Source organism: Xenia sp. Carnegie-2017, unplaced genomic scaffold (assembly GCF_021976095.1).
Source record: "Xenia sp. Carnegie-2017 unplaced genomic scaffold, XeniaSp_v1 HiC_scaffold_22, whole genome shotgun sequence".
In the NCBI taxonomy this organism is placed as follows: domain Eukaryota; kingdom Metazoa; phylum Cnidaria; class Anthozoa; order Malacalcyonacea; family Xeniidae; genus Xenia; species Xenia sp. Carnegie-2017.
In genome coordinates this window covers 4907471-5174024 of record NW_025813485.1, presented here as the reverse complement: position 1 = coordinate 5174024, position 266554 = coordinate 4907471, and the positions used below count along the sequence as shown (strand labels likewise).

At 33.7% G+C, this 266554-nt stretch overlaps 34 protein-coding genes and 3 long non-coding RNA genes across 52 annotated transcripts in view; 17 read left to right on the top strand and 20 right to left on the bottom strand.

Annotated features, from left to right (window-relative positions):
* Positions 1–310: 310 nt before the first annotated feature.
* Positions 311–9546, top strand: LOC124446657 (chordin-like). Its single transcript, XM_046997503.1, has 14 exons — positions 311–399; positions 1377–1453; positions 3499–3644; positions 3967–4060; positions 4349–4479; positions 5012–5111; positions 5437–5496; positions 5584–5699; positions 5832–5928; positions 6340–6390; positions 6911–7023; positions 7105–7177; positions 7931–8218; positions 8544–9546. The coding sequence occupies exons 1-14, from the start codon at positions 386–388 to the stop codon at positions 8714–8716; spliced, it is 1533 nt and encodes a 510-aa protein (XP_046853459.1). The 5' UTR covers positions 311–385; the 3' UTR covers positions 8717–9546.
* On the bottom strand, positions 9082–12079 carry LOC124446658 (cell cycle checkpoint protein RAD1-like). The gene is made up of 8 exons (XM_046997504.1): positions 11738–12079; positions 11420–11572; positions 10938–11017; positions 10696–10807; positions 10494–10616; positions 10011–10075; positions 9772–9916; positions 9082–9415 (listed from the first exon to the last, which is right to left on the bottom strand). Exons 1-8 carry the CDS (start codon positions 11852–11854, stop codon positions 9362–9364), a joined length of 849 nt encoding a protein of 282 aa, XP_046853460.1. The 5' UTR covers positions 11855–12079; the 3' UTR covers positions 9082–9361.
* A 130-nt stretch (positions 12080–12209) lies between these two features.
* Positions 12210–17106, top strand: LOC124446850 (lysine-specific demethylase RSBN1L-like). Its single transcript, XM_046997727.1, has 6 exons — positions 12210–12453; positions 13211–13297; positions 13957–14698; positions 15049–15225; positions 15454–15565; positions 16198–17106. Exons 1-6 carry the CDS (start codon positions 12234–12236, stop codon positions 16405–16407), a joined length of 1548 nt encoding a protein of 515 aa, XP_046853683.1. The 5' UTR covers positions 12210–12233; the 3' UTR covers positions 16408–17106.
* A 1007-nt stretch (positions 17107–18113) lies between these two features.
* LOC124446008 (dedicator of cytokinesis protein 2-like) lies at positions 18114–44237 on the top strand. Its single transcript, XM_046996797.1, is given in 63 exon segments — positions 18114–18417; positions 18525–18608; positions 19807–19847; positions 20659–20714; positions 20827–20926; positions 21113–21205; positions 21286–21341; positions 21447–21531; positions 21885–21917; positions 22196–22228; positions 22314–22468; positions 22635–22722; positions 22865–22925; positions 23037–23114; positions 23202–23283; positions 23658–23664; positions 23667–23754; positions 23838–23881; positions 24112–24193; positions 24461–24514; positions 24582–24652; positions 24835–24933; positions 25732–25807; positions 26161–26249; positions 26641–26800; positions 27907–28004; positions 28212–28295; positions 28472–28572; positions 28733–28814; positions 28907–28959; positions 29197–29305; positions 29458–29528; positions 29803–29912; positions 30628–30755; positions 30847–30942; positions 31028–31129; positions 31237–31331; positions 31650–31728; positions 32674–32774; positions 32852–32910; positions 33342–33413; positions 33578–33654; positions 33791–33879; positions 34132–34230; positions 34347–34410; positions 34766–34806; positions 34888–34978; positions 35448–35555; positions 35704–35793; positions 36053–36157; positions 36373–36459; positions 36543–36597; positions 36994–37069; positions 37599–37686; positions 37881–37967; positions 39396–39572; positions 39717–39800; positions 40075–40203; positions 40488–40537; positions 41320–41386; positions 41575–41756; positions 42069–42285; positions 42463–44237. Coding segments are annotated over 63 exon segments (6441 nt in total). The 5' UTR covers positions 18114–18350; the 3' UTR covers positions 43519–44237.
* Positions 44238–47862: 3625 nt separating this feature from the next.
* On the bottom strand, positions 47863–53282 carry LOC124446621. 2 transcript variants are annotated; one of them, XM_046997464.1, is made up of 6 exons: positions 52825–53282; positions 52387–52426; positions 51504–51609; positions 50315–50362; positions 48667–48989; positions 47863–48185 (listed from the first exon to the last, which is right to left on the bottom strand). In XM_046997464.1, the coding sequence occupies exons 1-6, from the start codon at positions 53175–53177 to the stop codon at positions 47988–47990; spliced, it is 1068 nt and encodes a 355-aa protein (XP_046853420.1). In that variant the 5' UTR covers positions 53178–53282; the 3' UTR covers positions 47863–47987. The 2 variants fall into 2 exon arrangements, with proteins under 2 accessions (XP_046853420.1, XP_046853421.1); XM_046997465.1 differs by having other exon boundaries at positions 48667–48899.
* A 3072-nt stretch (positions 53283–56354) lies between these two features.
* Positions 56355–61747, top strand: LOC124446622 (lactadherin-like). 2 transcript variants are annotated; one of them, XM_046997466.1, is made up of 6 exons: positions 56355–56798; positions 57197–57236; positions 58009–58114; positions 59252–59299; positions 60620–60942; positions 61424–61747. In XM_046997466.1, the coding sequence occupies exons 1-6, from the start codon at positions 56446–56448 to the stop codon at positions 61559–61561; spliced, it is 1008 nt and encodes a 335-aa protein (XP_046853422.1). In that variant the 5' UTR covers positions 56355–56445; the 3' UTR covers positions 61562–61747. The 2 variants fall into 2 exon arrangements, with proteins under 2 accessions (XP_046853422.1, XP_046853423.1); XM_046997467.1 differs by lacking the exon at positions 56355–56798 and adding an exon at positions 56906–56955.
* Positions 61748–71713: 9966 nt separating this feature from the next.
* On the bottom strand, positions 71714–72935 carry LOC124446717. Its single transcript, XR_006948513.1, has 4 exons — positions 72859–72935; positions 72443–72702; positions 72070–72338; positions 71714–71966 (listed from the first exon to the last, which is right to left on the bottom strand). It is a non-coding gene; the product is annotated as an uncharacterized LOC124446717 (long non-coding RNA).
* A 1601-nt stretch (positions 72936–74536) lies between these two features.
* LOC124446784 (A-kinase anchor protein 14-like) lies at positions 74537–75756 on the top strand. 2 transcript variants are annotated; one of them, XM_046997666.1, is made up of 5 exons: positions 74538–74888; positions 74968–75147; positions 75235–75287; positions 75380–75469; positions 75577–75653. In XM_046997666.1, the coding sequence occupies exons 1-4, from the start codon at positions 74598–74600 to the stop codon at positions 75462–75464; spliced, it is 609 nt and encodes a 202-aa protein (XP_046853622.1). In that variant the 5' UTR covers positions 74538–74597; the 3' UTR covers positions 75465–75469; positions 75577–75653. The 2 variants fall into 2 exon arrangements, with proteins under 2 accessions (XP_046853621.1, XP_046853622.1); XM_046997665.1 differs by lacking the exon at positions 75380–75469 and having other exon boundaries at positions 74537–74888; positions 75577–75756.
* LOC124446783 (golgin-45-like) lies at positions 75751–79100 on the bottom strand. Of its 4 annotated transcripts, none has more exons than XM_046997661.1 (8): positions 78943–79100; positions 78399–78485; positions 78108–78185; positions 77783–78045; positions 77397–77455; positions 76941–77081; positions 76453–76581; positions 75751–76287 (listed from the first exon to the last, which is right to left on the bottom strand). In XM_046997661.1, the coding sequence occupies exons 3-8, from the start codon at positions 78148–78150 to the stop codon at positions 75879–75881; spliced, it is 1044 nt and encodes a 347-aa protein (XP_046853617.1). In that variant the 5' UTR covers positions 78151–78185; positions 78399–78485; positions 78943–79100; the 3' UTR covers positions 75751–75878. The 4 variants fall into 4 exon arrangements, with proteins under 4 accessions (XP_046853617.1, XP_046853620.1, XP_046853619.1 ...); XM_046997664.1 differs by having other exon boundaries at positions 77783–78024; XM_046997663.1 differs by lacking the exon at positions 78943–79100 and adding an exon at positions 78865–78930.
* On the top strand, positions 76063–76451 carry LOC124446785. Its single transcript, XR_006948532.1, has 2 exons — positions 76063–76130; positions 76215–76451. It is a non-coding gene; the product is annotated as an uncharacterized LOC124446785 (long non-coding RNA).
* A 576-nt stretch (positions 79101–79676) lies between the features above and the next one.
* On the bottom strand, positions 79677–86981 carry LOC124446877 (intraflagellar transport protein 46 homolog). Its single transcript, XM_046997756.1, has 14 exons — positions 86888–86981; positions 86547–86658; positions 86377–86441; positions 85969–86111; positions 84755–84829; positions 83143–83236; positions 82959–83040; positions 82056–82108; positions 81317–81384; positions 80971–81015; positions 80693–80759; positions 80408–80468; positions 80120–80205; positions 79677–80001 (listed from the first exon to the last, which is right to left on the bottom strand). The coding sequence occupies exons 1-14, from the start codon at positions 86924–86926 to the stop codon at positions 79909–79911; spliced, it is 1083 nt and encodes a 360-aa protein (XP_046853712.1). The 5' UTR covers positions 86927–86981; the 3' UTR covers positions 79677–79908.
* A 1699-nt stretch (positions 86982–88680) lies between these two features.
* LOC124447546 (arylsulfatase H-like) lies at positions 88681–91936 on the bottom strand. Of its 2 annotated transcripts, XM_046998512.1 has the most exons (4): positions 91225–91936; positions 90823–90957; positions 90259–90492; positions 88681–90020 (listed from the first exon to the last, which is right to left on the bottom strand). In XM_046998512.1, exons 1-4 carry the CDS (start codon positions 91643–91645, stop codon positions 89401–89403), a joined length of 1410 nt encoding a protein of 469 aa, XP_046854468.1. In that variant the 5' UTR covers positions 91646–91936; the 3' UTR covers positions 88681–89400. The 2 variants fall into 2 exon arrangements, with proteins under 2 accessions (XP_046854468.1, XP_046854467.1); XM_046998511.1 differs by having other exon boundaries at positions 90259–90957.
* An 85-nt stretch (positions 91937–92021) lies between these two features.
* LOC124447547 lies at positions 92022–93576 on the top strand. The gene is made up of 2 exons (XM_046998513.1): positions 92022–92082; positions 92325–93576. The coding sequence occupies exons 1-2, from the start codon at positions 92037–92039 to the stop codon at positions 93224–93226; spliced, it is 948 nt and encodes a 315-aa protein (XP_046854469.1). The 5' UTR covers positions 92022–92036; the 3' UTR covers positions 93227–93576.
* Positions 93577–94895: 1319 nt separating this feature from the next.
* On the bottom strand, positions 94896–102540 carry LOC124447545. Its single transcript, XM_046998510.1, has 27 exons — positions 102289–102540; positions 101988–102094; positions 101599–101643; positions 101439–101525; positions 101236–101302; positions 100834–100905; positions 100643–100731; positions 100471–100531; positions 100255–100350; positions 99834–99905; positions 99616–99707; positions 99408–99513; positions 99189–99268; positions 98903–98971; positions 98734–98794; positions 98628–98644; positions 98455–98512; positions 98055–98147; positions 97805–97865; positions 97600–97674; positions 97474–97512; positions 97325–97382; positions 97111–97140; positions 96830–96868; positions 96684–96747; positions 96284–96355; positions 94896–95655 (listed from the first exon to the last, which is right to left on the bottom strand). The coding sequence occupies exons 1-27, from the start codon at positions 102343–102345 to the stop codon at positions 95575–95577; spliced, it is 1848 nt and encodes a 615-aa protein (XP_046854466.1). The 5' UTR covers positions 102346–102540; the 3' UTR covers positions 94896–95574.
* On the top strand, positions 102506–103943 carry LOC124447549 (ubiquitin-fold modifier-conjugating enzyme 1). The gene is made up of 6 exons (XM_046998516.1): positions 102506–102641; positions 102957–103024; positions 103131–103194; positions 103305–103381; positions 103545–103635; positions 103713–103943. The coding sequence occupies exons 1-6, from the start codon at positions 102519–102521 to the stop codon at positions 103791–103793; spliced, it is 504 nt and encodes a 167-aa protein (XP_046854472.1). The 5' UTR covers positions 102506–102518; the 3' UTR covers positions 103794–103943.
* A 94-nt stretch (positions 103944–104037) lies between these two features.
* On the bottom strand, positions 104038–107901 carry LOC124447548 (luc7-like protein 3). Of its 2 annotated transcripts, none has more exons than XM_046998514.1 (8): positions 107526–107901; positions 107361–107374; positions 106092–106185; positions 105884–105935; positions 105155–105203; positions 104946–105043; positions 104728–104877; positions 104038–104366 (listed from the first exon to the last, which is right to left on the bottom strand). In XM_046998514.1, the coding sequence occupies exons 1-8, from the start codon at positions 107741–107743 to the stop codon at positions 104283–104285; spliced, it is 759 nt and encodes a 252-aa protein (XP_046854470.1). In that variant the 5' UTR covers positions 107744–107901; the 3' UTR covers positions 104038–104282. The 2 variants fall into 2 exon arrangements, with proteins under 2 accessions (XP_046854470.1, XP_046854471.1); XM_046998515.1 differs by having other exon boundaries at positions 105155–105194.
* Positions 107902–108269: 368 nt separating this feature from the next.
* Positions 108270–115069, bottom strand: LOC124447116 (sodium/potassium/calcium exchanger 1-like). Its single transcript, XM_046998011.1, has 11 exons — positions 114923–115069; positions 114259–114359; positions 112837–113000; positions 112233–112416; positions 112095–112152; positions 111724–111917; positions 111038–111140; positions 110373–110529; positions 109564–109934; positions 109266–109436; positions 108270–108992 (listed from the first exon to the last, which is right to left on the bottom strand). The coding sequence occupies exons 1-11, from the start codon at positions 115067–115069 to the stop codon at positions 108786–108788; spliced, it is 1857 nt and encodes a 618-aa protein (XP_046853967.1). The 3' UTR covers positions 108270–108785.
* Positions 114601–119591, bottom strand: LOC124445387 (intermediate conductance calcium-activated potassium channel protein 4-like). Its single transcript, XM_046996108.1, has 5 exons — positions 118147–119591; positions 116768–116969; positions 116445–116633; positions 116073–116263; positions 114601–115537 (listed from the first exon to the last, which is right to left on the bottom strand). Exons 1-5 carry the CDS (start codon positions 119029–119031, stop codon positions 115226–115228), a joined length of 1779 nt encoding a protein of 592 aa, XP_046852064.1. The 5' UTR covers positions 119032–119591; the 3' UTR covers positions 114601–115225.
* A 335-nt stretch (positions 119592–119926) lies between these two features.
* Positions 119927–122850, bottom strand: LOC124445388 (ras-related protein Rap-2a-like). The gene is made up of 4 exons (XM_046996109.1): positions 122439–122850; positions 121307–121363; positions 121047–121120; positions 119927–120460 (listed from the first exon to the last, which is right to left on the bottom strand). Exons 1-4 carry the CDS (start codon positions 122704–122706, stop codon positions 120092–120094), a joined length of 768 nt encoding a protein of 255 aa, XP_046852065.1. The 5' UTR covers positions 122707–122850; the 3' UTR covers positions 119927–120091.
* A 240-nt stretch (positions 122851–123090) lies between these two features.
* On the bottom strand, positions 123091–136208 carry LOC124445386 (glucose 1,6-bisphosphate synthase-like). Its single transcript, XM_046996107.1, has 19 exons — positions 135957–136208; positions 133614–133713; positions 133338–133405; positions 132053–132141; positions 131568–131652; positions 130118–130201; positions 129977–130000; positions 129685–129854; positions 129303–129426; positions 129045–129110; positions 128757–128854; positions 128175–128272; positions 127640–127722; positions 125368–125461; positions 125168–125297; positions 124991–125090; positions 124757–124843; positions 124459–124592; positions 123091–124379 (listed from the first exon to the last, which is right to left on the bottom strand). Exons 1-19 carry the CDS (start codon positions 136044–136046, stop codon positions 124274–124276), a joined length of 1830 nt encoding a protein of 609 aa, XP_046852063.1. The 5' UTR covers positions 136047–136208; the 3' UTR covers positions 123091–124273.
* Positions 136209–136259: 51 nt separating this feature from the next.
* On the bottom strand, positions 136260–147917 carry LOC124445384 (long-chain-fatty-acid--CoA ligase 4-like). Its single transcript, XM_046996106.1, is given in 15 exon segments — positions 136260–136734; positions 137050–137325; positions 140641–140832; positions 140902–140976; positions 141310–141482; positions 141593–141732; positions 141805–141876; positions 142354–142418; positions 142535–142590; positions 144882–144951; positions 145074–145154; positions 146013–146146; positions 146148–146259; positions 146698–146975; positions 147578–147917. Coding segments are annotated over 15 exon segments (2118 nt in total). The 5' UTR covers positions 147820–147917; the 3' UTR covers positions 136260–136582.
* A 1492-nt stretch (positions 147918–149409) lies between these two features.
* LOC124446792 (ras-related protein Rab6-like) lies at positions 149410–152613 on the bottom strand. The gene is given in 8 exon segments (XM_046997673.1): positions 149410–149738; positions 150704–150797; positions 151035–151146; positions 151235–151273; positions 151276–151339; positions 151607–151660; positions 152193–152251; positions 152417–152613. Coding segments are annotated over 8 exon segments (621 nt in total). The 5' UTR covers positions 152481–152613; the 3' UTR covers positions 149410–149603.
* A 1343-nt stretch (positions 152614–153956) lies between these two features.
* Positions 153957–158650, top strand: LOC124446480 (hormone-sensitive lipase-like). Its single transcript, XM_046997329.1, has 7 exons — positions 153957–154768; positions 154903–155139; positions 155434–155613; positions 156470–156586; positions 156741–156927; positions 157128–157705; positions 158004–158650. Exons 1-7 carry the CDS (start codon positions 154223–154225, stop codon positions 158235–158237), a joined length of 2079 nt encoding a protein of 692 aa, XP_046853285.1. The 5' UTR covers positions 153957–154222; the 3' UTR covers positions 158238–158650.
* Positions 158214–161705, bottom strand: LOC124446481 (out at first protein-like). The gene is made up of 4 exons (XM_046997330.1): positions 161396–161705; positions 160748–160882; positions 160181–160355; positions 158214–159189 (listed from the first exon to the last, which is right to left on the bottom strand). Exons 1-4 carry the CDS (start codon positions 161609–161611, stop codon positions 158885–158887), a joined length of 831 nt encoding a protein of 276 aa, XP_046853286.1. The 5' UTR covers positions 161612–161705; the 3' UTR covers positions 158214–158884.
* A 90-nt stretch (positions 161706–161795) lies between these two features.
* LOC124445763 (AMP deaminase 2-like) lies at positions 161796–169341 on the top strand. 2 transcript variants are annotated; one of them, XM_046996522.1, is made up of 15 exons: positions 161796–162168; positions 162602–162979; positions 164213–164411; positions 164586–164838; positions 165156–165285; positions 165546–165677; positions 166202–166264; positions 166399–166453; positions 166667–166907; positions 166985–167111; positions 167366–167529; positions 167598–167718; positions 167812–167985; positions 168395–168505; positions 168865–169341. In XM_046996522.1, the coding sequence occupies exons 2-15, from the start codon at positions 162635–162637 to the stop codon at positions 169039–169041; spliced, it is 2292 nt and encodes a 763-aa protein (XP_046852478.1). In that variant the 5' UTR covers positions 161796–162168; positions 162602–162634; the 3' UTR covers positions 169042–169341. The 2 variants fall into 2 exon arrangements, with proteins under 2 accessions (XP_046852478.1, XP_046852479.1); XM_046996523.1 differs by lacking the exon at positions 167812–167985.
* Positions 169342–170850: 1509 nt separating this feature from the next.
* On the bottom strand, positions 170851–178344 carry LOC124445764 (ankyrin repeat domain-containing protein 39-like). Of its 2 annotated transcripts, XM_046996525.1 has the most exons (4): positions 177711–178344; positions 177256–177462; positions 176000–176110; positions 170851–172758 (listed from the first exon to the last, which is right to left on the bottom strand). In XM_046996525.1, the coding sequence occupies exons 1-4, from the start codon at positions 177930–177932 to the stop codon at positions 172729–172731; spliced, it is 570 nt and encodes a 189-aa protein (XP_046852481.1). In that variant the 5' UTR covers positions 177933–178344; the 3' UTR covers positions 170851–172728. The 2 variants fall into 2 exon arrangements, with proteins under 2 accessions (XP_046852481.1, XP_046852480.1); XM_046996524.1 differs by lacking the exon at positions 170851–172758 and having other exon boundaries at positions 175943–176110.
* A 4729-nt stretch (positions 178345–183073) lies between these two features.
* On the top strand, positions 183074–187576 carry LOC124447115 (NKAP-like protein). The gene is made up of 12 exons (XM_046998010.1): positions 183074–183343; positions 183434–184639; positions 184714–184783; positions 184871–184932; positions 185151–185231; positions 185330–185385; positions 185524–185662; positions 185805–185857; positions 186290–186328; positions 186398–186476; positions 186600–186812; positions 187041–187576. Exons 2-12 carry the CDS (start codon positions 184629–184631, stop codon positions 187147–187149), a joined length of 912 nt encoding a protein of 303 aa, XP_046853966.1. The 5' UTR covers positions 183074–183343; positions 183434–184628; the 3' UTR covers positions 187150–187576.
* A 58-nt stretch (positions 187577–187634) lies between these two features.
* LOC124445955 lies at positions 187635–189111 on the bottom strand. Its single transcript, XM_046996739.1, has 2 exons — positions 188672–189111; positions 187635–188333 (listed from the first exon to the last, which is right to left on the bottom strand). The coding sequence occupies exons 1-2, from the start codon at positions 188976–188978 to the stop codon at positions 187750–187752; spliced, it is 891 nt and encodes a 296-aa protein (XP_046852695.1). The 5' UTR covers positions 188979–189111; the 3' UTR covers positions 187635–187749.
* Positions 189112–189144: 33 nt separating this feature from the next.
* LOC124445953 (putative glycerol kinase 5) lies at positions 189145–198534 on the top strand. Of its 3 annotated transcripts, XM_046996736.1 has the most exons (18): positions 189145–189589; positions 190139–190232; positions 191470–191545; positions 192196–192289; positions 192917–193006; positions 193081–193122; positions 193190–193265; positions 193547–193608; positions 195277–195350; positions 195495–195555; positions 195830–195956; positions 196118–196222; positions 196593–196649; positions 197059–197102; positions 197266–197369; positions 197556–197618; positions 197792–197925; positions 198133–198534. In XM_046996736.1, exons 1-18 carry the CDS (start codon positions 189476–189478, stop codon positions 198276–198278), a joined length of 1563 nt encoding a protein of 520 aa, XP_046852692.1. In that variant the 5' UTR covers positions 189145–189475; the 3' UTR covers positions 198279–198534. The 3 variants fall into 3 exon arrangements, with proteins under 3 accessions (XP_046852692.1, XP_046852694.1, XP_046852693.1); XM_046996738.1 differs by lacking the exon at positions 192917–193006; XM_046996737.1 differs by lacking the exon at positions 196593–196649.
* A 1343-nt stretch (positions 198535–199877) lies between these two features.
* Positions 199878–213638, top strand: LOC124446530 (ATP-binding cassette sub-family C member 5-like). 2 transcript variants are annotated; one of them, XM_046997373.1, is made up of 30 exons: positions 199878–200525; positions 201159–201465; positions 202274–202345; positions 202789–202950; positions 203183–203252; positions 203462–203565; positions 203956–204103; positions 204446–204594; positions 204676–204783; positions 204938–205036; positions 205227–205293; positions 205636–205736; positions 206103–206174; positions 206251–206310; positions 206393–206457; positions 206525–206597; positions 206781–206858; positions 207120–207245; positions 207821–207910; positions 208423–208636; positions 208787–208867; positions 209033–209142; positions 209361–210089; positions 210437–210619; positions 210838–211024; positions 211869–211938; positions 212311–212503; positions 212769–212814; positions 212950–213068; positions 213144–213638. In XM_046997373.1, the coding sequence occupies exons 1-30, from the start codon at positions 200281–200283 to the stop codon at positions 213255–213257; spliced, it is 4242 nt and encodes a 1413-aa protein (XP_046853329.1). In that variant the 5' UTR covers positions 199878–200280; the 3' UTR covers positions 213258–213638. The 2 variants fall into 2 exon arrangements, with proteins under 2 accessions (XP_046853329.1, XP_046853330.1); XM_046997374.1 differs by lacking the exons at positions 199878–200525; positions 201159–201465 and having other exon boundaries at positions 202789–202945.
* Positions 213639–216824: 3186 nt separating this feature from the next.
* Positions 216825–226036, bottom strand: LOC124446972 (nose resistant to fluoxetine protein 6-like). The gene is made up of 15 exons (XM_046997867.1): positions 225518–226036; positions 225066–225217; positions 223852–223939; positions 223132–223225; positions 222578–222768; positions 222337–222512; positions 221806–221896; positions 221110–221202; positions 220835–220991; positions 220510–220592; positions 219962–220093; positions 218757–218910; positions 218401–218593; positions 217894–218036; positions 216825–217379 (listed from the first exon to the last, which is right to left on the bottom strand). Exons 6-15 carry the CDS (start codon positions 222452–222454, stop codon positions 217248–217250), a joined length of 1296 nt encoding a protein of 431 aa, XP_046853823.1. The 5' UTR covers positions 222455–222512; positions 222578–222768; positions 223132–223225; positions 223852–223939; positions 225066–225217; positions 225518–226036; the 3' UTR covers positions 216825–217247.
* Positions 226037–226652: 616 nt separating this feature from the next.
* LOC124446744 (nose resistant to fluoxetine protein 6-like) lies at positions 226653–235275 on the bottom strand. Of its 3 annotated transcripts, none has more exons than XM_046997619.1 (15): positions 235073–235272; positions 234181–234332; positions 233783–233870; positions 233328–233421; positions 232751–232941; positions 232512–232685; positions 231978–232068; positions 231426–231518; positions 231150–231306; positions 230708–230790; positions 230176–230307; positions 229586–229739; positions 229228–229420; positions 228411–228553; positions 226653–227146 (listed from the first exon to the last, which is right to left on the bottom strand). In XM_046997619.1, exons 1-15 carry the CDS (start codon positions 235254–235256, stop codon positions 227021–227023), a joined length of 2055 nt encoding a protein of 684 aa, XP_046853575.1. In that variant the 5' UTR covers positions 235257–235272; the 3' UTR covers positions 226653–227020. The 3 variants fall into 3 exon arrangements, with proteins under 3 accessions (XP_046853575.1, XP_046853576.1, XP_046853577.1); XM_046997620.1 differs by having other exon boundaries at positions 235069–235270; XM_046997621.1 differs by lacking the exons at positions 226653–227146; positions 228411–228553 and having other exon boundaries at positions 229250–229352; positions 235073–235275.
* Positions 235276–237139: 1864 nt separating this feature from the next.
* On the top strand, positions 237140–238134 carry LOC124446482. The gene is made up of 2 exons (XR_006948451.1): positions 237140–237484; positions 237741–238134. It is a non-coding gene; the product is annotated as an uncharacterized LOC124446482 (long non-coding RNA).
* Positions 238135–239652: 1518 nt separating this feature from the next.
* Positions 239653–246097, top strand: LOC124446920 (intraflagellar transport protein 57 homolog). The gene is made up of 15 exons (XM_046997804.1): positions 239653–239993; positions 240094–240202; positions 240546–240599; positions 240861–240914; positions 243101–243165; positions 243235–243325; positions 243406–243471; positions 243624–243746; positions 243862–243933; positions 244007–244087; positions 244379–244429; positions 244810–244872; positions 245256–245322; positions 245466–245542; positions 245867–246097. The coding sequence occupies exons 1-15, from the start codon at positions 239824–239826 to the stop codon at positions 245972–245974; spliced, it is 1251 nt and encodes a 416-aa protein (XP_046853760.1). The 5' UTR covers positions 239653–239823; the 3' UTR covers positions 245975–246097.
* A 905-nt stretch (positions 246098–247002) lies between these two features.
* Positions 247003–254181, top strand: LOC124446710 (cAMP-dependent protein kinase catalytic subunit PRKX-like). The gene is made up of 9 exons (XM_046997569.1): positions 247003–247248; positions 247409–247577; positions 248441–248704; positions 248891–249010; positions 251450–251548; positions 252057–252114; positions 252186–252263; positions 252529–252670; positions 253931–254181. The coding sequence occupies exons 1-8, from the start codon at positions 247173–247175 to the stop codon at positions 252652–252654; spliced, it is 990 nt and encodes a 329-aa protein (XP_046853525.1). The 5' UTR covers positions 247003–247172; the 3' UTR covers positions 252655–252670; positions 253931–254181.
* A 1538-nt stretch (positions 254182–255719) lies between these two features.
* Positions 255720–257474, top strand: LOC124446899 (transcription factor ETV6-like). Its single transcript, XM_046997784.1, has 3 exons — positions 255720–255924; positions 256728–256844; positions 256992–257474. Exons 1-3 carry the CDS (start codon positions 255906–255908, stop codon positions 257210–257212), a joined length of 357 nt encoding a protein of 118 aa, XP_046853740.1. The 5' UTR covers positions 255720–255905; the 3' UTR covers positions 257213–257474.
* Positions 257475–259443: 1969 nt separating this feature from the next.
* LOC124446709 (kinetochore-associated protein 1-like) overlaps positions 259444–266554 on the bottom strand; it is a 10895-nt gene continuing 3784 nt past the window's right edge. The window contains exon 2 of the mRNA XM_046997568.1: positions 259444–266301. Coding sequence (XP_046853524.1) covers positions 259764–266301 — 6538 coding nt within the window. The 3' untranslated portion in view covers positions 259444–259763. The remainder of the gene's footprint in view (positions 266302–266554) is intronic.

Genomic DNA, 266554 nt, shown 5'->3' with positions numbered 1-266554 from the left:
GACATATATTTAAAAGTTGGCTTTTAATTATATGTACATTTACTTTATATTTTCTGAAATTGTCGAGGATTGTGCAAAATTATGTTTATGTTCTTTAAGTATAGGGTCTATTTTCAGTATGTCAAAGTTTTTTTTTATTACACCGGAGGACCGTCTACACTTAAAATGACTTTTTTAATGCTCTTGAAGCCTTCTTTGCTGGGGTTAAGTTGGCAAGTGAAGAGGATAAAATTCTGTTAACAACTTCGTTCCGTTCCGGTAATAAGATCATATTACTTAGATCTTGCTATAAACAAGTGCTACTGACATCAAAGGATCACTTTGCTTAAAGTTTAGTGAGGTATCATTACTCTTAGATGCATTATCGATATTGTGCTGTTTAAACATGACAAACTTGGGGTAATTATAAATTTTTATTACATAAAAATAACTTAGTAAATATATCTTTAGGGATTTTGTAGAGTATAGCGATTTGTTCCATGATATTTATGATTCAATAGCGTCCGTATTGTACGATCGTCACATTTCCATTTTTATTTAAAACTCCCACCTTTTAGCTGATTATTTTGGCATTGTTAATGTTTTATTATAAATGAAACAACCTTTAAATGTTTAAATGTAAATATTGGAATTTTTCCATTATTATATGGAATCTTGATTTACGTTACGTTTTATTATATTTGTCTTGGGTGTTTTCCACACGTACTACGTATATTGCAAAACGGCAAAATCGTGATGAGGATGTAAATATGACAGTATATGTTAAAACTTGCTTGTCGTGACTCGTCAGCTATGTCTTCTAATGTCTAATATTTGCAATTTTTGCCTTAATTAATGTTTGTCTCTGATAAATTGCCATGTGTATAGGTGATAGATGACAGTTGGAATAAGATATATTTCATCTTATTATTGATAATTTCCACGTAAACGGTTTTTCTACTCATGCATTGCTTCGCGTGTGAAAACATGGGCAGATGTTTCCTGCTTAAATTGAATTTTTGCACAAACTGTCACACATCACGACTCAATTAAGGTTTACCACATTGTCTCATATATTGTCCGTATTTAACAATGAATCTCAAAACTTTCAAGCTCCTTTGTGCCCGATGTAAATTAATTTCAGAAATTGTAGAAAACTGTTGAAAGGAAAAAGCATTAAACAATGCTTCTAAAACTATACTAGTTATGGAAAAGTGTGTTTGATCTTTATCTGTTTACTTTTGTATTTTTACATAGTCTTTTGTTCACTGCATGAGTCCAAAATTGTCTGGAACGGTCCGTATGTGTTAAGGTCCCCTAATTGCTCAATCTGACAATATAATCCTTTTATTTGTTTTATTTCATTCGCAAACGATTTTAAATTTTATCTCGTCCAGGATAACGAAATGTTTTAACCTGTTGATGCTACTGATAATGATACGGGAAAGCCTGAGTTTTTATCAGTTTCCACGAGGTACGTACTGCTTTAAACACTAATCCGATATTTGTCATAAAACTGATTGTAGCGATTTCCGCTAATTGATATGTTTAGACTTTCTCTGTGTTCAAAACCTTATGCTGTCTGCCTGTATCAAATATGTTGTTTCACTTGCGGTAAATGTTCTCGATGTTGTGTAAGCGCCATAATTTTGCAAGTCATCACTCTTGTATTGTTTTTTTGTTGTTGTTATTAAAACTGTATACAGCCACTATCATTGTGGTTTGGATATGATATTAAGCCCCGACCTTCTTAGCGAAACAGTACAAACATGATTAATTCACCGCAACATTGCTTGGGAATGCAGGAATGCAGAAATTGGCAATGACAGAGGGTTGACTCAGCAAAGTCAGTCGGCGGCAGTCGTATTTAGCTGAACCCTCTTCAATAATAAGTAATAGGCCTCAGTCACTGTTCATTTGCACAATTAATAAGTTAACACTTAACAGCTTGAACAAGTATTGAATATTATGTGCACAGTGCTCCGCATACGAGTTGAAATGGGAAGATTTTTTGAATTGCTCTAAGTTCTCTGGTTTTCTAAAGTGCTAACTTAAAACAACTTTTTGGTAGATTTTAAACAAGAAAATAATTAGGTATCAGTCCAGAATTGATGTGACAATCATTTGCTATCAAGAAACGTACACTTTAATAAAATATAAAATATAAGTTTGTGTTAATTGACTTACATTTAACAAGTTTAATTACTTCAATGCAAGTGTCCTATCTTTTGATTTCATATCTCTCCTGAAGGTTTAATTACCACTGCGTATTTATAAGTTGCAAGTTTAACTCATTCTAACAGTTTAGTTTGAACTTCTTCATAACAGTTAGCCATTACGCCAAAGCTCAAAAAAATCACTGGTTGCACATTTGAAGATTTTTCCCAGTATGGCGGGCTACTCTTTCACTTGTCCATTTCCGTTTTTCGATATATAACAACTAAATATTCAGAGAAGTAACTTGTAAAGAGAAAAAATAAATCTGAAAACTTAAATTTTCTCAACATATGTTACAATTACATGTACAAATGTTATTGTAGCTACCCTTTATTGAACGCCGTTTCAAATTTGCCACAATTGGGAAAATCGAAGGAAGAAAGAATTAAATTGCCAGATGAAGGGTGAAGCATAATAGATTTTTGGCCTCCCGGAAAATAAAATGTTTTTCAAAATCGCCCAGTCGATTACAAGTATCTTAAATCCCAGAGACCAACCATCTTTCATATTATCTTGTAATCAGATGTAGTCATGATTAACTGTTTGCTTTTTTTGATACATCCTGTAGAACAGCACACAAATATTGAAGATATTGTTGCCAAACAAAAAGTTCATTTCACTATTTGCTTAATAAATATAAGTTAGTTTGGGTGATTCGCGGATCAATATAAAAGGTTCATCTCAAGTTGACCTGTTCATGGACTGCGGAAGTATTAGCCAAAAAACACTTTCTTTTAAAATAAGATGTCTTAGTGAGGGCGTCAGAATGTGCAGTCATTTGAAAGATTGACGCTTGTGTGGGTAATGTGAGAAATGAAAAATTTTTCAATCGAGTGGGCAACTAATAAGATCAATGCAGTTGCACTTCTTCTTTCAACACAATGAGGAAAACTGTATGTTCGTTAGATTTATTGATTGACAATTGTTGTGCATTTAACAACGAAAAACGAGGATCCCGAATTACAACTTCTTAAGTATGAAAAATCAATAGCGAATTATAAATCGAAATCTTTCCTGTCAATTTGTTTGTTTGTCAGTTCATCTGTACTTGTTTTGTACTATATTTAAATTTTTCAGCGATGTTGTTTACCCAAGAGCAACTTGTTCAAAGTGTATTTTTAATTTGGATAGAATATAAAATTTACATCGTGTGGTTTTATGATTGAAAATAAATTAGAAATACACCATGGATCTTCGATTCGTAAAGTTTATACGAACTATATTTAATGTAAAATACCTGTTATGTTTTCTTATCCTTCATTCACCTAACAATTTGTTAATTTCCTGTATTTGTCACTGCAGGGGTCAAAGTAAGACGAACTCGATTAAAAGCAACAAAAATTACCAATTGCAAATTTGGAAGTCGTAATTTCACGGTTGGTCAAGTATGGAATCCTACCTTGGAGCCAAATGGGATCAACTATTGCATTTTTTGCCGTTGTAAGAAGGTTCGCCATATCTACCATATTGCTTTGTTAAGAAATTGAGAAGTCCAGTTTTTAAAGCCTTCCAAGATTTTGAAAAACGATCATACTCTTTAAACGGTGTATATAAGTATACTTTATGGGCATAACAACTTGGTTGTAAGCATTAATTGAACTGTATTGATCAGATATATTTTGAAGTACATCAAGGTCAGAAAGTTTTTGTCGCATTTTTAGTCCATGGTAGCATGTCTATAAATGTATGTGCAAATTAACTTTTTTGTCTGGATTGAACACAGTATCTTTCTCATGTAGTTTTCAAAATTTACTCTTGATTGACTTTTAGGATGGTTTGGTAAATTGTGAACAAAAAAGTTGCAAGGTGTTGTCTTGTCATGGAAAATATATACCTAGCAAAAAATGCTGTGAAGTCTGTCCAAGTAAGTACCAATTGTCAAGAAACGAGAGGAAATTACTAAAAATAAAATGTTGCTTAGCCACCGTCAAGCTTTGTTATGATTTTTCTCATTTTTTTCATTGGGACAAAGTTAGCTATTTTTACTTCTTTTACCTGGGCGGGAAAAACAGTCTTTAAAGCAAACTAGATAAAAGAATGCATTTGTACTATTTTTATCTCAATAATTCTAAAATTGCAATTAATATCCTGATTGCGGACAAGTGTTATAAATGCTTCTCACATTCAGCTGTCTTCGTTTACTGTGTTTTAGGACCTACCAATGTTTCTGTTCTTCACAATCAATGCTGGCATAAAGGAAAGTTTTATCGTCAAGGAGAAGCTTGGCAAGTTGACATGAAAGATAATAATGAAAAACGTAACTGTGCTGAATGTACTTGTCACGTGAGTATTCGTGTCTATTAAGGATAATATAGGAAAGTGCAACTTAGAAAATGTATAATTTACGTGACTACCTGCCGCTCATCAACAGTGTGCATTTGTAGATAGACACTGTAATTTGCTTCACAATCGTAATTACCGTGTAAGAACATGCACTATTACAATTTTCTTGAAAACAGTACAATTATAAAAAGACACATGACATTTTGTTTCTCGAAAATCGTATGAAATGTTTCTTCTACTATCCTCTCTCTCACATTACATCTTAGAAATGAGCACACTTTATTATTGTGTTTTGAATGGCAGAGAAGATTGTGTAAGACTGCATCCGTCGAAATGGATTGACCTTAATGGAAAGACCGTGCTTTAATATATAGCAGTGAAACATAGGCTACAAATACAGTCGTTTATATGATATACCTATATGTAAATATAACTAGTGCATATTTTTCTAGTCTACAACTACAAGTAAAAGTATTGTATTGAGAAAATGCATATGTATACATATATATATTTATGTAATTTGTTATTTCAGAATGGTCGTATAGCATGTGCTGTTCGTTTATGTCCAAAACTAAATTGTCCAAAAATAATGCAAGTGAAAGGAAAAGATTCTTGTTGTGGTGCGTGTAGAGGTCTGTAATAGTTCGACATTAATTATTTTACTATACAGGTCATTGATGAACTGAATGATAAAGCTGTTTTTGATGATCTGTTTTCCAAGTTAATGTCTGTGATTTTTAATTTGGAAATTGCATTGATTTGTCACATTTTCCCTGTGAATTTTGCTATTTTTTTTAAATTTTTGCCATACTTTCAATGTAAGTTTGTTTTTTCATGCTGTGTTTTGCTGTATACGTTAGTTTGTAATCTTTGCTGTAAAAACTTTAAATTTTCGCCAAATCTGCAAATCTGCGCGCTTTAAAGTCTTGAGAGTCATTCATTTGTTAATTCAAACAGATTTACCGATCGTTCCTGATGGTGGACTAGCTCATTCTCAACCAGCAGTTACTGTTAAAGGTCAGAATATTCACAAACCTTCAATATATTTTTCCCATTTGAAATATGTTATTTATTTATTTTTTATTTTGTTACATTTTTCTGCAGGTTCATGCTTCTATAAAGGACGTTATTACAAAGATGGCGATGTTTGGAATCCTTCATCGTATTTGTCAGACATGGAAGTTTTACGGCATCCGAATTGTAATGTTTGTATTTGCAAGGTATGCAATATTCATTGAATATATGAAAATTTTTCATTTCAGAGACAACTATGTATAATTCTGTCTGTAACTACATATCTATAGATAGTTCTGTCTGTAGCTGATGGTTGAATAAATTATCTTTATCTATAGAGATCATTGGTGAATTGTGCACCAGTAAAATGTCCAAAGACTACATGTAGTACACGTCTTCTAAAAAATCCACAAGATTGCTGTAAATCGTGTCCAGGTAAAACATGGTTAAATATCATATGCTATAGTTGAACGAGGAATGTCAAGTCATAGTCACAAGGTAAAACATGCAAACATTTATAGGACAAATAAAATACACATCGCACATTTATAGGAAAACTAAAATACACATCACACATTTATAGGACAAATAAAATACAGATCACAAAATCGTCATACAGGAAAGATGAAAAGAAACAAATGTCAAATAATTTAAGTGCAAAACTTGCGTAAATGAATACGAAGCTTCGAATGAATACAATTGCTTCATATTGAGATGCTGACCCTTTATCTGTAAATTTCTTTCTTTCATTTTGAGTTTCATTGAGTTTCGCAAATATTCAAAGGAGACCAGTAAAGGCTTCGTGAAATAAACTCGATGTGTAGATTTCTAAAACTTTTTTTGCAGATAAAATAAAGAAACCGCCGGCTCGAAATAACACATCAAGAAAGCTCAAAGGTAATCATCCGACATCCAGAACTCTTGAAAATCTCCTACTCGTATTCGTTATGATTTCAGCTGTAGGGTCTTGTCAGGGGTATCGCTGTATCAGAACCAAAACTTTAATTTACCTGTTCAGTTCATGAAGATTGTCCATACAAAATTTGAAGTTTAACATAAAATCCGATGCCAACAATTTCTGTTTGGATTTTTGCTTCATCTGTGCTTGTTTATATTTGACAATTGTTTATTGTAAAATTTGTATGTTATAGATATTGAGGGTGAATTCTTATTCCTGTATCTATCGTGTTTTTTGAATATTTCTTCTGTTAGATAGTTCCACCTTTTAAAGTTGTCATTATCAGTTGACTTCTGTTCCAGAACTTTAGCCGTTCCTTTCCTTTCTAATTTCAAAAAACACGTAACACTTCTCGACTCGACTCACATTTATTTTTTATACAAACTGCAGTTTCGAAAATAGGTGATCTAATGAAAATGAACAACTGCTGCATTTCCTCATTTATCTTTCTTTATTTAGGTGCGGAATATCCTCATTGTAAATTTCTTTCCAAAATTTACAAGCATAACAGCTCATGGACACCACAAATACCAGGACATGATAGTAACACATGCGTGCAATGCACGTGCAAGGTAGAATCTACGTTTATGACTTGTAACGGGGCATTTTATTGGGCGAAAGGCGACTGCAGCTATAGATTTTTACCTTTCTAGTTTTCTGCCATTAAGTGTGATCGAAAAGGTTGCGTTAATAAGACGTTTCGTTGCAGAGGAAACTTTTGTCAAAGTAAGCTAAGTTATGATTAAGTAAATAAATTAATTAATGAATTAAATTAATCAATTAAACCAGGGGTCTCCAAACTACGGCCCGCGGGCCAGATGCGGCCCGTTGGGCCTCTCAATCCGGCCCGCAGAGACACTTAAGAAAGCCAATTTCACCACTCACATTGAGAAAACTGAACAGACTAATTGTGATTTTGTTATGATATTACACTTGGTTGAAATTTAACCTTTAAATTTTGAATAAATATTTTCTTAACTAATAAAGCTTGTGTTATGTACTTCGTTTTATTAAAATATTCGCTTTTTGACCAGCGGTATACGATTCGTCGGCCCTCAACAAGCTGGATGAAAGTCATGTGGCCCTCTGGCTGTTAAGTTTGCAGACCCCTGAATTAAACTAATTAATAATGATTAATAATGATATACAGTATAGGGAAGTAAGCAATGTAAACAGACCTTAAAACAGTTCTTCATCATGTTCGTCCATGAATGCAAAAATGCGTTATTAAAGAGATGTTTACTGTGTTTGCACAGGCTTGTGCAAACCGAGGAGACCTTTGGGAGAACTCAAAAGCAGATAAGAGTAAGCCAGGTCGAGGGTTTGCACCTGCTCGAGTTCTCTTTTACATTTATTCATGATTGATTTAGTTTGTTGAGCTCAGATCGGTTTTCAAAAGGCTAATGCAAACACAGCTATTGACCAATAACCTCTCGCATTTTGTTATTTTATAATAATTATTGGTACATCTGTTCTCAGCTCCTGTTGCACTCAAACCAACATCGAAACCTGTCACTAACAGACGAGGGTGTAATCATGCTGCTCAGACAGTGGAAGTTTACTTGTTTGTGAATGAAAAACGCCTAAAAAAAGCAAACATGAACTTTATCGCTAGGATTGCGATTATCAATAAGAAAGAATCATTTGTGAGTGTTCATTTTTGGGATGTCACCAACAGTAATGTGACAGTCAAGCTCTCTAAACCCAAAAAAGTTCGGTTTCGTAGTAGGAAGGCAAGATATGTGAAACTTGGCGAAACAAGACTAGGTAAGACAGGATTTGCCAAGGTATAGACAACATTATTTTTGTCTTACATTGTGGAATACATACCAGATGACTCGTCTCAATTGAGTCAATCCGTGTTAAGATTGTATTTTGTCGTCCATGCAGACGGCTACAAATTGTATTGAAATATGCAGACGAGAAATAGCATTCATTTAGATGAATAAAGAAGACAAGCATGGGAATTAGGATGTAATTTAGGATAAACTAAAAATTAAAAGATTTTAGTTTCGAGTGTATTCTCAATATAAATTTAGTTTCGAGTGTATACATATAGTCATTCTGAGGCTTGTTTTGTTTTTTTTTACAGGACGAATTAATCGGTTTCTAAATAGAGAAAAAAACCTTGAGAAGTGCAGCCGCCATTGTAAAAGCAGAGCGAAAACCTTGATTAATATTTTGAAAAGACGTGTAAGGTATATCAAAACACCTTCCTGTAAAGCTTATGATCTGTTCAGGCGACTGAAACCAAATGGAAAATGATCGCCGTTTGAAAGAGAATGTTGCATGCGCTATGTGATGAAGGACATCAACTTTTCCATTTAGGTAAAATAGTGTTTTCTTGTTGATCCAGTGGCAAAAAATTGTAAATATGCCTTTATACACTGCTTGTGTTTACCAGGCCAATCACTGTCTTTCCTTGTGCTTTTAATTGGGCCGAATTTACTGATATTGTTGTTCATTCATTTGCGATATTATGTTACCTCGTCAAAATCGTAATTAGAAGAACAATGATCTAATTAAAAATACAACAATATAAATCAGAGCTACTCAAATCTACTGATAATACGATCTTTAATTTTATTCAACGCCTCTGTTAAAGACAAGAAATACATTGACAAAAACACTGCATGATGTGAGCAGATATAATTTAACAAAGCTAGATATACAAGCAATACTTTAAATGTGTATAGACGAAGCGATGTGAACGATAATCGTAGATAATTACATCGAGACAACAATCTCTATGAAAAACATGCATGCACCATGTTATAATTCATTTTGAAATGACTACATAAAATATTGATTTATTATTTGTATGTAGCTAATATACATGTATAATAAGTAATAAATGCACAAAACTTATATTTTTATGTTACACTCCATTTGTTATTATGGAAGAATAGCTCATTCTTCAGCTGAAACATCACGATCTTCTTCAGTTTCTTCGTCAGGTGCACACTAGCAAAAAAATATTCTATAGCTTTTGTAAACAAATTTTTTATCGAATAGATGAAATGCCACCTAATTTTCTTATATACATTGAAGTTTAAGTTGAAATGTAATAAAATTTTACGTTTGTGTTTTTTTAATCGCAAAGCCATAGTTTGACTAAGTTACACTTTAGCAGAATAAATTGAATACTTGTTGAATATACATCACAACACGAATCATACTCTTACAACATCGCTCGCAACATATTGTATCACAACATTGTAAGAACTTCACGTGCTGTAAAAGAATCGCACTTTTCTAGAAATTTCCTCCCCGATGGGTTAAGTTGCCACTTGTAGCGGAGAGTACAAATGACAGCTTACCAGATATTCAATGTAACATGTTTCACCGTCTTCTGTAACAATCATATACTGCAATGAGAGAAATCCTCGATTGTCCATTCGTATAGATATTTTGTTTGATATATCCAGAGCTTTTGTCGATGGTTTCAAGAGAGTGATTTTATACCTGCGGTTTTGAATAAAACCTTGCTGATATAAGTGATTTTTAGTCAAAAACATTTTATCACATTCGACTGCGTTTTTTACCGAATTCCACTTACCTATTTGTTTGTGTTTGAGTACATTCAAAACTAACCATTTGCTCAGAGTCTTTGGGAAAATCAACCTGCAAGAATTAAGAATTACATACCATTTCAGATCCCACTGCCATAAGCACAATGAAAACCTTTTTAACGTCAATGAAAATGCCAAGATCTTTTTTAATTTCTGAAGGGGGGAGGGGGATTTCATGTTTTTCCATATCGTGGCAGTACGGTAATGGAGAAAAGTATTTTATGAAGCATCATCATCATCATCATATCTTTTAATTGCGTGAGCTGTAAGCCAGACGGCCCGGGTTCAATCCCGGCTCGTGGCACATTTGGCAATGTGTCTGTAAACCTAGCCCGGGTTGACCAAAGCCATGTGAGGGAAATTTGGTGGGGGACAAGTAGCAAGGCTTCACGTGCCGTCCCTGATTTCGACTGATTGCTACAACACGCGCAAGCGAAAAGATATGATGATGATTTTATGAAGCAACTCACGTGAGCAGTGCCAGCATGTCCAAAAGTTGAGAGTCTGAGATAAGGATTATCGGGTGACATGAGAATCTCTAGAATTTCACTTGTCATGTCCAACTCGTGAAAGGCTTCTTTCAATAAGGAAGACTATATTCACAAATGAAATAATTATTTTAAAGAATGTGTAGCTTTTCTAGTGTACTTATACAAAATTGGAAACATTTACCTGCATTATAATTTTATTCACAACATTTGGTGTCTGAAAATCAAAATCTAAGCCTTCATCAGGTTCTTCAGTTTGTATGCAACAATCAGTGATGACACCTTTTTCTTCTAAACTGTCAATTGCAAATCAAAGATATTTTTATTTTCCTTGAAATGTAGAATCATTCTACTGAAATTGGATATATTGTTACTTTTCAAAAAGATCAGGTATTTAATTTTTGTAAAGGAAAATTCATCTAATACATTAGCTTGAGAGGATATCCATGGTTTTCATAGAACATTTTCACCAAGGTAGTAGAGCCACTAAAGATGTTCAGACAACCCTGTAATAAATTGTAAATATGTATGATAACACATTTACATTAAATGATGTAACAGACTGTGAATGACCATTAATAAATGCCCAGGGCATTTTAATAAATTATTTCTGTTCAAGGGCTTCCTTAATAGAGAGGTGTTTAATTGAGAGAGGCATTTACAATTTAATGTGAACTAAATACATAGTTTCTTAGCCCAATGCATTGATAAACCACCCTAATAATTGATATCATTGTAATGATAATTTTGTTGTTTGGGGGCATCTAAACATGGTCTGGGTGTTCATACCCTCGAGTGGAACAATTATTAGATAAGAGGCCATTATTTAATGATTTATTGAAGATTACAAAGTAAAATGTAAATTTCAATGGACTGAGTAGGTAAGTATACTGAATTTAGGTATCTACCAATAGAATATTTAGATTGATTCCAAAGGTTGCATCATCCTTTGCTGAGAACTCATGAAATATACCAGTTTGTATAAATGCACTTGCTTGAACACATTTTGCACCTTCAACCATCACACGAATGCCGTGCTCATTTATACAAAATATCGACATCTAGGAAGATGGTAAAAATTAAATTGGTGGAATTGCTAAATTCATAGAGAAGTGGAATAAAACATTCGCATCATCTTATAAAGAAATTAGGGTAATATGTAAATACTTTTGTTGTTATACTATAACAATTGGGATGTACTAAAGTCAAGTATTGGTATTGTGTACCTCTTTAAAATTAATTGCTTTCAAAATGCTAGAAAGATTTCTAGTATCAAAAACAACTGCTTTTAGGATATATCCTTCGCTATCATCAGAGCCTAGTTGCACAGAAAGACAAGACATGTTTAAGAAACATCACAATGCCTGAGTATTATACTTTTCTCGGTTTTCTGTTGTTTTTCTTCGCTAGTAGACAAGTTAAAATAAAATTTCAAAGATCCTTTGTTGACTTTATTCATTTATTCGCGCTTTTGGCACCAGGAACGAAAAAATACTGGATTGAAACGCAAAGATCGCTGTTATAAGCAAATTTCATGGTGTTTTCGGGTTTTGTCGCTCCGTTTCGTTCGTGCCAGTGATTCGTGCATGGTTTCGTGGAGTACTGTTTTTATAAATACGTACGTGCGCGATTGTCACGCGATCACGGTTTCGTGTAAATGCCATGGTTAATTCGTGTCCAATGTCGTGCCACATTCGTGCTAATAATTCGCTAGGTTACAAAATGGCCGAATTTCCAAACAAAATCATGAATGGCTCCAATGTGCGATTGAAAAATGAAATGAAGAAAAAATCATCGCCGCAGAAGACATCTAAGCAGCAGCATACTTCATCGATTGGTTGGAACGTCACTACTACAGGATTTTCTTCCGAAATTTCATGGTCGTCGAGTGACCAAAGCAAACAGAATATTCGGACAAAGCTAAAGAAAATTAAAAGTGAAGGTAATCAAGTGCTCTTTATCAACATTGATGTCCACTAAGTAATATCATTTATTTTTATGGCATTGAATAGCTTCAAATATGAATATTTTGTTTTTAAAATTGAGGTTGCTATCGCTTAATGGCGTGTTGTAGATATTGTTATACTTTGGTATATTTCTGTCTTAATATTGACATACGTATAACTGATTTTGAAAGTTGAACCCTTTTCTTGAAAGTTTAAATTTTATTAAGACCACCCAATGTTTAAGCCTTATTCAAACCATCACTTTGACTCTTAACTGTTCGAGTTTGTGAATTGTGAGCAATTATTGATCCATCGTTCACGCCAGCTTGAAACTAACGTATAAACTACGTAACTATATGTTTGAAAGCTTGGCATCCATATTGTCATTCGTTGCTACACATGGTCTTGATATATTTACTTATTTAGTGCTAAGTTTAAATTATTTAATGCTGTGTGTCGGACAAATCTTTTGATAAACAAAAACATTTGTAATGTAATTCACAGATATCAGAGACAGAGATTTATAGTTCCTTCTCAGAATTTTTAAGATGGCTGTTTAATTAACAGCACTGCAACACGTTTCTACATAAGTAAATTAGCTCTGTCAATTTCATGCCACAATATTGGGTTTTGTTTTCATGACTTTGCCAATCCAAGTCAATTGAATTTCTTTAACAGCTCCAATACAAACAAATCAAAGAAACAAGAATTGTAAATATAAACCAACTTACCATGTATTTATTGTTCTGTTAGGTATTTGGCCTGAGGGATGCGGAAAATCGTGTAATCAATCAACTATCCAACATGGTGGGATAAAGTTGAAATTCAAAAGAAGTAATGGTATGTGAATGAAATCTTTGCTTAGTTTTTTGTGACACAAAACACAATGGAAGACTACTGTTGTCATGATAAATACTGTAGCACTAAATCATATGATGTCAATCATTTTTCAACACGAAGTCTGCGAAGCATTGCGATAATTTTGAAAATAGATCAATTTCTAGTACAAAGTATCTAATATGCAGTTCTTATGTAATATGTACATCACCGGCTTTAGCACAAATTTAGACCTTTCAAAGGGACCTTTTTATTGCAATTGTATCACATAAGGGATAGTTAAAAAAGTTTTTTTAAGTACAATTCAATTTGTGTTGCAATTAGATTCTTGTTCATAACTTGTCAACTGTTTCATATGTTGTATGTATATTTTGTTTGAGTTTTATTATATGAAATAGTGTTTTGTACTATTTGTTTGGTGCATTTGAACTGGCAGGTTGTTTCTCTTACGTATGCAACTTTGAGCATCAACAGTTTGAAATAGATTTCTTCAATCTTCCAGGATGTGCACTTATTTTGCATGGACTGGTGACATTTATTCCCTAATTTTAATAAAAGCGAACATTCTGTTATATGTATGAATTTGGTGATATTTAGTATTAATCTTCCCAACTTCAATTCTTAAATCTTCAGCAAACATGAAGTTTATTAATTTATATTAGGAACAGAATCACGTACAAGTTCAAAGCTGGACATACAAAATGGCAATGTACGCAAGAAAAAGAAAAAGAAACATCACCTTGAGAAACGAAGAAATTCTATGCAAGCCATTGAACACAGTGTTGGTAGCATGAAGGCAAAAGTTTCACTTTCAAAATTTATCAAAATTACAACATCTCCCAATGGTGGGGCCTCCATTGTTCACATTGACTATAATGAGGTGAAAGATCTCAAGGAAAAATACTTAGAAAAACTTGTTGATAATTTCTTTCGAATTGTATTTGAAGAGAAAGAGGAGGGAGTGGCTACTCACGTGATGGGTGTGGTTCATGACGCAGCACGCAATATACCTGAACTATTACAATACTTTTGTGAAATGCACCCAAAACACACAATAAAAACTGAAGTTTTGGGTAAAAAGAAAGACATTGACTCAACATGCTTTCTAGATTACTACAAAAAAGTGAAAGAGACATATCAAAATGGGACATTCCGCTGTGGTGGATTGTTGCAGTTCAGTCTGGTTGGTACACGACAGGAAGAAACTGGAGGATATTTTCCAGATGTGATTGATAGGCTTGAAAAGTGTCCATTTCTTAAACCTGTAATGCCCTGGGGAAAATATTCCTTCATTAAAATGAATGATCCAAGAAAGAGCAATGATGGACCAATATTTTGGGTTCGACCTGGAGAGCAAATGGTGCCTTCAACTGAAATTCTTGGATCTCCTTATAAAAGAAGAAGGTATTGAGTTTTTAAATCTTTTGTTGAACTGCACCATAAAGTACTTTCCTTCATGTAATATCAATGTACATGTGATACAGCTTACTTATTTACCAATTGGCAATTACTTACCTTCTCATTTGAAACTAACAATTGGTTACTAACAAATTGGCTGCTGAAGATTGAACTGTCAGAATTTGTAACATATTGATTAGTTGATACCACAAAAAAAATACAAACTGTTTGAATAATGTCTGTTGAAATAACCCAGAGACTGCAGTTTATACTGTAAGATAATGGTCTATGTGATCTACTAAGAAATTGGTTGCTGCTTATTATTTGCTATATTGACTTTAACTCCTCCTCTTCAGAGTGTCTGCCAACGAAATCCAAAACCTTCATTATCTCCCAAGAGCGTTGGCTCCGAGGGAAAGCCTTGCGGAGGATCGAACACGATGTCATGCTGATCATGTGGGTCAAGCTTTAGAACGTAGGACGACTGCAGCTGTTGCAATACTTAAAGCTGTACATGGCTCACATGGAAATGGGTACAGATTAATTAATATAGTAGCTAATTCATCACATTATGAGCTCTGATGATTAAATCTTATAATACAAATCAAAGTATGTTCAGTTTTATCCACATTCCATTGTATCATCTTGTATCTCTTTATGTTATTTAGTGGCGTGCCTTGAACAACCTTTCGGTGGGGGGAAGAGAGAGACAGTCGCTTTACTGAAAACGGCCCCTGAAATAATTTCATTATTTCTCTTAGGAATGAGCGTATAAATCGTGAAGTGAAAGACGTGGTTGCGTTTCACGCTGGAGATTTTGTTCGTGTTTCACAAACACTTCAATTGGATTTGCACGAACCTCCCCTCTCTCAGGTACTCTGCGCAATCTTGTTGAAAAAACACCTTTTTTGTTTACTGTATTAAGCGCTTATTTATTAATTGAAAAAGGCGAAACTTAAAACTGGCCAACAATATTTCGTGTTCTTATTAATATCAGGTTATGTTTGAAAGACTAATTGACGGATAGAAACAAGTTTTCATGTGCATCATTAAGTAGAGACTTTGTCTTAGTGACAAAACTAAAAAATGTTTTAAAGATAGCAGTTGCCATAGTGAACGGCCAAAATAACCAAATAGTTCTAGAAAGAACTGTTTTACAATCAAAACACCAACCCAATAATTTTAAAAAGAACTGTTTTAAAAATTTAAACTGAAAGACACCTTGCATTTCGGCAGACTACTCATTAGGCGTCAGCTTCATTTAGCAGAAACGCATCTTGTCTTTTAGTTTTAGTTTTTAAAACAATTCTTTTTTGGAATTCTCAGGTTCTTTTGGCTCACCATGGCAATTGCTATCGTCGAAATAATATTTTTATGCATTGCTTTCAATTTTCAGACATGGCATGTATTATTATTTTCTTGTTTTTCAAATAGTGTGATAGGTGATGGATTAATATGTTTTTCTTTTTATTTCTTTTTTTCTTTTTTAACTCTTTATACATCAGTGCGTGGCTTGGGTTGACGAAGCAAAGCTAAATCAACTAAGACGAGAAGGAATTAGGTATTCAAGAATACGTCTTTTGGATAATGATATATACTTCATTCCTCGCAATGTCATCCATCAGTTTCAAACCGTCTCATCTTGTGCAAGTATTGCCTGGCATTTAAGACACAGAATGTATTATTCTCAAAACGACTCGCAAGAAATTCAGTAGGATGTGAAGTCACGAAGTGAAAACGTATTTATGCGTCAAGTTTTACTGCACTATTTTACTGCACAGATGATCTTTATCTTGGAAATTTGGTGAATTCCTTTGACGCACACACACAGAAAATCGTATTATAAATATTGATGTTCTTTATGTGCGAAATTTCCACAGTCATGCAAAGAAGTACACTGCAGAACTAATTGGATTTTATCACCTACAGTAAAGGCATTGATGTAGAGGTGAATAAACATAATTCTTATAACGCTATAAAACTCAAAACTTAAATCATTTGTCACCGCTTGGCCGTAAAAAAAATTTTAGAGTTACTCGATAAATTTTATCTTTATCTTTTTATAAGCGTCGTCTGGCATTATTTTAAAAGAAAATTATGTTAAAATTTATTATCTTTCACATCGCCGACATTGTCCATGAGAGGTAACTATCCTATAAAAAAACAAGCCCTTTTAACAGGTTGAAGTTGAGGAGTTGAAAACTTGATACAATGAAAAAGCCTAACTTGCATTCTATTTGAGCCGAGCGGTGTTATATACTGTATATTGTCGTTATAATATCTAACTTATTAAAATAATTGTGTATTTATTTACGTACATTAAGTTTATTGCGCAATATGAACATGTTTTATTATATAAATTACTCTTATTGAAGAATATATGACAATGAATAAATATTACCATTTAAAATGAACTATTGTGAGAATTGCGTAAATACATTGTTCTTTCGCTTTTAATTCATTTGAAAAACGCATGTTAAGTGCCTTGACTGCCTTCCGCAGTTTCACTCTTTACGCTTCACATTTTTAGCAAGTAGAAATTCTCAGCAAACATGGCCGAATTTATAAATTCATTAGTAGCTGAACTGCAATATCTTTACCTATTCTTGATGAGCTGCAAGATTGTTCCAATGTTATTAATATATTGATCGGTTTTGTATTTCCACAATGCTACGTATCGCCTGACAGCATGCGATTGTGTCACAGCAAAAGAATACTAAGACTAAAACTGTGTTGTGACTTATGATATCGAAAATTTAAACCTTATTGACCCATGTTAGATTTCCAAGAACCAACTAACCAATGTGACAACGTCTGTAGTCCTCATCATTTAGCTGGTTTCTTTTGACTCCACGTCCAACAAGGCGACATACCCAGAATTTTTTGCTAGTTGTTTGTGTCACATGCCTTATATACGATAACTTTAAAATCTGTGAGTATTTTTCGCAAAGTTACTTTTATAATGAAAAAGGTCACATATTTACGTATCGTTAACCCGACATGTGTCAAAGATAATTTTAACTGTATTATTTTGTCAGAATACCAGCATAAAGTTATGCTTGTTTATATCACTGAATACATAAACATTACGACGCGTAGTTTGAATTCCTTGCGTTTCCCTATAAGTCTGCAGAATGTTCAGCTTTTGCTTTCTCGAGAAGGCATTTTAAATTTTTGAATATTCTTCAACAGAAGCCTTATGGTTGAATATCCCTGGTATGATTTATGAGAAATGCCTTCATTTATTTGATATTAATCTGATGATGACGGTATTAATAAATATTTGTACACTTTACAAAGTGTAAAAGTCGCTAGTCTAATTTGATTTTAATTAAATTGGCAACCTTGCATCGACGACGGGGAGGGGGGGAGAGTATTAATAAATATTCATATTATAATTACTCTGTCAGTTTGCGTATATTTATGGTTTCAAGTCTTCCTTTCGAAATGTTTACTTGATTGTTTCATTTGTTTGCTCGTGCAGACGTTTTATTAGTTTTATCGTGTGACAAATATTTGAAACAATAACTTTATGAGAGCAGCATGATAATAGACAGTGAAGTTTAACCTATGACCAGGCAAGTAGCCAGGCACAGTTTGCCGTTGTGTCCTTCCGAGATTCATGTATTTTGTTTGAAAACTATATTGAAATTACATCATGTCTAATTCTTCGAGTGGCGCTATGGAAGAATGGAAAGCGACTGAAGAAGCAAAATATGGAATAGGTTAGTTTTGGGTTAATTTTGCCTTGAATGTTGACAGTCGTTTTATCACCTCAAGGGTCCTTTATAATCGACTTGCATCGCTTCAAGACATATATACACCTTATTAGCATTATACAACTTTGATGGAAATGTAAACTATGGCCTACAACTGGATGTTGGGGATGCAGTTCATATTTTTGAAACTTGTGAAGGTTAGTAGCAAATTAACTTTTAATACTGAGACTTCCTTAACTTATTTACACTTTCAGCCACTAGTTCTACATTCGACATATGTTAATTCTATAAACTCGAGACGCATTGATGACAGTTGCAGTTTTACATAACATGATGCCATTAATGTCAATGCTTTCTGCCAATAACTTGCACGAAGCTTGTTTCTTTCTTAATTAAACTGCGAATGCTATTATCGTGACGTTTTTACATTTAATTCTACACTGGAATGCTTTGTGATTATGGAAAGCGCACTGCTCATTTGACGAATTTATTCATAAGAAGATGAATTGTACTTACGATTCAATTATTTGTACTGAGTAATTACTACAAATTAACAAATCGAAGGAAAAATTTATACATTTTATGGTTATGTTAAGAGAAATTTCTTGAAGTAATAATCACTGTTTTGTTTACAATTTGAGCTATCTTTTGAAAATTGAATTGGTTCGAAAAAACTACTACAAGTTTAAGAAATATCGAATGATTATTGTCGTGATTTTCAAATAAAGACATAACTTTTACTCCTTCGTTATACTGTTTAGGTCGTAGTTAGTTATGTGTATAACATCATTAAATATGAATTGATGTATATTTGATAAAATCAGAGGTAAATTTGATACTTTCAATTAGCTCAGTTTAAAGTCCTGTTGAAATACGATTAAATTGATTGATGGGCCGCAAATTTTATCTCAATTTTATGTGTAATGTTGTTATAATAGGCGTAAATACTTTTATCGCAAATCGTAATTTAGACTTTTAGCATAAATTGCTCATGCATACATAATTCATCCTTTGTTGAATTTGTTGTGGAAACATCGTCATGCTTTAGCACGAGGTGGATTAAAATAAAAATGCATTTGAAAATCAAACGTTTTGTGTCAATCTTTTGTTCACCCATTGTCAATAGATGGTTTTTGTAGAATCATCATAAAAAAGCCCATATTATAGTTTGAATATATATGAATTACTACAACGAAACTTTGGCCTCCAGTCAATTTTATTACCTGTAATGTAAAAAATATGGAAAATTAAGCCAAAACACAAACCTGTTATGACTAACCTGGCTCCGCCTTAGCAATGTGCATTCTTGATACATCCATTATATGTCTGTCTATTTGCTCACTTTTAAAAACTATATAACTACCTATTTGACCTGCATATGTATCTATTATTCAGGATGGTACCATGGCTATTGTCTTAAGAATAAAGCTGTCAAGGTGTGTGTAATTTAGCTTTTGTTATATTAGACAAGCATTTAAGAATCTGCATGACATGTATTGTAATCGTCTTTGTAGCTTAAATTGTTTGAGATGCCAATGGTTTTTTAGGGTTTTTTGCTATACTTGTAGAACCTCCCTCAAGGACAGAGCCGTCAAAAGCAGGGGGCTTGGCAGGCTTCATCCCTCCCCAAATAATTTACTGAAATTGTAGGAAAAAGCCCCACTTTCCCCCTTGAAAAATAGTCATATATTTGGATCAGCCTGCCCAATCATAATTTGTTTCCAACTGCCCTGAACTATCTAAATGATGTTTTTTAGTTGAGGCACTATTCTCTTTTCACTTGCTGACATATTGATAATCCAGTATGAGAATTACAATCTTATTTTATGAAGAAATATCAAATTCTGTGTCACATTTTTTTTGAAATATCATGAGATTTGTGGATTTGAAAAGTTCAAATTCAAAACATATTGCTGAGGTTGTTTGCGCAAACTTCAATTTTGATCAACTGCGTGTTTTTGTTTTAATTTCTTTTCTCGTAAGTTGTACGTTTTTATGTGTCATCTTCATGCAAATATTTGAACTTTTCAAAAACTCAACCAAGCCAGGTATTGTCATTGCAAGGTTAAGAGTGAAAAAACTGAAATGACTATTTTCTGCCAATAGCTATGTTACGAGAATATTCGATTGTTTTTACACATGCAAGCACTGAAAAATATAAAATTTGTCAAAGACCGTTTTACTACACAAATTGTTCTTTGCTTTCTTACGTGAATCGTATCACTTTTAGATCATCTTTTTTCACAGGGGATTTTTCCATCGTCCTATGTGCGATTAGAGAAATGCACCGTAGAAAATTTGGGGTATGAAATTTTTCGCTAATTATCCGTCAGCCGACAGGCGCTGAGTAATGTTGCATTGTGCATAAAATTTAGTACGTGTTATTTTTACTTATATATTATATTTACCCAACAGAACACCGCTTGAAGTTATTACTCCTTGCGGTGATGCAACAATCCTTGAAGTTACTGCAGTTCTGCGTGAATGGCTGGAATACTGGAAATCTTTATTTCAGGTGTTTCAAGTGAAGTTTTCAGGTTTTGATCTTGTTCATGATTGCAAATAATGCAACAAGCTGCGTAAAATACATAAGACGACGACAGGGTGCCAATTTAAAAAATACCAACACAAATAAATTGGCTGAACGAATATTTTGTGAATATTTTTGCTTTTGGTTGCTTATTTATGTATTCGTTTTCAGAAAAATTCAGTTCGAATGTTTAAAGAAATGACAGAAATCATGTGCGAACTGATTGGTCAACGAGAGGCAATCTTGTCGGGTTTTCTAACTCAGGTGACTCGCGGCACAAAGGTTCATGTCGAGTATATATAGATAACAATGAACTAAACACTGAAATTTTCTCATTTGAAAAGACCTTGTTGCTTGAACTTAAAGCTAGTATAACATCCAAGATAGACTTTTGGAACAGGTAATAATGAAATCTATTGACCTTTATCTTTTAACTGATGAAGTTTGCCAAATTTGGGCGTGAGTATTGTCATGGTATTTGCACTAAAAGTATTTTTTATTTTAGCAAAATGGGTTTAGATCTTGTCCCACGTGTTGATGGAGTACCAGTGGATGTTGATAAAATCAGTGTCGTTGAATTGCACAAAATTGTAAGCATTTTTAAAGAACATTTGTGGAATCGGGGACAGGCTGTACGAAGGTTGCTTCATGAGAAATAATCTCTGAATAAATAAAAATCACTTTTCAGAGGATAGCACCTTTAAGCTTTGTTATAACCGATTTTTTTGAATGTTATTAATGTGAATTCGTACACTTTATTACTGCATGCATGTATGTACAGTTTCTATTACTGTATGTGATGCGGTGTCTAACACTTTATCACTGTACGCATGTACAGTTTCTGCTTATGACTGTACATGTTATATGTTAATTGATTCATCACTCTGGTCATTATAATCCTATGAATAGTTGAATGTTTATTATGTTTTGTTCTTGGTTCTAGCATCAACAAAGCTTAAAGAAAACTGAAATAGTTGTAAGTTGTTACGTTTTATGAACTGAAATGACATGGTCAAAATGACCATCTAAATTTTCGTTCCTTTGTCAAATTTTCAATGCTACGTTCTGAAGATATAAAATCGTACTGTAATTGAACGAAAATATAAGTTTTCCGCATTTTTCTCCCTTGCATATCTTGGCCTTTTATATTTTATGTTTATTATTTTAATATTTTTCATTTGTTTGTTTTTGTATAAATGTTATATAAAGTTATACTTGTAGAAGTAAATGCTTTGTTTGTTTATTTATTTTAAGCATCAAGCAAGTATCAAAGTTAGACAAAGGATTGTAAGTCCATAACATCGATGTTGCATAGACCTCACATTTCAGATAGTATGAAAAAGTAAACTGGAAAATGTTTATACTTTTTTAGCGAAAGAGTGGACAGTCAATGCGTGTTTCAACACCGATCATTTTGAAAACTCATCGACATCTTTTACTATCAGTGACTAAATTTGATTGTAATGCTGATGATAACTTAGAATGTTTTTTTTCGTTGTACGATGCTTTAAAAGCAACGTTTATCAGGTGCAGTTTACGATTATTTCATTTTATAACAGTCTATTAAAATCGTTGGACATTTAAGCATAGAATATATTTTTCCTGTTGTGTGGTGAATAGAAATTATATGTGTTTTTTCATTTATATAGTCTTTGATGCCACTGTATTATGGTATGTGTTTTTTCCAAATTAGTGAAAGGTTTATGTTGTCCCTGAATAAGGATGTTCTACCAAACGTTGGGGAAACTCTTAGCTCGGAAAAAACCAAGACACTTTTCACGGTAAATCTTTTTACAACAGATTTCCTGCATATTAATTTGCAAAAATTAACTCAGTGAGCAACATAACTGACGGTAGCTATTCCAAATACTTCAACGATTTCGGATGATTCCGACTTTGTTTTTATATCTGTGATTCTTACAGGACCTTGGCAGAAGAGGATTAAACTCACATCTTTATATTGTATGTCAAGTAGTGAGAACAGGTGTGGTTGCAATCTTTATCATGTGATATATGTTATAAATTGAAGATTCGATTCCTACAAGTTACGTTGTTTATAATTTACGTTTTAACGTAATAGCGTTCCTCCTTGCAGGGCAGATGCATCTTGAACAGACTCTCACACGATTCAGAAAGACTTCACCAAAGTTTCGAAGACCTTTTGCATTGGGCGGTGAGATGGCGATATTGTCTTACATTGAAACATTTACTAGATGAACTCATAAATGTCTTATGTATCCCTCAATAAATAATTCTCTAGTGTTTAATGTCGAGAGATATGCGGAATATGACGAAAATGATGCATATGGTGGGGAAAAAACATTTTCTTTCAATGTTTTCTTGTAAGTTTTAACATCCTCCATATGAGTTAGTTTGATTGCATACTACATGATTGATAAATGTATCAAATGACTTGCCACTCCAAATAAAATGTGAATTCGACTGTTCAAGTGTCGTCATGGAAATCTGTATAATCATAGCGTATGATATTTAGCTACCATCTTACAATTCCAGTTTAATTCAAGATAAATACATGCGAGCAAAGTACAGTATATATTTAGATTTGGAGAATAATTTGAAAAAACTACCGTGCCATGGGTAGAAATAATTGAATTTTTGATATTAACTCATGTGTTTGGAATTATGTGAACTATGACTATAAGCTGTAGTTTCTTTGTAATTGTAATTTATTTCAAGTGTTTCGTTTGATTTATAGAACTACAAGCGACGCAAATTTTGGCAATGCTCACGAAGACACGATTCGAAAATTGATCAACAAGAACTCTGGGTCAATTCTGCTTGCGATAGTATACGTACGTGAGAAACAACTGATATACTGAATCAGGATGAAAAATGAGATTCCGTGATGCATTAACTTTATGATTCATTTTTACAGCTGTGACTGCGTCGTTAAGACTTTTCAATGGTGAACGGGACCATGTATGTTGTCTTTTAGCAGACTTTATATCTTGTGTAAATGTTTGTCTTGAGTTGGACGACATACGCTGTCTCTTTGTTTTTGGCTACCTACTAGTTTCTAGTCTTTTCTATTATTGCGCTGTTTTTACCAACCTAATTTACGTTTCGTGCGATGTAGCTAAAACATGAAAGTTGTGAGTATAATTAGATAAATATGAGTCCGACGAAATTTGAATCTGTTTATATTGAAGGTGATTGAAGTAAACCCTCTTCGAATACCAGCAGATATCAGTATTTCACGAAAATTAGGATTCGCTGATGTAATTTTACCAGGTGTGTTTTGAAAACGATCAAAAAGATGTGTGTAGTCTTGACCACAAATGAAATTCATCAAGATTGATTCTGACCTACTCCTGAGTGGAAGTATTGTTTTATATCTTATTATTTACCAATTAATAAAAGGGTTTACCGGCGTGAATACTAAGTGTTATTGTATCGATTTGTTCTTCTTTCGAATTAAACAAGAAACATAAAATGTTTGTGTTGTTGATAGAAGATTTATAGCTACATATGACTATATTTAACTATTTCGTTTTTCAGATGACGTTAGAAATGATCTTTATATCACTTTGGCTCAAGGTGAATTCGATAAAGGTAAAATGCTCACTTGAATATGAAATATATTGTTGTGATTTGACTTTATGTGTACAATACTACTTAGGTGGTAAGAAAACCGGGCAAAATGTCGAGGTAACTGTATCGGTGATGCTATCCAATGGCGTAGTTGTTGAGGTATTAGCACTTTATAATCACTGCTTCACATTTTCACCTAAAGATTTTTGTTTGCACTATATAATATATGTTCTTGCATCCTGCTGAAAAGTTTTCTTTAAGAATTTACCAAACTAGGGGCAAAGAGTTAGCTACACGGGTCCTATATCCATGTCATGTACATATTTGTTCTATAATTGTAGAATTGCATTTATGCTGGATGTGGATCAAAACCAGTAAAAGAATACCATTCGCTTATACTTTATCACAATAATTATCCTGTCTGGAATGAAACAATAAAAGTAAGTTAACATGAAGTAGCTGGTGTATTTTACTAGTTATTGACTTTTTAAAAAATGATTTTCGACGCGAGTTGCATTTAGAAAAATGTGGTCATATTACTTGGTTATGAATTGATTATTTTCACTTAGATGTCACTTAAATGTCATGCAGACATCACAAAAACGACATATTGCATAATGAGACGCCGGAAACTTTCCAAAATCTTTCAGTTTCCGGGCAAAAAATGCTTAGGCAGTATTTTATATCATTAACACTATTCAACGAAAGCATATTTGCCCGGTTGAAGTAAAATAACATCAAATATACTGGTTAAACCAAATTATGCATTATGACGTCACTGGTTGTACAGAACGTGGATATTTTAAATAAAAAAACGTTGGTAACTTCAAAATGAAAGATAATATTCGTAAAATGTTTTGGAAAGTCTATTGTCCTTTTTAAAGTTCTGTTTAATAAGACTAGAATTTAAAAAGTTAGGACGTAGAAAATCGAGAGTTCTCGTAGCTACGGAGTGTTAAATATGCAAGAAGTGCCTGTGAGGGGATGATGTTTTAACACATTATAGTTGGCGTTACATTTCACTTTAACACGTCTCGTTTTAAAAAGTTTTTTAAAAACTCGAAATAAATTGGAAATCCATCTCCGCATGTATCCATGTTTTAGTCTTTAGCTAAATAAGCTCGAAACTCAAAAGTTTAACGGAACATGAAAATTTAGGAAATACCACCACGGTTTTATCAACTTATGTCATCTTATCCTCGACAAGTGCTTTATGTTTAATTGATCTTTTACTGTAGTTGAAGATTCCAGTCAAACAATTCCAAGATTGCCACATTTTGTTTGTTTTTAAGCATTGCCCTACAGCATCAAATGGTACGTCATGTTATAATCACGAATCACACACGCATTTCCTTTATGATTTTGTATATATGGTTTTATTATGCATTCGTTTACTTTCCTATGTTTTGTTAACATGAAATCATGTTTCATAAAGAGTTATAACTAATAACGCATTGTTCCATAAGAAGGCCTAATTTAATATATGGCTTAGTTAGAGATGATCAAAGTCCTTGTCAAACATTCATAGGATATGAATCAGAATTCTATTAATGATGACTTTGCAACAAATACTTAGAAATTAAGTTACATCATCGATTTTAGAACATTTGACGCGTAATATTACCCTGCGGTATTGCATATTAACGATGAAAATTTCTCTCTAACAGGGAAGGTTTTTGGCTTTTCATTTCTGAAACCTTTAAAACCTGATGGCACGACTATTTTTGATGGAAGTCATAAACTTGTTGTATACAAGGTGTGTACATAAAGGGGAACTGCACGCACATTTTTTGATATGATAGAAAATGTATGCACTGTTACGTATTGTTGTGGAGGTTTTATCCTTTCGCCAATGTAATTTTCATTATTGATAGATAGACTGTGCACCGTTACCAGAAATACAAAATAGTTTGATCAACGAACTCAAACTCAGCTTATTATGTAGTGTTCCTTAGACTATGCACTTGTGGGCTCAACTGTGTCTTTACACATTCTTTTGTTTGACGTTATGTATTATATAAGTTAACAAAAACATTGCTTCTTGTCTGTTATCGCTAATGATTTAAACCGTCTCACGTAGTTAAACCGTCAGTGAACTCGTGTAAAGAAAACCTTATTTGTTGATTGAAGGACTTTTCATTTTATAGTCCAATTTATTAGATATTAAAAACCCTGGAAAATATCTCGCTTACCCCTCATCTGTTCCTGAAATTGCTCACGGGGAAAACCAACAGGTGTCATCAAAAAGTACAAAAGAAACATTCGTCGTGTCTACCTTGACTTGTTCAACAAAGCTCACAAGGAATCGTAAGTGTAGAAACTGTTATTTATACATGTGCTTGTTTGACGAACTCCAAACAATACATTGTTGAGTCTTGCTGCCTACATACCATGTAAATGCCGAAGTGAAAAAGCATTAGTCCTTTCATTGTCCGCGTGTGTTGATTTTTTTTGAAAAAAATCCAGCAACTTTCACAATGCTTAACGAGTCATCCGCTCGTGAAGACATTTGCAAACTTCGTTTTTGTCAGTAAAACCTGAGGTTTTTAGTCAAAGCTTACTCGTCAAAACGCCAAGGTAATGATCCGGATTAAAACGAAGAGTTCGAAATAACTTGACGTCAATAAAGTGGAAGGGATGAAACGCGGAGAAAGAATGCGGAACGGAATGGCGGAAGCAGATTCCGCAAATGGTGATAAAACGCAGATTCCGCAAATGGGAATAAAACGCGGAATTGAGCCGAAAATGATAAGGAGTCTATAAAAGCCGAAATGGTCAAGCTCATGTCGATAATTTGCAATTTCGTTGCATCGTCGCAATTTCGTTGCATCTTTGCAATTTCGTTGCATCGTCACAGTTTCGTTGCATCGTCGCAATTTCGTCGCAATTTCGTCGCAATTGCGTTGTATCGCTCCAATTGTGTTGCGATTTCGTCCCCGTTGCGTTGCAATTTTGTCACAATCTTTGTCGGATCGTTTCAACTTTCATCACAATTACATCGCATCGTCGCGTATTCGTTGCAATTTCGCCGCCATTACGTCGCAATTTTGAAAAAATCTCCGTTTTCAAAAACATCTGGGTATATGTGAAGATGTTCTTATTTATTAAACTCCTCCATGAGATTCTTAGCAAAGATGATGACGTTTTCAGGTGACACACGTGTAAATTTTACGAAATAATTTTTTTGACGAAACACCGTTGGGAGTTGTGAATCGCTTATCATCTGCTGAGTTTGAAGAATTGAAAAAAAACGAATTTCAACTTGTGGAAATGCTCAATTACCGGAGAATGTCGTGCTTTGCTGTACAGTTATCTATTTCATTCTTTTTTAAACTTTTATAACTATACGTGTGTATTTATGAGTTCCCCCATATTGTGCTCAACTTCACTTTCATCTCGATAATGATTTCTAGTGAATTTAGTCGATCTGTTAAAATGGAAACAACATAAACAGAAAATTCCCCAAGTTTTAAACTCGTTGCGTGAAGTTCCAGAGGATGAAATCGTGAAGGTAGGTATAGAAAGGTTTGAAATTGAATTTTAATTTTAATCCAAAATTGAATTTTAAAACATTATTGAAGTCTTATTCTCAGTCGTATTTTATGAAATTTTAGTGACATGTTAGCTACTTAGGCGCAACGTCCACGAGAAATAAAAATGATGTAGCTACCTATTTTTTTTTTATTTTAATTGAATATCTTTTTATAATTATTTTTAGTTTCTTCAAGATATTTTCGATGCATTGTTTGCCATTTTATATGAAGCCACCAAAGAAAGTGGACTTCTTGTTTTTAAGAATCTTGTAAGATTTTATGATAATTTTTCTTCTTATATACAGCGGCTAGGAGAAAGATATTTGATATTAATTAAAGGCGACGTTTATGATTCTGTTGTATATTCAAACACAATGATAGTGAAAATATGAAAAGTATGCTAATTTCTATAGTAAATTACATTAATTTTTTCTTATCGTTTCAGGTTTTTATCGTTAATTTGTTGCTGGACGGTAGATATCAACAATTTCAACCCGTATTAAACACATATATAACTAATCACTTCAGCGCTGCTCTCGTTCACAAGTAATGTGTTTGTTAGTTACTTCATTAACCCATTAGTTTTTTGTGCTTGGCAATGTCAATTTATTTATGTTTGTAAAAACGTATAAGTACATGAAAGAAACACTTTATTGTGCAACATGTGCAAATAGTAAAAAAACGTTGAAATTTCTGTGTGTTTTAGACACATCATCGTATTGTTCAACAAGGTTATGTCAGTTGGTGAAAAGAAAAAAGAAACGTCGAATTTAGCCAATACAGCTAAGGTTGAATTATACGAGTATTATTCAAGTGCTTTGAAAAATGGTTTTTATCTAGAAACCTACGCATTAATATAGCTGATATTTGTGAATCACAGGTTCTTCACTATATTATAAAGTTTATCATACAATCGTGGACATTGAATTTAAGGTATTTACATTGTGAATGCTGGACTATAACGTATCAAGGAGGTTCGTTGTATACACTTATGTCAGCTTTTCGTCCCACTGAAATTATCCATTTATTATTGCTATGAAAATTAACTCCGGCATATTAAGCATCATTTGTTATAAGTTCAACCTCTAATTTGATGGAGAATGCTCTTTTAGATGAGCCGACTTGTTAGACCTTCAACCATTCGAAACTGAAAATTGCTATAAATTTTAGAAATCAACCAAACATGTCAGATATAGAATTCAAACGTTCCATTCGTGACTTCTTCAATGTGCTAAATGGATTGATGAAGAATGTAGGTTATGGCTGGAAGTTGATTCAGGTAAATTTTACTTCCATGCATCGCTGTCTTAATTCCTTTGTTTGTGAAGTCATCCATTAGAAATAAAATCAGCCATTATCAAGAATGATATTTTGAATTGAAAGGAATCGTTTGCTCTTACTGTACTTTTTGTTTACTTTTATATTCTGTAGAGTGACATTCTTCTCAACATACCTAAGGTTTATAAAGAACTTGCATCTGTATTTTCAGACGATGAACTAGTGTAAGTATATCCACAATTTTTCAGAAAATTGCTTTTATTAAATAGCTAAAGGTTTTTGAAGCAGGATATAAGGGAGAACAGCCTGAACAGGATAGTCTCTGATCGAGTTTTTCTCGAGATTTTTCCTATCTCACAACTGTTTTTAACACTAGACTAGTCTGTAATTTCTTACATTTTTTATGATGTTACATGGTGTTGGAAACATTCGTGTTCCTATTTGCTGATATAGCTGCACGTGACATGAAATAGTTGCTGAAAGAAATAATTTTTTCAGGGTCATATTACAAGAGCTGTTTCGCAGTGCGCAATCAAGCTCTCTAATTTTGGATAAGCTAAATTTTCTCGATGGTTTGATAACGAGCAGTCCATTATGTCAAAAACTAAGTAAGTGGACAATATTAATTTTGCACCTCTGCTTTTGGTTTGCTGTCATCCTTACAACTTTGCCTTCAGTACAACTTATGCCTTTTATCAAGAGGATAACCTTCATTTGATTGTGAGAATTTGTTATAAAAAAATCCAGGGATTTGTTAAAGATGCAAAATAGCATCAAAGATAATATTGATATAGCTGTATAAATAAGTTTGGTAGTAAAACATTGGGACTCAACCAAAGGCACTGTTTTTCCCCTACTCACAATCACATAGATACCTATTTTACATTCTTGGTTTCCTTCGCCCACTTTCAGCATGCATTAAAAGACCAGTGGTAATTATAAGCAAGTGAATGGTATGAAAACGTGAATTGGGCGACAACGATTGGAAACATTTGTTTTGCTGAATTCTAGCATTGAAATCCATGATTTGCAATATTTTTGAATGTGTGTAAATGTTTGTTTGTATATGTAGATTGTCCAAGTTATTAGAGTCCTGATGACTGTTGATGTCGATGTTGATGTTAATGTTGACTGACGTTTCGAAACCTTAGCTGAAAGTCAATTAGTGATTACCGCCAAAATTGTCAAAACATCAGTCAACATCAACATCAACCTTCCTTTGCAGACTCTACTAACCTGGACGATTTACATCTACAAACATGTAACGATTCTCCTAGGCTGAAACCTTTTACTTACTCAATTGTTTCAATGTCTCATGTCTAGGCTGTAGAAAGATATTCATGCCTATGGTTTTAAATTGCTTGCTCGAGCAACTTAAACAAAAGAACGAACTGAAAGCGTGTGCGGATATTCTTGGAAATCTTTTGTCTTGCTTGAGTAAAGTGAAAGATGTGCGTCTTCTGTGTTGTCATATTCATTGATAACGATACTAAAAAAATATAGGTTGTACAGTTATTTTTCAACTTAGACTTTATCATTTAGAATGCTGTAACCAATGATGTTAAACAATTATCCAGTTCATTACTTCAAGTTGTGTTTCAAGCTGTTGTTGCTGTGGATCGATCCAGTTCACGGGCGGTAAGTGTTTTGAAATTTTTAAGTAACTCGAGAAACTTGTTTCGTACTATAATAACGTTTGGTGTTTTGAATTGAAAACCATTAGGGACAGTATGTAGCCATTCTCTTCACTTTGCTCAAAATAATGAACGAAGAGAATTATAAAAGCTACATCAAAAACTCTTTTGAGAACAAGCGGGATCTGAAGGTAACTATGCTATACATATATTCCGAACTGTCAATATTTCGATACCAACGATCTTTGAATGGTCAATACAGTATCTCTTTATTGCATTTTATGTGATCGATTTTAAGGATTTCCTGAACAAAGTTTTTGGAGTATTCACAAACTTGTTGTACAGAAATATATACCCTGAAGATTGGTTTGTCATGAAGATAGAGGGATATTAGTAAGTTTTTTTATTTTTGTTCCTGCACATAGAAGATGTACGTAAGTAAACATCTGTGGCAGCTTATCCTTGGGTTTTTTACAGTTCAAAATACCCTTATTCGATTGGTTAGATTTTATTATTTGGAATTACGAAGCTAAATAATACAGTCATGAGGGTATTTTGAAGTTTTATTTATGTTGACTGAAAAGCTAAATTTGTTCGTAATACGTATTTTGCATTGACATACTTTTATTATTTTATCTAGTTTCCTAATTAACTAATTTTTAATTTACAAATTAAGTAATTTTAATGATTCTGCTTAATTCTCTCTTTTAGTGTCATACTTAGTGCTGTTCTGAATTTTTCATTTGCACTAACAGAAAACTTTCTTGAACAAAAGTCCTTCGACTATCAGGTAATTTTTAGCAAACCTTTTGCGGGAATTCTGTTAAAAATGCACAGACTCATGTTCGAACCAAATGTTTTTTTACAAATTTATTAGCTACATTTTGCAAGTGAATATATATTTGTACGTTTTTTATTCATTTTCATGCAATAAAATGTTTTATAATGGGAAGACAATACAACGCTGAACGCGTGCGCTGATTGGTCGATCGCTGAGTTTCCATTTGCCTGTACAAACTGATCTAAACTCAATCAATTAAATCGATTAAGAAAAAAAGATGTTTACTGTGTTTGCACAGATTTATGAAAACCGAGGAGACCTTTGGGAGAACTTGAGAGCAGATCAGTGCAAGCTCGAGACCAAAGGTCAGGGCTCTGCACCGATTCGAGAGCTCTCACAAACGTCTCCGAAGTTTTCATAAGCCATTGCAAACATGAAAAACATCTTTTGTTTCTTGTGTGAAATAATGCGAAACAGATAAATATAGAACAACCGTTTTAATTTTTCCATTTGTTCTCTGAAATGTACTCGTGATTGATTTGCAAATTCTCTTTGATTGATTGGTTGATTGATTTCACATTGCTCAACATTGCTCAATAGAGTGTGCAAATGCTCTCAACATGTTGAGTCTGCAATGTTGAATGAACATGCTGCGTTCCTTTGCACGTACTTTTATAAAATTATATATTAATCCTAACACGGTTTTTTTAACATGCACATGAAAAACATGTGACTTGGACGAGATTTGAACTCGCACCTTCGAGATACTAGTCCGCCGCTCTACCTGTTGAGGTACCAAGCCCACAGGTATTGGAGACGAGTCAAATCTCTTTTAAACTGCGTATGGACGAGAGATTCTCGCCAAATAAGTGATGTTTTTTTGTATTTGTACAGATTTATGCAATTACAGTTTATTTTGTGGCAATATAAGAAAGAGTTTTTATTTATGTTTAGCTTTGGAGTGCATATTTTCATTTGGCAATCAACTTTGTATCTCACCAAATGCTGGACTTAAGTGATTATTCTGAAGCTAAAAGATCAAAGATATTAGAAAGGTTATTAGCTTGCCCTCTTACAGAATATAATTTAGTTAGGGCTGATCCGAGTTTTTGATCTGTTGTCCTTTTTTAAGGTATGGGGACATGAGACTTGCAATGGCATTTAACCTTGTTCGCTTGTGGAATGCCTTAGGTAACTCTAATGTTAAAAATTCGTTGGGTAATTCTAATTTTAAAAATTCGTTAGATAATTCTAATGTTAAAATTTCTTAGGGAAATTTAATGATAGACACTCCTAAGATTATTTTAACGTTAAAATTCCTTAGGTAGTTACTTCTAATGTTAAAATTTCTCAGTTAATTTTAATGATAGAAACTCCTTAGGCTATTTTAATGTTAGAAATTCGTTGGGTAATTGTTGGGTAATTCAATGGTAAAAATTGTTTAGCTAGTTCTAATATCAAAAATTCCTTTGTTAATTCAAACGTTGAAATGGTAGTTACAAGTTAACGCGATCGAACTGAAACTACTATCAACGAAACATTTTTTAAGATTTAGTGGAGTTTTCAAAATGACATCTTTTATGTCACATACAGGGCTAATTTTTGCTATTGGTGAATTTTAGGTGATTTGCAGGGCTACTTTGTTCCGTCAATGATTGAACCTTTTCTTGAAATGACTCTGGTAAAAGAACCAGGTACAAAAGTATAATGTACGACCTTCAAATAGGCTTTGTTTGACAACTGGTGTACTATATGCTCATATAGTTTGTGAAGATAAATTTTATATTTGCAATTCTTTCTTATGTGTTCATGTGAAGAAGTGATGTATATTTTAATAGCTGGTTATTATCTTCAACAGTTCTTCGAAAAGAAACTATACCGTTATTTTATGACATGATGGATAAAGAAATGAGATCATTCGGCCAAATAAAGAAGGTGACTTTATGATGCATTTGGTTAAACTATTGACCAACATTATTGGAAAAATAAGAATGCTTATATGTAATAATTACTTAAAAAGTTGCCATGTGTTTGATCTATCGTGTAAAATTTCAACCTTATTTCAATTAAGGTTGAAGAAGAGTATATTGACAAGTTAGATATTTGCCTGAGCAAGAAAGGAATGGGTGATGAAGAATATAAAGATCTCTTTGAGAAAATGTGAGTGAACATTTATATGATAAGAAAAATAGACATTCACAAAGATCTTTTGATCCCTGTACAAACTCGTATACTGTCAGTGGCTAATGATTGATTCCTGTGCATAAACTCTGATCCTACGGTATTATGCCATCCGGAGATGAATGCGTGAACGGTTGTAAGCGCTTTATCGAGTCAAGCCATCGCGTTGTTTAATTTATGTACAACTATGAACATTACAGGATAGTTGTAGATTTTTTCTTCTCTCTTTAGTCTTACTGAAAAGATCATGAAAAACAGCGACCTAGAAAAACCTGGGATTTTATTTGTGACCTCTGTCACAAATCTCTTGGATCGACTTTTGGACTACAGGTTTTAGATTTTTTTGTTTTACTTACATGCAAAAAAATTGTTTTCAAAGAAAATACATTCCATATGATTTGGTTGTTTGCATTATTCTACAAATTTTGTACTACATTTTTATTTAGAAAAGTTATTTCAATGCAGGAAGAATGTCGAGAAATGAAGATGGGATGCATTGTCAGTTTATTGGTTTGTTCAACCCTTATATCATGTTGCTTTTCTACTCAAATAATTCATTTTCTCTTTTTGTTTGTTTGATGTCTAAAAAAATAAATTTTGCTTTCTTTATTGTTGCCTCCTTATTTTCACGTTGCTAATTTGTCATCTTTCCCTAAGACATTATAAACGTTAACCTTCCCAGGCAACTACTGCTGAGAATAATCTTTGTTTGTGGCTACGTAACACTAAATGTGCGTTTTCGGATTTTTTAACTGTTTGCATGAAAAAGGGTTCGGACATCAGAAAAATCACAACATGATGAACATTTCCTCATGGAAAAGTTTAATATTTCGTAAATGCAATGAATACTTGGTATTTTTTATAGAATTATTACGAGAAAAAAGGAAAGACTGAAATGTTTCTCAGGTATTAGATATACTCTTTACTGACTGCATTTTTTGATTCAACTCTGTTTTACTATTTTGAATATTTTGTTGTTTCTTATAGATATGTCGAAAAGCTTTATGAACTCCATCTGTTAGCAGAAAATCACGTTGAAGCTGGTTTTACTCTTTTTCTTTATGCTTCTTGCTTAAAGGTTTGTGCAGTGATTGCACTCATCCTTTTTATTCTACAGCAATTTTTAATGTATATAAATTGTGTAGTAAAATAAAATAGACGGAAGTATATCGCTCTACGACGTGTAAAACTCGGAATACCGACAGCATATACTTCTGTCTATTTTATTTTAGGTTACCATCTACCAATAGGATATTGAGCGTTCTTTTATCGTATAAAAAGAGGAATCTTTTACGTATTAATTTTGTAATATATATGGTACATAGCTACGTATATAATATTTAAAATCTAATATGTGAGATAAAACTTAAAAAAGCATTGATTACGATCCTTCATGGAGTATACATACTTTGCACCCTTCATTAACTATTTATACTCTTCATTAACTACGTATGTCCTTCATTAACTACGTATGTCCTTCATTAACTATAAGTTTTGTTATCCAGTCTTGTTGTCCATTCATAATTAGAACTTTATCTTCTTTACAGTTTGATGATGTTCTTTTACCTGCTGAAGATAATCTACCATCCCAAACTGAGCGAGCTAGAAAGGAGATACTCCTAAAGAAATCTATGGATCTGTTGAAGAAGGGACAGGTAATATGTCTGCAGTATTTTTACTCCTTGTCCATTTCCTCAATACTTAAAGTAAAGAAAACAAAAACGTCATGAATTAAAAATAGTCCTATTTATACATATTGCGCATTAAACAACGTTATCTGAATTGCTTGGTTGCTTTGTCTAGATGTGGGAATCTGCCATTCGTATTTGCAAAGTCCTAGTTCACGAATACGAATTTCAGGTTTTCGACTTCGTTAAATTGAGCGAGATTTTGGTAAGAACTTTTTTAGCATCTCGTTTGTTAGTTAAAGTTTGATATATTACATCAAGTTTCATTTAATCTTTCAAACGCTGTACATTTTTTTCATAATGTAAAAGGTATCAACATTTTGATAATCGTCAGTGTATAAGACGTTTTAAACAACCTGATCATTTTGTATTATTCATATATTTTAACTTGATGTATCGTGCTGGTTTGCTACCTCAAATTTTCGTTCTTTTTCAAGCAACATTTTTTTTATTTTTTCATGAAGCAACTTCAAGCGGAATTTTACACGAACATAATGACAAAACACAGAGTAGAACCAAGTTATTTTAGAGTGTGTTTCTATGGAAAAGGATTTCCTACATTTCTTCAGGTAATTAAAAACAAATCGCTGACGTAGGTATCATTCCTGCATTGTTGTTTTAGAAAACCTTTTGATTCCAAAATTAAGTAAATATTTTCGTTTGAGTCTCATTGCCATTTGAGAACAAATAACGTATTGCAATATTTAATCCTGAGACATGAATCCCTTACGGCAGTACTTGAAGAAAACACGATGCACGTTTGATGAAATATTTTGCCCTTCAGAATAAGCAGTTTGTTTATCGTGGAGGACCCGTCGAGCAAATTGGTGAATTTTGTTTTCGTATTCAGCGCGAGTATCCCGATGCTGAGGTAGCTATATCGATTTCAAATTAGAAATTATTTCCTCGAAATATGGTGTTAATAAATTTTCTCCATGTCAAACTTTATTTTAGGTGTTGAGGCATAATAACCCATTGGACGACGACTTGCTTTCTTCTCAAAGACAATGTATCTTTTTTCGTCCTAATATATATGTATAGTAAAGCAATCTAAATGTGTACGTGTGTGTTCTCATCTGTCATCAAAGAAAACGTTTACCTGTTATAATCTATTTCAACTTTTTAAGTAGATTTCAAATATCATTAAAAATTCAAAACCATTTCACACTATAAAATCTACCTTAATGATTCCCGTGCTGTAGTTTTATATGTGTATATATTTATAAGGAATTTGGGAGAGCACATTATATAATATTTCATGTTCATCAGTATTCTTTATATAGGTTTTTATCTTATATATGATAATTCCTTCTCATGTTTCGAATACTTTATAATTCTAAAGTATTTGTAGATGTAAAGTTCATTTTTTACAGCGTTTGTACATTACACTTAATTTTGTGATCAGATATTCAGTGTTGCAAAGTTGAGCCGATTGCAAATGTTGCTTTAGTTCCGCAAAATGTTCATCCCAAAATATGCAGGTAATTGATAAATATCCTAATCACACATCCTTAAAATATTGAATTGCAGCCTAACTTCTTTGTGCCTTTCACTATCTGATAATTCCAACCAGTTATTGAAACTGTTAATTTGAATACAAATAACGAGTCCACTTAAAGCAGCCCTCCCTCGGCCTGCCTTTAATAATTTCATTAATTTATTGAAGAAAAAACACCTATTGGGTTATCATGTTCTGATCGAGCGGAGATTTTGATTCACTTTCTACCTTATAAAAATATTTGTTAAATTAATTCAGTGAATAATGATAAATAGCTTTATTCTCGATGATGTGTATTTTTAGGGTGTAGGCAGAATTTTTGAAGGGGGGGGGAGACGGGCCAAAATAAGCAACTTACATAGCTGTCAATTCATAATTGTCACGAAAGAAATTTGCCCCTTTTGCCCCCCCCCGTCTACGCCCCTGTGGGCTGTAAATATACACTTTCGTTGTTTTATAGTGCAAAAGTCTTTGGATGTCAATTTATTTGAGGTTTATTTGTTCTTATATAGTTATTATAATGCTAACTGGATTGATACATTTGAATTAACTCGACCATTTCGAAAATTTAAAACAGCTGACAAATCAAATGAATTCGCCGTAAGTGTATTTTAGCCTGCTAATGTACGTCAGAAATAGACTATGTATGTCAGGAAGATACTTCCATTGCCATATGATTTAGAAAAATATTCATGTAATAAGAAAAAATTTAATGTAAATATTTCATTAGAAGCCATATTATTTGATAAAATTGGTGTTTGTGCGGTAAATTCAATGTTCAAATTTAATTTCAGAATTTGTGGTGCGAAGTTACTACATTAAGGATAGAAACTCGTCTTCCTTGTATTCTTTCATGGTATCCCGTCGTTTCATGTGATCGCGTAAGTACTTCATGTTAGAGAATTTCTCTATGCATGTCACTTTCGTTTGTTGCAGAAAGCTTCTTCAGCTTGTTTCAACAAATGCATTTTCAAACTCGTTTTCATGTTCATGCAGCGATGACATGTTCCCCTATATTTAAAACTTAAAAACAAAGCATATGTAGTATACAACCATTGACACAAACTCGTTTTTATGTTCATGCAGTGATGACATGTTCCCACCATACTTAAAACTTAAAAGCAAAGTATATGTAGTATACAACCATTGACACAAACTCGTTTTCATGTTCATGCAGTGATGACATGTTCCCACCATATTTAAAACTTAAAAACAAAGTATATGTAGTATACAACCATTGACACAAACTCGTTTTTATGTTCATGCAGTGATGACATGTTCCCACCATACTTAAAACTTAAAAGCAAAGTATATGTAGTATACAACCATTGACATAAACTCGTTTTCATGTTCATGCAGCGATGGCATGTTCCCACCATATTTAAAACTTAAAAACAAAGCATATGTAGTATACAACCATTGACACAAACTCGTTTTATGTTCATGCAGTGATGACATGTTCCCACCATACTTAAAACTTAAAAGCAAAGCATATGTAGTATACAACCATTGACATAAACTCGTTTTCATGTTCATGCAGCGATGGCATGTTCCCACCATACTTAAAACTTAAAAACAAAGTATATGTAGTATACAACCATTGACATAAACTCGTTTTCATGTTCATGCAGTGATGACATGTTCCCACCATACTTAAAACTTAAAAACAAAGTATATGTAGTATACAACCATTGACACAAACTCGTTTTTATGTTCATGCAGCGATGGCATGTTCCCACCATATTTAAAACTTAAAAACAAAGCATATGTAGTATACAACCATTGACACAAACTCGTTTTTATGTTCATGCAGTGATGACATGTTCCCACCATACTTAAAACTTAAAAGCAAAGCATATGTAGTATACAACCATTGACATAAACTCGTTTTCATGTTCATGCAGTGATGACATGTTCCCACCATACTTAAAACTTAAAAACAAAGTATATGTAGTATGCAACCATTGACACAAACTCGTTTTCATGTTCATGCAGTGATGACATGTTCCCACCATACTTAAAACTTAAAAACAAAGTATATGTAGTATACAACCATTGACACAAACTCGTTTTCATGTTCATGCAGTGATGACATGCTCCCATCTTACTTAAAACTCAAAAGCAAAGTATATGTAGTATACAACCATTGACACAAACTCGTTTTCATCTTCATGCAGTGATGACATGTTCCCACCATACTTAAAACTTAAAAACAAAGTATATGTAGTATACAACCATTGACATAATAACATTAAACTGTGGGAAAAAAGAAAATCACTATTAGATGACAGAAATCATTTATTATTCAGAGAGAACTCAGCCCCATTGAGAATGCGATTAATTCAGTAAAGTCTAAAACTCGTCAACTCGAACAAAACATTGAAGAAATTCTTCTTGACGATTCTAAAAATATCAATCCATTGAGTATGCAGCTCAAAGGCGTTATAGATGCTGCAGTAAATGGTGGAATTTCAAATTATCAAAAGGTGAAATATCTATACTGGTTTGGAATGTTGTTTTTCTTGGTTGTTATAGAAATATCTCGTTGGATTGTATCAATCGGAAAAAATAAATAAAAGATGAATTCTGTATTTAAGTATTTTGAATTAGAATCATTGCATACTTTATAGGCATTTTTTACACCTGAGTTTGCTGGGAACAATCCTAAACGTAAAAGTGAAGTCAATAATTTATCCAAAGTTATGCTTGAACAGGTAAAATACGGAGGGTGTCTCCATTTTGTATTCTATTTAAATCAAGAATTGATTTTTGATTGGCTGAAAGTTAAACGATATTTTTCTATAACCTTTTTTTATCAATTATTGTTTCAAATAAACACGATGTACACAATTAACCATTTTCACATCATCAGCACTTTATCGACCCACTTCATAATGTGACCATGTTTCATTTGTGTTTCATAAAACGAAATCTAGTCAAGTAAATAACCTGTGTAAAATTATTTGATTATTTTTTATAATGGAACAGGTTGGTGTACTACGACGTGGTCTTATACTACACGAGAAAAGGATTTCCCCTGATCTTCTACCATTACACAAGAGCATGTTGAACCAATATAATAACATGCTAAAGGATTTACCTGGTGACAATAGTGAGGTAAGTCTGCTGTATTTGTGTAAGAATTTTCATCTACACCATAAAACATCAATATCTAGCGTTTTTTTTTCAACAAGTTAAAAACCGTAACATTTATCATGTATCAACTGACCAGCAATGAAAGATGTTTTGTTATTATTTACTACTGACAAATTCTATAGCTCATACTATAGTTCTTCTTGACAGCATAAGCCATAGGTTATTTAGATTTCTCACAGGTTGCATGAAATTCTTTTATCTGTTCTGTTTTTACAACATTTTTCATTTTATTAACCTTGTTTTAGCATGTGTTGATTCAAAGGAAAAGTAGCCTACCAATGAACCGTTTTCTAAGGTACTGTGTACATCAACGTTTAAATGTTTCCACAAAATTGTGTCAACCCAAAGGCAACTTTGAGAAAATGCCCCGAGAAGAAAGCCTTGATGGTATGTCCATCTCTTTCCTAAATTCACGAAAGTGTTCTATACAGGCACGATATATGGAGGGGCGGGGGCATATTCATGACACGCCGTATTAGTTTCTTTTAAATCCGTTGTTTTTTACGAATTATAAAATGAATATACAAATGTTCCCCACCAATTATCTTTCTGGCTATGTTCCTGGTTCTGTAGTCTTTTTGCCAGTTTATCGTCTGTGTATTTGTTGATCTGCGAGTCGCTTATCAGTAATCTACAAATACTATTTTGGGTGACTCTAAAAGTGTAAATTTCTTTAAACTTGTTCATATAATTGACTAATTATATATAATTTGGGCCGATCGATACTTTTTGTGATCAGCATTTATTTTATATGAAAAGCTTATATTTTGAGCTCGTTTACCTGAATGTGAATGACTTTGCATTGGACATTGTCAATAAGTTTCAAGTTTTTGAAAAACGTTTTTGGAACATTAATATTCTATATTTGTTCACTAAATAATATCTTCGTGATTATTGATCGAAATTATAGAAGTGTTTATATATGATCCAGCTGTCAATATCAACAGATTTCCAACACCCGCTCATGCGTTTTGTACACTAAACATTTTCGTGCACACAAGAATACTCTGGAATATCATTGATGAATGAATTTTTTTTTTTTGTGATGAAAATTAATTTTTATAATAATTTTTCTAGTGAAAGCTCCATGTCTTTAGACAAGCGAAATTCCAATGATATACCTGAAACAGGCACTTTACGCAGGGTAAGTAAATATATTACTTCATAACTTTTGATTCCTGTAGCTTTTGAAAAAATATTTCATTTTGCAATTAAAACTTTATTCCTCACCACATCATAACAAAAACTTTGTTTTTTAGACAAAATGAGAACTTAGCCTGTAAATCTACTCATAATCTACTATTAAATTCTGTAAACTGTACTTGCTTGTAGCTGTTTCAAGGATTTTCACCGCGTAAGGCTCTCACGTCGGTGTTTGCTGGAGATAATGATGGCAACAGACAGTCAACGGTGTCAGCGTTGGCGATAAAAACTAGCTCAAGTCTTTTGTCAATAACAGAGCTGGGAAAAAATTCTTCAGTATCTGTTCCGGATCTTCGTGAGGATCAATCCAGGTAACAATACGTCTATGTATAAAAAAAAGAAGAAAGTCTAGCCGGCGCCATGAAAATATAGGCGATTTATTATTGTTGTTTTTTTTTCGTTTGAAATAGAAAGTGTATAAATGTTTGTGGTGAAGTGATTAACGTATAAATAGATTACAACACCAAACGCGTAGTGAGATTAGTGAAAATGTAAAAAGCTACTTATTTCTACGTTCGTGTATTCGTTGCGATGCGATATTCGCGGGGTTTTCATCGATTAAATTTTATTGATATACGCTGAACGTTGAAAGTTTGATGTTTGCTATATTTAATATTGAATAGGCCAAAACTTCCTCAAAAGTTACGTGTTGGTAAGCAGTTAAATGATGGAAATTCAAGTCCTTCCTCTTACGCAAGTCGAGTTTCAGTTGGTTCTTCTGTTAGTGAAACATCTCTTAATGAAATTGACGAACAAGAAGAAAATGAAGCGATAACCCAAGATAATTCTAAACTTAATGACTCCCGTTCAAATACTCGAAAGTCGTCGTTGCACATTAAGGTACAATAATTGGCTTAAAATTCTGTTATTTTTGCAGTAAATTTCATGTATAGATAGGAATTGCCTCGAAGCTAGGAAGCTCGCGTGGGCAAACGCGTTCCTATAGTCATCTATCTCATCTAAAAAAACACTATGTCTTTGTAGCTATTTAACTATTATTCAACACAATATTTATAGCAAGTGGCACCGATTACTGTGTCACAGGTGCCAAGAATTCCACCAAAGACATTGAAAAAGCGTCAATCAAATGTCTTTGAGCTAGCCTCAAATGGTGAATATCGCGTTTTTAAAAACGTTAACACAGTGCATTCAAAATCGTTGGATGATTTAGATAAAATTGAAGATGGCTCGTCATTGATTGCAAAAATTGGGGAACATAAGAATTTTTCAGAAACAAAAATATCTGATAGAAAGAAAAGTGAGGATTTAAATGTGAATGCCAAAGAAGAAGAACCACCACCGTTATTTCCAAGAAAAGCAAAAACCAGGCTAACAGAACGAGAAGACGGGTATGATACTTTAGCGATACGACCGAATCTTGCTCGGCCTCGTGAAAATTTACATCATAGTGCACAAACTGAGATGAATCGTACTTACCTGTATAAAAGAGATCCATTGAAACCTGTTGAAGTTTTAAAACACCGTTATGCCAACTTAAACGAAGATGGTACGTCCATCCAGCCACAAGATTCCACTGGTCGAAATGAAACTTATGATGTTCTAGCTTTACCAGTTCTTGCTAGCGAAGTAGTGAATAACAACGAGACTGAAATACGAGCTACTAGGACTGGGATAGTTGAATTTAATCATACACAATCAAGGGATACTAATGATACATCAATCTTACGTGATGAACGTAGAGCAAGTGTAGAGACAAACGATAAAAGTGGAATTTCAGCCAATGGATCTCTTGATAACATTGTGGCCGATGATAAACAGCCCTCTAATAACTCTTTCGTTATTGGACATCACATATCAACGCAGTTAAATACCTCAAAATCAATGCAAGATCCAATTGCAGAGAATGGATTAATGATGCGTGATCCCGAATTACCTCTTGAAAGTCAATTGAAAAAAACATCCAACGCAAATGTTCTTTTGACAGAAGAACATTCAAAGTTGCTGAGTCCGCAAAGATCAGCTTCTGTAAGTGTTACACCAAAAAGCAGTCCTCCGGTTGCTCCTCGTATTAAAAGACCGCGTAGAACTGCACCAAATAATAATGCTATTTAGTTCTGTACTTGTCATGCAGTAATACGAATTTTTTAATGTATTTATTATTGAGTTAGATATAGTCGTATCTAACTCATGAAGCCGGTTTTCACGAAAGCTGAATGATGCTTACTTACTCGACACAGCGATGTTTTCTAAAGTTCATTTTTATTAATAAAAATTAACGATTTAATTTGAACATATCCAAGCAATCCTTTAAGGGCTGATTACATGTCGCGGTAGCCCAGATTCAGCGAAGCGTTAAATGATTTTGGCAAATGGAAACGAGTCAATACTTATCATCAGATAAATCTTCTTCAGCAATTTCATCATGAAAACAACTAATTTGGCCTAATTTTTGTGTTACCATTGGAATAACTTGTGGCACTTTACGAACAGTTGTAATTTTTCCGCTAAAAATTTTGCCTACTTTCAATGACTCAAAATCCTCTCACGCCTCACTGAATCCCGGTTAGCCGGGATCATGTAAACAGCCCCAGATGGATTTCAAAATGGCAACATTGACCAACTTGAAAAAATTATTGTGCGACCGGCTTCAGTTCAGTTATTTTATGCAAATACAGTAATCTTTTATTGTCTACATTCTTTTATTAACATATCGTGATACCTTGAAATGTGTACAAATTTTTCCTTGTGTTAATACTTTTCAAAACAATTAACTATACTGTAATATGGCTGTAAAAATTAACCAGGCTTAAATTAAAGTTAGTGCTTTTGAATTTGGTTGTGATTGCAATTTACTCTATAGGAGTAAATTTGGGGTTAAGGTAGTGTTTAGGATGGGTTGAGGTCACGATTAGGAACAATATGGCGTTATATGATAAACGATAAGAAACTCTTGAGGAATGACGGTATTGTGTAAAGAGTGTCAATACTGCATGTGACAAAAAGCTAAAACAAAGGTAGACTAGATAGACAGAAAGGTAAACAATATAGATAGGAAAGTGAACAAAAAGACATGAAGGTAAACAAAAGGTAGACAAAAGGTTGACACAAAGATAAACAAAAAGATAAACATAAAGGTTTCCAAAAAAATAAACGAAAATCTACAAACAAAGGTACACAAGAAGGTGGAAATGAAGGTAGTGAAAAAGTAAACACAAATGTAGACATAAAGATAGACATAAAGGTAGACAAAAAAGTAGAAAAAGAACATTGAAAAGATAACTCATATGCAATGACGACACTGCTAAAAAATGACTATCAAATGTTGACAATCAACTGCAATGTATTTTGACAGTTGACACTTTAGCAAACCATGCAAAAGACAGACCGATAAAAGAAAATTTATTTGAAAATCAATTATAGTGAATTGAAGATAAAATCCAGCGGCGTGCAATGCTGTAAAAATGTTAAAGTACACATGAATTATAGTCTTTGAAAATGTGAAAATGCGTAAAATAGTCGTGAAAATGTGTGAAAAAGCGTGAATCACACCTTTTCTTATTTGTGTGAAAAAGTGTGAAAGTTTGTGAAAATGCGTGAATTAAAGTCTTTATGTGAAAAATGTAAAATATCTGAAAATATGTGAATTATAGTCTTTGTATGAAAAAGACAGAAAATTTGTGAAAATGCATGAACTATAGTCTTTGGCATGAAATGCGTGTAAATGCATGAAATATAGTCTTTGGCATGAAAATGTATGAAAATGCATGAACTATAGTCTTTGGCATGAAATGCGTGTAAATGCATGAAATATAGACTTTGGCATGAAAATGTGTGAAAATGCATGAACTATAGTCTTTGGCCTGAAAATGCGTTAACTATAGTCTTGCTTGAAAATGTGTGAACTGTAGTCATTTGCTTAAAAATGCGTGAACTATAGTCTTTTGTTTGAAAATGCGTGAACTATAGTCTTTTGCTTGAAAATTTGTAAACCATAGTCTTTTGCTTGAAAATGCGTAAACTATAGTGTTTTGCTTGAAAATGCGTAAACTATAGTGTTTTGCTTGAAAATGTGTGAACTATAGTCCTTTTCCGGCAAAATGTGTCTTTTGCATGAAAATTCGTTAACAATATTGTCTTTGGCTTGAACATATGTGAATTATAGTCTTTTTCCGGCAAAATGTGTGAACTATAATCTTTTGCTTGAATATGCGTGAACTATAGTCTTTTGCCTGAAAATATGTAAACTATAGTCTTTTTCCGGCAAAATGTGTGAACTATAATCTTTTGCATGAAAATTCGTGAACTATAGTCTTTGGCCTGAAAATTGGTGAACTATAGTCTTTTGCTTGAATATGCGTGAACTATAGTCTTTTGCCTGAAAATATGTAAACTATAGTCTTTTGCTTAAAAATGTGTGAACTGTAGTCTTTTGTTTAAAAATTCGTGAACTATAGTCTTTTGCCTAAAAATATGTGAACTAGTCTTTTGCTTGAATATGCGTGAACTATAGTCTTTTGCCTGAAAATATGTAAACTATAGTCTTTTGCCTAAAAATATGTGAACTATAGTCTTTTGCTTGAATATGCGTGAACTATAGTCTTTTGCTTGAAAATGTGTGAACTGTAGTCTTTTGCTTGAAATTGCGTCAACTATAGTCTTGCTTGAAAATGTGTGAACTGTAGTCATTTGCTTAAAAATGCGTGAACTATAAGTAGGCAAAAGTTATGTAGGCAACTGTCTGACGTTAAAATTAATACAGCACAGGGGAAGTTAACGTTATCTGCAAAATAGTATGTTGGACGAGATTGTAGAAAATGTCACAAAACCAAGGAAGGTCACTGTCTTCTGCTGTAAACATAAACATCTTAATGACGTAAGAGGAGTTTAAAATAGGAACTATTTACGCACATACACTTGGCATAGAATTAAGTTAAAAACACTCAATTGCTGGGGAACACCGAAGGGTTACTGTCCAATAGTGGGTAAGAGGAAACTGTAAAACTCTATCTCATGGCATAATCTGCATACATGCGTAGAGGCAACAAACGTTGTTTCGATACGCATTCGACTTTCCCATTTCGCTTTGAGCATTGTCGCATTTTAGTAGGTTACAGTTATAAGCACTTAATAACCGACCGAGCGCGAGGTCTTTACGGAGAAATGTCGGAACATTTGTTTTGATGAAATTGTATCCGTAATATTTTTGTTATCTATCAACAAGACTTATCCATGTATCACAGTTATCCCTTCATTTTGCAATAATTTGTTCTTCAACAGTCCTCATATTGCCAAAGCCAAGCGTGCTCTATAATAAATGTACTTCATTTAATGATAGTTGAACAGAAAGGAATTGCTCTACTGTGGTGAATTAAAGGAATTAAATTAGGTAAAAGCCAGCCTTTAGTTACTGTTCTTGGCACAAATGGAAAATATGTTGAAATGCAAGTATACCATCAAAATCATTACTTATTCGGAAAGCAATTAAATATATTGGACAACATGGATGTTTTCAGGCAACTAGTGTAAATCAAGCACGTAGCCAGAACGATAATTAGACGCGGGGGTCATATTCATATATGCATGACATGCCGTTTTGTCGTATTAGTTTCTTCTGAAATCCATTGTTTTTTACGTATTATAAAATTAGTATTTGAAAATGTCCACTCCCCCCAATTATCGTTCTGTTTATGTGCCTGGGGTAAATGTGTATTACTCCAGTGATTAATTGTAATGAATATCACGCACCAACAAACGGTTCGTCAACATGACAATTATGTCGAAAATTGACAAAATGAATTCTGAAGTCTTTTATATATACACACGAGAGCTCCGTACTACAAACTTTGCAATGCTATCCATGGGATATTTTCATGTAAATTGTAAACCAACAAGAATTAATAAGATCTCAGCATTTTAGCGTTTCTAACTATTTAAAAGAACTGTAGGCAAAACTAAAAATAGAACGTTTGAAATGACGAAAAAAACGTTTGTTTGAATTAGTCAAAGTAGTTGTTTGTAAATTTGTATAAATGTGGTTGAATAAGAATATAAATAAAATTCATTCATTGCTATTAACAATGTCTTGAAGCCGTAGTGTATGAACTCTGTAGCATAAGACTTGGGTTTATGATTAGTAAACCGAGTAGTAAATAATGTAGTTGTAATTTACGAACATCGGATAATTTTCGAAGTGAATGAATAGGAAATAATAAAGTATAATAATGAATAGAGTATATTAAAACACCTAATAAAATTCTTTCATAGTTTACGAAGATACAGCTGTCGCGTTGTTTTATAAGCAATGACGTCAGATCATTACTTTAGCAATGATGCTTGAACCAAAGACTTAAGAGAAAATTCGGGCACTGCATGAGCGTTTTGTGTTTCTAACCTGATCTTGGTAGCTTTATTCGACACTAACGCCAATACGAGAAAGAAACAGAAGATAAGGTGGAATTATAAGAAAAAGCAATTTATTTCAACTCAAGTAGAATCCAAGGAAGAGTGGCAAAACAAATCTGGCATCAGTATCAGTATGGTAGCAGTAAAATAATGCTTTCAACTTTTTATTGATCAGTAAATCAATAAAATACTTCAAAGTTACACTTAAACAAAACAAATGAAGCTGTTACGTTCCAATTATCAACATCCATAAAATTCAGCACGAAGAGAAATATGATTATTCCATGAGACTGGTTCAATTCGTATGAAACTGGCAACAATTGAGGTGATATTTTATTGTGAACAATGGAATCTCTGTCAGAGTTAGCCTGAAACACCTGAAAAATAAAATGCATATAGTTGTGTGAAGTGTCCGAATAATTTTCCATTTTTATTTTTTGAATGTTATCAGGGAACTAGTGATGAACGAGAGCTTTAGTATTTTACATATACTCCGAAACATGGAGGCAATCCAATGTTTGTCTTTACTGAAATTTACTTTCAATTCCAGCTCACTTCGCACTATTTTTATAACAAAAAAATTATAAAGCTATTATTACCACTTTTAGCAGTGGAAATTTTTGATATTTCGTTTTTTGAAGAAACAGAGAGCTTTTGAAAAGATTTTTTGAAAGACAAAGCTCCTTCGCAATTATTGATAACCAAGAGACGAGTTTGATTTGTGAAAATAAGTTACCTCATTTTTTAGTCTGATAATTGCCACATATTGGAATAGGCAAAGAAGAATTAAGAGCTTGGTTAGGTGATATAATGTGATATTCGTGTTTTAACATTTTGCTCTTGTATTTTGTTACCTACCTGAGTGTTACCATTTACTGTGTATGGTGTAAATGTGGTTCCAAGGTCGCTGTAGGACAAGGAGAACGATGTAACCCACTGATCACAACATGCAGGTCTTCCTTGAGTACTGATACCGGTTATTTTTGTCGTTTTCAAGAAATTAACTTGAAGCCATTCATTGACATTGCTTGTTCGAGTAGACCAGGCTCCTGTATTTGGTGCGTTCTGTGGGCGAAATAATCTGGCGTTTCCTGGAGCATGATTGGAATCGAACGAAGAAGAAGCAGTAATTTGAGAGTCTCCAATCAAACCATTTCTCAATCCTAGCTCAGTTTTACATTCTATTAAAAACATGTGAAATCTGAAGGGCAATTGCTAACTTTATAAAAGATACCATGGCAACGGAATTTTCGCGAAAACCGTTTAGTATATTAAGTATAATTGTGTTAATAACCGACGTCACATTATTATGTCATACTCGCGTGAGTGAATAGTTACTCGCAGACGCTGTTAAGCCAGGCTGGATGCCTTCGATTTCAGGTTTGATTGCCTTGGAGCTCAAATCTGGCAATCAGAACTTACATTTCAGACCACTACACGTCTGCACCTGATCACACTTATAGGCGCACGGGAGCTATCCCTATCATTATGAGTAAATATTTTCTCCAACTCACAATCAAGGTTCAGCCATATTTTTGCCCGACAAATGTTTAAAATTCGCCCAACTTTTCAATCTTCAAACTTTCTTAGGACGCAGCTACCTCCCCACCCCCACCCCCCCCCATTCTAGCATAAATAATATGAGATTTTTGCTGAATTTATAGTCTACTAAACATTTAAACTTGGCTACTTAAAAATATACGTAAACGTACTTAATGTCTCCACATGTCGTAAGTATAGGAAATATGAAAATCTACAATCATTTAGCCTATTTTTTATCGAAACACTGGGAGCCACCAATGGGTAATTGATGGATGGCCTTATTGGTCGCGTTACATTCCTGCTTACGTTTAACTCAAATTTCTATTGACCAAGCGGCTTACAAAGATTCCTTCTCGCATTTGGCAGTCAATGACATTATTTATATTGAAATTATTATTCCAAATATCATTTGCTTGTCCAAGTTGATCAAACTGTTGATAAAGTTTGACTGCGTCAAGAGAGTTTATAATTGTGGAAGTAAAATAAATCAACCAATTAAACCACAGTATAAGGAATATAAATAATACAATAGATAAACTTTGTGTGCAACAGGCTGCTGTTAGCAATTTCATCATTCCCATTGGTCAAAAAAAGTAATTGAATGGCTGCCAATATGATGACATGTGTAATAAGTTTATGTGCGTGCACGAAAAAATTCAATGAAGTTGGCCCTACTATATATTCATTATACTCTGACCAAACAAAACGACTTTGGGACTTTCTACGTAAGCCAGCTATTTCTTCTCTTAGCAACGCATGTTTATATCTTAACGTATGTTAGAGCTAAATTCATCAAATATTTTCAAGTGAAAGAAAAACACATTGCGCACGTACATATCGTTGTTATTTTCCTAAATGTGTTATTTCATGATACGCTCAAGTAAATTAAGCTCGCAAGAGTTTTGGTGATGACAGACCTTTCATTATGAAGCTTGCATTAAAGTTTCAGTTTGAAATTGCTTACCTCCTGATTTCATGTCACAAAACACTGGAAATGCGTTTTTTCTATTTCCTAGAAAAATGAACAAAATCTTAAAAACTTTGTAATTGACTCTACATGAACTACATCATGGACAGAATGTTATAGGCCCTTATCAACGAAGCTCGGGGTTTTTGCGGAGAAATATAGGACCGAATTTTTTGTGCAGACCGAGCCCGTTGGGCAAGGTTCTACTAAAATAGAGCTCCGACATTTCTCCGACATTTCTCACTGAACAAGTGAAGTTAATAAAAGGTGTATTATATGGCATTATTTGACCAGAAACGAAGCTTTCCTTCTTTATTGTCCTCGCTGTTATGCAAGGTCTGGCTTTCACTCCACTAGTTTTTGTCGGTAAAAAATAAATTGTTTGAAATTGTGTCATCTGAACAATAAACTCACTTTGCAAGTGCTCTATTTTCGACTCACATTCGTAGCTATATGGTTTTTCTTTCGTTTTTTTATTTTACATTGGTCGTTTTTATGTTTTAAACATATAATACATCTGGTTGACTTAAACTAAACGGCAAAATCAACTGGTCGAGACGAGTTGACAACTTTAAATTCTCTCAAGACGAATTAAAAGCTAAAGTCGTCTTGACAATTAATTCGTATAATAGCCGTCTTTATCCTTCCGACGATTTAAGAGACGCATGAAAAAATTTCGTCTTAAGTCGTCCAGACGTACTATCTGTCTTAAGCATAAAAACGGCCATTTGTAAAATTAGCTACATGTGATAGACCGTCTCCATTGCGGGAAAATAATGGACCAGCAAAACGTTTCTGAGCCTATCAAAGAGTATCATTTCACCAGAAGTGACGCTTGCCGTATAATAAAAGCTAATTAATTTAATGTGGGAGCTCGTACGAAGTATTACAAAAAATAATCAATCTCTTTTCCTGAAACCCAAGCACTAGGAATGTTAGGATCACCTGGACAGCGTAGTATCGTGATATATAACGTAATATAAAAATGTCATTGAAATGTTTGTTGAAATAACCACACAAAACTTGCAAAATCTCGTATATGCTGTATCCTTTAAAGTATTTTATACCTTTAATGCGTTTCGTACGAGGGAGAATTAGTTTTCAATTGATTTTTATTGATGCATGCTACTGTAAACTAAATATTACTTGTATGGAACATGCACCAACGTAAGTTTTAATGTCTTACTATTTGGTTCATTAGAAATCCAATAAATGCCATTGGGAAGACAGTCTTCTGATCTTTTCTGAAGAATATCGTTGCAAGATTTGCCAGGTGACTTGATGGTACCATACTGAAATAAGTATGTTTGTATGTATTAGTGTTAATATCACTTCTCATTGAATATTATTAACTCTACTAATTAATCAACTCTCAAAAGCAAGTCAAATAAAGAAAGAATACTACTAATAGAAAGAGAAATAAAAATAGTCATTATTAAACATGATAATAAGCCCTTAATAACCGAGCTCGAGGTCTTTACGGAGACATATCGAACCGAGGTGTTTTTGTGCAGACCGAGCCCGTAGGACGAGGTTTGTAGAAAAAGACAAAAGGCCGATATTTCGATTCTCAGTAAATACGGAGAAAGCGAGGTTATTAAAAGGTTTGTGATATGGCATTATTCGACATGAAACAAAGCATGCCTTCTTTCTTGTCTTGGCTGTTTTGTACGGGTTGGCTTTCACTTTTATAGTTTTCGTCAGTAAAAATTAAATCGTTTCAAACTGTATCGTCAAATTGTACGATGTTTGTTTAAATTAATATTGAATGAATTCAAATGTTATGATTGTGCTAATGCATGTCTATGAAACTTTGCCGAAATCACAGGATCACGCGAGCGAAACCATCGGCAAACCCATCTTCTGTACAATTTACCGTCACTCATGTAACTATGTTGCTATCTTATGGACACAATGATGTCAGTGGCGTAACTGCCATGAGTTCTGTGTGGACAGAGCAATGTGCACCCAAGCAATCAACTTGCCAGAAGGCACACTGAACGGTGTTATTTATGGAAATAAAAATAAAAATTGCTTTATCAACAAATTCTTTTATGTTTTAGGTGTACCTGTTCTTCCTTAGCAATTCCATTCCACCCTAGTTTCTCTCTGAAAAATATATCATGAATATGAACGTCAATCGTTTTTTAAGAAGACATGTTGAAGTTTTTAAGTGACAAATGTGGTTCCGATTTTTGAAGACAGCCTATGGAATGTTTGCATATGACTTCAAAGTGGCCATGTTGGGGAGTACATCATTGTGCTGATACTCAACAGAGCATGAAATTAACTAAAATTCTTTTCATTATATGAGATCATTAATTTATTGCGCAAACATCACAAAACTCACTTGAAAGAAGAACTAAAAGCAAATTCTGTCCTCATTCAACTTCATATTTTGTTTGATAGTTATTGCAGTTGTTTTGAGCTTCATGCAAAACATAAAAGTTTGCAAGGGCTTAGATAACTATTGTTAAAATAATCAAGCGTCCAAGCCCTATACAAACCTCGACGCCAGTATAATGCCAACTGTGATAAGTATTATGCCTAAATAATAAATCGCCGAGTGTCGAACAACATTTTCTGTAGTTCTGGTGTTCAGCGAAACCACAGCATATAAAATACAGATGATGATCAGTGGAAAGATACAAGCATTTAGAAGCTGCAAGATCGTGTCTCCTGTATTGAGACATAAAGATCCTATAAAGGTAACAATATCTTTCCATTCATCGACGATAATAGGATTATTTTGAACAAGGCTACTAAAGAAATGTCCAATTATAAAACAACAAACGCCGAAAAGGATTAGTACGACAATGTTTTGGTCCTTATTCACACGACCACCAAATAAATCTACCATTACGCCAGCTTTGAATAGAGAATGCACATATAAAGACAACTCGCGTTGTTAATCTTTGATGTTAGCGTGGAGCCCAGACAGTGAACACTATGAATAACTTCTAATTCAGTTCACTGAGCTCAGATTGTTTCGTGCATACCGGAAGTCAAACAGTCGCAATTTTTAAAAGCAACGAAACTAGAACGATAACCATACAGTGGCTTATATCAATAGGTGTAACAACAACCTAAGTCTACGATGTATAACAATTTTTATGAATTTACTACAGCATATGAAAAGCTTAAGGGAACATTAAAAATAAACCATGACAAAATTTAAAAATCTCACGGTTACATTTGAACATAAAAATCTCACGGCTGAATTTCAGAAACCAAACCGCAACATTTGAAAAACTCAAGACGGAATCTATCAAACTATGAGTTAGCTACACCGATCTATATAATAACTTGTACAACGATAAACCAAAATGACATAATTTTATGGCCGACCAAGATGAAAGGAGGAATGTGTTATAAGTTTTTTTTTTCTTAATTACTTTGAGCTAAAATTCTTCAACTAGTTGCAATATTTGCGTCTTGTTATAGCATGCTATTGTAACCTCATTTTATAGCTTAGATAATATTTCAATATTATAACAAAAAATTTGGTTTATTTTTTGTGGGGTCTGTTCGGCTAGTCTGAGAGATAGAACTTGATACTGCCTAAAATGCCAAACTGTCCAGACAAAAATTCGTTCACCTTAACCAAGTTCTGGGCCCTCAACAAATATTATTTTTGATGATAAATTGAAGCAACCAGTAGATAGTCTATGCCAGCTGTCATTTGGCATTTCGAGTTCTGAGCCCTTAACGAGTAATGTTTGTGGAGATAAACGAAAACACCTGCAGATGGTCTAACTCAGCTGTCATTTGGCAGTCATCGGAATGCGAGTAAGGTACTCACATTTGAGCAGTTTTGAAAAAGAACTCAAGCAAAAAGAACTGTGCACAATTTCGATCAGCTAAAAAAGCTATAAATTGGACCCAAATAAAGAAGTAAAAAGATTTATTGTACTAGAAAGATTTAAAGACGGTTTCCTAAAAATGCTTGCACCGAAGAGGTAATATTGCAAAAATAACAAGATAATTATGCAAAAAGCCATTGCAAAAATGACAGCGTTTGATAGATCTTTTTATGGAAAAAAAATATATGAGTTATAAACCCAAGACCAACCAACAAAACCCAACAACTAATCCTCTTCCTCTCTTAAATGGATTTGAAAATTTCCTTGATAAATACCACAAGGAAAATCACGTAGCTCCCACCGTTAGCAGACCGTCAATGAAAGTATGCCTCACTCAGTCAACTCAGTCTCAACTGAATGCTTACCACTGTATTTAGAAAGAAAAGTTAATCTCTGTAAAGAACAAAACAAAAGAGACTTGGAAAACAATCAACCATCTATTAGGCAGTCAAAACAGACGGGGCAATGTCAATGAGTTATATAGAGATATTATTTTCTTTGTTGGTGTATCAGGTTCATGTTTAAGCATGTCGCAGTTAAGATCACCAAGAATATATAATTCTTTGTTTTTATCGTCAAATTGTTTGATTAGTTCTTCAAAATGCAAAAAGAAATCATTAGTAGAGTTAGGTGGGCGATAAATAGTAGAGACCAAGAATCTACATGTTTCAACATTGAATCACCAATGATAAGAGTTGATGCAGCTGAATAATTATGGGTTTTTTGGTCAGTTATATCTTGGTCGTCAGGAGTGTCAATTTTTGATTTGGTGAATTTTTCCTTCTGCTTATTGCGATAGGCATTCAGTCGAGATTGAGTTTTTTTGACAGTTACCTCGTTGTCTTCATTAGAATTGCCAATTTTTAATTTTGAAAACTTTTCTTTCTAAATACAGTGGTAAGCATTCAGTTGAGACTGAGTTGACTGAGTGAGGCATACTTTCATTGACGGTCTGCTAACGGTGGGAGCTACGTGATTTTCCTTGTGGTATTTATCAAGGAAATTTTCAAATCTATTTAAGAGAGGAAGAGGATTAGTTGTTGGGTTTTGTTGGTTGGTCTTGGGTTTATAACTCATATATATTTTTTTCCATAAAAAGATCTATCAAACGCTATCATTTTTGCAATGACTTTTTGCATAATTATCTTGTTATTTTTGCAATATTACCTCTTCGGTGCAAGCATTTTTAGGAAACCGTCTTTAAATCTTTCTAGTACAATAAATCTTTTTACTTCTTTATTTGGGTCCAATTTATAGCTTTTTTAGCTGATCGAAATTGTGCACAGTTCTTTTTGCTTGAGTTCTTTTTCAAAACTGCTCAAATGTGAGTACCTTACTCGCATTCCGATGACTGCCAAATGACAGCTGAGTTAGACCATCTGCAGGTGTTTTCGTTTATCTCCACAAACATTACTCGTTAAGGGCTCAGAACTCGAAATGCCAAATGACAGCTGGCATAGACTATCTACTGGTTGCTTCAATTTATCATCAAAAATAATATTTGTTGAGGGCCCAGAACTTGGTTAAGGTGAACAAATTTTTGTCTGGACAGTTTGGCATTTTAGGCAGTATCAAGCTCTATCTCTCAGACTAGCCGAACAGACCCCACAAAAAATAAACCAAATTTTTTGTTATAATATTGAAATATTAGCTAAGCTATAAAATGAGGTTACAATAGCATGCTATAACAAGACGCAAATATTGCAACTAGTTGAAGAATTTTAGCTCAAAGTAATTAAGAAAAAAAAAACTTATAACACATTCCTTCTTTCATCTTGGTCGGCCATAAAATTATGTCATTTTGGTTTATCGTTGTACAAGTTATTATATAGATCGGTGTAGCTAACTCATAGTTTGATAGATTCCGTCTTGAGTTTTTCAAATGTTGCGGTTTGGTTTCTGAAATTCAGCCGTGAGATTTTATGTTCAAATGTAACCGTGAGATTTTTAAATTTTGTCATGGTTTATTTTTAATGTTCCCTTAAGCTTTTCATATGCTGTAGTAAATTCATAAAAATTGTTATACATCGTAGACTTAGGTTGTTGTTACACCTATTGATATAAGCCACTGTATGGTTATCGTTCTAGTTTCGTTGCTTTTAAAAATTGCGACTGTTTGACTTCCGGTATGCACGAAACAATCTGAGCTCAGTGAACTGAATTAGAAGTTATTCATAGTGTTCACTGTCTGGGCTCCACGCTAACATCAAAGATTAACAACGCGAGTTGTCTTTATATGTGCATTCTCTATTCAAAGCTGGCGTAATGGTAGATTTATTTGGTGGTCGTGTGAATAAGGACCAAAACATTGTCGTACTAATCCTTTTCGGCGTTTGTTGTTTTATAATTGGACATTTCTTTAGTAGCCTTGTTCAAAATAATCCTATTATCGTCGATGAATGGAAAGATATTGTTACCTTTATAGGATCTTTATGTCTCAATACAGGAGACACGATCTTGCAGCTTCTAAATGCTTGTATCATTCCACTGATCATCATCTGTATTTTATATGCTGTGGTTTCGCTGAACACCAGAACTACAGAAAATGTTGTTCGACACTCGGCGATTTATTATTTAGGCATAATACTTATCACAGTTGGCATTATACTGGCGTCGAGGTTTGTATAGGGCTTGGACGCTTGATTATTTTAACAATAGTTATCTAAGCCCTTGCAAACTTTTATGTTTTGCATGAAGCTCAAAACAACTGCAATAACTATCAAACAAAATATGAAGTTGAATGAGGACAGAATTTGCTTTTAGTTCTTCTTTCAAGTGAGTTTTGTGATGTTTGCGAAATAAATTAATGATCTCATATAATGAAAAGAATTTTAGTTAATTTCATGCTCTGTTGAGTATCAGCACAATGATGTACTCCCCAACATGGCCACTTTGAAGTCATATGCAAACATTCCATAGGCTGTCTTCAAAAATCGGAACCACATTTGTCACTTAAAAACTTCAACATGTCTTCTTAAAAAACGATGGACGTTCATATTCATGATATATTTTTCAGAGAGAAACTAGGGTGGAATGGAATTGCTAAGGAAGAGCAGGTACACCTAAAACATAAAAGAATTTGTTGATAAAGCAATTTTTATTTTTATTTCCATAAATAACACCGTTCAGTGTGCCTTCTGGCAAGTTGATTGCTTGGGTGCACATTGCTCTGTCCACACAGAGCTCATGGCAGTTACGCCACTGACATCATTGTGTCCATAAGATAGCAACATAGTTACATGAGTGACGGTAAATTGTACAGAAGATGGGTTTGCCGATGGTTTCGCTCGCGTGATCCTGTGATTTCGGCAAAGTTTCATAGACATGCATTAGCACGATCATAACATTTGAATTCATTCAATATTAATTTAAACAAACATCGTACAATTTGACGATACAGTTTGAAACGATTTAATTTTTACTGACGAAAACTATAAAAGTGAAAGCCAACCCGTACAAAACAGCCAAGACAAGAAAGAAGGCATGCTTTGTTTCATGTCGAATAATGCCATATCACAAACCTTAATAACCTCGCTTTCTCCGTATTTACTGAGAATCGAAATATCGGCCTTTTGTCTTTTCTACAAACCTCGTCCTACGGGCTCGGTCTGCACAAAACACCTCGGTTCGATATGTCTCCGTAAAGACCTCGAGCTCGGTTATTAAGGGCTTATTATCATGTTTAATAATGACTATTTTATTTCTCTTTCTATTAGTAGTATTCTTTCTTTATTTGACTTGCTTTTGAGAGTTGATTAATTAGTAGAGTTAATAATATTCAATGAGAAGTGATATTAACACTAATACATACAAACATACTTATTTCAGTATGGTACCATCAAGTCACCTGGCAAATCTTGCAACGATATTCTTCAGAAAAGATCAGAAGACTGTCTTCCCAATGGCATTTATTGGATTTCTAATGAACCAAATAGTAAGACATTAAAACTTACGTTGGTGCATGTTCCATACAAGTAATATTTAGTTTACAGTAGCATGCATCAATAAAATCAATTGAAAACTAATTCTCCCTCGTACGAAACGCATTAAAGGTATAAAATACTTTAAAGGATACAGCATATACGAGATTTTGCAAGTTTTGTGTGGTTATTTCAACAAACATTTCAATGACATTTTTATATTACGTTATATATCACGATACTACGCTGTCCAGGTGATCCTAACATTCCTAGTGCTTGGGTTTCAGGAAAAGAGATTGATTATTTTTTGTAATACTTCGTACGAGCTCCCACATTAAATTAATTAGCTTTTATTATACGGCAAGCGTCACTTCTGGTGAAATGATACTCTTTGATAGGCTCAGAAACGTTTTGCTGGTCCATTATTTTCCCGCAATGGAGACGGTCTATCACATGTAGCTAATTTTACAAATGGCCGTTTTTATGCTTAAGACAGATAGTACGTCTGGACGACTTAAGACGAAATTTTTTCATGCGTCTCTTAAATCGTCGGAAGGATAAAGACGGCTATTATGCGAATTAATTGTCAAGACGACTTTAGCTTTTAATTCGTCTTGAGAGAATTTAAAGTTGTCAACTCGTCTCGACCAGTTGATTTTGCCGTTTAGTTTAAGTCAACCAGATGTATTATATGTTTAAAACATAAAAACGACCAATGTAAAATAAAAACGAAAGAAAACCATATAGCTACGAATGTGAGTCGAAAATAGAGCACTTGCAAAGTGAGTTTATTGTTCAGATGACACAATTTCAAACAATTTATTTTTTACCTACAAAAACTAGTGGAGTGAAAGCCAGACCTTGCATAACAGCGAGGACAATAAAGAAGGAAAGCTTCGTTTCTGGTCAAATAATGCCATATAATACACCTTTTATTAACTTCACTTGTTCAGTGAGAAATGTCGGAGAAATGTCGGAGCTCTATTTTAGTAGAACCTTGCCCAACGGGCTCGGTCTGCACAAAAAATTCGGTCCTATATTTCTCCGCAAAAACCCCGAGCTTCGTTGATAAGGGCTTATAACATTCTGTTCATGATGTAGTTCATGTAGAGTCAATTACAAAGTTTTTAAGATTTTGTTCATTTTTCTAGGAAATAGAAAAAACGCATTTCCAGTGTTTTGTGACATGAAATCAGGAGGTAAGCAATTTCAAACTGAAACTTTAATGCAAGCTTCATAATGAAAGGTCTGTCATCACCAAAACTCTTGCGAGCTTAATTTACTTGAGCGTATCATGAAATAACACATTTAGGAAAATAACAACGATATGTACGTGCGCAATGTGTTTTTCTTTCACTTGAAAATATTTGATGAATTTAGCTCTAACATACGTTAAGATATAAACATGCGTTGCTAAGAGAAGAAATAGCTGGCTTACGTAGAAAGTCCCAAAGTCGTTTTGTTTGGTCAGAGTATAATGAATATATAGTAGGGCCAACTTCATTGAATTTTTTCGTGCACGCACATAAACTTATTACACATGTCATCATATTGGCAGCCATTCAATTACTTTTTTTGACCAATGGGAATGATGAAATTGCTAACAGCAGCCTGTTGCACACAAAGTTTATCTATTGTATTATTTATATTCCTTATACTGTGGTTTAATTGGTTGATTTATTTTACTTCCACAATTATAAACTCTCTTGACGCAGTCAAACTTTATCAACAGTTTGATCAACTTGGACAAGCAAATGATATTTGGAATAATAATTTCAATATAAATAATGTCATTGACTGCCAAATGCGAGAAGGAATCTTTGTAAGCCGCTTGGTCAATAGAAATTTGAGTTAAACGTAAGCAGGAATGTAACGCGACCAATAAGGCCATCCATCAATTACCCATTGGTGGCTCCCAGTGTTTCGATAAAAAATAGGCTAAATGATTGTAGATTTTCATATTTCCTATACTTACGACATGTGGAGACATTAAGTACGTTTACGTATATTTTTAAGTAGCCAAGTTTAAATGTTTAGTAGACTATAAATTCAGCAAAAATCTCATATTATTTATGCTAGAATGGGGGTGGGGTGGGGAGGTAGCTGCGTCCTAAGAAAGTTTGAAGATTGAAAAGTTGGGCGAATTTTAAACATTTGTCGGGCAAAAATATGGCTGAACCTTGATTGTGAGTTGGAGAAAATATTTACTCATAATGATAGGGATAGCTCCCGTGCGCCTATAAGTGTGATCAGGTGCAGACGTGTAGTGGTCTGAAATGTAAGTTCTGATTGCCAGATTTGAGCTCCAAGGCAATCAAACCTGAAATCGAAGGCATCCAGCCTGGCTTAACAGCGTCTGCGAGTAACTATTCACTCACGCGAGTATGACATCATAATGTGACGTCGGTTATTAACACAATTATACTTAATATAGTAAACGGTTTTCGCGAAAATTCCGTTGCCATGGTATCTTTTATAAAGTTGGCAATTGCCCTTCAGATTTCACATGTTTTTAATAGAATGTAAAACTGAGCTAGGATTGAGAAATGGTTTGATTGGAGACTCTCAAATTACGGCATCCTCCTCATGGGATTCCAATCATGGTCCAGGAAACGCCAGATTATTTCGCCCAAAGAATTCACCAAATACAGGAGCCTGGTCTACTCGAACAAACAATGTCAATGAATGGCTTCAAGTTAATTTCTTGAAAACGACAAAAATAACCGGTATCAGTACTCAAGGAAGACCTGCATGTTGTGATCAGTGGGTTACATCGTTCTCCTTGTCCTACAGCGACCTTGGAACCACATTTACACCATACACAGTAAATGGTAACACTCAGGTAGGTAACAAAATACAAAAGCAAAATGTTAAAACACGAATATCACATTATATCACTTAACCAAGCTCTTAATTTTTCTTTGCCTATTCCAATATGTGGCAATTATCAGACTAAAAAATGAGGTAACTTATTTTCACAAATCAAACTCGTCTCTTGGTTATCAATAATTGCGAAGGAGCTTTGTCTTTCAAAAAATCTTTTCAAAAGCTCTCTGTTTCTTCAAAAAACGAAATATCAAAAATTTCCACTGCTAAAAGTGGTAATAATAGCTTTATAATTTTTTTGTTATAAAAATAGTGCGAAGTGAGCTGGAATTGAAAGTAAATTTCAGTAAAGACAAACATTGGATTGCCTCCATGTTTCGGAGTATATGTAAAATACTAAAGCTCTCGTTCATCACTAGTTCCCTGATAACATTCAAAAAATAAAAATGGAAAATTATTCGGACACTTCACACAACTATATGCATTTTATTTTTCAGGTGTTTCAGGCTAACTCTGACAGAGATTCCATTGTTCACAATAAAATATCACCTCCAATTGTTGCCAGTTTCATACGAATTGAACCAGTCTCATGGAATAATCATATTTCTCTTCGTGCTGAATTTTATGGATGTTGATAATTGGAACGTAACAGCTTCATTTGTTTTGTTTAAGTGTAACTTTGAAGTATTTTATTGATTTACTGATCAATAAAAAGTTGAAAGCATTATTTTACTGCTACCATACTGATACTGATGCCAGATTTGTTTTGCCACTCTTCCTTGGATTCTACTTGAGTTGAAATAAATTGCTTTTTCTTATAATTCCACCTTATCTTCTGTTTCTTTCTCGTATTGGCGTTAGTGTCGAATAAAGCTACCAAGATCAGGTTAGAAACACAAAACGCTCATGCAGTGCCCGAATTTTCTCTTAAGTCTTTGGTTCAAGCATCATTGCTAAAGTAATGATCTGACGTCATTGCTTATAAAAAAACGCGACAGCTGTATCTTCGTAAACTATGAAAGAACTTTATTAGGTGTTTTAATATACTCTATTCATTATTATACTTTATTATTTCCTATTCATTCACTTCGAAAATTATCCGATGGTCGTAAATTACAACTACAGTATTTACTACTCGGTTTACTAATCATAAACCCAAGTCTTATGCTACAGAGTTCATACACTACGGCTTCAAGACATTGTTAATAGCAATGAATGAATTTTATTTATATTCTTATTCAACCACATTTATACAAATTTAAAAACAATTACTTTGACTAATTTAAACAAACGTTTTTTCCGTCATTTCAAACGTTCTATTTTTACTTTTGCCTACATGTAAAATGAATAAATGGCTTGAACATGTGTGAACATGTGTGAACTATAATCTTTTGCATGAAAATTCGTGATCTATTGTCCTTGCATGAAAATTGGTGATCTATAGTCTTATGCATGAAAATTCGTGATTTATAGAGTTTTGAATGAAAATTCGTGAACTATAGTGTTTCCATGAAATTTCGTGATCTATAGTCTTTTGCATGAAAAATCGTGTAATATAGTCTTTTTCGTGAAAATTCGAGAATTATAGTCTTTGCATGAAAATTCGTTAATTATATTTTTTGCATGAAAACTCGTGATCTATTGTCTTTTTAATGAAAATTCGTAAACTATAGTCTTTTGCATGAAATTTTGTGATCTATAGTCGCTTGTATGAAAATTCGTGAACTATAGTCTTTTGCAAGAAAATTCGTGAACAATAGTCTTTTGCATGAAATTTCGTGTACTATAGTCTTTTGCATGAAAATTCGTTATCTATAGTCTTTTGCATGAAAATTCGTGCAAAATAGTCTTTTGCATGAAATTTCGTGTACTATAGTCTTTTGCATGAAAATTTGTTAACTATAGTCTTTTGCATGAAAATTTGTGATCTGTTGTCTTTTGCATAAAATTCGTGAGCTATTGTCTGTTGCATGAAAATTCGTGATGTACAGTCTTTTGCGTGAAAACTCGTGTACTATAGTCTTTTGCATGAAAATTCGTGTAGTATAGTCTTTTGCATGAAAATTCGTGATCTATTGTGTTTTGCATGAAAATTCGTGTACTATAGTCTTTTGCATGGAAATTCGTGATCTATAGTCTTTTGCATGAAAATTCGTGATGTATTGTCTTTTGCATGAAAATTGGTGAATTATAGTCTTTTGCATGAAATTTGGTGATCTATAGTCTTTTGCATGAAAATTCGTGATCTGTTGTCTTTTGCATGAAAATTCGTGAACTATAGTCTTTTGCGTGAATATTCGTGATCTATAGTCTTTTGCATGAAATTTTGTGATCTATAGTCTTTTGCATGAAAAATCGTGTACTATAGTCTTTTTCATGAAAATTCGAGAATTATAGTCTTTTGCATGAAAATTCGTTAACTATAGTTTTTGCATGAAAATTCGTAAATTATTGTCTTTTGCATGAAAATTCGTAAACTATAGTCTATTGCATGAAATTTGGTGATCTATAGTTTTATGCATGAAAATTCGTGATTTATAGAGTTTTGAATGAAAATTCGTGAACTATAGTGTTTTCCATGAAATTTCGTGATCTATAGTCTTTTGCATGAAAAATCGTGTACTATAGTCTTTTTCATGAAAATTCGTGAATTATAGTCTTTTGCATGAAAATTCGTTCACTATAGTTTTTGCATGAAAATTCGTGATCTATTGTCTTTTGCATGAAAATTCGTAAACTATAGTCTTTTGCATGAAATTTTGTGATCTATAGTCGCTTGCATGAAAATTCGTGATGTATTGTTTTTTACATGAAAATTGGTGAATTATAGTCTTTTGCATGAAATTTGGTGATCTATAGTCTTTTGCATGAAAATTCGTGAACTATAGTCTTTTCCATGAAATTTCGTGATCTATAGTCTTTTGCATGAAAATTCGAGAACAATAGTCTTTTGTATGAAATTTCGTGTACTATAGTCTTTTGCATGAAAATTCGTTATCTATTGTCTTTTGCATGAAAATTCGTGATCTATAGTCTTTTGCATGAAAATTCGTGAACAATAGTATTTTGCATGAAATTTCGTGATCTATAGTCGCTTGTATGGAAATTCGTGAACTATAGTCTTTTGCATGAATGTTCGTGATCTATAGCCTTTTGCATGAAAATTCGTGATCTATAGTCTTTTGCTTGAAAATTCGTGGAAAATAGTCTTTTGCATGAAATTTCGTGTATCATAGTCTTTTGCATGAAAATTCGTAAACTATAGTCTATTGCATGAAAATTCGTGTAGTATAGTCTTTTGCATGAAAATTCGTGATCTATTGTGTTTTGCATGAAAATTCGTGAACTATAGTCTTTTGCATGAAAATTCGTGATCTGTTGTCTTTTGCATGAAAATTCGTGAACTATAGTCTTTTGCATGAAAATTCGTGATCTATAGTGTTTTGCGTGAAAACTCGTGTACTATAGTCTTTTGCATGAAATTTCGTGTACTATAGTCTTTTGCATAAAAATTCGTGGAAAATAGTCTTTTGCATGAAATTTCGTGTACTATAGTCTTTTGCATGAAAATTCGTGATCGATAGTCTTTTGCATGAAAATTCGTGATGTATTGTCTTTTGCATGAAAATTCGTGAATTATTGTCTTTTGCATGAAAATTCGTAAACTATAGTCTATTGCATGAAATTTGGTGATCTATAGTCTTTTGCATGAAAATTCGTGATCTATTTTCTGTTGCATGAAAATTTGTGATGTATAGTCTTTGCGTGAAAACTCGTGTACTATAGTCTTTTGCATGAAAATTCGTGAACAATAGTCTTTTGCATGAAATTTCGTGATCTATAGTCGCTTGTATGAAAATTCGTGAGCTATAGTCTTTTGCATGAATGTTCGTGATCTATAGTCTTTTGCATGAAAATTCGTGACCTAGAGTCTTTTGTATGAAAATTCGTGAACAATAGTCTTTAGCATGAAATTTCGTGCACTATAGTCTTTTGCATGAAAATTCGTGATCTATAGTGTTTTGCATGAAAATTCGTGGAAAATAGTCTTTTGCATGAAATTTCGTGTACTATAGTCTTTTGCATGAAAATTCGTGATCGATAGTCTTTTGCATGAAAATTCGTGATGTATTGTCTTTTGCATGAAAATTCGTGAATTATTGTCTTTTGCATGAAAATTCGTAAACTATAGTCTATTGCATGAAATTTGGTGATCTATTGTCTTTTGCATGAAAATTCGTGTACTATAGTCTTTTGCATTAAAATTCGTGATCTATAGAATTTTGCATGAAAATTTGTTAACTATAGTCTTTTGCATGAAAATTTGTGATCTGTTGTCTTTTGCATAAAATTCGTGAACTATAGTCTTTTGCATGAATATTCGTGATCTATTGTCTTTTGCATGAAAATTCGTGACGTATAGTCTTTTGCGTGAAAACTCGTGTACTATAGTGTTTTGCATGAAAATTCGTGAACAATAGTCTTTTGCATGAAATTTCGTGATCTATAGTCGCTTGTATGAAAATTCGTGAGCTATAGTCTTTTGCATGAATGTTCGTGATCTATAGTCTTTTGCATGAAAATTCGTGACCTAGAGTCTTTTGCATGAAAAATCGTGTACTATAGTCTTTTTCATAAAAATTCGTGATCTATTGTCTTTTGCATGAAAATTCGTTAACTATAGTCTTTTGCATGAAAATTCGTGATCTATTGTCTTTTGCATGAAAATTCGTAAACTATAGTCTTTTGCATGAAAATTAGTGATCTATAGTCTTTTGCATGAAAATTGGTGATCTATTGTCTTTTGCATGAAATTTCGTGAACTATAGTCTTTTGCATAAAAATTCGTGATCTATAGTCTTTTGCATGAAAATTCTTGAACTATAGTCTTTTGCATGAAAATTCGTGAACTATAGTCTTTTGCATGAAAATTGAAGAACTTTCGTCTTTTGCAAGAAAATTGGATAACTATAGTCTTTTCCATGAAAATTCGTTAAATATAGTCTTTTTCATGAAAATAGGTAAACTATATTCTTTTGCATGAAAATTCGTGAACTATAGTCTTTTGCATGGAAATTCGTGAACTATAGTCTTTTGCATGAATCTTCGTGAACTATAGTCTTTTCAATGTAAGTTTGTGAACTATAGTCTTTTGAATAAAATTTCGTGAACTATAGTCTTTTGTATCAAATTTGGTGAAGTATAGTGTTTTGCATGACAATTTTGGAACTATAATCTTTTGCTTGAGTATGAGTGAACTATAGTCTTTGGGCTGAAATTGGGTGAACTATAGTCTTCTTCCTGGAAATGTGTGAACTTTAGTTTTTTGCTTGAAAATGCGTGAAATATAGTCTTTGGCTTGAAATTGTTTGAAGTATGTGAGCTAGTCTTTGTGTGAGGTAGTCTTTGTGAGCTAGTCTTTGAACTAGTCTTTGTGTGAGAAAATGTAAAATTTGTGAAAATGCATGAATTATAGTCTGTGCGAAAAATCTAAAAATATGTAAAAAAGTATGAATTATCTTTGTGCTAAGAAATGTGAAAGTATGGAAAATGCATGATTATAAGATATAACTTGGTCTTTGCATGAAAAAATGTGAAAATTTGTGGAAATGCATGTATTATCGTCTTAGTGTGAAGAAATGTGAAAATTGTGAAAATGCATGAACTATTGTCTTTGTGCTAAAAAATGTAAAAATATTTGAGAATACATGAATTATAGTGTTTGTACGAAAAACTGTAAAACTTTGTGAAAATGCATAAACTATAGTATTAGCGTGAAAAATTGTGAAAATTTGTAAAAATTTGTGATAAACATGTATTTTTGTCTTTGCGTGAAAAAATACTATATTTTACACATTTTTACGCCTTTCCACGCAAAACACTTTAACTCACGTAGCTATTTGTGTGTAAAGTAATATAGCTAAATCACACATTTTTATACAAAAGACTATAGTTATAGTTCACTTATTTCATGCCGAAGACTACAGTTCACACATTTTTCATTCAAAAGACTATAGTTTATGCATTTTCACACACAAACTATAATTCATGCATTTTCGTGAAAAATATTATAGTTTACTTATTTTCACGCAAAGACTATATTTCACACATTTTCCCGCATTTTAACGCTAAAGACTATACTCGTTTTCACACTAAAGTCTATAGTTCTCGCATTTTATACTAGACTGTAGTTCACTCAATATCACGCGTTTTTACGCAGACTATTTGTTACATATTTTTACGCATTTTTATGCAAAAACTCCAGTACATGCATTTACACACAAAAGACTAAAAATCATGCATTTTCACGCGTTTTTATAAGTTCACGCATTTTTACGCATGACTATAGTTCACAGATATTCACGCATTTTCACACAAAAGACTATAATTCACGCATTTTCATGCATAAGACTATACTTCACACATTTTTATGCATTTTCGTTGAAATAATTGTTTCAAATAATATTTTTCTTGCTTCATTGCTTCAAAAAATATATTTTAAAGTCAACACAAGCTGCACAAGATTGAGCCAACTAATTACATGCGCGCCATATACAACAAAGCAACTTTCATTTATAAACAACTCATATCGAACGACAATTCACATGATATAACGGATTTCTACTCGTTACTTATGTCTTTGAAGTTTTAATACCAAAAATTTAGTTTGAGTTATTTTGTGTTCCTACCTTGTTATACACGCAAGGAGACGAGATGAGACTGAGGTTTTTTGGTGCATGACTCGTAAAACGATATCAAATTTTATATGCAATAAAAATCATTTCATGACAGAGGCATGATTGGTGGAGTTGTCTAGCACTTTACACAGAGCCTTACGTTGGCAGGTTTTAATCTCTGAAGGAGTAAGTAAAAACCTACTCCATATGTAGAGGAAATACCAAGACATTTACATGTGTCATCTTCAATGAAATGATGGCTTCTTCAAACATCGATCTTTATATTTACTCAAATAGCATACAAAAATACAATCATGTCAGCAATGAATGTCTTAAAAATTGGCTTTTTTTTATCAAAATTGGCAATTGCACTGAACCAATGAAATCTTTAGCTACTAAAGGATTTAATTTGAAGAAATTTATTGTATCAATTAGATATTAAGCAATTAATGCTTTTTTAAATGTTCTTGCATTAATGAAACATCAGTCAACACCAGTGTTTAAAATACCAAATTTTACCATAGTGCATGTTTTTGGATTGTGTTCTTAAGGCAATTTAAAATGATTTAATTACTTCTTTAATATAGAATGGTGTTATTTCATTTCTTTTTGAATGTACGGAACTTTTCCTCAATATGCAAATGACATCGTTATGACATCACATTGCATGATTAGCATTAGGTAAAAATATGTATAGATGTATAGACAAGATTAAACTGCAAGTAAGTACGCATTATAAATGATGAGGGAGAGGTATGAAGCCACAAACTCACTAGAACCTATTTATCCACACAGAACCGTAAATGGGAAGCTTGCATTTGGGAGACAGAAACACAACAATGATGGACATTCTATGATGCTATTATGAAAGTATCAATACTCGATTGTTAAGGTTTATTAATAGAATTTAATAAATTCATTTCTCTTTAAAGTATTTTGATAATTTCAAAAATTGATAGTAGTAGCTATTTTCGCCCGTTCTTCATGAACAAGAATATGAAAAATGTCCATCTGTTTGTTTAAAGAATATTCGAAGAAACTATTAAAGAAATTCGTGACCAGAAAAGATCATATGCATTTGCAAACATAATTTTTTATCTGTGAACAACCTTATTTAGTATATACATGGCCATAAATGCAGTTCTTCATTAAAATTTAATGTAAATATTTGGGAAATTTAAGTCTTTTAAGTTACAGCATGAATATATAAAAAAGTAAGAAATAATTTCCATGAAAACAACTAAGCATTAAATTTGGAGAACTGCTAATTTCTATCATAGAGAAACAGTGTATTGGGAATCGAACCCAAGGACTAAATTGTACCGATCCTCAAAGATGTCAGTATCATTTTTCGTAAATTTTGGTGGCTCAATAGATTTTTAACATTTGAGAAGTACAATTTTCTGCAGCTTAAAGTTGGTAGCCAAGTGTATTTGACTGTAAAGGTGAAAACACAAGAGCGTAAACCAATATCCAAGATTATATGTAGAACATGGTACGACATTGCTTCTTTAAGGAATTCTTGATTTGACATGACAAATAATAATGATTACAAGCTTTTTAGAAATAGGACGGTATTCATGGTACAAATAACCAAATTTCCAACTTTAAGCCACAAAAATACATAGAATGATAAAAACCAAAATATATTTTCAAATTATTACATACAAATTGCCAGTGCTCAAAACCGATAAGAATAATTTTCAAATTAAATTTCTACTTTTGAATATTGTATAGAAGACGAGGTACAAATTCAGTCCCACACCAAGTTAACTGTTTTTTTTAAGACCTTATCGAAATGAAAAAATCCCTAATGGAAAAACCCTCAACAGTATTAAGTAAGACCAGGCATAAAGACCCAAGAACTTAGAAAATACTGAAAGGGGAAAAAACCATTAGGGATTTTAGCCGAAGTTCCGCGCCCTGGGGACCCTTAAGAACAATAAACTTTACGTACCTTTATTGCGATTTAAAAAACCAAAATATGAAAAATTTTTGAATTCACTTCGAAGTCTAACAATTTGTTAGTGTTTACACGCCGCCATTAACCGAATGTTATAGTTGCACGCCATGCACCGATAACCGAACTTGACAATTTTCTACTTTGATTGAGAAAATTGTGTACTTGATGGGAATTTCATGAAACGTGTGCTTTGCTCATCTAATCCACATCCAAATCAATCGCACCTAGCGCCACCTAAGCGTCCCTATTTTGCACCGTTTCATTCAGTGCTTTGCGCGCACGGTGCCACTAACGCTTAAAGTTGGAGCAAGCGCTTGCTGCAAGACATGGATTAGATGAAAGTATCTCAAGTTGCAGTTACTATTCGAAAAGCAAATCTTTTTTCGACTGAAAAAAGTGTACTTTACGTCAAAAAGCTAAGTTAACAGTAACCTCTTGAAGCACACGCTATGTTTGGTTACCATGGTTCCATGGATGATGCAACCAAACAACCGATAGCACTTGCATTCAGACTTGCATTAAGTTATGTTTTATTTTGACGATTACCACGTAATTAACTTTGATTGCAACGCAATTGGTGAACATGGAAACCTTCGTTTAACAATTTAGTAAAGTACGTGACAACGTCTGCGGTTTGTCTTCATAGAAACCATTAAAGAAAACAAATTATTAAAAGTATGTTTTCTTTTATTAAAAGTATGTTTTCTTGTAGGTTTTTTCTGAAGGCATTCCGCATACTTAGACCTGGTGTACTAATCGTTTATTTTTATGCCTGTTTGCGCTGTGGCTTGCAGTATTGAAATTCCCAGGAATGTAGTTATCTTTAAAAGATAGCCACATAACCATTTTTACATTTACAGTAATTGCCACGCCGCCGCCTCTAAACTGTAAATGTCTTAACAAACTGAATACTTTTCAAAAGCCTCAATTTGTTGATTTAAAAATGACTGAGAGAAAGATTGGAAGTTAGTTCCAAATATTCTTCAAAATTCTGTCATTTTTGTTGATCGTGTGGTGCATTGAAGTACGAACCCCACTTTCGTTATGTAGGCATAGCGACTACCCGCCGCAGCTACAGCGCATGCTTAAGCTATCTAAACTTCCTACCTGCGCATGACACCGGAATTCCGCCCTGAAAAGGAATGCCCCTTGAAGGAGGTAACCCATCATGCCCTTAACTTAACTTAACCTAGTGCATGTAGCACCTACGGGTGACCTCCAACCGGGGTGGGTTGAACTACTCATGCATTATGGGGGATCCCAGAGTACCTTAATAGTCACTGTAGTAAGCCGTTCATGAAATTGGCTAACTACCAGGACTTTTCCTACCTTTCTAGGGGTAGTAAAATTGAGTGTCCATTCACCAGAAAGATCGATCATCTTTGCTTTGGAGGTCTTGTTCGCTAGATCCAGTCTTCTAAGGTCTTCTTACAGATGCTATTTGCATCCTCTACGCTAAGGTACCATTTGTACCCACTAACCCCAAGTAGAAGTTGCCTTCCTCTGGCCAAACCTCACTTGCATTTCCGATCTAAGCTATATTCCTGTCTATTCTTCTGCGAGACAAAGAACGCTTTTGCAGTCAGACAGTGCGTGCGTAAAGCAGTATATTCACACAGAGGTTTTTGATCGTAAAGCGGATAAAAAAAACAAATTTGGTTGTCAATCAGGTAGACTCGTTGTGTTCGCGCTTGCTTATATACGAATTTTAAAAAGAAAAGGAGCAGAAATGAACTGTTTCGAACATGCAACATTTTATCACCTCTAAATCAAGACTATTTTTTAACATGCAGTGTTGAAAACTTCTATGAAAGTGTGTTAATTTTTATCTCTGCATTGAAAAAATAGCCTTACAGTGGAATATACTGCACACCAGGATTTATTGTGGCTATTTCCAAGATTTTATTGGAGATCTTGCCTGCCTGTTAGCAGGGTGAAGTACGTAAAAGGCATATATATATAAACTCACGGTTTTTGATGAATCCTTTGCCAAGTTTTACGATCGATAGCGGTAAACGACGAATCTTCTCTTCCAATTCTTACTATGGAGCGACCGGATGCTGAGCAGGCATAACCACAGAGAAGAAGCCTAACTTATTTTTTTTAAAAAATATTCTTAACGTTGATGGTGGAACCATCATATCCAACTTTCAGGCTACCTGATGAACACTCCCGTGTTTCATGTCGACGACGGCAAGCACAGGAGCAAGATTGGCCATTTCTTGCAAATGTGCATGTCGCATACGGCATAAGACAGGAAATGTTGACAGCCAGTCGGAAAATTAGGATTCTCAAGTTTTATATTTTCACGCGAAGAAAGTTCCATGTTTTTACGCCGAAAAATTTAAAATCAAATATTGTCGAAATTTGGGCGTTCGATAATGGCGTGATTTCATTCATCTGTAAAAGAAATAAAATGGCGGTAAAGTACACGTTGAGCTTTTGTTAAAATTATTGAAGGGTTACAAGAATTTAGGAAGTTGACATAAAGTCATATCCTTACCGTGATAGATTTTCTTGTCTTTGAAATCGATTGGTCAAGGCAGCAATCGTAATCTTAGCCAGAAAAATGCTCAGGAAAAATGTTTCAAACCAGCCATTAGAACAAATTAGTGACTTGTCCATGAATACACGAGTTATTTTGATACAAGCTTTGTTCAAGAGCAGTATTTTGTGTTTTCTTTTGTAAATTGTCATGTAGACAATGTGGAGGAAGAGAAAACGCGTTTCTCAACTTCTTCAACTTCTTGATGATTTTTGTTTAGAAAGTTTCTAAATTGGACAATCAAAGGTTAAATATTTCATGTCAGTTCAAAATATTCTTCTTGCAAAATACATAACAAAAATGATGAACGTAAGATAAGGTAGCCACTTACTTTGAACATTTTATTAAACTGTGCAAGCAGCTCAACGGAAGTTGGATTTTCACCAAAGTTACATAACTTTACAGCTGCGAAGCAAAAATTGTTCGTTTTTATGTGTTGCTCAGCCTCATAGGAATAGTAATCACTCCATCGAGAACCATAACCACTTTATAACTTATGCGAATCAATTCGACCTAAAACACCAACATTTGTTCGTACTTTCTCAGTCGGACTTGGTGACCATTTGGTGTTTACCAGAAGAATATTCAAGTCTAGAATCAAGCATTGAGCAAACATTACTTTCTAAAGCAAAACTTTAAGGAAACTAATATAGCCCTCGGATTAGAATAAATGTCAATGTCGTTCACATTTCGCACATCACTCAAAGAGATAGTAATCAGTTAAAACGAAAATAAAAAGCTTATCACCTGAATTTGCTTTAGCAAAACTCCAAGAAATGTTTCACTGAAGCATTGTTTCGACTGCTTCTAACTATTCTTCGTGCACGTACCGCTGCAAAGATTCAAAGGACACGTTCTTGGCTGAGTTGATCATAAAATATGCTACAAGTCTATAAACGCGTTGTGCTCTGATTGGTTAGTTTCTAGGTGTGTCATCAATTGTACATGGTGCTCAAGTAAAAAATAACTTTTCAATCAAATCTCATTTCTTATTTTGAATATATTTCCCACCGCTAGTTTTGACGTAAATAGAGAATGTCAATTAGCAAAAATAAAAAGCTTTAGAAATTGATGCATTGTGATAATTTCAATGTCAAACACTGTGCTAGTAAGACCACAGGGCATAGAAGGTATGTAATTTACTCGCCAACTTATTTAATTGTGATGATGGAATCAAGCAAAAATGATTTTACAAATTAATGGTTTTCAGTTCCACTCCCAGAGGTATAAAATTTGTATAAGGGGACATTTTTGGTACTTCCCGTAAACCTTTTATTTCTGCTCTTTGAAATTTCAAATAGCTCCTAGCAACTCCTAACATCAAAATATGCACAACAGCACCAATGAAATTACCATAATGACCATTGAAATTTCCCAATAGTTCGATTATAATACTGTGTCAACATTGCATGCATTGATTTGGGGGTGTCACACCCTCACCCCCAACAGTTACGCCCACGATTGGATAGCATATATTAGTCACCAAAAACAACATAACTAAAATACTCTTGCCAGAAAATAGAATTTCGCTCCAGTTACCAAAAATATTTAGATTTCATTTTAAAAAAAGATTATGAAAAATACAACAGCAAAGGTCACCAATAATCTTCGATTATCTCTCTAGAATTTCTCGCGGCGTCAATGATTCTCTCTGATTAATTCCCAGACGAGCTGCATCGTACAATAGAGTATTTTTTGTCAGACAGCATGGGGGAACAATCACACGATATTTTCAATCTCTCCAACTGCTGCTGTTCGAAATTCTTTTCAGTCTCCTCAAACAACTTTCTAAGGGGCTGTTTACATGATTCCGGCTAACCGGGATTCAGTGAAGCGTGAAATGATTTCGAGGGATTGACAAAGGCAAAACTTTAAGCGTAAAAATTACAACTGTTTGCTAAGCGCCACAAGTCATTCCTGCTGAAATTCATAAATTAAGCCAAATTGGTTATTTTAATTTTAAATGTTTTGCGTAGTTATTATATGAGAATATTGTGAAATTTCTCTGGAAGATTTATCTGATGACGAGTTTGAATCGTTTCCATTTGCCAAAATCGCTTGGCTGAATCCTGGCTACCCGGGCTCATGTAATCAGTCCCTAAGCATTATGAAACATACTTTTCGAAATCTGACACGGTTCGTAAACATTTATTTCAAATTCGTCTGGGGCTGGTTGCACGAAGGCCGAATAGCGCTATCCACTGGATAGCAAATTTTTCTGAACGTTTAAATATACGATTTGAACTGTGCAATTATTAAAATGAAATATTGTTTCGAGGATTACAAAATTTCTTCTTTATCGTAAAAAAACAGAAACATCTTTTTCACAAGTTTGAAAATTTTTGCAATCCAATGGATAACGCTATTCGGCCTTTGTGCGACCGGCCCGTAACGAGCAACTTATTATTGCCATAGCAACGTAAATGAAGTTATCGTCCTCAAATTCGTTCATCATGCTATCTAATAACTTTATTCTCCTTTTTTGAATGGCTGAATTTATTGACGAGGCTCATCGTATTGTTGATGCAGCAATCAAAAGCGCTTGTAGAAGATTGTCAGGTTTGACTGACTTTCAGCAGCATCAAAAGAAAGAAATTGACGAGGTGGCTTTGAGGAAAGAATTAGAGTTGAAGGCACAAAAAGCTAAGGACGATTACTTAAATACTATCGGTATAATTGACGACCAGACATTCGCTCACATATCCAACATAACTTGGACAAGTATAGAAGATTTCACTGTGGATGAAGGACTTAGCGACATTCTGAAATTTATCAAGGTTCTTGAAAACGAGATTTTAACAGAAACATACTCATAGCAGACACCTAATCTAAACGTTCCTGTGAACCATTCTTTAGACTTGGAAACGAGATTCTAGTTGGCTTCACTGTATAGACTTTCTAAAGGAAGATGACTTACCGTATAGTAAACGTTTTAGGTATGAAGTAAAATGGAGTATTCCGACGAGAAGAAAGCCAATACCACGAGCTACTGCCTCAACTTACTTTACTTTGGAAGTAAGCAAAATAAAACCCAAGGTATTACCGATATTGCTTTTTTTTTACCTAAATTTCCAAGCCGTTCAAACAAGGAACTAGCCCATATTGTAGATTATTTATTTTCAGGATTATCCTATTGAAGTTTTTTATATATTCGAAGGTCATCAATTTGTACACAGGTACGTACTTATTCTTGTCGAAATAATCAAAATGCAAAGTCTGAAATGCAGTATTTTCAGCAAATAGATGTGTTATGTAAAAACAATTTTAGGCCAGGAAAAAGTGAATTTAATGCCAAGTGGTTAAGAGATATAATAGAAAGCAAAGTTTGTTTGATGGAAGCTATAACATTTTAGAATGTGTGAGTTGCCTTAAAATTTTCTGTTTCTGAATAATTATAAAAAAATTGTGTGCTATTAATTGATTGATACACTTTGTATGTATTGCATTCAAAAATTTTAATTACAGGTCACAAATGGGATCAAATGTCTGTACGATCTTTGATAAATTTTCGCAAGTGTTTTTTTTTATCACGCGAAGGCAAAGAAACGAAAAATATACGAATTTGGCACTCATAGATTTTCGCAACATTATCTTGAATATTTTTGTCATGAAAAGTGAATAAAAATGAAAAAAAAATGATTTGTCTCTCACTTCTTAGTTTTAATTTTAGAAATGTAGAAATTCAAAGATTTGCACAATTAACTCTTAAATGCTACAATGCTCAATGTTGCAAGCAGGAAAGTTAAACTAAAATGTTTAAGAATTAATCATACTACTTTCAAAGGGCCAGTGCAACGCTCACAGCAGTCAAATGTTATACGAAAGTTATTGGTCAGAAATCTGCTAGCAAAACTATTTCCCATGTACTGTCTACTTAACTTATTTATTGTCAAGCCTATAGACTCATCATCCTGTCTATCATTCTTTAATGCATGACACACCATTTGTTCAGCTGGAGTAAGATTGGCAACTGGAATCATCTCTTCATCAGCAGAACTAATATCTCCTGATAAATAATAGTAAGTTGGATTTATTGATAGACAAATTTCTTCGGCCAAACTAAAATTGATATGAGATAGCTCCACAATTGAACTTTTCTGCAGCTGTTGCCAGGAATTGTTACTGAATGTTTTGTATAAATTGTGGTTGGTTGACTTGTGAATCCCTTGTAAAAGCCTGCAACATATCATTATATAACATATCTATTCAAATGTCGACTATGTACAACAAAGAAATGAACAGCCATACAGCTTTCGGTCACAGGTAAAGAATTAAACAATATACGAACGAACCATTTATATGTATGTAAAATATTGGAAATACATAGTAAATAAAATAAACCTGCTTGTTGCTCGTAAATGTTGCCTTATATCAGATTGCTCTTCAAGCAGATTCTGTAGAGCAATACGATAATTGCGATTTTTTACATAGAGAGAAGTCTTGACATCAGTCAGTCCATTAGTCATCATTCTAAGGGCAATTCAAAATATTTTTACAATGAGATCTCCAATACAACTTCATGTCATTTGATGAGAAACTTCACTCAATACTTACATACAATATAACATTGCTATGCTGGGAGCAGTTTTATTTGTTTTACTGAATGTTGAAATACAATTTGGCTAAGCCATCACTTTGCTTCTATGTATGCATGTAAGTGAAGAATATGTGAAATGGTTGTTGGTTGATTTTTTTTATTATAAGTGATGATTGATTGGTAAGGCATTTCCTATAATCAATTGTGAAATCTCACCTCATTCCCACTACTAATGTGATTGTGGTTGGTAGTTTTTACAGATGGTATTGCATTAGTTGAAAATAACAAGTACCTGCTTGCAAGAAATTTGCTTCGCCAAACATCACATTCAATGGAAACTTTACTGAGCTCTTCTGACAACTCCTCACATTTTCTTTCCATATGGTCAAATTTTGTATCAAATTGAGCTTTGTCGACACTCATTTCCTGAAGCCTTAACAAGCATTAATAAAGGGAGACATTGGTTAAATATTGTAATATACGGAACATAATGATTGGCCACTCACTAAAAGGATGCATGACATATAAATTAATGTTTTGATTAAATTGATTAATTTTCAACATTATGTACTTAATTTGAATGTAGATGGAATGTAGAAGCATTGTATCAGTAAATACACAATACACCAGTAATACACATTATGCTGTTACAGTAATATAAATCAGCTATAATTACGAGGGTTTGCATGGGTAATTAAAGTTAACTCAATATCTTCAGCAAACACTAAGTTAAGTTAAGCATACATACTTCAATCCAATGTCTTCTCCAACTGATGCTACCAACAATTTTTTCAGGTCAGCATTTACCTTTAATAGAAATTATGGTGATTTATCTCAAGACTTCTATTTCCAAATATTGCTCTGCATTACTAATTTATATCATCAAAAACCACACATCACATTTGCACAAACAATACAGATCAATAAAAAAATTTGGCTAACATTTGTTCACCACACACATAACTGCCACAATCACATTACTACCTACATAGTTAACATGCTAGGTTACCACTGCCTTATATATGCTTATATTTTTAAAAACAGTGGTAACTAGGCAAGTGGGTGAATAGCATAGTGAATAGCATAGTCTAAGTATGCTTTTTTAAAACCAATGGTTGTACATAATTTTTCTACCTTGTTTTGCACTGACAGTTTATTCAAAAGCCCTTCCTTTTCTTTTGTAAGTTTGGAATTTTGAGTTTGTAAATCCTTAATAAGAGTGTGAGTATCCAAGCATTCAGCATCTCGTTCAACACATGTTGAAGACACATTGCCACTTAGGCTGGTCAGATGACTAAAACCTTCATTGGGCAAAAACTTCTGCCCATCTGCTGACTTGCTGCAGTTCTTTACATCATCGAATTTACAAAATTTTTCTTTTTGCAGTGACGGAGTATCTAGATTCATTTCAAAGGATTATTGCATTCAAAGATGAAAATGTAAGAATGGTGTTACTCACTGATCAACTTGGTGTTATCATTTGATAAACTTTGTGATTCCATTCCATCTCCACTTGATCTTGGTAACTTTGCATAATCTACAGAACATGAATATATCCACTTCATATACAATAGGTAGTAGACCTGAAGGTCAGTTTGACACATGTAAAATGATTGGCATCAAACAATTTTTAGAAGAGTAAGTTTTCTATTTAATAATTAAATAGCTTTTGATGTGAAAGCTCATTACATGAACTAAATGTGAATGAGAACTGTCATAAATATTTTCTTTACACTATGCTAAATCATACCATAATTGTGCTTATGATCCACGGGGTTTTCTGACTAAATGTACTGAGCATTATTGAATGGCTGGCTCTTCATAATATGCACTTAACCTTAAAATATATAATATGTCCATTACACCATGAACAAAACTTAAAACTTATAGAAAACAATGTACTAGTCTTAAGCTATGCAAGTTCAACAAAACATGCATAAGAAAATGGTAGTTACAAGAATATGCATTAAAAATATTACGGCCATATTGATTTTATTTGCTCATACAGTCACACTCCATTTAATAAAATATCTGCCATTTTAAAATGTTTTATATCTTGAATTTAAACATGAGCTATTTTTATGTTTATTGCTGGCTAGAACAGACAATGTTGGCTCTAACCTGACAAGACTTGAACATTGCGTAATAGAATGAGAGATTCGAAAAACTTAATGCCAGTGTGTCACAATATAATTTAATGAGACTATTAGTATTACCGTGGTAAAAAATTGAGAACCCTGTCATTTGTATTTTACATAAAAAATACATTCATAATAATTATTCACACAACTAACTTGAAGCCAGGTGGATTTTAAAGTAGAGATCTGTTTTGTTTCTTTGATAAAAATATAATCGACCAGGCTTAGTTTATACGTATGACATTTTTGAATTTTTGTAACTTTAAATAGAGTAGACCAACAGCACTGCCACCACTGACCACCACGAAGAATACCACCCCCCTGGAAATCAAAAATCAGCAAAAAAACAGGTACGCAATGGTACGAGCGCGTGTATGAGCATTGCCTTGCTAATGGCCTCCAAAGCTCTCCAAGGCGCCAAGTTAAGAGTGGATCGACGAAAAAAATTTTGTATATCACATAATACATATTGTAAGCATTATTCTCCATTTCACTGAAGCTTTTTCCCAACAAAAATATGCTCACTCCTCAAAAATATGAGACAGTAATCGGTAACTCTTTTGCTACTGGTCATGTTTCGAGTCAATGCTGAAATTGTAGCATTCAGATTCAGTAACTTGACTCTGAAATTACTTTTGAAAAGTCAGCAGGAGATAAAGAATTTACCGACACCAGCATCACAGAATGCCAACATACACAAGGTCTACTCATCTAAATGGTTTACGGTATTGATTTGCCACTCGGCCAGTGCAAATAACACAAACAATTGCCCTCCTGGATTGATTATAATCTTCCTTAAGCCATTTTAAGTGTATCCAGGGGACAAGTTCTTTTCTTTCCCACTTTGGCTGAGTAGTGAATAGCACATACACAAAAATTACAAGAGATGATTATGTGGGAAATAATTTATTCCAATAAAATACACCATGCACATCCATTAACAAAGTTGTTTTTTAAATCGTGTTAATATGTCAATGAACAATGATTCAAGATAAGACGCAATAACATGGAATCATTTTACAATAATACAATAGAATACCATACATACATGCATACATACAATACAATAATACAATAAGAAATATATGTGACTTTTTTTAATGTACACAATTAGAGCTTTTATCAATCAAGGATATTAGCGTTACTTTCAAGTTCAAAATCACTTTTTTTCAACGCGTTATCTAAATTATTGTCTTTGGCAAGCTGGTTGAAATGCTGCAAAATATAATAATATCAAAATTAGCATGACAAATTACCATTTCTTTATTAAAGATTTCACCAATTACATTCTATACATAATAGATTCGATTGGATATATGAAATATTGCTAAACCTGTGAGTTTTTAAATTCAGAATACAGAGTAAAAAGAACGTGTAGTGAATGGATACGATTCTTTTGGACTGGGATATCAAGCAGGCCTACACAAAAAAAATAAAACCATTCACAATCAAACTCCCTTTAATATTGTGAATTTGTGCACAAGTAATCAAACACATAGCTTTTTGAGGATGAATTTGAGAGAAGTGGAAATAAGTGTACGACAGAATAAAAAAGGTAAACAAAAACGCAATATTATAAGGTGCACTTTCTTGTTTACAAAGCGTTTCCTTGACTACTCACCACAGACGAGGTCAACGTACTGAGGAAGATCAACATCTAATTCAGCGGAGGGAAGACCAACCTGAAAGAATTGAGCAATACATCTTTGATATTTGGAGAGGTGGAAACTGTACAGTATATTTATAGGAGTGAGTATTAAAACTGGTCTCGGTTATAAAAACGAGAGTATTTAAGTGGTATACACCATACAGTTATGATGAAATATTTTATTATTGTAAAACACCAAAACTATTATCTGGGATGGTGTGCAACGCAATTCAACTTTACACACAACATTTGTCATACCTGATTTAAAAGTTCTTCAAACTCTGGAGGCCATTCTTGCATAAGATTTTCAATATCAGGCATGTCCCTATGGAAAAAATTCAATGGAATTTTTCCAGCTGATAAATCATTTACGTACGTAAAACGATAATTATGATATTTAATTTTTATCGCAGAAAATACGATGAAAATAGTGTTTGACAAGCTTGTAGTGCTATTTAGCTACTACACAGTGTTTTGACCAATGATTTGAGTAATGATTTTACGAAAGGTATATCATTGACATACACCAAACGTACCTTTGATAATGAACAGTAGGTGGAGGCTTCTGTCGATGTAGTTCTCTAAAAGTATTAAAAGTATGACGATCTGTGAGAACTAGTTGATCTGGCGTTTATGGCAGACAGTGTAAATCAATCACAGAACAGTGGAGCGAAAAAGCATGTAAAAATACGGGTGAAAATCAAAACTAAGTCGACTTATATGCAAGGTAAGATCATTGCCATCGTCTCAAAGTTATACCTTTAAAGGTAGGCATAACAAAATGATAAGGCGTGCCTAAAATCATATTAAATATTTTCTGCATGATTACACAAATGTTCAAGCTATAGCGCATTTGAGACAATGCTGTGGATACTAAATCACCTAATGCTTTCAATCCAGTTTGTTATTGCTTTAGGATTTTTTTCTGGATCTACCAATGATTTAACAGCCTGAAATAAAAGTTGCATAAGAAAAATTAGACACATCTCCTTATTTATTCCAGATACTTTACGTTTTAAACTTTTAATGATACTTTAATAACTCTTCACATCTTTTCGTAATGGCACTCCGTCGAAGACATTTACGAATGTTATATGTCACGATAATTGATATTGCTATTAAAAAATGACGTTGAATTTGCTTCTTAAAGATAGATATTTACATGAAGTATTACAAAGTTGCTCTGTTTTCAACTAATGTCGATAACCATGTAACGCACAACATTCATTTATGAAATTTGAAATTACAAGAATTTTTTAATATTTCCTAAACCTTATAGGAAGTGCAACTTAATGTACCATGAAAATTGTTCAACCAAATGCATAAATTTCAGGTTAATTTTTCATTTTTGTTATACTACAGTAGTTTTTGGTAACATTTATAGGGCTCACAGCCGTAAGTGAAGATTCCTAAATTCTTACACGACGTTTACACAACGGATCAGTTTGAAAACGGTGTGAAAAAATTACAAAGACCGGATTTCGTTTACACTGCACCGGAGCGGATTTCTTTGAAAATGTTACTTTGCCGCAGCAATACGACCACGCTTGCTGAACGTTGTCGAACGAAAACGGAGTAGTGTAAACGTAGTCTTAATACGTTAACGTTTTGACATACATACAACTGATTTTTTGCTGGATTGTTTGGAGACTGTAATCAGTTGCAAACCTAAAACTGGAAACAATATATATATGATTAATATTGCCACTACTTGTTTGCAGATGTAGATTGTCCAGATTAATAAAGTCCTGAGAAAGACTTTTGGTGTCTTTTCAACTCCAACAGTCCTTCTCAGGACTCTACCAACCTGGATGATCTACATTTACAAACATGTAACGATACTCCCGGGTTCAAATCATTCACTTTATTGCTACTACTGCGCATAATCCATGATCAAAAACTAAATTACATTAACAACATCAAAAACGTCATCAAAAGTCACAACAAACACTTTCTCAAGCAATTAAAACTCAAAAATCAGCAAAACATGTAGCGGCCAACAAAAAACCTTTGCCGACTGAACGGAATTTTTCAATTAACATTTGCTAATTATATAAGAAAATTATTATTCATTTCTTTAATAAATTAAATCCATTCATTGTTTTTCAAGTGATTGAAAACAGAAGCATTTGGATTGTAGAACAAAATAACGGGCTGGTTTCGCTACTGGTCATTTATAAAGCAACTGTTATATGCAAAGACAACGACACTAGTGAAACGTACATTGGGCGAACATATTTCACTCTAATTGTACGTATTACTCACAAAGCTTATCAGTTGTGAACAGGCAAATAAATTATCATTACTCAGGTTGGTTTGTTCAAATGAGTGTGATGATATTATATAAAGATCAAGATCAGAATTACAGATCATCTCCTGATCATCGCATTAGGAAACTATGAGTTGCAAAAGTTTCAGCAAGCGCAGGAGTCACCATTGCACAATAGTGATTGCCGGAAGAGTACATTGTTGTACAAGTTTTATGTGCGTATATAGCTACGTATAGATATACTTATTATATTACCAGTTGGATCTGATTGTTTGGCACAGGGTTCATCCAAAACTGTAAGACCTAAAGCTTCTGGTTTGTCATCCGGCTTGGAGACCTTAACAAGTAAACAAAAATTGCACGATCAGAGCAAAAGATGAAAAGATTATTACATGAATATAAATTGTAACATGACATCCAAGCCATATTCCAACATAACCTTCAAAAATGCATCAATGTCTCCCACAGCAGGAATAAAGTCAGGAATAAATGGTTTCAACTTGTATTCCAACTCAATTGTCTGTGGTGTGTACCTTGGATTAAAAAATAAACATTGAATATAGTTAACGCAGAAACAAATTTTGGTAAAAGGGAATATCAGCAATAATCAGGAGAACATACCCAAAAGCAACATACGTAATACTGCTGTATATGATAACAATGTGCATGCTTTGAAAATGGTGAAAAAAACCTACGTATGGCATTACACATCATAGCATGAGTGTCAACTAGAAATCTGAGGATACAGCCTAAGTTAAAAAAAGCCTTTTGATTCGTAATTTGAATTAACTAAAAAATGTTTCGAAAAATTTCTCCCATTTATCATTAACTGTCATTTAATTTTGATTCATGTATCACGAGGTAAAAGTTTATCAACTTCATCGAAAATAAAAATTAAAGAGTAAAACACAAGGTAGCGAGTTTAAAATGCATTTGTTGACTAATGCTGAAGAAGACAGACAACATGCCAATAATATATGACTGAAAACTTGCGCAGTTCACTCCAAAAGTAAATGGTTTGAACCCGGGAGTATCGTTACATGTTTGTAAATGTAGATCGTCCAGGTTGGTATAGTTCTGAGAAGAAGTCAAAGATTTGACTCTGAAGATGACTACCGCTAAGGTTGTCGAAACGTCAGTCAACAAAACAAAACAGTCCTTCTCAGGACTATACCAACCTGGACGATCTACATTTACAAACATGTAACACTCCACAAACTTATGGAGTTCATACAAATCAACTCTTTGTGCTTCTCTAAGAGTAACGAGTGGCAGATTTTAAGTCATTTTGGATGGAAAACTGACGAAGTCACTTGAATAAATAAGTTAAACTATTAGCTTAATAACTGCACACAGCATACTTGTGACTACTTGGTATAGTTCTGAGAAGAAGTCAAAGATTTGACTCTGAAGATGACTACCGCTAAGGTTGTCGAAACGTCAGTCAACAACAACAAAAACAGTCCTTCTCAGGACTATACCAACCTGGACGATCTACATTTACAAACATGTAATACTCCACAAACTTATGGAGTTCATACAAATCAACTCTTTGTGCTTCTCTAGGAGTAACGAGTGGCAAATTTTAAGTCATTTTGGATGGAAAACTGACGAAGTCACTTGAATAAATAAATTAAACTATTAGCTTAATAACTGCACACAGCATACTTGTGACGTTATTCATGATAGAGAGAATCGTCATACGTAATTATCATGAAATAAATTATGATTTTTCATTAAATAACAACTAGGGATTCAAGGATAGTGCAAATTTTCAAACAATAACAGTATCTTCGACGTTTGATTTACATGTACGTAAGTTAATCTCAAACATTTAAAAATATTAAAATGTCGCACACCCGACACTAAAAAATTAACATTGTTTGACATATATCCTTCTCATATTAATCTTTCTAAAAGAGTGCAAAGTTGCCTAAACGTGTCTATACTTTGTCTTTAAGGAGTGGAATGCTTTAAAGATAAAAAACATAAATAGCTTCAAAAATACATAAAAGCTTTACCCATATAATTTTCTTATCATAATTTAGTACCTGGTAATATACTGGAATAGTTCTTTTATGTCTTTTCCAACTGGCAAATGTTCATAATCCACAGGATCATATGCTCTACAATAATTCATATAAAAGTAATGAAATAGTGAAGAATGAAATGAACAAAAAAATATGTACAAAAATCTTAGAGCAGTTGATCAGAGTTAAACAACGCTAAAACATTGGTAATAATATTTATTTGTATTTTCATTCATAGAACTTTCTTTAATGAATTACAATCTGTTTATTGCATTAATCATGAAACAAGCACTAATCATGAAATGACAAAAGTGCACTAATTCATAAGTAGGGACATGGATGGATTTACTGGGGAGGGACACCAGAGGAACATCAGATTTCACCTCACAACATACATTGTTCACACCTTTAAGAAAAATTTCAACCCCAAAGTTTTTGGGGCATTTTTTTAGCAAAACCACTGTAAAATTATGAAAATCTGTCCACAAGTAGGGATGTGCTGGATACAACTTTGCATGATACCAGATACTACCAGACTGCAGTTTACCAGATGACAGTCAAGAAAAATGATAATTGGATACTGGATACTATAATCTGGTAAGGCTTTGAGGGTGCATTACAAAGTATGTTGAAAGTATATTATGTCATATATAATAACAAATATATAAAAGCACGTGTAAATAAATATCCTCATTCTGATGAAGGCTCGAAGCAACGAGTCGAAAGCTCAATAAAAATCATTTAAAATCCGGAGAAACTTTTATCTTTTATGTAATAACAAATATACGTATAATTTAAAGATACATTTCACTTCAGCTAGCAACACTCAATTGAGAATAAGTAACATTAATGCATAAGTTTCAGTAAAATTCCTTCTCGAAAATGGCAATAAAATTTTCAAACTATGCGCCAGATATTGGCTATTACCGGATATTGGATGCTCATACCAGGATACAGCAAATCCCCACTTATATTGCAACATTTTATTGCCCTTTTCAATGGGGACAAAATACTGAAAACATGTTAAAATGATTCAATTGAACAATGCAAAAGGCAACAAAGCAGGTTAGGCAGGAAAGTTGTCCCCCACTAAAGCTTTCTCTAGACATTATATCTTGTGTCAGGAAATACAGTACTTAAATTCCAAAATCCAACAAAAATCAGCATTGCCATTTGAACATAAGGTTCTGAATGAAAAATCTCAATTTTGTATAAAATTTTAAGAAATATCATACCCCTCCAACGTTCCTCTGTGTTCATCCTCATCCTCTCCTTCATCAGAACTATCACTTTGCTCTTCTTCTTCGTCATCACTGGTTGTTTTAACTTTTGGTTGAACTACTTTATCTTGTTTATCACTGACTAAACTATCACTGGTCTGATGAAAAAAGAAATCAGTGCATAGGATTCAATAGCAAAGCCACTCCATCATTTACTGATATGCACGATGCAAATATTTTTGTGTTCATTCACTGGTTAAACAAGAAACATAATTAAGTTTCTAAATTAATAAATAATTACTTAGCTAAAGAAATTGCCTTGTAGGAGTAAAAAGAATGAAATTCCCTCATTGCATTGTGTATAATCAAGAGGTTGTATGTATGTTAATAAAAAGAAATATAGTTAAAGCGGATCATACTTACTTTATTATCTACTAAATCATCATGATTGAACTCATCTTCACTTTGATCAGTCATCGAGCCGCAAACTAATAAATATATTAAGTCATTTCAGCATCATTTTTACAAAATGCAAACTTAGTCATCAAGTACTAAAATAGAAATAAACTATATATTAAAAAGACATTACATACTTGCACCACGATTTATCTGTGGTCTTGGACTTGGTGTAAATGTACTTGCTACTTCTTCTTCATCGTTTACATCAAGAGTTTCATCATATGGCTGATTTACTACACGTTTTGTCTTAAAGAATGGGTTTTATTTCTGAGTCTATTCTGACCATTAGGCCACTTGTATTTGGAGGAGTTATCATGTTCTACTTTTAAAAAGTACAAAAAACTTTCGCAATTCACATTGAAATAAACAAAAGCAAGTGAGATTCTACAACGTTATTGGCAAGCAACTGGGTCGCCTGTTAGAAAATATCTGAAAATTATTTCAAAATGAGAATATAGAACACATCAAAACACACCTTATTTCTCTCGTTATCTGAGTCGCCATGGTCGGCCATGAATACGCTTCCTTCGTCGCTAGGTAAAACTGTTTCCCATCTTCGAAACTAACAACCCTATTCTTCACAATAATTCTTAATCGTATGTATTCATATATTCATATCAGGGCCGAGTTAACCATATGGCAGAAGGGGCGTACGCCCACGGGCCCCGCGCTTTAGGGACCCTGTGCATTACTCAGTTTTAATATTTTTAATTTTTTGTGGCATCTTCTGAGGAATCTGACGGCAAAGATGACACAACTAAAAGTGACAACTATGACGCGCCGAACATGTCATTATTCTATTAATTAGTTTATTAGCAGATCAATTTATTTATTCTCACTTGGAATTTATTTATTCTCACTTCGCGATTATATTTATTCGCACTTTCCGAATTTATTTATTCACACTTTCCGAATTTATTTATTCACACTTTCCGAATTTATTTATTCGCACTTCTCGAATGGTGCTTCCATTTGGGAAACTTTGTTTACTATGAAATAATATGAAATTTCATATTTCACAACAACAAAATGGCGGAGGAAAACGTTACTTCATCGACCGTTCAGCGTGCTGCAGAAGCTTTGCGTACTTTGCAGACGCTTAATACTAGTGATATTCAACGTCTTGCTTCACTGTCAGCATCGTCACCTCAAACTACTACGTCGAGGAATTCTTACAACTCAGTTTCACCGTTACGGGAAGAACTTTCGCAGCGTTTCCCAACTCTCACTCGTTTCCTGGTTTTCCATTACATTGACATATTGGAGGAAAATAAGCAAAATCATCAGCTGTTGGTGACTCTGGAATGTAATTTGTGACCATAACCTTTAGGGGCTGTTTACATGATCCCGGATAGCCGGGATTCAGCCGAGCGTTAAATGATTTTGGCAAATGGAAAAGATTTAATACTTATCATCAGATAATTGTTCTTCAGCACTTTCACAATATTCTGATTTAATAACTATACGCATAACATTCAAAATCAAACAACAAATTTGGCCTAATTTGAGAATAACAACAGGAATTACTTGCGGCACTTAACAAACAGTTGTAATTTTTTCGCTTAAAGTTTTATCTCTTTTCAATGCGTCGAAATGATTTAACGTCTCACTGAATCCCGGTTAGCCGGGATCATATGCAAACAGCTCTTTAGTGAACGCGTCGTTTCAAGGCAGAAAACAAGTGCATTATAAAGGCGTTGGTCATTTCGCATTTGCTCGTTGTCTACTTCGTAATCGGTAAAGACCAATGACATTTGCTCTGTCAACAACCTTTCCAGTCTTCGAACAACAGATTGGATATATTCTTCGGTGACTGATTCTAGATTTTCTCTAAAATCTCTAAGCTCACCAAAAGTCTTTCAGTTCATCCACAAAGATTAAAAGCCATGCTCATTCCTTTCCCTTGCAATGAAGCGCCATTGTTGATAACTTTTTAAGCAGCATTGCAGTAACTATAGTTTCAAATGGAAGTACCATTAGTGAATAAATAAATTCGGAAAGTGCGAATAAATAAATTCGGAAAGTGCGAATAAATAAATTCGGAAAGTGTGAATAGTGCGAATAAATAAATTCGGAAAGTGTGAATAAATAAATTCCAAGTGTGAATAAATAAATTCGGAAAGTGCGAATAAATAAATTTGTGAATAAATAAAATGAAGTGAGAATAAATGAATAATCCTAAATTCCATTGTCACCAATTAAATTCAATTTGAATGTTGTCGTCCATAATTAAAGAGTTTGCTGTAAAGAAATCCCGCCAACACAACGTTTACAAAGCAAAATGAGATTTTAGTAAAGATATGTTACATTACTTACACGTACATTTTACATACATGTCAAGCGAGCATGCATCGCTGCATCAGAGCATGTATATTGAATCTTATGAATGTTTAGTTTGTTAATTAGGCTTAATTTTTACTTTATAATCAAGTTCTCTAAAATTATCAATTAATGTTAATGATATAAGCTGGGTTAGACGACAATTCAAATATATACTTTCTTGTTTTAACATAAATATATTTTTGCACATCATGGTATAAATATTATTTTTTAATCTTTCTGATTTCAGGCAATCTGAATTTCAGGGTTGTTGTTGGAGAAGGGCCCCACGAAAGGTTAATCTGGTCCCGATTCATATATCTTGTTCGCGCATTTAGAAATTGAATCGAAAAAACTCCTAGGCCGACGACAATGTTGTTATTTATTAAATTATCATAAATGCAAAGAACCTCAATTTTCATTCCTTTCATCACGGTATCACCATTCGTTATCTTAACTAGATTACTTTAAAGGTAGTGAATGCTGACGTTCTTCATTGCGCCTTTTGGAAATTACAGATTAATGCATTCTACGAAATGGCACAGTTTCCACGTTTTGCAATAATTTTTCCTCAGCCTTACTTCATATTATTCACTGCTGCCTTGCTCGCTCCAACTGATCAATGCACTTGAATGTCAAGTCAAGCTTTTTTAAGCATTTAGCTAACGGCTATTCGAAACATTTACAATATGGAATATTACAACAAGGTTGACGATGTATGTTCGTTGGCCAGGCGTTCGGATATCCAAGTTGCTTAGGTACAGGAAGAATGCTCCGCCGATGGACATCTACGGCATTCTTAATCTTTGCTATGATAGTTTTATGAGCTGCAAGATCGGTATCAAGTTGATACATTTCATAGGGATCATTTGTGATATCATACAGTAATGGGGGATCATGACGGACAACATCTTCACCAAAGCATGGGCACATCACATATTTTTCATCACATGTCTGGTATCCATCTCTCCATAAAGGAGTGTGAAAATGTGCTTTCCACGTATTATTTCCATGGCGAGGTCGGTATCTTACTGCATGGATAGCATTACCACAATAATGGAACATAAACTCATGAGGAGATACTGTTTCTTTCCGCATCAAAAGTGGCAATATATTTTTCCCATCTATATGTCTATCTTGCAATGTACGTCCACCTGCTAACTCAATAATTGTTGCAAATAAATCCATACCATTAGTTGCTTCATTGATAGTAATTCCATTAGGTATATGATTTCTCCACATAACTACAGTTGGAACACGTATGCCTCCTTCCCACGTCTGTGCTTTGCCTAATTAAATAGGAGTATGTTGTTCAAGATTTTTTGCAGCTCATATCACAAAGTTGTGTATTAGATGGAAGTAGATTGTTTTACGTTTTCTGCAGCTCAAATATAAGGTTGTGTAAGGTTTTGTGCTGCAGTGTATTAGATGGAAGTAAAGTTTTTTCTGCTGCTTATATCCTAAAGTTGCGTCAATTGCACGAGATGTGGCGAAGTGTTGGAATCACAAAAGGACTAAAATTTTTACCTCCTTTATATTTTCCACTTGAGCCGCCGAGTTTCTCTCCTGACGGTAACTTAATCTCTAGGAATGGACCATGGTCAGAGGTAAAATAAACGAACGTATTATCCAAAAGATTTTCTTTTTCGAGCGTTTTTATGATTTCTCCAACACTCCAATCCATTTCTTCAACGTTGTCCCCATATCGCCCATGTTTGCTGTGACCTTTAAAACGTGGAGACGAGAACAGAACTGCGTGGACTTTTGCAAACGAAAAGAAAAGAAGGAAGGGACCATTTTTATTACGTTTGACAAACTTTTTTGCTTCGTTAGTAAATCGGACTGTGAGGTTCTCAAGCTGTATCGGTTGTTCTACGATATCGAAATCGCGCATTACAACGCAAACACTTCGTGCAAATACGCTTTGTATAACAAATGGTACGACTACAACAACAAGTGCATTTATAACAATAAAAAATACAAGCGATTTCCTAGAAAAAAGTCCAGTGAGAAATATCCCCACTGTTAACAGAGACAACGCAACTAAAAGACGGCGAACTGATTCTTGCATAATGTGCAACAGACTTGAACCTTCGGAAAGAGGACCACAATCTCTCAAGTTTGTCAGTGGTAGGCCATAGAATTCGTCAAAACCCATATTTTTTGGATGATGACAATTTTCCTGCTCCTTGCAATGCAGGCCTAGATGCCATTTTCCAATCAAGCCTAAAAGGAAATCATGTATGACAATTTGTTAACCTTTTGAATGCGAACAGAAAAGCACAAATTTTTATTTTTATGCATTGAAGGAATGTTTAAAAGTGTGCTGATAGAAAAAATAATGAGAAATAATGAGAAATTAACAACTGCTCATTGTAAGCCTACGTTGTTCATTGTAAGCCTGTATTGCTCATTGTATAAGCCTATGTTTTTCATTGTAAGCCTGTGCTATTCAAGAGTGTATGAAAAGTTATCAATATTTTATAAACACACCTGTTTGGTAACCATTTTCTTGCAAAATTTTGGCAAATGTTGTTTCATTTTCTGGTAGACCTGCATTGCAAGCAAGGTTCGTAATAATTCTTAATTCATTCGGCGCTGCAGCCAAGCCAGAGCGTATAGCATATCGTCCAGTTAACATTGCCGCACGACTTGGAGTACATATTGACTCCGGGGACAAGTTATGATTTAACTTTGCTCCTTGCGCTGCCAAACTGTCAATGTTTGGAGTCTTAATCGTTGTGTTGCCAAAGCATCCTATATCACCTATACCTAAGTCATCAACCAAAAACACCACGACATTAGGTCGCGATGATTTACTCCCACTCATTTTATAAAAATCAATTGCAAAGCTTTCCATAATAAAAAATATGCAGTTCAATAACAATACAAGATACATTAATGTTGCAGCCATTTTCTTGTCTTGTTGGAGTGCGTAAAACTGATTAATGTGTTTGTACACATTATGTTTTTTATAAAATCACGAGTAATTTTGTTTTCATCACGCAATCATTTCATGGCACACTCACATGACTTGTAGCCTCACGATGTCACGTGCGAGGTTGTAACATGTATATATTTTCATTTTTGTAATATTCTTCTTGAAACTACGATGCAGAAATGTTTATACTTGAATAAGGAAACAATAGGAAAATGGTGCGCAAGTAAACGGGGCAAAAATTTACTACTGGTCAAATGTTTACCAACTTTAAAATAGCACTGACACCCTGACATTCTAAAGTCAAAATAAAATCCACCTGTTTCACATTTCAAGTGCCTTGTGAAATAGTTTACATGGTCAGGTGATGCTCACGCATTATAATGTTAAAGCAAACTTCGCCAATGTCGAAGGTCGGTAGGTCTCTGTGATTGATAATTTGATACTCTAGTGTTAGTGTACTCTGTTCTATTAAATGCTCAGATTGGGCAATTTCATTACGCAAGATTTTTCACGCAATACTACCGTAGAAAGTTGATAGTTATTGTTCTACTTCATTCTACATTCTCAAGAAGTCCTAAATCACTTGTGCTACGAAAATCTGTGTCAATAAATTAAGAACTAAAAGTACACAAAATATTTTTTACTTGTGCAGGTGTGCCATACGTCATAAGCCAATCATATCAATTACGTAACGAACGCCAAGGCGTGTTTTTAAGGCTTTGTTATCACCCGGCAACAATACGTCACAACATTGTACAAGCTTTTTTATTGGCGCAGAGCACAGTATATTTTTGTTCACGTATCACGTCAGCTTTCGTAATTCTCTCAAAGTTTTCTTGTGACCTACGTATACATGATGTAATTGTTTCATCGAAGAACTCTCTGGAACGTCAACGCGGATTATTATTTAAAGTCCACAATCTTGTAATATTACACAAAGCAAAATTGAAGTTGAATCTTCAGAGAATCATGAAAGACGAAATTGATTGTGCTTGCGAGTTCTTATATTTGAACATCCGTTCATCTCAAGAAGAAGTACTGATCCGTGAGAGGTTAGACTTATTCAGAAGAGCATTACGAAAGTCTTTAGTTGAAAGGTTCTCCGATCATTGGTATCCAGACAAACCGATGAAAGGAAGCGGTTTTCGATGTATAAATATTGACAAGGACAGCAAAATCGTTGATCCACTTCTAGTAAAGGCTGCTGCAGTGTGCAACATCTCAAAAGATGTTTTGCTTTCGACATTTTGTTCAGGCCTGGCGCTGTGGATTGATCCTGGCGATGTCTGCTACAGAACGGGTATCAGTTCCAATGTAATATCACTTTATAAATCTGCAAATGTCGAAAGTATACAATTACCTCTCCTACACCAACCACATTTATTGTCAAGTTTATCACATGGACGATTGCAACCATCGAACTTAATCTCGTATTCGTCAAACTCGAACAAGCCAATCAACCATAATATATTACAGCAATATGAAAATTTCACGCGATATTACTGGACCAGTGCAAACTATGTAGTTCCAAAGCAGATAACTGAAGTTTACTAACATTCTTTACTTACCCATGGTCCAATGACAATGTACTCATTCCAAACCTATTGTGTTTGTATTTCTCCCAACTTTCGAGCGTGTCATTCGATGATAGTTTCCTAGCTTTATATATTGTGAAATTTTATATTTAGAGCTTTTTGAACTTTTTCATGTTGTCTGTATAAAACTCATTCTCTATTAAAAGCTACACTAATGAATATTTAAAGATAGTGTACAGTACAAAATTTTGCAGATTTAGCGAAAATTCTTGTAAATAGTTCATTATATATTTTTTTAATTGATGTTAATAATAGGGTCAGAGGAAATATATTGAAAACAGTGGTGCTAATGAGTCACTCTTTCAAAAATGTTTAAAATGAGTATCCTTGCAAGCGAAACATGCCTAATAAAGCAATAATTCGGAAAAAGAAGGATATAACCAAGAAAAGTGGTGTCGAATATGAAATCTACAAACTTACATCCAACAAAAAGAGGCTCATTTATTCCAAAGCTGTTCCCTCAGTCGATTTGCTGAATGTCAAAATTCATCCAGCAAGTTCACAAAGTGTAATTTCAGAATACAAGGTGTCCCCCAGGAAAGGTACACAGAAAGTCAAAAACTGTCATTGATTATATACCGTTGTTTAAAGTGGGGTAAATATACAGACAAGAGAATTAGATGAAATATTCTTTTCACAAATTTATATAAACAAAACTCATTCTATTGGAAAACACTGAAAATTCAATAAGCAATTTAGAAACAATGGGATTATTTGTTCATTTCGCGGGATGTCGGCCAACATACTAAACTATTTATTTTTTTAAAACTTTCTCCAAGGGATACATAAACATAAAAAATTGGAGCAAGGCTAAGGTGTTCTACGTTTTGGGACTTTCTGATCGAGAGGGTGTCACACTCTTACACCCAACCCCATAAAGTGCACCCCAGCCTTCGTTATATTTGTAGTAATCGTTTAAGCCATCACAGCTTACAGTTACAGCTTACACAACTTTAATACTTAGATATACACAATTGGTGAAATCTTCCACCCCCTCCCCTCGATTGTAGACCACTTGGTGTTTAGTCTTCAAAAATGGCTGTATTACGTGACTAATCATTTATATAATAGTTGAAGATGAACATGTTATATAAAAAGTATTATTTTAACTTGTTCAAATATCGACTCGTGATGACTTTAACCCAGGCTGCAGTATATTTATAAGCTAAAAACTCTAGGCTAGATTTTGTCCTACTATTTGCTTTCATCATGAACAAAATGCTGACCCCTACTGGCCCAACTTAATCAGAATGCACACTGCGCCTCCTTTTGATGGATGTTTGTTGAGCATCTCGTCGAATATCGACAACACTCGACAAAGTGTTGTCGACCAATGTAACAACTCAACGTGTCTTATGTGTCTACCGTAAAATTCACTAAAAATCGCTTATCAACGAAAAAAAAGATAACAGTTTTGATAGCTTATATCACACAGCATCGCCTAAAATGAGACAACTTAAAGGAAAACCAGCTAAAGAATCCAGAAAGCAAAAACGTGAAAGACGAAAGAACAATATAAGAGGCCAAGAACTCGGACTGAAATATGCACTACCCGCTATCATGTTTGCTTTGTTTTTGTTGGCTATTTTCATTTATAACGCTACTCATTGATGAAGTGGACAGCGTGGTGAGCCAATGAATTAATTGTATTTTTATTACGTCTGAACTGTATGGGATCTTGGTTTGAACGGCTTTGGTTTTCATGTCTTTTATATTGTACACCAATTAGTCAAAGATTACGTATCGTACGTATTTGTATTGAAATAGTTTGTCTTTTACGAAGAGTACTCTACTGCTAAATAGATTGTTATCGCGAGATCATATTTATCTGTAATTACATCGAATTGTACATTTCTCTCAATTTTTGTCATAATATGATTTCTCTAGACAACAAATTTGAATATATTTATAAAAATAAAAATGTAATGCCAAGAACTATTAATTTATGCAATAATCAATACTTGTATATGTATTGTTAATTATGGTGATATTGGTGATATTGCTAATTGTTTCAATGGTTGTCAAGAGTACTAGATGTCTGATGCAAACTAAAATTTGCCATAGTAACAATTTCCTATGAATGTTGGGTATTCAGTACCTTTTAAAGGCTTTTAAATTATAAGTCAGGAAGTTGTTAGTATCTGACAGGCTAACTCATTTATCATGCACATATCCTGAATCAAACCATTTCTACCAGAGGAAGTCAGATTCTAAAAACATATTTAAATCTGGGGCATTATAAAATGTAGCCTATTTCATCTTGTTTTCACATGACCTTCATTTTCAATATTATCATCAACATTGCATCTAATGTATTTTTTCTCCAAGATATGGAATAATGTCACAAAACACAAATCCTTCTCCTTGAAATGCTTTTTTGAGATCATCCTAAAACATCAACACTTACATTTACTCATGTGTGAATGTTAAACTGGCTTACATGCAGAAAAATTTCAAGAAAATCCACATATAGGTATCCCCATGTATGGATTTTCATCTTTTTTAGAGGAGCAATGCTAAACAGTTTTAGTGTAGGGGGAGATAGTAAGTGATCTAAGACAAAGTAAGGTAGTAAAGATTTTAGGGTCGGTTGGGTAGTGCAGCCACCGAAGGTAGTGTAAAGATGAAATGTTGCCGTAAATAAATATTGGGAGGGGGGAGGGGTTGAAATGTTTCTTAGGGGTCAACAATTTCTTTAGTGGGTGAAATCTGATGTTTGGGGATGGCACTCCCCTTGAAAATCTGTTTATGTGAAATAGCATGTGCAAATTCTTGAAATAGAATGTGCACATGATAAAAAAATAGGAAGATGGTGATTGATGAAGAAATGTATGTATGTATAATTAATACATTTGATCAAATTAACTGAGCAAAATGTTCAATGCCTTGGCCCTTGGCACATAAACTGCAAATCTGAAATTAATTGCTCATGGTTTTATGGCCAATTAGCATTGGAGAAATCAATCTTAGCTGGTTCCTCTTGTGTGTAAAGCTTTATGCTGACTTAGCACACTACCTTGTGAGTCTCATCAAGGCATAAACCAATCACTGCTCCACCACTTCCTGGAAACTTTGCTGCTGATCCATACTGTGGAAATGAAAGTCAGTTTGATAGTTTTAAAACATTACATTCATAACATTTTTGTATCATAATTGTTCTTTGATCGTAAGTTTGGAATTTGAATAATGTCACAGTTAGGACGTGAGTTTCATAACCAAACACGAAAAAGTACCTACATATTGACTTTTACACATTCAAAGAAAGCAAGACGTCAAAATTCGATCCTCAACACCTCTCGGAAGCAGACACCAGGTTATGTCCAAAAGGTGTTGCCCGCTTAGGGGAGTTTGACTGTATGTCGAAAATCTACGCATCAAAAGTTCGTAACGCATTTTAAGTATGAACACATACGTACCTTACGGGCAAGTTCAACCATTTGTAAGTTTGAATCCCCCAATGCAGCATCACCGTAGATTTTTCTAAACATAAAACCGCAAGAACCGTACGTTTTCATCGATGTAAATGACTTTAGAAAAAAGGTTGTGATAAATACGTACAGACCTTCTCAAATTGAAGTTACTGTTCATTATTTGGGCTAAACTGCAACAGACATACATCATAAATAGTAAAAAATAGTTGTCCAGCCAACTAACGCGTGACTTTGTTGGAAATAAAAGTAAAAGTGAAAAATCATTTGCTGCACAACATTTTGGAAAACTTATATACGTAGGCGGTACCGTACTGAATTCATCTGGCATTAATTGAGTAACCTATGGATTGTGTTACTTACTAAATGCTAACTACCTATAATGATAGATTTCGAGATTGACGATTGAACATACCTTGACATATCGTGATTCTCAAGAGCAACTCTAAAAGATAAATAAAAGTTATCAAAATCGGACATCACTATTTGAAGTTGATGTTCAAACTAAACGTTGCCTGTATTAGCATTATGAACATTGTCGAACGGTCGCACCATTTCAAAAACAAAACATAAAACATTTCTTCAAATATCGTGTTCATCAAACAAGTAAAATTCTATTCAATAATGACCTTGCTTTGTCAGTATATTCACTAAATGTTTTCATCGCAGCTATAACTTCTTCATCACCTAAAGATAAAATCCAAATTATTTAATGCTTTCACTTGCTCAGATGTCAGAAATAATGTTTAAACAGTTTTGAAAGTATGCCAAATGTTACCTTGCTCCCACTTTTGTCTCACATTGCTATGAATTTTTCCTTACAAGAATGAGAAGTCCTGTCATTATCTTTTTCAATAAAGCTTCTAAAACTGGAGTACTATACGTAATGTCGTAAATGTTATACCTGAGTCACTTGGGTCAGTAACATACGCAAGCCATAGCTTTGGAATAACGTCAACAGGTAGATTTACATAGTTGCCTAGATAGAAACAAACTTAACTGTCAAATCAGAACAACATCAAATAAACATTCTAAATAGTTAAATTACTTATGACATATTATTGAAGTAGTGATGTACGTGTATCGCTATTATTTAATCATTTTCTTACCATATCCTTGCTTTTTAATAATTTCCTTATCAAAATCCATGTACACAAGACCTTCGTACACCTTAAATTTGCACATAATTAACGTTGGCAAATTAAAATTAGAAATTTCCATAAATTTAAAATTAAGTCATTTATTGAATTAAAAACACTGCATATAATGCATGCATTTATGTAGTCATGAGTCGTGACTAAATAACTGTAGCTACTCAATTTCCATACAAAGTTTATTTTACAATTTTTTAAAACCAACCTGAATGACTCTATCTTGCAATCCAGCATTAATGAACAATTCATCTTTTTCCACATTCAATATAAATTGAGGTTGAATTGGCTTTTCAAGATCCTTTACAAGTGTAAACTCTCAATTAATGCATACTTCACTAATGCCTTCATTTTGAACAAGGCAATAATTTGGGAACATAATATATCATGCCAGGTGAGTAAGACTTATTTTTTTGTTGCTACACCCAAATTCGGAAAAATTCACAAAAACTAGCAAAAAAAGTCATAGGAATGTAATGTGGTTTTTTAAACTTTTTTGATCTCGAACTTCAGTAACTTTGTTTGAGCACGCAAATAATAACTCTGAACTGTTTATCTTATATTTGTGAGATAACTATATGAATAATATATGTTTGAATTTGACCTACCAAATCATTTAGATTGAAAAAATCCATAAGGCATCTTAAGGTTGCAGTAACAATCGCACTACAATTTAAAACATAAAAAGTTCAATATCTTCAAAATCGACACAATAGCTAAGCTATTTTTTATGCACTGACGGCATAACAGGATTGTCTAATTGCCTTTTCGTAAAAGTTACCTGCTTCCAGCCAAACCCTGAAGAATTAAAAACAATTTAATAAAGAAATTACATCTGTACACATGAACACAGGACGAAAATCAATCATCGTCACTTTAAAACATACCACTTGCCTAGGAATGTTTGTATCATAGCTGAGTGTAAAGTTTCTCTTAGCAAGTGCTATTCTATAAAGAAATGGACACAAGTAAACAAAGTCAAAATTTTTTGCCTTGGGTGAATAAAACAAAAAAAAAACAACGAAGAAAATTATTTGGATCATAAATACTACACACCCATGATCTGAGCAGAATTGATAAAATTTCTTGCAAGTTGCTTGTAACAATCGCAATCCTCCAAAATACCTTAATATCATATTAATATGCTCAAAAATATATAAAATAAAACTCTTATTGTGTAGGGTGGCAAACGAACGGGTTTCAATGCCAAATTAGTGATTTTTATCAACAATGACGTCACATGAACGAAGTCTAGCATGATGCACATGACTAACAGCAATTATACACGTTGATTTTGTAAAAAGAAAGACCAGAAGAAAAATTAAATCGATTTACGCGTTACCCTTCTTTTCTACTGATTCCATGAAGATCACCTAAACTTCCAAATTCTGTTGGATCGTTCAACGGATGAGGAACAAGAACCTAAAATGTGGTGCAAGTTTTTAATCATACATCAGGTACATGAAGTGTAAGAGGAAACAAAAAAGTCAAGAAATTCAACGACTTTACACTTCCAGGAAATAAACCCTTGCAGTTAATCAATGACAAAAAAACAACTAACCAGTTTTTCGCTTTCCGAAATTGATACTTCTGCCCAGAAATTTGATATAGACAATGCGATAGTTTTACCATAGAAACCATCAGATGGATTGCCCACAAGACCGACTCTAGAAAATGAAAAGAAGAATGCAAACAACTTGAGGCAATTTTAATGACTCAAATCATATTTTTATATGCAAATAACATTGCATCTGAACCTCAAAGTTTACCTGGCGTACACACGTGACGTGAAGGAATGTCTTACAAGCTGAGATCGCATATTCGCAAAATAGGCCACCCATCTTTGGTAGTCGGAAAGACCCTAATATCATAGATTATTAATTAACACAGGTGTTCATAGTAAAGTATACACGTTGGACTTCATTGACTGATTGTATACAGAGTCGTTAGATGAAAGTATTGAAGAGTGAAGACGTTCTCAACTTACCACTTTCCCTATTAACTGAAAACCCGTTGGTAATTTCATTCCAAATACTGGTGTCTTCTTGACAAGCCATTCCTTTGAAAATGAAACCATTAGAATCTTGCCTTCGTGTATTTACTTCTACGTATGTATGTCCTGAGTAAACTTCGTTTCTGCACACGGATGATAACTGTTACTTGATCAGTAATGACAACCCACACACAGACTGTATACAACCTTGCGTATAAACTTTCATACAGACTGACATACAGATGATCACGGCACGCATGATCCCTTGCAGCTCGTTAAAGAAATATTAATGTACGTATAAACTTTCATACAGACTGATATACAGATGATCACGGCACGCATGATCCCTTGCAGCTCGTTAAAGATATATTAATGTACGTATAAACTTCTCTGATCAAAAAACAATCAAACGTACCATATATCTGCCAAATACCCTTTCCTCGGGTTTTTGATTATTTTTTAGAAACTCTTCGACGGTGTATAATATGTCCTTGCGAAGACAATAAAAAACCTGAAAAAAATTCACATCAGACGTGATCATATTTCCAGTTCAAAAATATTTCTTCAATATTCTATCTTCATGGCAGTTGAAAAAGACGATATCGCATTACTGACAGGAAATGGGGCTTACCACGCTTGCTAACCTTGATTTTGTTTCATGCGGTTCTGGTTTTTCAAGAAACTTTACAATCCTAAAAAGGGAAAAAAAAGATTTCTCTGGATATAAGTATTATGGGACCCCCTAATCAGGAGATCATATATATATATATACAATCAGCACTTACATATGCCAACTTTATTACCTGTTTGAAGTTGGGCAAACTTCAATGATTCCTCTTGTTCGGGTGGATTCGCTTTCATCCATTTCATAATAAATAGCTAGTTCACCTTTCTGCAAAGCAATTTTCAATTTCATTTAAAACAAGCATTGTGTTCCACCAAATTATCATTGAAAAGATGGTGGTAGGTATTTTGTTATGATCATCAATGATACCTTTGTCTTGAAATAGTTAATTACTTGACATATGTCAAATTTTTGATCCTGAAACAACATGTCGCCAGCCACCTTTTTCAAAAGATATGTATGGATCAAAATTTCAAAGAAGAAATATTTAAATGCAAAATTTCAGGATATTTTTAATGGTATTTTTTTAATGAATCGAAAAAAATATTTGTACAAATATTTCTAAAAAATTGTTTGTCCAACTATAGCACAGTATGTGTTGAAAGCAATTTAATTGTAGATGTTGACAGCCTGTTAAAATTGATATACTTACATATAATACGTACTATATATGATAATTGAAATGTTTAAAATATAATAATATTTAATTCAGAGAAATCAAAGATAGGCTAGTGAAACAATAACTTCTTGCTAAAATGATGGTTATCATACCACTAGGACATCACTGTTGATGTTTTTATTACGCAGTACCAGTTCAAAATCTGCTACAGATCCAAGCCTACAAATTAAAGATTAAGTAAACTTTAAGCTGCAGTACATTAACTGAATTGGCACTTTATAGCATCAGTTAGATGGCTATTATAGAATAAATGATGAAGCAGCAGAATCTAAAGTCATTTTGTATACGTACATACCTAGATTGGAAAGTAGTTGATCCATCATTGACAATGTTTTCCATGGGAAAATCATGTGCAGTTGCCCACCGTTCATAATGCTTGTATCTTAATTATAGAAAAAAAATTATGGTGTTAGGAAATATAGTGAAATAATGTTTAACTTTCAAAATTTTCTTACTTGTCTGCATTAGTGACCAAGTAAACAGCTGAAAAATACTGACGTCTAAACACAGAATTTAAAATCAAACATGACGTTTTTTGCCTCACAAATAGAGACTGGATTCCCTATTGGCTAATGACAAATATGTAAGTAGTAGATGTGACTATTTTAAGAGATGTGACTATTATGTAACTATTATAACCAAAGATTGTAAAGTATTCAATTTAACTGAAGTACTTTTACTGAAATAGAGCTACTTAGTTTTTGCCTTGACGTTTTGCAAAAAACAGTGTTAATCATTTCAATATTTAGGTCCAATAACAGTTTATCTTCCAATCTTGAGACCTATTACCACCTTTACCAATCAGTCAAACCCCAACATACTCAACAAGTGAATGTTCACTTACACATTTATAGCATCCCACCAGAAATCAAGAATCTTCTTTCCCCCTACACCAGGTAACAATGCTTTTGGTACTCCTTGAAGGTGATTAAATTTTCCAGAGGGATCATTCTGAAAATTTGTGACCAAAAGTGAAATAAGTTTATGTGGACTTCTGAATTAACGGAATTTACATATTGTATTAGTAATACTTGGTTCATAAATCACTTCCTTATTATCGCCCTTAAAAATTTCCTAAAAATGCTCATTCTCTTTTCCATACATGAAAACGAGTAAAGTTTATCAAATATGTATCATGTATGTACCTTAATTTCATTCTCCAATTTTGTTCCATGGCCAGCCACAAGGATTATACATATCATTTTTACCTTTTAGATAATAAAAGAAATTACTATTTCTAATTCATTTCTTCTTTCAATTAGAGTTTTACGAAAACATTTATGCAGAAATGAACATTTTACGTTTGTTACCAGTGATTTGTTACATAGCAAAAATTTCTACCGCTGATCATGAACCGAAAAGGCGCATAAACAAAATGGTGGACGAAGCTACAAAGAAAACTCTCGCTGCAATTCCTCTTTTAAAAACTAAAGCTGGTCCAAGGGATAAAGATTCGTGGGTGATAAGACTTAAAGAAGAATATGGCTCCCTTATAAAAGTATAATGACTCTATTACGTTGTCATTTTCTATTTTTATTTTTGTTCTAAGTGTTGAATTTACAGGAACGGCTGCCGGCTGGGACGTCAGAAGGTTTTTAATTGGCGAGGCAGTTATTCATATGTTTGTTATAGCCGATCATACTAAACAATTGATTTCAAAAGAAATTAATCAATGCAAAAGATGCAAAACATCAGATAATGCACGATTTATGAATATTGCCCCAATGTTTGACGTCCCAGCACCCCCCTGCTTATCGCATCAGGTAATACGACTTAGATAACATAAATTTGATTTTCATTATTTTGCCATTAGTATGTTGGAAATAATAAACATGCCGACAATGACTGGTTTCGTCTTGAATCCAATAAGGAGGGCACAAGGTTAGCTTTGAGCTAAGCAATATTCTTCTTTTACTCATCATTCAGAAACATTCAATCATTAATAATATTGAAGTCTAACTTATTTGATGATTTTGTATGATTTCAGGTGGTTTGGTAAATGTTGGTTTGTGCATAACCTGCTAAAATATGAATTTGATATTGAGTTTGATGTAAGTTGTAGTCATGAGCTAATATTAACAAATGTTACTTGCAGCAAATTTACCATGCAGACTATGCATAAACAATTCATGCATGTTTTTAATGGTCTTCATTATCTTAGATTCCTGTAACATATCCTACCACTGCTCCAGAAATAGCAATACCTGAGCTGGATGGAAAAACTGCAAAAATGTACAGGTAAGATATCTAAGTTGAACAATTATAGATGCTTGAAGTGAGTTGTGATAAAGCAATGTTGTATCTTGAAACAAAGTTATTGAAAAATTCAAGTTTGTTGCAGAAGGTATATTTTACATCCCATTTCTTTCTAAATTCATTTCATCTAAGCTCATTTTTTCAGGGGAGGAAAGATATGCTTAACTGAACATTTTAAGCCATTATGGGCACGAAACGTACCCAAATTTGGAATAGCACATGCCATGGCATTGGGTGTAAGTGTTAATATGTGTATACAGTATCAACAAATTTCTTTAAAAGATAGATAACTCTCATTTTCTGTTTTCAACAGCTTGGACCATGGCTTGCTGTTGAAATACCTGATCTGATTGATAAAGGAATTGTGGTTTACAAAGAGAAAACTGCAAAATGAAGATTGCATAAAATGATTTTATACATTGTATAATAGTGTGTTGTCCAAGGAAATGTCTGCATGCTAGAGTATTGAATTTTCACATTTTTGCTATGAAATTCAATCTGTATTATACAATATTGATGTAGCACATTAAATTTGAACCAAACAGCCATGGTATAAATGACTTGATTCCAGAGATTATGTGCAAAAATCCAAAGCATCATAAGAATTCAAAGTGAAACAAACACTGCCTAATTAGTAATAGGTTTGTACAATGTTTTGATTAATCATATAAAACACTGTTTTAAATATAGTACAATTTTTGATACCATGTTATGACAAAAACTATAATTACAGAAAATAAAAGACAATTGTCTAGCCAACACCCACCAATGATGCCAGGATTTTTTTCTTGACAAAAGCAACATGTAAGGTAACTGTTGTCATGGAAAAAAATTACTTTTCACTAAATATGTATGTATGCTGCAATTCATTTCAGGGTCAATGTCAAGTATTGGCCATTTTTTTCTCTCGCATTGACTGAAGCTTTTTCATCCATCTACTTTTTTTGATTTCTTCTGGTTCATGTAACTAAAGAGGAAAAAAAACTATTTAACATTAAGTAAATTGGGATGTGTTTGAATCTTTAAAAACCCATTGATTTGGAGATTTCCAAAGTTTATTTTCTGGTATGTAATATATGCGTTGTGACTCACAAAAGCCACACAATCCAGGTTGGAATCCTTTAATGTCTTGTGATCTCTGGCATAAAATTCATGGTGTGCATAATTTGGCATAAACTCCAGAGTACATACAAAAAGTGCTGACAAAGCCCTGACCTGGCATACAATTTTAAAATGTGCTTGCAAAATAATGGGCTCAAAAGAGCAGTTTTAATTTAGAGATCTTCAAATCGTTACTACATTGTCTATGTTACAACAGTATTGACAACCTGTGATGCCATGATTCCATCTTTCTCTGAGTGTTGCTGATTACTATCATTAAATGGTACATTTAAGATGGTTTTTGAAACAGGAGCACTACCAAAAATAGCATCTTCATGGCCTTTAACATGCGAATTGATACTTGAGCCATTTACAGCCTAAATCAAATAATTTCATTTTGATTTCAACAAAAATACAACCTGACAATACAAACATCTTCTCTCACCTGGGTTTGTGATACAAATGTTTCAGGGGTAAACCCATCACTATTAATCTTTGCAATAGTTTCAGCACTTGGTATATAAGAAGTTGGGTCTTGAGAATCTAATGTATCATCAAAAACATCTCTGTGAGCATGGAGAACATTGAATCAATACTGTTGTATGTCAAATCATTCTTGTCAAACAACATTCGTGCAATTAATGTTAAACTCACCCAGATTCTTTACTTTGTTTCTCTTAAGTCTTTTGCCAGGCTTTGATGAATAAATAATTTTGAAAATACGTAAACACAGTGAAATTAACTAAAGAAACTAAAACTATGTTTGGCTACACTGTCTTGCAGATTTCTGGTGAAAGAATTTTTTTTAAATGAAAGAATGCATAAGTATTCACCCCCACCAGAAGCCAGTAGCTAAACACAATTACCTTCCTCCCATTAAAAACAAATCAACAACATTTCACCATTAATACAATATTTAACAATTCACATACTGTAAATGCCCCCTTTAGCACTGCTCCCACTTAAACACCACTCTCAGTTAAGTGCCACAACACTCAGAATCCGAAGCTATGTATTTAACACCGCTCCCAGTTAAACGCTGCATATGAGTGATGTTAGTGAAGTGTTAATCAAAAGAAATATAAAGTTACTAAGTTAAGTTACATTATATTTTATCATGTAAATAGATCTTGATAAATTTATTTTTGGAGCAGTAAAAATGTTTGGTGCGCACCTTAAGTCAAAAGTTTTTTAATAAGCACCATTCTCACTTAAGGTTGATCCCAGATAAATGACACATTCAAAATCAGACAAGCCGGTACTAAAGCTAGCATTTATGGTAGGTAGGTATGTCATATAATCAGTTTCGTTTAGACAAAGCAAAATATTAATACATTAACACCAGAATATTGATACAGTAAATTGTTACAACAGAATACTTACACCTCTTGATCTGGAAGATCTTGAACTTGAAGATGATGAACTAGATGAACTTCTAAAATCATGAAGAAAATAAAATTATCAAAATTACTACATAAATATCTAATAAATGCAAAGTTAGTGATAAACGTCAACACTCCATACCAAAAATTCTTGAAAACACAATACATTGGTATCTTGCATGAAAAATTATTCCCATAAAAATGCATACCTATATCTGTTTTTCCTCCTATCACTAGAAGATGAGTGTGACCTATGCCTTCTTAATCTGCTCTTAGAATGACTTCTAGAATGACTGTATCTATCTGAAAAATAATAAATAATATTAATAAGTATGTATATTCCAAAAAGTTAAGCTTAAGGACAAAACAATGTCCTTCATTTTTATTTGTAATATATATATGAAGCCCTTTTTAACATTTTAATGCAACCATATAAATAATATCCAAAGTTACAGACCATTTCTGTTTATGTTAGTTGAATGACTGAATTTTTTGAAAAATATAATGCTTTTTTAATACAATACATGCAAAATATTTAATATACTATGATGAACATAACTGCCAGAATGTGAATTTTTAAGGAATTAGTTGGCACAAATGTAAATAAATACTCACTTTACCTTACAAAGTCCCAGTGTGCGAATTAGTTCAGAAAAAATGATGTGCAATTTTTTCGACAAAAGTGTTACTTTATAGGCATAATCAAATCGATATTACGTTACTTATTATATTGTGCTAATTGCTAAATTAATATTTTCAAACGTGAACAAATTCATATGATTTACGACATTGTTTTTCGTTAAAACCGCTGATTTTTGCACATCGTTTGAAAAAGTGGTGTGCAATTGTTTTCATTTTAGCTAAAACGATGTGCAAATTGCACATTGCACACCGTTAATTCGCACACTGCATAGTCCATAACATAGATACTAATTTTAAGTCTATTAAATCAACATTGAGTAATAAAATTTAAAAAATAAGCCTTAACCCAAAACTCAATATTCAAACATGCAAACAAAAATACAAAAGTAATGAGGTTGAAAGTAATATTTTTTTGAGAGCAATCATTATCTTTATATAACACTTTAATTATAAGTAAAAACTTCCACAGAAGTGACTTGATTTGTCTCAGCAACCAAGATGATGGAGCACAAGAACAGTTAAGCATGCACTTCGAGCAAATAGTAAATGGAGCATTTCATTTAAACATGATTCTTATCTCAACCAAACACCCCTACTACCATTTGGCCAGTAGCAAAAGGTGGCAGCTAAACTGCATTTATTTGCATAGAGCCGCTTTATTTAGTTTTTATCTCAATTCCCTGGCTATGTGGCAAGTGTTGGTCAGAAGAATGGCTCAAAATAAGACCAGATGAAAAAATTAATGAGACTGAAGTTGGATATGTAATATGTTTAATCTCCTATGCTTTGTGAAGCTGGTGTTTCCAAATGACACAAAAGCTGAAAACTTTACGTACCCCTTCGTGACTTGCTACTTACGATCCAAACGATCCGTTTTGAAGGAGCAATTATCAAAAACAGAAAATAAAACAGATCAGAAAACTGCATGAATAGAACTTCATAAAAACCTCATTCCGGCATGAGTATGTGCCACCAGTGTTCACAAATGAATCATAAACCACCTCGAACTGCGTCGACTTCTTCTATGTTTTGAACTTCTTCGATTAAAACGATCACGACTTGTACGCCTTCTGCTCTCTCTACTTCGCGACCTCGATCTTCCATATCGTCTTTCACGCGATCGTCCTCTAGACCTGCTTCGCGAGCGACGTCGTCTTTCCTCTCGTTTTCTTCGAGGTCGCCTACCGTTACGATCTTCTCCGGAGCTGTCTTTTCCCATAATTTCCCAATATTCTCACGCAAGTTTTATAACCATCATTTAATTTGTCATTTAGTATTAAAAATATTCATAATTTATAAAACAAATTTGTTTTTCCCATTACTTTCTCAAATCAACTATCGTCTATAAATTGATCAATCAAGCAATCTGACCGCGGCTGCGGGTGAAGGGCCTGGCACTAACAATTCATCATTGAATGCTGGTCCTTTGCTGGAACTCCAACTCAGGGAGGGAGGGTTGAAGCCGTGATTCAGCAGGTATCCCACTCCCCAGTCCTTGAATAATTATTTTTCAAAAAACGGTAGTTTTTTTCTTTGTAAGTTTCATTTTCAGCGGATGCCCGAAGCCAGATGAATGTACAAAAAAGGGCAAATTCAACAAAATAAGGCCAAATAGCCTCTATTTTAAGAAAAAGCCAACTAGGAGCCAAATCTTACTACAATTTTAACACGTTATATTCAAACAACATCATGCTCCAGGCATTGTAATGATCTAATAAAAAAATTAAATGTTTCTGATTGCATTGTATGTCAACAGAACTAGTTTTTCATTTAATTATTTATTACAAATCACAGTCATGTTAAAATGTCAGGTTTTCCCAGGATGGGTATTTTCCACGATATTTCTATGTCATTCTTATTTGTTAAACAAACATTATAGTCATTGCCATTCAAAATGAAAAAAAAAGCCAAAATTGGCTGTCAAAATGCCAAGTTACCAACCCTGTTAAAACAACATTTCTTGTCGGTAGATTAGCAACTTAATTTTACAAGGAGTTGTTTTTATTTTCGTGCAAGCTTGAAGCTCCTGTACTCTTATGCAGATTGTTGTTGCTTGGATAACATTTCTATTTGTACACATTTCTATTTGTACACGTTTTCTTTTGTGGACATAAGTTTTAAAACTACCAACAAGAGTCGATTCATTTCTTTCACATCTTATGAATGGTCAATCAAGCTATTCAATGAAGCAAAAAAATACTTTTTTCACAGATTTCCTTGGATATACAGATTTTGAATTTACATATACATTAAAATATCGGCTAGCAATCGTGTTTACAAACCAGGTCCTGTATGTAAGCATAAGCTACGAAGAGAACATACATCAGAAAGAATGATAAACCAACTGTTCGACCAAGACGAAACTTTGCCGTTGTGAACACTCCAAGACATATGAACAAAATCAACAACAGTAAAAAACCAAATTTCGCATGTGGAACAATTGTCATTTCACCTTTATCGTACATGGTCTAAAATAAATACAATGATAATAGTCGATATAAATAGAAAAAATCAAAAAACAAAATAAAACGTCTAGAACGACCATTTTGATAACGTAAAGAGCCGAGGCTCCATTTTATTTCCATTGTTAATTTTTTGTTTCAAACCAGTTATTCTGGATAATTGCTACCTACAAGACAAATATTATCCTCAAAAAATTACAACACACGCTGATGATTGATTCTTTGTACGTCCGCTTTCTTTCCTCAATCAGGAAAATTGATTTTACATTTAAGATTTACCTGGTCAACATCATTGAGCAACTTGATAGGATTGAGATTGTCAATAAGTGATTTTATTACAAATGGTAGACCAATGCCTAAGTCGATGTCAAAAACATTTGACCCGATGGCATTTGAAACAGCCATGTCTCCAAAACCATCACGAGCAACAATGACAGAGCTTAATGCATCCTGGAAAGAAATTGATAATACAAAATTACAAATAATTTTGAAAAAGAAAGAGCTTGTATTCTCCCCAGTTCCCTCCACTTCTCCCTCACCGTGAAATTATTTCAACATTATAATTATATTGACTTACGGGAACGCTTGTACCGATAGCTACCACAACCAATCCCATGGTAAACTTATCAATATTCAAAATACATCCGACTCGACCAACCAGAGTCACCATACCGAGGCTAAGAACGGCAATCCATAAGATCGAGACAAAAAAAGAAACGAGAAAGTATTTCCTGTTGTGGGGCTCTGAGCAGCTGGGTATTGTCCACGTGAACATACACAGGAATGGAAACGAAGGAATAAAAAGGAGCCAGCTTATGATGTAATTTAAGATGGCAATACACCCTTGTCCATCTCCTTTTTCTGGTAAACTAGCCACGACGGGGGGCAAACAAGGAATGACGCGCATTTTTATCACGTCTTCTTGTTGTTGTTGCTCGTTTACAAATTCTGTCATAAAACAAGTTGACATACAAAAGTATGAGTGGATTGAAGGAAAAAACGTCTGTTCTACGGCATTGTGGAAAATGCAGAGTAGATAGTGCGGATTTAGAGTGTGAAATTTCTCCTTCTATCATACTTTAAAGCAACTTTTTGTCATATTTCAAGGAACATTGAGAATGAAAGCGTGAAAGTTGAATCAAAGACTATCTTCTTTTTTTTAAGGAACCGAATTCAATAGAATATTGTGATTCGAGAAGTACAACAATTTTAATGGGAGTCCACATGTTCAACTATATAGGGGCATGTAAAGTATGGAAGTGTTTGGAAGAGGAAAGACTCTGTATTTTCCACTATGCCATGCAAGTTCTACTGCTCATTATTGATCATTTTTTGCTTAATATCTTTCTACATCAATTTCAATATCAACAGTTTAATTAAACTTGCCTTCTTCATGGTTGTTTTCTTTGCAGTAATCGTGCTCCATTTTCCCCATATGACTAGCCTGTCGCAGTATATCGTTTTGAATATGTCCAGCTGCGATAGATTTCACTTTGGCAATCTCGTGCGGGAAATGGTGTGGAAGGGAATATCTTCTGCTCGTCTGTTCAGAAAAGTCATACAATTTTTTTGTAAATCAAAAAAGAAATTAGTCGCTCAAAATTAAAAGTTATGGTCAAGTTACTCACAACTAGGGTACTTAAGGTAAACCTATTAAGGTTTTGCAGTTGCACTACCTTGCGTTACCATGAAGGAGAGACAATAAAATAAAGAAATCCCCAAAAATCTCAAAAAATGATTGAAAAGTTATTATTAGCACTATTTGTATGAATTTCTATTCTAAAGTTACACCCCAGCTGCATTATTTGTAACTGTTCTTTATACTGTCGTCTTGACTGTTCAGCTAAATTACCCCTGACTATACTGTAAAAACACGGACATGACATCAGCGATCCATTATTGACAACATTAGGGTTGCTATAACCGTACTAATTTTTTGATAATCCGATATTTTTATGTTTGATTTTTATTGCAGATTTTAAATTTAAGCCACCTTCTTTTTTACACAACCTTTTTACAGGTGCTAACGTTAAATCATAACGTATACTTACAAATGATTTAGAAATTTCTCCTCTATGAGAGTGTGAAAAATGAGGCAAAGTGCATGTTGACAACATACTGTGGTTAGATTTTGCAATCCTATCACTTGAGAATCTATGAAATATTTGAAGGAAAAGATTCAAATGTATTATTCATTATTTTAATGGTAGAAAAATTGAGTAACATGATTGCATTATCAAAAATTACTTTTAGTTGTTGTGATGGTGGAAGTTGCCCTTTATCAGCACATGTATCTTTTTCATACATTTCGTTTCCATCAGTCTCAAAGTCCTTTTCATTGATCTCAACAACAGTTTCCACAGTTGGTATATCAACAACAACAGGACTAACACGACTAGTTCTTTTAAATAAACACAGTGCTTTTAAGTTTGTTAGTATAAATCATAGCCATAAAGAATGGACACAAACAAAATCCTTTGTTCAAAAAGCGTGTTTTTATTCTGTAACCTTACTACATGACAAATTAAAAGTTGAGATGAATTCATTCCTATTCATATTCTTAGTTTCAATTGTCTTGTGCATGCATTGCAGTAAGAGTCGGGTGGATTTAAGTCCAACAATGGCTTCGTATCATGTATAAAATGGTAAATGAAAAACGTATATGCGCGATATCCTCCATTTTAACCTATAGCCTTTTTTTGCTGCAGCCGGCATAAAAATATTTATTTAAACATACCCCCATCGATCAAGCTTTTCCATCAGACTCCTGTTAAATTTCATCAAAATTATGTACAGAAAATATAGAAGAAGTAAGATTACGGATTCATAGAAATCAAATTTTGCATCCCACGAAAATAGAATGAACACTGCAATTGACAGGCCGTAGCAAACTGAATCACGAAGAAGGGGTCGCCAATCTAGCTTAAGTGTCTACAAATGAAAAAATGATTATTATATAGCCTGCATTTAACACGTACAGGACAAAACGACAATACAGAAAATGTCTCAAGACTCACTATGCATGGACAATATTAACTCGTAACTAAAATGTTATATCTCAAAAAGGGCTAAGTCCCCACCAATTCATTCAGATATCACGCACTATACCTGTTTTGTTAGTGCAGCAGTTAGCGCTATGATCACTAACAGATTAAAAACGGCACTCCTGAAAACAAAACATTTGTAGCCAGATAAACTATCAGTAGTTCATCTGTTCAAATTGTTATCAGATTGTGTTTCTCATACCCCACTATGGTGCCAACACCCACATCACTATTTGCAGATACACCAGCAACAGATGTGAAGAGTTCTGGTGCAGAAGATCCTGCAGCCATAAAAGTTGCACCAGCTACATCTTCTGAAAGATCAAGCTTTTCTGATATTGCCTCCAAAGATGGCACAAAGAAATCGTCACATATAATAGCGAGTGCTAAAAACCCATAACGAAGTTAAACCCAATACATACGGTCAGCAAACCTAATTAAAAATTTGGCGAACTTGACTCCAAGCTCTTGACCAGACGACAAATTCATTAGGTAATAGGTATAAAATAAAACATAATCCGAAAAAGGACATCTTGTAAACTTAAATTCAAGTTATCAAACAAGACAATTAAAAATATAGCATTTCTGTTTCATCTCGAAACCAAAACCGAAATATTACATTTTTAATTGTCTTACCTTTTCGGATTATGTTTTATTTTATTGACATCAAGTGGTTTGAGTATGTATGAAATTGTCATGGCAAATCTTCATTTTTGGTCGACTATTTCATTTACGCCTTCAGCCACCACTGGAAATTTTTGTCATTAGAAGTCAACACATAAAGTATGATCTACAATATATACTACCAATGAAAATAACAATTATAGATATGATGTGAAGTGTCATCCACCCATAGGCTTCGTTTGGCGTAATCATTTTACGGTTAGGGTCTGATTCATTCCTCAAGTTGTTTGTTTCGAACTCACACGTCTCCCACTCACTTGTTGAAAGCAAGTTTCTTGATGTAAACCTTGATTTATCTTAAGTAAGCAATGTTTAAATCTTTATGATTAAATAACATTATCCATTATCACACAGAAAAGATCACAAGTGTCTTTTTCAATGTGCAGTTGGTAATGTTACCTGAGGAGATGAACAATGAGACATTTGGTATGAGTGAATGAAACAGCGATGTGCAGCACAATAGCACAATAAAAAATGAAATACGAACAAAGAACGACTTATGTCTTTCGCGTCTTCTTGAACCAAATACAAAGTGTTGAGCCATATTTTCTGGGTTCAAGAAATGCTGTTTTGAAAGGGAAAAGAAATTTTTTTGAATCAAATATGTATGATTGTGGTATCATAAAATATACACAATATGAATACAATGTATAATTCTATAGCATGATTCTAATTCCACGTAAAAAGAACACTGAATGTGAAAATCAAGAGCTGTACAATTATTTGCGCTGCAAAATCATCGAACAAACTCATCTGTGTAAATCTCTCACTTTTGTTTATATTACAGCCTCTTGCACACTTATGCAGACGCAAACAATGGGGAAAATAGTAATGGATATTTCAATTAGCTTTCCAGAGTAGGTAGAGCAATTTTTTCCAGCTCACTGTGCAAAAATCATTGTTATAATTACGAATGACTTTTGAAATTTGTACTTTATATGTATACGTTCAACTTTTTTGTTTTGACTAGCAACTTTATCATTGAACGTGTAACATACCTTTCCTAAAAAGTAATTAAAAGCTGTGTGTTGTCTAAAGGTACGTTTAGACACAACGATTTGTCGGGCCGACACTTACGCCATATTACGTAATTCTTGCCATATATGGAATATTTGTCTTGTAAGACAAATCGCTGTGTGTAAATAATGCATCCGATGTATTTACGTGATTTCAAAAAAAAGCAAATATGTCAAGAACAATAGCAAAGCGAAATAAAAACTTCTCATTGTAGCTACGGAGGCAATGTATATTATTATTATTCCCTCAAAAAATAAAGAAAAAAAGAAAACAAATATAAAGATCGGTGTGAGTGAAGTGCAAATCGATCTAAGTTTTGCCGAGTTTCTTTTTTTAAGAAAATATTCTTGATTATTTTCTTTTTCTGAATCTCTGCAGCTTTTGGTTTTCAAAAAACAACGACGCTTTCAACAATTTCTTTTTCCGTGTTGACAGAAGACATTTCGATGATTTTCGATAATCATATTTTGCTTGTTTCTGAACCCATAGGAACACAGTAAAAATCGGGAAAAATTTTAGTTTGTTACAGATTTTCGTCCGATTTTTCGAGTCGGGCGACTTTCCAAATATGGCATGAACACGTAAGGCTTGTCGGCCGGACAAATCGTTGTGTGTAAACGTACCTTAACTAGAGATTATCAATTAATATATGGCTTTGCCAATGATTGTACGATAAAAAGTTACCTACCTACAAATACTTAGCTACCAATTCCTTTGAAAGGGCGACATGGCTTTTAGCAAAGCGATTTTGACAGCTATCCAAAAATCATGAAATAAATAGAGAAGATAGGGGAGTCAATGTCAATGAAGCAACTGTGCTTGTTAATTGAAGTAAAATGACGTAGACAACAAAGAAAATATTATAGTAATTAATTAAGCTTGTTGTTATGGTAACGACATTGAAGAATTTTTCGTTTCTTCTCTGACTTTCCAAAACAGTTTTTCTCCGTTAATATAATTTTAATTTCCAAATGTAATTAAAAGACTATTCTACGTTTAACAAATAAGCAACGTGAAAAGTAAATTATCTGTAAAGTAAAAGCATATATTTTGTGGTAACTCTTTCAATTATATAGAGTAGATATCAGAGCGTATATTGAGGGTATAGAAATGGAGGCCATATAAAACCTAACTATTGAATATTACAAAGTCACATGTTTCTGACCCAGTAAAACACTAAATCATTGACACCTTAAATAATGGTTGAGGAGTAAGGTTCAGCAGTTTATCCTGTATTTCAATTGTGAACTTGTTTCTCTTACATTCATGTACTGCGTTTTTACAAGTTTTCGCATTTATGTCTTCAGCATTTTGTGTTCTGCGCGTAAATATTTTCATTTTAAACCATTCACAAATACGCTGAGTGGAACTTTAGATTTTATTTTCTGAGCATGTTGCCTTTATGGCAGAAGTTTTAAGTGACATTTGAAGACCCAGAAGTACTTACACCTTGGAGTACATTAAAGTGCCTTGAAACCATTCTTCTGTAAAGTTTTATTTCAAAATCTTTTCGCTTTGAACAATCTTCTTTAGTTCGCGCATGCGTGGCTTAACTTTCATGTAAAAATCATCTAAGAAGCTCTCCATCGCTTCAACTTTCAATTCAAACTCCGTTTGCAAATCATTCTGATCAGTGTGCATCATACGACTGTTGTTAGAAGCAGTTTCATTACAAGAGGCGTGAGAGAAAATTCTTATTTCTGGCACCGAACAATGGCTTGAATAAAATTGCTTCGATACAGTTTTGTCGGGCTCCGAGTGTGATCTGGTGTTCCTGTGACCTCTGTTGGGATAGCAACACGGCACCTATAATTATGATACAAGTGTTGTAATATTATTTGTAGAATAAGTTAAATTTGCAAATGCGATACATATTGCTTTGACATATAACTAAAATCTAATTTTACATTTAGATTTGAAACAGATTTAGACCATCTAACATTACCATTGCTAGATTCATTACCATTCTTATATCATGATCATTTGACTCGTGACCATAAAATCAAGGCAGAAAAAACAAAAATTTATTCTTTAAGTAAACAATACTATGCAGAAACATACAAAACTTTGATAAATAATTGCTGTTTAAAGCATAACCGTCCCTTCAAGCTGATGCAGTGACTTAAAACTATTAACCCGAAAACAAATGCTCTCAAAATAAAAGATCAACCTGATGAAGGTTATCTTACTGATAGAAAAGCATCAAATGTTAAAATGAATACATTACTATGGTAATAATTGAATGTTTTACCTAATAATGATTAAAAATGATAATTTAACAATATATATTAGGTTAGTTTACAAACTTGTATGCACGTAAACGTCATGTAAGCATTTTTACCTCGTTTTCTTCGATAATTGTGCATTCTCTAGATAATTCCTTTCTTGCTAACTGCGAGCTAGTCTTCCTACCACGAGACTGGCCAAATTTCATTCTGTTCATTGTAATTTGGACCTTGTCCACTGCTCGACTTAAGTCGGTTACCATCATTGCTAGATTATCAGCAACAAATTCCTTATACCAATGATCACCTAAATTTTGAAATATATCTAGATGACAAAGAAAACTGTCTCGATTTATTGGATTTGAAACAAGTAAAACCAAACATGGAAGCATGCACTTAACAATTATTTTGAATCATCACTCCTATTTCAACCTTTCAATTGAGGTATAACGTTTATAAATAGTAATGAAGACCTTACGACCACATACTATTTATTCTTTTATGTTTTCTCCAGCGATGAAGATTTGTATAAAGATGATTCTTGAGCTTTTTTAAATACACAATCTTTCGACGGTTATTCCACGCCAAATGCTCACGATTACATACAATGTAACGATTGAACCTCCAATAACTTTGAATCAAAGAAGCTGCAGCAATTTTCTTACGATTGATCTGCTCTAAAATCATACAAGGATTGTTTCATGTTTTTTGTCAGCAAAAACTGCTCAAAAACATGAAGTTAGTGCAAAACCTCGTTGTTAACCTCATTGTTAACCTCATTGTCGTTTTTGCTAGAACTTCGTATATATACCTGCATTTTCCAAATGTGCCAGTATGCGCTTCTCATTTTGACTCAACTGCAATGTGTCATTGACAACCGATACCAGTAAAGCCATTAATAATATACCCAGAACTGACATCAAACCAACAATTAGACGACCGATAAGAGTCACTGGAACCACGTCACCATAACCAAGCGTAGTCATGGTTACTACAACCATCCATGTATAATCCTAGAATAAAGTAACTTGTTCGGGTGAAATTGTTATACAAGAAATGAATAAAAAATGCATCAACTCAATCACAGGCGATTTAAATGTGAGATGTAAGAAAAATACAGTGCTGCTTTGTGATCAAAAGGTGTAACTCGACGCGTCAAATCAAACCTGACAAGCACTTGACATATGGTTAATTTTTAAGTCATTGTCAACGATATCAGATAAGTTATCTCAACGATTAATCTTGACAGCCATGGCATCATTATTGGGGTTTTAGAATTTTCAACCAAGATTTAATCGGGCCATGCAATCGATCTTTATAAGCCATTGCTGATACAGATACTTTGTTGGCGAAGAACGGAGGTGAGCAATTCATCATTATTTGTATAAAAATTGGTTTGTACACAAAGATATACCCGTAACTTATTTGTAAGACTTTGCTATTATCAATTTCAATTATCTCTATAAATGGGCAGAAGTTTGTGCGAGTAAAGTTGCTGTATTGTTCATTTATATATCTCTATATCATATATGCAACTCATCCAACATGAAAATCAACAATTGTGTAAATTGCTTCTGTTTTTAATGTATATGATCATTGCAAAAGATTTTCTTATATAAGTTCAGTTTATGTAATTTAAATTTATTTTTAATCAAAAATATACACAATATTTGTTCAGTCCGCCATAGCTAAGATGGAATTAAGTCGCACAGAGCATATTTTTTTGTATGGTGTTGAAGTTAATGCTGACATTTTATTTTGGGTTTCGGCTTGAAATTCCTCCAAAAATGATTTATAACAAATTGTAGGTAATTAAGTTAACGTAATAGATCATGAATATTTTAAAATGCAATCAGTTAACCGGCTTAGGTTTTAAAATGAGTTCTGAGTGCATCACTTTCAAGGGACTTTAAGCCTAACATAATTGATAATCGTCACCTTCATTTACACTTTAACGGATGACCCTCTTCACTTAAGGGACTCGTGTTTTTGAATTTTTCCTCTATTATTAAAAATTTAACTTACAGAACAGCACAGCAAAAATTAATTTTTACAATCACATAAAAATGAAAAAGTTTAATATGACTGTGTTTGCAAAGGATATTTGCATGCAAGCGTTTTAACGAAATACATGACTAGTTAACTTGCATGAAATATATATACATAACATTTGAGAAGCCTTTTACTTACAAGGTAAGAATCCTTCGCTTCGATAACATAAAGTACAAATGCACCAAGAAATATGTTCACCAGGTAAGTGGACACAAGAACGCGAAAAGGCATCTTTTTGACAAATGTCTTGAGCAAAAACATATTTGAGAGCTCTGTTCTCGTTACAGAAGCTAAGAACATACAAGTTTTATTCCTTGTAAATTGGTTGTGTTCTTTCATATAACGAGCAAAAGCATACATTCGTACAAGTACTAATAATTGAAGCTTGTAAGATAAACCCAAGTAATGGTCGGCCAGTGGAGGTACGTGAAACACGCACAAAACACTCTCCAATACATAATAAATTAGTAAATTCGAGTTAAAAACGGTGGCAGAATCGGGCAAGAGATTTCTAGCAATGTCAAATTTGCAGATGCTCGCATATGTTAGATAGATATTGATACACATTATGAATGTAAGCATGGATATAAGACATTTTGCTACAACGCTTACAATTTCCTCTGCTCTGAAAATGTGTATACTTAATGAAGAAATTGTTTGCTGTCGTTCATTTGTGTTCAAGTGCAAATGATGCGTTAGTTCAACGTCTATAACCGCTAAAGCAGCAGAAATAAAGCCAAACCAACATGCAACAGTGGAACATCTTCGCAAATGTTGTAAAATGATTTTCCTGACAATTTCCATTCCGTTCAGCGTTTTCATGGACGACTCAAAGGAGCATAATCCCGTGCTGGGCATCAAATTTACATTGTCGATTCTAAGTTTGTCTTCAATACTGAAATGTCGAACCCATGCCATTGGTGTGTACAAGGAAGATTTCGATGGATTCTGTTCATTTTGCTCTACTTCATTCTGTGGTCGCATCGTCAGACTATACAGCCATTCAGCTATTCTCCAACACATAAACTAAAACATCCAAATCTTGCTCAGGACATCTTGTCATACAAAGATGCAGATGTGAGATTCGAGTGTCGAACGGTAAGTTATTGAACGAAATCAGTCCTTTATTTGGCCTCTAAATTTGTCGCTTAGCTACACGTCAAATGCACAATATAACAGTTCTTTCTCATTAAATAAGAATAACGATCACTCTACAAGCTCTAAACATGCTATGCGCGCAGCCTACGTTCGGATCTGTAATATCAATACGATATAATCATACTATAGTGCTCTGGTTACGGTTTCCCGCTGCTATGATGAATGGTTAGTGGAAAATAAACATCACGTATCATCTCCTTAATGCTATGTAAACGCTAACTGCTTAGATATATTTCAGTTTATAAGTTAATTTATATTCAAGAAGCTATAATTACGCAGTCAAAAGAGTGATGTCAGTTTTCGCGAATATTCTTTGATGTATGAAACAATGATCATAAGAATTCAGTTAGGACAGATGTATTATAATGTAATTATATATGTGTTGCTTTTTATCCATTTAATAAGCACCTTGTTGTTCTGTTATCTCTACAAGACATTTTAAGAATTTCTACCAGCATCAAAAGGCCACCAAATTTATGGAACAACTAATATTCCATGATAGCTGATTAAAAGATTCATTCGCTTAATAATCATCAACAAAATTTTGGAACATTTTATTTTGACATACTCTTTCACGGGCGGTGGTCGACTGCCCCTCCCCCAATCAAAAATTGTTCCGCGCGGTCCCTGTCCTTCATATATAGGAACAAATAAACAGTTACAAACGACAGCAGACATAAATATGACAACTAAAAAGAAAAACATTTCAAAATAGAAACGCTTTCATAGAATTTAGTCAAAATATAACGACTCATCACGATTTAAGAGTCTTCACAATTATTCTTAGATATTTTCTGGCTTTTTGGAATACACATTATCTTTAGAAACCTGGTTGAGGAATGTAGATAAGGTAAACATAAGGTAAACGACGCAATCGAGCGCGTGCATTGCTATTTGAGCCAAGCCACACACTCAACTTAACCATTTATCGTGAAAAAAGTTTCGTAAACGATTGTTTTCTACTCAAGGTAGACCTGTTCTTGCTTCCACCACGTAATTGACGAACTACTTCGTGAAAAGTGGAACAGATGTTTACATCATCCATAGCCGAAGTCTCAAAAAATGAGCAATCATTTCTCATTGCAAATATTCTTCCCTCACGTTTAGAAACGACTCTTAGATGTTCCAGATCCAGTTTGTTACCAACCAAAACAATAGATGGACTGAGACGCCGCAAGCGTTTGAATTCTTTTGTTAATTTTACCAATTGCTTTGCAGTTTCAAAGCTCAACCTGTTGTCTATTGAATATATAACTAAGAATCCTCGTCCTTCCGTAAGATGTACAGGCTCGGTCTAAAAAACACCATTACCTTTTAAAATTATATCATGTAATGATATCGGAATACGCAGCGTTTAACTACAATAGTCTATAGCCTAAAGTGCCTGGCATGCAAGATCAGTAGCCAAGGCTTTTTTGCTTTCAAAGGAATCAATGTTGCAAGGTTGCAAAGGAAACGAAATTCAATGAAAATTTTATGATCATGTGAAATCTGGGGAGTTAAACAAATGCATTGATTCTTATCAAGCTCTGTTTTCATTCCACCATGTATACAAACTACCCTAGTGCCCGTCATTATGTCTGAACATTTATAGTTATAATGATTAATTGCAGGGGTCGTAGTCTACATACTTGTAGTTTTTCAGTCAACCGGTTGTCTGAAAATGAGTTATTTTTAACATTATCACCTTCGTTGAACGTAAGTAAAAATGTTAGGGCCTGTCATAGAGATTCATGAATCAAATATAATATCATGCAAAGTTTATGACTTTTCGAAAATCCTGATAACGGATTCAAAATGGCGAAGGGTGTACGTCATTATATAAAACAATGAACAAATAAAGATGTGTTAAAGAAGTGGAAAGTGCAATAATTTCTTACTGTGTTTGCAGTATCAAAAATTCGTAAAAGTGTCGTGTCTTCATCTATATCAGCCAGCATCTCATACGTCATCTCTATGAATACAAAATGAATGATTGTTATTTCTCACATAACACCGGTCGGCAAACAAAACTAAACTTTTAATTTATATTCACATTCAACGGTTTTCTAAACGATGGAAAACTCTAGAATACTCAACTTTTGCCGATTCTTCCATCACCCCCCCCGGAAAAACTACAATGATAACAATTCAGTCTTACCAAGCGTCGGATGGTACTCATGAATGAATCTTCCAGTTGAAAATCTCACAAGAATCGCTACAAAAACAAAAACGTGACACTATTTGTAATTACTTCATTTGATTTCATTAAATTGCCAACATGCCCCAAAAAGCTAACAAGATGTTTCTACTCAACATCAGCAGTTTTGTAATTTCAACGTTTGACAACACCTCCTAGACATTCTTAGATAGCAGTAATTGAGTTAAGAACGAAATACTGATTGATGAACATATTATGCTACCACAAATAACCTTAACCCACTCGTACAAAAATCCACTGCATACTAACGACATACCAGGAGATTTATCTTATGTTACAAAATATAGATTGTGATAGTGTGTAAAACGTCAAAGCTTCCATCGTTCAAACACGTGAAACAATTTCGTTATGTTTTTCTTGGAATTGAAATGTCAAGAAATTTAAGTGACAACTTTCATCATTCATAATTGAAGCAGAACAATAACCAAAATTAAACTGGTTCGACTGTTTTTAGACAAAAAAAAATGTGTAGAAATCTTTCAGTGTGATGGTTAATTGGTGAACTCGATTGGAAATCACACACCAGAATGCCATATATGGCATCGAATTAAAGAAGTCAAAAATGATAAATGATGCATTGCATATAATGAGGAATTCAAGGGGGCACAGAGGGGTAGTTTTCATTATACAATAATAATATAAACTCGTAGCAAGCTCAGCTAACCAACGCAAGCCTATATCATTTTCGTATATTAAATTATTAAAACATCAACATGTAAGGTTACCATTGATTCCAGGACCATTTCACAATAAATATATTTCAGGAATTAGAACAAAACTTGTTTTCATCATCAACAAAATGACACAAGAATAATTTTAGGATTCTTCATTAGTTAGTAATAAAAAAATTTCATTAAAATTGGGAACACATGCACATTGAAAGGATAACATCGATGCAGCGTCCATTTCTCTCAACAGAAAGCTATCAAAAGTTCTTGATTAATAGTAGGACAGTCCAGTTATACTTAAGTGGTCTCAACCTGCAACTACTCATGTACTTATAGGTAAATATCTATGGAACTTAATCTTCTAAACTGCGTATCTCTAAGAACATGACAGACAGTGATTTTACCTGATTTTCCCACAGCTGCTTGTCCTAAGAGTACAATATTGTATTCTTTTTGCAATGGAACTCTCATGCTACCGATATTAACATCAAACTTCAGCGTATCTTTTCGAACGTTAATTGCTTTCGACGAAGCCGGTGAGTTAGAAGACGCGAGCCTTATGTCCACATCAGACTTGGAATGACGTAGTCGTCCTTTCATAAACTTTCCCGATAGAGCAGTATGGCTCGGAGACATGCTCCATCGTTGCACCGACATACTCATGTATCTCATCAACAACGTTTTCCCTCTCGGTAAATTCAAGTATCCGTTAGAAGTACACGTCGATGTGAAGTAAATGTGTATCGTCTAACGTCTAACGAGGCATGCGTGTTTTTAAGCGTCCGTATGTTCTTCGTCTCAGTAAGATAATATCTTGATTGAAACGAAACATCTTACGTCAGAAGACTACCACTTAAAAACTCATTTAAATGATTTAAAGACATACACATGTGTATTTAAAAAACCCACAGCCTTATACCTAATGGCCACATGGATATAGCAAATATTCTAAGCATTAAGAACTCGAGCAAAGTACTTCCTCAAGTTATCGCAGCACTGCAAAGAAATATTCTACTATGCAACTATTTAATAAATGAATGAAATACGTGCGAGCCGTTTGATTAAACATTTTATCAACATACTGTATATACGACAGATAAAACGTCAATAGCACTGACGTTCGTAAAAATATAAATGATACGAAAATACGTAACTTTTTCATGATTATTCACTTTCAGTTGTTCTCTCAAAAAGTGATATGTTTAATAATCCCATGAAAAGTCCTATGATGAAAACAACAAACACTATATGTATCTTCTCCAATCATCTATGCATTTTCAGATTTATTCACAAGAGTTGAATATCGATAAGTATGGACGTATCAAAAATTTTTAGTTATTTTTCTATACAAATACGTAACTCTCAGTTCATTTTGAAGTAGTTTATATATGTGGCTTAATATCTTAGAAGTTAAAACGATAATTTGTGATTTTTTTAGGTGTGCGAATTACACGTACAAATAAGCATTTTAAATGCTAGCAGTTTAGAAAAGCAAATTATGCTTAACCTTTGTTATTCGTAAAAATAAGGACAGATAGTTCGAAAACCTATGATGAAATCGACCTGACTGATGAACTTAGTTAATCAGAAAAAGAAAATGATAAATATTGCTTTTGCTTTACGATTTAGAAGTAGGGAGTTTTTAGTAAGAAGCATATAGTATGCTGACATCATACATTAAAATTTAATATATTTGTATATATGTGTATATATTTATATATTAGACTGCTATGTAGGTTTATACCTGTCGGTAATTACATTACCACGTATAAAATTTACAAAAATAGATCTGGCACAAAAAGTCCTTGCATTAGAAATTCGAAAAGCAATTTTCATGTTTTTGAGACTGGTTATCTTTTTAAACAGCGGTGACTGTTTCCAAACGGGGAATGGGGAGTAACTTTCGCCACATGCTGAATTTTTGCCAGTGAGAAAAGGAGATAAGGGGGGTTACCCGGTTCCGAGGTCCTTTATAGATAAAATTATTTCTATCTATTATCACAACCAAAATAATCATCAGGCTAAATTATAAACTAAAAATACATGAAAATTCAAAGAAACGCAGTTATACTTTTTAAAACACAATAAGACAAAAACAATACAGCTATTGCAAGAGTAATAGTTCCAGATCTATTTTCGTTTAATAATCAGGAATAGCCTACAGACCGAATTTATGCGTTGTTTTATCATACATTACCACCTCCACACACGTCGAATCCATCAATACTCCTTAAATGAATTAATCCGCCATTGGTATCAAACCGTTTTCCTCAGGTTTTAGGAACTCGCGAACTATTACATTCACCACATCTTTAATTTTTCCTTCGCAAACTTCTTTATTTTCTCTACAAGAAGAATAAGCTAACAGTCAAAAGTACGATGATATATTGACCACTACAAAAAAAACTTTATTGCTAGGTGTACCTTTTACTAGGATCAGAAATCAACTCAGAATAGTATTTGATCTTCGGTTCAGTTCCACTGGTTCTTAGGGTAGCAGTGCAACCATTATCAAAATAAAATGTAATCATCTGACTTGAAGAACTCACAGGAAGAGTCTGACAATAAAATTTAAGGAGAAATAAACAAAACACTCTTTATAGCACATAAAGCATACAAAAATTGGTGTTATTTTATAACGAGTCATCAAAACGTATGGCAATGACGTCAATTATTTCGGGTAAAAAGACATCAATTAAATTTGAATGCTATAGATACTAACAGCTTTCTTGTCAGGTTGCATGCTGTCGAATCCCGTCGTGAGATCTCGCAAACCAACGATTTGATACTTTCCACAAAAATTTGGATACTAAAATGTCAAATCATGTAGCAATTAAACAGAATTGTGATCCGCTTAACGAACAGCTAAAAGACATCAAAAAAACGCCGAAAAATTCTTTAAGGTAGGAGTCCTAGTAATTTGCATCATATCTCGGACAAATATCTTAATACATACATCGCCTTTGTTCATGATTCTGATATTTTGAAATATTTTTACAATAGTTTTTGAATCATAACAGAGATAATAGCCATTGAAGGTAACGTGAATGCCATATCTGTAAAAGGGCAATCGCAGCCAATCACTGACATTTCAAATATAACAGCAACAAAACATTAAGAGATTTATTCTTACTTGTCAAATATATTCTGCAGCTGTTGAGTCAATAATACTTGTTTTTGGGCAAGAAAACACGCCAACTCAGCTAAAACCACACATGCGCTAATACCATCTTTGTCCAGTACACAAGTGCCACACATAAAACCTTTAAATAAGCCAAGAGCTAAGGTTTGACGTAATATAAAGTACAATTGACGTGAATACAATGAAAATACCTATAGCTTCCTCAAAAGCAAAAAGTACTGTCTTTCCTTTCGACAGAAATTCATCGGCTCTATTTGCTATCCACTTGAACCCAGTAAGTGTTTCCTAGGAGTATGCAGAAAATTCGTGTTTCCTCTCAAGGTTTCCTCTTTTGACATTTTGTTTAGGAATATTCTATGCTATCGAGCACCCTTCTTTGAGCAATGGGGCTGCCTTTCTTGAGAAATGAAGTTGCCTAACTATTCATTAAAGTGTCAAAGTCTTATCACAACATTAGATATTTAATATCAGAGTGGCAAAATGAGAGTGAGTGAAAAGTGAAAATACATTATATAGCAGCTCATTCTTGAATATACTAACATTTCAAATTACGAAAAAAGAAATTCCACTGGAAAGGCTTCGTTCTAGGAAAATCCATTATCAATGGTGGAGTTAACTGTGTCATGATCGTAATTTGAAAATTAAACTTGACAAACTTTAATTTATTTCCTTATATCACCGGTTCTAAGGCTATGATACCAAAATAAGTACCACTGAAATGTTGCAGTTTTACACTCGAGAAATGATCCTTAATTCTGGTTCTTACAATGACTACAACGTAAGAAATTACTCGGTGCAAAGTTGAAACATCAGGTTATTGAAATTTTAAGAGTTTCTACGAAATAAGATGGCGATCAAATTGAGCTTCACAACTTTGTTTTGTCCTACATTTGTCAATGTCCCTGCATTTCAAAACACATTATTGCATGTGTCAAAAATATTGAAAGATATTTTATTAACAGTTAATCTTGTTTTTTAGCTGTCCCGCCAGAAAAAAATTGCAATTAAACTTTTCCTAACATTTCTCATCATTTCATTCTTGACAAAATGACTAAAATTTATTGTATTGTGGAATGAGTTGATTGAAAGACCTGATCGCTGTATCTTCAGTATCAGCATCATTAATTTTTTTATACTGATACAGCTTAAGAATGCCATCTCCGTTTTGCGAATTATAAATTCTTGACCGTCAATCAAGACATGAAGATAAGGTTGTTAAAAAATTCTTATTTAAATTGTGAAAATTAGGTGTTGCAACTAGACAAAGTTTGGTTTACAAAACATTTATGGTTCACTTGCACTGATAAACTTCAAAACGATAATTTGGTAATTATATATGAAACATTCAGAAATTTAAACTTAAAATAGGAAAAGTTTAGATAATGCACTTGACCTTCACTAAAAACCTACACTATCCTTGAATTCCTAAGAGAATAATAGCATAGTTTGTTGCTTAAGTATGGTAATTGAAACTGTATCGATAAATATTCATCCTTCTTGACAACATCATGACTACTTCAACCTTAGAAATAACCGACATATACAAAAATACAACGTGCTTCAATAAGCACAATTTTTGTGCCTTGAAGGCAAGTTGTTTTTAGTAGCTTTTGTTAGTTTCTGTCACATAAATTGAACAAAATTAAATTTGATTCCAGAAAGTGATCATTTTAGAGTAGCACAAGCTGGCATATGGATCGTGCCTAATGACGTTTATGTATGGCATATAACAGTTTTAAAGACTAAGAAGGATAATTCTCATCAAGGTTTGTCATTGATCTGAAATCAATACTGTTCAGATGACAAGGTCTTAACATTCCCCAAGTCTTAATTATCCCTTGAACATTCTGTGCATGCTTTCTGGATTGGGGGATTTGGGTATGTTGGCACCGCGCACAGAGTTATCGTGCTTTGGGAAATAAACAAGGCCAAAGTTTTTCTTGTTAAGTTTAGTAATTGCAAGTTTGTAGATACATTATTTTTTATTTGCGAATGCGAAAAGGAGAGAACTAATCAAACTTTGATTTGAAATTCATACTACAACTAAAGCGTACAAATCACGAATTTTCCTTTATAGATATCATATGCTGAGACTCAAGGCTATGTGTACAATCTGTTACAGCTGGTCAAAAATAAGGTATATATACACGAATCATGAAGATGCTATAGTTCTGCAAACGAACGATCGAAGACAACAAGGAAGCCCCAGACTAGATTAAATCTCCGACACATACATCGAATTCCAATTGGGGAACACTCAGTTAAGTAAAGCATGGAAGCCAATACACAGGGCTCATAATTACGAACGACCGTAAACGAATGACGATAAAATATACGCAGGAACTTTAACAGTTTATATAAACTTTCAAGTTTGAAAAATGCTGGCTTTGCATTCAATCTTGTCCCCCCCCCCGAAATATCTCCCCTCCCCAAAAATAGATCACTTGGACAGGTTATTCTTACGTCATAAAGAAATCCTTCCATTTTCGCCATAGTTTTTAGAATTTGTGAGGACACTGTACTGGCAGCCATTGCAACGTTTTGACCTAAATAATATGGGATATTAGCTACTTGACATGGAAATATTTTACAATTCCCTCTTCGCCAATCATTACTAAAATCCTATGTATTTGAATTATCTGTTTATATTTCTGTATGTAAAACAAAATGATTCTATCGAACTTCACTTTTTATACTAATTTTTGATTGAATACACCATCATCCGAAAATACAACTATGGGAATGTAGTTGCGTTCATAGGGGTGGAGAGGGGTGGAGTAGGGGAGGGTGGGGGAGGGGAGGGGTGAGCAAAAGCGAAACATGGCACGATAACTTCCACCCTTAACGAACAAGTTTTACGAACGTTTGCAAATGACTTTGAAATTCTCAGAACGTTATGACAAAAAATAACAAAGATTCCATGTAAAAATAATAAAGAAAAATAACAAAGAATTTAAACATATTTTTTGTTATATATATTTCAATATAACAATGCAACCTGGCATATCATTCGGGTGACTCTTCTTATGACATTCCATCAACCACCAGCCAACCAAAGTAGCAATTTCGTTTCCAGAAAAGATTTTCCAAGTACCACTAAAACAATTTATAAACATGTTTAATAAGCTGATGTGTAGTCTCTCATAAGCTACAAATACACCACAAGGACACCAATGCATATTGATACGGAAAATCAATACGGATCCTATCCTAGCCCCAGGATATATAAAATACACTTAATGTATGTTCCCGAGGGGTATAGTGAGTTTTCGCCGAGGGATACATTGCATGAGACTCAACGAAAACGAAACTCACTATTTCACGAGGGATCGTAAGTCATGTGACAACGAATGAACCAATCACGTTTATATATACACAAGCACTTATATAACAAGGATTAATAAACACAATCAGCTGCAGACTGAACTATCAATCATCGATAATTCCAGTATACGTACACTAAAATTATATTGCAGAAAATAAAGCTTCAAACTTAAGACTGACATGAAAAACAAAGCACATGTAATTGCCTGGCGTTGTAAACCGACTTATAAAAAAACAAACAAAGACGTCAACATACTTTGATTGTTTTTCAGCAACTCCCAGACGATCAGCATCAGGATCATTTGCCAATATCAGTGTGCTGCCGTTTTCATTTGCGGTTTTTACAGCCAAATCCTGCAAAAAATGATCACGAATTAAGAACACAATAACTCTCTATGGGATAGTATACTTGATGTGATGTCTTGATTTAATATCACAAATTGGTCTATCTCGTGGAATCTTGAAATTAAAGTGTTTGTAAAACATTACATTTTATCATCATGTACTTGTGCGCATGCCTGCCATGTCCAAAATGCCTGCTTACCAGAACACTTTTACCTTCTTCTGGATTAGGGTATTTAACTGTGCTAAACTCTGGATCTGGTTCAATCTGGAATAAAATAACAGCAAAACATAAAAGTAGTTTTCTATTTATAAATAAAACTTTTCCATTCATTGTCTTGTCATTCAAGCCAAACTAATGCATAAGAACATATTATTAATGAGCAAAAATGTCGCTGTTATATCAAACATGAATATTTGTATGTACAGCAGCTGCTTGATAAAGCTACGCTTCACTTACTTGCTCTTGGACAGAAACAAAAGGCTTAAGACCAAAAGCAGCAAAAGCCATCTTGGCATACTCATACCCAACGCCATGAACTGGCGTGTAAGTGATTTTCAGCTGACTTGACTCCATCACATTTCTACGTACAAATTGGACATTGAAGCCATTATAAGTCAACAACTTTCAGATAAATTTACTTCACTAATAATGGAAGAAAACTGAACATGAAAAAGAAAATCAAATTGTCAAACACATAATGGTTTTCACAAATATCATTGCTTGTTTTCTCCTCTATTTATCGTCGAAATAAAATGCAATTAAATTTAATATTTTTTACATGATCTTGTATCAGAAATCTTCTGAACGATGCAAAATGTGATTTGATGGAACTACGTACCTGTAATGGCATAGTTTCATAATATCTTCAAAGTACAAATTATTTATATCCTCAAGAGGATTAGTTCTGTGAGGACTGGTCTTAATCAGGTCTATTTCCCATGAAGATTCCCAAGGTTCAAGGTTTTCCTGAATACATCTGGAAATATGTGTATCGTGTGGCGACTTTATCTAAAAGACAACACAAATTATAAATTATAAACACCAAGTCTGAATTATTTCTTCTTGACGTAAGAAACATTGATAGTTCAAAAATCTAAGAAAAATCGAGTAGATATTTCACAATAACTTACTTGTGCACCATTATCAAGGTACACCTAGAATAAAGAAAAATGTAACAGCTTTAAAAATTCATTATAATGAAATACGTACGTTTAACAAAATTTTATTTTGAATCGCCTTAAACAACATAAAATAAGTAGTTCGATACACACCTTATAACCGTTGTATTCTTTTGGATTATGTGAAGCAGTGATCATGACTCCAGCAGCACATTTATATTTCTTGACGGTGTAAGGCTACAAAACATAAACGTATGTATACTTTGTTGTAACTATCAGTAAAAAGTGGAGATAAAACAACTCATATAATGTACAACAACTACCATAGAATTTCTAACCATACCACGTAAGGAGTTGGCACTATTTTTCACTCATATAATGTACAACAACTACCATAGAATTTCTAACCATACCACGTAAGGAGTTGGCACTATTTTTCACTCATATAATGTACAACAACTACCATAGAATTTCTAACCCTACCACGTAAGGAGTTGGCACTATTTTTCACTCATATAATGTACAACAACTACCATAGAATTTCTAACCATACCACGTAAGGAGTTGGCACTATTTTTCACTCATATAATGTACAACAACTACCATAGAATTTCTAACCATACCACGTAAGGAGTTGGCACTATTTTTCACTCATATAATGTACAACAACTACCATAGAATTTCTAACCCTACCACGTAAGGAGTTGGCACTATTTTTCACTCATATAATGTACAACAACTACCATAGAATTTCTAACCCTACCACGTAAGGAGTTGGCACTATTTTTCACTCATATAATGTACAACAAGCACCATAGAATTTCTAACCATACCAGGTAAAAAGTTGGCACTATTTTTCACTCATATAATGTACAACAACTACCATAGAATTTCTAACCATACCACGTAAGGAGTTGGCACTATTTTTCACTCATAGAATGCAAAACAACTACCATAGAATTTCTAACCATACCACGTAAGGAGTTGGCACTATTTTTCACTCATATAATGCACAACAACTACCATAGAATTTCTAACCATAGTACGTAAGGAGTTGGCACTATTTTTCACTCATAGAATGCAAAACAACTACCATAGAATTTCTAACCATACCACGTAAGGAGTTGGCACTATTTTTCACTCATACAATGCAAAACAACTACCATAGAATTTCTAACAATACCACGTAAGGAGTTGGCACTATTTTTCACTCATATAATGCACAACAACTACCATAAAATTTCTAACCATACCACGTAAGGAGTTGGCACTATTTTTCACTCATACAATGCAAAACAACTACCATAGAATTTCTAACCATACCACGTAAGGAGTTGGCACTATTTTTCACTCATACAATGCAAAACAACTACCATAGAATTTCTAACCATACCATGTAAGGAGTTGGCACTATTTTTCACTCATATAATGCACAACAACTACTATAGAATTTCTAACCATACCACGTAAGGAGTTGGCACTATTTTTCACTCATATAATGCAAACCAACTACCATAGAATTTCTAACCATACCACGTAAGGAGTTGGCACTATTTTTCACTCATATAATGCACAACAACTACCATAGAATTTCTAACCATACCACGTAAGGAGTTGGCACTATTTTTCCAAATAAATGCACTTTAATTCCTTGACTCAAGAATGCAGTTGCAGCCAAAAATGCATATCTGAAAAATATTTCAAAGAAAACACTCAACAGAGTACAAAAGTTAAACGTCCATCCTATTGGAGACTTTGTGCTAGTCCGTGTAGGTCGTCATTTTGCACACGGTGTCGGCCATTGGTTTAATGTTGAGTTGAGCTAAGAGTTAACAGTTTTTACTTGTGTAACTAGCCCAGAATGTGTAAATGATCAATATTTATTACTTTTCTATTTACATTCCAGATTGTTTAATGATCAGAATTTAACACTTTTGTATTAACATCAGGAATCACATTAATCATTACCACTAAATACTATTCTGTTGAAATACGGGGTCTTTGAATGATCTTTATAACACTATTTATACTTTTCTAACGACATTCTGGATCGGTAGTTATATATAACTAATTAATACTTTGTTTCACCTTTCACTGTTATGTCTTGCATCAAAACCAATAACAATGCCTTTCTCCTTAACGTTAGAAAACAGATCCTGAACATACTTGCAAAGCCCCTAAATGACAAACAGATTTTTTTCTTTAGTAACTATGGTATAGATCTGCCAAGATTACAAACTCCGATGAATACAAATTCTAACTACGTTTCTTCGCAATAGCAGAGTTAAGATGTGAAAGCCCCTGTATAAATTACTAATCACCTGATATCAGTGGCGCCGGCGGCATTCTATTTTTTTTGAGGGTGGGGGGAAGCAAAATGACATTTACATATATTACGCATTATTATATATCACTGACATTTTCCAGTTACACGTCACTATGGGAAATGTTGGAGTGGGGTGGAAGAGCAGTTACCCTTTCATGCCCCATGCCTGGGATGATCTTTAAACTTGTTTTGGGTATTTTGCTAAATTAAATTTATGATTGGTCGTGGTTGAAAAAAACCAATCTTAAAATTTTTCATACTGTTTTCATATATTCGTTAACTCTCATTTATTGTTCATTCATGTATCATGAGGCGAACATCCATTGACTTCATGGCAAAATAAGCAAAATAAAACATTTTGATAAAACCTATCACAAGCTATAGTCTAAATAACCACTCGTTGTCTTGTTGTCCACGGTTTCAGTAACGGTGTCAACGGTTGTCAACGGTGTAATGCCTATGGTTTTGTATTTTACACTTGGTGGGGGAAGGCCAAGCCGATAACAATCATTGAGTTAGCGAGTTTGAAAAGGCTTTTGTTGAAACAAGCTGAAGAAGACAGACAGCATGCCATTAATATATGACTCAAAACTTGCGCAGTCCATTCAACCAACTAATAATTTTTATACCAATCAACTGGATCTCAGTGTACTGTTTTAGGAGGAACAAATAGAAAATTATAATTCATTTTGGATAGAAAACTGACTTAAATAAATTAATTAAACTATTGGCTAATAACCACACGCACCATACTCGTAATGCAATTCATGATAGAGAAAAAAGTCAACAATTATCACGAAATAAATTCTCATTTCTCATTAAACGACAACTAGGGATCCAAGAGTCGTGCAAAGTTTTAAACAACAATTTTAGCTTTTAGTTCAAGTTAATCTTAAATATTTTTTACATTTGTAATATACAGTACACATCCTTGATCGTTCAAACTATAACTCTCCAATATATTTTTGACCTATTGTATTAATCGATTTTATAGCTATAGTCTCAAAATAGCGGGTGTGATTGGGTGTAAATCGTCAGTGAACAAACCTGTGAAGCCTGAATTACAGTCAAATCGTTCATATACGTAAAGCCAGCACCCATTTTTGATCGAAGGCCTATAAAGGAAAAATGTTTCGCATCACGTGATCTCATAATGATGATGAACAGATTTTAACAGGTAAATTTTGGAGGAAAGAAAATATAAACTAAGTCCTAAATAATGGACGACGAGTTTGGAAACAAAATTCTTTCTAAATATCGTGAGATAGCATGAAGATTGGATGAATATGAAAACTTGTTAGTCAAAATGGAAACATTTCCTACCAGCAGTTCCAAAAGATATTCGGCTACAGAATCGCTTGTGCAGCTCATCATGATTTTTATCAGATATAAGTTTCTTTACCTCCGCTACAGTCTTGGTGTTCTAAAACATAAAGTGTATGTATATAAATAACTGCACCATACAAACAATAAAAACGCTGCATGCATTATACACAATACATAGATCATAGACTATACACATTATATAGAATGCACGCTACACAAGCTATCACAGGCTAAACGGGAGTTTTAAAACTCTTTCTATAATGGTTATGCAAAAAGGAACGATAAATAGCGAGATGTTCAGATGGTTTCGCTTTTAAAAATTCAAATATTATACTTCTAACATAGAATAAAGAGTTTCAGAGTTTCATGTAAAATGCCCTGTTTCCACCATCTTTGCATTTGTTTTAGAAATATAAATGAATATTGAATGACATATATTTGACGAGGATATGCACATTGAATGTACACTTCATGTGTAAACCATAAACTTGTACCGCTACATTAAGGATCTATTGGTGATTTGTGAATGACCATGGCCAAACATATTACATATGCGTAGCAAATAGTGAATAAAGGAATCATCCTATTTATAAGAAAGGCTTTTCTGTTGAAAGGTTTGGTATCAGATGAAAAATCTACTTTTGAAAGACACCTTTTGAAAACTATATTTGCAACCAAATAAAAACAATGACAAAGTTTTAGGAATGGTACGGGTCTTTCTTGACAAACTAAACCACGTGAAGAGCAAGCACACAACGCCAGACGTTGAAACCGAAAGAGCGAAAAGATTTGCAATTTTTCTTAACTGACTATACGCGCTAGGATTTATTTAACGACAAAGGAGCAATTAAACAGAACGGCGCAAGGAAAGACATGATGTATGGATGGGACGTTTTTAGTTTGTGAATAGGTCCTACGAGGCTGTCAAACAAAAATAATTTCTTAAGATCTCGAGGTCACAACACCAAGCAGGTGAGTACAACGCATCAAAAACGAAGGACTAAAAGAAAGTAACCATTTAACCTTTTAGCTGTACAGTGCGGACTTCCCATTAGTATTAAAATACTCTGTCAATACCAATGCAACCAGCATTCGTGAAAGCAACAGTTTTGAATCTGTATGGCAAAGTCCTGCCATAAAACCTTACACCAGTGGTGACGCAAAGTCTATCAACTTAGGGAAAATTCTGACGTCATAATTTATAGTTGTAACAACAAGGCTCCTCTGACTTAATTCAAGTTCTTCTAATAACTCAAGAATGATAAAACCCATTTAAGTCAGATCAAACACAACGTAAGATCAGACCTGATGATACTTGTACCTTGTATGGATTTGAGATTAAGAATGATTTTAAATTGGTTTTTACAATCCTGAAATTGGGTCTAAATACAGCATACCACAAGACAAAGGATGAAACAGCTACATTCTACAAAAGCAACCATTCCTTCTTGAACACAATATCAGAAACATGTTTCACCAATTAATTCGACATGGCCAAGGGCCACCATATTCAACTTTCTTCAACACATCAAAGAACAAAGCATTGAGAGCATCAATTATTGCTAGGTTTCAGTAAAAATCCAAAAGAGTTCAATGTATACATAACCGTGAACTAAATACCAACAGATCACATTGGTCAACTTTTCAATTTTGTTTTAAATTCAACATTGCTGCTGAATTGCCCTAAGTCAGAGTGAACATTATAAACACTAAAACCACATTAAGTTTTGTGTGGCACATAACAACTTATTGCCGCTTGAAGATTGAACCATATTGAACATTGATCCTTAACTTTCATTCTTATGCTGCGCTTAAGTCAAGGAACAGGTCAAGGAATTGTAAAAGATGCAATGATATATTGATAATATATTTTTTAATTTGCTGACCTACGTAATGTAGGCTCGTTTACCTCAACTTTAGAAATTCGTCGAAATTCTATCTATTACAGAATCCTACTCTGGAATTTCACCCAGGTAGCTGCAATACCAATGCATCATTGTATGCAAATGCATTTACGGCTCAACAATGTGCCCTTCTGGGTATCACCATGGTGACTCCTGCACTGGGGGCACAAGATGTATGGCTCATATATTACTTGGAAACATAAATGAATTTAATGATTAATTTTGGTAATGCTTTTTACAACTAGTGTATTTTCTACACAGGTTGTCCTTTTAATTTTCATATGGAGTGATGGAGTGTACACGTGAACGAGGTGATGCGAAATTAATACAAACTTTCCAAAATATTTCTTCCTCAGTGACACAGCATAAAATTGAAAGATTTTCCTCTCAAAAAAGCCACACAGCACATACCTTATGCTATAAACAAGCGTATTACCTTGTCCATTCGAAGCCATTCATTAATTCCACGGTCAATCTCTCCATTTCCTGTTATATTTTTAGATGTAACAAGCATTTCATTCTCCATTTAAATACTCTGAAATTGCGATATTTTCAACATCAGAGTAGAAAAATAACAACAGAGGCCAATACAATTCCTAAAAGCTGTACAGCCTGCCAAAGCTGGAATGAATTGCACAAGTCAGAAATAAAAATGTCAAATGATAATTCGACGAATTTCCAAAGTTGAGGTAAACGAGCCTACGTTACGTAGGTCAGCAAATTAAGAAATAAATTATCATTACGTCATTGCATCTTTTATTGTCTATCTATTTAAAACAACGTCAACGTTTTGATCAATATTTACCAAGTAAGCATTTGATCTCAACAACATAATTGGTTTTTAAATCAATAAAGGTTCATAATGTAAACTTTCATTGCATTAAAATTTACATTGAGCAATCACTAAAACACAACAGATACTAAACATGGTTGCACTGGGTACGGTTAAAATGATTTTGCAGTGATAAAAAGCACTTACATCTATTCAATATAGCGTCAGTTATAAGCAAGTTACATTTTTCCTGAGCGAGTATATTCAGTTCCTAATATCAATAACATTCTTCAAGAGTACATTGCTCTTATACTGTCAGCGTAGAACGTTGCAATATTGCGCCGCTTAAGTTTCAGAGATTGAGTAACAAGTTCACTTTCTGGAGTCCATGCTTCTTTGCATAATTTTATCTTCTTCGGAACTTCAAATTTCTCCAGTTTTTCTACGAAAAAGGACAGGAAAAACTTAATAATTACAGGAAAAATTTTGCACTGAAAAATAAAAGCATGCTAGCTCTTATTAGAATGAATAGAAAACAACATTTATAGTGAAAGCCTAAAGCTAAAATGCTTGTACAAGTAGATTGGAAAAACTGTTTATCCATTACAATATGCAGTGAATCGATTACAGACTGTGTAAGTTGCCGATAAATATAACTTACACTTATACGATTTTTTTTGCCCTCATAAAACAAACCCATGAAAAGCTTCGGAAAAAACTATTCACTTATTTTGCAAAAAATTAACAAACAATTTACCACTCTTGGCTGTTTTTTCAATCAGTTCCATAACTTTCTTAACAATAGCTGGGTTTTCACACAGAGCTTCCATGTCATTCGGATAGAGACCCAAAGATTTTGCAAGAGTCGCAACTTCCTTGGCACGTGGCACAATGAAAGCAATTGCATATGTCTTGCCGGAATCAGCATAGACACAGATTCTTTCAACAATAGAGCAACGAGATAAAATGGATTCAACTTTTCCAAGTGCAACGTATTCACCAGCATGTAGCTTAACCAAGTCTTTCTTGCGATCTATAAAAGAGTTAAAAGCATGAAAGAGATATGCTCCAAAAACATTTCGCAACAGCTTCAAATGCTAGTGCTACTATTACTATTTACATCTTTGCTGGGTATAGTTTTGCATTTGGCAAAACACAATTAAGGCCCATTTCCACTTCATTCGCAATTCGCAAATCGCATGCGATTTGCGAATTGCGACGTGCGTACACAGGCGAATTCAATACACACTTATCACGATCATCAACGCTGTTCGCACGATTTTCTATTGTTTAATTGACCAATAAAATGAAATTATTTTGTATGGCAAAATTTTGCGGGTTAAATAAAAAACATGGCAGTTTTTTGCAGAAGAAAACTTTTAATATTATTGTTATTACGAAAAAGGTATCAAAAAAGGAAGGCAAAATACAGAAAACGATTTTGGGTCCGACCTATTCTCCAAAAAAAGAAAGGAGCAAGGAGAGTATGCCAATCTGGTCAGAGAAATGCAACTAGGAGACCACGAAAGTTTCTTTAAATATTTTCGTATGTCACCGATTGTATTTGAGAAATTGTTGCAGTTAGTTGCCCCATTGATAATTAAGTCTAACCAGAAACGGGAAGCCATTTCGCCGGCTGAACGGCTATCAGTAACCTTAAGATATCTTGCAACTGGGGATTCTCATCAAACCATATCTTTTAGTTATCGGTTGGGGCATTCTACAGTCAACAAGATTGTCCCAGAGACATGTTTAGCAATATGGAAGGCACTATCTCCTATCTATGTCCAATGTCCTTCAACAACAAACGAATGGGAAGATGTGTCGAAAGAATTTTGGGAGAAGTGGAATTTTCCATTGTGTATTGGGGCACTAGATGGCAAACATGTAAGATGCCACTGTCCTGCCAACACTGGTTCATTGTACTTTAATTTTCATGGTTGGTTCAGTGTTGTTTTGATGGCTGTTTGCAGTGCACATTATTCCTATTTGCTAGTGAATATAGGTGCTATTGGTAGTTCAAGCGATGGTGGTATATTTGAACGGTGTGGAATGAAAGATGCCCTCTATAATGGAAGGTTGTCTTTACCAGAAGACTGCAATTTGCCTAACACAAACACCACATGTTCTTATGTAATAACTGCAGATGATGCCTTTCCATTAGGACGTCATGTTATGAAGCCATATGGTGGACGGTATTTGGAACATGGCAAAAGAATTTTAATTACAGATTATCGAGGGCAAGACGAGTTAGTGAAAATACATTTGGCATTTCAACTGCAAGATGGCGCATTTTCAAGCGACCAATCGATGCTATACCTGAGCGTTGCATTGGTATCGTCAAAGCTGTGGTAGCCTTACATAATTTCTTAATGTTCCATGAATCAACATTGCCCAGACATGAGCGAAGATATTGCCCACGGGATTTGTAGATTCTGAAGACAAAATGCAGATATTGTGCCAGGAGCTTGAGAGAAGATGTTAATAAGGATACAGGCTATCAATCCTTAACCCAAACCAAAATGGTAATGCCTGCAAGAAAAGTGCAAAAGAAATCGAGACATTTTCAAGAACTTTTTCAATTCACCTGCTGGTGCAGTACCTTGGCAAAATGTGTACATAAATAAATGATGTTTGTTAATGTTGAGTATTAAAAGCTAAAGAGCAGAACCAAAATGTTTCCAATCTTGTAAAAAACACATAACACACAGATACTGTTTAATTTGATTGTTTTTTCTTACACAAACAGTCAAAAAGAACTGCCCACTAGTAAAAATAGTTTATCAGGGTATTGTTGTCACAAAATGCCAAAACATTACATGAAATTTCTGAGAAAAAATAATAGTATATTCAATAACAAGTGGATCCAGCTCTTTGGTAATTGCTATCTATTCAACATTACTAAACAAAACCTGAGCAGTTCTTTTTGACTGTATGTGTATAAGCTGTGAATTTGTTTTTATATGTAACAGTCAAAACTTTCAAGTACATGTTTTGCACATTTACATGCCAAGACCTAACTAGAACACTCCATCTAGCAGGAGCAATTCAGAAGAAATCATTGATCTTCAAAACTGGACTCAAACTCTGCCTGAAAAAGTAGCTGCTGAATTTGGCATTTTATTAATGCTTTCTTTTTATGCTCCAGTCTTCTTAGTTGCGGAATCAAGCATTTCATGAACAGACTATCCTCATCATCATCCTTATCTTTGTTTAGTTCAGATAAAATCGCCAAATCTACCTGGTTGAGTGATTCATCCCTTTTCCTTCTTTTACCAGAGAAATTTGGTGCTTTAGAGATTTCAGTATTACTAACGGCACTTGCTGACGAAGAGCAAGCTGGGCTGTCTGGCTTTGGATCATCTAAAGTTAGGGACAAGTCAGATATGTCCTCCTCAGTGTCGTTTGACAGCAAGCCTATCCGGCGACTTTCCTCCTCATTTATTGTCAAGAAATTAGAAGATGTTGGCGTCTCAACGATGCTAAATTTTTTCATGAAACTCATTTGACTCATCCATTGCCAAGTAGCTTTCTTTGTACCACCAGAATCACCAGATTTTGGTATCAACAACTTCAACTTTTCCTATACGTGTCTTTTAGATCGCGCCATTTTGCTTTAATACTCGATGCTTTTCCTTCCAGACCACACTCACTTGCTATTTTTAACCATGCTGACTCCTGCACATTTTTGTTCTTGTAATTTACATTGCTCGTATCCCAAACGACTTTGCTTGAACGAACATTTTCAATCAAGGCTTCAACTAATTCTGGCGTCCATTCTATCTTTCCTGTCGCCGCCATTTTGGTTTGTTGTTGTCTTTTTCTGATTGGTTGCCCACGCAGGTTCGCATGCGAACGTTCGCAAAAAATCAAACATTGCGAACTTGTCAAATTCGCAACGCGAATGTTCGCATGCGATTTGCGAACGTTCGCAAGCGAATTGAAAACAAAGGATCGCATGCGATTTGCGAATTGCGAATGAAGTGGAAATGGGCCTTTAGAAATACAAATTGTTGACGAAGTTTGTAAGTTTTACATCTGAAATTATAGTTTAAGAACAGCTGGAGAATGTACCAGTATGTTAAGTGTGAAAATAATCTCGAAATACTGTAGGTGTTGTTTATAGAAAATTCAAACAAACATATAAACAATTAGTAAGTCTTCCTAACTGTGAACATCTTAATGTTACACATCGTGGATGATGCTCAAAACTTGCTGCAAAAATTCTCAAACGCTCCTTAACGAGAGTTGTCACGAAATATGATACACATTTCTCTTTCTGAACAATGCATTTAACGTGATTGGCATAGCCCCTAAACACTGGAAAAAAGTACAAATTTATACTCACCAATGATTCTCAAAGTACCATCAGATTCAATTTCACCAATGTCACTGGTATAAAACCATCGCTGTCCATCTCTATCCACATGAAAACTTTCGTTTGTCTTATCAGGCATTTTAAAGTAACCCATTGTGACGTTTCCTCCACCCAAAACAACTTCGCCCCTTGGATTTGGTTTGTCATATGGAGAATAACCACCTGTGGCAAAATATTATCAAACAAGATACAACGCGATTTCCTCAAATCAAAAGCAGCGATTTAACTCACCTTCTTCCCAGCTCACAAGTTTAACTTCGGTGCAACCAATTGGTGCTCCAGCACGTCCACAAGTTCTATCCCACACTTTAAAAATTTTTATCAGCTGTAAGTTGGAGTTGGTTTGAAAACGGAACTTAATTTTCCTTCTTAATACGTCCAAACATTTTCTCAAGTAAAAAATGTTCACAAAATATTGACTTTATACATCATCGTGAGACAAATGATTGCATATTTCAAGAAACGCGGCTGGTCAGTTATTCGTTTCTAGACCTTCTAAAAATACAACGTTCTAAATTTCCTTTGCATGATATGGTCCGAACTTCATAAGAGAATAATTTTACTAAGCCTAAATTTGAAGATTGCTGGAGCATGTTTACCAGACATAATAGACAATGTGATGAATATAATTGTTCTTACTGTAGCAAACTGTTCCACCGCCACATGTCTCTGTTAAACCATAACCTTGAATTACAGGACAACACATGCATGCATTCATAAAATATTGCGTATCTTCAGATAACGGGGCTCCTCCGCTCAACATCCCACGCACTTTTCCGCCAAGAATATCTCTTGTTTTCTTGAAGATGAATCTAATATTTTTATCAACCATTCATTAGTGCCAATATTAATCTGCATTGTATCTTTATGGCAATTCTGTCTGCATCACCAGAACAAAGTTTCTAATTTCGACTAGCGTTACCTGTTTATAATTGGTGTATCGTAACCTTGCTTTACTTGATCCACTTTATAGTTATACGAAAATTTAAAAAGCAGTCGTTTGAACCAAGAACCTTCGTTCACTTTATCAAGAACATTGTGACGAATACGATCCATTATCGCCTGATGAAGAAAAAAGTAAAAAGCTGAAAACAACAGATTGCTTTGGAACAAAGACTGGTCGATTGCTCTCACCGGAACGGCCGCCATTAGAGTTGGTTTAAGAACGCTTACATCGCCTTTCGAACCTTTCTTTATTTTGGAAGACTAAACGAGTAAAAATAATAAAAAAGTTATGGACATACCGGTAAATCTAACAGTATAACAACTGGTACCATATAATAAAAAAGATCTAGTCTTGGAACGTCGAAGAGTGATAACGTAAAAAAAAATAATGTGGAAACTGACACGGAACAAAATTACTGGGCATAAAAACGTGATTAAGAAAAAAAAACAATCGAGGTTTGGTATAAAAGTATAAACAGTCACTCAGTTACTCAAGAATTATAATTTGGATACATTGTCCAGTCTAGGTGTTGCTTACAAGTACAAAGAACTCCAATTCAATGACGCGCAACCCTGGTATGCAAACTTACTTACACTAAATACCATGTGATTTTTGAGAAAATAATATTTATTGCATGAAAACTTTGTCATTTCTCACTTGATTACCAGTAAGCATTTGGAATATATAGCACAAACATTAATGCAAACAAAACAATACATCTCAAAATGATTACAAACCATGTCTGACAGGGTTAAAGGTGAAGAATAGCCAATACAACTTCCTTTCGTGAGCATGACGAGTTCTGTAAACAAAATGAGAACAACTGACTGCATAAACTATGAGAGTAGTTTCAGCCATTCACAATACTCCATAAAACAACCCAACTATGAATGATAATATGGACAATTATTGTCATACCCGCTGCAAGTTCGAGCACATGCGCCAAAGGTAGATAACCAATGTAAACATCATCACTAAAGACAATTGTACCAGTAATTAAAATATGAATTACACATACATACGAACACATCTACAGAACTTTCTCCATAACCAAGAGAATGGTAACAGTAATTAAAATATGAATTATACATACATACAAACACATATAGCTACAGAACTTTCCCCATAGCCAGGAGAATAGTAATAGTAATTAAAATATGAATTATACATACATACGAACACATCTAAAGAAATTTCTCCATAACCAAGAGAATGATAACAGTAATTAAAATATGAATTATACATACATACAAACACATCTACAGAACTTTCCCCATAACCAAGAGAATAGTAACAGTAATTAAAATATGAATTATACATACATACGAACACATCTACAGAACTTTCTCCATAACCAAGAGAATGGTAACAGTAATTAAAATATGAATTATACATACATACAAACACATATAGCTACAGAACTTTCCTCATAGCCAGGAGAATAGTAATCGTAATTAAAATATGAATTATACATACATACGAACACATCTACAGAACTTTCCCCATAACCAAGAGAATAGTAACAGTAATTAAAATATGAATTATACATACATACAAACACATCTACAGAACTTTCCCCATAGCCAGGAGAATAGTAATAGTAATTAAAATATGAATTATACATACATACAAACACATCTACAGAACTTTCCCCATAACCAAGAGAATAGTAACAGTAATTAAAATATGAATTATACATACATACAAACAGTGTGCGAATTAGTTGAGAAAAAACGATGTGCAATTTTTTTGACAAAAGTGTTTCATTAGAGGGGTAATCAAATCGATATTACGATAATTATTATACAGCGCTAATTGCTAAATTAATATTTTTAAACGTGAACAAATTCATATGATTTACGACAGTGTTTTTCGTTACAACAGCTGATCCAGCTGTATGAGAGAAATTTTTTGTGCATGTTATTCTCTCGACTTTTTTGTGCAAACTTTACAGCGCAATAAATTCACCAAGTGGCCATCATACCAGTACTCAAACAAGTCAGCATTTGATGTTTCCATCTATTTTCTTACAGTATTAACTTTGCTGGTAGCTACAACCTTTCGACGAAGATGGCAAGAAAGACAAAAGTGAAAAGAGAATAGCCGAATATACTTTTGCCTTCTGATTATTAACAGTAACATCCTTGATGTTTACTTACGATAAAAAACATCATATTTATGTCATTACAAACAATATGTAAAAGCAAAAAGTATGGCTGATCAATGTTGCCAGTTTGGCTTAATGTTTTGAGCCATTAATGTTTTTCTCACGTTAGGCTTATTTAAAATCAAAATTCCCTTGGTTTAATTTTCAAATTTGGCTTATTTAAGTTTTTTTTGTCTTCTTTCAAGAATCAAAATCAAAATATTTCCTGATTTTACTGAAAATACTCAAAATAGCTATGATGCCAAAAACACTACGTAACGGTTTACAAAACAACGCAAATGCAAAAATTGACATTAATAATGTATTACACCCCCAATGTCGTAGCATGTAAGCACCATGTATGTTGAGTGTTGACAGATTTACCAGTCTCAAAGTGACAACGTCTTTGAATTTGATGACATTGTGTCAACATGGATTTTAATGTCGTGCAGCGCACTCGTTTATAAAGTAAAGATCAGTAATGTTTAAGCTTGAAAACTTTGTTCAATTTATGTGGTGGTAATCAATAAAGATGTTTTTTGCATATCGTTTGAAAAAGTGATGTGCAATTGTTTTCATTCTAGCAAAACGATGTGCAAATTGCACATTGCACACCGTTAATTCGCACACTGCATACAAACACACATCGCTACAGAACTTTCTCTGTAAGCAAGAGAATGGTACCAGTAATTAAAATATGAATTATACATAAATATGAACACATATAGCTACAGAACTTTCTAAATAACCACCATCACAAAAACATCACCATCACTCACAACTCACTCGAAATTATAGCCATCACTTGCATAACTGAAGGCAAGACGTTTGTAAAATAGTCAGGCAAACTTAAACACTTCTATCACTAGTTGAAGCTTTTCTCACTCGTTCTAGCTTTAGAATTGAGTCATACGCATATGTGATGAAATTGTCACAGTCAAACAAATTTTCTACCGACTACCCCCTCAAATTACCATACTTCAGTCATTATTGCCATATTGATTGACATATTGGCAAGAAAGTTGCACTGCTAGATCTATTGTACATAGTTCAATTCCTCTTATTTCTAAAAAACCAAACCCTAAATCCTTGGCTCTTTCTTATGTTATAACTGCTCACCTCTTATTTTGTACTCTGTCTGTCATGCCTGCAATGGTTGCAACTAGATTTGCATGAGAAATGATAACTCCTAAGAACAAAAAAAGATTTGGTGATAGGTAAGTAAGGAGGAATGCTAGAACAATCTTTTACATCGCCTATGTAACTTAAATAACATACTAAGTATATAATCACACATTGAAAACCCTTTACCTTTAGGTAAACCTGTTGAACCACTTGTATACATAATCACAGCTGTATCTTCTGGAGTAGGTGGAACACGTGACTGAACAGCTAAAAAACAAGAAGCATTTTTCTCATTAAGTGTTTTGCAGGAAGTTGTATACTCCAAAAATTAAATATGATATTTGATGAAAATGAAAGTTCAGGTAATGGTATATTTTGATGAAAATGATATATGTGAGTATGCTCAGGTAGAGTAATGGTGCTGTATATACACAGGAGGCATTCAGACAAAGATCTCAAACAACTTCCATCTTTAGATTATTGATATTGACTTGTACAACTTTATTGAGAGCACTATTATTAAATGCAAAACTTAGATGTTATGGGTTTCTTTGTGCAGTGATGTATGATGACAGGACCAAAAGCAACTTTCAAGTATATGGTGAAAAAAAAACCTTTTAACTGTTCTTTCGATTTGTTAGTTATTTTGTCAATGAAGATAATGCAGAAATCAATAGTCAAACACAGCCTTTCAATAAAGCAGAAGCTGATAAATGTTTATTTGACAGGAGGGGAGCAGATTTTCCAAGAGGGTGCATTATTGTCCTAGCTAAAGGTGCCAAGTGACATGACATAGTAACAAGTTACTTTGCATTTATTAACTTTCCAAATGTGCATGTATGAACTCAGTTGCAAAGGGTGGTAGTATGAAATATGTAAAATTGTCTTTGTCTTGACAAGCTCTAATTTTTGCTCAATCTCACTGTAGAATTTTCCAACCTTAAATACTATGACAATAATAGTCTATAGTACCTAATACCATTTTAGAACTTTTTTGAGGGGTGCTAGAGAATTAAAGGGAGGCACACCCATTGCACCCACGGTATATCCACTCCTGCAATAAAATGGCCAGAAACCCTCTTATGAATAAATGCAACGACGTAAGCACATGTTCCTTACACTTACCATTTGGAGATCTTGTTCCAATCTTTTCAACCTCAGTCATAGATAGCACATTAACATTGCTAGGAAATGATGTTAGACCACTAACATCTGTATCACCAATGTAGATAATGGTTTTAACACAATAATTGATGTGAAACTGCTTGCAACTTGTTTAGTAATTGCCCATCAGTGATGACAACTTCTACTTCAGCTTGATTGATACCATATACAATTGCCTCCTCACCAAGAGTAGCATATAAGGTAACAACTATTAAGAAGAAAAAGGTACTCTTGAATAACTCAATGCAAAACAATCAATGAGTCAGATTAACTGTTATCAATTATCAATGCAAAGAAGTCACACACAAATCTATTAATACTATATATTTTAATGTGAATGCTAGTTAAAGCCTACATATTTGAAAGGTAAAACAAAATGCACGAATCTATTATTTGAAAAAAAAGCAGGAAACATTAAGGTATATAAATAAAACAAGCTGAGGATTTCTAAATTTTGAATCACACTAACTTGTATCACACAAAGTATAAAGAAGAGTTAAAGAAGTTGTACAGTCTCAAAAGTTGTTAATTTTCCAGCAAGAAATGTCTCAAACTTCATGACATTTTTCAATTTTTCACAAATGTCACTTAACAACATTGTGGTTATTGGAGTAGGATACTTGCAAAAAGGAGATATCAAATTTACCTGGAAAATTGTTCATAAAACAAGCTTGAGCTGCTATCATCCATTCTGCTCTAGTATCAGCAAATATGACAAGATTTTGTTTTGTTTTTTGCCCAATAGCCATGAGTCCAGAACCAAAAGATTCAGCCTTTGTCAGAACATCGTTATAACTAAGCCATTTATATTCGCCAAGTACAACTTTGTTGAACACTTTTCCATTGGGTTGTACTTCATTTTCTGAACTGAGGAGTTCTCGTGTACCAAGGCACTTTGATGGGCCATAGCTTGACACTGACTGTCTAAAAATTACAAATTACTGATTCACACGATTGAAAAGTTATATTTCACTTGTGCACCCTTGAATGTCCCCAGCATTGCCCTTGACCTTTTGAAGGAAATTTAAGAAGTTTGTGGGGTTAAGTTGCGAATTCTTTCAAATGAATTCCTTTCTCTCAATCCATCACTAAAGCAATGAATTTTACACCTACGATGACCACTTTTTTACAACATTGCCGTCATTAAACAAATATTTAGTGAATAAAACATCTTTGCAAATGTGAGCATATGAAAAGGGCGATTTGCCTTAATCAAATGATCTTAAATTTCCAAAAGGACAAACACATCTGGGGCCGGTTGCCCTGAATAGCGTTATCCACTGGGTAGCAAACGTTCATAAAATCTTTTATAAGAGAAAAATTTCTTTGTCGTGAGAGAAACGTAAACACCTTTTTTACAAGTTTGAAAATTTTTGCTTTCCACTGGATAGCGCTATCCATGCTTCGTGCAACCGGCCCCTGTATTCTGTAGCCAGAAAGGACAATTATTTAAAACTGATGTTGTACGTAATTCTACATAGATATTTAAAACACACAGCAACAACAGCTTTAGGTGTTCCACATACCTTAGTAATGTATCCAACGTATATAATCCATGAAATGGAGTTCTTAAAATATCGTTTAAATGCTCTACACATCGATAGGACGAACTAGGATCTCTCAGTACTGTAGGCCTGGCTTGAACTTTGTCATTTCGTATTTTTTGGCCGAACAAAATATACCACGGATAAAATGATATATAACTCCAACAAGAAGCAAACAAGTTGAGAACATAGAGGAACGACCTTTCAATCATATCTAAGATCATGTTGCTTTGCAATTGCAATGCAGAGAGGATACTTGCTGCCTTTAAAGTAGTCTTTCCACAAAATCGCCAGTTGCAAAGTCCATAGTTCAAAGTCAGAGTCCATTTGCCTTTGTGAACGTCATAAATTAGGTCACGTGTCCAATACTTCACCGGACACGATTTAAAAATACTGATATATATAAATAATTTAGCAACAGTTTTATCATGATTATTTGATTGTTCATATGAGTGTATGTGTTTACGTATCTGTGCAATCAATCGTTATGTTAAGAAAATGTAAAATAGCTGCCCGTAGTAGACGTTTTGACAAGAAATCTAATAAAATTGACTTGATAGATTATGACCACGTGCACATTGCTCAGTCAGGTCTCACAGCCAAGCACGGTGCAATAGGTTAATCGTAAAAAACGTTACTGACTGACATGCTGTAATTAGTGACTTACGTAGCACAGGGTAGCAGAGTTTAATCTATAGCAAAGAATCATTACAAATTAGAATCTGTATTTTTGTGGAACTTATAAGAAAAAGAATTTCTGATATCGAATACACTAAATGAAAACTCAAACGTTACATTTATTTTTTGCTGAGTGGATGAGATGTGTGTTATCAAAATCCAGTAATTCCTGTAACCAAATTTTAGCAATATTTCAACATGCGCAGCAACCAAATAAACATTAATTAGGTCAATTGGGTGCATTCAATACTCTTCAGGGGAATTTTCTTTCATTTAGACGATAACATCAACTTTAGTAAGTTCGAATAAGAAAGTCGTCTAGAAGAAAAAAAAAAAACCAACATTTGGATGTGTTACTGTAAAATTAACATTTTTTCTTGAGTGGTGAGAGATTTTGCCCATATGCTGATAGGAGCTTAGCATCTCAAAAGTTTGACTGGGCAGATCAAGAATCTGATTTTTCGTCAAAATCTTATAAAAAGGTGTGATTTTACTTCGTAGACATACCAAATTTTAACCAACAAAAATCTACCCAGTCACAAACTAACACCTCACCCGCCCCCCCAATAACATCACATTAGTGACCAAGTAACACTTCACCAGTTACCAAGTAACACTTCACCAGTTACCAACTAACACCTCACCAGTTACCAACTAACACCTCACCAGTTACCAACTAACACTTCACGAGTCACTAACTAGAACCTCACCAGTCCCCAACTAACACCTCATCAATCCCCAACTAACACCTCACCAGTTACCAACACCTCACCAGTCACCAATTAACACTTCACAAGTAACTAACTAGCACCTCACCAGTCCCCAACGAACATCTTACCAATCACAAACTAACACTTCACCAGTCACCAACTAACACCTCACCAGTGCCCAACTAACATCTCACCAGTTACAAACTAATACCTCACCAGTCAGCAACTAACAATTTACACTTCACCAGTTACCAACATCTCAACAGTTACAAATTAACACTTCACTAGTCCCCAAATAATGTTGAAACAGACGAAACGGCTCTGTACGTGCCTAACTACCTGTGTACAAAGTATAAATTGATCGAAATAACAGTAATCCACCAAACAAACACGATTAAATACAGTAAAATAAACAAAACAAGGTCGTCGATTCTTGATTGTAATTGAAAGTAACACTACTTAACTTTTACACCAGTTTTCAAAATAATCATGGCCTAAAATCTGAGTGATAAATGATTAAGTAGACTTTAAGATGTTTGGCAACATCATAAGTCATTCTTTATAATCGATACGACTTCTAAAAGATAACAAGGCTGTGGCAAATTATTTTGTTGATGTAACTAACACCAGCATCCTCCTTCTTGTTGCACGTTGTCCTGAGGCGTTTGATTTAAGTGTACTTCGACTAAATCTTTGTTCGGTTTCTCCGCCGTGTTTTCCATTCCAGGTAAAGCTGCAGCAACTCGACGGAAAAGCTACAAAGTATGGTAAACAGAGTTTTTGTATTTTTAAAAGTATATTACAAAGACAGCTCCGCAAACTTCATATCATGAAATCTGCAGGCCGAAACCTCTTGATAAAGGAAATTTCACATTATGGAGCAAAACTAAGCAGATAAATTCTTAATACAAAAGCTAAAAAATGGATGGTATTTTGTGCACAAGACATCGTAAATGCAAGTACACAAGCAAAATGTCCAGAGGGTGAAAGAGATGATTTATAGAATATAACTTAAATACTACGCAAAAAAAATGAAATTACTTGTGCGATGGTTTAACCGAATCATGTTTTAGCAGAACGACAAACTGTCTAGCAACAGGAGGGAATTTAAGAGAGGAGTGCGCACGGCTTCCTAGACTTCGCTACAAAATACTAGTACAACAACTAAAGAATCAGTCTCACGGTCATGCTTTTCCCACTTAATAAGCTATAAATACCCATTTTCAGGGCACTCGAAATGGCAGCATTATGACGTAGGTTGTTAATGTAGCAATATGCCTATTTCTACTACCAAGTCTGGTCCATCAACGCCAAAGCGCGATGCGGTATGAAATGAAGAAGAAATAAGTTAAATTGAAGATATTTCATATTTTGGTTTGTCAGAAAACAATCTGTTAACACCATATCAGATATAAAATTTCAAAACCAGAGGTACGTAAGCGCAAATGCACAAAGCATTATCGTGAGACTCATTCTTTAAGCAATTACGATAAATGTTTAAGAGAGAACGCTTTCCAAAATCTCCAAATCATAATAACAAGGTACGTAAGAGAATTCAACAAAAAAGTCTGACATGCTATGGTAACAAGAAGCCATCAAAATAAAACTAGAGCCACTCCCCCATGAATCCACCCCTATCTAATAAAATGCAATAAAATATGATTTCCTTTCTCAGTTCAAAATATTTTGTAGAATAAATTCTATATGTATACAACAGTACCTGCTTTACATTATATCCTGCTTTAGCACTAGTTTCAATAAACATCACATTTAATTCCTTTGATTTGCGTTCACCTTCTTCGGTAGTGACTTGCCTTTATAGGAAGAAACATATAAATAAGTTAATGGCTTATCAGGTTGTATTTGTCATTCTGTATGACTCATGTAGCAAGTCCAGTTCACAACACAAAATACACAACTATCTTGAATCATTTTTGTTGGAAATCTATTGAAAATGACACATACCACTGTGACTATTACTTTGACCAAATAATAAATTAATGATGTACACACATTAAGAGATACCTTCGACCTTGATGTTTTCAATTTACCTTTTATCTGAGAGATCTGTTTTGTTACCAACCAACATGATAATGACATCATTTCCTCTCTCAGTTCTTACATCATCAATCCATTTATTAGTTTGTTGAAATGAATTATAATCTGAAGTAAAACAATCAAAAATCTGATTACTTCAAAACACATTTGCGTGGAATATTTAAAGTTTACAAATGCCATCTTCAAACAGTACTTGTTATGTCATAAACAACAACAGCAACAGTTGAATCCGAATGTAACTTGGTATTAAGCTTCGAAATCTCTCCTGTCCAGCTGTGTCCCAAAGTTGCAATCTTACCTGAAAATTATGTATTAAAAATTAAGCAGTAAATGTACAATACACAATACACTCAAAATATCTGAACTTTTATGATAACATAGCTAAAAATTTTTATTGAGTGTTTTTGCAACCAAATTATCAAAAAGAGAACTTTCAATGCTGAAAACTCCCTGAGTGAACATTTTGTATTGAGAAAAGTAAGCACTTCTGCATGCAAATTTTGAATCACATGTGTGCAATTTACAAACTTTGTAAAATGTTGTCTTTTTTTAATTGTTAACTCACCGTTCTATCTTCTAGGTACATAGTCTTTGAAAGAAAGTCAATACCAATAGTTGCCTGAAACGTAAAACAAATCTAATAACCAACTCTCATAACTGTTTGATATGAGCCAAAAACTCCACAGTTCGTTTTACCACATTATTTTTCAAAATTTTTATTCCCTCTTTACACCATGAGGAGTAATTTTATATGTTATCAGCAAAAATCATTGATAGTTAATATGAATTATTAATCAATGCCTTAACCCAGTATACTGCCTAATTTTTTGAAACAAGAAATCACAGTGAATTAGAAAGAATTAGTAAAAGTACATTTCATCTAATCATGTGCACGAATGTCTTTAGAACAAGTTTAACATTTACAATACATAGTTTAAGTATCAATTAATGGTTTATTGACTTTATTCTCGATGATCCAAGAATTCGTACAATCCATGTTTAAATACCAATCATAATAAATATAAAACTGTATCTCCAAAAAGCAGCGAATAAAGTTAATCTAGCCTCATATTATAGCGTGTTTATGCGGCATTCAGTGATACTCATAAATATAAAAAAATGGAACAAAATAATACTTCGTTTCGACATACCTGATACGTGTTGTCAAAACTGTCATACATAAATCGAGTAATCAGCGACGTCTTTCCAACTAAAGATGAAACATAAACCAAGGATATTCTAATGATAGATTCTAACTTATTAGATATAGTAGTGTATTTCGACACAGTCAAACATACTTATAATTTCATTAACTACTTCTATCAACTAGTGCATGTCAGCCTGATAAATCCCTATGATCTAATATCTTCCTCACCACTTTGTTCACCCAAAAACACAAGCTTGAATTTCCTCAAAGGATTTCCAAAATCTGAAGCCATATTCTTTATTATCAGGTAAACATACACCCACTGATTATGTTACGTTTATGGAGAAATAGTTCTCCAAAATAACTGCTGTCGTTGTTTATTTTTTCATTTCAGCCACGTTGATGAAATCTATATAAAGAGCGCATCGTACAACTTCCACTTGTCTCCAAGAATTTTTATTTGAGCCAAGATAAAATTTTTTAAGATTTTACACGAAATAAAAAGCGATCTTCAATGCTCGTAAAAAGCAGCATCTAAGCCAAAATATTTCTTTGACTGTGAGTACTATTAATTCCCGGCTCATTTATCATTGACTCAACAACAAAAATTATACTTATAGTGTATGTCCCTTCCTTGTGGTTTTTGTTGGTATAACTTCTTAAGGTAGTAGGGATCTGACTTTAGGACCAGTGTTTGCATAAAACGTCATACATATTTTGTCCACAAACAAAATATAATTAAAATATTCACTAATATTTTGATGATTTGAATGATGTTGATGAGAATAACGTTCAGTCGAGATGCACTGAATATTTATACCAGAAAACTGTCAGGTTGTGAATTGTAATTTATACCGATAGACGGTGTATGAAAAATTTTCAAACATCAAATATGTCAAATTCTATTGGATTACTTACAACGTGTTGATATAAGCTTGTGCGAGAAATTTTTTCTTAGGTCCTCTGGACACTAGTAACTAAGGCAGTAACAAAGTAAATCGCTGGGTTGCGGTCATGCTGTGTTGGAAATAAAAATTTTTTTTACAGTTGACTAAACAAGTGACTTCATTTGTCAGTCACTCTCATCATTTTCATTCATCCCATGCGACCAGCTGGCGTAGAACAAAGCGAGTCAGAAAACTGGTTTTGCATTCGTGAATATTTCCTATTGCTGAAATAGAGCCTCAAAATATGATCATATTTGTCTCAAGCTTGTAGGTTGCCCCAAAGTGTGAAGCGAAAAACCGAAGTGTTCAAATACATTAGAAGAAGACATTTACCAGTTAGGAAATTTAAATGAAATAAAATAAAGAAAAGAAAAGAGTTTTGAATATTGAAATGTGGAAGCACAGGTTAAGTTGCCGTTGAGTTGAGACGAAAAATTGAAAACCTGGTGAAGTGAAAACTGACAAGATATATTCTGTTCTGTGGTACAACGTGAATACCTGCATTTTGCTTACTTACTAAAAGCATCTGTTATTTACTTTCATTAGATAATGTTAGAACTTTCTTGGAGACACGACTTAACCTAAACAAAATTGCTGAAACACTGTAAAATTTTCCAGGCAAAAATTTAATAGAAAACTCTAATCTGAGACATACTATTATAATATATTTTCTGTATATTATGTGTTGGCTCACTGTGAGGAAAATCAATGATTAAATCATTCGTTGACCAACGAAACTGAGTTGCCCAATGTTTGTCAAGGGTTTCGGGTCATATGTTTATGGTTCGAGTCCCACATGAGGGACAGATTGGACAGGTATGTATCTTTCATTGATGACGTCAAATGGCATGATAATATTGTCATGTCAAAGAGATGGAGGTGTTCAAAATAAATTAGTTTTTCTTCATCACTCATCATGATCGTCACCAAGAATTTAGCCGTATCAAATATCATTTGCAAATGAAGTTACGAATTTAATATCATCGGATGCAATTGACTGGGCAATAAGAAAAAATTTTTTTGACACACATCGTGTTTTGACAGTTCGAGATTTGACCATTGGTTTGGCAGACGAAGACATCGAATCATGGGATCGTATATCGAGTCAGATTATCAATATCTTCCTGATCTATTTAGCTCACTGACGGATGTTCTTTGCGAAAATAGACAGTTTTACTTAGAAAACAATGGTGCCAGAAAGGGTGAAGAATTTGCTCAGTGTTTTGAGGAATTACTCGGAGTCACAACGAAAACATTGAAATTGCTTTTGGAAGTTGCTGCTGTATCGCCGTTATTTGACTACGATCCTCATATAAAAGGGAACGGTTATAGGACAATAGTACGAGTGATTGAAATTTGTTTCAGACGGATTTTTGCCCTGGGAAAAGATTTTCAGGAAAACAGAACTGGATTATTTTTTCGTTCTGATCATCATTATAAAGAACTTTTTAGTTATCTACAACTTTCTAAAGGTCTCTTTAGATTTTTAGAGTTCACCAAACTTATCTTAGAATGGAGTGTTGGCAATGACTTGTTTCCACCTGAAAATTGCCTTGAGGCAAAGAAAATAACTGAAAGGCATCTTCACGAAGTGGAGAAGGAGTGTTTTTATGGAAGACGACTTGGTTTCTATGTAAGTAATTGACAACCAGGTGTTGCAATCCAGGACATATTTTCTAGCATTGAGTTTTAGTGAGATAAACTATTTATAATATTGTTTTAAAATCATCATGTCTTTGCTAATTTGATTAATTATGTCCTTTTCAGTTTAACTCAAGCTTGAGACGTTTCCTAACAACAGTAAGCGTAGTTATGGCATCATATGGGGATGGTTATGCCAATCATGATGGTTCCTTTAGCATTGCTGCTTCATCTCTATTAAATGGTCCAAAGTACTTAATAAATCCAGACCTTAGGGCCAAAAAAATTATCTCTCTTATAACTCTAGTGGATGTTGAGTTCTGTAAATCATTTTGGTGTTTGACAGAACGATATGGTTTACAGGTATGATTTTATTCCCAAAATTTTTACCCCGTTTCACTTGCAAGTTGAAATGGCAATGAAAGAAAAGTGGGGGAAAGTCAAAGTCACTCATTTCCTTTGTATATAAAAAAAACCCACTTAAACCCATGTAGCACATTTCAATTGTAAGAATCCACAAAAAAGTGCAAACAATGCAGTTGATTAAATAAACAATAGTTTTCATTTTAAAGAAATCAATTGGTATTATTCAGATGAAATTGAATTGCCACCATTTTCTTCAATCATAATCAATTGGTTGTTTGATACATTTTTTAGTTTTTTCCTGTTGTTGTGGGATCATCCATAAAGATAAATGAATTATTTGAAATCCCACCAATAGCTATAAATATCAAAGCAAAAAATGGAGAAAACCTCACTATTCAACCTCCAAGTTCGTGGATTGGTGCATCACCAATAAATGTACATTTATTATCTTTTCAACTTAGAGCAGGACAGGTAATAGTGCAAGTTGGAAATTTTACAATCATATACAAGGCATATTAAAAATGTTTACAGTTGGGAAATGTCTGTAAATTAATCAGGGTGCAAGGTTTGCAATAACTTTTTTTGAGTATTTAACCTTTTTTGGTATTTGGACTTTCAATGGTTCATCTGACAGTAAAATTGTCAAAATAAATTATCATTTTTATCATGGACTGTTTCGAACGCCCAGACGTTTGAAACAGGCCTTAGTGTGAGAATTTTGTTACGCCCAACTAAAACACAATTGGAAAACATGGGAATAAAATATGCACATGTTGTTACAGCGTATAAAGTTTCAGGAACTGTAGCCTTTGCCAACGCGAATGCTCTGCTTCTAAATCGTGGAGTATTTCTTCTTTTTTGTTGTTCAATGTAATTTTTTAAGCTCTTAGTAGTTATTTGTGCTTGCATTTTAACTTTTTTTATGTTAATATTTATGCATAGTTGATGATGGGTTAGATTGGATGGATGGAAAACAGGAAAGGTTATAGTGCAAGTTGCGCAAATTGCCCGACATATGTAATTTAATATATGGAGTTGCAAATTTTTTAGCTTTGAGTGCAAAAGTTTTCATGCATCTTCATGTACATTAAATAAACATTAAATGTTTGTGATAGACCCCGCTGATTGGTATAGCGCATTTGTATACCAATTCTCCACGGAATAATTCCATTGCCTAACGTAATTTTCACACTAAAATGTTAAAAATTCTTTGAGTTGTTGATCTTGGGTGAGTAAGTCAGCAACTTTTATAATCTATTTACAATTGATCAATAAAAACTCTTCCATAGGGAATTTCTACTTTTCACTAAAATGATCCTCATTTTAGAAACGTGATGAAGCGGGTACTGTAAAAGAAAATGCTCAAACGAAAACAAAAGCAGACGGTCTTGTTATCCATTTGCATGGTGGAGGATTTGTTGCCCAATCATCTACATCCCACGAGGTCACTATATTAGAAAATAATTCAAATGTGAACGACATCCACAATATTTGCATCTCTACGTGTTTTTAGAAAAATTAGAGAGTTCAAAAAATCAAAAAATGATATTATTTGATTTTTTAGGTGATTATGTCTATTGTTTGAACTGTTTTTGCAGATCTATTTACGAAGTTGGGCAAAGTCATTGAATGTTCCAATTCTTTCTGTTAATTATGCACTCGCTCCTGAACTGCCCTTTCCACGAGCCTTAGAGGAATGCACGTTCGCTTATATTTGGGCACTTAAAAACTTTGATAGACTTGGTACCACTGGAAAATATATCGCATTAGTTGGTGATTCTGCCGGTACGTAAATATTAAACAAAGATAATGTTGTAAGACTTACCGACAAATGTAACCAAACTTTGCATGCTGTGTCGTAATAATTCACGAGATGTTAAATCTGCAAAGAGATGTTGATTGCTTGCATTTATTTTCATTAGTGCCAGAATCGTATTATCTTAAACGTATTGTATGGTGAATAGCAATTGAATTTTTTATTACAGGTGGAAACCTTTCTGTATCTCTTTGTCTTAAAGTGGCGTCATTTGGTTTGCGTCTACCAGATGGAATATTAACATGCTATGCTCCGTTTAATGTCGAATTTAGTCCTTCGCCCTCACGACTTCTAACTCTTCTTGATCCTTTGTTACCGGTTGGTATCCTAACGCAATGCCTTGCAGCGTACACTGGCATGTCCACTGGAAAGAGCAATGAAAGTGAAACAACCAATGCAGCCGGCGTCTCTTTTGGACCTGACCAAAAAACCTCAACAGAGACCCAATCGTCGGGAGACATTACTGTAGACCAATTTTCAAACAACGTTCAATCTTCAAATGATACTGCGGTATTACCTGATCTTGTCAAAGACTCATCGTCTGAGAGAAGTCGGATGCGTCAAAAGTCATCGACAATAGAATCAGACATTTCAAAAAAAAGAAAGCACATGATTGGAAAGTCGGTTCCTTATGTTGAACGTCCTATTTCTAATGAAGAACTTTTCAATGTGACAAAGAATCCTTTTATATCACCTTTAAAGGCATCAGATGAACAGTTGGCTACGTTACCACCACTCGATTTATTGGTAAGTTCTTTTACATTCCATATTAGTTGTGCTTAAAAGTTTTTCGGTTTAAAATACACTATTTTTACTTCGCAGTTTTTTTCTGAATATCAAAATAAATCATAGTGAAGACAAACTTGACCGTAATTTTCCCTCTTTTCCATGAATGTAAATGCAACACTAATCTAGAATTTAACTTCTCTTTGCGCATGCCTTCATGGTTGTGCAATTTGAATAACTTCCTTCGCATTATTATTGATACAATTTCAAGCCATTTTCAGCTTTCATTATCCACAACCACATTTATTACATTATTTAGGCTTGCAGTTTGGATCCTATGTTTGATGATTCCATAGAGTTCGCAAAACGTCTTCGTAGCGTTGGCAACAAAGTTGAACTATACATAGTCGACGATCTTCCTCATGGATTTCTTAACTTCTATGTCGTATGTCAAGAGGCAAGGGAAGCAAACGAACTGTGTATTGCTTGTATCAAGAAAATATTGCAAGGGAAGAGAAATATAAACGAGTCAACTTCGCCCCCGATTTATTAAAATACGTGTTCAATATTAACTATATGTTATTGAAATGCATCAAAAGTATATCAGACTACGTGTACGAATCTAGGTGATTATGAAAAAAATCTGTATAGCTATGTATAGAATTAAAATTTACACATGCATTTATTGCAAGCAGATACATTCCAATGTCCTGTACACAAAGAACGCCATCCTGTACACAAAGAACCATAGATTGTCACGTTGTCTGAAATTTTTGATCAGTCATCGATTATAATCGATCATCGGTCCACCACGAAGCGTGTTGTACCTATGAATACGTCGCTAGTACAAAGTGATTACGTTGTCTGCACAAGGTCCTATGCATCTTAAAGAGCTTCATACAGGTGAACTAATAACGTCAATTGGGGCTAGATGTTTTACCGAAACAATAAAATTTAAAACAGTTATTATTGGCGACGGCATGATTTACATAATTCTAACAGATCTTAGAGTCACAAAAATTATGTTCTTAAAGCTAGTTAGCTGCCCATAATTGCAACGATCAATCTTTATCGATATCAACACCGTTATGAAAACATTGCTTCCCGATGCATTAGATTACTTCGACCAGCTGCTATCCGCTAAAGCATTGCGTCAAACATATTGAATGTAGCTCAATGGTGGTCATCACCTCTCCTAAATTATGTCCCATGTTTAAAAGGCGTCTCCCAAAAACAATCCTCATGGTTGTTAACGTAATACTGAAATAGTCTGCATTTACCGCAAGTCTTTATACCACAACGATAAGATACCTTTTCACCTCCATGACCAATGTCATCACAATATTTCAATGCACATGGATACCAACTAAGGCACGACTCGTAATGGCAAATACACGTGGCAGATTTGTCAATCGATACATTGCAACTTTTAATGTCAGAACTGTTGCTGTTGCTGTTGATGTTAATTGTTGAGGATAAAAGTGTTTGAAAAACATTCTTGTCACCTATACACAAAGAAATAATTGCTAGGCATAAGGATCAACCATCGCTTCGCTAATTATCAGTTTGATAACAAATCAAAGTAGTTATACTTTTCTTTAAAAAATGCACACACTTGAATACCCTCAAACATAATGTACCCTTGATTCAATAATAAACCCGTAGTTGTGGGCTGCCTATGGTTAAAATATCCTTAGTTTGTCCCAATACTCTGCCCAGGTGAATAATTACACTCATAAAAAATTGCTGTATAAATATAGCTCAGAATAAATAATGAAAACTAAATATTTCTGACATGTAGCCACGTGAATGATTTCAATTGCATCCTAACAATTGAGGGTCACAGAAATATCTTTTCCTTGGTAGCTAATACTCAATCTTTAACTGTGAGTCCATTAAAGAAAATAAATTACAACTCCATGGGCAAAGTAGGGCAGGGGGTTGACTGCCTCCCCCCCAATATTCTCATACTAAGGTCTTAATATATGTTGCGTGAAAATGTCAGTCATATAAAACTGAGCGTAATATATGCAAGTGACATTCTAGGGGTGTCCCACCCAAATAAAATTCATGGGGGAGCCACTGACAGTCCATAATCTTGCATTTTTCTCTCCTTAGGTAGGTTATTTTACCAACCAAATTCACACATTGAAAAGGGTTTTAAAAACGCAGTTTACACAGATGTATATTTGGTGTCTAAATTTCTGAAACAAAAGCTTAAAATGTCCATAAAAAGAATGTTGGCAAACTTTCAAAACAAAAATGAATGTGAATCAACCAAAAATTTGATATTGGTCGAATTTCAAAAAAAAGTTCTACAATACTTGGTGCAACAAACTGTCTGAAATTTCCAATCATACAACATCAAAATTTGATGTAGCTATGCATGATAACATGCAACACTTTTCCTAACTAAATCACTTTGGAAGCTAGACAATATCTATGTCAGAGATGAGAAAGAATTGTTGTTTCTTTTTAGTTATGTAATAATCTCACCTTGGGAAATTTCTTCAATATTGCTCTCACTAGTATATATTCTATCAGCATCATCACACAACTGATGAACATGGCCACTAAAAACTCCTGATTTTTCCCATGGGATCTCTTTTCCCATGATAAGAAAGTCATTTTCTAACTCCTCTTCAGGAATGCGTATTGCAACAGGATTTTTCTAAAACAAAAATCTTATAATAGATAAATCAATTCTTCAAAGAGCAAAGGGTGCAGATCTGCTTTGAAAAGTAGGGGGGGTGGGTGAATAGCTCAGGGTGTAATAGTATCTTTCTAATGTGGAATCAATGATTTTTGCAAAAGTGAGGGAGCAACCCCAATCCCCCTTGGGATTTACACCATTGTCAAAGAGTCTTGATAGCCAAGAGAAATAATCTATGCATGCTAAAAGAAGCATTAGCTCCCAAGCCAACATATCCAACTCTTTTTTTTAACATGCTAAACTATTCATTTAAAAGTGCACATAAAAAATAAATAGCTTAAATTCTTACTTATAACTTCATTAAGTTATTACATTCAATAGCTACATTATTTACAGAACTAAAAACCAACCTGTCTTAATTTTGACATGGCATCGGAAGATATGAAGTCACTAGAGAAAAACTTCAATACACAACAAATGGTGTGAATAGGCTTTTCACCTCTTTCCATTTCACCAAAAAATGATGTTTTGATAACCTGCAAATGCTAAACAATGAAATTCATGTAATTAATTATTGAGTTGAATTTGAGAAATAATCTACTTCAATGAAGTAAACAAGTTTTCATTATTCCTGATTGATTTGCATGCCAAACCTATTTGCACCAGATTAAAAATGATCTACAGACAAGTTGATTTTTTTGTACGTATTAAATTTCTAAATGCTTATCGTGTTTATGTGGACTTAGTCCCATGAATAGCCTTCTCTGGAATAGCTCATGGATTATTACTTACAAAGTATTTGTTGGTCATCAACACCTAAGTATTTCATATTCCTGTACATAAAGGATTTTGAGTAACAAAGATGTGACGACAAGTACTTTCTATAAAATCATGACGAAATTTATATTGAAAATTCCACGGGAGCAAAGAGTTTGGCGTAAAATTACAACAGGCAGAATTTCGTTGCGCTTTTTATAAATTATCTAGTGTTGGATGTACTTTAATATTTTTAAACTTTTTCATACTTTTTACGTTAAGTGGAAGAGCTGAAAATCTACCTTAGTAAAATCAAACAAAGTAACTGTTTTAGTTCCTTTTGGCATTTTATACTCAATAATAACAATGTCCTTCCCAGGGTCTGCCATCAAATGCTGCTGAATAAACTTGCCACTTTTTGTTTTCACATTAACTACAAGTTCGAAATTGCCAAATGGGATATTTATAACTGCTGCAAAGAAATACGCAACGTTGAAAAATCTCATTTTAAGTGGCATTTGATTATTTTATAAGTATGAAATTCTTGCTTGTGCATGATAGGAACTTTTCTGACTTGTGTACGCCATGTTTATGCTTCCACTTTACTTTATTCAATTTCAAAATTTCCGATGTTGTCAGATTTCATCATGGTCATCATGAATAAATTATATTGGATGATCAATGAATCAAATCAATGATCACATATAATATGAGCAGAATGACGTCCACTGCTTCATAGATATTTATGAATTGATAAAAATATAAAAATATAACAGAGAAATATATGAAACACGATACGATCTTGTGAAAACACCGTGACTGCCGTGACCTGTTTCACCTGTTTTGCGTAAGAAAAACAATTGGAGATAATACAAAATAAAAATTTCCTTGGCTTACTTTCTTATGTTTTGTTTGATACATAAGTCATAATGGGCGTTTAATGTTTATCTTTCGCTAGCCAATTGTCCATTTAACATTGGCTAGTTGTGTGACAGCTTGCTCTTTAAATATTTGGCTGTCGAAAGAAATTGGGAAAAGTTCAGTCTTTGTTACCTGACTTATTTCCGTTGTATAGGTAAGAATTAAATGTTTTATGGTTGATAATTCGGATTTGAATGGCAAATGATATGTTTTTTTGCAACGTTCAGAGAATTGCCAAATAAAATGTTTCCGAAGGTATGATTTTTGTCTCCGAAATCAATTAAATTTTCATGATAGTTTAGTTTGAAATCCTGTCCAGGATAGCATGATTTAACAGAAATAAATAGTACGTTTAACTAAGCTTGTTTAAATTCCTTACCAGTATTACAAACTCCTTGATTATTGATAGGTTTTTTTACGTTCAGTTGTTAAAAAAAAACAATTCTATCATTTGTTTTTCTACTTATTGATAAGAGAGAAGCCTGAGCATCACACTGTTCAAACCATTGAGGATAGCTATATTTAATAAGATTTTCATACACTTCTGTTTCTACCATTTCAACTATTTATTTATGCATTTTCTATAGCTCTGAAGTTTTACTGTTATCAAAGGGAAAAAAATGGAGAGAAGGCCACTTTTTCATGAATCATTGTCAAATCGCCGCAAACATTTTCATGACAATGTATTGAAATCCTTGCATGAGACACTTGAAGTTTTGAATGCAGAGACATCAACAGACTCAAAACGTGAAGGTCATTGCCATCCATTTGAGATTCCAGATGAACCTATTGAACAGAATGAAATGCTCAAAGAAGAAATCTTTCGAGAGTGGCATAGTCAATCAAATACAGTAAAAGATGAAGCGATGCTGACAGATTCGTCTAAGACTGACTTGCCTTGCTATGAAATGGAAGAGCGTCTGCCATTTCAAAGAGTGGTGGTTGATGGAGAAGAAGCTAGTGGTGTAAGTTCAATCAATTTAAAGCAATGAACAGGATTTGATGAAAGTTTTAATTCTCAAAATATTTTCTTTTGTTGTTAGCTTATTGCAAAAGTTTCACTGTAGATTTTTTATCCCAAAAGACTGTTCAAGTATACAGGAAGCTCTTTTTTAAGCAGTTTTTTACTTTTCATTGAAACATATTTGATAATGATCATGAATGTGGTTTTGCAATGACACTCAAGGCAACTGGCTGCAAAGTTTTCCTTATTGTACTGTTCTTTGATGTTGCAGACATGATACAATAATTAAAGCTAGTAGAGAGGAACATAACTACTAGCTAGGGGTATAGAGTGTCAGTGGATACATAACTACTAGCTAGGGGTATAGAGTGTCAGTGGGAACATAACTACTAGCTAGGGGTATAGAGTGTCAGTATTACATATACCCCTCCACCTTAACAATTTTCAAAGTACAAGTTTTATTGAAAGACATTGTAAGTTCATGTGTTTGTCTGAAAAACCACACATTGCATCTTTTTCCATCCCCCTTCCCATTCAAAAAGATAATCATTGCGTATTTGTCAGTTAAACCCTAGATGTTACAGCTTTCCTTCCCAGTAAAAAAAGATCATCAGTTTGTTTTAAAGTAAATGGTTTGAACCAGGAAGTATCATTACATGTTTGTGATGTAGATCAACCAAGTTAGTAGCGTATTTAGACGAACTGTTAGAGTTATAGTGTTGACTTACTCTGATTATAAGTACCGCTAAGGTAATCGAAACGTTAGTCAATGACATCAACATCAACAGTCCTTCTGAGGACTCTACTAACGTGGACGTCGTAAATGATCTATATCTACGAACTTGTATTGTTACGTGTTCGTTGGTATAAGCACTAATGATAATCCCACCTCCCTCTTCCAAGTCAAAAAGATCAGAGTTGCGCGTTCGTCGGCAAAAAGTTAATGTTACACCTCTTCCTTCACAGTCAAAAGGATCAAACTACGATACTGCAAATAAGATATTTTCCAAACTTTATTCAGGACAAATTCATAAAACAACAACAGGTTGCATGACTCCCCTACCATGTTACTATTACTGTTTTTGTTGGTGAGTAGTTAAATGACGCAAATAAACTGCGATTACCCACTAAAACAAAAGCAGAAGTTCTTGACACTGTAGTGTCATCATTTCACTACATGAAGTATTCCAATTACTTACCTAATATTTACAAATTTCTCTTTTGTAAATATTAGGTACCTTTAAAGGACCTTCAGCAAGCTTCCGAGCTGTTGGCGGAAGCTTTACACATTCGCAGTAAATACATGGCTTTGAGTCTGCAGAATTTCTGTCCAACCACGGAAGCCCTTCTCAAGACTGTGCACAATGATTATGACATTCAGCAGTACTTGGAGAAAACAGGAATGGTCACAAAATCATATGAAGATGTTGAATGTGAGCATTACATATTTTGTACGTTAGCCTGATAATCATTCAATTTGTAACAATATGATCATTCAGTTTGTACCATATGATCATTCAGTTTTTCTTGATGCGAAGTACTATATTGCTATCTTTCTATAATTTTGTATCGCGTAAGAAGCAATTCTGTTGACATATTTCTTTCAGGCTTATCGCAAGTCAGCAATTTATCACTTGAGGTATCTGAGAATCCATTCAAGAACATCGAAATTCCTGACGACTGGGGTTGCACATTTGCGATGATTGACGGGGTTGTTCAAATTACTGGTGCGGATAGATCGCATCCTGGAAGCACATTGTTTGAAGCGAATGGAAAGATTAAAAGACACCCACATCCAACTCTTCAGGAATTTTTTGTTGATTACAATATTTTACTTGCGCTAAGTGCTCATGGACCTATGTAAGTCTTTTTATCAGTTTTCCATCTAAACAATAACAAAAAATACGTAGAATGATGAAATTACAGCAGAAGCTGAGAAGAAGTTAAATTTCCAAAAACCATTAAGAAAACGTTGCTTAGGCTTTCTCCTAAAATTTTGGTTGCTAGTTGTTTGTTGTTTTTTTTCTTTGTGGCAGTCGCAATGACTGTATAATATGTTGGAAAATATACGTTTTCGTTTTTGAAGTTTATGGGATACCATTAACTACCATTTCAAAACAGATATGGCCAAAATTAGACCATATTACTGTCTTACTGCTATCTTCCTGTTTTGTCAGAAAATCATTTTGTTTTCGCCGACTGAAGTTTCTCGAGGCTCGTTACAACCTTCACATCTTATTAAACGAATTAAAAGAACTTGCTGAAATGAAAAAAGCTCCCCACAGAGATTTCTACAACGTTCGAAAGGTTTGTGCATACGTGGGTTATCGCATTTCATTGCTTGAAGAGGAGAGCGTAATACACATTATTCTGGAAAGTTAATATACGTAGGTAATATCACAAGGACTTATTAAATCTTCATTTGCGTATTCACCTGAATACCATTTGCCTGCATGATTAATGTTTGTAGTTAAAAAAAAAACAGCGAATAAATTCTACTGAAATATTATATTATCGTTATATTTATAGTCAATCACATAAATCATTGAATACCTTTTCTTAATTAGGTTGACACTCATATCCATGCTTCGTCTTCAATGAATCAAAAGCATTTGTTAAGATTTATCAAGAAGAAAATGAAATCATGCTCTGGTGAAGCCGTCTTGGAACGCGAAGGAGAAATTTTGACTTTAGAAGACGTAAGATATGATTTTTTAATGATTCTGTGTAAGCAGACTTTACTTATTACTTAAGGCTTACTCACAGTTTATGCAGGTAAAGTGCTTCTCTTAAAATGAGTCGGCAGTTTTCTGATGAATTAGGAAATTTTAAAAATTGATTTGAAATGCTTCTTAAGGTTTTGCCTGTCTGTCAATCATGTCAGTTAAAAGTTCCTTTTGCTTTCCGCCTCCTGTTTGTATGTTGAATTCAATGCCAGAATTGTATTTTTTCATTCTGATGTTTGTAAACTGGATGCAAATTTAAAAATTAAAATATCTATGAAAGTTGGTTGAAGAAGGCTAGGAGCTAATGTTGTTACAATAAAACTTTATATCTTATAAATAATTAAAAAAATGATTGTGTATACCATCCTTTAACAAATCAATACTGTAGAAATGTGATCAATTTTATGTTGTACATATATTTTGATGAGATCTCGCGTTGTGACGTTCTACAGGATTTTCTCTCGAATACATTTCATTATTTTATTGATTACATTTAGGTGTTCAAGTCGTTGAACATTTCCGTTTATGATCTAAGTGTTGATATTTTGGATGTACACGCTGTAAGTGTTGATATAAAGACTGTCGATCCAATAAAGTCATAGCTTTATAGCCATTTCCTAAAACTAATTATACATTTAAAACGCAATTGCTGTAAAGCGAAATCTTCATCTCACCTAACGTAATATATTTCTAGGGGCATCAAACTTTCCATCGCTTTGATAAGTTCAATAGCAAGTATAATCCCGTTGGTTAGTTTTTTTTTTATTGATATTTATACATATAAACTAAATGAAATTATGTGACTTGGGTAATCTGGTGTTGTGTGTTAAAAGATTTATTGAATTTTACAAATAGTTCACAATTATCACTTTTCCCAATAGCTAACAATGGCGGTGGATTCTACGCCGCAACTTAAATGAACATCTCATAAGAAGATAATAATCGTCCATTTTGTTTTTCAGGAGAAAGTCGGCTTCGTGAAATTTTCATGAAAACTGATAATTTCATTCAAGGAAGATATTTTGCTGAGTTGATAAAAGAAGTAATTTCGGATCTAGAAGAAAGCAAATATCAAAATGCCGAGTTACGTATATCTATCTACGGTCGCTCCAAAGATGAGTGGGATAAACTTGCAAAATGGGCAATTGATAATGATGTTTATTCCAATAATTTACGGTGGTTAATTCAAATACCTCGTCTATAGTAAGTAATGACACACACACAATGTTTATTACATAAGGGGAAGAATCTTCTGTTGAGTATAAATATCTGTTTTCTAGTGATGTTTATCGCTCGAAAAACTTGGTAAAGAACTTCGAGGAAATATTGGAAAATATTTTCTTTCCTATTATGGAAGTTTCTGTGAACCCAGGGTCTCATCCAGAACTGCACACATTTTTATCTCAGGTAGATATATGTTGGGGTTATAACTAATGTTAATTACACACGCATTAATCCTTTGCTTGTAATGTAAATGCAGACCTGAATCACATATTTTATTTTAGTCAGTGTTAATTTTGCGTGTTACATTACATATTGAAAAGATTTGGATGCAAATTGGTGAAGTGAATTACAAGCTTCAATTGTTGACTGTCCTAAAAGAGTCACTCTTTGACTGACGTGTGAAAAATGTGAGATCATTTTGTGATTATCTCTTTAAGGTGATTGGTTTCGATAGTGTAGATGACGAAAGTAAACACGAGGCGTCTCTTTTTCAAGAAGACAGTCCTCTACCATCCGAATGGACGTTTGAAGATAACCCTCCCTATGCATACTATTTATACTTCATGTATTGTAATATTATGGTTATCAATCGTGTTAGAAGGTATGATGTACGTGTAATATTAATTAAACTGAATTAAATAAAAATATTGACGTAAACATCATTTCCAGAGAAAGAGGTTTCAACACATTCTCGTTTCGCCCTCATTGTGGTGAATCTGGTGCAGCAACACATTTAGTTAGTGGATTTATGCTTGCTGAGAATATTTCTCATGGACTGATGCTTAGGAAGGTACGTTATGTATATATCACGATGTTTGTTCATCCGGTCAAAAAACCATAAACTTCATAAAGAATCGTTAAAAGGAAGTTTTCGTTATTTTAGGTACCAGCCTTGCAGTATCTGTATTATCTTGCCCAGATTGGTATTGCCATGTCGCCGCTTAGTAATAATTCTTTATTCATTGACTATCATCGTAATCCTCTACCTCAATTTTTTGCTCGAGGCTTATTGATATCACTTTCTACGGACGATCCTTTGCAGTTTCATTTTACAAAGGTTATTTTTCATTTTACAACCAGTTCGATTGATTGATTTCTGTTACAAAAACCCACTTCACACCGATGTATTTCAAGTTTGTTGTGTGAGTGTGTATATTTGCATGCAAATCCTGAGTCCTGCAATTAAGACATAACATAACATAACATAAAATACATTTTGCAAAATTTCATTTAGAAGGGGCTGGTTTTGTTAAAATATTTATTTCTTTCAATGAGTTTGTAAGGGTTTACAGCTGCTTGTTGCACTTAAAGTCCAATAGTATTTATATAATTAATAGAGATTTAATGAAAATGGCGTAAAATTCCGTGATATACTAATGTAAGGACGAGTTCACGAAAATTTCACGTCTTTCCCAGGAAGTCCTAGTCGGCAAGCCAATTTCTCAAAATTTCTCTTATATTTGTAGGAGCCTTTAATGGAGGAATACAGCATCGCTGCACAAGTATACAAGCTCAATCCAACAGACATGTCAGAGCTAGCTCGCAACAGCGTTGTAATGAGTGGTTTTGAGGACAGAGTAAGAGTTGATTTTAAACTTTTCTCCATGTTTTCGTCGAATCGTCATTTAAACTCATTTAGTCATTTTGCTGCAGTCTTATAATTTAACTGCTCTCTCGACCAGTGTAACTGTTCCTAAGGTTATTTTTCCTAACGCTTATTTTCATTGTCGCAATAATTCACCATTTATGCTCATTTAAAGTACCGAGAACATCAAATTTTTAGCCGACGTCTATATATATACTTAAGTGAAAAAAATTCTCATGCTTATATGAATACAAGTGCAACGATTTGTATTTAAGATGTTGTCGTCATTTCTTGTGTAAAGCATTGAACATTTACGAATAACACTTGCATTCATACGCATTTTTTCTGTAGGTAAAAACCCATTGGCTTGGCTTTAATTACAGAAAACAAGGCATTCGTGGAAACGATATTCACAAAACAAACGTACCTGGTGTGCGAGTTACGTTCCGTTATGAAACATTACTAGAAGAGTTAACAACTGTTTGCAACGCAGCTCGTTCAACATCACCGCCTTTAAGTGTAGAATAGCTAGCTTTTTTCCAGCTCAGTCGTAGATTTCACATCTACATTCTGTCCATTCATATTTACATACAATTTATTATGACGAACTTTGCAAGTTTACATTGTCATATCTTTAAGGTTTTTTAATGGTTTACTACGTTCCTTAAAATATATATCATTAGCTATATTCATGGTCAAAGCATTCTTTAAAATTTGCTTTTTGTATATGGTTTATTTATTTAACATTTTAATCAACGAATGTATTTTAATTTGATGAAATATATGGAGGGAATGATGAATTGTTCATCAATGTTTTTATGTAGAAAATGAATGGTTGCGAAAGGCAGTTTTTTTCCTTATTAAGAGACAATATTAGAAATTCAAAAACATAAGTCTCCGTACAAAGGACAATTCAATGTTAAGTTTCACCATTTTCTGACAGAGACCAAGGAGCGGACAACAATAAGAATACGTGCGTGTTGTATATACGACATGCAGTTATATATTGTACAAGTGGTCTCCAATTTTTGTTGAAAATGAGGGAAAGTGGAATGTTGATATGTAGAACATGAAACATTCTTCTGAATTCAAAAAACCCCCATAATATCCGTGGACGGATTTTCAAGGGTGCAGGAGCGCCCCCCCCCAACACTAGATTTCACCCACCTAAATAAATTGTTCGCCCCCCATTATTCAGCAAAACAAACCTTAGTGCAGTTTTACTGAGTTTTTCTAGGCCATGTTCAACTCTTTACACTACATTTGGTAACTTCAATACCAGACCGTCCCTAAAATACTTTCTCACTTACTTTTTCTTCCATCATTAACTATCTCACCTCCTAAAATTTTTAGCATCACCCCTGTAAAAAGTAAGAAAATCCGTCTATGATAATATCACAATGCATGATAACATTAAAAGAGCATCATTTTTGTACTTGGTGAATACGTTTCATTCATATTTGAGCTACTGATGGTAAGCCCGAGTTTAAAATTCGGATTTTTCTGTACTGTCGCGAGATTACATAAATCACGCGTGACTGGCATCAATCTTTGAACCAATCAAAATTTTTCTTGGATCGTTTCACGCGCGAGAGCCACAAATGACAGATTATGAAATATGTTTTCTAAATGACGAGCCAGTCAGCTTCATCTTCGTGGCTCCACATTCGCGAATAAGGAGCTGGCTCTACATTCAACTGAGACAGGTAATTTCTAAACAAATTCATCTTGCCGCTTAACCAGTGGTGGAAATTAATATTTTTAAAATGACTGTTTTTAATCAACATGCTATTTAGTTTGTGACCAAATTTCAGAGCATAATTCCTATTTTTTAGTCCGCAATAGTTCTTCAAATTTCACTGCTTATGTGCGGCAAAGGCAAAAGATCAGCGACTGTGTCGATGCATATATTTTTAAAATCTTATTTTGTCACCTTGACAATAAAAATCCCTACGATTCGATTCACGACCGTTCTAGAATAGGTATTGTACAATCATCTTAAGTAATGAACCTGGTTCTATAACGAAAAAACTCAAAAATTTACTCTTGCAAAGTCAAGCATCTAATTTCACGCACGTCCCGGTTAAAGTTTATAATACACTTGAGTGAAACGACAACCTTGTTATCGTTCCATTTTCGATGATGTACTTTGTATTATTTGGAAGGTATAACAATCAAAATATCCTATATGTTTGCAACACACAATGCAAACTTGGTTCTTAAACATTATCAAACCAACGGCGCAAGTGCAATCAGAAATCCTTTCGGAGTAGAAGTTTATGCTAATGGTGAATATAACTAATTAAGTGTCTATTTGTGAGAAGTCGTAATACAATGGAAGTCGGAAAACACATATTTATTACAACTTATCAAGAAAATTTTTCCATGATTGTCGAAAACTTCCAGCAAAACCTTTTGATGTTATTTTGTCCGATATCTTCTGAAGTTCTATTCACAAGATTCATTTTCACGAAATCGTTTATCCATTCAATAATTTTAATTAAAGTTTGTTTATTAAACATCATAACTCGTTAATTGTCAATTAATAACAGTTAATTAGCATCGTAATGAAAACCAATCTATAGAACAAATTCATACATAAGCTAAATATTGTAAAATAAAACAGCTAAAACAGCTGGTGTTCATCCATTCGAGTCAGTTTCCCCGCCAACTATTTCACGAATAGTTTGATCTTTTTTGTTTCAAATGTATTTCCGAGAGAAAAGTTATCCTTTTGCATTCCAGTCCATTTGATCAGTGGGTTGTGTATTGGTCTCAAAAATACAAACGCAAATCAAATAGGTGATCGAAAACTCGAAACTAGAAGTTATGAGAATGGAAATTTAAAACTTGAAATGTTAAAGCCGGTGACAAAGAAAGAAATTTTTCCGCAACAAGTTTTCTTTAACAAGTTTTTATTAGTTACATCGCAAACTCGCGTGTGTGTACACATAAAATATTTTCCCGGTATGAATATGCCATAGTTGCGCAACCATTAATATGACTAAATCTTGATGGAACATAAAAACTTTCAGTTCAGCATCACTGCTTGCACGTGGCGATAAAAAATCGGCGACAACACAGGACGTTTGAAGGGGAAAACTAGCACGTAGCAATACACAGGAAATTGAGCAAGAATTGCGATATTTCAATGTTCTACGTATTTCCAATTTCCATCGAAAAATTTCCTCATCACTGCGACATTTTGTAAAAGAACGTAATAATTTTTCCGGACCTCAAATTGTTAGATTTTGTCAAAATCTAAAACAAAGAGGTCGCAAAGTCCATCGAACCACATTTACAATAAATATGAATTGTTTTTGTGGTAAAAACAAGTACTTATCAAAAGCGCAATATTTCTACATCACACAAACTTGCAATAAACACAATCAAATCCATGTTTCACTACCATGAGCAGTAGAAAGTCCACCAGGAAGAATTTCATGCGTGTCCTGTGGCTGATCCACGTGAATATTTTCTATAGAATCGTAGGGAGGAGGCGCATCGTAATGAGCATCTAAAATATAACAATCCCAATAGCTTGGTAATGCTTGTATTATTTCATTTCGATTCACTGAAGGGTCTTGACCGAAATGAGAATAATTACTGGGAGAAAGTCGATAACCATATCGGGCCGACGAAGGTGGAGATGAATAATCAGGAGCAGGATTTGAGGAAAGTGGTCGAGTCGAATTTCGTGGAAGAGTGGAGTACGTTGGAAGAGGTGTAAACTGAGTCCATGAAATTGAAACACACGTTTGTTCTCTCGGTGAATAATTGTCCATGACAAAAATAGATTCTTCATTAACGTTGGCAGAAACTGCCGCCGCTGTAATTTCATCTGGACATTCATTTTGTCTCTCAGACAAACCATCATTAGCAGCAATCCATCTTTCAAAAAAAAGGCATTTCTTCTTGAGAATAAGAAACCAAGAAACAAGGCGAGGAACCCGAGCGATGGAATAAGAATGGATAACAATATGGTCAAAACGTAGCTTTCCATTTTAAGTAGACTTAATTCAAAGAGCACATGCTCATTAAAATTAAGTTAGTTTCAAGAGCAGTTTCTTCAAATATCTATCACAAGCGTGAAAAAACGATACCGATTTTTCCTCTTGAAACTTGGCTAACGGTTAAAATTGTATATAGCTACTTCTTTTACGTAAGGACACAAGTCTCCATCCGTTCTTTGCAATATTGACCTCAATGCAGTCTTCATCCGTGCTTTGCAATATCGACCTCGATCTATTAATATGTATAACACAATACGCAGGTATAATACCACTTGCCTTTGTTATGTTTAAACATTACAAGAAACAGTTTCATTTGTTCTGGAACGTCAAATGAAGCGTAGATAGAATTTTGAAAAGTACAAGACACAAAAGACCGAAAATGTTTCTTTATTAGAAAAAACCGAGCATAAATACAGAAATTACATTGTTGAGACACCGACAGCCGATGTATAACTGAAATTTCCGTTGCACACATGTTGCATGTTATATGCGTGTATTTTGTAAAAATGTTCTTTTCAACAGTAAAGAAACAACAGAAGGGCAATATCAATGTGCGTCATTGACAATCCAAGAAATGTATTCATGCATAGCGGATATACAATTTTGCTGACATATATTCAAATTATCACTGAGCCAGTTTACTGCAAATCCTTCATAAATCGTAGTTTCTCTAAAGGTTTAAGGGTATATGATAATTATTATTACACGATTTGTAACAATTCAGTAAATGTAGTATTTCTTTCTGTATTTTTCTTTTTTAATTATTTATAACAGATACATAGTCGTAGACTCTAATGGCTGCAGATAAATCGGACATGAATCGTTAATCGGTAATTCAAAGGTAAAGCCGATTCCAAAATAATCATTAATTAGCCGATTTTTGCCCAATTATCGGTAAATAATCATTAACATCACTTTATCTGCAAATGCAAGACAATGCTAAAATCCCGAATATAAGTAAAGTAAGCATTTCATACTTTTCTGCAAAACATACGTTTTTAGTCTCAAGTAGATGAATTCGAGGAAGTCTTCAACACTCTACAAACGTATTCCTGTGCGTCATACCAACTTCGGTATTATGATTCGCATAAATGAATCGTGATCCTTCCAGAAAAACAGCGAAAAATTGCTCGTAGTTTTTTATTTTGCCTTTATTTTAGCAATAATGGCGCACGCTTGCAATTCTTTTCAATTTGTATACCGCAATATGGCGGCTATGTCTGTAACGTTGCAAACTGTTCACAACCACAAAACCACAACAAACTAACACAATAATCTCAGTAAGTATGCCAAGGAATCTCTTGCACTTTAAGCTGGAGAAAAGATAAGAATGTTGCTAGACATGGATTCAAGTACGTTAACAACTAAACAATGCCAAAAAAACTGTGAACTCAGATGTCATTGCAACGACGAATTGAAGCAGGATTGAAATTGGTGTTCACACTTCACACAATGGTTATCTATCACAAATATAATCGGTGAAACGATACTTCTTTACAACCAACCATTCTTGATTGCTCAGGACTTTGGTTTCATGTGTCTTATAAAACACCCTAGCCCCAAGATACATATGCTCAGTTAACACCATTTTAACGACACTTTAAATTCAAATTTTGGAAAAACAACCGGTAGGAGCTGTTTGCCAAAATGTTCTTGAAAACGAGACAAGGGTCTTTTTCACAAGTGTGTGCAAATGACGTGAATATCATTGCAAAGATAAAACGCAAATTTTCGTCCTTTTGTCTTCCGGAGCATAATATTAACAGAAATAATCTTGGCATTAAAAAAAGTTCATCAGGGATGTGGTGACGAGTTGAGTTAAATTTCAACTTGCTATCACTCCACGTGCGTAAACCTTGAACTTTGAACAAATTTTCGCGTTTTTCCCAGTTTAGAACGAGGAAATTGGTGATTTGATGTAAAGATTAAATGTGAAATGATAAAAGAACAGAATATTTTATGCGAGAAAAAGTTGTGTATGCTTTTTTTATAAACTACAAATATCAAGACGAATGTTCTAATTTTTTTATATGTAAATTCATGTAATAAATGTTGTACAGAACATTTTATGTTGCAGAAAGTCCTTTGCTTACACTTCCATTATTTGAAGAGTGGAGGCCTGGAATAGACTAGCTGATGAGCAATAACAGCTCTAGCATATTTGAAGACTGAAGTGATTCCTGTCATTGCCGTGCTGAAGAAAATCTTGCGCAAAAATGAGTGCGAGTTAAAAAAAAAGATTTAAATGGCTTTTTCTAAAGGAAATTGGTCGCGTGTTGGTCACAACAATTGAACCAAGATTCATGATGAAAGGCGACCTGTCAGAGTCGGACACGTCCATCCAAAAGGGGAAATAGACAGTAAGAGATATCAGGATGATTTATGTTCTTGTTTTAGAGAATTAGCTGCATCCGAGTCGGGCAACGACGTTTCAATTCTCGAAGACAAGGTGAACGCATTACTTGGTCTTCCCTTACAATCATTAAAGTCGTGTCCATTGTAAGCCTTGACCCATAAACCGTACGCTTTAGCAAGTTTGTAATCCCTTTTTCATGGGCTTAATTAGAACGTTTGTATACGGAAAGGGTGGGGATCATACAAGGACTACATTATATTGCAGTGATATGCCAAGCTATTTTCCGTATTGTAGCACACACAGAATTAACACCGCATACGTAATAACGAAAAATTCAGAACCTTTTGGGCAACTTGTCTGTAACATTTATGATATGGACCAATCAACTACACGTTAATCAAACAAACGTCGTAACTAACATACAAAAGCATACACAGCCTACTATAGTATCAACTATAGCATACATCTTCCTTGAAACAAAAAAAATTGAATTTAAGTTGAAAAATCTTACACATTGTCGATACACTCATTGTTAAAGACCAAAAGATAGTTTCCTCCTTTTGGGATAATATTACTTTATGTTTTAGTGTTTTTATTTTCACTTCATTGGTTACATTATACGTTATGATTTTTAGTGAGAGAGCATGCGCTGTCAGTGATACTTGTAAGTTAAAAAATAGCATTGCAAAAATGCAATTTTTATTGTATTATGTAATAAGTTAGTTTTAAGTATATGATTTGCAAAAGAATTTAAGAAAAAGGTCAGCCATTTTCAACTGACCTTTCATTTTATACTGCGGTCAAAAGTTATAGTAATCTATCTAGTTGATCTATCTCTCCTTCACATGCACATTCAAATGATCTAATATACACAGTAGCAAGGCCAAATACGTTCATTAGGGGGTGGGGTGGGGTGGGCAATAAGCCCAATACACATCAATGGATGTCTGCAAAAACAGACCTAAACTTGGTAGACCAGGCATTCATGAAAATTACCCCTACTGATTCCCAATGTTTTCAACTAATTACACAGCAAAAGCAAACATTCTGAACTATAAAGTTTCTATGCTATCTAAACATTTATTGGTTCCAAAAGAGATCTCAATTTTTTGTTTACCTCAGGAACATAATCAATGGGACGTTTATGCCATTTATCTCTAACAGATGTTAACAATACAAATGCATCAACCAAAATCTTGACCACATCTTCATGAGCTTTTTGAGCTGCCTATTTAGAAAAAACTTATGTTAGAAATCTCATGCATTAAGATTGTAGCATTTCATATAAAAATACATTGTACTCTTGGTATCATGGAATTGAATTACTTTAGAGTGTAATACAGTGTGCGAATTAGTTCAGAAAAAACGATGTGCAATTTTTTTCACAAAAGTGTTTCTTTAGAGGCATAATTAAATCGATATTACATTAATTATTGTATAGCGCTAATTGCTAAATTAATATTTTCAAACGTGATCAAATTCATATGATTTACGACAATGTTTTTGGTTAAAACCGCTGATTTTTGCACATTATTTGAAAAGGTGATGTGCAATTGTTTTCATTTTAGCTAAACCGATGTGCAAATTGCACATTGCACACTGTTAATTCACACACTGGTGTAATATATAAATAAAACGAACTCATATTTCAAACAGAAATCACACTTTTTTATCCATCATTTGATTTCAGGATCCTAGTTAGCTGAGGTAACTACAAGTCTGCAAGAGCTTGGTCCTGATGGTAAATACAAACCATGGTCGAAATAACTTATGGAAACATAGCAAAAGTATAAAAACTTTGCAATATTCACCAAGCAAAATTTTTGAGCAATTGGGTTTTAATGAATAAAGAGTAAAGAATTTGCAAACCTAGTTTGCCCTTCAACTTTAGGTATGCAGGCTGCCAGCACAAAAAACAAATATACCCAATACAGGCATACTCATAAGCAGCATTTAGTGCAGTTAAACAAGCATCTTGGATGTAGGCTACATCAGTGTGCGAATTAGTTCAGAAAAAACAATGTGCAATTTTTTGACAAAAGTGTTTCTTTAGAGGCATAATCAAATCGATATTACGTTAATTATTATATAGCACTAATTGCTATATTAATATTTTTAAACTTGAACAAATTCATATGATTTACGACAGTGTTTTTGGTTAAAACCGCTGATTTTTGCACATCGTTTGAAAAAGTGATGTGCAATTGTTTTCATTTTAGCTAAAAAGATGTGCAAATTGTACATTGCACACCGTTAATTCGCACACTGGGCTACATTACAGACACAAAGCAACATGTTTTAACTTCTGTATTTCTAAATAGAACAACAAATGTATTTTACTATACATCACTCAATAGAAAAACAAATTTATACCTTGTGCAATGCAGTTTGTCCATCAATATCTGCCAAATCTAATTTTGCCTGGTACTGAACCAATAATTTCACAATTTCTAAGTGTCCACCATATGCAGCTCTGTGCAATGGCGTTGCTCTGCCAGCACGTGTTTCACAGTTGGGATTAGCACCGTGCCTTAGTAGTAGTCTGCATACATCAATGTGACCGTTACGGGCAGCATAATGCTGTAAAATAATGACATTAAGTTAACTGATACAATCTAAGTGATATAATGACAAGAAATGAAGAATATTAAGCTTGGCTTTTTACATTCTGTTACATAAGAGTTTGAATGTCCTCATTTGTACACACAATTGTAAGTCCATAAAAAAACTAAAACTACTAATAATTTAAAGGTGGTTAGTTATTAGTGTAAATGTACATATTGCCCTCATAAACTCATAAAAACTAACTACCATAAATAGAGTCTAACCAAGGCAGTGTAACCAGCACTATCTACAATATCTGGACAAGAATTCTTTTCTAAATGTTTTTGAACTCGAGCTTCGTCACCATTCATTGCAGCATACCAAACTCCTCTGGCGAAGTCCATCTCATCAAAATTTTGTGAACATGTTCGGCTTACAGACTTGCAGCAAGTGCCATGATTATGTTCATGTTCATGTGCCATACTATGAGCTGACATTATGACCATAAATTTCAATTTATAATCAAATGACTATTTCCACTTTTCATCCTTTGATCAAATTTGAATTGAATTACAACTTTCGTTAATCAAAGACAATCAAAGAACACTTGACACTTCGTATTTTGAACACTTCTTATAAAATACTCAATGTTTTGCAGTCAGCGGACAGCGTGGACGTGATGTAATATAAACTGAAAATTTTTGGCTTTTAGGCTTAAATAAAATATATGAAAAGAGAAGCGACTATTTTATATTTTTGAGACAGTTTTTCTGTACTGAAAATTCGCAAATATATACACACCAAACAAAGAAACAAACCCAAATTTGCTACAAAAAAATTTACATTGTTTGTCAACTGTAAACAAGTGAGCCGGCAATACAACTGCAACTACAAGACTACTTTGACAAGATTGTTATACTCATTGAGTTCTATAATAACTGGAGCGGCTATCTTTACTGGGGCGAGGCAGTGAACTCCATATATATATATATCTGGAATGATAACGACAATACATTTTATAGATAAAAAGTTGAAGCCAAAGTCCTAGTCTCTTGCGCGGTTTGTACGTCAGTTCCAGTCCGTCAAAGTCGAATATTCACGCGGTTTGTACGTCAGTTTCATTCCCCTGAGTGCCAAACATACACGGCCAATATAAATTTGAATACAAATTGCGAAAGCATAAACATATAAACAACATCACGACAAACAACACACGAGGCCAACTCCTCGCCAAAGTTTATTTTTTACAGCTGAAACTTTACTACAGCGAGTTCGTTGTGACTTACAACTTGTAACGAGGAAAAGCCAAATGAAAATTACACTGTATGCTAAAAAGACAATACAATAGAAAATATGACGAGAAAATATTCAAGCATAAACTTTTCTTTCGTCCGAAGGTAAATTTTCAAACGGTGTCAGACAGAGTTTGTCTTTTTTTGTCATTTCAGTGGATTTAAAGATATGTTTTTCCGAAGAAAAAAGAAACTTGAATATCCAGTTTCATAAAACATATTGAGTTTATAACTCGCATTTTTACTTTTTACAGAGCGATTGTATTTTTCATCGATTTTTATTGTGCTTGAAATACTACATGGTTGTCATCTCGATATCAATAATTGAATATCCTTAAAGACTTTGCATGCAAATAGATCCATATAGTCCTGAAGGACTGGGTTGTTGATGACGTTTCGACAACCTTAGCGGTAGTCATCTTCTCTTTGATTCATTTGACTCTGAAGATGACTACTGCTAAGGTTGTCGAAAATCAGTCAACAACAACAAAACAGTCCTTCTCAGACTATACCAACCTGGACGATCTACATTTACAAACATGTAACGATACTCCCGGGTTCAAACCATTTACCTTAAAGACTTTGATATGTTTTAAAGGAAAACCGCAGCGTAAAAGCAGATCGACCAAATTCACCTCACCCTGCTTCTCGATTTATCACTTTGATTCACTTTCCGTGAACCTTTTCCTTCCAAAAATTTCGTTATTTTTACGCTCTGATCAAGATCCGAACTCTACCATTACCAAGGGACAAATGATTTAAAAAAATTAAAATGAGCACGCGAGAGACTAGAGCCTGACGTGTGATGACGAATGATGACGACAAATATTTTTTTGGCTTCAATTTTTGGCTTCGGTTATCATTCCAGTTATTCAAATGTCGAGTTCACTGGGGCGAGGTCGCCAAAAAAATGGCGCCCAACGGACGTATTTCCGCTGAAATGATCGCTTTGCAGAAAAATAATATTCTCGACCTCCCCCTGGTGTCTATAGTAAATTATAAAGAATTTTTCAAAAACAAACACGATATCACAGAATACGGATATCGTTAGCTCCATTTCTGTAACAATATCTTTTAGCATTTCTTTATAATGCCAACACTTCAATCGTTCAATTGTTGGATGTCGTAGTTTCCACAAAAGGAAAATATCGCTTCTCACAGGTGAGATAGTTGCTTGTTTTGTTAGTCCGTCAACGATTGAAAAGCAATTATACATGCTCTTGAAAAGCCATAAAATACATATTAAAGATCGTATTTTAAGACTGACTTGAACCACAATTATACTGATGTTTTCCTGTTTTTGTCAATAAAATTCTGCATACTTTTCTGTCATTTGTTAATGCATGAAATCGTAAATTTACCCATCTATTTGCAAAATAGTTTCCCAGCAAAAAAAAACACATTTTGCTCTGTGAAAAGTATCAAAAGAAATGATCAGCCCCAACAGTACCCATGATTTGGAGCAGAGCTTGTTATGTTCTATTTGCTGACAACATGCAGGGAAGACCAAGGAGTAAAGATGACTGGAAGATATTATTGACCAGGCAGAGTCTTAAAAATGATCTGCTAGAAGATTGATTTATCTGCCTTATCCAGAGTTATTTAATTTGATCATGGTCAAATTCTATGGATGGAGACAATGGATTCACTATGATGCCTTGAATGCTTTGAAGTTAAAGTTCATGAACCAAAAAGATGGCAAGAAGGTTGTGTGTGTTTTGATGCTTAATTAAATGTCAATTCACAACATAAAAATAGGCCATAAAGTTTGTGTCTAAAACATTTGTACTGAGATTTATGATGACGATGCAGATGTGAAGCATCAAACTGTATAAGCCATTGGGTTTATATAACTTAATGTTAAATCATGTCATATGTTTATCAAAATATTTTAGTTGAGTGTTGTTTAAATGTTACTAATATCTAATGGACTATACTGAAGCATCAAAGATTCAGTGATGAAACCTTAAAATTATTGTACTGTATATTTCTTATATATTTCTTATATTTCTTTAAAAACAGTTTGAGCTTATTTACCTATTAGAGTACAGAATGGAGATTTATCATATGCTTCATTACTGCTTTTTAAATAAATGTTTTTCACTTTTCAAAGCTTTTCTACAAATATTTTGCTTCTTATTTCTTTTCATGAGATTGATGATGAGGTAATATAATCAAATAACTTTCTAATTTCTAAAAGCTTTTTTAAAGTACACTATAGGTATTTAATTCATTTGGTTTTATTGCCTTGCTATGACATATCCATATGCATTTCATCATTCTTGTATGAAGAAAACACCAAATGTGGATACTCAGAGAACAAAATGCACTACCAACTGCTTTATTGAGGTGAAAACTGTGTTAATCATTCAAATTGCACTTATATTGCAAATATAGGAAAAACAAAACAAAGTGAAAATAAGGGTGGAAGTGTTAAAACTAAAATGAATTATAAACACCATTGGAAGCATAAGTGTTTTGATGATTATTTGCATTTTGCCCAATTTATATATCAATACAACAAAATCAAAATGTGCTACAACTTTACAAGTATTTGATGCACACTTCAGAACATCACAAAAAGGTTACTTAAAGTAATTTCTATACAATATTGTTTGTTTCATTTACCAAACCTATGCAGACTTGAGTCTTTTGAAATTTAATATGAAACTCAATTTCAGAAAATCCGTAAATATCCAGAGATTTAATATTTTTTTAAAGAAACAAGTAAAATCCTACAATTGCAGAAAAAGCCATTGCCTTTCCAAAAGAAGCAAATAGCAATGATAACAAATAAGCTAACTCTCTCGTGAACCGTGGAGATGAACTATGATATACTTTTTGTGTAGACTAAAGAGTTTAATCGATCAAACAAGTTTGACGCTGGTAAGAAAACGACGCATATCTGCATTCATAGATGTAGCCGACATATAGCTCTTTCGTCGATAGTTATAAATACATCCTCGTAGGAGCCGATAACTGGAAAGCTAGGTTGACTCGCTGTTAGGAATAGGTTTTATCGTGATTTTCATCAAAAATTGCTTGCCCCAAATTACATTTTCTTCACTTTTCCTCAGGGAGTGGAAATTGTGAAATTTTCAAGCGGTCAATTTCGGTAAATCTCAGCGGCAACGGACGAAATCCGCCATTTTTTTGGCGTCATCAGATATCTAAGGCCGCGCTTGAGATAGCCGCTCCAGTTATTATAGAACTCAATGGTTATACTGATTTCATTATTTTAAGCTTTATTTATGACATTCAACAATTGAACCTATAAAGTAGATGGTTTGAACCCGGGAGTATCGTTACATGTTTGTAAATGTAGATCGCCCAGGTTGGTATAATCCTGAGAAGGACTGTTTTTGTTGTTGTTGACTGACGTTTCGACAACCTTAGCGGTAGTCATCTTCATAATCAAATGAGGAGTAAACGTCAGGTTAGCCGTATTTGTCATCTGGTTCTTACGTCATTGTATTGTGTGTAAAGGAAATGTGTATTGTCATTGTGAATTAGTGTGAAGTGAAATATTTTTATTTTTAGTTGTGATGTGTGATTTAGGTGTGATGTTTTTTGTTGTAATGTGTGGGTGTCAATTGTGTATTGTCATTGTGAATTAGTGTGAAGTGTAATGTTTTTAGTTGATCGTTTGTTTGTTATGTGAATAAGTCGTTTGTAAGGTGCCGGTAATTGCTGTGATCTGTTCAGGGGAGTTTGTTCCAAGTTGGCATACCAACTTTCTAATGTAAGCCGTTGTCTATAGTCAGTACTGTAAGTAATGCATTTTGCCGAGTCCCAGTCAATGTTGTGCTTTGTGATTCGGTGATGTTCGGCAATGTGATTAGTTTTGTCTTGTTTCTTAGTAGCTCGTTTGTGTTCAGTAAGTCTTATGTTTAAGTTCCTGCCAGTTTCCCCGAAATAGGAGGCGTGGCAGTCGGAGCAGTTTATTTTGTAAACTGCACCTTGTCGTTCGTTGGGCTGTTCTCTGTCCTTTATGTTCGTTAGTACTTGTCGTAACGTTGTGATTGGTTTATGTGCGACACGTATGTTGTATGGTCGTAAGATACGCGAGATAGTCTCAGACGTACCTTTGATGTAAGGTATCGTTGCTGTTGTCACTGAGTTGTTCGTTTCGTTGGGTTCGTTGGGTTTGTAAGTGTTGCGTTTGATAAAGTCAGAGTTATAGTTGTTTTTGTCAAAAACACGTTTGAGATAATTGTTTTCGTTGTGTAGAGCGTCCGGTGAATCACATATGATTTGTGCACGTCTTGTTAATGTTCTGATTGTGGTGGCTTTGTGTGATGTAGGGTTGTAAGATGATTGGTCTAGTAGTCGGTCAGTATGTGTTGGCTTGCGATAAGCTGTTGTTCGTAGTTTTTGATTGTCATGTTTTACCAAACAGTCGAGGCAAACATGTTTAAAAATGACAAAAGTAGAACCTGAGCTTTTGACTGATCCAGATATATCTACCTATTTATGGAGGAAGGTCTCCACCGGGGTATATATATAACATAAACCGGCATCGATTGAGCTCACTATTTTACGTATTTTCTGTACAGTTGATAAACAAGACATCCTCCAAAACAAGTATCAAAAAAGATGTTAGAGATCGGAAAAAATCTTCAAGTGTAAGATATCCAATTTTAACTTCAATGATTATAAGTGTAATGACAGTCAAATTACGATTCTTATGCTGAATTATAATGCTTGTGTTTCAGTCTCAGTCTAACTCGTCCAAAATGGAAAAATCCGATTCAACAATACAGCTCAACACTTCCTGTTCGTATTCGAGCAAAAAAATGACACAGTCCGCTCACGCTTCGTTTTCATCAACCAATCAAAACATGCGTACAAACAAACAATGAAAGGGCTCCGAGAAAGCTAAATGATGTAGCCACTTATTCATACAAGTAATTATGTTAATGCAAATGGTGTGAAAAACCTTAAAAATTGACAAGGAACATCTGCAACGGCTTTTCTTTCCATCAAGATAGTTATTTAAGTATTGTATACATGCTGTAATTTTCCCATTTTAATATGATTGATATTTTTTTAATCATTTTGGTTCATTTGCATTGTTTGAACAGCTGTTTTGTTCTGACACTAGCCTCTGGTACTACCTTATGCTACTGCATACTTCTACATAACACTACATAAGACTGCATAACACACTACATAACACTGCATAACACTATATACCTCTACATACAACAATATAACACTACATACCATTACACGCCACGAAATACCACTATATACCTCTACATATACATACCACCACGCCTCTACATACCACTTCATACCAATACATACCACTAAATACTACAGCATACAACTACATACTACTACATAACATTGCATACCACTACATAACACAATATCCTTTTCCGTATTAGAAATATACAATCTGACCACTACGCTATGTAATCTAAAGCTCTATATTTAATATGAATACCATTCACACAGAAAAATTTCCGTAGTGGTCTTACTGTTTGAACCTAATAGTGGATACACGCAGTGATTTTTATATCGTCGTTAATTCGTCACCAATGGAGATGAAAAGATGTTAAAAGAATGATGACAGTTGTGACAGATATGGCAAGATGGTTGAGGAGGGAGTTTAAATGAACGGTGAACTACATGCCCGGGACCTACTGAAGTGGTGAAGAGGATGATGACCAAAAAGTCTGTAAAGGATAAGATGTATTCAAAAGAAGAAAAAGACGAAATTATTTTGTCACCAGTGCCTTTCCACCAAAAAATTCTCTGTTGCTGGCACTGATTGCTGGTCAGTCGTCCCCCCCTGTCGTCCCCAGATGTTACTCAAAATGGCGGACATACTTTAGACTTAAACAGAATTCTTGGCTTTCTTCGTTTATACAAAGTATTCATTACTCTATTTGACTATTTATAATGCCTACAAGGTAATTAAAATAATTTATGGCATTTAATTTGTATTTTTACTGGAATATTTATTTATAATAATTTGTTCAAACAGTGATATTGAAGAGCAACGTCGAAGTCGTGATTTTCGGGAGTCTCATGGGTCAAGTTCGTCTTCTAGGCGTGTAAGTTCTTCAGGATTTCCATCAAAATTTTCACTAAAATTTCTTAAAAGCATCTAGATGTTGAGTTTCATAAGTTCATTGTTTTAGCCTAAAAGGAAGCATTATGAAGGTCAAGAAAAGAGAAAAAGTCCTGGACGAAATTATGAAAGGTGGAAGAGATAATTATTGCAGTCATTTTTTTTCTGCTTATTTTTACATACACGTAGTAATCGTGGTAGTATTTTTTTGAAATCTAGAGAACTTGTTGTCAATCTTAGTTTATTTAACACTAGGTCTTTAACTTCTACCCAAATGTTTATAATGATCAGTCAAAAAGAAAAGGAGTGAACTGCATCCTGTGTTAATGTCTCTATCGAATTATCTTCAGGCGACGACAGGAGCGTGAACATATATGTGTAATGGGGGTGGCAGGTGCATGGGGCTTATCACCGAAGGCACCATTAGAGGAGTATGTTTTATTGATTTGAAACTGGTATATAATGAAAAATTTTGTATTTCACCAGATGCAGAAGTTAATGCATTTTTGGGCCTTTGATTTTCTGACAGTTCTGATAACGAGGAAGAGGAAGATCCTTTGGAAAAATTTGATGTCAAAAACAATGGTATTATTGCATAACTATGACATTTCTAATTTACAAACCCCTGTGTTGCCAACTAACTAAAGAAAATTAAAGTTAACATTGACTATTAGATTAGTTCTCATGATAGAAGATGTTTGTACAAATTCAATTGTGAACTAGGGTCAGTGGAAGGTGTAAATAGCAAAGAAATTAGTAATGGAAAGTATAAGAAATCTGACAAAAAGAAGAAAAGAAAACACAAAAAGAAAAGGTCTTGTTTATTTTTTATAGTGTTTTATTTTTATATTCCACTTTTATTGTGAACATGTAATAATTGTGTTTCATTTTTGTATCCAATGATGTGCACAGTAAAATAAATTGATATTTGGTTTAAATACAATTTGTTGGAGTTATATCTAGGGACATTATCTTCAATGTAGATGATGTCATTTCATTTTTAGCAAGAAAAGAAGAAAGAAAAGTTCCAGCGAAGAAAGTGAACATGATTCTGAAAGTATGTAAAGTTTTTAGTAGCGTTCACTGATGTAGCTAGCCTACAAATTTGGTCTTACTATTTATATACTGTATTTTGCTGTTCAATTATTGTAAAAACAATAGATTCTTACATACTGTAAATCATTCTGATGATCAGAAATTTAAATTATGTTGCACACACTGTCAAACTGATTACGGTAAAATTGAATTCTAGGAAGCTGAATAAGTCAAATTATTGTAGAAGAGTTTTGTGGTTTATTTAAAATGCTGGTTACTTCCTTTCCAAATTAGTGAATTGTCATTGATATAGCGCATTCCATAGTACAAGCTCAGTTTTCCTTAGTACAAGCTCAGTTTTCCTTAGTACAAGCTCCGTTTTCCTTAGTACAAGCTCGGTTTTCCTTAGTAAGTTTTCCGTGACCGTTGCTTACTCTGTTGAAATCATATGTAGGTGATGATGGTGTTAGCGAGTGGCTTGAAAAACGCAAAGGTGTGTGCATAAATATTCAATGAGAAATCTAAATCCTGACGTAGGTTGAACAAGGTTCATTTTTTTTAGATGAAACTTCAGGGGATATAGTGGTTGGTCCAACGCCTCTAGTTTCGCTTCAACATGGGAACAATGACGAAAGAATGGAGTATGAACTGCTTTGTATATGTGCATGGATAGTGATACTAGTTTAAATGAATAACATTATCACTACAAGAATTATTTAGAATCATCACTTATTTTTTCACCGACACGTGATTTTTTTGTTCAGCTTCGGTGCTGCCTTACTTCCTGGCGAAGGTGCTGCAATGGCGAATTATGTTAAGGCTGGTAAACGCATTCCGCGTCGTGGGGAGATTGGACTAACTAGTGATGAGATAACGTCATTTGAAGATCAAGGTTACGTCATGAGTGGTAGCCGACATCGACGTATGGAAGCTGTCCGTATAAGAAAGGAAAACCAAATCTACAGCGCTGATGAGAAGTAAATATATTCGTTTATATTTGATATTATATTTTTGTATCCAAGTAGTCCAACATCGATTATTTATGGTTAAACCTTCAATTAGTTAAGAAAGTTTTAATTGTTAACCAAGCAAATTTATAATGCAAATTTATTACTAAATAATGTTATATTATTTCATTGTCAACCTTGCATCAACTTGCATATAAATACGCATGTGCATGTATAATTATAATATTTCTTTATTAGACGAGCATTGGCCATGTTCAACTACGAAGAACGAGCAAAGAGAGAAACGAAGATTTTGTCAGATTTCCGCGAGTTAGTGCACAAAAAGATCAACAAACAGAAAAGTTGAAATGCTCTTTCCTAAATATTTAGTGCGTATATTTCATGTGTCATGCGCGAATCTTTCATAATTTTATCAGTAAAACAATTTTCTCTTCACATAAACTCAGCCACGTTTTGAATTTATAGTAATTCTTGCGTTAAAAAATCTAATATTTTAATACATGTATAAATATCTCCAGGTGTAGTTGACTGCACGCTGTTAATTTCTTGTATAGAATTTACTTCGTTAAAACGCAAATTTTGAAACACTTCACATGAACGCATTGCGTGCCTATTTTTAATAGTTGATCTCCAAAGAATCTACATGCAACCAATTATTCACTTGAGAAAATGTAAGTTATATGTGCTGCATCTTAGTGATATTTTTCTCGTATATTTGTTGAATATTTTTCTCATATATAATTTTGTTGAATCAGTAAATGTCTTTGGATTTACTTTTGAGGGACACTTGAAAGTTGGATGCATCAGAATATAATTAACAAACACAATCAGTTAACAAAAATTTTATATTTTTGCAAGATGTAAGATTTGACTCATGTCCTAAGAGACACATCTAATCACATTTTTCAAGGAGCCAAACCACTCAGATTCAGATAACATTGTAAAATTAATGCCGAGTTCCACAACTTTCAAGGCTTTCTAAATTTGCTTCAAACCATTGTGAGAATATTGAACTATTTCGTGACAACCTAATATCATGATGAAATAGGAAATTTTCACTTTGACAGTCACAATCATGTTCTTCATTGTTCTTCACTTTTTGTATGTTTTCATTCAACCATTCACTGAATTGTGATAAGCTTTCGTTGTTTGAAGTAGACAGTGTCTGTTGGGAAGGCAGAGTTACCAAAGGGAAATCTTCTTGAAGTGGACCATCTGCTTCATCCATTATCATGTATTTTAATGCAAAAGAATATTTTGAGTTAATTGTCTTCCTGGGATATGAAAATTCAATGCTTTGTGCTGGGGTGTTCATTTTCTTAAAGGTAAGTAATTTCTGCTTAGCTTTTTGTGCTCCAGTTAGTGATATAGTTTTTTCCAAAACACATCTCTTGTTAGCTGATTCATTACTATATTTTTTTTCACAAGATGACTTATTGAAAACCCTTTTTTCTTCTTTGCTGGGAGGATTATACACAGGTTTTCTTTTGTTTGAATTGTTCTTATCATCTTGAATGCCCACTTGACAGACTAAATAAGGCATGTTTAGCAAGGTAAAAAGAAATAGTGAAAATCACCTAACACCCAATACAGAGTAACAGAGGGGCAAATTATTTTAAATAAGCATTTTACAAAGATATATTTTGGCAAAAGTATTGCAATTTAAGTCTTCATTGTAAAAACTCCACATGTGAAGAAAGCTAAATTTAAGATAACTTGGCATAGGTGAGGAAATATTACATAGAAGGAACTGCTTTTTCTCATTTCTGTAAAAATGAATGTTGCATCTTTGAAAACGGAATGCAGTTCTATACAAGTTCAATGTAAGCATAAATTATGAGAAATACCCAAACTGGAAATTTTATTACCATGCTCTACGGTAGCGGTAGAGGACGAATGCTCTACTGGAGGCAAACCATGTGTTTGAGGGACATTTTCTTTTATAATTGCGACTTTATCTCCAGTGAAACTGTGAAGATATTGATTAATTGTGCTTTGCTTAAGTCTAGCATTTAATTTTTTTCCACCATCCAATGAAATTGGTTTCCATTTCGATATTGCATGTGGGATAAAACGTGCCTGCTTTCTGTGAATCTTGATTTTAGAATTTGAATTTTTTGATAACCATTGACCACATTCTCCTTCGAGATTCCCATTGCCATCGCACGATTTCATGAGTGATGCGATTCGCGAAAAAATGAATGGTGAAACAATTTCTCCAATAGGCGATATAATTTACATTTGATTTAAATTTCAGTTTCTACCGTTTCGATAAAAACAATATTAAAATTTAAAATTTATAAATTCAAATTTTCCGCCAAAAATCGGACAAAAAGGAATGTAGATGGAGGGAATGAGGAACAAGGGAACAAATACTCACAAACTCGTTACCATTCTTTTGGGTGCAGAATCATTTTTGAAATGGTTTATTGTAAAGACTGCACCACGAATAATGAAACAACATAGAAATGAATAATAATAAGATTAACTTCATAGATAATCTTGGTAATGATATAGAAACAAATGGAATGGAGGAATTTGCTTAATACTTCTACGGTGTAACAATCACTCAACTTTGAAGTTGAACGGCAGAACTACAAATTTAATAGTCAAACGTGTTCTATTTCTGTGGTTATTTTCCCACCTTAACAGCAGCAAGTCAATTGTAGTGAATGGCTGTGAAAAAGTCGGAGGGTTATGTTGTTGCTGTAGATGTTGGTACGACAAACCTTACGTGTCACGTCTTTGATAAAACTGGAATTTCAATGTATGGCGCGGTCCAAAAGGTTTGTTTGCGTCAACAAAACCCTAAATATCGCTATTGCACTCAAATCGCACTTGTATATGTGACCTTTCTTAACCTGAATCAAGTTTTACTTTTATTGTGAGAAAAGCCTCAAAGCAGAAAATGCTGTTTAGTGAAAGGTTCCAGTGATCATGTCATAAAGTTAAATGTGTCATAAAAAATTCATATTGCACAACAGACCATGGAACACGCAACTGCACAGCATGACACATCAAACTATTCAGTGATGAATACCTGCACTAAGATGTGCCATTCAAATGAATGTTTTAGTGTTTCTAGAAGGGCTGTTGAGTGCCTAACCCAGATAAAAATGGGCCTAATTGATGAAATCAGTTATGAAAACAATGTGCTCTAATAAAATCGTAATGATGGTAGCAAAAATTGCTTATAGACAACATGTTATATTTGTGTGATTTAGCAATTACCACACTGTGTTACAATTCTCTTAGTGCTATTCAATGTACAATCTACTCTTTATTGCTGCATAGATTTTGCAATGTATGATAAGGTGTTATTTTATAAATTATAGGTTCAACTACTGTATCCAAGACCAGGTTGGGTTGAAATAGATCCAGATGTTCTGTGGGATCAGTTTTTAAATGTTGTCACTGAAGCAGTGGAAGGTCTTGTATAGCAGAGAAATATTAAAGCAATGTTGAATGTTACTTATAATAATCTAGTTCAATGTCACAATAGCATGATGTGATAAATAACTTGTATAAAAAGTACAACATTTCCATGCAGTTAACTAAGGAAAACTTTTGCAAAATTTTCCTTTACAGGACTGTTGTTTTATCTGTTGTGCTTCTTTGATGTTTTTCTTGACTCTTTGAATTTTCGCATGCCAATACTAGTTTCCATGTTCCTGTTTTGCATTATTTTTCATTATAAGCATTCTGCAGGATGTATGAATAAGAAAGATCTTTAGAAATTGACGTTTATAATTTCAATGCCTATAATCATTCCATAAAGTATGCTCAGCTACGTGCATATATATTACACATCTTTGTTACTAATGCAAAATCTTTTCTGCTCTAGGATATTTGACATAGCTTCTAACATCTAAACATGTAGGGTATTGCACTAACTAGTGCAATTGGCATAATGATCGTAGTTGCATTGAAATTTTACCATAGGTTAATTTGTACGTTCATTGTCATGAACGTGATTTTTCATCTTTTTGGAATTATTTTCTTTTGTTTATTGTCATTTATCATTGTTTTGTGCCTTTGCAATTGTTCAGTCTAATGTTCCACGGTTTTTTATTTCACGTTCAGTTTCAATTTTCATGTTTGGTTTCATTTTACATTGTTTTGTCTCATTTTCCACGAAGCCAAAACTAAATCTTAGGAGAATAGCGGTCATCCTGATTTGTGCTGTTGAAAAATTTATTCCATTTAATGGTCAAAATTGATTTTTTACCGATCGTTTTTCGACTTTTTTTTTCTGTTTGTAAATTATTTCAATTCGTAATTGTCTGAATTTTGCACGATTTATTACGATGAATTATAATTAGATCAGTTGGTGACAATGGCAAATTAATTTGAGTTGCAAATGCTGCGGTCAGTTAACATGTTTCTCCGAAGAAATTTTACATGATTTGGAATTTAAGGAAAATCTCTTCGGTCTTGTTTGCCTTTGCTTCGTCTCATTTGTAATTGCGCCATTTTCCATTGTTTTGTTTCATTTGCCATTTTTGGTGTCATTTTCCATTGTTTAGCGTCATTTCCCATTGTTTTGTCTCATTTGCCATTTTTATTTAATTTTCCATTTTCTTTATCAAATGTACATAAACATCGAAAATAATCAATGATTGTACAAATAGTCAATTGATTACATTTGCATTTATTTCATTTGTAGGTTCGTGTCTCCAATATGAAGATATAACTGCATTCGGCATTTCTACTCAGAGAGGAACATTTTTGAATTTCGATAAGTAAGTTTAGTTACTTATGATATTCGTTTTTGAGGTGTTTAGCATTTCCACTATTTATGAAGGGCTTTTTTATTATCTCTTATTTCGAAAATTCTATTTTTTCTAAATAAAAAGAAATAGCTAAACATCTTAAACTCTAATGGCGAGCGCCATTCATTAAACTTATAAGCGTTTTTACAAGTGAATGTGTCCTCAATTAATACGATGAATTTGAAAAACTGTACATGCTTCGACATGAAAATACTCTCTATAGTGCAGAATAAATGATTTGCGGTTGGACGTATGACTGTACAGTTACTCTTGCGTTATATAAGTGGCATAATAATCTAGTAATGTGACTGTTTAAGTGTAGTAATTTATTGTGCTGATGGTATTTTGAGTAAGAGAAAGTTGAAAAAATAGTAGAATAAATGATTTTATAGCAGGAATGTGAAAATCAAAGAAAGGAGAAAGGGGACATATAGATGCTCGTTTGAATCAAAACTCCACCTTTTGTGGCTAAATGGACTTCTTCTTTCATATAATGCACCAAATTTGAAATGTTTATTTGATATCTGCCGTAATTTTTCTAAATGCGACGAAATTGCATTTATGTTGTGTTTGTATCTCAAAGTTAACTTGTAAATAAACTTACTTCTGAATCTCTGTAGGCGTACTGGTCGTCCTATTCATAACTTTATCACCTGGCAAGATTTGAGAGCAGCAGAATTGACTGAAAATTGGAACAGGTCATTCACAATGAAGGTAATATTTATACTGAAATGTTGCATCACAAAATGCATTCTGTTTTACATACATAGTCAGTGTGCGAATTAGTTCAGAAAAAACGATGTGCAATTTTTTTGACAAAAGTGTTTCTTTAGAGGCATAATCAAATCGATATTACGTTAACTATTATACAGCGCTAATTGCTAAATTAATACTTTCAAACGTGAACAAATTCATATGATTTACGACATTGTTTTTCGTTAAAACCGCTTATTTTTGCACATCGTTTGAAAAAGTGATGTGCAATTGTTTTCATTTTAGCTAAAACGATGTGCAAATTGCACATTGCACACCGTTAATTCGCACACTGCATAGTTATTCATACATTTGGATCACATACTCAAAGATATTATAATAAAGATTTACTAGCAGCCATTTCAAGTTATTTCAGTATCATGTGTCACATTTTAGGGCTGGATTAAGGATTTACTAGCAGTCGTTTCAACGTATCTCAGTATCATATGCCATAGTTTAGGGCTGGATTAAGGATTTACTAGCAGTCATTTCAAGATATTTCAGTATCATATATCATATTTTAGGGCTTGATTAAGGATTTACTAGCAGTCATTTCAAGATATTTCAGTATCATATACCATATTTTAGGGATTACATTTAGGTGCAAAAGCTCTGCATCTTCTATCCAGAAGAAAACAATTTTTAGCAGCAAGTGTCATAAATTTCTCCACACAACATGTGAGTTTTGACAAAAGAATGTTAAAAAGTTGACATAGTCAACATAAATTTTAATGAAAGATGTTACATTGTAGGTTTCTATGAGATTACATTGGATGTTGAAGAATCACGCTGAGGTACAACAGCGCGCCTTGATTATTTTTGCATTGTTTTGTTTCAATCTATATTTTCAAAATATTTCAGCTAATGAAAAAGGCCCGTCAGGGGTCAATATTGTTTGCGACGATAGATACTTGGCTTTTATGGAAGCTCACCAAAGGTGCCATTTGTAAATTTGAGTACATTTCAATTTGTATTCCATGTATATATGTCTTATGCATGATAATAATGTATACATACGTATGCTTCATGCTTATAATCATGTAAATAGTCATGTTTACGTTGTATGTCAAGCACACGTACCATACAATTCACTGGCGTTTAATTAAGTTGATGCAAGAAAAATATGTACTTGTCAACAAATGTTTTATAGGCAATAGGATATGCAAATGTTTTTGTTTTGCATCTGTCCGACCGTTACATACATGCTTTATTTTTTAGGACAAGTTCATATAACAGATTATTCAAACGCAAGCTCTACTGGCATGTTTGATCCTTATGTGGTTAGTTGTGTTGACATTTTTCTGTATTTTTTTCAATAACAGTAGTTGCCACATCAACAATATTGCTGTTTGCCGTTAGCACAGAATCAAATTCTATGTTTTCATGAAAAGTAAGCTACTCTTGATGAACTCTCACAACAAACATAAAATGACGGTTTTGAAATTAAGTCGATACACCAAAATTTAAAAGTTAGTACATTTTCACCATGCTTAAAAGTTACCTCAACTGCCTTAGAGTTAGTACACGTCTCTTGATTTCCTTCTTTTGCAACACCCTTCTTTTTAAGACAGTTTTATTACTTGTATTTGTAGCCTCTTATTTTCTCATTTACGATTAAAAGAATCTGACAAGCTCTGTAAAAGTACATCACTAGCGCGTTTGTTTTTGCGAACAACCATGTGTTCCGTCCTCGTCATTGAACGTCAAGAAAAAAACATTCAACTACATGAAGTACAATATAAGTATGATCACAGAACACCAATGAGTGAATAAATTTATGTGCATTGTATCTCTTAATTTGCCCATGATGGTAGCTATTTTCTAAAGCCATGTTTTCACTAGAGACAATAGCATAAAGACCAGCAAAGGCAAAAGATAATAAAAGATAAAATGTCGCGTCTAGGATTTATTATTAGGATATTCTATATCGCATATTGTCTAAAATTCATTTAGTGAAGCTCAAGAAAGTGCAGGATTCAAACGAAAACAATGGAATACAATAATCATTAGTATTCTCTAAATCTTACTTGGTATTTTCAATACAGAGGATACTAGTGAGATATTATGCTATTAAGCCTAGTTTTTACTAGCGACGTAAGCATAAGGACAAACTAAGACAAAAGAAAATACAAAAGATGGCAATGAAGCGACTGGCACAAGCATCAGCATAAGCATAAGCACAGCAACTTGAAAATTCTTTAATTTTAATTTCATCCAATCTCTGGAGAATGTGCTTAGCTTTGTTTTATCGCTTGTGCTTATGTCACTAGTGAAAACTAGGCTTTACTGCTCATTTCCTTATTAGTATTGTCTAAGAGAATACTAATAAGATTAAAGAATCCTAATGATGTTGTAATAAGTATGACACTTAAAATTCAAAGCAAACACATGTGAACCTTTAGATATGACATACGTGTTTTCTGCACGTTCAAAAACCAGCAAAATCTTTATCTGTTTTGTATTTGTGGTACTAGAACATGTTTCTTTCTTCACTTCTAAGTTTCCTTTGGACTTAAAACGTCAATTAGAGAAGGTTGTAGAAGTGCATTTGAAACTGCCTTAACCAGATCAAATTTTCGGTTGCAAACGTAATCGAAAATAGACACACTCACAATAGATAAATCTAATTCTCGGGATTCTAAATCAAATAGAACACTCTGGATTACGTTCTAACCTTTATTTGGAAAAGAAAATTTCTTTTGTTTTGTTTTCTCCAACGTTAGTAAGTACATGCATTGCTTTGTTTTCTTGCACTTATGTCGCATATGAAAATCAAGCTTTAATGCATGCACTGTTCACACGAGTGACATAAACATTCAATTAAATTTCGTAAAAGAAACGACAAGGGCCTCACTCGCCCTAGTAGAGCGAGTAAAGCGACTTGAACAATTGCATCATTTACATGCATGAGACACAACCTTAAAGACAAAATTTTATGTTCTGTATAGTTATGTTGGAGCTCACTGATGACGACATTATTTGAAATTCCAGTTTCATTGCTTCCTGAAGTCGTGGAAACTAGGTAGGTAACCCGTAACTCGTTTGTGTACTGCGTTTGTTTTACAAACTGAGTTGTAATGATGACGAATGTCATGTAAGATTAGACTAAGATTATCAATCGTGTTGTAGCAAAGTTAATCTTATACCATCTTTCTAATTTTATTAGTGGTTCTCTTTGTGAAATACATAAAGATATATTTGGCACACGAATTCCTGTAACAGCTGTGGTGAGAAGAACTATATGTCTCCCCCCACCCCAAAAAAAATAAAATTATTCACCAACATCTTCATGGCCATAATCATGGGTACAATGTGTGACAATGAACTCATTTTTCCATGTTTATATTTTTCGGATAATATTGTTTTATGCTTATCATGCTTGGTATGTAACGTCTAAATTGTAATTTCCAACCCTGTAACATATGTTTTCATCTGCATTTGTTTTAAGTGGAATAAATCTATCTCTTTCCTATCAATGAATGCTGTTTTCATTTTTAACAGGTTGCAGATCAGCAGGCTTCCGTGTTTGGCCAGTGTTGTTTTGATGTTGGTGATATCAATCTTACCATGGGCACTGGAAGTTTCATCAACATCAATACTGGAAAGCATGCGCATGCGTCAGTTGCAGGTCAGTGTTTTCATTTGTTTGTATGCTTGCTTGCTAACAGTTTTTTCTCATTAACCACCATAGTTATTTACTTGTATCTCACTGTTTTCTCTCTCAAAGAAAAATTGTTTTCTTCATTCTTTCCAAGCATTCTCTATTTAATCTAATTTTTTGCTATTTAGGGTTATATCCATTAGTTGGATGGAAAATTGGCTCAGATGTGACGTACCTCGCTGAAGGCAACGCTGCAGGGACTGGGACTGCCATTGAATGGGCTGGTGAAATAGGTAGATTTACTTACTCGTTAGTGATTTTATATCGAATGTTAATTTTTCTTCTTTTAAAGGTTTTTAATTGTTTGTTGATCGCACAGGTTAATGGGGTTCTGAGAAGGATTGTGGGTGTTTCACTGACGTTTCGACAACCTTAGCGGTAGTCATTTTCAGAGTCAATAAGGGAGTAAATTTTGGCAAATGTTTGAATGCACGGCTAACCTGATATTTACGGCTCACTTGACTCAGAAGATGTTTCAGTATCGCTAAGGATGTCGAGAAGTCAGTCAACACTAACACCAACCGTCCTTCTCACGACTATACCAACCTGGACTATCAAGATGCACAAACATTTAACGATATTCCTGGATTTAAATCATTTAAGGTTTTTATCATAAAGATAACGTTGCAGAAACTTCCAAGATTGCTCGTTCCGTGAAAGGTGACGGAAAATTATACGAACGATACACGTTGCTATTTTTGGATTTTCCGTTATGTGATTTGCTGCAGATGCCGTTATGTGATTGTCTGCAGATGGGGTCGGCTTTTTAAGATATCTTGACTGTGTTTCAAAAGTGCTATTTTTTGCAGTAAATTTGTTTACAAAGAGCTATTTATGATTTATTGTCTGATTAGTGTACGAATCTAGCTTTAAATCGAGTTTGTATAGTTCTATAAGTTGGTTAATAAACAATGAATGAAATATGTCAGGCAAATTTAGCAAGGGTCAAACATAAAATCTTGTGCTTGTTTACAACTCGTGGCAGTCCATGTTTTGAAGCTTTTGCTTATTTTCCCGTGACCGATTTGCTGTTTTTATATTAGGTAATTTTTCTCTGACATTTCCTTAGATTGCAACGGAGTATATTTTGTTCCTGCTTTTAGCGGTCTACAGGTGATTGTCTGTTATAGATTAATTACTTATATCCATAGTTCACCAATTGTTAGCTACGTTAGCTTGATTTAAGCTGCACTTAGGTAGTGAATAATGTTTTTACAGTTTACTGCTACCTACGTATTGAAAACTTTGTATTTCATAGTTCTTTATTTTACTTTAGGCTCCTATTAACGACACCAAAGCATCTACGTCCATTTTTGGCATTACGTCATCAACATCAAAAGCTCACATTGTCCGTGCTGTGTTGGAGTCTATTGCTTACAGGTACTTCAAGGCCGTTGCTTTGAAGATAGGGAGTTTCATGTTGTGCTATTTTCTACGATGTTGCCAGAATTGAAATATTGTCAGCTATTTTGTTTGAATTAGACTTTATGTGTGGAGTTTATTCTTTGCAAAATGTCGTACGGGGTACATTGAAACATTTCAAACATTTGATACTTGTCATTTTAGAATCTATCAATTGTTTGTCACCGTACAAGAGGAGATAAAAACACCAATTTTCTCATCAATAAAGTAAGAGTTTAATGCACGACAGTCTATCATCAATAATTCTCGTGCACTCCGTACATTATCCAGTTGATAAAATTTGCTGTCAACAAGAGCGTGACAATATAAATCCGTGATTGCGAAATTCGTTTTCTTTTACGATGATTGATTGTTTTATTGAACAAATCGTTGATATTTAGAGCAGATGGCGGTTTAAGCCAAAACGATTTCATCATGCAGTTGCTAAGTACGCTTACAGAACAGAGTATTGAAAGACCGAAGCAAATCGAAATGTCATGTTTAGGAGCTGCATTCTTAGCTGGTCTTGCTACAGGTTTGTGTCAACCCCAACCCCCTCCCCCCCGTTCCCGATTCTTTTGATCAAACGTCAATTTTACATGAGCCGAATGTATTAAAGACAAAAAAATGAGATAAAATTCCTCATTATCTTTTGTTTTCAATGCATTCGGCTCATGAAAAATGCGACGTTTGAAACGGGCCTGGGTCGTAAGACTTTCAAAAAACTTAACGTTTTTTACAGGTGTATGGAAATCACGTGACGAACTTAAAGCGATCCACTGCTCTCATGTCATATTTCAACCCTGTTGTGACGCAAGAGATAAATATGAAAAATTCTATGAAAAGTGGAAGGAGGCGCAAGCTCGTAGTCGATACTGGTATACGTAATATTTATGATGTGTACGTTTTTATTTGCAATAAGGGAAGACATTCATGAACTTTTGTTTTTATCAATGAATATTCTGGGAATCAATAAATTATGTGGTTTTATTTATAATATTTCTTTTAATTATTATGAAAGATGATTATTCCCTGCTAAGGTTGTCACATGCAAAACTCCTGCTTTGGAAGTAAACATTAACGCACATATTGTATATAAAACTAAGTTGACCTAGTAATGCATTATAAATACTTTAAAAACACATTTTACTCGTGTTTTTTTTTTGATATTTGAAAGATCTAATTCGACTCAGGATGCTAATTTTTTCTGTTGCTGTTATAATTTGCTCTGACGTCATAAGTTGTACCCTCCTTTTGTTCAATGTTCAAGACCATAAAATTCTTATTTCATTATTTTTAATTAACTTATCTCGAAACTTGCTGCATTGACAAAGATAGCTTAATTAAAGATTATCTTTCAAACCCTTGAATTTGCTTGATGTCAATACATTCAATCATAGTGAAATATGCGAGACCTGATCACTGGCTTGAAGTTTTAAAACGTAAAATATTGATACCTATATGAATTTTCGATATTTGAATAAAATTTGTTTATTTACTTCGAAATTCTTTCCATGCCAACCAAAGAATATGATTGTTCTAGTTATATAATTATATTATATTACATAACAACATTGCTCTCTGTTGTTTTGCGTATACGATCATTCATATTCCATAACTATGTTATGTTATCAAAAAAATTTGTAAGCAGTTTTAAAATTTGGTGACAAAGATTGGTTTGAAATTCTAGATTAGAATCTTACTGTAACAAGAGAATGTGAATATCTTATTACGTAAAAATTTGCACGTGCAGGAAGTGCCAAAGTTGATAACAATATTTAAGAAGCTCAAAATAGATTCTTTTTCGAAGATTTCATAATCAGAGCACTCAGAAGTGCTATGAACCTTTTTGGATTTTGTGAAATGAAAGCTTTTAAACTGAAAAAATTATGGGTCAAAATTTCACCTATGTTAACTTTGATTAACCTTTAACCAGAAGCAATAATTTTTCTTAAACCTTAATCTGGTACTGACGAGATGCACGTAATTTGTCTAAAAGGAAATTCAATCACCAACGTACATTTACAACTATTGAAATAAAAAAAAATGAGACGGAAAAGGTTTGTTTACTGCTTGTCATGTCTTGCGTGATATTTTTTGGCGAAAGACAGTAAACAATATGGATGATATCATATTTTTTGGCAAAAACAAACAAAGAGTTGAGTTGAGACGACTTAGTATTCTATAATTGTAATGTGTATTTAGTCTACAGAATTAGGGTATGGTTGATGTCAAAACACAAAGTTTTTAAACAATACTGTGTATCAACTTTCGCACGCAACTATAGACTTTGAATTTCAAGGAGAAATTAGAAAGTTCCTTCTCTGTTGTAAGCTTAAATTAATCCTTCAGTTCCGTGACATCAATCCTTTTCCCTATGGTTGCTACAGGAATTAGGAAATTGTATCGAACGTTAGAGCTAATTTAATTTGAAGTTCATTCATGAGGATTTTTGCCAAAACATTTTACATTTTGGATTGTTTTGAAAAATAGTCATGGTCCATTTCATAATCATGATTGTTTTCACATATGAAATTTTTTTCCGTTTTAATCACAAAGAATTCCTTTCAGTAATTCATAACTTTTATCTATTTTTAAAGTCCTTTAATGATCGTCTTTAGGAAACGTCTATCATCGAATCTCCTGCGGTTTTAAAATTCAGACATCAACCGATGGTTGAATGGATTGTTTCACAATATATTTAAAGCGCGTATTTAACATAGTTTATTTAACAAAAATGTCTGAGTAGGCGTCTTGTACGTTTAGAACAAAGGTAACGACGAGTCGACAAGTGAAGATATCATTTAAATTAATTTAATTCTGCTGTTTATTTTCTTCGCAACGTAGCTATAAGCCGGTAGTTTTTCTTCAATCATATTTATCTCGAACGATGGACAATCCTGGTTTCAGCGAGGAGAATCTGTACAAAGATCGTAACGAGTCGTTCAGACACGCAGTTCGCGCGCCAAAGAGAAATAAAGGATTCTCGTGGAACGAACTTGGGATAAATCGCTGTCAAGATGTTGAAGTTAATGATGAATCAATGAAGGTAGAGGTTCAGGTCACCCATAAAGAGCCAAAGAAGGCAAAATACAACTGGAAACGATTTCTTCCCTGGGCACCAAGAAGCAACGAGTAATTATACATTTTACAATTTTAATTATGCCTTACCTAATTTGTGATAAACTTTGAGTACTTTTTTGCATGTTACATTACGTAGTGCACATTCATATATACCATACATAGTATTGTTGCTATTTATCGCTTTCTAATGCCGACAAAATATCGCTTATATATTCATAACAAAATTTCGTAATTATTTCAAATAAAATTTTCTGAAGAAGGATCACCAGCAAATGTCACATCCTTATAATCGATCATTGGTCAGCGATAAGTAGCAATTTTTTGTTTGCAAATAATTTAAATGAGGTTTTACCACAAAACAAAACATGTTTTCTTTATCAGTGTAGCCCTTTTGAATATGATGGTGAAATTACTGTTTATAAAAGATACAGATGACAGGATTTACATTTTATTTAGACCTAGCGATGGTTGTCTTAATTGATCTCTGTTGGTCGTTTACCCCAAGCTTCCAATTCTAAAGTTATACGTGTTCCATTCATGAACTCTTAGTAAAACTGACATTGATTTTTGGTTTTTAAACCTTAATATAATTCTGAAATGCACTTAAAATATTTGCAATTTTTAACTTATCCACTTGTGCGACAATGTTGCCAAAGTCACTCTGATTATTTTTTTTCATAACAGATATCCTGGGAAACATCCGATAGATGACTGTGGTTTCATACAACTGATGCTATATTCATGGATTACTCCTGTTTTCAGGAAAGGTTTCAAAAAACCTCTTGAATTACATGATCTAGGAAAATTACCTCAAACCGACTCTGCTGCCTTCAATTATCGACGACTACTGAAATTTTGGAAAGAAGAAGTGCGTGGTAATGGATTAGAAAATGCTTCAATCGGCAAGGCGCTTTTTAGAGCGATGCGAACACGAGCGTTGGCAGGTGGATTTATGTTTCTTCTTTCATTGCTCATTTCATTTGTTGGACCGGTATGTATTTGGTGACTGATTGCATAAATGTTAAATGGGGTCCTAATAATGTCAATTTTCATTTTGGCAAATTGAATTTCATTTGACTTACATTCAAACATGAAAGATAACATTTCAAATATCACGTTGTTGAGGACGCTCATTAATTTCAACTTTATATATACTACTTAGTAGATGAAATTTACTTTTCCTCTGCTGATACCTTTGCATTGCCTGAATAAACTATTTCCTATGCATGCTTTTCGTGTTTTCTTATAGAATTCTCTTATACATATTACATGCATGTATTGTTTTTCTGAGTCCATCAAGGCAATTCAAAATAGGAACTACAGAGGTGGACAGCTCTTGCCTCTTGCTCTTTATAGTTATCAATGAATTTCTTTTTTTAATGAAAAAAAATTGTTGCCTCAAGCAAAGCCCTGTTGACGTTATTTTCATCGGCATCGATTGCTCTGGCGATATGGCGAGATCAGAATTTCTTTCGTAAATAACTCAAAATTCTGCTAAGTAGCTAACAAACCACGGTATAGATAAACGCTTTAGCGTAGTCAGCCTCACTATGGTTACCTCAACGATTAGGGCATTCAAATTATAAAGATGATAATTTATTTCAATAAATATGCAGGACTTCAGAGCCCAAATTTTTGAAATGGCTCCCCCATGCTAGCTAGAAATATTATTTAAAATGCATGTCGGTATGAAAGTGTGTATGTACGAAACATTTTGGAAGTCCATCTATTTGAAAAGCAATCGTTTCATGTGATTATTGTGGGTTATATCAGTGTCTTAGCTTACAATTATCTTTTAGGCGTTTTTATTAAATAGAATCTTGAAATTTGTTGAATCGAAGACGGATTCTGTTGAGAAAGGAATCTTTTTGGTAAGCTAGTTATTACACTCAATTGATTTGTAGAAATGAACTAGATCCGGATTCGAAATAAATATTGTAATCAGAAAATCATAGACCAATGTTCCTTCTTTGACAGATGATATATCTCGGTTATGTTTGTATAATCACTGCCGCATTGTGGACAGTCATGAGTGCAACGATATTTTTATTTAATAACTTCATAAATTCTTTGTTGTGTACATTAATCGTCTGGGGGACAGATGTTTTTTCAATTCGTTTTGCGACTGCAGCTAAAATAGTGTGCAGTTCACTCTCAATAGAGTAATACTGAGAACTTACATAAAGTCATAAATAGAAAGAATGTTTTTGTTAATTTTGTGAGTTCACATTCGATATGTTTTGTATTATTTCTATATTTATTATTATCTTCATATGTTCATAGCTACATGCAGTCTATTTCTTCGTCAATACAGGTCATTGCTTTGATGATTACGGAAGTTGGCCGAAGCTGGACTCAGTCTCTGGGTTTCCTATTAAACCTGAGAACTGGCACAAAAGCTAGAGCAATGGTTTGGACTATGGTTTATAATAAAATGTCAAAACTAAAGAATGCTGGTGATAAATCAATTGGTGAGGTATACATCGAAATTTTCTTTAAAAAAAGCCCTTTGTAACTGAAAGTAATTTAAAATATTTTGGGCGATAAAAACAGTCGCTAAATACTTTGCAGCTTTATTTTTGCTGATGACATTAGACAACCTTACCACTGCCAGACAACATTATCATACCTTTGTGTAATTGATCTTTGTTATTGACAACGTCTGCTAACGTAATCAAGCACATTTAGATAATGTCTTTTACGTATAGCTTGTGAATATTTGTGCAAGTGATGCTCAACGTGTTTTTGAAGCTTTTGCCTATGGTCCATTTGTCATTGGTTAGTATACAATCATAAATACAGCTAAAAAGTAATCGATACATAAGATTACTGCATTTTTTGACGTGTTAGCTTTGGATCAGCCTTATTATAAGCGGTCAATACTGCACATCTTCAGCAGAGAAAACTCAATTTCTGATTCACATCATGTGTCACATTAAAACACACATGCACCCCCCTGTTATCACTGCGTATTTTATTGTTTTCAGGTGGTCCAGTTGCACTTATAGTTGTCATAACATACACGACGTACATTCTTGGACCATCTGCACTTTTAGGATGTTTTATATTTTTTGTGATGTTCCCAATTCAGGTTTGAATACTTATAAATCTCAAGTTGTCGAAGTAGGACTGTACTAATTTCTTTAAAAATTATTATAATTACTTTGTTAAAATGAAAATAATCCAATTTAAACCAATAAAATATAAACGTTTTCAATATGTTTGATCTCTATATCTTGACTGGACTAAACTTGCTACGCTACGGAACTCAAGTTATGAAACTTGTGGAAATTTGTTTCACTTGCTCGCTCGCTGTTCTTTGTTTGATTTAGAATATTTGGAATTAAGGCTGGAGCATGTAAATGATATTTTTTATATGAGTCTTACGTGAATTAGTAATATTGTCCTACTTGAATATACCATTTTCTTAATTATATGCTCGTTATGATAACGTAGATCGCACAAACTTTGATTTTCTAAGGGTATTGTCGGAAAATATTCTGGAAAATTCCGTGGGAAAGCTGTACGCATTACTGATCAAAGAGTAAAACTAATGAATGAAGTTCTAAGCTGCATAAAGTTGATCAAAATGTATGCTTGGGAAAAATCCTTTGCTAAAGTCATTGGAGGTAATAAAAATGAAGTCATCAAACAGTCACAAAACTATTCTGAAAGCTTTGTATAGGCTAGTTTTTGCGTACTTCTTCTGAACTTCTATATAAATGACTGGAAACTAGTGTCCTCAACAGAACAACGTAAGTGCATGTGATTATATGTTTGCTTTTCGTTTGTTTGCTGGATAAATTAAAATAAAGATAATGGTGAGCGTGGAACTTTCTAATCTTGTGGAATATTATAAGAACAAGCCCGTTGAAATAGTTTTGGATTTTAAGACTTAAGTTATATGATTGATATCTATTCATCTGCTTCTTTTATGTATGTTATACTTTTATCTTTCAATTGTTTTTTAGACATTCGACAGAAGGAAACATCTGTTCTCGGTGATTCAGCTGTATTACAAAGTTTGAATGTTTCTTTGACTAACGCGGTTTCAACGTTTTCAACAGCTATCACTTTTATTGTTCATATTTACACTGGCAATGATTTACTTGCATCTCAGGTTTGTATAAGACACGTAAGATGCCATTCAATATAATTCAACCAAAACTTGCAAATTTAATACCTACTTTATTTTTTTCAGGCATTTACTGTTATTGCTGTATTCAACACAATGATATTCGCTTTTGCAGTCTTGCCATTAGGTATAAGAGCGTTGGCTGAGGCAAAGGTTTCCATGAAAAGACTTAAAGTATGCTGTTCATGGTTTATTTTAGTTTGTGTTGGTTACAAATCATTTCATTTATAACGACGATTTCTCTAAAATTAATCAAGAATTCAAATCAAACATGTTTTGTTGAACGATGTAGCTATTCTCTGTAAATGAAGTCACAATTTTTTGTCAGAGTCTACTGCAAATGGATGAATATGAACCTTGGTCAGTAAAACCACAAGATGAATGTGTTGCTGTAGAAATGAAAAATGCCACCTTCGGGTGGAATGAGGTAGAAAAAAAGAAAGTTTTGATGTATTTGTAAATGCAAATATCTATTTCCTCTTGTAATGCACTATTACTACTATATAATGATTTAATAATTTGCAGTGATTGATGATGAATTTTTTGTTTGTGGTCGACATGCATTACAAATTTCCATTTTGTTATCCTTTGTGAGCTTCATCCTCCTTCTTTTTAAGGTGAAATTAAAACCTCAAAAGAAATTTATACCTGGGGTTGACAAAAATGACAAGCAGACAAAAGAAGGTTAGTTTCAATCTTATCTCAAGCTGTAAATTCCTTACAAATCATCCATCAATTTGATAGCAAAAAAATATCAGTAATATATTCAGAACCAATAAAAATCATATAAACCTATAACTTTGATATTAAACGCAGTAATAGATTGAAGAGTGTCGGGTTATTAGTGTAGAGTAAAATCATTTTTGAAAAAACATAAAAATAATATTTGAAAATTTTTGGAGTATTAAACTTAAGTTTTATATTGACTATTTTAATGTTTCGAATTCTTTTTTGTGACTTCTGAAATTCTATCAATGCAAGCTAGAATATTTTAACGAGATTTCATACATACTTTTTCTATGAAAGATCGTTCTGCGGCCAACGGACTTAAACAACGTGTTGCTCCTGAAGAATTTAAAACTGAGTTGGTGAAGACTTTGTTTGACATTAATCTCACTTTTAAAAAGGTATACTTGTTGCTAGTTTAGGTTAAGGCTTCAATTGATTCATCTACATAAGTTACCTCCTAACTATGTTGATAATTACTAAGGTTATACAGTCGAACAATTTTTTTAGCCACTCTCTTACTCAAGGTTTCCATAGCTAGCATATTTTTACTCTTCGAAATATTCTTTCCCTTGTATCTTTATGTCAAGTTCTTCGCTTACTCCTTCACCACATCCATCCCTTTCTTACATGGCCATCCTTCTTTCATCTCCCTGGCTTTGCCCATGCAAATTAAAAATAAGACGGTAAAACAATAGTCTTATGACGATGGTAAAATGGTCTTCAACATCATTGATATTCTTTATTGTTTGGTTTCTTCGTGCTAGCGTCAACTAATTGGAGTTTGTGGAAGTGTTGGAAGTGGAAAAAGTTCTCTGATAAACGCAATCCTTGCACAAGTAACAGTATAGTTTTTTGAGTTTTACTTCAGTTAGTACTTCTTCCTCTTTGCTTAAAAATCATTATCTTCTTAAGATGAATTTAGTCGAAGGTAATGTTTATGTAAACGGATCTATGGCTTATGCAGCTCAACAGGTAAAAATAATATTAACTCTTTTTTGTGAATTCCTAAAATATATTTTATTTCAGTAAAATGCAAAATATTTTTTTCGTCAAGGCTTGGTTGATGAATGCTACAGTCCAGGAAAATATTCTCTTTGGCCAGGCAATGAAACCAGCTCGGTTGGCTCATTTGAAATCAAGATTTATGTATAAATCATAAAAGTTTATATTGTAATGCTTTATATAGGTATGAAAAAATGATATCAACATGCTGTTTGCAACAAGATTTGGATATTTTCCCTCATGGAGATCAAACTGAGGTATTTGAGTATATTTTTATACTTTTGTGATAAAATTACCAGATTTCCTCATAAATCATCAAAACATTTTTGTCATTAAACAGATTCTAATTGATTTAGGGTGGTTTTCGTAATTTTTGTCACTGCTTGCTTATACACTAAAGTTGTTACTTTTTTACATGTCAACTTCTTGTTGATATTTAGATTGGAGAACGAGGAATTAACTTGAGTGGCGGTCAGAAACAGCGTATAAGTTTAGCAAGGGCTGCTTATGCAAACAAAGTAAATGTATTCAAATCTTGTTTTGTAAAATACCTCTAATGTAGGCATGAACATTTTGATAGATTCAGAAACTTTATCCTATTATTACCTTGCACATATACAATTAGATGGCTAAGCTGTTAATCTTTTCAAAAATTCAATCACTGTTTTTCTTGCTTGGTTTTGTTGTATGGCGTATTGTATCAATGTAAACACAATGTTCACCTTCCCTTCAGTGTTATAGCTAATAATCAACAAACTTTTTTGTGTAACTTTTTTCAGGATATTTATCTGCTTGACGATCCTCTTAGCGCTGTGGACGTCCATGTTGGAGAACACATTTTCAACAACTGTATCAAGAATGCATTATCAGGAAAAACAATCATTTTTGTGACGCATCAGCTACAGGTGACTTAGTTTTAAGTACAGAGATTTGTATGTTAACCATACCGCATTTTGAATGTGGCTTTCGTGCTTGTAGTACATGACACACAACTTTTCAAGTCTGCGTCGTTTTTGCCATAATTGTTCTTTGATGATGTGCAAATTTTTAATTTCCTAGAAATTTTTGAAGTATTTCTTTGCAAAAACACTGAGAAAATAAGCTGTTGTATATTGTAAAATAACTTTATTGAATTTATAGCTAATATAGGAAATGCAAACGATGAATGTATATAGTAGCTAAGTTCAGGGAAAGGTGTTCTACATAAAAATATGTCAATATCATTTAAATGCTTGAAGATACACACATGTACATATTTTGTAGGGTATTTTGTGCACAAGGGATCACAGAGGAACAACAAGGAAATAAGTTTCTTGATCCATTGAATTATATATCATATATGTGCAAGTTTTTCATTTTTGTTAACTTTAGTTTAATTATCGCGGATGACATTTTGTTAGGAGTGTACGAATTGCTAAAATTTTGAGTTTTTTCCGAAATTGTGACACTTAATAATTGTGTGAACATCTGCTTTTAATAGTACTTAAAGCATTGTGACGTCGTGGTTTTGTTGAAAGATGGTTGTATTGCTGAAATGAGCTCTTATGAAAAACTTATGTCTGATGAAAAGGTACTAAAAGACCTTCTATGTATCACGTTCACTTGTATAAAAACTAATTAATTAGTTTTTGGATTGGATTTCTTCATTAGTGATCTGTATCAAGTATGCAGACACTGCTATTAGCAGATTGATTGCAATGACGTAAAAAGAGTGTTATTGACATTCTACTTTCACTGTCAAACACTGTCATTTTCTAATTTTGTATAACAACATATTTTACATTTTAAGATTAGGAATACGGCATGTAAACCAAACTAAACAAAAAGGACATCAACTATATCATTTGCATGTTTTCATTGTCAGAGTTGTTCGTCAGTTTTTATGCAAGGAAAGGAAAGTTTATTGGCTAGTTTACATGGTTGAACTAAGCATGATTTTACTTGAGAAGAATTGAACAAGTCAATAATATAATTCATTAATTATAGAGTTGATTTTGAATCGATTTCACAATATTTTTGTCGATAAGGAATGCCATGAAGAATCTGAAAAGCCTGTTTGATGAAAGTAGTTTTTTTCATTAGGAATTTTCAGTATTAGTACAAAACTATCACAAAAAATTGGGGACGATAGAAAGCGAAGAAGAGGAAGATAACAAAGACTCCGAGATGATTTCAAAAAGCGGTTCTTCCCACGATAAAATAATTAATGGCAACGCTGGTGCTCCTACGAAAAGTTTCGATGATGAGAAGGAAATGATGAAGGCACAAGAATTAAATGGACATATAAAAGGCAAAGGTAATAATTGATTGCTTTATATTACATAAATAACCTTCGATGGAAAAAAAATTTGTAGCGCAATAGTTTTCACATACAGAAGTTGCGTTGTGTATGTGAAAATAAGTTTTAATGCGACAAAATGTCTTCGAAAAATCTGTTTGGTTTCAGATCATCTGATGAAAGCTGAAGATCGTAAAGTAGGAAGGGTTTCATTCTCTACCTACTTACGTTATTGTAAAGCTGCTGGAGGTAGGATTTTGAACAGCTTTTTTACTTATGAAGATGGAAAATAAAAACATCTTTTAAGTAGACGCAAAGTGAAGTGTTTAATGGGATTTACTATAGGAATACTGATCTTTTAAATAAATTGTGTATATGAAAAACATGATTTGAAAAATGGATTATCTCTTACAGGGATTTGTATCGCTAGTTGCGTATTATTGATGTTGACAATCATTACATTATTGAGAGTCTTCAGTGATATTTGGTTAGGACGGTGGATTAATGATGGAAGTGGCAACAGTGTAAGGGGATTAATTTATTCAAATTGCGTGAAAATTACCTTTGCTAACTTTCTGATGGTGTTGTGTATGATTCTAACAATCATTAAAATGTCATCCATCCAACCTTTAATTAAATATTACTCAAAAACAAACCAATATGCAATGAATGCTTCCGTGTTAAGCTTGGGTACTATATATAGCCTTCGCTTCCATAATTAGTTGAATGAATTTAATTTTAGACAGAAAACGACGAATCCCTTGGTAAGCTTAATGACAATCCTGATGTGGATTTTTATGCGGCAGTGTATGGATCGGCATTGGCAGTAATTCTCTTCCTTCTTATCATTAAATGTTTTATATTCGTCCGGGTTATGCTGCGCGCTTCTTCCAGCCTTCACAATCAAGTATTTAATGCAGTTACCCGAAGTCCAATGGAGTTTTTCGATACAACACCAACTGGTCAAATTCTTAATCGATTCTCCAAAGATATTGATGAAATTGATACCAGATTATCATTTCTTGTTGAAGCTTTCATACTTAACATAACGTTTTTACTGAGCACAATAGTGCTAATTGTCGTATTGTTTTATTGGTTTATCATAGCTCTCGTATTCTTCTTAGCTGTTTTTATATTTCTAAACATAACATTCCGTCGTTCTGTTCGTGAGTTGAAGCGACTTGACAACATATCTAGATCACCTATATTCTCTCATATATCAGCATCCGTCCAAGGTCTTTCCACATTACATGCTTATGGAAAAACTGAAGAGTTCTCTCAACAGTTTGAGAAACTTCTTGACAAAAACACGTTGCCATTTTTCGTATTCAACGTGTCTCATCGATGGTTAGCTGTCCGTTTGGATTTGATAACTGTTGGGATAACTACGGTGACCGCACTTCTTGTCGTGTTATTACGAGACGATGTCCCTGCTGCCTTGGGTGGACTCGCCATAACATATGCAATACGTGTAAGTTGTATATACGAATTTTTAAGCTTATAAAAACAACCTCTATGCTTGGAAACTGTAATGTGCATCTCTAGAGGAATCAACTGTATGGTTTTTTGCTCTTCTCATTACTATGAAAGTAGCTATTTTTGAAAAATAAGTTCAAGCAAATAACAAAGTTTGAGTATTAGATTAACGTTATAGTTCAAAAAACAAATTCCGAGTTTCTTTACTTTATGGTTATCTTATACATTTTTTCCTGTAATCTGACTCCTTCGAAAGTATATCTTACATTTTAATGCCTCTTTACATTTTACCTCCGACATTGGTTAATCCCGCTATAAATTTTACTAAATTTATTTTTATAGATTTCTGGCCTTTTACAATTCACTGTTCGACTTTCAGCCGAAACTGAAGCGATCTTTACAAGTGTGGAACGTGTTTTACATTACATTGATAACCTAAAGTCAGAAGCTCCTAGTTCAATACCAGACAAAACGCCTGATGAACATTGGCCTTCAATGGGAAGTCTGTCTATGACGGGAGTAAAGGTTTGCAATTTCTAGAAATAAATTTTGGCCTTTCCCAAAATCATAATTCGCCCACGTAACTCTTAAAAAAGTATTTGCACCTTCATACTGTTTAAGGTGTTTTTACCACTATAGCTTGTGCTGTTACTGCATATGAATTTATCTTGGTTTTAAACTTATTGTAACTTGACTTCACCTGAAATGTATTTAAATAAATGATAAATGATTGCTTTTCATAGATGAAATACAGAGAGAACTTGCCCCTAGTGCTGAAAGGAATTACCTGCAACATAAAAGCTCAAGAGAAAATCGGAATTGTGGGTCGAACTGGTTCTGGAAAGTCTTCCATTGGAGTCGTTCTTTTCCGTTTGGTTGAGCCTGTTGAAGGCATAATTACCATAGACGGAATTGACACGTTAAAAATTGGTAAGAAATATATTGAAATAAACAGAAAGTTCCAGCGACCACAAGGAAGAATTTTATCAACTAAAAACACAAATTAACCGTGAGAGTAAGAGGATTTTTCTGTATGGGAGAATAATTCTCTTGCATTCTAGCGTTAATCAGCTGAATCGAGTTAAAAGAGACCATTATACATGAGTCAGAAAGACCGAATGGCGTTATTCATAAATATCACTTTCTAAGCTCAACCATAAATGTTAACCAGGAAATTAATTTTATTTAGTCATTTCTATAATCATCAAAATTGCTAGGGTTTGCTGTTTACTTCTTTACTACTACTACTACTCTATACTTTCGTTATTTATTATTCCAATATTTTGCTTTTGTGTATACCACTTAAGAAATAAAAGATGTTTACTGTGTTTGCACAGGCTTATACAAACTGAGGAGATCTTTGGGAGAACTCTAGAGCAGATCAGTGAGTGCAAGCCCAAGACCGAAGGTCGAGGGTTGCACCTGCTCGAGAGTTCTCACAAACGTCTCCGAGCATAAGCGAGTGCAAACACGAAAAACATCTTTTATTTCTTTTATAAAATAACAATAATTCGAAAAAGACAAACATTTTTAATTTTCCTTTAAAATGTATTCATGAACGTTTTGCAAATTTTCTTTGATTGATTGATTGATTTGATTGATTTGATTTGTTGAGCTCAGATCTCTTTTGCACAGGCTAATGCAAACACGGCTCTAGACCAATCAGCGCACGCATTTTGTTTTTATTTATATCTTTTATAATACAAACTTTTTACGATCTTAAGGATCTTCAGTTCTTTTTTGTGAACGTCTTTGACAATTGTATGTTTTTTAGGTCTCGACGATCTTCGATCTAAGTTGTCAATCATCCCACAAGATCCTGTTCTATTTATAGGGACTGTAAGGTAGGAGATACCAAGAAATGGAAGAATTTATCTTATTTCATGTTTTGGACTATTAATAGCGAATTATACGACTATCAGGAACAGCTGTTGAATAGAACAAGCTTGGTTTTCTTGCAGAAATCAAAGTATAAGGCGATTAATTAAGACCCCATGCACGATTCATACATAAATTTGGTGCACATTACAGTTTTAAAGAATATTCAGGTGGATTGAAAGGACCAAGGCTGGGTTGTGACGAAGTCTACATAGTTGTATGGAAAAAAGAGATAAATAGCAATGCTAAGAGGCGATATAACTTTTGACTTAAGCCACTTTTAGTATGTGAGATATTAGATGACTTCCATTTGTGCACAGCATGTTGTTTTATATCAGGTATAACTTGGATCCATTTAACAAACATTCTGATGAAGAAGTGTGGCTTGCATTAGAGCAATCACACATGAAGGAAACGATCAGTGATCTGCCCTTGAAACTTCAAGCACCAATCATTGAAAATGGAGAAAATTTTTCCGTCGGTGAACGACAATTGATGTGTATGGCAAGAGCTTTACTTAGAAATTGTAAGGTAATGCAACAAACTGTGTTTTCTCCTTTAGAAAACTGATTACCTTTTTAAAATATTCTTTATAGAATTTTTTAATTGTAAATTTTATTCTTTAATAAAAAACATACTTTTGAGCAAAATCAGAAATTCATGAAAAATTTCAAGTATAAGTGGTTTAGTTGGATGTTAGTTAACTTTGAAACCAGTTGTTTACTAAAGTATGCGAGATACTGGAATCTTTTAACTTCTCTTAACTACTATTACGTTAGAACTTTCTTATCTTTAGATTCTTATGCTGGATGAAGCCACTGCTGCAATTGATGCTAAGACTGGTATGGCTAAACAATACGTGTAATTATATTATTAATGTGTTATGTGGCATTTGAGATCATATGGAAATGTGTTACGTATGATACAAACGGCGATAGGATGAATGACTGATCGATATTTACTGTATAATCTTACAGATGAGAAAATTCAAGAAACAATACGTAAAGCATTTAAAAATTGTACTATGTTAACGATCGCACATCGTCTAAACACAGTAATGGATTCTGATAAAATAATGGTGATGGAACAAGGCCAGGTATGTGATAAAAAATTAGGAAACATTTTGTTTAACTTTCATGCACGTGACCAATTTTACGGTCATTTTTGATAGATTGTTGAATTTGACAAACCGTCTACACTACTGGCAAACAAAGACTCGATCTTTAGCTCACTTGTTGCTGCCACTGAAAAGAGTCATGAAAATGAAAGAACTTTGAAAGTATAATGGTCGTCAACTCATTGTTTAATATGTTTCTTTATGGTTCATTTTACGGACATTATTCCCTTTTTAATTACCAGAGAGTATTTATAAGGGACTAAAAAACAAGGTGCTCCCCTCCCCTCAAAAAATAACATGGAAATTATCTTATTTTCGTAACTGATAACTTGTTTAATGACACTGAAGAGAAGTAAATGAAATTTTGCAGTAAACATCCATAGATGTTTGTGAACAATAAGATGCCCTATTTGAGAGACTCAGTATTGCAATTACGATCAGTTGTAAAGTATTTTAAATCGAAAATCTATTTAAAGACATGTACTAGTACTTACTCCGCATCTGCTGTTATAAAATGACAACAATAAAAAAAGGCGCTTATTGACTCTATATAGTTGTGTTTCCATGAGTCTGTGCGAACAGATCTGAACTCAAACAATGAAAAAAAACAATTAATCAAAGAGAATTTGCAAATCAATCAGGAAAACATTTTAGAGGAAAAATGAAAAGGGTGTTTTACATTTGTCTGTTTTGCATTATTGTTATTTTTTAAAAGAAATATAAGATGTTAACTGTGTTTGCACAGGCTATGCTAAACATGGAGACGATATGAGAATTCTCGATCGAGCAGGTGCAATCCTCGACCTTCATTCTCGACTTGCACTGATCCATTCTCGAGTTCTCCAAAAGGTCTCCTCGGTTAGCATAAGCCTGTGCAAACACAGTAAACATCTTTTACTTCTTTATTGATATACAGGGTGTAAATAAATAGAAGACCTTCAGAAAATGACTTATTGTGATAATTTCAATGCCAATCATAATGTTAAGCCCAGAGTTTCATGAAGTATTACTAACCCCTTAATAACCGAGCGCGAGGTCTTTACGGAGAAATATCGAGGTTTTTTGTACCGACCGATCCCGTAGGGCAAGGTTTGTACAAAAACCGATATTTCTCTGTGAAAGTGAGGATATTAAAGGGTTTATTGTATGGCATTATTTGACCTGAAACGAAGATTGTTTTTTTCTTCCTTATTGCTGTTTTGTACTGTTTAACTTTCACTTTTCTAGTTTTCGTCAGTAAAAAAATAAATCGTTTCAAATTGTATCGTCTGGATAATTAAACTGTTTTCCCAGTGTTTTTCTTCGACTCACACTTGCAAATGGTTTTTTAATTGTTTCGTTTTTTAATGCGTACGCACGTTTTGCTGTTTGCTTGGCGAAGTTTGTTTACATTTGACTGTAAAGTTACGCGTTTTGGACAATGTTTTATTACGGAAAATGATGGACAGGCAAAAATCTTTATGAGCCAATCAAAGCGCGCCTTTTAGCCGAAAGTGTCGCTTGCCATATAATAAATGCATATATTACCTCCTAAAACTGCAATAGACTTCTTTTGAATATCAATGTTTATATCTTTACTTCTGGTACTATAATTAGTATTGAAGTTTTTGTGTGTAGCCACTGCGCATGTGCGTGACGTTCTCGTTGCAAGGGCGTTTTGGCGAGTGCAAAAAAAATGCAAAACGTATTTCTTTACAGTCACTGGATTGTTACACTGAAAAGTGAGCACAACGCACATTTTTAAAATACCCTAAATTTTTCAAAAATTTGATGACAACAATGTTAAATTTTAATTTTCTTTATACCATGATCAATTTAGCTCTTTTTGTGACGATATAATTGAACCATAAAAATGTAGCGTGCTTGGAGGTTTTGTGTCATATAGTATTGGTGGCAATATGCAGTCCAGCAGTAGCACCGTATAAATGAAGAATAAACAGGTGAACTACTTGTTTGTACGTATGAAATAAAGTGAATCGAATGAAGCGAATCTACAGCCTAGGAAAGAATGTGCACTTTGCTTTACATTATACTCGCGGACATCTACTTTTTAAGCATTGAATGCACAATGCTATGCATAGTTTGTGTTTACTATCATGTTATTTAGATTACGAAAACATATTTTTTATTCTCGAAATTTGTGGAGCAAGTCTACCGCATTTCAAATACAGCAATAACGCTAAATAAACGATGAATTAGATAAACATCTACGTAATGCTACTATTGATTATGTACTTACGGACATCTCTCGGAAGCGAAAATCTCTTGTGCTTGAGCAGTACTTTTCAATGCTTGCCAATATTCAAATACATTATTACCTCTCACACAAGTAGACTTCTTCCAAAGACGTATACACAAACAGTGTATGATTGATGATGGAACAGAGCGCGAGATTTGTACTGCGAAAATCAAAATGCATGTGTATTTCAGAATCCATACTTTGGTTGATTATTAACCCGCGAGGTCTGATTGTCTCTGACTCTAGAAACATGTGTTTAAATAATCATCAAGGAATTAATGTTTTGGTTCTGAGCGTAACGTTTAACAACCCCACTTGTATTGCATGTACCTTGCTTTGTGTTATCGTACTCCTTCTAATCCCATCTTTACATCATTGAAGAAAAAACAATCATTTCAACTTCATCGTGATGTACTTGAGTTTTAAATACGCCTCGTCTGACATATATTACATATCTTTATCACAAGAACACAAGCATTACGCACCCAATGAATTTAATACATTTGTGTGTAATTACATCATAGTCGCCTTTTTGGATGATTTTAACAAAGAATTTTCCTCATTTACAATGCAAATGTCATCCAACATGGCGAATATTTCATTGTTCTCTCTTTCCCAGGGGAATGGTTGCACACCACTTATATTTTAGGTTATATTGTTACGCTAATTTGTTCAAGTACGAATAATACGCGATTAGAGAATTCATGTCTGGAAGAAATCTATCATATACATGCAAAACACAAAACTTTGCCCTTCAAGTTACGTTGCAAATGTCCATGACTCCATGAAGAAAGACATTAATATTTTCTTAGTGTTGTGGGTCTTGCTAAAAAAACCATCATAAAAAAAGGCAAATACGACAGGTATTACGCGTGTAATTGAACTCAATAAAAGATATATGTGTTTCTCAAAGGAAAGGAAATTTTCTCTATAAACTGAAGTGGACAACCTTTACTGTTGACTATGGTCATCAAAGAAACTGAACTATGGATGCCTTGGATTGCAGATGCGTTTTCATGTGACGTCAAAGCAGCCATTCTGGAAGGTTACATTAAAGTGGCGATGCCCAATAGAGCATGAAATCCTCAGAAGTTTTTGTCACTATTTGGGATTTTCTACCAACATGACAAACGTGAAAACAGCCCATTTTAGAATCGTCAGATGTCATGGCCTTGAAGAGATAATGAAAAAACGTCAAACTACCGTTAAATATTTATGATAGAACGCAACTTATCTTTGCAAAGATAGTAGCGAGGAATAAACTAGAGGAGATGCAGAAAGGACGATAATTTCCCTGTAATCAATATATCAAACTAGCGAAAATTATTTCTCGATAATGGTATAAGAGTAAAAGAAATTACAGCATATGACAAAAAAAAGCACCCATATAGTAGGTACAAAAATCTAATCTAAGCAAGATAAATCCTAGATAATTATCCTGGGTCTATGTCTGATCTACGTAATGCTAAAATTGAAGTAATGAGTACGTTCCTTCGTTTTGTATCATCGTATGCCCGTGTTAATTAGATAACAAAGCAATATTTTTTATTAATGCCCAAATTTCGTGTAGAGATTTTAAGCCCTCACAACTAATCCTGATTTGTGATCCTTACTGTGTATGCTGTGAATACGTTTAGCCACAAGGCCTTGACGACCTTGTGAGCAGGAGGTCTGTCACAGCATACAGGTCAAATCAAAGAATTTACAAAGAAAATAGTCAAAATATTGATTATAGTTAATGTCAGCATTCATTTGACTAACAAGCTTTGCTTTTTTGATTTAAAAAAAACAGAGCTAGCGACATACATATATTTATATATTGAAGTATTAAATCTAGACAATGGTGTCTGCAAAGAGTATTACGTAAAAATTGTTCATGGAAATTGGTTAATTTTTTGAGCAATTTTGAGTTTTGTCTTCTATTGTTTATTTTGCTTTTCTAATCTTTTCCAAACCAAAGTTTCAATATTAGCAAATGGTAACTCGACAAAAACAACAAGAACAAATGCGATGCAGTATGTTAGAACCAACGAAGCCAGAGAATATGTCACCTGAAAAAATTTGAACACATCAGATAAAAATTACTCTGTTGGAGTAAATCATTATAAAGTTAACTAAAATAACTAAACTGAGTTAATGAGAAGAGGACATTCCTGCTGCACAAGCATAAAAAATATTATGATGAAATTCAATAAACGCTGTACTCCACATTAAAACCTAATAAGTTGTCATGATTCTGACCATCTTGATCTTATATTCTATGAATAAATATGAGACTAGTTTAATGGAGGAATGGGTTGCATTGTGATCGTTTTTCTACAACTGATGCCTTGCAAGCCTCGGGATGAAAACTTTTTGACGTGTACATCAGTCTTGTTCTTGCATGGATAAATATTTGAATAACTTAACATGATTAAATTATATCCTGTATCATTGTTACAACACATGTATCTGACGTCATAACCGCCATGTTGGTGTAACAATTGAAAATTCGAATATTCAAACAGTGCAAGATGAAGTGTAAAAATCTATCAATATTCATGTACAAAAATTTTATCAACTTACAAAAACAAACCATGAGAAATGAATGGGAGTTTGAATGCTATACACCAAAACACCTATTACGTCAAAATGCACAAGAAAGGCAGCATAGTTGATGTGACTCAAAGGAATCCAAAATTTTGCTGCTAAAATGTTTTTGATCCAACCTACATAAATACAAAAATAGCGGCATACAACACGTGTACTGACTGCTCTATAGCTGAGCTTGCATTCTGTTTAAGTGTGAGAAACCAATCTGAGCGTAATCAATTAAATCATGTAAAGAGAGTTTGCTAATCCATCATAAACAAATTTAGAGGAAAATTTGTTTTATATTTGTCTGTTTGATATATATAAAAGAATAACTATACTGATCTCCTCTCGAGTTCTCCCAAACTTCTCCTCGGTTTGCATAAGCCAGCGCAAACACGAAAAACATCTTTAATCTCTTAATTCCTGTTCTGCATGGCAAACTAGTATTAAAGTTGTTGACATTTTTTGAAAGAGAAAATTATGGATTACATATTTCACCTGCATAGTTATATTGACAAGCAAATATGAGCCAAACTATAAACAGACCCCAGATGAACCATTTAAAAGACCAGAAAAACGCTCGTTCAGCTGTCGTCCAAATACGAGGATCTTCTTTTATAGCACTGTATGGAGCATATATATCGGTCAGTGCCAAGGCAATGGTACACATCCATAGCATTACAACAATTTTCTAAATCAAAAAAATAGTAAAAGCGCACAATTTAAAACGATATAACGTTTTCATTATGCTAACATACGAAAAAACAGGATCGATTGAATTAAATACAGTTATAATTTTTGTTGCATTACGATGGATAATGACACAATATTCTAATCTTTAAAAGCTACTTTACCAAAGAAAGTTTGGCATTGTTTGATTGATAGTTGTGCAGATAATATCCAAGGACCATTCCCATCGCATAAGGTGGAATTCGACAATAGGTTTTAAAGTAGATATCAATAAACGTATAATCCAAACGTAGAACTTCTTCTTTTGGCCGGAAAAATCTGTCAAAGTGCATGGAATAATTATGTTGAGGGAGTATATATACTAACATTGTTTGGGTCAAAGTTTTATTTAATCATCAACGGTAAATGTATAAATATGAAGGTAATATATATAGATGGTACTATAATGATTATGAAGGTGAGAAATGATCATAGAGGTGAGGAATGATCAAAGAGGTGAGGAATGATCATAGAGATAAAATGATCATAGAGGTGAGGAATGATCATAGAGGTGAGGAATGATCATAGAGGTGAGGAATGATCATAGAGAGAGAATGATCAAAGTGAAAGGAAATCAAAAGTGAAAGAATATCAAGGAAAATAATCATAAAGTGAAATAAAGAATCAGAATGATCAAAGTGAAAAATCAGAATGATCAAAAAAAAGAAAGTGAAAATAATCAAATGATCAAAGTGGAAATCAAAGTGAGAATGTAAAGGAAATGATCAAAAAAGTGAGGAATGATCATGGAAATGAAAAATGATCAAAGGTGAGGAAATCATAAAGTGAAATGATCAAAGTGAAATGATCAAGAGTGAGAATGATCATAGAGGTGAAAATGATCATAGAGGTGAAAATAATCATAGAGGTGAAAATGATCATAGAGGTGAGGAATGATTATAGAGGTGAAAATGATCATGAAGATGAAAATTATCACGGAGTCAACGAATGATCATGGATATAAAGAACTATTTTGCCCAAAGCTCGTTTTCAATAAAACTTATATATCAGTAAACGTTTGACCACATTATGTCTAATACTGATAATGGATCATGCATTTTTTCATCAAGTTGATTGTTACTTTATCACTAAAAAACTTCAAGAAATTCTAAATATCGTGATATAAATCGTTACTATGCAACAGTTTGTTCATCTTAGAAGAACTCTGAAGGCTGTTATCCAAAAGATGGCATTTTCCGCTCACAAAGTCAAATTTTCAACATGATTGGTTGTCAACAATGACGACTTTATCCACCAATCATGCAAGTTATCAACTAATCCACCCAGACGATTCCATTGTGGATAACAGCCTTAAAGCTAAGCCACTTACATGTTAAATCTAGATAAGGAATACCAAGTGCCTATCGGAAATATATCTTTGGTTGCTGCTACACAAAAAGTAGTGATCATGCTACCAAGAATACAAACGCTGGAAGCAGCAAAGATTGCCCGTAAACCATAACTAAAAGGTAAAAATAATTAAAAGCCCATTTGATGAATATAGAATGCAGCATTTAGTAGCGACTTGCGATGCAAACCCAGCCCAAATCATGAAATATCCTTTTTTGTGCAAGATTGGTTATACTGATGCTACCTAATCAAGTTGAAAACACTTGTCAAAAATCATTGTTTGCATTCATATTATTTAACAATCGTTGTAACAATTAAATGCAATTTTGCGATCTTCTCCAGCTCATTTGAAAGTTATTCTAACGTAAATACTCTTTATTGAGCTCCACATTGACATGACAAGTCCAATAAATTGCACATAAAAAACTAATTTAGCAATTACAAGAACAACCTTTTTCGTGAGAAACTGAAATAAGCCATCAGACAAAACTCACAAAATAATATTGGCATAGGTCACGTGCAGCCTACCGGTATCCAATAAAAAGAAAGATAGGAGTGACGCTGTAAAGTTGCATATCAGCAGACAACTGCCATGATTGAACGATGCATGCCTTTAATAGAAAACCAAAAACAATAATCTTAGAAATTAAAAACTTGAAAAGAATTTTAAAAATGCTGATTACATGAAATATGGTCTTATGTTGTGTTTATCAAAATGTTTTTCCAATGGAAAAACCTTAAATCCATCTTTTATAGTAAAAACGACTTACAAAATTTTATTATTTGATTCATTATCAAATTAATATGGAAATAATGGAATAGTCATTGTCATATTTTAACAAAAGCCACATACTTTTCTTATATAATAATTATTAATGTAGAGAAGATTTTTCCACCAATTTTCACTGCAAGTGGAAGTATCAGCTTCAAGAAACCACAATGGACCACTCCCCCAAAATGGTTTTAACTTCGTAACAAGCAATATGACAAACATATATAGTGGTGTGAGTCTGAAGTGAAATTATAAAAAATCATTTCAACTGAAAAAGAAATTTAAAACTTACTTAGCTACTGCGTAATCATTAAGAATAAGAATTGACTATTAGTCATTCCAGTAAAACAACTCACCTCCAAAATCGATGAAAATAAAATTTAAACCAATTGGTTTTTCCTTTATTCTTTATTCTCTTGCTCAGGTTGACGTATATTGCAAGAAGTCCACTGCAATAATAAGAAAGAAAATATTTATTGATGGTTCAACGTGTTGAATAATCTGGCGCGTTGTACGAAGTCCACTGCAATAATAAGAAAGAAATGTGGATACATAGAACAGAATGGCAGAGAAAATATTTATTGATGGTTCAACGTGTTGAATAATCTGGCGCGTTGTACGGTAAAATATTCAATTTGATAAAAAAAAAGTTGCAACACATAATTAAATGACGTAATTATCGGAAAAATCGAACGAAACGCAGAGTAACAAGCTAGGGCTGAAATTTTGCACAAGATGACTGAATTAAGCATATATTAAACGCAAAAAGGAACAACTTTAATGGTAAAAGGATAAAAGTATAAAATGTTTTCCACCAATTCATATTTAGATAACCTTTTATTTTTTACTGCCTACTGGCACTATCCAAGGAAGATTTTTATTTGCTGAAGGTAAAGGATTGCATGCAAATCAGACATTTTTTACGCACTTTGGCGATACGAGCCATTGAAAAATCAGTACAATTTTAAATGCAATCTACCTTTGACAGCCGAGTAACAAGATGGCAAATTTTGTATGAAATTTAATGATGGAAACATCTTCAAAGATCTAACCTTAAGACAAAAAACGTATCCACTCCGTAAGCTTGGTGTAAGAACAATGGAGCTAATTTTCTACTTGATCTAATAGCATCCTTTGAGTTGTCTACAAAGATATCCAACAACGTATAATGATAAATAAAATGAAAACTATGAGCAATACTTCGTTTCAAAAACTTTGCTTCTGTTACCCATCATAAACAAGTTTCAGAAGGGAAAGTTTTGATTACACAGTTACGATTTTTCTTAATACTAGTTTTGCAAACTGTACTATAAGTTTTTGTTTCATATCAAAACCTATTTTGAAAGAAATTGCTTTTATAATAGAAATAATGTGGATACATAGAACAGAATGGCAGAGATTGATAATAAGGGGTGGGTGGGCTAATATTCATATGTGCATGTTCTATTTTATTACTTTCTATTGAAATTAATTGTGATAACGGATTATACAAAATGAATATAACTACAAATATGATCTCCCCGGATTATCAATCTTCCATTTCTCTTCCCTGATATTACTGAATTCAATAAGACTCAACAAACCCAAAGGCCAAAGTCGATGTGTCAAAAGAATGGCGTGAAAAAGAATAATCCAAAACAGAGATAAAACTCGAATTCCATGAAGGTACGTCAAATCACTTTGTCCAACATTTGTGTTCATGATCGATTTGACATTTTGGCAATTGAGAAAGATTGAAGAATTTTATAAATAAACGTTCCTAAAAAGAAAACGTACATCAATGATCACAACTATACATTATAGTACCATAAAAATGTTTTATACCTTCATTTTCATTAGCCTTTTTGTTCACGTTTGGCAGTAAAGGTGTTTTCTCATTTGTCTCTTTATCCATGGAGATATGCAAACCACCATCATCAACGATTTTGTCGTCGTTGTTGGCATGTTTTAATGACTGAAAAATCTCTATTGTCGTCGCCAAGAGAGACAAGCCAACCAAAATTCCACAAAGTATTCTTAAAAAATAAACTTAAAGACAGTAAAACAACTGTTTTCTCAAAGACTTATTTTTTACTAAACATTACACACGGGTACATTGAGATGTTAAACCCATTTAAATCTTCTCAAAGAATACATTTTTGTTTATATACCACTATAATAACATAACAGAAATGAGGAATGTTTATGAGATAAATTTAAAACAATTTTTTTAATGTTCGATTAAAACGTTAAAAACATATATGTTAATTAAAGAATTGATGAAAACTTAATACTCATTTGTAGACTATCGAGAAATTATGACCTTACGCCGTTTATCACGAGCAATTGAAGCCCATAATTTGAGAAAAACTGACAATAATTTATTACACAATGCTTACATTGTTAGGATGACGGATGCTGTATATTCTGGAGTCTCAGAACATTGAACTTGGACATATTTTGTAAAGGGTTTTACTGAATTGATACCAGAAACTAAAATAAAAAATGATAAATTGCCTGTCAGAAATAAACACACGGATGATTTAAGATTTATGCACAAACGAGAGTAAAACACTTTACAATGACTGAAATATTTGACATTCATAAAAGAGAAATAAGTCAATTAATCATACAAACTATTTGCCCATGTCAATTATAATGTCCAATTTCCTGCAAGTGTCACTAGTCAAAATGTTCTACGACTTAATTGTACAAATAATTGTTTCTACACATTAATTTTATGTACATGCAGAGATTAGTCCAATCACAATTTGCCAAGCCATCTCAAACATTTATTATGATAATGTGAAGCCTTTCTTTCCACTAAAACTATCAAACCGGTTCATATCAATGAAAATCAATGGAAGCTTTATTCCACAAAATTGAGAGAAATGTTTTTAATGTAATTATAGGCACGTCGTTCTATGGCCTCTAAAGTACGAGAATAAAATTTACCATTATTTTTTGCACAAAACAGCAACAGAAGCTAAATAAAAAATAGTTATATAAACCACTTAGTTTAGTTAAAACCGATCGGATTTCTTTATCGCATCGTATGGCCGTCACATATTAAAAAAAGCTAACGAGCTCTAATCTAAAAAAGATTTTTTGCAGCTTACCATTGTGAAAAAAATACAAAAAGTCATTTCGGATGTCGTTCTTTGTACAAGATTTTGGTACACAAACACCCCACTCAATGTGATGAGTCTGTAAAATTTAAATTAGAAATTATTCAGTTCTATCAATTATGCAACTCAAAATTTTTCACCTCGAAAAATCTTGTTAAAATTTTCCAACAATATTATGCATTTGCACAATGACCATTGAATTTTGTGAGTGAGGGTTGAATGTTATGGGTAGGAGTTGAGTTTCGTCGGTCTTAAGAACTAGAATTGACTAAAATCACCTAAACTTTAACATTTTACATATTCAATGCATTTTTTACCCTATTTTCTGCATTACCGTTCATTCTTTTTTCTTGCTTCCGTCTTACCACTACCCTTATATATTTACGTAAAAGAATGTACTTATACTTCTACATCCGAATTTGCACATAAAACTATAATACGTATACGGCATAACCGATGTAATAATTGACTTATCTCATAAGTTAAATATCTAGGGCCGGTGCACGAAGCCTGGATAGAGTTATCCATTGGATGGTAATTTTTTGAAACTTGTGAAAAAGGGTTTATATTTTCTTTGCAATAATGAAATTTTGTAATTCTTGATACAATATTGTATTTCATAGATTGTACCGTTAAAATCGTAGATTTTTCATATTGAAGAGACTTTCAAGCGTTCAAAAATGTTGTTATCCATTGGATACTGATATTCGGCCTTCGCACAACCGGCCCCAGCTGTGGTTTGTTGACATCTCAAGGACAGATTTCTTCGAATAAGACACCAAATTCAATAAGAAAAATTCAACAGCATTTGAGCAAAGGACACAAGTGAAATATCAAAAAGATTGTCAAAAAGCATTGGTAGATTTTTTGAATCACAGAATAAACTGTCCAGGTTAGTTTTAGTTGAGCATTTCTGGGTATTTTCAAAATATATGTCTGACATTAGAGAAACAACAAGGATTTCAGTTTTAGACTTCTGCAAATTGCGATGCGAATTTTTTGAGTTTATATCAGCATTAGAATGCCTCCAAGAGACCTTCTACCAACCCTCGCAATTTCGACTACACCACCTTTCGTATGAAGGAAGTTTGTGCTGTGTCTGTATTAGTATAGTAAAGCTCATATGGTGCACGATATTTTGACTTCAAATGTACTTTTTGTTGATTGCAAGAATTACTTATAATTATCGAACAGAACTGATCTACCTTTTCGTAATTTTTGAAAAGAGTTATATTTCCAGGAAACATCGTCCAACAATAACGGGAGTCAGGTAATTTGTCGCATTCACTAAATGATCCATACCATAAAGTGTTACCACCATAAACACCACTTTCCCGTTTACCACTTGCATCTACATCTAAATTACAATAAAGAGCAAAATAAAGATGAAAGTTATTGACTCTCTCAAAGAAAATATTGTGCAAGTATGAAGTATCTCTTTACCAATTTAACCGAATCATGCATGAACAACCTTATACCACATTTCAAACCCAGTAGCTACTTCCATTTGACAAATTATTTTAACGCGATACAAAAACTGTCTACAAAAATTACATAAACTGCGAGCAGTTCTACAATAAGAATTTAATTTCGTTCTTCTAGTTATGGAAATCAGTAAAACACAAACTATAATCTAATTATTTCTGAAGATACGTACATCTGCTATATTGCTCTTTTGTAAGCGATTGATACCGTTGTTGACAACCATGTAATACACGCTTGGCGATTTTTTTACTTTTTTGCAGTCCTTTCTTTTCAGCATCCGAAGTAATACCTCCGACACTATTCAGTATAAAATACGCAGGAATCAAAAAATGCACAGTGATCATGGTTCTAGGAAAATTAACCACATCAAGACTCCTCAGTTTATAAACAAGCAAAGCGAGACACTTAAAAGCAGAACACTTTAGTGAAAAATTTACATATATTCAAATTTGAGTCTATTTTTTCCAAAATTTATCTAACGGTAACAACGACAAATGTCGCGAAGAAATATGATTTAATGGAATATGATTTAATAGAAATATTGCAACGAGGAAACAGATTCTATCACTTATGATTCGATACTCAATTGCCACTTCGGAACCTCACACAACAAACAAAAAATGGACAGGGTTCATGGTTCTAGGCAAATTAACCATTGCATAAGAACTTGCGAAACAAGACGATTTTACGCTTGAGTGAGAAGTTTACATATATTCAAAATTTGCATTCATTTCATACTACCCACGCAAGTATGTAAGGAGGCACTGCATGTTGAAATAATTATTTTTCAAAAAAAAAGCAGGCTCGGACTGGCCTATGTGTCATAGTGCCGAGACGCATGGGCCCAGCCTTAATGGGAAAGAAAAATTGGCCGTTATGGCACACATCTATATTTTATCACATTAAGGCCGGAACAAACGCATTCAACATCACATTCAACATTGTCTTCAACATTGTTGAATCATGTTGAAAGTTACTTAAATTTGTTGGCCAAACGCACTCGACGTGTTGAGTTCAATAATGTTGATTGATGTTGAATGCAATGTTGTATGCGTTTGTCCCGGCCTTTAGACTGAAGTTGAAGGAATTTTTTGATTCCAGTACAGTACTTGTGAAATGTGTGGCACTTCATAAGAAAACAGTGAAAGATGTTCGAAGCATTAAAACATATTTAAAAGCAAAAAATGGCTGACGAATGTGTGAATCGGAGGAAGGAATTATTGAAAAATTGGTTATTTTCATAGAAATTCTACAAGCTCTTGCTTTGAAATTTTGCACTTTTTCCCACACAACAAGTCTCAACACAGTTTTGTGAGATAGCACACATAACAGTTAAAACTGCTCATGTTTACAAAATTAGTTATATAATGCACTACTGGTAAATATTTATTAGCCCACATAGCCGTAGGTACAGTCCTGTTTGTTCAGCTTATAAAATAAAATCCACGATTGTGCAATGATATTTGCAATTAGTTTGGTTACATGTGCGATCATACACACGGTACAGAAATGCCAGTGAAGAGGTTGAGTTGACAAAATTGAAACTTATTGGTCATGTAGAGGTGCTGTTTACGTTTGGAGAAAGAAGGCAGAATCATGTAACACAAAAAATACTATTCTCGCAGTATGGCAGATTTAAATACATAAAAAAGATCAGGCAAAAAATTCTTATTGGCTATTTTTGCTTCTCTAATCTTTTCCAAACCAAAGTTTCAATATTAGCAAACGGTAACTCCACAAAAACAACAAGAACAAATGCGATGCAGTATGTTAGAACCAAGAAAGCCAGATAATGTGTCACCTGAAAAAAATTGAACACATCAGATAAAAATTATTCTGTTGGAGTAAATCATGAAAAAGTTAACTAAAATAACTAAACTAAGTTAATGAGACGAGGAAATTCCTGTGGCACAAGCATAAAAAATTAAAAAATAATATTCGGAAATTCAATAAACGTCTCGCTGCATGTGCTCCACATTAAAACTTAATAGGTTGTCATATTTAATGATATCCTGTCTTCACAATTTCTGACCATCTTGATCTTATATTCCATATAGAAATATGAGGTTAGTTTAAAAGAAGAATGTGTTGGATTGTGATCATTCTTCTTTTACAATTACAACTGATGCCATGCAAGCTTTGGGATGAAAATTTTTTGGTCGTATACATTAGTCTTGTTCTTGCATGGATAAATATTTGAATAACTAAACATGATAAAATATATTCTGTATCATTGTTACAACACATGTATCTGACGTCATAACCGCCATGTTGGTGTAACAATGGAAAAATAGATTAATAAACTTCTTTTGTTTGGAAGTTGGAACACGAATATGGCCGCTTCCTTCATTGTCAAGTTCATCCCTGTTATGTTTCTACATAATATTTATGATTTGGAAACAACAAAAGGGATGACATGATGGAATTCTCGGAAATATAGTTTTAAATTTGTATAATTTTTATTAAAGTGCTTATGAACAAAAATTTTTCTATCTGATTTGCACTTTTATTAAAGAGATATTTTATATATAATGACAATGAACATTCTAAACCAGTTTATGCATATCACTTTTAATTCCTGAGATAATGAGGTTCTTGCTTTGTCTGATTTATCTAACTTGTGACGTCACATTGTATAATGAGAACTAGAATTACTTCATATATTTAGCAATACTTTACTTCACAAGAGAAGAGTTCCCTTTATTGTGTAGTGGTAAATTGTATAAAATGCTGCCTACTATTATCAACCAAACGTTGTCAGAAAACTGAAGAGTATTTGAAACATTGTGGGAAGCTCGTTGTGCAACATGACGTCTCAAGTTGGATAAATTGAAAATAACAAAAACATCAAACTCACGTGAATGAAAAGAGATATGCAATAACTGTTTTCGAATGTAAAGTGTTATTTAAAAAGTTCTAGTCATTACAAACATAATTTAACTAGCAAAATTTTCGTTTCATCGGTACTTTAAATATTGTAAATTAAAATCTTCAAACGGTGCAAAATGAAGTGCGAAAATTCTATTAAATATTCATATAACAAAGAATCATTATTATTAACTTACAAAAACAAACCATGAAAAATGAATGGGAGTTTGAATGCTAAACGCCAAAACATTCATCACATCAAAATGCACAAGGAATGCAGCATAGTTGATGCGACTCAAAGGAATCCAAAATTTTGCTGCTAAAATGTTTTTGACCCAACCTACATAACACAAGAAAACAAATAACTCAACAGAAAATATTTGTTGTGAATCAATTATCAAAATAACAACAATACAACGTGTGCACCGATTTGTCTAAGCTGAGTTTGCACTTGCACCTTGTTCATGTCGGAAAACCGATCTGAGCTCAATCAATAAAGAGAGTTTGTAAATCAATCATCAATATATGTTAGAAAAAAAGATTCACATATTTGTTTTGAATTGATCGGTTTGTCATTAATAACTACAGTGATCAGCTCTCGAGTTCTCCCAAAGGTATCCTCAGTTTGCATAAGATTGTGCAAGCACAAAAATGATCTTATATTTATATCAGGTCAATAATAAGTTGACTAAGCTTATTGCGAGTAATGTTTTTAGTGAAATCCATGATTTTCTTTGACGTTTGCTGTTCATGGCAGATAAGAGGACAGTGAGTGGAAGGTTTACAGACAGATATTGTTTTATTTGATATGCTTATTAAGTTGAGAGATGAAAAACATGATTTGGGTTTTTCACTAAAAACGTTACTAGCAATAACCTTGGTCAACTTATTATTAACCTGAAATTTATGAATAGCGAGTGTGGCGCTATAAATTGATCATCTTTTATTTGTTAATTCCTGTTGTGCTTGTAAAGCTCGTATTAAAGTTTTTGAGACAGACAATCATAATCTCACCTGCATAGTTATATTGACAAGCAAATATGAGCCAAACTATAAACAGACCCCAGATGAACCATTTAAAAGCCCAGAAAAATGCTCGTTCAGCTGTCGACCAAATACGAGGATCTTCTTTTATAGCACTGTATGGAGAATATATATCGGTCAGTGCCAAGGCAATGGTACACATCCATAGCATTATAACAACTTTCTAAATCAAAAATAATAAAGCGCACAGTTTAAAACGATATGACGTTTTTGCTATGAGAGCATACAAGAAAACAAGATCGAGCCTCTAATTTGCCAGTTAATTTTTGTCTGATCTGCATCTACCATGGACAATTACACAATAATTAAATTTTAAAAAGTTACTTACCAAAGAAAGTTTGGCATTGTAAGATTGATATTTGTGCAGATAATATCCAAGAACCATTCCCATCGCATAAGGTGGAACTCGACAATAGGTTTTAAAGTAGGTATCAAAATATGTAGTGTGCAAGCGTAGAACTTCATCTTTTGGGTGGAAAAATCTGTTAAGTGCATGGAATAGTTATGTTAATGGAGTATACATACTAACGTTGTTTATGTTAAAGTTTTATTTAATCAGTAAAAGTAAATGTATAAATATGAAGGTAATATGTATAGATGGTAGTATGATGAAGATATGATGATGAGAAAATTCATTTTCTGTAGACATTCAGGATTGAAGGTAGTTCAGTAAGTATTTACATAATGTGAATAGCTTTTCATATTGGGTCATCCAGACAACCAATGAACACTAATTATTCGCTTTTTATTATTTCTCGATAGCGTATATTGTACATTGTTGTATTTTGTATGTAAATGTTGATTGTTACGTTATTATTATAAAATGTATTTAAAGAAGTTCTAAATATTATGAATGAATTCAATACTATACATAAACTTTCTTTTATCGTAAAAGAACTCTAAAGCTGAACCACTTACATGTTAGATCTATAAGAGGAATACCAATCGCCTATCGGAAATATATGTTTGGTTGCTGCTATGCAAAAAGTAGTGATCATGCTACCAAGAATACAAACGCTGGAAGCGGCAAAGATTGCGCGTAAGCCATATCTAAAAGTAAAAATAATTGTAAGCCCATTTAATGAATATAGAATGCAGCATTTCATAGCAACTTGCGATGTAAACCAAGCCCAACTTCATTATTGTGCAAGATTGGTTATACTGGTGCTACCTAATCAAGTTGAAACACTTGTCAAAAATCATTGTTTGCATTCATATTATTTAACAATCGTTATAACTTAATTAAATGCATTTTTACGATTTTTTCATGGTCTTGTGAAAGTTATTCAAACGTAAATACTATTAAATGAGCTCCCCATTGACATAACAAGTTCAATAAATTGCACATAAAACACTAATATAGCAATTAGAAGAGCAATCTTTTTCGTGAAAAGCTGAAATAAACCATCAGACAAAACTCACAAAATAATATAGGTCACGTGTAGCCTACCGGTATCCAATAAGAAGAAAGATAGGAGTGACGCAGTAAAGTTGCATATCAACAGACAACTGCCATGATTGAATAATGCATATCTTTAAAAGAAAACCGAAAACAACAATCTTAGAAATTAAAAAGTGCAGAAAGAACAAAATTTTTGCTATTGCTGATTACATGAAAATATGGTCTTATGTTGCGTTCATCAAAAGTGTTTTTCCAATTAAAATAATCTTAAATCCTACTGTTTATAAAAATTACTTTTAAAATTGTATTGTTTGATATAATATAAAATAAATAAGGAATAGTGATTATCATATTTGATCAAAAAGCCACATGACCAATGCATGCCTTGTAAAGTAAACAGTAAAAAAACAGTGACAAATAAATGGTTAAAGACAATATATATCACAAATTTGGCAGTGTCTTTGCAAATTTAGATAAAAAATAAACATACATTTTTTATATAATAATTATTAATGTAGAGAAGATTTTTCCACCAATTTTCACTGCAAGCGGAAGTATCAGCTGCAAGAAACCACAATGGACCACTCCCCCAAAATGGTTTTAACTTCGTAACAAGCAATATGACAAACATATATAGTGGTGTGAGTCTGAAGTGAAATTATGAAAAATCATTTCAACTGAAAAAGAAATTTAAAACTTACTTAGCTGCTGCGTAATGATTATCAATAAGTATTGATCATTGGTCATTTCCAGCAAAGCAACTCACCTCCAAAATCGATGAAAATAAAATTTAAACCAATTGGTTTTTCCTTTATTCTTTATTCTTTTGTTAATGTTGACGTATATTGCAAGAAGTCCACTGCAATAATAAGATTGAAAATATTTGTTGATGATTCAAAATGTTGACTAATCTGGTGGGATGTTTTGTTAAATACTCAATTTTATTAAAAAAAAGGCTGCAACACATAATTAAATGGCGTAATCAGTATCAGACAAAGGATTAAAATTTAACACACGGAAGATGGCTGAATTGAGTCTAAATTCAACACAAAAATGAACAACTGGCAAAAGGATAAAAGTATATCATTTTTCAATCTATTCACAGCAAGGTCATCATTGATTTTTCACTAACTACTCGTGGCACTATCCAGGGAAGATTTTTATTTGCTTAAGTATGACATGCCGATCATACTGTCTTCTTGCAAATCGGTGACATGAGCCATTGAATGCAAAGATCAATGCTATTTTAAACCCAGTCTGAGTAGCAAGATGACAAATTTTGTTAAAAATGTAACTGCAAAGTATCTTTAGATTTTACCTTAAGACAAAAAACGTATCTACTCCATAAGCTTGATGTAAGAATATTGGAGCTAATTTTCTTTTTAATCTCATAACATCATTTGGGTTGTCTATAAAGATATCCAATAACAAACAATGATAAAAGAACCATGAGCAATACTTTGCTTCAAAAACTTTGGTTCTGTTACTTGTCATAAACATTTTTTAGAAGGCAATGTTTCGACTAAATAATTATGATTTTTCTTATTATTTTCTTTAGTTTGGAAACTGTCATAACGTTCAGTTTTATATCGAAACCTGGTTTGTTTTTTGAAAATCGTTTTTATAATAGAACTATAAAGTGGATAGATAGAAAAGGACGATGGTAGAGACTGATAATTTGAGGGGTGGGGGGCTAATATACATATGTGAAGAATTCTACTTTATTTTATTGAAATAAATTGTGATTGCGTATCATACAAACTAAATGTAGGTACGAATATGACCTTCCCCAATCCCCAATTATCAATCATCCGCCATCTCCTGATAAATCAATTCAATAAGATCAACGAACCCAAAGGCCAAATACGAGTGAACATAATGGCGTGGAACAGAATAATCCAAAACAGAGATAAAACTCGAATTCCATGAAGGTACGTCAAATCACTTTGTCCAACATTTGTGTTCATGATCGATTTGACATTTTTGGCAATTGAGAAAGATTGAAGAATTTTATAAATAAACGTTCCTAAAAAGAAAACGTACATCAATGATCACAACTATACATTATAGTACCATAAAAATGTTTTATACCTTCATTTTCATTAGCCTTTTTGTTCACGTTTGGCAGTAAAGGTGTTTTCTCATTTGTCTCTTTATCCATGGAGATATGCAAACCACCATCGTCAACGATTTTGTCGTCGTTGTTGGCATGTTTTAATGACTGAAAAATCTCTATTGTCGTCGCCAAGAGAGACAAGCCAACCAAAATTCCACAAAGTATTCTTAAAAAATAAACTTAAAGACAGTAAAACAACTGTTTTCTCAAAGACTTATTTTTTACTAAACATTTACCTTCAAAGACTAAATTTAAAACTGAACACAAGAATTAAACTCTTCCTAAAGAATTTCTATGTGTTTATATACCATTCAAATAAAAAGCCGAAATGAAGAATGTTTATGAGATGAGAAGAAAACAAATTTTTGTAATGTTTGATCGAAATGGTAAAAACATACATACTAAAGTGAGAATAGACAAACACTATATATTCTTGTTTTCCATAATATTGGGAAGTTATGATTTTAAAACAATAATATAAAACAAATTCCGAAGAAACAAGACATCTTGAGATTATGATTTTAAAACAATAATTTGTAGCACAATGCTTACATTGTCAGAATGACGGATGCTGTATATTCTGGAGTCTCAGAACATTGAACTTGGACATATTTTGTAAAGGGTTTTACTGAATTGATACCTGAAACTAAAATATGAAATAATAAATTGCCTGTCAGAAATATATATGCAGAATATACAGGAAGTACGCACAAACGAGAGTAAAATACTTTACAATGTTTGAAATAATTGACATGTAAAAAAGAAATAATTGTTAGAAAATGTTTTTAATGTAATTATAGGCAAGTCATTTTATGGCCTCTAAAGTACGAGAATAAAATTTACCGTAATTATTGGCACAACACAACAACTGAAACTAAAAATAGCTATATAAACCTTTGAGTTGAGTTAAAATTTATCGGATTTCTTTGTCGCATCATATGGCCGTCCCATATATTATAAAAAAAATTAACGAGTTCTTGGTGTGAAAGAAAGACTTTCCTTCTTACCATTGTGAAAAAAATACGAAAAGTCTTTTCGTATGATGTTCTTTGTACAAGATTTTGGCACACAAACACCCCACTCAATGAGATAAGTCTGAAATATTTAAAGTAGAAAATAGAAATCACTCGGTTGTTTATTTATACATTTATACAATGAGTGCAAGGCATGAAAATTTATACTAGCTGTTACAACTTGAAATTTCAACCTTGAAAAATCCTGTTAAAATCAGAACCGTTCTAACAACACTCGCAATTTCGATTACATGATCTTTCATATGAAGAAAGTTGGGTCGCTTCTGTATCAGTAATGTAAACCTTATGTGGTGCACGATATTTCCACTTTAAATGTACTTTTGGTCGATCGCAAGAATTACTTATTGTTATCATACAGAACTTATCTATACCTTATCGTAATTTTTGAAAAGAGTTATATTTCCAGGAAACATCGTCCAACAATAACGGGAGTCAGGTAATTTGTCGCATTCACTAAATGATCCATACCATAAAGTGTTACCACCATAAACCCCACTTTCCTGTTTACCACTCGCATCCACATCTATTGAATAAAATAAGAAAGGTTAAATTGATGGGAAAAGTACGAATGGTTGTTTGAGGCATCTCATAGCTAATGAACTTTGTCTGTCAACTCTTGAAACCATTACTACGAGCAAACACAAAAAATGTATATTGGACTTGAAAGAATAAGGCTTCCTTTTGATAAGAGCATCCTCGTTAACTGCTTCAGTATAAGCGCATAGTTTCTTTCTTTAGTATGGTAAGTCGTGAACGTATCATATTGCTTTGTTCGGGTTAACATCTTACTCGAACTCTCAGTTCTCGCTGGAAAGTTGAGGAAAGAAGTGTAAGGAAGAAACAAAAATGAGTAAGCCTTTCACCTTTTAAACTGGCCATACCGGTCACTAGCGCGGGACTCCGTGATTCGCTTGGAAGCTTGCTGTTCATGGCAGTTAGGAGGTCAGTGAGTGGAAGGTTTACATGCAGATATTGTTTTATATCATATGCTTATTAAGTTGAGAAATGAAAAGCATGATTAAGGATTTTCACTAAAAATATTACTCGTAATAAGCTTAGTCAACCTATTATTAACAAAATGATGATTCTGAAGTTGAAGGCATTATTAAAGGGATTGTTTTAGCACTTATTGACACACCTCATGTAGATATTTTGCCGTCTTCATGTTAGCATTTATAAAATATTATTAATATTTTTTGAATGTATAGAATGATGTTGGAGAAAAAATACTGCTTCAAAGATTTTCACATATTATATACCTACATCTTGCATATTGTTCTTTTGTGAGCGATTCATACTGTAGTCGACACGCATCGAATGCATAAATGGAGATGTTTTCATTTCCTAGTAGCGCTTTCTTTTCAGTAGGTACTGTAAGACATCCAAGGCTATGTAATAGAAACGTTAAAATAATAAAATAGAGCTGAGAATTCATGGTTCCATACATACATAAGTTCTTTGGTATTAACATAAGGTCTTCGCCCACTCGTTCTTAAAAAGGCACTATCTAATTAGAATAAATCGGGAAGATTGACAGATGCCTTTGTACACGAATTAAAGACCATGCAAAATCTGACAAATCAGAGGTTAGTATTTATATGACTTTATCAACGGTTGCTGATTTACATCAAGGCGAGTCACTCGGTTAGAAAAGCAATGTGCTTTTATGTTATCATCGGAAATTTTAACGTCACGAAAATTTTATTGACCGCATGGTGGATAAGAGTACATTTAATGTGTTATTACAAGTAGACAATAAATAAGTAAAAGCTCTCAATAGTGACTTTACAGTCACAGAGCCAAGAAATGTTTTATGTAGTATAACTGCTTGAGCATCTCAAATGATTTTCGTTTTAAGATATGTACGTATATGTGATGTGATGGCCACGAAAAGTACCGAACTGAGAGTTGTAGTAGAGCCTATAATGGAAGAGTATCTATCAATTTCATAACAACATGACCTTGGAATAGAATGACGCGCACATATCATACTACAATAAGTCTTTCGGCTTCATAGATACTGCACCACAACGTCCACAAGAGTTTTAGACGAATCATAAATTTTACCAAGAAAACTCAACTAATGAACTATCGTGAAGTTTTGCTATGACATGTTAAACTCATTTGATCATCTCTCTGTTGACTCTGTTCATTTACAGAAGAAAATTTCATTCGATTTATCCGTGAACGACGATTTTACTCTTCACAAAGCGTTTGGACAACAAATGAAGATATAGTATTTATCTAATAAAAACGGTTTTCATTCAAAATAGCAATGAATTTAATGTTAAATTTGCGAGGACGTCTCTATAATCTTCTAGTAAAGCACCGGAAGTGGATATACTTATGCTCGCTCGAGCTTGCCGTCGGCTTTCCGAGCGCGTGACATGCAATTATATAGCAGTGCATTCCCATTCCCCTTTGTTTAACGTAATGTGTAATCAGTCCTATACAACTAATCAATTCCATGCCCATAATCACTGTATGTATGTTTGTAAATAGAATGCTAATGGTGCCATAAATAATGACCGGAACATGGATTGTACCATTCAAGTTTATATGTGCAATAAAAGTGTTTCCATGCTGAAAACAACTGAGTAACATGAATCCAGATGAAATCAAATAATATACTTACACACAAACACTGGGAGACTGAGAGATACATATATGACACCATATAATTGTTGGTGTTAATGGATGTATTGATCTTGTGCTGGTTGGCAACAAATTGAACAAAATACAGAAAACATCCTTTAAGCTCCAGTTAACATGATTTAATTGGTTATTGGCTGAGTTCAAACTTTCATGTCAACTGCAACATATACATGTAAAGATCAATAATTTAAATAAAGCAATTGCTTTGCTACCGCTTGCCTTTAGCATACAAATTTTTGTAAAAATGAACTTTGGAAAACTGCTCGTCCAATTATTCCGCTTGTTTTTCCATTTGGTCTTGTGTCGTTTATGGCAGATGATAAAGGAAGGAAAACACCCAATACATTTTGCAAATGGCAGTTTTTGCCTACTCGGGGAGGGGAGAGACAGCAATCCCTTGTGATAGTAAGGCCCAGTTCAAACGTCGCATTTAACATGCGCCGAATCAAATGCGAGAATTATGTGCATGTAAAATGCGACGTTTGAATCAATTAAATTCGACGGATTTTAATTTAATGCGACTTTACTCGCATATTCGACTGAGTTAGTCGAATATTCGACGAAAATTCGATGTTGATTCAAACGTCGCATTTTACATGAGCCAAATTTAATGCATAATTTATTTTAAGATATTTCTAAGCAAAAATCAATTATTTCCATGCTTAATGTCATGCGCAAAGTTGTAAAAACATGGCGGCGGCGAGTGATGGTAATGGCCCTTGTATTTCGTGCACAAGTTTAACAAAATACACTTGTTTAAAGTGCAAAAAATTTTTATCTACAAGGTGCTCTATTTTTGAAGACGACGAAGAGAGTGTTGGTTGGAAAGCAGAACGAGCGGTTTCTCGTTGCGATGCATGTTTTCGTGAAAAGATTGGGAGTGAGGGAAGTCGATCAGTAAATTTGTAGGAGTACATCTTTTCGGGCGAGCATACGTTCATTTCGACTGTCCTCTTGTGAGAGCATCGAAGGCGAAGTAGAATCGACCAAGGCCATTAAAACAATTGAATAAAAATTCTTGTAATTATGATATTCTTTGCACGCTTGAAGACCACCGGGGGGAGGCATTTTATAGGAATATGACAACCGTCCAAAGCATCCCAGATACAGGGAAATTGCCATAATTCTTCCATGTCCACGATTTTTTTCTTGAAATCAGTCTGACATTTCGGCATGTTTTTTGAAATGATTTCATTCCATAAGTATTCAACGAGAAGTTGACATACCTGCTGCACAATGGTGCTCACCGTTGATACTCCTCTTCCTGCCATTTCAGCGATGGTGTAAAAGTAATCTCCTCGTCCCAATCTGTAAAGGCATATACCAAGTCTTTCCTCCGGAGAAATGGGTTCTATTTCCGCTTTCCCATTTTCTTCCAAACCAGAATTTCCATATTTGCAAAAGGCAGCTCCAGAAAAAAAAAGCGAGAAAGAATACGATGCAATATGTCAGAGCCAACAAAGCTAGGTAATATGTCACGCGTAAAACAATAATATATTGAAACCCTTTTCTTGGCGAATTTTTTCAAAGGTTGATTCTCCTTTAGTTTAGTGATTGCCACATGAAGGGTTAATGAACTACGAAAGTTGAACTGAAATCATGCAAAGTTTTAATCTCCTATCTACAAATCATGTAAACCAAGTGAAATAAATAGGAGTTTAAACGTTGTATTGCAAGGCAGTAATCACGTCGTAATCATGCATAAGGAAAGCAGCAGAATTTATGCGGCTCAAAGGAATCCAAAATTTGGCAGCTAAAATGTTTTTGATTCAACCTATTGTGGAGAAAAAATATGTAATTTATAACAATGAGACAGTTCTTGCTGAATTTCTGCGCGTCAAATATCATAGCTTATGGGTGATTTTATCGAAGGAAAAAAATTACCTGCATAGTTATATTGACAGGAAAATATGAGCAAAACTATAAATGACCCCAGATAAACCATTTAAATGTTCAGAAAAACGCTCGTTCAGCTGTCGTCCAAATACGAAGATCTTCTTTTACTGAACTGTATGGAGCGTATATATCGTTCGGTGCTAAAGCTGTGATAGATATCCACAAAAACATAACGATTTTCTAAATAGAAAAAAGATAAAGCACACAATGTGAAATAACAAAATGGAGTTGCGTTTTTCTGTCCAAGTCTCCTCACTGCGCTAATTCAAAAATGCTGACTGGCAAGATTCAGGTACATCAAGTTTCTTTACTAAATCAAGTCTGATTTTGTTCGAATAGCACTTTTCCAGATAATATCTGTTAGTAAAAATTATAATAATATTTGATAGCCGATAATTTCATTTATCAGGTAGCCGATAATTTTGATTACAAATATCCAATAGCCGAGACTTTTGATAGTATTTATCCCATAGCCGATAATTTTGATTATATTTAGTCGATGGCGATAATTTTGATTATATCTATCGGATAGCCGATAATTTTTTGTAATTATCTGAGAGCCGATAATTTTGATTATATTTATTGGATAGCTGATTATTCCGAATATATTTATTGGATAGCCGATAATTTTGATTTTAATAATCAGATGGCCGATAATTTTGATTATTATTTTTGATAATTTTGAATTGCAAAGCCCTACAGCTTCAGTTTATTATACCCATCGTCGTGCCATGTTTTAGGTGCTGGATTCAAATACCTTCTTTTTATTAATCTGTTTGCTTGTTGAAGACTTAAAGTCTCAATGCTTCAGGGTCGATTTACTTGAGCTTTGTTTGAATAACCGAAGACGTACTTGAACGTTATACTTAGATTACAAACGCCTCCAAATAGCTCAATATTATCCTAACATATTACCGCATTCATCGAGTTCACGTAAAATATATTCTCTGACACGATCTTCATTAACAACATTCCTGCGTCGACGCAACCCATACTGTTTCAACTTATTCAAAAGAGTACTTCTTGAAATAGTATCTGGATTATAGTCACCGAATAATCCAGAGAACTTAAAACGCAATTTATTATCTCGTAGACCCCTCTCCTGGTTGCTACTGACCTATACAGTAAATTCTTCTGAAAGTGGACACCCTCGGGATCGCCTGGGACCACCACCTGGACCTGGTGGGTGTACGTACTAGTAGAGGCTCCGACTTGTACTGTGACAACTCGGCAGTTCGTCTTACATATTCAGTTGTCTTACATGACGTGCACTACAATGATTTTATCATGAATTTGAATAAGAAATAAGGCAAAAAATTGTTATGCTTGTCAACAGTTACTAGGGAAAACTTGAAATGATTTTAAGCGATTTTTCAAATCTTTTTGTTTAAATATAAGCTGCTATGACCAATTTGCATGTTTTTACAGACTAAACGGTTATGTAGATTGTGATAAATATTATAATGGACAGTGAAATGAGAAGAGGAAGTGATGGCCGTGATGCCTTGTCGATAGACGGGAACTCTCTGTACATGCTAACTGTTGCTGTCATGGAAGAAATGCTTGATAAGTTAAAACTGCTTGATTATGAGAACGGTTTTTGTCGGAACATGGGTTTTCGGTTTCTCTCGCGGTAATTATGTTGTGCATTATACAATTATTTTGGTTGAAGTTGACGATAATGTAGTATTGTATCGTTTGTATGTCACAATGTCCATCTATTTTTATTTTAGTCATTATTTTGCTCTCGGGACTAATTCTGGTGAAAAATTCCACACCTTTACCTCACTTGCTACATGGCTTTTAAACCTTTGTAACCGAAACTTAGATTATCCCCAAGAGGTAATTATTAACATGACTTAAAGAACACCAAATACCACAATATGCCATAGATAATGCACAACTATAATGCATTCATTAATATCCTGAAAATGCATAACATACAACCACTGGTGTAGCCAACATATTTATTTAGTCCTGCTATGTAAGTATTTCTTTGTTTACTCTCTGTGAAAACTAGAGTTCACTATAGAAATGAATAATTGTAATGTTTTAAAATTTAGACAGCAGGATTAAAAGTTATGGTTCATTTCAAAATATCAAGCCTTATTAAATTTCCATGCCAAAAAAAGATCTTGGAGTTTATATTTATTTGTTTTTGTTTTACTTTTTTAATATTGGACAGTTTGATGATCCAAATGCGACAGTATCAAGCATAATAGACGAGTGTAAACAAATGGTGAGTACCATTGTGAAATACTCATGAGCAACCATAATTGTCTATTATTTTGAGTTTGTAAGCATGGACAGAACATAAATTATATCAATGAATTTTATCAAAATGTGGCTGAAAGGCCTTGAAAAATGTAACATTATATTGAAGTAAAATTATGCAAAGGTGTAAACTGTACACCTCAAAGCTCTTCTTTTTTGAAATCATGCTAGCTACTGAGTTTTTTCTTATTTACCACTGTAATCAATATTATTTGTAAACAAACAGGGTATAGACACAGATTTTCCTCCTTCAAAATTAAAGAGTGGATCGGGGGAACAGGTAATTTTTGAGAAAAAAAGCATAAAAAAATGTTGCAGTTTACTGTATCATTTTATTGTTCTCGTTTAATATAACTGTACTAACTTGTATTCATGACTGGCACAGTAGAACCTCTTTATTTATTCAACTTGTGCTCTTTTCAATTGGTGACCACAACTTTAAGCAAGCACCTTTATTATGATGTTCAAAATCAGTAATAAATATAGTGATAATCATTTCACATTTCTTTTTTATTTTCTATGATTGTTTTTGCACCAATAATCATTAAAGTTGGTGAATTTTCATTTTTTGATTAGTTTACTTCGTAGTTTAACCAGCCTTAGCTGTGTTGTTCGAACTAAGGCTGACATATGACAATCGTCACTGGTTTGATTTTTTCTACATACCTCAACTAATTGAACAATCTGTTTGTTTAAGTATTTTCCACACTAAACTATAGAATGCTTAGGTAGCCATCTGCCTTCGTGTAGGTAGCCATCTTCGTTCGTGTAGTAAGTAATTATGGTTGTGATGGTAGTAATGTCTTCATGTAGGTAGCCACCTGCCGTCACGTAGGTACGTACATATGGTTACGTAGTAATGCCTTCATGTAGGTAGCCACCTGCCATCACGTAGGTACGTACATATAGGTACGTAGTAATGTCTTCATGTAGGTAGCCACCTGCCGTCACGTAGGTACGTACATATGGTTACGTAGTAATGCCTTCATGTAGGTAGCCACCTGCCGTCACGTAGGTACGTACATATAGGTACGTAGTAATGTCTTCATGTAGGTAGCCACCTGCCGTCACGTAGGTACGTACATATAGGTACGTAGTAATGTCTTCATGTAGGTAGCCACCTGCCGTCACGTAGGTACGTACATATGGTTACGTAGTAATGCCTTCATGTAGGTAGCCACCTGCCGTCACGTAGGTACGTACATATAGGTACGTAGTAATGTCTTCATGTAGGTAGCCACCTGCCGTCACGTAGGTACGTACATATAGGTACGTAGTAATTCCTTCGTGTAGGTAGCCACCTGCCGTCACGTAGGTACGTACATATGGTTACGTAGTAATGTCTTCGTGTAGGTAGCCACCTGCCGTCACGTAGGTACGTACATATGGTTACGTAGTAATGCCTTCATGTAGGTAGCCACCTGCCGTCACGTAGGTACGTACATATGGTTACGTAGTAATGCCTTCATGTAGGTAGCCACCTGCCGTCACGTAGGTACGTACATATGGTTACGTAGTAATGCCTTCATGTAGGTAGCCACCTGCCGTCACGTAGGTACGTACATATGAGTACGTAGTAATGTCTTCGTGTAGGTAGCCACCTGCCGTCACGTAGGTACGTACATATGAGTACGTAGTAATGTCTTCGTGTAGGTAGCCACCTGCCGTCACTAGGTACATAGTAATGCCTTCACAACGTACATACGTTTCATCATTTCCATACATGATGCATTCGCAAATAATTTACGAGGCATGGTCTAGATAAAATACTTTACTTCCTTTCAGCAAACTTTCAAAAACAGAAATTTTCTGCCAATGTGAGAATTTCATGCAATAAAATTCCATTGATAAATTTGTTAGTAAATTCAAAAATTGTTTATTTTATTGTTTATTGTAAGACTACATTGTAGTCTGACTTTTGTTTTAATGATATACGCGTAAGTGACGTGCGTGTATTCTATATCTGCTCTATTTTTTTAAGAAAATATAATGCAAGTTACAAAAATATTTCCAGCAAATAATTTTTGAAAATTTTCCTAGCTGTTGCTGCAATGCTTTCAGCCGTGAAAGAGGCAATGCGCTTTTCCATCGTAAAAATAAAACCTTTGCATACACTTTGTTGATTTGACAAAAGTTACTCAATCTTACAACTTCTTTCATTTACGTAAATGTCTCTCATGAAATTTATGCCGAGAATGGCCGAGGAAGGTTGATAAATTGGGGAGGGTGCAATTCATATATGAAATGGTCCCTTTGAAATCGTCGTCTTCTGCGGATTATATAATTATAACATGCATTTATAAATACATTTGCAAGTTTTGATTTTTTGTGGCCAAATGTTTGTTTTATGTTACTATCTCATCTTTTTTAATTCTTTTCTGCTTTCAGCTTTAATTGCTTTCATTCTTTACACGTCAATTGCTTGTGATTGTGCTTGGATTAAACTCTTTCAAAAAATTATGCCAGGTATGCTATCTTCTTGATCGCTTGGTGGATGAAGCCTTGAAGATAAAGCAGTTCACTTGGAAAAGGTTTTTCTTAAAAATTACTCAGCGTTCATGTGACATATATAGCGGCGCGTTACACCTGGCATTTTTTAGACCAATTATTCCTGAAGATGAAGTCGAAGAAGAAGCAATTGGAGATGATGATGCTGAAGTTACGGTCAACAAAGTGGAAGAAGAAATGTTTGTATGTTCATGGTAGCTACAAACTGATTTTTGTGCCGAGAAACATTGTCTTTATAATATAAAATGGATGATTTTTGTTAGGAGGAGGAAGAGGCAGAAGACGATGAAGTTTACATGGATTTAGAGGCCCTTAAAAACCAAACAACCGTACGTCTTTATTTTGCTGTGACTCAAAAAATTCTAGAGTATATCGGTTTGGTATATGTTGAAGTCTGGCTTTGATTTTTACTCATGCGATAAAACTTGCACCATTTACACTTAGTATTTTTGAGAGAAATGCATAGTTCTGTTTGATGCAGCGTCAAGAAGACAGTAGAAAGCCTGATTCCGTGTTGGAGTCAACTGTGGATGCTGCAGAGTGGAAACTAGAAGTGGAGAGAGTGTTGCCAATGTTGAAGGTTCATATTCGCGGTGATATTAAGGTAATGGGATTCCGTATTGTTTATGAATACCTCCCCCCCCCCAAATATTGAGCTTGCTACGGCTTTGGTTGCATTAAGTTTCCTTGGTGACTGTTCTTTTTACATCCAACGTAAGGATTGGCGGAATCATCATGAACAAATGCAGCAGCACAGCGAAGGAATAAAAACAACCTTATCTGAAACTAAAGTAAGTAGCTATAAGATGTAACCATTGTGACTTTAACAATCGCATGACTACGTACTTTTTCGTGTTCGTATAGGGATATTTGGATAAGTTGCAGTCTGAGATATCTAAAACTCTTGAGAAAATCAGTAGCAGAGAAAAATATGTGAATAATCAGGTGAGTACATTAGAAGGAATACTTGGAAAGAATTTATCAAAAGAAGCATACTTCAGACTGCCTGTATGTTTTTGACCTTAGCTAGTTGATCTGATTTCAAAAACTGCAAAACTTAATAATGTTCTCAGATACCATGGTCTTATTTTTCTTGTTTCTCGTTTCTTTTTAACGACGAAAATGTATAGTTTAGCAATGAATTAAAATCGAGTAGCATCTCTGTTTATGACTTTCTGGCTGGAAAAAAATCACGTTGAATCTAGCCATTTAATTTTCAATTTTTAATTTGTTTAGCTTGATCAACTATTGAGTGAATATCGTGGATTGCAAGATGATTTGGCACAGGTTATAAAGATGTATAGCGAGCTAAGATACATGGCAGATTTAAAACTGCAGATAACTAATACTGTTGCTAGTTACAAAATCTTGTTTAATGTGTTCGTTAGCTAAATAATGTGTTGTTCATTGCATACTGGTTAAATTATTTTATCCATTATTGACAAATAACGATCGATAACTGCAACAGAAATATAAATATACATAGAGAAATCATTTTATCTATCGGTAAAAAATTTTCCACCAAAGCACGCCATTTGTGGATTTTGTTGCTAATAATAGCCAATAAATTACTCTGTGCGTGTTACCATCATGCATCTGGCAGATATATTTCCTTGGTAGTTGGAAACAACATTTTGAATTCATGTTTGCTCTTGATCATCTTATAGACAAAGGAAAGATATCGTCAAGGAAGTGGAGGTGTGACACAGCTAACAAAGTCATTGGCACAGGTAATTTTGTAATCCTAATTTTGAGTTTACCATTTTTAGGTATCATAAACACCAATCTGTGCATGCAACATAGTCCATACTTGATAGAACACGGATTAGAAGATATGTTTGTCTATGTAAGCAGTCATATGTCTATAGTAATAGTATTTGTATGAACTTGATCTTTGAATTACTTATTTGTACTGTATAATAAGTAATTTTATCTGGCGGCATTCTAGAAAGTTAGTTACCTCGCATTTAGCCATCTCAATGTTTACGCCGATGTTTTTCTGGAAAACCTTTAATAGCTAAAACGTTAATTTTTTTGAACGCATTTCATGCCCGTGTTTACACCATAAAAAACTTTCTCGCTTATAATAATTATAATCTTGTGGTGTGTTAAGATCACTGAAGAACTGGAATCGGTGAAAGCACAAATGGATGAAAGAGGAACTAACATGACTGACTCAGGTTTATTTATGAGAATACTTTTATTAACTTTTTTTTAACATTAACAAATTATAAAAAAATAAACTGTATGGAAACAGTTTGACTTACAAACGAAAACGCGTTCTCAATCATTGTACTAATAATGTATTATATTTTTTCTGCAGGGCCTTTAATTCGAATAAAACAAGCACTTACTCGCCTTAAGTTGGATGTATCTCAAATGGAACTACGAACAGGGGTGGTGAGTGAGTTGAATTGACGAAAACGGTTTCCATGCAGCACCTACTATTTTATCAAACTTTACCATGTGTGTCCTCCAGCATTCTAAGACCCAGCGATCTTTTCTCTGCATATTTCATAAATAAGGTGATGCTTGCTGCACTTCTTGCGAGAACATCTGATCGTGATGAATTTGTCTCATCTGTTTCTGTGATTTTATTCAGCTCAAGATTAAAACCCATTTATCACCGAGATTTTTTTATACATGTTTTGTGTGAGAGAAAGATCCTGGTTGGCTATGACTTTGTAATTATTTATAGGAAAATTTTCGTTTTCTCTTTGTCAGGTAGAACAATCCTTGACCAACGCATCTCTCCGAGACAAAAGTGCTCTTCAGGAAAACATGCAAGCGACGAATAATAACTCTCATTTTGACCATTATAAAACATTTTAGGTAAAATGTTTATGTTAAATAAGTTTGAGATTTCTCTCTGCATTAAAGTTGAATCTAGCTACATTAATTATTTGTAAATACTTTTATTTTACTTCTAATAAAACTTGTGACAGAAAGAGAAAAGTGTTCTCTGAATTATAATTTACAATTATTTAACAACTAATGGCTTCACTTAACCGAATTTGAAGGATGTGTTTATCTAATCGGTAGAAGAAAATCTAAAATCCTGTTTTTTCAAGCATTTCTCAATAAAGATGAGGATAATGAAAAAGTCAAATGACAAAGCTGAAAATAAAACTGGAAAACTGCTGCCGATGGCATGTGCGGTTGATTAAAGGTCAATGCGGTTGGTGATAAGTTCGATGCACGAGGTTGATGTAAGGTTGAAGTGTGATCGGTGAAAGGTCAACAAGTAGTCCATAAAGAGTTCAATGTATGGTCGATGAAAGGTCAAAGTGTTAAGGAAAGGTAAATGTATAATGATCCATGAAAAATCAATATGTGATGGATAAGTATTGTCGATACGCGATCAATTAAAAGGTCGATTGAGAAGAAATGAACCGATTAATGTGCGATGATAAGCAGTTTGCTGGTCCATTTTAACTAAACTTGAGCGAACGTACTTCGTCCTCCATGACCCAAATTGCGAAATCTTATCATACCAAATGATGCATTTTCTCCAGAGACAGATAAAGAGGGTGTTAAAGGCTTAAAGCACGTGAAAGCTATGATATTCAATGTTCATTCGTCAGACAAAAGTGTTGCACACAGTCCTCAGTGTTACAGCTTAGTGCTCACTGGAGACTCATGTTGACCGAAAAAATGCAGCTACAGCTTACAGTACACGGAAGTCACTAAAATTCAATTCACATTTGACCAAACTAGCCGACGCAATATCAAACAACATATTTGTTACTCTCTACTAGAATATTTCGAATGATTTGAAAACCAATTTCCAATATTTAGTACTTTTAAGGTCTTTACCTCTTAAATCCCATCGTGACTGCGCATGAGCAGAATCTGACTGAAGCATTTTACCTTCATTTGTATATTTAGTTAATTTATATTGCGGATTTTGGAAGATGTGTTATACAATCAAAGATGGAAATTATTGTCGTTAATCAGTATTGTGAGTTAGTGTAACAATGTGATTTGAAATAAAGAAATGAGTTAATTTACAAACTTCAGGGAAGTTATTATGGCCAGTACAACTGCAATTCAAACAAAGCATCGTGATTTTAACCTAAATGATTTCGAGTTAACGACCACTCTCGGTACGTATTTACTTTGTATGTAGTTCATATACAGGTTTTATTGACAAAACCAGTTTACCAAAGTGTTTGGCCTAACATCTTAAACGTTTACATCTTTAGTGTAAATTGCTACATTCGTGACCGTGTTGCGTTTAGGGTGAGAGTGCCTCTATTTTGACAGGTACAGGAACATTTGGACGTGTCATCTTAGCAAAGACTAAAAAAACTGGCGAATATTTTGCACTAAAAGTGATGAGCATAGCTGATATTATTCGACTGAAGCAAGTGGAACACGTACAGAATGAGAAAAATATTTTAATGAAAGTGGATAATCCATTTGTAGTTAATCTGTAAGTACGCTGTGATGGATAAAAAATGAGTATATTCTTTAGCTTACTTTATTGTTTAGTTACTGTCGTGAATGAGTCATCTCTCTGAAAATTACGTTTTTCACCAATTAAATCTTAGTATCATACTGCAAAATACTGTCGAGAATTTTGCATTTATAAGTTACATGAATGTAATTCAAATTATCTATTTCAAACTTTTAATGAGGTCATAATTACTGCTAAAACAAAGTTCTTTCCAGGACATTCCTAGTTTAAGGCATTATATTAAATATATTAAAAACCATATAAACTTTTGCCTACTATAACATCATTAGATGCACACATAGTTAGATTAAAATTGACTATGTGTATAGTATGTTTTGAGAAAAGTAAAATTTCAAAATATATGTTCCAGAAATAATTCTGTTATGTGTCTGTGGATGAAAGCATTGTCTTTGATTCTTGTATTAATGTGATGAGATCACCATTAAAAACTAAAGGGTGCTTATTTGGCAAATACTTACTTGGCTTGGCCTAATTAAGTTTTTGTCTTTGTAATCATTACATAAATACAAGAAATATTAACTATTTCACTTTGCATTAAAAAACATTGCAGCTACTATTTTTGATTAAAAGTACACCTAAGTAAATCATCTGAGTAATATTGCCTTGTCTTGTCCCATTTTAATCTCAAATCAATTTAAATCAGTCTAATCCATTACATTTTTGGAGCAAGCTCTTATTTGCATAAAAAAGCTTGTTATATTTACTTCTAAAACTGTTTATTATATTTGAGCAGATAAAAAGAAAATTCTTTTGACGTGAGTGTTGTTTTTATTAAGAGTTATTCAATTATAATGATTACCTGTTTAATGTTCATTTAGATTATGGACATATCATGATAGCAAGTTCCTTTACATGGTATTTGAGTATGTTTGTGGCGGAGAACTTTTTTCATATTTAAGAAATGCTGGAAAATTTAGCAATACAACTGGACTTTTTTATACTGTTGAAATTATTTCAGCATTAGCACATTTGCATTCTGTAAATATTGTATATCGGGATTTAAAACCAGAAAATCTTCTTCTTGATATTGATGGACATATCAAAATAACAGACTTTGGGTTTGCCAAAGAAGTACAAGACAAGTAAGCCAATTCCATTTTTGGTTTCTATTTTAAAAGCTACTCAGTACATTCTATATTTCACAACTGTTAAAATTATTTTTAAATTAACCATGAAATGAATCCAAGTTTTTATCATAACTTGGATTCATTTCACAACATTGAATGTACTGTTGAAACATTTGAGTAATCATTTGTTAATTGTATTAGAACATGGACTTTATGTGGCACTCCTGAGTATTTAGCACCAGAAATCATACAAAGTAAAGGACACAACAAAGCTGTTGACTGGTGGGCGCTTGGTGTCTTAATATATGAAATGTTAATAGGGTGAGTATCTTAAAATGTAAATTGTTTGGAACAAAAACTTTATTTGAAATATTTTATATTTTACAATATATGAGGGTGAATTTTAGTCATTATTTGGGTTAGTTGATACATTTTCTTGTCATGTTTTTCATGATATTTCATTAGCATTTACCAATGAGGTATTTTTCTTTGCTAATAGCTCAACCTATATTTCCAAAACAGTTTGAACTTATATTTGCTGTCACAACTCATAAACAATGCAAAATCCTTCTAGTATTGGCAGCTGATGTACTGGTAACGTACGCGCTATATGTTAGTGCACTAGCATTTGTACTTTTACAGCGCGCTCAGTTTGAATCAATAGTGAGTCACATAATACTTGATGATTGATTTCAACTGATTGTTAAACACAATGAGTCAACTTTTTTTAAGACGGTATTGTTAGCATTTAGTCGATCGTAATGCTGTACAAATTGACTTTGAGCACTATTATATCGATTGCAATAAAAGTAATACTCAAAATTTGCTACAGGGCTTTTTATCTAGTGTCATCAGTAGAAATGCATATGGTCTAATTCTTGTAGTCATTAAAGAATTATCGGTTAAACAAGTCGTAATCAATACCTCAGACATTGAAACGGAAAATTTAACGCATGACTTTAACAACGAGTACATCTCAGAAACATAAATACGTTGCATTGAGGACCATATTAAAAAACTAACGATTGATTTAAAGCATATCTCAAAGAAAAGCATCAATTTTCTTGTGAACAAAATGATTAAGAAAGTTGAGGTTTTTTTACCTCTGAGATCACAAGTGCAATTTAAATACCAAAACAAAGTACATGTTTATGTATATACTAAAAGTAAACCAGGAAAAGTATACAATTTTTATGTTGACATGTACCAACAGCAGTTTATTGTTTGTTATCGGTGTTATATTGTTTACTTTTTACGGAGTGTCAATTGTTTTGTGTTCAACTAAAATTTAATAAAGAAACAACCACACAATCGTTTCATTCGAAGTTGTATAAACTGTCCATAGATTAAGGAGAAAGTATTGAACGAATCAGTTTCTTGTCCTCGGACAAAAAACTGCCTTTGTTTTAAGCAAATTTATATTGTTGTATAAGAAAAAACACGCAGGAAGAGCTATGTCAACAGATGAAGATTTGACGGAGCACAAGCCTGTACCTGATTATCATGTTTGCTTCCAATTTTTTAAGTGAAAATGTAGGCGAAGAAACTGTTGCGCTTTATCTGGATAAGGGTTAATTTTTGGTCTAGGAAAGTGCATCAAACTAAGCATCTCAGTGATGAAAGAGCTCCTAAGTTTGTCATGAGTCAGTTGCATTAGCTAATTACCTTGGCGGTGATCAAGTTAATGGTAAAATTGCATTGTGCTTGCCTTCACCGATAACAACCAGGGTTCACCCCAATAGCCGTCTGTGCAACAACAATGATTTTTGATGACATTTTAAACGTCTTGTGTGAAGATAGCGAATAAATTAAAGGTCACCAACGAAGTTATGTTGTTAATGAAAGAAATGGGAGATGGGATTTAATGGATTCAAAGCCAAGAATCAGTTTGGCAAAATCTGAAGATTACCACAGCAACGTGAATGCTGGAAGCAAAGACAAACTGGGGGTGTGATAACTGTGAGTGTGAGATCCTGGACCGTAATGGATGACATCTTAGAGGCTTGAGGCAATAATTGTACGTAGAAAAAATCACTTCAAGACGAGTCAACAGACTACAGCCAAGATGCAGATTGAACACGATATTGACATATCTGTTCTATTCAAGAAAAAAAGTTTGAGAGAGGCAAGTCTTGATGGCTGCAAACCGCCAACTGCTAAACATATGAACACGAGTTTCACCAACACTCATTGTGACAAAGATTGGACAGGTGACTGATGCTCCAATGCGAATTTCGTGACAAATACATGTTTCTTCTTTGAGCGAGTATAGTGGAAGAGGTTGTGTAAGGAGAAAGACTCTTAAAATAATGATCTACACGTAACATCCCACAAATGTTAAAGAAACTGTGTGCCACATCAAAAGTTCTTTGGCAAGCCCGTGTGACAAAAAATATAAATAATACATTAACAGCATATGCCGAAGATAGAATAGGAAGATGATTATAGCTAGAAGGGACCCACTATAGATAATTATCGTAATTTTTTTGCTTTCTTTCTGAAATTTTTATTTATGATTTCTATGTACGATTAGTTCTTTATGACTTTATGATCGGCAATGTATATCATGAATTTTATGTTTTTGAATAAATGATATAATTTCTTAATGCTTGATTATGTATTTTTTATAGTATACCATTAAAAATGCCTATATTGATGCTCATTTCATAAACATCTCAATTTCTTTGGCGTGTCAAGTTTTGGTCTGTGTAAATATTTGTAGAAGAAAATATCTATAAAAAGCTCCTTTTTCTATTACAGGTATCCTCCATTTTTTGATGATAATCCATTTGGAATATATGAGAAAATCTTAGCGGGCAAAGTAGAATGGCCAAAGATGATGGATACTTCTCCTGCAAAGTATGTTTATCAACTTTCTCTTTTTACATAAAGGGTCATGGTTGAAATTCTGGTCAGAATTGGTTTTGAACATTTCATGTGCATGTTATTCTACTTAAATGCTACGTTAAATAAGAATTATTTTTGCAGCGATGTTAAGCAACTATTTAGCAATGGCGGTATCGTTGCCAGTCATTCGTTTTACCATCTCAGGCTAATTTTACAAAGAATGCTTCATTTGAAAGAATTTTGGCGCATATTTTAAAACCTGATGTTTTTCCGTGGTATAATTAAACTTAACAATTTATATAAATAAGAATATCAATAAACTGGTATTCCATTTCCGTGGTATAATTAAAATATCAAATAAACTGGTATTCCTTTTGTTGATATTTCAACTTGTGTTTATAACTCACACATCTGGGCTTCTTCAGTCAAAGTTAGCGGGGTGGGTTGAGGTATAAACTGTCATTGTACATGGTATTGTGTTACGAACCATGAAACAGTGTGCTACTCTATTTTATGTTAGAGATTTGATAAAGAAACTACTAGTGCATGATAGAACAAGAAGACTGGGATGTTTGAAGGTAAGTTCTAATGTATGCTGAGTAATGAAAACTGCGTGTTATTTTTATCTTGTGAATTTTAATATTTTTAGAATGGCGCTGAAGACGTAAAAGCGCATAAATGGTTTCGGGGAATAGACTGGGAAGTAGTTATTCAAAGAAAATTACAGGTGCGTGTATATATAGTTATTGTAAATACACATGATGCAACAATTAAACATTGTTTTTCGGTTGAGCGTTTTTGCACTTTCCCAAACTCGTCTTAAAGTCATCATGTTATTAAGTTATCAACCAAATCCTGTTGAGAGTACAGACTATTCGTGTGAAGAGCATTAAACGACCATTGTTGAATATAGTTAATTACATTTCAAATTTTCTTTTCACTTGCATGGCTTAGTTGGCAAATTATGATCTTTTCATTTTTTGTTTATATAGCCACCAATTGTACCAAAAATGCACCATCCTGGTGATACAAGGAATTTTGACGACTATCCAGATGAAGATTGGCGGAGTGCTCTACCCGTTAATGGAAAACAACTTGAATCTTTTAAGGAGTTTTAACAGTATTTTTAATTAGGTACGTATCCTCAAGTACATTTCACGTAGTACATCATCAGGATTACCCAGGTATTTTTTGTCCGGTGAAATTTCAATATGTTCATAGCGTACATCTTCAGTATTATCCTGTCAAAGAGCATACATCTTCAGTATTATCCTGTCAAAGAGCATACATCTTCAGTGTTATCCTGTCAGAAAGTGTACATCTTCAGTGTTATCCTGTCAGAGAGCATACATTTTCAGTATTATCCTGTCAGAGAGCGTACATCTTCAGTATTATCCTGTCAGAAAGCGTACATCTTCAGTATTATCCTGTCAGAGCGTACATCTTCAGTATTATCCTGTCAGAGAGCGTACATCTTCCGTATTATCCTGTCAGAGAGCGTACATCTTCAGTATTGTCCTGTCAGAGAGCGTACATCTTCAGTGTTATCCTGCCAGAGAGCGTACATCTTCAGTATTATCCAGTCAGAGAGCGTACATCTTCAGTATTATCCTGTCAGAGAGCGTTTACATCTTCAGTTTTGTCCCGTCAGAGAGCGTACATCTTCAGTATTATCCTGTCAGAGAGCGTACATCTTCAGTATTATCCTGTCAGAGAGCGTACACATCTTCAGTTTTGTCCAGTCTGAGAGCGTACATCTTCAGTATTATCCTGTCAGAGGAGCGTACACATCTTCAGTATTATCCTGTCAGAGAGCATAGATCTTCAGTATTATCCTGTCAGAGAGCATAGATCTTCAGTATTATCCTGTCAGAAAGCATACATCTTCAGTATTATCATATCAGAGAGCGTACATCATCAGTATTATTCTGTGAGAAAGCGTACATCTTCAGTATTATCATATCAGAGAGCGTACATCTTCAGTATTATTCTGTGAGAAAGCGTACATCTTCAGTATTATCATATCAGAGAGCGTACATCTTCAGTATTCTGTGAGAAAGCGTACATCTTCAGTATTATCATATCAGAGAGCGTACACCTTCAGTATTATCCTGTCAGACAGCGTACATCTTCAGTATTATCATATCAGAGAGCGTACATCTTCAGTATTATTCTGTGAGAGAGCGTACATCTTCAGTATTATCCCGTCCGAAAGCGTACATCTTCAGTGTTGTCCTGTCAGAAAGCGTGCACCACCAGTTTTATCATGTCAGAGAACGTACATTTTTAGTCTCATGTCATTTACGACTGGCAATCATTTGAACAAATCATTACGTTTAGAATTAATTATTATCATTAAGCTTTGACGTTGATTATGTTTTTTCCCAAATCCAGATGAAACAACGTCTACCCGCCAAGTGAAGAAATTATCTTTGGTGTCCTGCAACGTGGCTTGTAGTACAATTTATAACGAATGCTATTGCCGAATCGTTGTAACTTTTTACAAGTTTGCATATTAGTCGGTTGTAACAATTTAATGACAAAATATTTTATATTATATACTATAGGAAATGAAAAAATCTTGCACTTCGCATACAGTGTATTTTTGTATCTTTCAAATGGAATAATTTCATCTAAATGCGTTACGCGTTGTTTGCATCATGTTTTTACATTGGTAGAAGACCATCACGTGGGTAGAGTTGGTGTAATGTGTCGTTCAAATGAAATGACAACTTTTTTAAAAATATATTTTTATGGAGAAAGTAAACAAAAATTTTTGTTGAATACTTTTTTACACAGCCCTTATGGCAACGAACCTTTTTTGAAAAGTTTGCCATGTATTAAAAACTTCACTCGCCCAATCAGCTTTCAGTATTTATAGGCTATGGTAATCACATGCGTAATTAGATATAGGTGGCACGAAAAAATTCAATGAGTGACTGTACTGAATATTCATTATTGTGGAAGCAGCTGACCATAAATTATCTTATTTATATGACAAACGCATTTAACATTTCATGAAGTAAGCTTGCGAGCATAAACAGTCTCCGAAGATATTATATATGTAAGACAATGATAAACAATGCGTTACAAAGACTTAAAAGAATTGAAAGAGACAAAAGAAAACACTACCAACAAAATATGTAGCGATATAAAGAATTGTATATTTACGTCAACCTAAGGTTAAACAGTTTCTGACAGTTTTTGCCTTGAATGTTGCACACAAACTTCTATTAATCAGAAACAGTTCTAAATACAGAAACAAATTATGGCACGTAACGAGCTTTATCAAACACGGACGAAATCTTGACTGAGAAATCCACAATGCAATCTAGTTATCAAACACAAAATAGCACTTTTCTTTATTTAAAGTGCAACATGTTTTCTCACACATCCGTAACATTTGGTCGAAAAACTGTTGTCATTTTCAGTAAGGAATGCAAACTGAAAGTAACGTCAAGTGAACACAATAGATATACACTTTATTTTCCGGATTAAAAGATCGTATTAATGCAATATTTTTTAAGACCGAGGGGAAATAACAATCTATACGGCCCGAGTATTGTAACTTGTATCTTTTTGAGTAAGAAAGCTTTATTGGCATGTATAGTCGGTGTGAGTTTTATTGACATGCACGACATTGAAAATCAGCGCATCAAACCCCAAATTTAGCTGTTTAACGATGCAGCAAGTTTGTGAAAGAATACAAGTAGTCATTCAAGTCTTTGTTGTCTTGAGGTGACGAGTTATTTATGCCGTCCGTGTCATAAGCATTCTGGAGATGGTGGCTGAGCATACTGGACACACCTCAACCGGAAATAACCATAGGCATTTTCAGCTCATAGTTTTGCAATTCCGGTGTAACTGCCCCCTATCGTTTTCACATTCCTCATAATATTTGCAGTTTGGTAACACTATATTTTCAATTTCATGACTTTGCTTGTCAAAATTGGCATAATCAGCATTGAGCCTGCTGTGCCTAATTTTCATTGACTCATTCAGCAAAATCAATAGATTTCTAAAGAAATGATTAATGTTTCTAAATTTTACAACGCACAAAACAGAACAAGCAGGCAGCTACGGCACTGTTAAACTTTACACATGCTGAGAAAAAGCCACTTCACTATAATAGCATTCTGACGAATTTCCGGCGTTTATTGTTCTACCGTTTCCGATTTGGATCATTTGGTTCTGACTTGAATGACTACGAATACTTAATCATAATACTCGAATAGAAAGTGCTAAAGTTTATGGAAATGTTTGCGTAGTTTTGTTGCAAAATATATTTCTTATACACTTCACGCGACAAGAAAAGTGTAAATGACTTCAGTTTCAAGACAACTTAAAGAAAACGAGTAAAAGTTAGATCATGGCAGCTCTGCCCCAAGGTAAAGTGTTATGTTATATTCTGTCTCTGACAAAATTCCACTCATCGATTATTTTGAAGTGATGTGTGCCGTTTGCGTTTGTTTTCGATCGTTTCCGCCATTACTTTGTCGTTCTTTTTTGAAACTGTCGCAAAGTTATTACAGACGGTATTCATTTAGTTTTAAAGTACTATCGACTATTCATAACAGTAGTAAAATACCATTATCAAGAAGATTATACAGAAGTATGTCGATACTTTGTTGTAACTGTTGAATGGTGCCGTAGAATAATCTTTTTAAGTTATAAATATGGCTCTTATTTAGATATCTGTTTCATTGCGTGGAATAGAAACCCCACGATTATACATGCTTGTTTTGAAATCATAGCGTACGGTGAATGGTTGACATTATGAATTAATCTCCATCACTATTTTGAATATTGGGTTACAAAAATCAATTTTCAAAATCCTTCCCGAACTAACGATGAACGGAATTACCACAGCTTACGTTTATGATTAATTGTTAGTAACTACTTGCATGTTTGTTTTATACGCCTTGATTTATATGTATTATCTCTCTTCCGAATGTGTATTGTTTCTTTGTGCGTCAAAAAATAGAATCCTGTTTGCTTTTTCATCTCGACACATCAACTATAGATACTTAGTCAATTAAATTGTAAAGAAACTCCTTGGAAATATAGATATATTTTGTAACATCCTAGAAAAATATTTACTTATGGTAAACTCTGTGTTAGCATTCCTATTTCTCAACAACTAATATGAGCCACTACATAATAACTTCATAAAAGGCTGCTTGTTATTCAGGACACTCTTTACCATCATTTGCCATGCAAAATAACGCCGACTCCAATATTTATCCCACTATGGTAAAAGAAGAAAGACCTGGTCACGAAGCTTTTATAAATGAAAATTTTCCTGAAGGTACTTTTCTCAGCCTTGGTCAAGGCTCATTTTTTTACAATCAGATTTCGTGTTAGTTGGAATTGTACGTATACATGCGCTTCATGAACGCGATAGTCTTGCTCTTGTTAAGCATAATATTTTCATTTCGTTATAAATTTGTTTCAGACCCTAGACAATGGTCATGCCAAGATGTTCGTAACTGGTTAGAATGGATGGCTTGTACCTATAGTATCAGAAACATAGATGTTTTACGCTTTCATATGAATGGCAAAGCTTTATGCCTTATGACTCTAGATATGTTTTTATATCGCGTACCTTGTGGCGGAAATTTACTATATCACGATTTTCAGAGCCGATTGCAAAGAACAGTTCATGGGGATAGGTAGTACGACTGTTCAATGATTTATGTATTTTTATTATTTGAAGAGAGATTTCAGAATACTTTATTTTAACAAAATAATTTAATTCGTTAATTCGTATTGTCGAACAACTTTATTGAATTCGTTGTGCAAAGAAAATTGGCTCACACCCTACGCTATATTTATTTGTAAAAGTATTTGGTACAAATTTAAATAGTTCAATTGTACATAATATGCTTTAGTATATTGGTATAAATAAAATGAAAATATTGTTGTCAGTTTTTTAAAATTCGTACCCAATCATGTACCAGGAAATGTCGTTGAAGCTTAACTGTTGACAAGAGAAAGAAGCACCCGTTGTCTGTTGTGTTTACTTGGCAATAATTTTTGTACGTCAAATATGTTTTTTCAAGGCATCACGTTGCAATAGTAAAAGTCTATTTGAAAATGAAAGAATGCGTTTGGCTTCTCCAGAAATAGCTGAACGGCTTGAGCCGTCTACACTAGTCTCAAAAATTGTGTACTTAGGAGCGATTTTCATTCATCAATCGTCCCTCCAGTTCCATCACGTAAAGTTACATGTGCTACATACTCGAGTAAAGTACACCCGATATATGGGGCGCATGGTTGGAATAAAAGCCAAAATTTTGTTTTTGGAATATCCTATTCTCGAAGATGTATTTGTGCTAGCATAGGCAACAAGATTTAGCAAGTTTATCAGGTGCGTTTCACAAACGTATTAACAGAAAAAAAAAACCATATTTTCATGTATTGCTAGTATACAATCGTGCTCGAAAATTTTTAAAGATGAAAAATCTTCACTTCTTGCAATTTTAGCAGAAATAAAATATTTGAGACATAACCAACTTTTAGTTATGGGAAATGGAAACTTTTATCGCGAAGGTAAATATGTTCATGCAGGTGTAAGTCTGATTCGATGAACGAAAAAATATTTACCAACATCGTGTGTCTACCACACCATGATCACAAGTGATCTGGTAAGGAATATAAGAAAAACTTTAATGGTTTATACACGTTTATATGGGAGGCTTTAATCTTTATAAATAAAGTGCGTTGTATGATATGAAAACATTGTACATCCTATGAAGTAGCAGATATATTGATATAGCAACTGAAAGAATTAATATTTTTTTAGTTTTCGTTAGAGCTTACGTGGTATCTGATGAGGAGTCTGCCAAAATGCATCGTGTCATGTATAACATATATCATTATTTTGGTTTTCAACAGTTCTTTCTAGAACTAGCGAGTAGCAAGGTTATAGTTGTCGTTATGGCAAATAGCCACGCACTTCAAGGCAGTTTTCAAATTAAATAATAATGCCATCCAAGGATATGTTTCGTTGAAATACAGAAAGAATTTAGAAAGTTATGATAAAAATGTGATATATTTTAGAAATGGATTTTTTATTTACACAAGCCCCCTTTGATATGACTTGAAAAAGTCTGTTGTCAATAAAATACGTGAGATTTTCAATCCCATTCATTTGAACATTCCAAAGTTTATCTTTCATTTTGAACAGTTTTCCATCTTGCATCTGCATGCACGACTCTTTCGTTTCAGTATGCTCCTTTATTGGTTTAAATATGGTGAGGTTTATATACTATGGATTTACATTTTACAAACCAACACATGAGTTGCCGCATCATTTTGACCCCATCCGGAACTCCGAACGAATCTAACTAGCTCGGTGTCGCTACCGATAATTCCTTCCCAAAACATTACTGTGGTTCGCATTCAGGTAGCCTATATCTAACTGGTTTTGTTGCTGTTTCAAAAATGTAGTCTACAAAGGATATTTTATCGATACTCGCTTAATTTGCTAATGGATTAAGGACTTTAAGCCAACTATACTTCATATTCCAAACACGGCCTTCATTTGGCTCTTATATCACGAAAGATTCCAAAAACTTAAAGATAATACTTGACACTTCCAGGGCGTAAATTCCAAGCAAATATAATACTTGGAACGCACTAAAAGCTCCTACGATTAATATATATAATAAAATGATGTGTTATTACCATACTTCAGGCCAAAAGGCTCCACTCCTGGGCATTTTCTACAGAGGGCTCTATATGCTTGCCCCAGCAGAGAAGATTTATTTTCTTGAAGAAAGATCTTTTTGTCGATGGGAATCAAGGACTCATTTATGTGTTGCTTTACTTATCGGTCAGCAGTAACTTGCATTATCGAACACTGTGTGTTTTGTGCAAGGGCCTCGTGCTTATTACACTCCGTATTCAAATGGTTAATGGTATAATTTATTTTAACACTTAATGCAAACAAAATTATGTTTCCAAATTGAAATATTCTTAAACAAATGATAGAATGTATAGCCATGTCCGAATATACGCTGACCACAAAAATAGGCGTAGATGCAAATAAGCACGAATTTCCCAAGTGAATTTTCCCAATTTTTGGAACCATCAACAGCGACATTCGCGTGAGCAAAGCAAACCGTTTTACTCTCACTCAACATAATTTCAACAAAACGTACCTATGTATACATACATATACACGTATAACTGTATAAGAATACAAAAAAAACGCATTTTTTTCTTAAAAAAAGTCCATTAATTCCATGTCAGGTATGATGTTTGTGTCACCGTCTTCGTCAATCGAATGCTTTTCTTCCAAGGACTTTCGTGTGGAAAACTCAGGCAGAAACGGGAGTGACTCTTCTAGCAAATGAAATTTCTCCAAAAACACTACCAACACGTTCAAGCCTGGTTGAAGAAGTTTATCGTCGAAATGAAAACTTCCCGTTTCTAGAGGAGAACTGTACATATCATAATGTTGTACCAGCTCCATCGCTGAGTCAAGTTTGCCGCACTTGATCATTGCCATGATAAAGTTAGGAAAATTCCTTACACCGATCAAATAATTCGCAAACTCATAACATTGTTCAGAATTGTGAACACAATCGTATCTCTGCAAAGAATCAAGGTACTCAAAGATAAGCGCTTGCGAAATGCTTGTATCTACGAAACACTGTCCTGATTGCTTTTCTTCAGTGAGTAAGTCCAGTATTTTTTCTGGTGTGGTACGAGACATAAGCCTACTGAGATTATCCAGCTGTAGCTCTTTTGGAAGTAAAGTCAAACATGCTAACGCATGTAAATGCAATTCCAGTTCTAACAATCTGTCAAACAGAGAAATGGATACCACTTCGATCATTATAGGACATTTCTGCAACAAGTTTAATGATCTTTGACAACAAATTTTATCTTGAGTTATCAAAGGTGGCATAATGTTATGCAAAGAATTAACAGCAATTTCTGTCCATATTTTTACGAGATTTGATGAGACCCACAAACTCGGAAATTGCATAAGGCGTGGTAAAAGATTGATCAGGTAAGACGTTAAGCCAAGGCGCATAAGCTGACGAAGGATATTATTCCAAATCTGCGGCTCAGTTATCTCTGAATCAAGGCATATATCAGCGATCAACAGTATTGCATTGCGATTATCTTTGTGATTCTTCCAAATACCTTTCACGAGACCTTCTTTATTGCAACGCTGAAATGACTCAACAGTTTGACTGAGGTGCAAGTTTTCAAGTTCAGAAAGGTAAAACAATGATTTCATATATTGCTTTAAATGATGTATGGAATTATTGGCAACTAATTCAATTAATTCTTCAGATGCAATGTTAAAAAGCAACTTCATCGCTCTGACTCGGTTTTCGTAAGTAATATTTGACGGACCTTGGCAATAAGCAGAATTAAGCAAGAAAAGAGCATTCTTCTGCAATGAATCTGCTTGAAGAAGATATACAACACGCTGAAGATTTTCTTGATCCTTGAATTGTGGTTCCTTGGTGCAGTTTTCCAACACTCGCATGCCACGTGAAGATGATGAAGATTGCCACGTAGCAAGTATATGACGGCGGACTTTAGCTACATCTACATTGCTGACTGCAGCTATTTCGTCAGCTATTTTATGAATATCAGGTCGCTTACTTTCTACAACACATCCGTATGTTTCATACAGATGAAAAATTAACTTGGCAGGCTTTCGTCTATAACTTAAAGAGACTTCGTCCGTTATACCATTACAATGGAGAACATGTTGAATCGAAATTTCTTGGTACAAATCTTTGCAGATCTTCAGGACTTTATCGACATGTTGTATAGTATCACTTTTACAAACTGTCTTCAAGTTTGCAACGGCATTTACCAAATAATGAGCTGCTTTTACTCTTTCTTCCGATTGAGGCCACTTCGAAATAATCGTCAGACCTGTTTTCACGGAAACTTCGTGATTTTTTACTTTAGTAAGAAGATTAACTGCTTTTTCGAAGTTGCCATTGGTTACAAAATTGCTGGTCGGACTTTCTTCTTCATTATCCAAAGAACACGAGACAACATTCTGGGCCGCTGTGACATAGACCTGATCTTCTTGCATTTTCAGAATGTGACAAAGACGAAGGAGTTTCAAAACTGTTTCATCGTTTAATTCAAGTGATATTACTTTCCATGGTTTTCCATAGAACAATGGATGAAATGGTAGTCTAGTAGTAGCAATGTATTTAGGAATATTATCTTGTTCTTTGAATCCAAAGTCTGACATGGTTTCTTTAAAGTGTCGTTCATAATCAGATGGTTTTGATATCCTTGCATAATCTTTCAAAATTCGTAAAACTTCTAGCTGCCTCTCCATTGCTTCCTTTTCATCACTGCTTGATATTTTAAGAACCTCGTGAAGCACAATAGTAAGTCGTTCGTAATCGTACATTGGTAACAAAAAAAGAACTTCTTTCAACAAACACAACAATCGAGAAACTTTTGAATTCTTTCTTAAATATTCAACACCTTTAACAAAATTTTCTTCAAAGTACTTAAGTTGGTTGAATTGTTCACCACAAATGTTATGTGTTACAATTGCCAAATTGGATGATATGTACGTTTGAACAGCCCCGGAAACATCCAAGGAAAACAAGTTGCAAAAGTCTATAATTAGACTGACGTCAATGCCAGGTTTTTCCAAAAGAAGTTTAAGAATGTTCTCGGTGTCTCTTGTTTCTCCTATCAAAAGGTTTCCGTCATTGATTGCCAGGTCTTTAAGCTTCAAAAGCCACAGAGAATCCGAGTACAAAAGGTTTGCTTCAGCAACTACTTCATCGCTACAAAAAGCTTTGGCAAAGTCCAAAAACACATTAAATACGGCAACAGCTCTTGATGGGTCATGTCCTTTGGTGAGGGCAAAATCGTTTTTCAGAGACAAAAGAATGTCTTCTTCGGGAATTGAAGTCAAGAAAGCAAAAATCAAACTTTGATCAATGGCACTGCTACGTACCATTTTGGAAAGAAAGAGCAGTAACTTTGAAGTAATTTGCCGAATTCCATGTAATGCCATGTCACGAAGCTCCTTCATGTCGTCTTCTTGTATTGCAAGGTCACTATGATCAACACGTGTCACGAATATAAGAAATTTGTGCAGTGTAAAGAGAGAGCAATGCAATGCTAGTTCGTGGAGATTGTTTTCTTCGAAATGTGAAACTAAATCTCGACAGACATCCAAAAGATACCCGAGGTGTTTCTTTGGATCCTTACTGCCCGTAAGAGAAGCTTTAACGTAACTGCCGAATAAAGGAAATGAGGTATTGAGGTCCAAAACGAAACCGTTATCCTGGAATCTCCCAGCTTTGTTCCACATCGCAACAAGACCTTCTTCGCAAACTGACGACGATAGACAAAGATCACCGTTATCACAACTTTTAAAGAAGATTGTTGAAAGCCAACATATTTTCCACAGCTCTAAGGATTCATCAAGTTGATTAGTTTCACAATTTGTAACAAGACGGCTCGTTAACTCATGCAGAGTTGTATCAAATTTCTTTGTGACACAGTCATCTGTGGAAACCCAATGTTGTACATGGGAATGACATAAAGCCATGATGTCGTCAAAAGATATTTCACCAAAACCAAGTTTATACCATTCAGCAAATATGATATTCGTCTCAGGGTTCAAATTATTTGGGTACAAAAGCAATATCTTACTCAGCAAAAGAACACGTGAGACACCAAACAAATTAGCCAATCGAAAAAGTTGATCTATTTCCTGTTGGTTTTCATTGTTTGCTTTGAACACTTTCAATAAGCATGCATTGTACTTTTCCAGATAGACATCCAAAGCGTTCTGTCGTAAGTCATCGTATTGGTATTCGCCATAAGAAATGAAAACTGAGAACTCTTGTTCAAGTGCATGTATGTTTTTCAATGTTTTATGAGTGGTTTTTAGTTCATCAGTAGCAAGACCAGTATTTTCAAGAAACTCCAATGTGTGAATACCAGCCTCAATGACCAACTGCCGCTCATTTCGGTCGTACTCATTATCCTCATAAATATCAACAACCAGTATAATCCACTTCAGAAAATACTGAACAACAGACACGAGATGCAACTCATCAATTCCAACCAGCAATGTGGCACACTCATTTGAAAGACCCTTCAAGCATAAATTTCTGAGTCTTGTCACATAAACATCGTTTACTGACATGCACTGATAAATCTCTACAATTCGTAAGGAATCCTGTAAAGCCGTCTCATGCGATGTCGTAAGTATGTAACGAATGACGTTTTTCATGTGAAGATCACAAGATAATTCTACATTACATATGCCATACACCTTAAGCATCTTTTTCATCTCCATCAAGTGATATCCCATTATCAGTTGAGAGTTGGATGGATCTTGTAACATTGCCGTATTTACCATTTCGTTAACTGAACTACACCAAGGAACAGAAGCCCAAGACATAAGTAACAGAATAGCTTCCAACCTTTTGCTTCTTCCTTTGATGCAATTGGTAATTTCAACAAATCTATCTTCGTGCAAAGTGTTTGATGTGCCAGATGAAAAAACTTGCTTTCTTTTTTTATTGATATACATGACGAGAACTTCATCGACGCAAAAACCATGTTGCAATCCATATTGCGCGATTTGATTGTTTATTACATTGGGAATCAAAGACACAACCATCACACAATCTAGCATCTTGAACATTATTTCTGTTGGTGTTTTGTTAGTGAACTCTGCCAATGGAAGTTTACACTGGTAACTGACTTTAAGTTTCATGAGTTCGTTCAAATTTTCGATTAACTTTGCCAAAGAGGATACTGGATTGGGTTGGCTATCGCTCATTGAAACACGAACAAGAGCTGATCCGTAATCCTGATTTATAACGACAGATGTTGGATACTCAAGATAACTGTAACTTGACTCTTTGTCTTTGCAGATATCCAACAAAACACGCGCCATAGCAATTCCATTCATGGGCCAATTTTCCATTTCAGATAATTCCAAAGACACAACACGTTGTTCTATCCAAGAAGCCAAAACATATAACGCTCTACGATCATTGATTGAACCGATGACAAAAGGAACGAGATAAAGCTTCAACCATGACACTATACTTGATGATGAAATGTCGATTCTAAGAGACGACAGGATAGATTGTAACTTCTCCGATGTAAAATGAAGTTCAAACTCAAAATGATGGCGCACCCAAATTATAGCAGCAGTCGATAGATTTCCTTCACTCAGTGCTTGTGTAACTTTATGCAGCATATCACCCTTTGAAAAACTGCGCCATATGGGTGAAGAGAATTTAGACTCGCCAAAAACCATTTGGAAAGTCTCTAAACGATTTAGTGTAAAGAGAACTTCATTTAATACTCTGTTACGTTCGTTTCTCTCTGTACTTGCTACCTTACTTATACGATCTTTTGCAATACACAATATTCGATGAGTTTGGCGTAGGTTAGGTGGAGAAGCTGCTAAACAGCATTTAGCAATGAAATCAATGTTCACTAAATTTTGAAGGGTTTCTTCCAGATCATCTATAAGATTATTCACCAACAATACTTTTTCGTCAACTGAATCATTTTCATTTGTCTTTGAAGATACGGAAGCAACTATTGAACTGGCCTTTGCTTTATAAACAAACTCTGAATCTAAGCCAAAAACTTTTGAAAATTGTACTGCTGCATCAAATTTCTTTTTGCGAACCAAACTGTAAATGCGATGCTCAGGCGATGCTTCCGAAAGACATTTAAGTGTCAGCCCTTTGACGTCCTTGTTATTTAACCTGAAGTTACAGTCTTCCATATAATGTATGTTCTCCTGCAAGTTTGAATTACCAAGATAGCAATTCCCAGAAATTTCTTTTGAATATACATTTTGAAAATCAGGCAACCGACAAATTTCGATTTTACGTTTTCCATCGACGGTCTCATCTAACACGACAACTTGGCTGAAACTTTCACCTGACGCGGACCCAGATGTTAGGAGAAAATCCTTTACTCCATGGCCATAAGTTGATAAAACTATCAATGCTTGAGCATCAAAAACACTTAGTGTCGACTCTTCATGTAAAACAAGCAAGTAATTCCCATCTGCAGTGACTTCACATTTTATAACCTTACAATTATTCAAAAGGTGTTTATCGATCATGTCAATAAAGATCTGATCGTCCCAAACGGTAATTGGTACGTCTCCTGTCCCAGCAATACACAAAAAGTTATGACTTGGAGTGCAGAAATATGTGTTTGGATGAACATCTGCAACACTAAAACTTTCCATCACAATGTTTTCCTTTATTGCGTCAAACGATGCATGATCGTTCAATTCAAGTGCTCTTGATATTTCAGGCAAAGGAAGCTTTTTGAAGACCAAAACCAATCCGTGATAAGATAAAATTGTCAAATTCACAGTTTCCTCATTTTCACTTTTCCTAAACACACAATGGGCGAAACATCTAACTTGCTCTTTAGTTTTATCGGTCAGAGTGGTTGTGTGTATAACACTACCCAGAACATACGAAAAGAAATGAACGCTTCCCGAATTGTCACCAATAACGAGAAATTGTGAGCTTGGACACCATGCCATAACTTCGACATAACTTTCGAAAGAAATAGTAGATGCATATGTGAAATGCTCTCCATCAAAGATAAAAATTTCATTAAAGATTGACAACGCTATTCCCGCGGAAGACACAGCGATGTTTGAAACCAAGGGCTCGCCTTTTTCTTCTTCATTGTCAGGTACAAATCTGGCAAGCTCCTCGACTTTGTATAAGGCAGAGCTCTGTTGTTCTCTAAGAAAACGAAAATTACGTCCTTGTGTTCAATCATACTAGTTTCCACAAACGTATCATTTACATTTTTCTGAATATAATTAACTAAGAATTATAACAAGCATCTTTCCTCTGCTGTTACAACATGGAAACAGTCTTCAGCATTTGCTTAAAATAATCAGCAACGTAGAAATAGATTGCCTCTACTGAACAACAGTATTCATTACAATGGAACGATCGAAGTGACGATGACATTGCTAACAAACACGCGCGC

What these genes read in the sequence shown, in the direction of transcription:
- LOC124446657 (XM_046997503.1), top strand. An exon ending in TTTTTATCAGTTTCCACGAG is followed by an intron (nt 1,454 to 3,498) that starts GTACGTACTGCT and finishes TTGTCACTGCAG; the next exon opens with GGGTCAAAGTAAGACGAACT. An exon ending in ATGCTGTGAAGTCTGTCCAA is followed by an intron (nt 4,061 to 4,348) that starts GTAAGTACCAAT and finishes ACTGTGTTTTAG; the next exon opens with GACCTACCAATGTTTCTGTT.
- LOC124446658 (XM_046997504.1), bottom strand. Translation starts at nt 11,854, where the DNA reads ATGTCTTGTCTTTCTGTGCAACTAGGCTCTGATGATAGCGAAGGATAT. An exon ending in GGATATCCTCTCAAGCTAAT is followed by an intron (nt 10,808 to 10,937) that starts GTATTAGATGAA and finishes TGCAATTGACAG; the next exon opens with TTTAGAAGAAAAAGGTGTCA. An exon ending in ACTCAAACACAAACAAATAG is followed by an intron (nt 9,917 to 10,010) that starts GTAAGTGGAATT and finishes TCAAAACCGCAG; the next exon opens with GTATAAAATCACTCTCTTGA.
- LOC124446850 (XM_046997727.1), top strand. Translation starts at nt 12,234, where the DNA reads ATGGCCGAATTTCCAAACAAAATCATGAATGGCTCCAATGTGCGATTG. An exon ending in GAAATTCAAAAGAAGTAATG is followed by an intron (nt 13,298 to 13,956) that starts GTATGTGAATGA and finishes AATTTATATTAG; the next exon opens with GAACAGAATCACGTACAAGT. An exon ending in TCTCCTTATAAAAGAAGAAG is followed by an intron (nt 14,699 to 15,048) that starts GTATTGAGTTTT and finishes CCTCCTCTTCAG; the next exon opens with AGTGTCTGCCAACGAAATCC.
- LOC124446621 (XM_046997464.1), bottom strand. Translation starts at nt 53,177, where the DNA reads ATGGTAGATTTATTTGGTGGTCGTGTGAATAAGGACCAAAACATTGTC. An exon ending in GGCATTATACTGGCGTCGAG is followed by an intron (nt 52,427 to 52,824) that starts GTTTGTATAGGG and finishes TATATTTTTCAG; the next exon opens with AGAGAAACTAGGGTGGAATG. An exon ending in CAGTAAATGGTAACACTCAG is followed by an intron (nt 48,186 to 48,666) that starts GTAGGTAACAAA and finishes TTTATTTTTCAG; the next exon opens with GTGTTTCAGGCTAACTCTGA.
- LOC124446622 (XM_046997466.1), top strand. Translation starts at nt 56,446, where the DNA reads ATGGTAGATTTATTTGGTGGTCGTGTGAATAAGGACCAAAACATTGTC. An exon ending in GAATTGCTAAGGAAGAGCAG is followed by an intron (nt 57,237 to 58,008) that starts GTACACCTAAAA and finishes TACTTATTTCAG; the next exon opens with TATGGTACCATCAAGTCACC. An exon ending in CAGTAAATGGTAACACTCAG is followed by an intron (nt 60,943 to 61,423) that starts GTAGGTAACAAA and finishes TTTATTTTTCAG; the next exon opens with GTGTTTCAGGCTAACTCTGA.
- LOC124446784 (XM_046997665.1), top strand. Translation starts at nt 74,598, where the DNA reads ATGGCTGAATTTATTGACGAGGCTCATCGTATTGTTGATGCAGCAATC. An exon ending in TAAGCAAAATAAAACCCAAG is followed by an intron (nt 75,148 to 75,234) that starts GTATTACCGATA and finishes ATTTATTTTCAG; the next exon opens with GATTATCCTATTGAAGTTTT. An exon ending in GGTCATCAATTTGTACACAG is followed by an intron (nt 75,288 to 75,576) that starts GTACGTACTTAT and finishes TTTTAATTACAG; the next exon opens with GTCACAAATGGGATCAAATG.
- LOC124446783 (XM_046997661.1), bottom strand. Translation starts at nt 78,150, where the DNA reads ATGGAATCACAAAGTTTATCAAATGATAACACCAAGTTGATCA. An exon ending in GGAGAAGACATTGGATTGAA is followed by an intron (nt 77,082 to 77,396) that starts GTATGTATGCTT and finishes ATGCTTGTTAAG; the next exon opens with GCTTCAGGAAATGAGTGTCG. An exon ending in CATTTACGAGCAACAAGCAG is followed by an intron (nt 76,288 to 76,452) that starts GTTTATTTTATT and finishes GATATGTTGCAG; the next exon opens with GCTTTTACAAGGGATTCACA.
- LOC124446877 (XM_046997756.1), bottom strand. Translation starts at nt 86,926, where the DNA reads ATGGCCGACCATGGCGACTCAGATAACGAGAGAAATAAG. An exon ending in AATCCAGCAAAAAATCAGTT is followed by an intron (nt 81,385 to 82,055) that starts GTATGTATGTCA and finishes CTTTTATTTCAG; the next exon opens with GCTGTTAAATCATTGGTAGA. An exon ending in TTGAAGAACTTTTAAATCAG is followed by an intron (nt 80,469 to 80,692) that starts GTATGACAAATG and finishes CAATTCTTTCAG; the next exon opens with GTTGGTCTTCCCTCCGCTGA.
- LOC124447546 (XM_046998511.1), bottom strand. Translation starts at nt 91,645, where the DNA reads ATGGCTGCAACATTAATGTATCTTGTATTGTTATTGAACTGCATATTT. An exon ending in AGAAAATGGTTACCAAACAG is followed by an intron (nt 90,958 to 91,224) that starts GTGTGTTTATAA and finishes ATTTCCTTTTAG; the next exon opens with GCTTGATTGGAAAATGGCAT. An exon ending in AAGTGGAAAATATAAAGGAG is followed by an intron (nt 90,021 to 90,258) that starts GTAAAAATTTTA and finishes CTATTTAATTAG; the next exon opens with GCAAAGCACAGACGTGGGAA.
- LOC124447547 (XM_046998513.1), top strand. Translation starts at nt 92,037, where the DNA reads ATGCTCACGCATTATAATGTTAAAGCAAACTTCGCCAATGTCGAAG. An exon ending in AAACTTCGCCAATGTCGAAG is followed by an intron (nt 92,083 to 92,324) that starts GTCGGTAGGTCT and finishes TTACTTGTGCAG; the next exon opens with GTGTGCCATACGTCATAAGC.
- LOC124447545 (XM_046998510.1), bottom strand. Translation starts at nt 102,345, where the DNA reads ATGATATGTATAATCCTTGTGGCTGGCCATGGAACAAAATTGGAGAAT. An exon ending in GGGTATTTGGCAGATATATG is followed by an intron (nt 99,906 to 100,254) that starts GTACGTTTGATT and finishes TCATTTTCAAAG; the next exon opens with GAATGGCTTGTCAAGAAGAC. An exon ending in GCCTTGATGAGACTCACAAG is followed by an intron (nt 95,656 to 96,283) that starts GTAGTGTGCTAA and finishes TTGATGTTTTAG; the next exon opens with GATGATCTCAAAAAAGCATT.
- LOC124447549 (XM_046998516.1), top strand. Translation starts at nt 102,519, where the DNA reads ATGGTGGACGAAGCTACAAAGAAAACTCTCGCTGCAATTCCTCTTTTA. An exon ending in AATATGGCTCCCTTATAAAA is followed by an intron (nt 102,642 to 102,956) that starts GTATAATGACTC and finishes TTTTGCCATTAG; the next exon opens with TATGTTGGAAATAATAAACA. An exon ending in AAAACTGCAAAAATGTACAG is followed by an intron (nt 103,382 to 103,544) that starts GTAAGATATCTA and finishes TCATTTTTTCAG; the next exon opens with GGGAGGAAAGATATGCTTAA.
- LOC124447548 (XM_046998514.1), bottom strand. Translation starts at nt 107,743, where the DNA reads ATGGGAAAAGACAGCTCCGGAGAAGATCGTAACGGTAGGCGACCTCGA. An exon ending in AGGAGGAAAAACAGATATAG is followed by an intron (nt 105,936 to 106,091) that starts GTATGCATTTTT and finishes TCATGATTTTAG; the next exon opens with AAGTTCATCTAGTTCATCAT. An exon ending in AAACAAAGTAAAGAATCTGG is followed by an intron (nt 105,044 to 105,154) that starts GTGAGTTTAACA and finishes ATGATACATTAG; the next exon opens with ATTCTCAAGACCCAACTTCT.
- LOC124447116 (XM_046998011.1), bottom strand. Translation starts at nt 115,069, where the DNA reads ATGAAAATATTTACGCGCAGAACACAAAATGCTGAAGACATAAATGCG. An exon ending in CTCCTCAACCATTATTTAAG is followed by an intron (nt 114,360 to 114,922) that starts GTGTCAATGATT and finishes GATAATCTCTAG; the next exon opens with TTAAGGTACGTTTACACACA. An exon ending in GAGAAATTTCTAAATCATTT is followed by an intron (nt 110,530 to 111,037) that starts GTAAGTATACGT and finishes TTTTCTGAACAG; the next exon opens with ACGAGCAGAAGATATTCCCT.
- LOC124445387 (XM_046996108.1), bottom strand. Translation starts at nt 119,031, where the DNA reads ATGTGTTGGAGAATAGCTGAATGGCTGTATAGTCTGACGATGCGACCA. An exon ending in AAGCGAAGGATTCTTACCTT is followed by an intron (nt 116,970 to 118,146) that starts GTAAGTAAAAGG and finishes ACTTTATTCTAG; the next exon opens with GATTATACATGGATGGTTGT. An exon ending in CAATTATCGAAGAAAACGAG is followed by an intron (nt 115,538 to 116,072) that starts GTAAAAATGCTT and finishes TCATAATTATAG; the next exon opens with GTGCCGTGTTGCTATCCCAA.
- LOC124445388 (XM_046996109.1), bottom strand. Translation starts at nt 122,706, where the DNA reads ATGAGATACATGAGTATGTCGGTGCAACGATGGAGCATGTCTCCGAGC. An exon ending in AGCAGCTGTGGGAAAATCAG is followed by an intron (nt 121,364 to 122,438) that starts GTAAAATCACTG and finishes TTGTTTTTGTAG; the next exon opens with CGATTCTTGTGAGATTTTCA. An exon ending in TTTTTGATACTGCAAACACA is followed by an intron (nt 120,461 to 121,046) that starts GTAAGAAATTAT and finishes GGTGTTTTTTAG; the next exon opens with ACCGAGCCTGTACATCTTAC.
- LOC124445386 (XM_046996107.1), bottom strand. Translation starts at nt 136,046, where the DNA reads ATGGAGAATGAAATGCTTGTTACATCTAAAAATATAACAGGAAATGGA. An exon ending in TCACCCGAATGATATGCCAG is followed by an intron (nt 127,723 to 128,174) that starts GTTGCATTGTTA and finishes CATATTATTTAG; the next exon opens with GTCAAAACGTTGCAATGGCT. An exon ending in TGCAACCTGACAAGAAAGCT is followed by an intron (nt 124,593 to 124,756) that starts GTTAGTATCTAT and finishes TTTTATTGTCAG; the next exon opens with ACTCTTCCTGTGAGTTCTTC.
- LOC124446480 (XM_046997329.1), top strand. Translation starts at nt 154,223, where the DNA reads ATGGGATCGTATATCGAGTCAGATTATCAATATCTTCCTGATCTATTT. An exon ending in TTCAACTTAGAGCAGGACAG is followed by an intron (nt 155,614 to 156,469) that starts GTAATAGTGCAA and finishes TCCTCATTTTAG; the next exon opens with AAACGTGATGAAGCGGGTAC. An exon ending in AATCATCTACATCCCACGAG is followed by an intron (nt 156,587 to 156,740) that starts GTCACTATATTA and finishes CTGTTTTTGCAG; the next exon opens with ATCTATTTACGAAGTTGGGC.
- LOC124446481 (XM_046997330.1), bottom strand. Translation starts at nt 161,611, where the DNA reads ATGCCACTTAAAATGAGATTTTTCAACGTTGCGTATTTCTTTGCAGCA. An exon ending in CCATGTCAAAATTAAGACAG is followed by an intron (nt 160,356 to 160,747) that starts GTTGGTTTTTAG and finishes TTTTTGTTTTAG; the next exon opens with AAAAATCCTGTTGCAATACG. An exon ending in TATTGAAGAAATTTCCCAAG is followed by an intron (nt 159,190 to 160,180) that starts GTGAGATTATTA and finishes CTTTGTGTATAG; the next exon opens with GTGACAAGAATGTTTTTCAA.
- LOC124445763 (XM_046996522.1), top strand. Translation starts at nt 162,635, where the DNA reads ATGGAGAGAAGGCCACTTTTTCATGAATCATTGTCAAATCGCCGCAAA. An exon ending in CTAAGTGCTCATGGACCTAT is followed by an intron (nt 164,839 to 165,155) that starts GTAAGTCTTTTT and finishes CTGTTTTGTCAG; the next exon opens with AAAATCATTTTGTTTTCGCC. An exon ending in AAATTTTGACTTTAGAAGAC is followed by an intron (nt 165,678 to 166,201) that starts GTAAGATATGAT and finishes GATTACATTTAG; the next exon opens with GTGTTCAAGTCGTTGAACAT.
- LOC124445764 (XM_046996524.1), bottom strand. Translation starts at nt 177,932, where the DNA reads ATGGTCATAATGTCAGCTCATAGTATGGCACATGAACATGAACATAAT. An exon ending in GTGCTGGTTACACTGCCTTG is followed by an intron (nt 177,463 to 177,710) that starts GTTAGACTCTAT and finishes ATTATTTTACAG; the next exon opens with CATTATGCTGCCCGTAACGG. An exon ending in GACAAACTGCATTGCACAAG is followed by an intron (nt 176,111 to 177,255) that starts GTATAAATTTGT and finishes TTTTCTAAATAG; the next exon opens with GCAGCTCAAAAAGCTCATGA.
- LOC124447115 (XM_046998010.1), top strand. An exon ending in CCTGGACGAAATTATGAAAG is followed by an intron (nt 184,933 to 185,150) that starts GTGGAAGAGATA and finishes AATTATCTTCAG; the next exon opens with GCGACGACAGGAGCGTGAAC. An exon ending in AAGTGAACATGATTCTGAAA is followed by an intron (nt 185,858 to 186,289) that starts GTATGTAAAGTT and finishes AATCATATGTAG; the next exon opens with GTGATGATGGTGTTAGCGAG.
- LOC124445955 (XM_046996739.1), bottom strand. Translation starts at nt 188,978, where the DNA reads ATGAAATCGTGCGATGGCAATGGGAATCTCGAAGGAGAATGTGGTCAA. An exon ending in TACCGCTACCGTAGAGCATG is followed by an intron (nt 188,334 to 188,671) that starts GTAATAAAATTT and finishes TGCCTTATTTAG; the next exon opens with TCTGTCAAGTGGGCATTCAA.
- LOC124445953 (XM_046996736.1), top strand. Translation starts at nt 189,476, where the DNA reads ATGGCTGTGAAAAAGTCGGAGGGTTATGTTGTTGCTGTAGATGTTGGT. An exon ending in CCTGAAGTCGTGGAAACTAG is followed by an intron (nt 195,351 to 195,494) that starts GTAGGTAACCCG and finishes TAATTTTATTAG; the next exon opens with TGGTTCTCTTTGTGAAATAC. An exon ending in TTGGAGTCTATTGCTTACAG is followed by an intron (nt 197,370 to 197,555) that starts GTACTTCAAGGC and finishes TTGTCATTTTAG; the next exon opens with AATCTATCAATTGTTTGTCA.
- LOC124446530 (XM_046997373.1), top strand. Translation starts at nt 200,281, where the DNA reads ATGGACAATCCTGGTTTCAGCGAGGAGAATCTGTACAAAGATCGTAAC. An exon ending in GGGCTGCTTATGCAAACAAA is followed by an intron (nt 206,859 to 207,119) that starts GTAAATGTATTC and finishes AACTTTTTTCAG; the next exon opens with GATATTTATCTGCTTGACGA. An exon ending in CTATTTATAGGGACTGTAAG is followed by an intron (nt 211,939 to 212,310) that starts GTAGGAGATACC and finishes GTTTTATATCAG; the next exon opens with GTATAACTTGGATCCATTTA.
- LOC124446972 (XM_046997867.1), bottom strand. Translation starts at nt 222,454, where the DNA reads ATGAACACAAATGTTGGACAAAGTGATTTGACGTACCTTCATGGAATT. An exon ending in TATTTTCATCGATTTTGGAG is followed by an intron (nt 220,992 to 221,109) that starts GTGAGTTGTTTT and finishes ATTTCACTTCAG; the next exon opens with ACTCACACCACTATATATGT. An exon ending in ATTTCTCATGGTTTGTTTTT is followed by an intron (nt 217,380 to 217,893) that starts GTAAGTTGATAA and finishes AAATTTTTTCAG; the next exon opens with GTGACATATTCTCTGGCTTC.
- LOC124446744 (XM_046997619.1), bottom strand. Translation starts at nt 235,256, where the DNA reads ATGTATGGAACCATGAATTCTCAGCTCTATTTTATTATTTTAACGTTT. An exon ending in GATACGTTTTTTGTCTTAAG is followed by an intron (nt 231,519 to 231,977) that starts GTAAAATCTAAA and finishes TTATTATTGCAG; the next exon opens with TGGACTTCTTGCAATATACG. An exon ending in ATTTTTCATGGTTTGTTTTT is followed by an intron (nt 227,147 to 228,410) that starts GTAAGTTAATAA and finishes AATTTTTTTCAG; the next exon opens with GTGACACATTATCTGGCTTT.
- LOC124446920 (XM_046997804.1), top strand. Translation starts at nt 239,824, where the DNA reads ATGGACAGTGAAATGAGAAGAGGAAGTGATGGCCGTGATGCCTTGTCG. An exon ending in AGAGTGGATCGGGGGAACAG is followed by an intron (nt 240,915 to 243,100) that starts GTAATTTTTGAG and finishes AAATTATGCCAG; the next exon opens with GTATGCTATCTTCTTGATCG. An exon ending in AAAAATATGTGAATAATCAG is followed by an intron (nt 244,088 to 244,378) that starts GTGAGTACATTA and finishes TAATTTGTTTAG; the next exon opens with CTTGATCAACTATTGAGTGA.
- LOC124446710 (XM_046997569.1), top strand. Translation starts at nt 247,173, where the DNA reads ATGGCCAGTACAACTGCAATTCAAACAAAGCATCGTGATTTTAACCTA. An exon ending in ATGGATACTTCTCCTGCAAA is followed by an intron (nt 251,549 to 252,056) that starts GTATGTTTATCA and finishes ATTTTATGTTAG; the next exon opens with AGATTTGATAAAGAAACTAC. An exon ending in GAAGACTGGGATGTTTGAAG is followed by an intron (nt 252,115 to 252,185) that starts GTAAGTTCTAAT and finishes TAATATTTTTAG; the next exon opens with AATGGCGCTGAAGACGTAAA.
- LOC124446899 (XM_046997784.1), top strand. An exon ending in AAATGAAAATTTTCCTGAAG is followed by an intron (nt 256,845 to 256,991) that starts GTACTTTTCTCA and finishes AATTTGTTTCAG; the next exon opens with ACCCTAGACAATGGTCATGC.